Here is a 261,029-nt window from a genome sequence, read left to right on the forward strand (position 1 = left end):
ACCCCATTGGTTCTTCCAGTGCTAGGCCCGCTAATAGCACCAGAAGAGTGGGGAGGGGGCAGAGAAGTTCCCCTATGGGTCATTCATAGGTCATTGAGGACTCCACATGGCCAATCCCTAGCTTTCAGACCCTTGCTGCCTTCCAACCACGAGCTCGTTCCCTCCTTCCCCATTACCTACACTGGACTTCAGTACTTTCATGCCCCTAGAGCTGGCCTAGGTCCCCAGTGCAAAGCCCCCCACCTTTCCACCCAACCCCCAGGATCACAGTTGCCAAGACGACCCCATAATGTACACAATGCTACTTCTCCCACCCATCACCCATCTACATGTCCAAACTACCCATTCATCTCTCCACCCATTCACCCACACACCCAACCACTCATTTACCCATCCAGTTGATTAACCACCTAGCCATCCACCCCCCAACCACCTATCCATCCATCCATCCATCTATCCACCCATCCATCCAAACACTCACTCAATGACCATCCACCTCCCATCAACCTACTCATCCATCCACTACCTATGTAAATACCTACTTATCCATACAACCAAGCAAGCATCCACCCATCTCTGCACATAATCCATAATCACCCAAAAGTGAAGTCACTCAGCCGTATCCAACTCTTTGTGACCTCATGGACTGTAGCCTACCAGGCTCCTCCGTCCATGGGATTTTCCAGGCAAGAGTACTGGAGTGGGTTGCCATTTCCTTCTCCAGAGGCTCTTCCCAACCCAGGGATGGAACCTGGATCTCCCGAATTGTAAGCAGATTCTTTACATTTGAATCACCAGGGAAGACAGTCACCCAAACACCTATCCATCAATTGCATGTTTGTCTTCTCCACTAGAGTGTAAGCTCCATGAGTACAAGAGTCTGCCTGTGGAGTTCATTATTGTTTCCCCACTGCCCAGCCTGAGAGTCTCAGGAGACCTCAACAAATGTACATGCAATACATATAACTGCTTACTCATTTAATTCAAATATTTATTTCCTACTATGAACCAGGCCTTTTCTAGACAGACATAGCCATCCCAGCTAACCACCTACTCAACTACTCACCTACCAGGGCAAACATCCAGCAAATGCTTAACCTATTCATCTGCCTATTGTCCTATCCACCCTAACTCTCACCCATTTACCCACTCATGATTCAAGTGCCCATTCATTTTTTCAACCACCACACACAGAGTTTAACCTTCTCTATATCTACCCACTCCTTCTTTCATCTGCCTCCCAGACTCACGCCCTCACTGAATCAAGGAGCCAGTGTTGGAACTGGAGTGCTAGGAAGATGCTCTCATCTGAGATCTGGAAATTAGTGGAGATGAGATCTGGGCTTTACTGAGAATCAACTGCTACCCCTAACAATGACCAATACCTTTATCAAACACTTTAAACTATAGGTCTTTTACTGTATAAGGAACTTTAAATCCATTTTACAAATGAGGAGATCAAGGCCCTGAAAGTGAGGGACTAAGGTCACCCGCTGGTGTGAATCTCCCTGCATCGCCCCCCTCCCTTGAGACCGGCAATTAAGGGAGAGTTTGAGAGAGCTGGATTGAGGGGATGGAGTTTGCTTCCTGATTGGCAAAACTCTGGGGCAAAAAAACCATCGATTTTTACTGAAATCAAGATTTTACTGGATAACCTGATAGTGCCAGACTGTTTGGCACCGACAGCTCCACTCCCTACTGTAGGCCAAGTGGGTTTGAGGCAGGGGGTGGACAGACCCCTTAGACGGCTTTCTCTCTGCTCCCAAAGCACGTTGGGCCGAGTGGGCAACTCAAGTGGTGTCTCCGTTGACGCAGGGAGATTTGAGGGGCAGGGGCTGGCTCTGGGACTCCGATGTCCTGGGAAGAAGCTGCAGGTTCTGGATGGTATCCTTCAGCTGGGACTGAGTACTCTCTATCTCAGCCAGTCGGCACTCCTGGGGAGGCAGCAGCAGTGGATTCAGAGCGGGGTGGGGGGAGGGGGGGAGGGCAGGGTTGCATCCCAACTCGTGTTCCCTCACCCAGCCTAAATCTGTCCAGGACTCGGCCATGGGTCTCACCAGACTTTTCAGCCTGTGGCCCTCATTGGTTGGAGGATCGCGCCCTGGATCCAACTTCGCAGTCCTGTAGGGATAACGGGTGAATGGAAAGAGTCAGAGGCTGAGGGACTCCCCTAGAGCTCCTGGCTGGAGTCTGGGAGTCCCGCGCTGAGCTGGAGATGGAGGTGGGGTTTATCTAGCCTGGGGGTGGGGCCTAGATACGTTTGAAGAAGGGGCTGAATTAGAACCAGGACTGGCTGCGATTAAAGGACCAATCAACCAGTCCTGCGTGAGGCCGTGAGCAGGATAGGGCGGGCCCAGCCTAAGAGATAGCGGGTCTGTCCCAACTTGTTTGGAAGGAGCTGACTGAGGGACTGCACGAGAGGACCTCCCAGAGACCTCGGGTGGATGGAGGTGACCGAGAAGCGGGTGTTAGATGTGTAGGGGCGGGTCTTACAGAGGGGGCGTGGCCGTGCCATGCGTGATTTGGGTGGACTTACTGGGAGGCGGGGCCTGAGCCGATCTCTCTTTAGCAAGGCCGCCTGGGGCGGAGCTAATAGAGAGGGCGGGGCTTACCCTCCTCGGAGCCTGGAATCCAGGAGCTGAAGCTGGGTCCGAAGCTGCTCCTGCTGCTCGCTCAAGGACCGGATGTGGGTGCTGAGTGACTCCACGAGGCCGGACAGCGCCTTCAGATCCTGACGCAGGGCAGCCACCTCGCACTGAAGCTCCGCCAGCTGTGGGGAGGGAGCAACTGTAACCTGAGCCACTGTCCTGCCCCTTCTCCCCACGGACCCTGACTGACCTCCCTGTTCCCCTTTGCTCTGCCTCCTCACCGCCCTGCCTATAGGGTAATGACGCTCAAATTGTACAGAAGAGGAAAACTGAGGCTCAGAGAGGGTTGGGTTAGGCCTGAATCACACAGCACGGCAAGCTCGGTGTTTGAACCGAGACCTGCCTATCTTTCAGTCTTTTTCCAATCCTGTCGCCCCACTCTATGCGCGGACCTGAGCTGTACACCTCACCTTGCCCACGGGTCGGTGGGTGCCCAGCGCCTGGTCTTTGTCTCTTGGCTGGTCCATCTGGCGCTGCCAGGGCACCGACGGCTTCCGAGGCAGCGATGCTGAGGCTCCAGTCCAGGGTCGGCCGCGGGGCGCGGGTCCCACGTGGAGGGAGCCTTTGGGTCGCGGCCGCGGTCCGGCGGACGGGCGGCGGCGAGCGGGGCGGCCAGCCGGGACACTCTGCGTGCGCTGTACCGGCCGAGGCAGCCGCGGGGGCTGTTCCTCCTCCAGCCGCGGCCGGGCCCAACTACCTGCGCCGTGAACGCTGCGCAGAGACTGACTCTTGGAGATGAGAGGGGTGTGCTTGGGGAGGTCGCGGGGGGCCAGAAAGCCAGGCTTCTCCCCTGCAGAGATGCTGGAGGTGGGATGGGGAGCTCAGACCTTCCACCGGTTTCTGAGCTGACCCCACCTCTACCTTCCACCAGAAATAACTCCATCCCTGATCTTTTACTTCTCTGCAAGTCCTGTGACTGAAGGGATCCCATTTTGACTTGTGATCCTGTCCTGGACTTCCGATAATACTGTCCCTTCTATGACTTCAATCTAACCTTTGATTCCTCTCTAGCCTTGTCCCGAAGCTCTGACATAGTGTTACCCTTGATTTGAGCCTCTGTGTAATCTCTACTTCCAATCTGCCGGAGCTTGTCTGCATGCTAAATCACTTCAGTCCTGCCTGAGTCTTTGCAATCCTAAGGACTGTAGCCCACCAGGCTCCTTGTCCATGGGATTCTCCAGTCAAGAATACTGGAGTGGGTTCTCATGCCCTCCTTCAGAGAATCTTCCCAACCCAGGGGTCGAACCTGCGTCTCTTACATCTCCTGAATTGGCAAGCAGGTTTTTTACCACTAGCACCACCTGGGAAGCCCATGGGAGCTTGACCTCTGCTCAAAACTGTACCCTCTTCCTTCCCAATCTGACTTCCTCTTGTCCCCAACCTCTGACCTTCAACTGAACCTGTCTCTGCCTTCTGAAAGAACATGATCCCTGACTTCTGGCCCCGAAAATGACTCTGCCCTTAAACTTTGACCCCATCTCCCCCTGGGCATGACCTGAGATCTGCCCCTCATTGCTGACAGTGACAATGTCACTTTCTCTCTCTGACCCTAGATGTGACCTCTGCAATGTCTAATCCCCACTTCAGATTCCAATCTGACCTGATGCCCCCCTCTCTGATGGCACTGTTAGCCTCTCCCTGACCACCGAGATGACCCTGTCTCCAGCCTCTGACCTCCATCCTACAATGTCTCTGATGATGAACATGACCCTGTCTCTGACCCCTGAGATGATCCTGCCTTCACCTCTGACCCCGTGCATGCCTTTGGCCTTTCGCCTACTCCCACCTATCAGAACTGGATCAGATCAGACTCGAGGTAAATAGTTACCTGGAATGGCCCTGGGTGCGGGGTGCTGGGAGACACATTGGCACAGTCACAGGTACAGGTCGGCCCTCTTCAATGGCATGCAGGATAGTGGGTAGCGGTTCCAGGTTGTCCCGGGTGGCCTGGTAAAGCATGCAGGGAGGATGCTGAGCAAACGCTCCAGGACCAGAGACCCCTACACCCTTGCCTCCCTACCTCATGTTCTGGGCTCTGTGCTCAGGCCACACCTGGTCAAGTTCAGCAAAGATGGTACAGAGCTGGGCATGCAGGACTGCCAGCTGGAGGGCCAGGTCACTGCTGCCCTGATAACCACTGGGTGCTGTGTCTGCATCCACCGTGGCCACTTGGTCCAGAAAATGTTGCATGGCAGGCCCATGATCCTCCAGAAAGGTATTCATGAAGCTCATGTAGGCTTCCTTCTCACCAAACCTGCATCAGAGCCCAAGTGAGTGGGTTAGGTCCAGCATCTGCCACCCCCACCGCCCCAGTGTGGCTACTCAGCCTCCCAGCACCTACGGCGCACAGTTGGCAAGGTTCTGGATGACCTTGGCGATCAGTGTGAGGGTGCGGGCTGGGCCAGGTGCCGGGTGCTCTGGTGCTAGGCCGAAGAGGCTGGGTGACAGAATGGCAGGACACAGGAGCCGCAGAAAGAGAGAAGCACACACCAGTCGGGGCCCCAGTGCCTCAGAGCCACGTGCCTTGCATTCTTCTCGCCAGCCTGAGAACACAGTGCCCAGCTCTGCTGGGAACCAGCTGGGAGAGAAGAGGCAATAGTCAGAGGGGAAAGCTGTGAGCATAAGGTTCATGGATGATCGAAATCCTAAGGTCAGGGGTCACTCGACGCCTGCATGCTAAGTTCCAGGATAGAAGACATTGAGGATAATGATGCTTGGGGTTATAGGTCCTCTTGGGGTCAGGGCTTGTTGGTGGTGTACTCATTGTGGGGACTTCTGGAGTCTGAAATCTTAGATTTGGGGGTATAGGTTCACAGGAGGACAGAAGCCAGTTATAGCTGTACATGAAACTGGGGTGCCAGACAGAGTACATAATATGAAGTAGTATAAGATTGGGTCACAGAGTCATCTAGATTCAGAAATCATGAGATTGATGTCCCAGGTGACGTGGGATTAGGCACACAGGTTAACCTAGGGTCAGAGGTCAAGGCATTGGAAGCCTAGGAATTCCAGTTATATGAGATTTGGGATACAGAGTTGCTTAAGGTCAGGGATCATGGGATTGGGAGTATGGCATTGCTGGAATCAGAGATCATAGGATTGAGTGAAAGTGTTAGTTGCTGAGTCCTGTCTGACTCTGCAACCCCATGGACTGAAGCCTGCCAGGCTCCTCTGTCCATGGAAGTCTGGCAAGAATATTAGAGTGGGGTTGCAATTCCCTTCTCCAGGGGATCTTCCCAAACCAGGGATCAAACCCAGGTCTTCTGCATTGCAGGCAGATTCTTTACTATCTGAGCCACCAGGGAAGCCCCAATAGGATTGAGACCCTATGTTAACTGGGGTCAGGTGGCATGGAATTAGGGTGTGTGGTCACCTGTAGTCTAAAAGACAAAGAATTGGGTCCCATGTTATTTGGGGTTAGGTAGCATGACACTGGGAATGATTTGCCAGATTTAGCCAATAAAACTTTAGGATAAACAGTTAAACTTGAATTTCAGATTTTAAAAAATGAATACTTTTTTTTTTAGTATAAAAAAGTATGTCACAAATATGGTATCTCATTTAACTGGGCATTCTATATTTTATCTGGAAACCTTAATTTGGAGTCAGAGCTAGCATCATGACTGAGAGGCAGTGGGGCCCTGACACTCACTTGTAGGAGTGGATGATGTTCTCAAAGACCTCCTTGCAGCTGTTTCGCAGTCTGCTCTGGTGCTGGGGCAGATCTGAGGCTGGGCATTTGCTGGGGTCCACCTCACAGTCCTCGGTGGAGGCACAGAGACGCCGCACGACCTGTCCTGCAGTCCAGCACAACCAGAGAGGGCCTGGGCCATGACCACAACCCACAACACCCAGCCTCCAGCTCCATCTCCAACCTACCTCGGAGGCACCTAAAATCTTAGGGAACTTCCAGTTCGCGCCAGGATCCCAGCATCCCCAGGGCATCACCCACTACCAGAATCCAAGTTTACCCAGGGGTTCTCATATTTCCCCTGGGTTGCCCTAGCAGGCTCAACTAAGCCTCTGACCCCTGCCCCACTCTGCTCACCCAGCGTCTCTTGGAGGTAATCCTGTGCCACCAGCTTCATGTACTCATCGATGGCCTTGGTGGCCAATGTGTTTTCCCGGAACAGCAGTGCCTCACGGCCTCCACTGCGTGCCAGCTCTGCGGTGCCCAGGTCCGTCACCAGGGCCTAGGCATAGTGGGGTTACACTGCGCGCTGGGCGCGGACTGAATCGTGAGAATCCCTGCTCTTGGCGGCTCCCTCACCCTTGGGGCACAGGCCCTGCTCCTCGCAGCTGCTGTCCAGGCCCAACCCTCGATTCTGGGGCTCTTAACAAAACGGGAACCTCCCCATCAAAGCAGAAACTTGGGGCTCGCAATGCAGAAGCTCAGTTCAGACCCCACGCCTCAAGCTGCCCCGCCCCTCGAAGGCACCACTCTGGTACTGGTCCCAGCCAACTCCTCCCTTGGAGCAGGCGATCGGTCAGCCCCTGGTCACCCGGGTTCGTCCCGTGGAGGCGCCGCACCTGAGCCCGGCCGGTGGCCCGCAGCACGCGCACCATGGCAGCGGCCAGCTCTTCCTTGGCTTGAGCGGACAGCGCGAGTTCGAGAGCCCCGCAGAGGCGCGCGTAGTGGAACGTGAGGAACTCTGCCAGCTCTTTGTAGCGCTCCGACGGCAGCACTCGCAAGCGCCGTGCCCGGATTCGTGCCCGCAGCGCCGCGCCGGTGGGCGCCCCGAGCAGCGGGAACCAGCGCTCCAGACCCGCGGCGGGCGCCCGGGGGACGCCCAGCTCTTCCAACGCCAACGCCACCCTGCCCAGCACCGCGTCCCCAGGGCCCGCTCCGCGTAGTCGCAGGGACAGGCGACGCGCTGGCGGCAGCGCCTCAAAGTGGAAGCGTTCTGCCCAGAAGAGCTGGCCCGGGCCGGCCCGCGGAGTCGTGCGCGCCAGGAGCGCCCCGTCCAGCCACAGCTCTGCGCGCACTCCTGGAGCCGCCGCCGCCGCCCGGGGCAGCCCCTTCACTTCGTGCACCCACACGCTCAGCCATGTCTCTTCCCGCTCCACGTTGTCCTGAGGACCAAAGCAGAGACAGGAGCGTGGCTTCGGTGCTCCACATTGCGCACCAGAGGTGAAGCGCGGGGTGCATGCTCCCAGGGGTTTGCTGGGCCTCTGGGGGAAGACAGCGGGACTACGGGGGTCCCACAATGATCCTATAGCTTTTCTGGGCCCCCCCGGAGAGATCCGGGGTCCAGGGCATGAAGGAGTAACCGCGGGGTGGAAACTTGGCGACTCCCTGGGGTGCAAATAGGCCTTGGGTTGAATACAGTCCGAGCTGTGCAAGGGGCTGGTAATTCATGGAATCGGCGGAGGATCTCGGACTGGTTGCAAAAGTGTAGGAAGGCAGGTGTGTCCAAGGGGTAAAGTTTCGGCGCGAGTGGGATTTGGGTTGGGTGGAAGGGGCGGGGCCCGGGCTGTGGGCGGGGCCTCCAGGTCTGATCTTGCGCACTACCGACCTGACTAGGCTGGAAGTGGCGACGAAGGTCCTCGATCCAGCGGTCTCTCTCAGCAGCGGAGCGACAGGAGAAGCAGCGACTCCCGCCTGCCCATGTTACCTGTTGAGGAGGGGGAATCCAAGAGTGCGGTTGAGGCCAAGGGTTGAGCCAAAGGGACTGGCGAGGTAGAGAGTTGCCTTTACTTACCTGGAAGCAGTGGGGCTCCTCCAGCAGGCTGGGGTGCAGTGGCCAGACCCGCACGTCCCGCTCGGCTCCGAGGTCCAGTTCGGAAATCGTGGCCAGCGATTCCCGGGAGCCCAGAGCACTGGGGGGCCTGACGAAGGCTCACGTGAGCAAGCTGTCATTCCTACTGACTCCCTTGACCCCCCGCAACCTGCCCTCTACAGCCGAAAGGGTGGAAGGAAGCCAGAGGGAACCTGAACCTAAGCTGGACTTGAATCCATCCTTAGACACTTAATTCCTCACTGTCTGTACTCCAGTCACACTGGCCTTCTTTTTGTCACTTCATTCGTCCTCTTGACATTTGCACTTGCTGTTCCTCCTGCCTGGAACGCTTTTCCTGTCCTTTTTGGCCTGATTAACTTCCATCTAGCCTTCAGATCTCCCTGGAGGGAGGGAATGGCAAACCACTCCAGTATTCTTGCCAGGAAAATCCCACTGACAGAGGAACCTGGTAGGCTACAGTCCGTGGCATTGCAAAGAGTCAGACATGACCAAGCGCGCATCCGCGCGCGCGCGCGCACACACACACACACACACACACACACACACACACACACATCCTTCACGTCTCAGATCAAGCGTCCCTTTCCGAGACACTCACTCCCAAACCAAGGTGTAGACTCAGCTGCTATTTTAGAGTTACTGTGTCACACTCTGCCCCCACCCTTCAATGGAGGGCTGACTCCATGCTAAGGGTCCTTCAGTGGCCCCAGCATTGCCCAACAAGGGGGACACAGAGGCCCACAGGGTATATTTGGTGAAGATCAGAATTACAGGCAGGAGGAATGGGAGGGGCAGTGTTGAATCCCAGCCCCTCTAGCTCCTCAGAGACCCTTACCCATCTCGGGAAGCACTGGCTCCTAGCTCTGACTTGGCCTTTTTCTTCTCTTTCAACCGCTTCAGCAGCCCCTGTGGGGAGGGAGATGTCAGCTGGGCAGAACCCTGTGTTCCCTTCTCAGGTCCTTTCCTCGCCCCACCCAGGATGCTCTGGAAGATCTGTTGATCTTGGCGGAAATCACAAGCTCAGACTACATTTGCAGGAATATTAAAGGCAATCAACAGCTGCCATTTCTAAAGCACCAGCCATGGTGCTTTCCTGCATTCTCTCTGGACTTTACATAAACAGCCCCAAGAAGAAGCTTCTCTCACCAGCTTCATTTGACAGATATGGACACTATGGCCCAGAGAGGGTCAGTGACCTGGTCAAGATGGCCCAGTAGGATTTCCCTAGTGGTTCAGTGGGTAAGAATCCATCTGCCATTGCAGGGGACATAGCTTCCATCTCTGGTATGGGAAGATTCCACATGCTGCAGAGCAGCTAAGCCTGAGCATTGTATCACTGAGGCCAAGCTCTAGAGCCCATAAGCTGCAACTACTGAGCCAAGTGGTGATTCCTAAAGCCCATGTGCCGAGAGCCCATGCTCCACAACAAGGGAAACCACCACCATGAGAAGCCCACGCCCCTCCAGGAAGAGAAGCCCCTGCTCGCAGCAACTAGAGAAAGACCATGAGCAGAAACAAAGACCCAGCATAGCCAAGAATAAAAATAAATTAAAAAATTAAAAAGTAAAAGAAAAAAATCCCAGGAAATTAATGAAAAAGATCACCCAGGAAAAGTCCTCCCTTTCACCTCTGAGGGCCTGAAATCTTTCCTCTCCCATCCACCCACAACTTACCCGAACATTGTGGACCTGGTGGGGGCCAGCAGACTCTGGCTCTGTCTTTCCAGGGATCCGATCTGTGGGTGGTCAGGGGTGGAAGATTGGGGGGTGGGTGGAATCATCTTGGATTCTGCCCCACTTTCACAGGTTCCCAAATGCCCCAGCTCTCCCTGTTGCTCAAGCTTACCTGGATCCTTGAGTTTCTCCAAAGCCACTTGGATGTTGCTCTCGGAAATAGCGCTCCCCATCCCGGGCTGGCGAGGACCCTGTCCCCCAGCAGGAGTGGATGGTCAGAAAGCGGAAGCAGATAGACAGAAGGAGAGGCAGACACCTTTCTGTTATACCCCTCATGCTTCCTTACTACTGTTCTCGCTCCCTTCCCTTCTTCCCCTTCCCTTGCCCGTGTGGCCCCTCTTACCTCCTCTTCATTCCCAAGCAGCACCAGCTTCCCATCAAGTAGTGTGAAGGCTTCGATGTTCCAGACGGGCACATCGGGGGTGGGAGCCTCTGGGATCTGTGCGGTCAGGGGCTCTAGCTCCGGCTCAGGCTCTGGGTAGATGAGGAGGTGCTAGGGACCTGGGAGTCCTTTCTTCTCCCTCAGGATAACCTTTCCACTCACCAAGGCTCATCAAGGGTTCCCTCCTAAGTGCCTCCTCTTCCCAAACCACCTAGAAGTCATGTCAGGTGCTGGACAAGCCTCCACACCTCTCTGGGCCTTGTCTCTAGTAGCCATGGGTAGTAATGGGTAGTGGACGCAGCCCCACAGACTATGAGCCCTGTACCATACTTACCACTCCGCATTCCTTCTCTCATTTAATCCTCCAAAAGCCATTCAAAGGGCTATTATAACCCCCATTTTGCCAATGTTGCTGCCATTGCTGCTTAGTTGCTAAGTTGTGTCCAACTCTTTGTGACCCTGTGGACTGTAGCCCGCCAGGCTCCTCTGTCCATGGAATTCTCCAGGCAAGAATACTACAGTGGGTTGCTGTGCCCTCCTCCAGGGGATCTCCCTGACCAAGGGATTGAACTCAGGTCTCCTGCATTGCATGCAGATTCTTTACCACTGAGCTACCTAGGGAACCCCTTAACCACTGGACCACCAGGAAATTCCCTGCACTGGGCCTTGAAGAGCAGATTTGAGTTGACAGAGAGTGAGGAGATGGTAGCATGAACAGAGTGATCAGGGTTTTCCAGCTGGCTCAGTGGTAAAGAATCTGCCTGCCAATGCAGGGGATGCAAGAGACGCAGTTTCAATCCCTGGGTCGAGAAGATGCCCTGGAGCAGGAAATGGCAACCCACGCCAGTATTCTTGCTGGAAAATTCCATGGACAGAGGAGCCTGGTGAGTTGCAGTCCATGGGGTCACAGAGAGTCGGAGATGACTGAACAACTCAGGCACACGTGCGTTCGCGTGCACACACACACACACACACACACACACACACACACACACAGAGCTTGAGCAAAGGCTGGCAGCTGGCACGTGGCCTGGTCCAGAGAAATAAAGGGAGGGGTGAGGAGGGCTTGGAGGGCTTAATGCCTGGAGGGGAAGGTTCAGGAAGAGATTGGCAGAGCCTTGGGTGTCAGTTAGAGGAGATGGGGATTCCTCTTGAAGGTATTAAGGAGCCATGGGAGGTGTTTGACTAGGGGAAGACTAGGTGGGCTGGTCAGAGAGCTCTCACTGGATGCTATGGAGTGGGCAATATCTGATACCCTGGAGGGGACTGAAGGGATACCTCTGCACAATGGGGATATGTAAAATGAGAATTAAATGACCTTTCAGAAATGGGAGGACTGAATCAACCCTCCCAGAGGACCCGTCTGTCCTACTGTTTTACCACCAGGGGAATAAGCGATAACTCCACTGGCTAACGGATCACATAAAATGTGCTGAGTCCCAGGCATTCCTGAGCTCCGATCCTCATGGTATCCTTTACAATTCTAGATCTCTCTGTGTGACTCTTAGCCCCATCTGTCATGTCCTTATTTACTTGTTTACGGTCTGTCACACTCGCTGCACCATGAACTCCATGAGGCAGGCAGTTTCATCTATTTTGTTCCTGCTGTGTCCTCATGGTCTAAATCAGGGCAGTCCTAGAACACAGCAAATGCTCACAGACCTCTGTTTGAATAACCGAATGAATGAATGATATACCCTTCAGGATAGGAGTCATGATTCCAGTTTAACTTGTGGAGAAACTGAAGCTCAAGGAAGAGGAGATACTAAGACATTGAGGCCAGAGGGCAGGAGAGCAGGAGACAGCAGAAATAGGCATCCAGGCAGGAGAGAAGACGCCCGGGGCCACTGAATATGAGGAGAGACCTACCAGGGCCAAGAGCCATTTGGCATCTGGACAGTGCTGCCCCATCATTCTGTTCCCTGCCCCTTCCCCTGGCTGGACCCCCAACTCAAGGGTTCCTAGCCACTCCCACCATGCCCAGGCCCCTGGGGTGAGGGGGAAAGAGGGAAGAGGGCAGCCTGCCGGGCCCCCAGCCACTTCCTGTTGGGCTTTTGCACTCCCCACAACTTCCTGTGTCTGTAAGGCTGATGCTCCGGAGGCAGACAAAACCTCCCTGCATCCGGGCCTCCCAGCCTGGGGCGGGGGGGTGGGGGGGGGAGCCACGTACCTGGGTTTTCTGGCTCTGGTTCCGAATCCAGCAGTGGGCTCTTGTTTTTCCCCCAGAGGCTCTTGGATATTTTCAGGCGGCTCGTGCGTGACTCCTTGGGGGGCGCGGAGAGGACGCGACGAAACAGCGAGCGAGGGGCCGGCTGGCTGCTGGCCGTGGTCTCCTGGTGGCTCTGTGCCCTCCCCCATGCTGCAAGGCGGCCCCAGCGGAACCCCCCAGCCCCCTTCTCCCCACCACCCCCTGAGTGCCAGCGGTAGGAGGTTAGAGGGGATGGGGCTGCAGGCTGGGTTTGGGAGGCCCGGCTTGGTGAAGGTGGGTCCATGGCAGAGATTCTCCTGGGGGAATGAGAGGGTGATAATTCTGTCCGGTGTACCCTCCCCGGACAGGGTTGTGCTGTCTTCATATCCGCCCCCTCCTCACTCTCAGCTCTACCCCCAGGGAACCCCCTTTGGGGGCAACACGCACTCCCTCTCTTACCTTGATTTCCTGACCAGCCTCAGGATCAGCAGCCGTCTGCACCCTGCCCGGCTTCCTCTGGCTGAACGCTACTCCACGTGACCCTGTCTGTCCCACCCCACCCCACAGCCAGGCTGGGAGGGCACAACAGGGGGCAGGATGCTAGCGGAGAGGAGGTGATAGAGCAGGACCCAGAATCTCTCAGTGACCGGGAGGCAGCCCATGCCCCTCTTTGAGCCTCAGTTGCCTTCTCTGCAAAATGGGTACATGTAGATCAAATGCTGGAACTCTCACCCACTGCTGGTCAGAACTCTCATCCACTGGCTCATCCAAGCTGGAAACCTGGTGTGATCTATGAGTATTGACCATATACCTCTTCTCTGACTCAGCAGTTCCACGTATTGGGTGTATATAGTAGGTAAACACCCAATAGACGTGCCCACTGGCCCTATTCATAATGTGCATGTGTGCTCAGGTGCTCAGTCATGTTCAACTCTTTGTCCTACTCTTTGCAACCCCATGGACTATAGCCCACCAGGCTCCTCTGTCCATGGGATTTCCCAGGCAAGAATACTGGATCGAGTTGCCATTTCCTACCCCAGGGGATCTTCCCCATCTAGGGACCAAATCCAGGTCTCCTGTGTTGCCTGTATTGGCAGGTGGAGTCTTTACCACTGAGCCACCAGAGAAGCCCTTATAAAGACTGCATGCTTGTGTGCTAAGTCGCTTCAGTTGTGTCCAATTCTGCGACGCTCTGTCCTTGGAGTTCTCCAGGCAAGAATACTGGAGTGGGTTGCAATACCCTCCTGCAGGGGATCTTCCCCACCCAGGAATCGAACTCGTGTCTCCTGCGTTTGCTGCACTGGCAGGCAGATTCTTTACCACTGCACTACCTGATAGCCCCTAACTGAAAACAGCCAACATGTGCTTATACAGTAGAATGGATAAATTGTGGTCGCTTCCTGTAGTGAAATATTATGTAGCAATAAGAATAATCGAACTCGGATGAATCACAAGCAATGCTGGACAAAAAAATACAAACAATGAAGACTAAACACTATGTCTTCCCGTTTATATGACGTTCCAAAGCAGGCAGAACATGTGTAACAAAGTCAGGAGATGGGTTTCCCTCTGGAGGGGCTGGAGACTGGGGAGGTGGGGGAGTACAAGGGAGCCTTTTGGGAGCCAATTTTTTTTTTAAATGAAGTGAACTTCACGTAGTATAAATATAACCTCTTTTATTTCTTGAGCTGAGTGTTGGTTCCATGGGTGTGTTCTGCTGTGAAAATTCATTAACCACACATTTTGGCACCCTTTCTTGCATCTCTGTTATACCACAATAAGTGTTCACTTGGAAAAAAAAAAAAGGTGGCCAAATGCTGATCTAAGGGACGAGTGAGTTAACGTGAGAATCAGTAGAATATTGGCCCATTGGTCCCAGAGTGAGTTTGAGTGCCAGCTGGTCCTTCTCTCACTGTGTGACCTCAGGCAAGTCACTTCCTCTTTCTGAGCCTTGGTTTCCTGATTTGTACAAGATGATAGCATCAGTTTCAAAAGATTTATAATGGGACACTTTGTTTCTTCAACCAATGTTCCTTTCATGCCTACTATGTGCTGGTACTGGAGAAGCAACAAGGAACAAGATGAACTTGATTCCTGCCTTCCTGGAGCTCACAGTACAGCCAGAGAGACAAGTCCTGAACATGAATGTAGGACATCTAGCTGGTGAGGAGGACTTAAAAGAAAATAGACAGACTAGAGGAGAGGCTGAGCACAAGAGACCCACTTTGAGCTGGAAAAACCCAGGAGGGCCTCCATGATGAGCTGGCATTTGTGACCTGAAGCATGAGAAAGAGCTGATCGTGGGAAGGGCATACCACATAGAAGGAACAGCTTGTGCAAAGGCAAGGGTGGCCAGCGTTTACGTGATGGGATGGGTAGAACTGCCCTCATTAGCATGTGGCCTGTGCAGTCACCCAGGGCCCCATGCTCAGGGCTCTACACTGAGCTTGATTTAATGCTCTGCTGTTGCTGGCTTGAAGTTCCTGCTTTTCGGACAAGGGGCCAGCATTTTCATTTTACACTGGGCCTCGAACCTTCTATCACCTGTCCTGAGGAGGAGGGTCTTCAGCGAGGATCAAAAATCCTTCTCCAGGGGCTGGACATGTTCACGCAGGTGCACACACCTTAGCTATGCCCACCTCATTCATACTGCACTCAGTCCGCTCACTGCACACACAGGTAGCTTCTCCCAGTGTTCTGCTGGATCTCTGAGCCTTCACCACTTCATTGTGTACTGGCCCCATTCCCTACATTTTTGCTGGAGGACTTTTCTCTGACAGATGGAGTCCACATTGCCCATACAACTAGCAATCCCAAAGTGCCAGCATGTTAACATCTCCCTGGGAGCTCGGGGCTTTCCAGGTGGCTTGGTGGGAAAGAATCCACCTGCCAAGCAAGAGACATGAGAAGATCCCCTGGAGAAGGAAATGGCAACCCACCCCAGTATTCTTGCCTGGGAAATCCCAAGGACAGAGGAGCCAAGTGGGTTACAGTCCATGGGGTTGCAAAGAGTTGAATACAACTGAGTGATTAACAGAAAAAAAAAAAAAAGAAAATAACCAGGGGGCTGCCCTCAACCAATGACTATGGGAGTTGGAGGATCAGTACTCCAGCTCCCTTGCCCTGTAAGTGGGATGTCTCTGAGGTATATACCCTACACTGTTCCCCAGAGGTCCCCAGTGGGATGAAACTCCACATGCCTCCCATACCAACATGACTTTGCTTCCCTGTGTCATTTCCTTATTCCCCAGGTGATATGTCCTGGCATCACCACCCAGACAAACTATTTCCACTGGGATTCTTGTCCCAGGGTCTGCTTCTGGGCCACCCAAACTAAGACAGAATGTGCATACGCAGATGATGCTTGAACACAGGCTTTCTATTCATGGTGTCCTTTAATTTTTTTAGTGTTTTAAAAAAATTATTTTATTTTCTGGCTGTGCTAGGCCTTTGTTGTTGTGGGTGGGCTTTCTCTAGTTTCAGCAAGTGGGGGCTGTTCTTCATTGCAGTGCTCAGGCTTCTCATCGCGGTGGCTTCTCTTGTGGAACACGGGGCTCTAGGTGTGCAAGGCTTCAATAGTTGCAGCACTCTGGCTCAGTAGTTGTGATTTGTGGGCTCTAGAGCCGGGGCTCAGTAGTTGTGGCCACAGGCTTGGTTGCTCCGCAGCATGTGGAATCTTCCCAGACCAGAGATCAAACCCATATCCTCTGTATTGGCAGGTGGATTCTCAACCACTGGACCACCAGGGAAGCCCCTCCAAGGTCTCTTTATTGGAGGTCAGTGGATAGCAGTATCATTGGAGGTGGTCTTCTCTTGGATCTGCTGGAGGCCCTCCTGGCAGTTCTTGGTTTCACATTCTGAAAAAGACAAGAGAGTTTAGGTTGGGGGTGGGGGTGATAATGGAGCTGGGTCTGCCCTCTTCATGATTGCACCATTGATGGGTAAGAGGACAGGGGCCCAAAGTGAGGAGGTGGGTACAATCCCAACTGCAGGCCAGCTTATGGAAAGGGAGTGGTAGTTTGAAAGTGGAGCTTGATTGTACAGGGGTGATTATAGAGGTGTTTCTGTCATTATGGTCGGTGGTGTGGTGCCATCATCAAGCTGAGAATGTGCTGACTAGGCCAGCATAAGTGTTGGCTCCAGATTGTTCCAGCATAAGAGTTGTCATAAAGGGTTAGGGAGCTGAACAAGCATCCTTGGGACTGAGATGATCTGGGCAGAGGATTGCAACAACTGGGTTAGGGGCTGGGCAGAAGCTGTGTGGGCTTCCCAGGTGGTGATAGTGGTAAAGAACACACCTACCAATGCAGGAGACATGAGAGACTTGGGTCCCATCCCTGGGTTGGGAAGATCCCCTGGAGGAGGGCATGGCAACCCATTCCACTATTCTTGCCTGGAGAATCCCATGGACAGAGGAGCCTGGCGAGCTATAGTCCACAGGGTTGCAAAGAGTCTGATATGAGTGAAGTGACTTAGCACACAGCACAGAAGCTGTCCTATGCAAAGAGGTTTTCTGTAGTGGGTCACAGGCTTGATCACTGTTGTGTGGACAGAGAGCTGTTGGGCTGTGAGCAAAGGTGAGGGCAAGGTTAGGTGGCTGGGATAAGGTTGTGAAATGCAGAGGGGCAGGGGCAGTAGGCTATGTTGCAAGCAGAATGACTGAAGCCTGGGTCTAGATTGCCTGAAGAGATTGCAAGGGCGTGCAGGGGTCTTGGCTGAGGTTGTGGGCACAGGGTTAAAGGAAGGAGTGAGAGGGGCCTCCTGGGGTTAGGCAAACAGGCAGGGATCAGGGCACGCGCTGAGCTTGTGTGCACAGAGGGGTCTCAGGCCGAGATAGTGCGGGCGTCGGGGGACTCACCTGGTCGAAATGCGGCCAGGTGCGCAGCTGGTTGAAGAGCCGGTCGCCAGGGCACTCGGTGCGCACGACCTGGCGGTGGCCTAGCAGCGCGTAGTCGGGCCGCAGGAGGCCGGCGCGTACAGCGCAGCGCGGGAGCTCGTCTCGCACCGCGCGCAGCGCGGCCTCTGAGGGCAGCACCGCGGTGTAGTTGCCGATCAAGGCCACGCCGAAGCCGCGGGAGTTGTGGCCGAGTGTGTGCGCACCCACCCAGTGCCATCCGCGGCCCTCGTACACGTAGCCGTCTGAGCCGACCACGAAACTGCGGAGGAGAGAGGGAAGCAGGAACCAGACGGCGTGAGGCCTCCCTCCGCATCTGGCCCTCTACCCCGGTTTCCGCACCCGTGCCAAGGGCCACCGTCACCCCAAGATCCCCCCGGTCACGCAGACTCCACCTGGTCCAGCCATGTCCCACTCTCCCTCCAAATGCCACCCCAGAGATAGTCCCGTTTCTCTGGATCTGTCCTCAACATTAACCCGGTCTCTTTCTACCCAGCTCCCTCCCCATTATTTCAAGTCTAATTCCTCCGCAATTCTGACCCTTTTCTGGCTGAGATCATATCCATCATTGCTCTGTCCCAGACTTAGCCGCTACCACATGTCCTGTTCTTCTCCCAAGTTTGGACTCCTCTCCTGGTTCCCACCTCAGACTCAAAAGAGTCCCACCGTTGAACTCTTTCTAGTAGCTATGAAGACTCCACCCCCAGTCTAGGCCACGCCCCTCTCCACCCTGGCTCCACCCACACTAAACTCCGCCTCTGTTTTGCCTGCTTCGCTCAGGTTCAAACCCCGCCCCCTGAGTAAGGCTCCGCCCACCCAGTCTCTCCACTGCGCCGCCCCTTGGTCTGCCTTGCCCGAGCTCCGCAGGTTCCCGCCCACCTGTATCCTATGTCGGCCCAGCCTTGCGTCTGCTGGTGGAAACGCTGCATAGAGCGCATGTCTGCGGCGCAGCGCTTAAAGCTGGTGCAGGGTGGCGCGGGCAAGTACGTGTGGTGTACATACAAGAACCCGAGCGGCAGCTTCAGCGGCGTCGGGCGGCCCTGGTACGGTGCGGCACCCCAGCGGCAACGCGGGTGGATGGCTGGACACCCTGAGGGGAAGGGAGTCCAGAGTGGGAGTCAGCGAGCGTTTCTCTGCCTGCTGCCTTCTCCCACACTAAGAGGGCATGTAAGGATCATCCCTCCAGTCTGCTCCCAGATTTGGGGAGGGTTCATTCTCTTTTCAGTCTTCCCCAGTGGCTCCGATGGTAAAGAATCTGCCTGCAATGCAGGAGACCCGAGTTCAACCCCTGGGTGGGGAAGGTGCCCTGGAGAAGGGAATGGCTACCCACCCCAGTATTCTTGCTTGGAGGATCCCATGGACAGAGAAGCCTAGCCACCGTCCATGGAGTCACTCAGAGTCCAATGTGACTAACACTTTTTACTCTTTTCACTTTTCAATCACACCACTCTGGCCCCCACTGGGAACTAAATCTAACAGCATCCTAGTCCTGTTGGCCCCCTCTGGAATCCCCTAACCATAGATCCCACTAACCATAGATTCCCACTGGCACTGAGAAGGTATCTGTGAGAAGAATTGTCTCAGTGGGTGGGGGTCCTGCTCACCTAGGAAAGCCTCAGTGAACTCCTTGGAAGCATGGGTGGCCACCTGTGCCAGCTCTTCTTGGCTCATGCCCTGTAGACGAGGATGTGCCGGCTCTAGTCTCTGTAGCAGGATGAGGGCCCCCCATACTTGCTGGGTCAGGGTGGGGGCCGAAGTCAGAGCAGCTCCGTTGTGCCGTCGGAAGTTGCTTCGGAATCCTGGGTCTCCTGCTACCCCGGCTCCATAGTACTGGCTCAGCAGGTGACTGAGGGGTGGCCGGGGCTCAGGGGTCTGGCTGAGGTAGTCTCCAAGGAGGGCTCCGTCCAGGGCACCATTGAGGAAGGCCGTGGTGAGGGGTGATGCCTCAGGACCCAGGAGCGTGAAGGTCCTGGGAACAGAGAGCTGGTCCCAGCATCCCTCAATTCCCAGTCCAGAATGATTCCAGGTCTGAGGGCCCTGGAGGAAGTTCAGGCCCAGGTCTCCAGCCAGGGTGACCACAAGGATGCTGTCCACAGCGGTTGGTAACTTGGCCTTGTTATCTGGAGAGGAGGCTTGGACATCTGGAGAGCCAGGTCTAACTTCTGGAGAGGTGGCTCCAACATCTAGATCTTTGGTGCTAACATTTGGAGACACAGCTCTGACATCCGCAGAGGTGACATCAGGAGAGGCATCGCTGAGCCCCGGGGAGGTGTCTGCAAGGTCTGGAAAGGTGACTTCAGCATCTGGAGGGGTGGCCGAGCTCTCTAAGGAGAGGTTTACGATTCTGTGTCCCTGAAGCCCTGCCCAAAGCCCTGCCAGAAGAGGTTCCACAGCCACGGTCGAGCCATCGGGTGCTAGAACCACCCCATATTCCTTCCCATCCTGCACGCTGTGTCTCGCCACCTCTCCCATCAGGCCTTGAAGCTCTGGGCTCAGCGAAGGAGGATCCAGATCGGTGGTGTTGAGACCCTTCCCCTCCAGCAGGAAGTGACGGAGGGGACTGAGGGTACCAGAGCCCTGGGCTGACAGCAGCCATGCAGCGGCACTACGGCCAGTCTCAGTGGCTGGCGCCTTCTGCTCCAGCTCCGCCAGCGCCTGGATGACAGAGTCCATGAGCAGGGGCAGGGTCGCTGTGGGAGGAGGGATGGCATTAACCCAGGCAGTACCTCCTGTTCCTCAGCCTCCCCCTGCCGTGTATACATCTTCTCAGTGCCCCCAGCTCTTTGTGGACAACTTCACAATGTCTGACACTGCCCTTGTGTAGGTGAGGGAACTGTGACACAGAGAGCAGGTTAAGGAGCTTACACTACCAGTGGGCACTGGGGAGCCACGGCAGCTTCATGAGCAGGAGAGATACATGGCCAGGTTGAGATTCTAAGATTGCTCTTTTGAGTGCTGTATGAAGAGTATAATTTTTTGGAGGGCAGATCAGAGTAGAGAAGGGGAGAGAGGGTGAAGATAAGTAGTGAAGGTGGCTGAAGCCAGGATGGTGATGCTGTGATGGATAAGAGTGGGCAGTGTCCCCAGGTATCTTGAGGAAATGATGGACAGTTTTTCTTAGTGGACTGGAGTTTGCAGAAGTATAGAGGGAACGGTGTCTTGAAGGGTACCCAGGGGAGGGTGAGCCTGTGCCATGTGAGAGAAATGTCAGTGGCTGAACTTGGAACTTAGAAGTGTGGGGCTCAGAGCTAGGGTGAGTTGTTGAATAATAGCTGACATTAATTAAACACTGTGTGCCAGGCACCATTGTAGGTGACTTATATAACTGAACACATTTAATCTTCACAAGGACCCTATGAGCATGAAGAGGTTAAATTACCTACCTAAGATCACATATGGAGGAAGTGGCAGAGGTGGGATTTGAACACAGGAAGTCCTAATCCTTACACTCCACTGTCTGCTGCAATTCAGACTCTTCTCCAGACAGTTCACATAGTAATTCCTCTATAACTTTGCTTTACTCTCTGCCTAAAATGTCCTTTACTGCTTCACCACCAAGTAAAATTCTTCTTCCTGTCCTAGATTTATATCCCCTCCTCCAGGAAGTCTTCCTAATTTCTGTTCTTTTGGCCCCAGTTTCTTCCCCCAGCCCTTGCCCGGATCCTATGGGGTTGGGAACATCTGTGTTCCCAGACTGGAGTTTCCGAGAGACTTGAGCCTTGTGAGTCCAACCTCACCCTGTAAAGAGCTGGACACAGAGGGGCAGCAATATTCTGAACTAAGAGTCCTGGCTTCAGGCCTCTGCCTTCTGACCCACCTGTCCCTGGCTCCGGCTGCAGCAGCAATCCATACAGGATCCAGAGTATACCCTGGACCACCACTGTGGGCTTCCAGTTTCCAAAGGACATAGCCGGTTGACCTCAGCGGAGATCTCAGCAGGGCTGGAAGGAGACAGACAGGGCAAACAAGTAGTACCTTCAGCTACTGTCAAAGTCCAGCGGTGAATGACACGGCTGCCGCTTGTGGAGCTGTGGGCGGGAGGCCGCAGAGGCATGGGTACAGAGTGCCCATGCCCAAGGTCATCTGGGTCGCAGGGGCTCCCCTAGCCTATCCCATTCTTCCCAGGCTGAGGTCAAGGATCAGTAAATTCCAGGACGGGCCTTGGAAACCAGATAGTTCAGACTCCAGCAGATTCAGCCCATTCCCCAAGAAAGGTAGACTAAGGCCCATCCAGCATTCCACTCTTCCTATGGCGATAGTTTTGTGGCTGCTTCTGGCCACCAGAGGGGACTCTCAAGTGCCTGCCCAACTGGTAGGACAGGCTGTGCTGAGAGTGGAGAGAGGAGAGGCCGGCCTGAAGTTGACACTACCTCCTGCCTTCTTTGATGCCAGCACTTTAGCCTCAGGCAGAGGGTGGGTGCAGGGGCCGAGGACTGTTTTTGCTGAAGTCTGTTCGGAGCGTAGGGGGACTCGGAGATGTCACTTCTCATCTGGTTCCAGCTCCGGATCCCATGCCGTCAGGGATAGCTGAGAGCAGGAATTGGGCTCGGGGAAGGTGTTCGGGACCCTGACTCTGTCCCCGGACCTGACTTCTGGGCTCACCTGGGCTGGTGTTGAGGGGTTCTCTCCCTTTTCCGCTGGTGTCTGTGGCCAAGTCCTGCTGAAGAGAGCCCGTCTCCCCTTTATCTGGTGTCAGGTGGGATGGGCTCAGCTTGGCTGGGGCTGCCATGGATATTGCTTCACTGTGGGCCTCCCATCTCGAAACCAGCCCGGGGAGTTTCCAGGAGACCCACCAGGCTGGGCATTCAGTAGAGGGCGGGCCCTGGGCGGGCCTGGGAATATTCGGGCTGAGCCAGGCCTGGGATTCCCCAGGGGGCCTACTTAGCTATTGAGAGTCCTCTTTCTGTTTACCCAGCATGGGCTTCCTTGGTGGTTCTCAAGGTGGTTCAGTGGTTAAAAATCCACCTGCCAATGCAGGATATGCAGCAGATGCGGGTTGGTCTCTGGGTTGGGAAGTTGATCCCTGGGTCGGGAAGATCCCCTGGAGAAGGAAATGGCCACCCACTCCAGTATTCTTGCCTGGGAAATCCTATGGGCAGAGAAACATGGAGGGCTGCAGTCCATGGGGTCTCAGAGAGTCAGACACAACCAAGCAGGCACCTCAAATTCGCCAAAAATCCAAAATTTGAAGCATGGCCTAGCACAAATCTGGGCACACAGTGGGGGCTCACAGTTGGGTGCTGAGGGAGGGGGTTGCTTAGCCTGGAGGCAGCTCCCCAGGAGATTCTGAGGAAATCTCCTCCCCCAAGCCCATTTCTGAGGATTTGGGGTCAGGGGCTCTGCCTGGTAGAACCATGCGGAGGATGTGGACTGTGTGTCCGTTGGGTGCAGGACTAGAGTGGAGAGTGTAGAATTTAAGGTGGTGCTGAAAATCTCAGCCATCAAGATAATAATATTCTAATGCAATTTTTTATTCTGGCTGTGCCCCAAGGCATGTGGGATCCTTGTTGCCTGACCTGGGATGGAACCTATGCCACCTGCATTGTAAGATGGAGTCTTAACCACTGGACTACCAGGGAAGTCCTGCTAACGCAATGTTTTACTTATTTATTTTTTAAAATTTATAAACTTATTTTATTTGGAGGATAATTTTTTCTTTACAATATTGTGATGGTTTTTGCCATACATCAGTATGAATCAGCCACAGGTATACATGTGTCCCCCATCCTGAATCCTCCCCTCCCACCTCCCTCCTCATCCTATCCCTCTATGTTGTCACAGAGCACCAGCTTTCAGTGTCCTACTTCATAATGCAATGTTTTTAAAGACTAAAAGCAAAGCAAAAAAAAAAAAAAAAATGCATGATGAACAAAATAGCAACATTTCAGTAAAGACAGGATCAGGGGCAGTGTTGTGCTCAGACATATGGGAGCCAGAGGTGAAAGGAAAAACCAGGAACTCTGATACTGTCTTTGTGCCTCACTGGCTTTATCTTCATTCAGGCCCTAGACCCACTGGGGGTAGCCCCCAGGGGCTGCCAGGTGGACTGTCCCATGAGATCCCTACCTGCTGTCCTCGCAGTCTGGAAATGAGCTTGATGCAGCCTTATGAACCCTGGGTTTGTCTCTCTAATTCTTGTGGCTGTTGGGGGACACTTGCAGTTTTATTAAAAAAAATTTTTTTTGTTGGTCATCCATTTTATTTTATTTTTTAAAACTTTTTATTTTACATCGAAGTATAGCTGATTAACAGTGTTGTGATAGTTTCAGATGGACAGCAGAGGGACTCAGCCATACGTATATCATGTATTCATTCTCCCTCAAACTCCCCTCCCGTCCAGGCTGGCACATAACATTGAGCAGAGTTCCCCGTGCTATACAGTAGGTCCTTGTTGGTGATCCATTTTAAATATAGCAGCGTGGACATGTCCATCCCAAACTCCCTAACTCTCCCTTTCTACCATCCTCCTCCTGTGGTAACCGTAAGTTTGTTCTCTAAGTCCCTTGAAGTTTTACTTAACCACCCATTCATGCTCATTTTACCCAGCAGGAGGGTGAGCTCAAAGAGGTTCAATAACTTGCCCAAGGTCACACAGTGAGAACCTGGGGAGAGCTCCAAGCCCACTGCGTGTTTTCACCATCCTGTGGCAAGATCAGGGTCAGAGGCAAGACCGGTGACCGACCAACTTCACCCCAGTAATTCTCGGGCCCGATGGGCAGCCTTGATATCCTTTTAAAGCTTGAAGTTTGTGGTAGGAGCTTGGCTGTTTTGGAGCCAGGGACATGACCAGCCAGCATTTCCCCAAGGGTCCATCTGGGATTAGTGACTTTCTCGGGTGGGACCCTTCCTCCAGGAAACCTCCCTGATTGCCCCTGGCTCCCCAGTTTCTCCATTCTGGCTCCCTAGCCCAGGATTCCTACCTTTGACCCAGACCTCGCCATACAAAACCCCGAGTTTCTCTGGGGTTCCGTCTCCCCCAGACTAGAAGATGTTGAATTTTCTTAGGATGTCCAAGGATGCCCACCACAGGTCAGAGACCAGATGGGTAGCAGGGAGTGACTTGAGGACGTGGGGTCAGTTTGAGGTCAGGCTCGAAAACGCAAGCGACATGCAGGCACCCACACACCAAGGCACCTGGGCTGGGCCGGGCCTGGGAGGCGACATGAAGGCTGGAATTCCCATAATGAGTCATCCCCCACCCCCGCGTCCCTCCCACCTCTGTGACGCCCAGTGGCAGGGAAGGTCAAGGCCCCTCCAGCCTGCGGACAGACCAGGGGTCTTATGAGAGTACCTGGCACCTGGGTCCATCATGAATGGAGGTAGCCTCAGCACACACCATCAGAGCCCTGGAATCTGGATCTAAAGTGAAGCTGGGATCAAGGCCAGAGGACAGAGGAAATGGAGTCTGGGGGCAGGGCTGGGTTTGGGGCCAAGATCAGAGTTAATAACTTTTAGTTCAGTAACAGTGGGCTTTCCTGGTAGCTCAGATAGTAAAGAATGTGCCAGCAATCCAGGAGACCCCGGTGCGATCCCTGGGCTCGGGAGGCATGGCAATCCACTCCAGTGTTCTTGCCTGGGGAATCCCATGGATAGAGAAGCCTGGACTTTGTGACAGTCCCCAGGGTCACAAAGAGTCGGACATGACTGAGCAGTTAGCACTTTCACTACACATTTTGGGTAACAGTAGCAATAATAAGAGTGAGGACCCTGATGCACTTGTGTACGGGTCTCTGAGAGAAGGTTTTATTTGTTTATTTTTAAAATAATTTTATTGATCTATTTTTGGCCGTGCAGGCTCTTTGTGGTTGCTCAGGCTTTTCTCTAGTTGTTGAAAGCAGGGTCTACTCTCCAATGGCCGTGCCCAGGCTTCTCATTTCAGTGGCTTCTCTTATTGCAGAGCACAGGCTCTGGGGCAAGTGTGGACTTCAGTAGTTGGAGTCCATGGACTCAGTAGTTGTGGCTCCTGGGCTCTGGAGCACAAGCTCAGTAGGTGTGGAGCACAGGTTTATTTGCTCTGAGACATGTGGGATCTTCTCGGATCAGAGGTCGAACTTGTGTCTCCTGCATTGGCAGGGGGATTCTTTATCACTGAGCCATCATGGAAGTCCAAGATAAGATTTTATGTGCCCATGTTAAAGATTTTTTTTCTTTGCAGAAGTGTAGCTGATTTACAGTTTTGTTTCATTGTCTGCTCTACAACAAAGTGAACTCAGTTATACACATACAGATATTATTTTTTAGAACATTCTTTTCCATTATGGTTTATTATATAATGCTGAATATAGTTCCCTGTGATATACAGTAAGACCTTGTTGTTTATTCATCTTGTGTATAATAGTTTACATCTGCTAATCCTGGGAGGTCAGAAAGATCCCCTGGAGAAGGAAATGGCAACCCACTCTAGTATTCTTGCTTGGAAAATCCCATGGACAGAGGAGCCTGGTGGGCTACAGTCCATGGGGTCACAAGAGTCAGACATGACTTAGTGACTAAACAACAACAATCCTGGGAGTCCTTCACTCCTCCACCCCTTTCCCCTTTGGCATCCGTAAGTCTGTTCTCTATGTCTGTGAATCTGTTTCTGCTTTGTAGATAAGTTCATTTGTGCCATATTTTGGATTCCAAGTATAAATGGTATCATGTGGTATTGATATTTGTCCTTCTCTTTCTAACTTACTTCACTATAGTGTGATAATCTCTAGTCGTACCCATCCTGTCCAACTCTGGATCAAACCCAGGTCTCTCGCATTGTAGACAGATTCTTTACTATCTGAGCCATCGGGGAAACCCCTCTAGTTGTACCCATGTCATTGCAAATGACATCACTTCATTCCTCTTCATGACTGAGTAGTATTCCATTGTACATATGTATCACATCTTTATCCATTAATCTATCGATGGTCATTTTTTTTTTTAGTTCTACCACTTTATTGCTACCAACCCATTTCCCTCCACCCTCATGCACACACGCTCAGTCATGTAACCCCATGGACTTCAGCCCGCCAGACTCCTCTGTCCATGGGCTTTTCCAGGCAAGATTACTGGAGTGGGTTGCCATTTCCTTCTCCATCGATGGTCATTTAAATTGTTTCTGTGTTTTGTATAAGCCCGCACTTTTAAGTTCAGCTCTGGGTTTTGTGAAGAGATGTTTTAAAGCAGGAGTGGCCAAAACACAGTCTGTGGATTGATCATCTGTTTTTGTAAACAGTTGTTTTTTGTTTTCAAGGTGAAATTCACCTAACATAAAGTGAACCACTTAAAAGTGTACAGTTCTGTGGTATTATTACATTTACAATATTGTACAGCCATCACAAGTATCTTATCTAGTTCCAAAATTTTCATCACCCCAATATAAAACCCTGTACCCAATAAACAGCTACTTTTCGTTATCTACCAGCCCCTGGCAATTGCCAATCTTTTGGTCTCTGGATTTGCCTATTATGGTTATTTCATATAAATGTAATCATACAATATGTGGTTTTTGTGGCTGGCTTTTTTTTTTTTCATTGAGCATAATGTTTTCAAATTTCATTCATGTTGTAGCCTGATTCAATGCATTTTATTATGAATCATTCCTTTGTATGGCTGAATAATATTCCATTCTACAGATCTGGCGCAATTTGTTTATGTAAAAGGAACATTTCTTGGAATACATTCTCTCCCACTTGTTTCTACATTACCTATGATTATTTCCATGGTCTAACAGCAGAGTTGTGTCCCTGTGATGGAAACCACTTTTTGTGCAAAGTTGAAAATGCTTACAATGTGCATCTTCCACCTCCAGCTTTATTGAAATATAACTGACATATAACATTGTGTAAGTTTAAGGCATGCAACGTGATGATTTGATGTAGGTACATATTGCAAAATGATTACCATAATAAGGTTAGTTAACACATCCATCACCTCACCTTACATAGTTACTGTTTTGTGTGTATACGGTGAGAATGTTTAAGATTTACTCTTTCAGCAGGTTCCAAGCATACAAAATTGGTGACTGTAATCACCGTGCTGTACATTAGGTTCTGAGAAGTTTTTTGTCTTATAACTAACAGTCTGTACCCTTTGACCAACATCACCCCATTTCCCCCACTTGCTGCCTTGGCAACCACCATTCTACTCTCTGTTTCTATGAGTTCATTTTTTTCTTTTGTAGATTCCACATATAAGCAAGACCATACAGTATTTGTCTTTCTCTGTCTGACTTATTTTACTTCACATAATGCCATCAACTTCCCTTCATGCCGTTGCAAATGGCAGGACTTTCTTATATTTTATGCCTGAATTGTATATATCACAATTTATATACATACAAATAAATATATAATATATATCACATTTGTGATATATATATACTATGCATACATGCTTAGTCTCTCAGTCATGTGTGACTCTTTGCAACTCTTTGGACTGTAGCTCGCCAGGCTCCTCTGTCCATGGGATTCTCCAGGCAAGAATACTGGAGCGGGTTGCCATTTCCTTCTCCATGGAATCTTCTCAACCTAGGGATCGAACCCGGATCTCCTGTGTCTCCTGCATTGCAGGCAGATTCTTAACCCACTGAGCCATCAGGGAAGCCCTTGTATATTTTAAGATATCACATTTTCTTTATCCATTGAGGGGCACTTAGGCTGTTTCCCTGTTTCGGCTATTATGAAAAAAAATGCATCAATGAACATGGGGTGCAGAAACCTTTCTGGGGAGTAATTTCATTTCATTCAGCTTCATGTGACCTTTAGATAAAATTTGCTGACCCCTGCTGAGCCAGCCCACCCAGATTCCTATTCTCACTCTGTTTCTTACTAACTAGAGAAAGACTTAAGTCTCGAGCCCTCATTTTGCCCATCTCTGAAGTGGAAGAATAGTATCAACCTCATAGGGTTATTGTGAGAGTTAAATGGGCTTCCCTGGTGGCTCAGAGAGTTAAATGAGGAGATCCATGCAAAATGGATTGAAGCACCATGCCTTCAAACTGTGGTGCTGGAAAAGGCTCTTGAGAGTCCCCTGGACTGCAAGAAGATCAATCAATCCTAAAGGAAATCAACCTGAATATTCATCAGCAGGACTGATGCTGAAGCTAAAGCTCCAGTACTTTGGCCACCAGACCCGAAGAGCCAACTCATTAGAGAAGACCCTGATGCTGGAAAAGATTGAGGGCAGGAGGAGAAGGGGTCAACAGAGGACGAGATGGTTTGATGGCATCATTGACTCAATGGACATGAGTTTGAGTAAACCCCTGGAGACAGTGAAGGACAGGGACACCTAGAGTGCTGTAGTCCATGGGATCGCAAAGAATCTGACATGACTGAACAACTGAACAACAACTGTGCCATAATGTGGAAAGTATTCAATAAGTAGTCATTTCTGCCCATCCACCTGATTGCCCCCGCCTCCCCAGCAGAGGGCCAGCCCACAGGACAATCTATTATGGCCAGACTCCCACATCCTGGATGAGTCCAGACTCACAGTCATTTATTATTTCTGCATCTGGGGGCCCTTATCAAGCCAAGTCTTCCCCACTGCCCCCCACCGAGCACTCCTAGCAGCCAGCTGGGCTCTAGGCAGCCTGAAACCACAGCCAAATTGTTCCATCCCAGGGCAGACTGCTCCAAGAATTGATCAGATCTATTTTGCCAAAGGGGAAAACAACTTGTGATGTCTAAGAGTGACCTCACAGCTTCCAGCTGGTGTTATGCTATACTCTCCGGTGGGCAGAGATTGACTTCAGTTGCCTTTTTCTGGGGGACTAGAGGTGAGATTTAATCTCTCAACACCTGGAATTAGAGAGGAGGGAGTGTGGCAACTGAGCACTCTAGATATTGCAGCGAAACCTTGAGCTCGGCCCTCAGCGGTACGCTAGAGGCCAAGAGTGAGTGTGAGGTAAATGGGTCAGGTGTTGGCACTTCCTGAGAAATATTTCCCCAGCACCAATGAGCTCCTAATCATCTTGCTTTGAGGAAATGATACAGGGCAAAAGAATTTTTAACATTTTTTCCTAGACAGAACATTTCAAGTATATTCAAAAGTAGAGAGAATTGGGCTTCCCTGGTGGCTCAGTGGTAAAGAATCTTCCTGCCAAAACAGGAGACATGGGTTCAATCCCTGGTCTGGGAAGATCCCACGTGTTGCAGAGCAACTAAGCCCGTGCATCATAACTACGGAGCCTGTGCTCTAGAGCCTGGGAGCCGCAAATACTGAGGCTGTGTGCAGAAACTAGTGACTCTCTCTCCCTAGAGCCTGTGCTGCAACGAGAGAAGCCACTGCAATGAGAAGCCCATGCACTGCAACTGCAGAAAAAGCCTGTAACGCAATGAAGACCCAGCACAGTCAAAAATAAATAAATAATAAGTAAAACTGTAAAAACGTTGCAAATGAAACAGCTGACAGAGGATTAATCTTCAAAATATATAAGCAACTCATATAGCTCCACATCAGGAAAACAAACCACCTAGTCAAAACATGGGCAGGAGACCTAAGCAGACATGTGTCCAAAGAAGATCTATACATGGCTAATAAGCACAGGAAAAGATGCTCCACATTGCTCATTATTAGAGAAATGCAAATGAAAACTACAATGAGGTATCACCTCACACCAGTCAGAATGGCCATCACCAAAACATCTATGAACAATAATTGCTGGAGAGGGTGTGGAGAAAAGAGAACACTTTTGCACTGTTTGTGTAAATGTAAATTGATACAGTCGCTGTGGAGAACAATACGGAGATTCCTTAAAAAACTAGGAATTAAACTACCATATGACCCAGCAATCCCATTATTGGGCATATACTGTGAAGAAACCAAAATTGAAAAAGATACATGTACCCCAATGTTCCTCACAGCACTATTTACGATAGCCAGGACATGGAAGCAGCCTAGATGTCCATCGACAGATGAATGGATAAAGAAGTTGTAGTACAATATATACAATGGAATATTACTCAGCTATAAAAAAGAACGCAGCTGAGTCAGTTCTAATGAGGTGGATGAACCTCGAGCCTATTATATGCTGAAGTAAGTCAGAAAGAAAAACAAATATCGTTTACTTACGTATATATATGGAATCTAGAAAGATGGAACTGATGAACCTATGTGCAGGGCAGCAGTGGAGGTGCAGACATAATGAACAGACTTGTGGACACATGAGGGGAAGGAGAGGTTGAGATGAATTGGGAGAGTAGCGCTGAAACATATATATTACCACGTGTAAAACAGATAGCCAGTGGGAATTTGCTGTATGATGCAGGGATTCACACTTGGTCCTCTGTGACAACCTAGAGGAGTGGGATGGGGTGGGAGATGGGAGGAAGGTTCAAGGGGGATGGGACAGCAGAGACCAACACAATATTGTGAAGCAATTATCCTCCAATTAAAAATAAATGCATTTTTTAAAAAATAGAGACTTGTATTGGCCGAAAAGTTCCTTCAGTTATTAAGTTAAAAATAAAAGGCACATTTTCCATTTCTACCAAGAACTTTATTGAACAATGTATTCACCGTTTTGTCCGCTACCTGCTGCCATTTTTCAGGAGACTTCATAATTCCATCTTCCCCCAAATTTTTTATGTTTTTGAGCAAGGAACTGTTTGAGGTGTCTTTTACAGTCTCCCAGGGAAATCAAATTTTTTTCATTAAGAGTATTTTAAAGACTAAAATAAATGCAAATCCAAAGGTGCAATGTCAGGGGAATAAGGCAGATGAGTCAGACCTTCCCAGTCAATCGGTAGCAATTTTTGCCTTGTCATCAAAGAAATAAAAGGTCTTGCATTATGCTGATGGAAGACTATATGTTTACTGTTGACTAATTCTGGACACTTTTTGTTACGTGCTGCTTTCAGTTGATCTAACTGGGAGCCGTACTTGCTAGACTTAATTGTTTGGTTTTCCAAAAGGAGCTTATCATAGAGGACTCCCTTCCAATCTCACCATATACACAACATCACCTTCTTTGGATGAAGACCAGCCTTTGGTGTGGTTGATGGCTGTTCATTTCACTTGCCCCATGATCTCTTCTGTTCCACATTATTGTACAGTATCTGCTTTTCATTGCCTGTCACAATTTGTTTTAAAAAATGGAACATTTTCGTTATGCTTTTTAAAAAATAAGGTAGTTTTAATGTATTCATGTATTTTTGGCTGCTCTGGGTCTTTGTGGCTGCATGCAGGCTTTCTCTAGTTGTGGAGAGTGGAGGTTACTCTCTAGCTGCGGTTCGTGGGCTTTTCATTGTGATGATTGCCGTGGAGCACTGGCTCCAGGGCTCCCGGGCTTCACTAGTTGCTCCACATGGGCTCAGTAGTTGTGGGGCATGGACTTAGTTGCTTCACAGCATGTGGAATCTTCTCTAACCGGGGATGGAATCAGTGTTGCCAGCACTGGCAGGCGGGTTCTTAATCACTGAAGCAACAGGAAAGCCCTGTTCGTTATGTTTAAGTAAAGAATCGCATGTGGAAATAGAATCAAGAAGGTTGTTTTTACTTAAATTATGTAGAGCGCAGACATCAAAGTGATAATCATAACCAAACTGGTGCAAATGATTTTCAATGCTCTATTTGGGCATTTTGAGTATGTTGGCTATCTCCCACAATACAATACAATACAATAAAAAATTGTTCCGAATAAAGTTTAAGACAATGAAGTGCTAGTAGGGCCATCTTATGGAAAAAACTGAACACACCTTTTGGCCAACCCATTGTAATGAACCCCCATGAATATCCATCACCCAGTTGATATATGTCAACTCATGAGGCATCTTATACTTCCATAACCTCCACTCACTGTCTCTTCTCTGCAACGTTATCTGCTATCGATGATTATTGCCTCAGTTCAGTTCAGTCACTCAGTCGTGTCTGACTCTTTGCGACCCCATGAACCACAGCACACCAGGCCTCCCTGTCCATCATCAACTCCCGGAGTTTACTCAAACTCGCATCCATCTAGTCGGTGATGCCATCCAGCCATCTCATCCTCTGTCGTCCCCTTCTCCTCCTGCCCCCAATTCCTCCCAGCATCGGGGTCTTTTCCAATGAGTCAACTCTTTGCATGAGGTGGCCAAAGTATTGGAGTTTCAGCTTCAGCATCAGTCCTTCCAATGGACACCCAGGACTGATCTCCTTTAAGAAGGACTGATTGGATCTCCTTGCAGTCCAAGGGACTCTCAAGAGTCTTCTCCAACACCACAGTTCAAAAGCATCAATTTTTCGGCATTCAGCTTTCTTCACAGTCCAACTCTCACATCCATACATGACCACTGGAAAAACCATAGCCTTTACCAGATGGACTTTGTTGGCAAAGTAATGTCTCTGCTTTTTAATATGCTATCTAGCTTGGTCATAACTTTCCTTCCAAGGAGTAAGTGTCTTTTAATTTCACGGCTGCAATCACCATCTGCAGTGATTTTGGAGCCCCCAAAAATAAAGCCTGACACTGTTTCTCCATCTATTTCCCATGAAGTGATGGGACCAGATGCCATGATCTTAGTTTTCTGAATATGGAGCTTTAAGCCAACTTTTTCACTTTCCTCTTTTACTTCCATCAAGAGGTTTTTTAGTTCCTCTTCATTTTCTGCCATAAGGGTGGTATCATCTGCATATCTGAGGTTATTGATATTTCTCCTGGCAATCTTGATTCCAGCTTGTGCTTCCTCCAGCCCAGCGTTTCTCATGATGTACTTATATGCAATAAGTTAAATAAGCAGGGTGACAATATACAGCCTTGACATACTTGTTTTCCTATTTGGAACCAGTCTGTTGTTCCATGTCCAGTTCTAACTGTTGCTTCCTGACCTGCATACAGGTTTCTGAAGAGGCAGGTCAGGTGGTCTGGTATTCCCATCTCTTCTGGAACTCTCTTGCTTTTTCCATGATCCATCGGATATTGGCAATTTCATCTCTGGTTCCTCTGCCTTTTCTAAAACCAGCTTGAACATCTGGAAGTTCACGGTTCATGCATTGCTGAAGCCTGGCTTGGAGAATTTTGAGCGTTACTTTACTAGCGTGTGAGATGAGTGCAACTGTGCGGTAGTTTGAACATTCTTTGGGATTGCCTTTCTTTGGGATTGGAATGAAAACTGACCTTTTCCAGTCCTGTGGCCACTGCTGAGTTTTCCGAACTTGCTGGCATATTGAGTGCAGCACTTTCACAGCATCATCATTTAGGATTTGAAATAGCTCAACTGAAATTCCATCACTTCCACTAACTTTGTTCGTAGTGATGCTTTCTAAGGCCCACTTGACTTCACATTCTAGCATGTCTGGCTCTATGTGAGTGATCACACCATTGTGATTATCTGGGTCGTGAAGATCTTTTTTGTAGTTCTTCTGTCTATTCTTGCCACCTCTTCTTAATATCTTCTGCTTCTGTTAGGTCCATACCATTTCTGTCCTTTATCAAACCCATCTTTGCATGAAATGTTCCCTTGGTATCTCTAATTTTCTTGAAGAGCTCTCTAGTCTTTCCCATTCTGTTGTTTTCCTCTATTTCTTTGCACTGATCACTGAGAAAGGCTTTCTTATCTCTCCTTGCTATTCTTTGGAACTCTGCATTATTGCCTAGATCTGTTAATTCATTGGTTTCCCAAATGGCGCAGTGGTAAAGAATTTGCCTGAAATGCGGGAAACCTGGATTTGATCCCTGAGTCAGGAAGATCCTCTGGAGGAGGGAATGGCAATCCACTCCAGTATTCTTGCCTCAAGAATTCCACGGACAGAGGAGCATGGCGGGCTACAGTCCATGGAGTTGCGAAGAGTTGGACACAACTGAGCCACTGACAAACTCACACAATGCAGTCTTTATCATGCAGTTGCAGTTTCAGTTCAGTCGCTCAGTCGTGTCTGACTCTTTGCGACTCCATGCACTGCAGCAGGCCAGGCTTCCCTGTCCAGCACCAACTCCCAGAGCTTGCTCAAACTCATGTCCATTGAGTCAATGATGCCATTCAACCATATCTCATCCTCAGTCGTCCCCTTCTCCTGCCTTCGATCTTTCCCAGAATCAGGGTCTTTTCCAATGAGCCAGTTCTTCGCATCAGGTGGCCAAAGTATTGGAATATCAGCTTCAGCATTAGTCCTTTCAATGAATATTCAGGACTGATTTCTGTTAGGATGGACTGGTTGGATCTCCTTGTAGTCCAGGGGACTCTCAAGAGTCTTCTCCAACACCACAGTTCAAAAGTATCAATTCTTCGGCGCTCAGCTTTCTTTATAGTCCAATTCTCACAACCATACATGACCACTGGAAAAACCACAGCTTTGACTAATCAAATTATTATCCCTTCTCTGGCCAGTGGGAGGCTCTCACCTTGACTCCTGAGCTCTTTTGGACAGGACTCTTAGGTAGCGTCCTTGCTATGTGATATAACAAAATAAGGGACATCCTGTACATTTCTTGCCTCAAGCATGGAATCAGCCATTTCCCCAATGAGACCTTGTTCCTTTGATTGGAAAGTGGTCTACATACCACAGTCAAGGGTGCTCATGGCTAATGGGTTATTAGTTGTTTCTAGTGTTTTCATTGGAAGGACTGATTTTGAAGCTGAAACTCCAATACTTTGGCCACCTGATGCGAAGAGCTGACTCATTTGAAAAGGCCCTGATGCTGGGAAGATTGAGGGCAGAAGGGGATGACAGAGAATGAGATGGTTGGATGGCATCACTGACTCAATAGACATGGGTTTGGGTGGACTCCGGGAGTTGGTGATGGACAGGGAGGCCTGGCGTGCTGCAGTCCATGGGGTGGCAAAGAGTCAGATATGACTGAGCAACTGAACTGAACTGAACTGAGTGTTTTCATTGGACAGAAATAGGAAATCTCTCACTAGTTTTTAAAAAATAAAATACATCATGAACCTACATCAACACTTTCAATTCATATTTAGCGTTATATGACTTACTTCATCTGATAAATCTTATACTTGTATTCCCCACGCTGAAAATTCCAATTCTCAATGACAGTGACATTTTCTTTATTCCATAAGGCTCGCATATCATCTCAGAATAACAAATCAGTGCCTGGAACAGTATGATTATTGAAAATCCGCTGAAGTCTTTATTTCTGGTTTTGTTCTTTTTTTTCTCCTTTCTGTCCTTTGGGTATATCCCATTGGGAATGTGCTGTCAAATTACTGTCCCACATTGTCACTTGAGGGTCTTCCTTAATAGCTCGGTAGTAAAGAATCTGCCTGCCAATACGGGAGACACAGGAGACAAGAGTTCGATCCCTGGGTCAGAAAGATCCCTTGGAGGAGGAAATGGCTACTCACTCCAGTATTCTTGTCTGGAAAATCACATGAACAGAGGAGCGTGGGGGGCTAGAGTCCACAGGGTCCCAAAGAGTCGGCCATGACTGACGGGCTGAGGATGCACGCAATGTCACTTGAAGTAGTTTCATTTTGTACTGTTATGTCTCTAACCTGAAGCTTCTGATTTTTAGGAAATTTCTTTATGATGACAGAAAGTTTTTATTTTTTTTAAACAATAAAAACAACATAATAAGACTGTGCACTGTAACTGTGCAACTAGAAACAATGTGTGATTAGAAAACATCTCAAGTAACAAGATTTATGTTATAATGATATTATTAACCTGCTATTATTAAGACATTTACATCACTATTCCACCACCCCATTTAAAGCTATCTCTGAATACTATGGATCACAACAAGCTGTGGAAAATTCTTCAAGAGATGGGAGTTACCAGACCACCTTACCTTACTCCTGAGAAATCTGTATGCAGGTCAAGAAGCAACAGTTAGAACTGGACATGGAACAGACTGGTTCCAAATTGGGAAAGGAGTACATTAAGGCTGTATATTGTCACCCTGCTTACTTAACTTACTTGCAGAGTACATCATGTGTAATGCTGGGATGGATGAAGCACAAGCTGGAATCAAGATTGCTGGGAGAAATCTCAATAACAGATATACAGATGACACTACTCTTATGGCAGAAAGTGAAGAAGAACTGAAGAGCCTCTTGGTGAAGGTGGAGGAGAGTGAAAAAGCTGGTTTAAAACTCAACATTAAAAAAACTAAGATCATGGCATCCAGTCCCATCACTTCATGGCAAATACATGGGGAAACAATGGAAACAGTGACAAACTTTATATTCTTGGGCTCCAAAATCACTACAGCCATGAGATTGAAAGACACTTGCTCCTTGGAAGAAAAGCTATGACAAAACTAGATAGTAAGAAAAAAAAAAAAAAGCAGAGATCCTCTTGCCAACAAAGGTCCATATATTCTTAGCTATGGTTTTCCAGTAGATGTGTATGGATGTGAGAGTTGGATCATAAAGAAGAATGAGTGCCAAAGAGTTGATGCTTTTGAACTGTGGTGTTGGAGAAGACTCTTGAGAGTCCCTTGGACTGCAAGATCAAACCAATCAATCCTAAAGGAAATCAACGCTGAATATGCGATGGAAGTACTGATGCTGAAGCTGGAACTCCAATACTTTGGCCACCTGATGTGAAGAACTGACTCATTGGAAATGACCCCGATGCTGGAAAAGATTGAGGGAAGGAGGAGAAGGGGACGACAGAGGATGAGATGGTTGGATGGCATCACTGATTCAATGGACATGAGCTTGAGCAAGCTCCAGGAGATAGTGAAGAACAGGGAAGCCTGGCATGCTGCAGTCCATGGGGTCGCAAAGAGCCAACACGACTGAGTGACTGAACAAAAACTGAATATTGTACTATAACAAATGCAGCTTAGTTCTGCTATGAACATGCATGTACAATATCTATTTAGGTTCCTGCTTTGACTTCTTTCAGGTGTATATCGAGGAGTGAAATTGCTGGATCATGTAGTAATTGTATGTTTACTTTTTTGAGGAGTGTCATTCTGTTCTCCAGAGTGGCTGCACTATTTTACATGTTACCAACCATGCACAGGGTTCTGATTTCTCCACATCTTCACTAACACTTGTTATTTTTTTTTTTAATATTAGCTATCTTAACGGGCATGAAGTGAGGGGACTGATTTTTAAATCTAATATGATTTTGTTGTTCAATTGCTCAGTCATGTCCAACTCTTTGCAGCCTCATGGACAGCAGCATGCCAGGCTCCCATGTCCTTCACCATCTCCCAGAGTCTGCTCAAACTCATGTCTATTGAGTCAGTGATGCCATCCAACCACCTCATCCTCTGTCGCCCCCTTCTCCTCTTGCCCTCAAAATACTTGCATGATACTACAGAATAAGATATACAGAGAGACATCTAGCTTCTATTCTTGGATGGAGAACCCTCCATCATGTTCTTTCCCTTCCTTTCAGTAACAATTTACAATTTTCATGTTTCGCCTCTCTCTTTCTCTCCCTTTATTGTATACAGAGCGGTTCCTTTCTTTGTTACGGCTGCATAGTACTCTATCATGTGATCATGCCACAGTTTATTCAACTGCTCCCTACTGTTGGACATATGGAACTTTCCAATCTTTTGGCAATTTAAATGGTGCTGCTATGAAAAACTTTTTTCACTCATCCTTTCTTATTTTTACAAGAAAACCATTGGGGTATATTCCTCTAAGTGTATAAATACATGTATAATTTTGCCAGATACTTACTAATTTCCCCCCTCCAGGGCTCATATCACTTTGCATTCTCCCTAGTAATGTGTGTGTAAAATACTCACAAGCTTTTTCATTTGACCTGATGGACTCCTATGCATGTGTGTGTGCTAAGTCACCTGTCATGTCTGACTCTTTGTGACCCTATGGACCACAGCCTGCCAGGTTCCTCTGTTCATGGGATTCTCCAGGCAAGAATACTGGAGTGGGCTGCCATTTCCTTCTCCAGGGTATCTTCTCAGTCCAAGGATTGAACCCATGTCTCTTGTCTCCTGCACTGGCAGGGGGGTTCTTTACCGCTAGTGCCACCTGGGGAGCCCTGATGGACTCCTATACATACTTCAAAACCCACCCCCAACATCCAGGAAGACTTCCCTTCTCCTCAGGCTTTTCCTTCTTTTCTTTCCCAGCTCCAGAGTCCTTCCTCTGGTTCAGTCCTGACATCAAGAGGCTAGGAGTGTCTCAAACTCCATATTCTCCAGACTGGGAGCTCCTTGAGTGTTGGCTCCAGCACTGAGTATTCTTGGGGCATTCAGCACAGGACTGAGAACAGAAAGGTGATAATAACAGAAGGTTTTCTGCCTGAACAAAGGACAGTCCCTTAGCTCTGGGCCTCCCCGGCTGAGTCCTCCTGGGCCAGAGGAAAAGAACCAGGTCAAGCTAGCCAGTATTCTGGATTCTCCTGTTTGCCCTCTTGCTAAGTCACCTGTGCTCTAAGGCTGATGAGTTCACTGTGAGCCTGTCACCTGCTTGGCTTCCAGGCAGAGGAGTGGAACATGATTGAGGGCGGAGAGACCCCAGGTCCAGCTCAGGCCTCCCTGCTCCCTGGGTAGGAGCCCCTCCTCTCTCTGTGCCTTAACTTTTCCATCTCTAAATGTGAATAATAATCTTATGCTTATAGCAAAGGTATGAGTGATATGAAATCACATCGACTTACTTATGATTTATATCTAATTTATTTATTACTGAGGCAAAATCCATGTTCCATAAAGTTAATCATTTCAAAGTGAACAATCCAGTAGCATTTAGTACATTCACAATGTTGGGCAACTATTATCTCTATCTAGTTCCAAAACATTTTCATCACCCTAGATGGAAACCACATACTGATTAAGTAATCACTCCCCATTTCCTCCTTCTGCTCTCCCTCCCCAGCCTCTGGCAACCACCAATCTGCTTCCTGTCTCTAAGAATTACCTATTCTGTGCATTTCATAAAAATGGAATTGTCAGACGAGTGTCTGCTCCTCGGTTCTTTGTCTCGTCACAACAAAGATTTGGAGTGACAGACATTAAAGCCCCCTTGGCGGGTCACAGCTCTTGGAGGACAGACCGTGTTATAGCTCTTAAATAAATCAGTGTTACAGCCCTATTTTATTTAGATAATAGCAGGAAAATCCATCTTCGAGGCGTGAGGGCACGTCGACCCAAAGACGCGAAGAGAAGAGCGCCCCATCGCACGGGAGAGGGAGAGAGAAGAGGGCTTTGGTTCCTCTTTTTATATGTTTCTCCATCCCTGGGCCTGTCTTATGTAAATTGGGCCAGCCAGGAGTGTTGTTTGTTTTACCTGAGGTTCTCACGCCTGTCCTCGGACCTTCCTTTGTTCTATTTTCTCGGGTTTTTCCCTTCCAGGTCTTTTAGCCACCGCCATTCTGGACTCCTTTTTCCCTATTCTAACTACTTAACATTCCCCCCTCAAGAGATGGGAGGCCCAATTCTTTGGGAATAGGGGCGTCGAGGTCTTTCTGGCTACCTCCTGCCGAATTGGGATGGCGAGGGGTATTGGGCCTCCCCTTCTTGCTAGTCTCAAGCCTCAAAGTCCTCGTAGCGGTGTCCACCTAAGGGTGAGTGATATTTTCCATGGTCAGCTGTACTTTTATATCTTTGTTGAACTGGCACCGCATGTTGCAGCTTGACCTGGGCAAAGACAGGTTAGACCATCGACAGTACATGGAACAATCATCAGCAGCATCAGTATGGCATAACAAGGACTAGTAGGGGCATTGGCCAATTTTACATTTACATCGCCAGGATGGCTCAAGTCCCTCCTTGTTCAGAGATCAGAAGATCTCTCTCCTGTCTGTTTTGGAGTACACTCTCTGCCAAGCTGTGTTGGCTCTTTAGAGCTGTCTTGAGAAATCTTATCCCCAGAGGCCAGATTTTGGGGTTGTTTATTAGAATGGCACTCATTTGTAGTTCTGAATAGGTATCTGAGATTTCCCAGGGGCTCACAGGTGTACTGAGTGTCCTTTTCTGTTTTCTTCCATGGTGACTCGTTAGTAGTGAATCCAGGAGTCATGTCCTGGCACCTTGACCGCTGTGGAAGTAGAAAGTATTACAGAGTAGGGGCCCTTCCATGTGGGCTGGAGTTGAGCCTTTGGGGACCCATCTTTCCAGAAGTTAATTAGGACTCGAGTCCCTGGAGCATATAGTGGTGACTCCTTAGAATCTTTTGGGTCCTGGTTCATACCCCACAAGCGTATATCCTGTTGGAATTGCCCAATGGCCATGGTATAAGACTGGAGGGTCTGAACCTCTGGATCTAGGAAGAGATCATTGACATAAAAAAAAGGTCTCCCATATAGCATCTCATAAGGACTAAAAGCAGCCTGTTCCTTAGGGCCAATACGGGTGTGGAGGAGAGCAATTGGTAAAGCCTCCTTCCATCCCAGGGAGGTCTCTTGGGTTATCTTTTTGATCACTGATTTTAAGAATTGGTTGGCTCTTTCTACTTTTCCTGAAGACTGAGGCCTCCAGGCACAATGGAGATAATAAGTAACACCCAATGCTTTAGAGACTCCTTGGGTGATCTTAGAAGTAAATGATGTCCCATTGTCGCTTTGTAATGACCTGGGCAGACCAAATCTTGGAATGATTTCATGGAGTAATTTTTTTACTACCTCCTCAGCCTTCTCAGTCTGGGTGGGAAAGTCTTCAATCCATCCTGTGAGTGTATCTATCATGACTAATAGGTATTTATACCCTTGAGAAACTGGCAGCTGGGTGAAGTACATCTGCCAGCTCTCTCCTGGATAGGCCCCACGTCACTGGACGGGCTGGGCCAGCTGGGGTCTTTGAGCTTCTTGGGGGTTGTTTAATTGGCAAGTGGGACAAGAGGAGACCACTTGTCTTATAGTTGTTTGGAAGCCTGTTCCTCTGAAAGACCTTTCTAGTAATCTTTGGAGGGCCTTTTCTCCTAAATGAGTGGTGGCATGTAAGGAGTTAACCAAGTTCCATTGGAGGTTCCCAGGCAGAAAAAGGAGCCCCTCCTTTTGGAACCACCCCAAACGATCTTCTTGAAAGCCCTCACTCTTAGCTTTAAGAGTCTCACCTTCAGTATATGAAGGAGTTTCTGGCAAGTTAGTCTGTGGAACTAAGGTGGCAACCCCTATTAGGTCATGGTTCTGTAACGCTGTTCCCTTAGCTGCCTGATCAGCTGCTTGGCTCCCTCATGCCACTTCTGTGCTCCCTTTCTGGTGTCCTTTACTGTGGGAGACTGAAACCTCAGTGGGCAGATGGACTGCCTCTAAGAGTCTAAGGATTTGATCACCATATTTGATTGGGGACCCTTGGGTGATCAAATGGCCCCTTTCTTTCCAAATAGCTGCATGTGCATGTAGCACCAGAAAGGCATACTTGGAGTCAGTGTAAATGGCTCTTCTTTTTCCTTTTCCCAGCTCTAAAGCTCGAGTCAAGGCTATGAGTTCAGTTAATTGGGCTGAAGTACCTGGTGGCAGAGGCTTAGCTTCTATGGTCTCAAAATTATCCGGCTCTTCTTTTTCCATCCAAGACAAAAACTGCTTCTGTCAGTGTACCAGATTTCCTCAGGATTGGTCAGAGGATCTTCCGACAATCCCTCTCGGGGTTTTGTCCAGTGGTCCAAGGTTTCTAGACAGGAGTGAAAGGGGAGAGAGCCCTCGGGGGTAGGCAGGAGGGTGGCTGGGTTAAGAACCTCACAAGGGGATATAGTGAGGCCTGGATTTTCCATCAGTATTACTTGATATCTGAGGATTCCTTGATCAGACATCCATAAGTGGCCTCTCCCATTTAGGAGTTGTTTTACTTGGTGGCTGGTAAAAATAGTTAGTTTGCCCCCAAAGGAGAGTTTTAAAGCATCTTCTATCATGATTGCAATAGCCACAAGATTTCAAAGGCAGAGGGGCCAGCCTTGGGTGGTTGGATCAAGTCTCTTGGATAAGTAGGCTACAGGCTGGGGCTCAGATCCCAACCTTTGAGTTAACACTCCCAAGGCTATTCCCTTCTTTCATGGACATAAAGTTGGAGTGCTTTTTTTGGATCTGGCAAACTCAAGGCAGGTGCCTGAGTTAAGGCCTGTTTTAGTGTAGCCTCTGCCTCCTTTTGAGGAGTTCCCCACATCAGTGGGATTGAATCATCTTGTCCCTTTAAGCTTTTATATAAGGGCTGGGCAATTAGACCATAGTTGGGTATCCAGATTCTACAATACCCAGTTGGCCCCAAGAAAACTCGCAATTGTTTTTGAGTCATGGGGGAGGGCAACTGGAGGATTCCTTGTACCTGATCAGAGGACAGCCTCCTGGACCCATGTGTAATCTGAACTCCCAGGTAAGTGACCTTTGTCTTGACCATCTGTGCCTTAGCATGGGAGACTTTATATCCCCTTTCTGCCAAAAAGTTTAGAACCTGAATTGCATGTTGTTGGGCATTTTTCTCATCTGGAGAGCAGATTAGTAGGTCATCTACATATTGTAATATTTCCCCATTAGGTCCCAGGTCCAGATCTAGGAGATCCTGGCTAAGGGCCTGTCCAAACAAGTGGGGGCTATCTCTGAACCCCTGAGGTAATACTGTCCAAGTCATCTGTTGGTGTTTTTCTCCTGGGGCCTCCCACTCAAAGGCAAAAAGATATTGAGATTCTTTAGTCAGTGGTATGCAAAAAAATGCATATTTGAGATCCAAGACTGTAAACCACTTGGCACTGGGTGGGATTTCTCCCAAGATTACATAGGGATTGGGTACTGTGGGATGGAGGGGGACTACAGCTTCATTTATGATCCAGAGATCTTGAACCATTCGCCAGATTCCATCCTTTTTCTTTACTGAAAGGATTGGGGTGTTACATGGCGAACTGGTGGGGACCAGTAGCCCACAAGCAAGGAATTTATTTATTAAAGGCTGTAGTCCCTCTTGAGCCTCTCTGTTGAGAGGATATTGTTCCCAGTTAGGAAACCGAGTGGGATCTCGGAGGACAATGATGACCGGTTCAGCTTGGTGGGCTCATCTAGGAATCCCCTGGTCCCACACCTGGGGGTTAATTTTGTCCTCCCATAGTCTTTGTTTTCTCTCTGTTGGAGAAGGTGTAATGGATTCCTCAGTAGTAACCAGAAGCTGTAGGGCCCTAGGGGCTGAAAAGCTTCCCATCACAAGGGTGGTCCCCAGTTTAGTGAGTATGTCTCTTCCCAATAAGGAAGTAGGACACTCAGGGACCACCAGAAACTGGTGGGAAAATATTTGTCCATCCCAGCATCAAAGAAGTGCTTGGGAGAATCTTTTAGTAGTTGTTTTTCCTGTAGCACCCAAAATGGTACAGATTTAGGAGGAGAAGGCCCCGGAGTAGGAAGTCAGGACAGAGTAGGTAGCCCCTGTGTCAACCAAGAAATTCTCAGACCTACTTGCCACATCCAGTTGCACCCTTGGCTCCAGCCCCGTGATGGTTATCTGTGACAGGTGGGCTGGCTGGAGTGGGCCGCTTCAGTCCTCTTGAACCATCATGATGGAAGGCTTGGCGCTTGACCTTGGGGCTCTTGGGTCCCCAGGGCGGAGTGCCGCCCAATGTCCCAGTTGATGGCATTTGTGGCAAGCCATTTTAGGAGACTTGCTATGGTTAGGACACTCTTTGGCCCAATGCCCCTCCTGTCTACAGATTAGGCATTTGCCTTGTGCCTTGTCATTCAAGGTCTCGGGGTGTGCCATAGGACTTCCCTGGAGGGCGGCCAGCATCTGGGCATGCCTTGTCACTTTCCTTCTCTCCTTCTCCTGGGCCTTGGCCTCCTTCTCCTGTTCTGTTATAAAAGGTATTGGGGGCTGTCTGGATCATCTCATCTAAAGAGGCAGCAGGGTCCTGCTGCTGTAGCTGTTGTAACTTAATTCTGATGTCTGATGCACATTGGGACAGGAATTTGTCCTTTAAAATCACCTGTCCCTCCTAAGAGTCTAAGTCCAGATTGGTAAACTTTTGGAGGGCCTCTTTTAACCTTTCCAGAAAGGCACTGGGGTTCTCATTAGACTCCTGAGTTATTGCTGAGACCCGGGCATAGCTGATTACTTTTTGCTGGGCTGCTTTCAGTCCTGCCTTTACACAGATTAGAAAATGATCCCTTTCCCAGATGTACTCAGGGTCATTATAATTCCAGTTAGGATCGGAGGAGGGAACTGCAGTTTCCCCTACTGGGTATCTATCACTTGATATGTGAAGCCCTGTTGCATACCTCCGGGCTTCCTTTAAGACCCTAGTATGTTCAGGGTCAGATAAAGTTTGACTAAATATGACCATGATGTCCTTTCACGTTAAGTCGAAGGCCAAGGTAATATGGTGGAACGTATCTATATGTTAGCCTGGGTCATCTGTATAGCTTCCCAGGTCTTGTTTGATCTGTCTTAGTTCTAAGAGGGAGAATTTATGGACTCGGTTTGGTCCAAATTCTCCTCCAGTTTCAACTAAGGAACATACTCGAGCTGGCTTTTGTGGAGGGGGTGCTCCCGGATATGGGGGCATGCTTGGATACAAGGAAGAAGCACCAGGCAACTCGGGAGCTGTGGGAGGTAAGCCTTCATGGGGTGGGGGTTGGGGGTTCCTTCTCTTGGTTGCCTGTGCCTAACACCATTTGCCTAGTGGGCTCCCTTTTAGGGCGTACAACAATCCCATACAGAGTTCCTTCATATCTCTCAGTCTGAAGAAAATTTGGACATAGGTGATCTCTGTCCATATCCCTGTCTTTTGCAGAATAATTCTAATTGCAGGATGGTATTGTAATTTAAAGTCCCATCCTCAGGCCAGTGTTCCTCATTCCCCAGTGGATACCGTGGCCACGCAGTGGCACAAAAAAATTTTAAACGACTCCTCCTCAGAGTTAGAGGATCGAACAGTTTCCAGTTATCAAGGATGCATCTCAAGGGCGTCTGCTGGGAAGTGGATTTGTTATTTCCCATCTGAAGAACAGTCATAACAGGGAGGAAAAGGAAAAGAAAAAAACTAATAGGCTTTTTGAAGCTTATCCTACCCAGTACTGTCGCAACCTGAGACCCAGGCGTCCCCGGGTCAGGATGCAGATCTACAGGCAGGCTGAGGTGTGACAGCCTCCTAGAGATCGAATCCCCAGGCAGGTCGAGGTGTGATGGCCTCCCGAGAATTGGGTCTCTGGGCAGGTTGAGGCTTGACGACCTCCTGGGACCCGTGGGACTCGCGGATCCCCGAGCAGGTTGAGGCGTGACAACATTTTGAGGACCAGAGCCCTAGGCAGGTCAAGGCGTGATGACCTCCTGGGACCCCCGGGCTGGAGTTTGGGCGTCCCCAAGGTCTCCAGTGTGACCAGTGCTGGGTATTGGGGTTGGATATTATACAGTACTTCCCTCCCAAGGCCAGCTATTTTTTGGTTATCCCTCTAGAGATTGTAGAGGCAACATTGTGGGCCCAGATGGGGCTGAGGAAAGGAACCTGAAACAGGAGGGAAAGGAGGGCAGAGCACAACCTTTGAAAGAATGACATAGCACAAAGGCATAACATAAACTGATTAAAATCAATTGGGTCCAAGATGACAAGTCAAATTCGAGCAAACTTTAATCCCCAATCTGTAAGCCAAAAGACGCACCCAGAGGTGGCAGAACAGCTCCAAAGCACTGTCAAAAGACAGAGGAGTGGGTGGTTCCCCAATGGCCGGGATGACCCTCCTGCTCATTAGCATATGAATTTACCCTGCTCGCAAAACCTAGCCAGGCCACATTCCATGGCCGGTACCCAGTAGAATGGGCGCTTCTCTCTGAATCCTAGCAAATCCACTCCCCACTTATCGCTTTGTCTTTCATTGAATTTTTGCAATAAGACCTCAGAGCCTGAGCTGGGAATCCTGGATTTTGATCGGGCTCGAGTCCCAGGAGAAAGAGCTGAAGGAAAGGAGGAAAAAGCAGTGGGAAGAACATGCCAAGGAATCCCCTTCATAGCCTGCCAGAAAACCTGCTAAATTCCTGACCTGTGCTCAGTTTTCACTGGTCTGATTTTTGGCACAGAGAAGAGTAAGGACAGAAGAACCCCCACCGGCTTGGGTAACCGCTACTGGGGCCCAGCAGAGAGTGCCTTTGGGACATACTGAAGAGTAGCCTCTCCAGAGTCCCTCAGTTGCGCCCACTGCCGCACGCCTGTTCGCGAGGGATTCAAGGAAACGAGAAACGAGAGGTTGTAAAGGAGTTAAGATTTTGTTAGGCATGTCGCTCCAGCCATAGGAACGAGGACCTCTTACCTTAACCGGAGGTCTTCTGGAATCTGAGGCTGAGCCACGTGGGCTTTCTGCTGAGTCCGGTTTACGCTGCCCTGGTTTCCAGCACGACGGGCCTTCCCCTGCGCTGGGTTTTCTTCACGTTCTGCTTCTACCGTGGGAGCTTCGCTGAGTTGGGCTCCTGCTGCACTTGGCCTCTTCTGTGCGGAGGTAGTTTCAGCCAGGTTAAACCCGAGTCACAGCACCATAGATGTCAGGCGAGTGTATGCTCCTCGGTTCTCTGTCTCGTCACAGCAAAGATTTGGAGTGACGGACATTAAAGCCCCCTTGGCGGGTCACAGCTCTCAGAGGACAGACCGTGTTATAGCTCTCAGGTCTCAAACAGACCATGTTATAGCTCTTAAATAAATCAGTGTTACAGCCCTATTTTATTTAGATAATAGCAGGAAAATCCATCTTCGAGGCGTGAGGGCACGTCGACCCAAAGACGCGAAGAGAAGAGCACCCCATCGCACTGGAGAGGGAGAGAGAAGAGGGCTTTGGCTCCTCTTTTTATTTGTTTCTCTGTCCCTGGGCCTGTCTTATGTAAATTGGGCCAGCCAGGAGTGTTGTTTGTTTTACCTGAGGTTCTCACGCCTGTCCTCGGACCTTCCTTTGTTCTATTTTCGCGGGCTTTTCCTTCCAGGTCTTTTAGCCACCTCCACTCTGGACTCCTTTTCCCTATTCTAACTACCTAACAGAATCATACCTTATGGAACATTTTGTGTCTGTCTGGCTTCTTTCACTCAACATAATGCCTTTGAGGTTCATCTACATTGTAGCTTATGTCAGAGCTTCATTCCTTTTTATGGATGAATAATTGTCTTTTCTGTAGATATTTGACATTTTGTTTCTCCAGTCATCATTTGACGGACATCTGGGTTACTTCCACTTTTGGCTGCTTTGAATAGTGCAGCTGTGAACGTGGGTATGTGCTTGCACTTGAGTACAGTTCTCAGTTCTTCTGTGTTTCCATCTAGGAGTGGAATTGCTGGGATGTTTGATCTTTTGAGAGATCATGAAACTCCACCGTTTATTTTTACACACTTGGTATCGCTGATGCCTCCCAAGACCAGTGAGGAGAGAATTCTAAGTCCCCATTTGGCAGCCAAAAAACTGAGGCTGGGAGAGGTACCACACCACCCTGAGTTTAGTAACCATAGAATAGCTCCCATCTGCTTAGTGACCATTGGGTGCCAGACACTTGCTAAGGAGGGTCTTAGGATTGGACTCCCATAGCCTCACCATCCCCGGAATCTGACAGATCTGGGTTTAACTCCCAACTTGGGCAAGTTATACTCTGAATCTCCATCTGCTTCTTTCATCTGCATGCATGCTCAGTTGCTTTAGTAGTGTTTGACTCTGTGCAACCCTGCAGGCTGTAGCCAGCCAGGGTCCTCTGTCTGTGGAATTCTCCAGGCAAGAATACTGGAGTGGGTTGCTGTGCCCTCCTTGAGGGGATCTTTCCCGGCCCGGGGATTGAACCAGCATCTCTCATGTCCACCTGCATTTGCAGGCGGGTTCTTTACCACTGGCGCCACTTGGGAAGCCCCTCTATCATCTGAGTCCCTATCTTAACGTGGAGAATGAATGTGGAGAATGTAGGCAGACGATGGGGCTTGTGTTAAATAAACCTTTGAGGGAATTCCCTGGCGGTCCAGTGGTTAGGACTCTACACTTTCACTGCTGAGGGCCTGGGTTTGGTCACTGCTCAGGGAACAGATCCCACAAGCCATGCAGCATGGCCAAAAAATAAAGCAGGCCTTTGATTTAAAGATGAATCAAACAAAAAAGTGATCCACTCAGGCTCAAAGAGGTGAGTAACTTGCCAAAAGTCACATAGCAATTGGTGGCTAGATCCAGCCTGCAGGCATTTTTGAGGTTTCCTGAACCCCTTTGGGGAAGCTAGTGAGGTGAGATCCTTAAGGCAGGTTCTCTTGTGTAGGGGGCTGGAGGGGGGCGGTTGCTGCTCTGTTGCTTTGTTCTTTGGGGAGCTGAAATTTGATAACAGAGAATCTTGCTGAATCAGCCTGGGGTGGCCTGTGGTCATGAATGACAATCAGTTCCTGGTGGAGGTTACCTTTGCCCCAAACTGTTCACTCCTCTTTCCTGTTCTACACTTTATATCAGCACAGCCGAAGGCAGGAAGACTTCCGGTGCCCCAAACAGGCCTGGCCCAGGCACCTCCTTGCTGCTAGGCATTGGAACCCGCTGGCCTCTCTGCCTTGAGGCACCCATCACCTTGCCTTTCATTTCTGCCCTGCATACTCCAGAATCTTCGCAATCGACTTCTTCCCCCACCTCTGGTCTCCTCTCCCCGTGGGTTCCCCACTGAAGCCCACTGACATCTTGCTCCTTGAGGATCCTCCCCTTATTCAGCCCCAGGTCCTTTGCACTTGTTCCCTTTGCTCAGAATGCTCTTCTTCCTGTCTTCCTATCATTCCGGGATCATTCAAACATCACTTCCCCTTAGAGGCCTCGCTCTGACCACCTTATCTGAATTAGGTTCCTTGTCCTTCCTGCGAGCACATCCTACTCACCAAGATCCTTACCAGACATTATCGTATTCATTTGTTTATTTAAAAAATTTTTTAAATTTATTTTTTGGCCGCATTGCACACCACGTGGGATCTTCAGCTCCTGACCAGGAATGGGACTCATGTCCCCTGAAGTAGAAGCACGAAGTCTTAGCCACTGGACCACCAGGGAAGTCCCCCATTTGTTCATTTCCTGTTGCCTCCCCGACTTGAATGTAAACTCCAGCAGGGCAGGAACCCGTGTGTTCAGTGCTGTATCTCCAGGCTGAGACCAGTGCCTTGCACACAGTATACAGGTGTTCAAAAATGTCTGTCAACTGAGTGACCACAAGGTTCTTTATCATAAATACAAATTCTTTTTCCTCCTAAATTGGATGACGAACGTGAAGACCTTTTTCATGCTTGGTATTCAAGTCCCGGAACTCTCAACTGGCTCTCAGGAATTAAAATCCGGATTGTGTTCTCACTACCAGATGTGTCACCTTGGGCAAGTCACTGGCCCTCTGTGGGCCTCCAATTTGTCAAATAAAGTCCTTAACTCTTAACTACCCCTCCCCCTCCACTTGTTTTTCCAAAAGCTGGCGGAAGCTGTGGCTCCCAGTTTCCCCTGCTAATCTGAACTCATGATTTGGTACATGATTTTAAGGGATATACTGATGCCCTGCCCAGAGTCCAATTCTGAGTTTTCCCTCTCCAGATAATCAGTATCAAAATTGATTTGTTTGTGGACTCATTGGTCAGCAGCTATTCAAATGACACCAATAGTCTGTGTCTAGCCTCATGCTGTGAGATTCTGGGGTCCCAAAAGACCTAGTCACAAGCTAGGTGAGCGAGCTCACAGGGGGAGCTTAGTACAGCCTGGAGATGAAGCTTAGAAAGCCTCCTGGAGGAGGGGCTGCTGCAGCTGGGCTTTGACGGATGAATAGGAGTTAGTTTGCCAGAAATGGGTATTCCAGCAGAGGCAAGCTAGCTTCTGGGGATTTGAGGGAGGGAGGAGAAATAATAATAACACATATTTATGCAGCATATAAGGGGGAGTCCACTTTTGGGATTGGAGTCTCAGGTCCACCCTAACAGGAAAGGAGATGATTGCCCTCCTTTTACAGCTGAGAATGAGGCACAGAGCTAAGAAGGGCACACCAGGTCACAGAGCTGGTAATTGTCAGAGCCGGGATTACTGCTGGCGTCTCTTAAAGAGGTATTCTTATTGGTTGAGGGACAAGAAGGCTGTTTCTGATAGGCTGAAGTGGGAAGGTGGAGTCTCGTTGTGTGAGATGCAGGAGAGTGTCTGATTGGCTGAAGGGAAAGGAGGGTAGAGTCTGATTTGCTGAGGGCTAGGAGTGAGGGAGGGGTGGGGAGGAGGGGGTGGAGTCTAATTGAATAAGAAACAGGAGATTGGAATTTGTTCAGCTGAAGGACAGGAGGGCATTTAATTGGCTAAGGTGTAGAAGGATAGAGTCTGATTAGCTTAGGGGAGGTCAAAATGAAGTATCAGCAGTATCATTTACCCTCTATTTCATAAGTCCTTTATCCCTAGGCCCTGGTATGGGGAGGTGGAGATTAATTCCTCCTGAACTGTGGGGAAATGGAGACAGGTGTGTGTGGAGGAAGGGAGGGGGCTGGGTCACTCTAGGCAAAGGCCAGGGAAGATACCTTGTTCCCTGCTGCTCATCTTGCCTTCTCCAGAGTGACTGGATTACTAGGATCCTGTCCAGGCAGGAGAGGAGTGAAGCTAACCCTCCACCCACAGAAGGTGAAGTCCTCGATCCTCTGAGCTTCCCACACTCCCTGGCAGCACCCCTAGTTTTAGGGAAACATGCTGTCCACCTCTCTAGTTTCTGAGGACCAAGGCTTGTCCTCCCTCCACCCACCTCAAAGCAACTGTTGTTGTTCAGTCACTAAGCTGTGGGTGACTCTTTGTGGCCTTGTGGACTGCAGCCAGGGTCCTCTGTCCTCCACTATCTCCTGGGGTTTGCTCAAGTTCATGTCCATTGAGTTAGTGGTGTTATCCAACCATCTCATCCTCTGCCACTTCCTTCTCCTTTTGCCTGCAGTCTTTCCCAGCATCGGGGTCTTTTCCAATGAGTTGGCTGCCCAAATCAGGTGGCCAAAGCATTGGAGCTTCAGCTTCAGCATCAGTCCTTCCAATGAATATTCAGGGTTGATTTCCATTAGGATGGACTAGTTTGATCTCCTTGCAGTCTAAAAGATGCTTAAGAGTCTTCTCCAGAATCACAATTTGAAGGCATCAATTCTTCGGCACCCGTTCATCCTTCTTTATGGAGAAGGCAATGGCAACCCACTCTAGTACTCTTGCCTAGAATATCCCATGGATGGAGGAGCCTGGTAGGCTGCAGTCCATGGGGTCGCTATGAGTTGGACACAACTGAGCGACCTCACTTTTGCTTTTCACTTTCATGCATTGGAGAAGGAAATGGCAACGCACTCCAGTGTTCTTGCCTGGAGAATCCCAAGGATGGGGGAGCCTGGTGGGTTGCCATCTATGGGGTTACACAGAGTCAGACACGACTGAAGCGACTTAGCAGCAGCAGCAGCATCCTTCTTTATGGTCTAACTTTCATATCCAGACGTGACTACTGGAAAAACCATAGCTTTGACTAGATGGACCTTTGCCAGCAAGTATCTCCACCTGGGTCTATATTGCTATAGTCCTTGTCTTCCCTGAAGTTCTCTCCCTTTCATTCATCCCTCTCTTTCTGAAACATACACCTTATCAAGACTGAATTAAAAAAAACAGATAATTTGAACAGACTGATCACCAGAAATGAAATTGAACCTGAAATTGAAAAAAAAAAAAAAAAAAAGAACAAACTCCCAGCAAACAACAGTCTAGGACTAGACAATCCCACAGGGGAATTCTACCAAACATATAAAGAAGAACTAATACCTATCCTTCTCAAACTACTGCAAAAAATTGATGAGGAGGGTACACTTCCAAACTCATTCTCAGAGGCCACCATTTCCCTGATACCAAAAACCAGGCAAAGACAACAAAAAAAGACACAAAAACAGAAAATTACAGGCCAGTGTCTCTTTTGTTATTGTTTTTATCAATATTTTAAAATTGAAGTATAGTTGATTTACAATGTTGTGTTAATTTCTACTGTACAGTGAAATGATTTAGTTATGCATACATATACATTCTTTTAAAAAAGTGTTCTTTTCTATTATGTTTTATAATAAGATATTGAATATAATTCCTGTGCTATACAGTAGGGCCTTGTTGTTTATGCAATCTATATATAAAAGCTGATGCAACCTTAAATTGGATTTTTTTTTTACTTTCTATTTCTGATATTTCATTATTAGTGTATAGAAACATAGCAGATTTCTGTTTATTAATCATGTACCCTGCAACCTTGATGAATTGGTTAGTTCTAAAAGTTTTGGAGTGAAGACTTTAGGGCTCTCTATATAGAGTATCATGCCATCTGCAAATAGTGACAGTTTTACCTCTTCCCTTTCAACTTGGATACCTTTGATTTCTTTTTCTTGTTTCTGATTGCCATGGCTAGGACTTCCAGTACTATGTTAAACAGAAGCAAAAGTGGACATCCTTGTCTTATTCCTGAATATAGTGTGTAGGCTTTCAATTTTCACCATTGAACATTATGTGGGCTGTTAGACCTTATTATGTTGATGTATGTCTGCTCTAAACCCACTTCAATGAGAGCTTTCATCATGAATGGACGCTGAATTCTGTCAAATGCTTTTTCTTCAGCTGTTGAGATGATTGTATAATTTTTATCTTTCCTTTTTTTCAATATGGTATATCACATTGACTGATTTCCATATGCTGAACCATTCTTGTGACCCTGGAATAAATCCAGCTTGATCATGCTGTATGATCCTTTTTATAAATTGTTGGACTCAGTTTGCTAATATTTTTTTTTTTTTTTTAGTTTTCTAATATTTTGTTGAGGATTTTTGAATCTTATATTCAGCAAAGACAATGGCCTGTAATTATTAGAGAAAGGCAAATAAAAACTACAGTGAGGTACCACCTCATACAGGTCACACAGGTCAGAATGGCCATCATTAAAACGTCTACAAACAACAAGTGCTAGAGAGGGTATGGAGAGAAGGGAATACTCCTACACCATTGGTGGGAATGTTAGCTGGTGTAGGCACTGTGGAAAACAGCATGGAGTTTCCTCAGAAAGCTAAAAATAGAATTATCATATGATCCAGCAATCATATAGGCATGAGTAGATGGCATACATGCCCATATACTCCTGGGCATGTATCTGGACAAAAAGGTGCATACATCCCGATGTTCATAGCAGCACTATTCACAATAGTGTAAAAGCTTCATGATAGTGAAGACATGGAAACAACGTGAACAAAATAATGCCACTTGCAGCAACATGGATGCAACTAGACATTATCATACTAAGTGAAATACAAATATCATAGGATATCACTTATATGTGAAATCTAAAATATGTCACAAATGAACCCATGTATGAAACATAAACAGAATCACAGACACAGAGAACAGACTAGTGGTTGCCAAGAGGGTTGGATTAATATTGTTAAAATGTCCATAGTACTGAAAGCAATCTATAGATTAAGTGCATGTGTGCATGCTCAGTCACTGTCCAACTCTTTGTGACCCCATGGAGTCTACCAGGTTCCTGTGTTTGTGGGATTTTTCAGGCGAGAATACTGGAGTGGGTTGCCATTTCATCTTCCAGGGGATATTCCCAGTCCAGGGATTGAACCCATGTCTCCTGTGCCTCCAGCACTGCAGGCAGATTCTTTACCATTGAGTCATTGGGGAAGCCCAAAACCCCTATAAAAATACCCATGACATTTTTCACAGAACTAGAACAAATAATCCTAAAATTTATATGGAACTAGAAAAGACCTAAAATTGCCAAAGCAATCCTGAGAAAACAGGGAAAAGAACAAAGCTGGAGGTATAACCCTCCCAGACTTCAGAGTATACCACAAAGCTACAGTAATCAAAACAGCATGGTAGAACAGACACATAGATCAATGGAACAGAATAAAAAGCCCAGAAATAAACCAACATGCCAATGGCCAATTAGTCTATAACAAAGGAGGCAAGAATATACAATGGAGAAGACCATCTCTTCAACAAGTGGTGCTGGGAAAATGGGACAGCTATATGTAAGAGAATGAGGTTAGAACATTCCCTCACACCATATACAAAAATAAACTCAAAATTGTTTAAAGATCTAAATGCAAGACCTGAAACTGTAAAAACCTTCTTTCTCATTCTCCATTGAAAATTCCAGTCTAAATGGGCCCAGGCCAAAAACTCTGGAGTTACCCATGACTTTTCTTTCTCTCACACTGCATTCAATCTGTCAGTAAATCGTTTCAGTGGCCCATCAGGATGTGCACGATCTGTGCTGTCACCTCCAAACCCTCTTCTCCTCCAACTCTCTTCCACACTCAACTTGCTCCAGACTCATGGGTCTCTTGGATGTCCCTTAAGACACAGTCCACCCTCAGGACCTTTGCACAGACTGTGCCCTCTGCCTGGTAAGCTCTTTCTCTAAATATCTGCCTTCTTCCCTTCCGAATGAACATTCATGCATGTCAGTCGTGTCTGACTCTTTGCAACCGCATGGACTGTAGCCCGCCAGTCTCCTCTGCCCATGGGATTTTCCGAGCAAGAATACTGGAGTGGGTTGCCATTTCCTTCTCCAGGGAATCTTTCTGACCCGGGGGTTGAACCCATGTGTTTGGCATTTCCTGCACTGGTGGGCAGATTCTTTACCACCTGGGATTCCCCCTTTCCTTCTGCTCTCTGCTTAAATGTCACTTCCTCAGAGAAGCCTGGTGGCTCAGATGGTAAAGAATCTGCCTGCAATGCGAGATATCTTGGTTTGATCCCTGGGTTGGGAAGATCCCCCAGAGAAGGAAATGGCAACCTACTCCAGTATTCTTGACTGGAAAATCTATGGACAGAGGAGCCTGGTGGGTTACAGTTCATGGGATTGCAAAGAGTCGGCCACAACCAAGCAACTAACAATTTCACTTTCAGAGAGGCCTTTCTCCTTTCCTTATCTCACTAGATTGTTTCTCCATAGGAAACATATATCACATAAAAAGCCCCCTTAAATTATGGGCTGCAGGCTTCCCTGGTAGCTCAGTAGTGAAGAATCCCACCTGCCAATGCAGGAGACATGAGTTTGACCTCTGTTCTAGAAGATCCTGCATGCCATGGCGTGCCTAAGCCCTTGCACCACAACTATTGAGCCTGTGCTCTGGAGCCTGGGAACTGCAACTACTGAAGCCTGTGTGCCCTATAGCCTGTGCTCTGTAACAAGAGAAGCCACTGCAAAGATAAGCTCATGCTCTAGAGAATAGCCCTCTGCTCCCCACAACTAGAGAAAAAGTCTGCACAGTAACGAAGACCCAGCATAGACAAAATAAATAAATAAATAAAATTATATAAAAATTATATTATATATATAATAAATATATATTAATATATATATTAAAAGCTGCTAATCACTTCCTTTTTTTTTTTTTTTTTTAAATAATACCCAGAGATCAGGAATGTGCTCTGTTTTATTCACTGTAGAACAACACCTGGTACTCTCTGGGGACTTTTTAAAGTATTTCTTTACTTTTAAAAATTTATTATATTATTCTTATTTTATTTATTTTTATGTTTTGGTTGTGCTTCACAGGATATGGGATCTTAGTTCCCTGACCATCGATCAAACCTGCTCCCCTTGCATTGGAAGTGCAGAGTCTTAACCACTGGACTGCTAGGGAAATGCCGAACTTGTTTGTTGAATAAACGTATGCTCTCTGCCAGCTGGGACTGGGAAAGAGGCATGGAATGAATAAGAATGTCTCCTTGCTTGGGGTTCAGTCCTGTCCAGAGGGAGATAGTCACTAAACAGACCATTTCAAGAATAATTTTGCTGTGACTGAAGATGCAGAGGAGCTATGGCTGCCTTGAGTATGACTTTGAACTGAAGACAGAAGCTGGGGAAGCCCTCAGAGCTGAGACCTAAAGGATGAATAGTAGTTGGCTGAGCAGGTGAGAAGGAGCAGAATTCTAGGCGGAAGGAACAGCATGTGCACAGGTTTTGGGTGGGAGATGGCCTTGGTGAGTTTGGTGAAAAACAGTCTCAAGTGACTGGTGTGTGGACTATGAGCAAGAAAGTGGTGAGTGATGAGTTGCAAAGGGTGGTTTGCTCCCTTATTCACCCAGAACGCCTGAACTGCTCTCATCTTGGCTTCAGATCTCCCCAGGTCTCTGTCCCCTATGTTGTGTCCTGGGAGGCTGACTGCTAAGGACCACTCAATCAGCTCTTTTGCCTTGTGACTTGCAGATGGGTTCAACCAATGGGGAGCCACAGCAGGCATGGGAGGGGGGGAGGAGAGCGAGGTCAGTGTATTTGTACCTCATCCCCTTTCCCATGTAGTTTGTGCAGGCAGGCGGTGGCTCTTGGCCAAAGGTTCATGACTCCTGCCAAGCAGTCCTTTCCACATAGCCTGATCTGGTCCAAGTTGTAGTCACCACTTACTCCTTGGCTCCAGTCTTAGGGGTGGTAATGGTTCCTGGCTGTCACCAGGAACCATTCTGGGGTGCTGTATTATCCATTTGAAAATAGTGCTTTTATTAAACCCTTTTCAAATTACCCCATTTGAGTGCTCTGTTTTGGAACTCTCTTTTTTTTAAGACTGAGGTTAAATTCACACAATATAAAGTTAACCTCAATCAAATCCCTTATGATTATACAGTGGCAGTGACGAATAGATTCAAGGGATTAGGTCTGGTAGTCACAGTGCCTGAAGAACTGTGGACAGAGGTTTGTAACACTGTACAGGAGACAGTGACCAAAGCCATGCCCCAAAAAAGAGAAATGCAAGAAGGCAAAGTGGTTGTCAGAGGAGGCCTAACAAACAGCTGAGAAAGGAAGAGACCTGAAGGCAAAGGAGAAAGGGAAGATATAGTCAACTGAACAGAGAGTTCCAGAGAACAGCAAGCAGAGATAAGAAGGCCTCCTTAAGTGAACAATGCAAATAAATAGAAGAAAAGAAGAGAGTTGGAAGGCCTAGAGATCTCTTCAAGAAAATTGGAGTTAGCAAGGGAACATATCATGCAAGGATGGGCACGATAAAGGACTGAAATGGTAAGGGCCTAACAGAAGCAGATAAGATTAGAAGAGGTGGCAAGAACACCCAGAAGAATTATACAAAAAAGATCTTAATGACCCGGAAAACCAGCATGGTGTGGTGACTCACCTAGAACTGGACATCATGGAGTGTGAAGTCAAGTGGGCCACAAGAAGCACTGCTACAAAGAAAGCTAGTGGAAATGATGGAATTCCGGTTGAGCTATTTAACATCCTAAATGATGATGCTGTTAAAGTGCTGCAGTCAATATGCCAGCAAATTTGGAAAACCCAGCAGTGGCCACAGGACTGGAAAAGGTCAGTCTTCATTCCAATCCCAAAGAAGGGCAATGCCAAAGAATGTTCATACCATCCACAATTATACTCATTTCACATGCCTGTAAGGTTATGCTCAAAATCCTTCAAGTTAAGCTTCAGCAGTATGTAAACCAAGAACTTCCAGAGGTATAAACTGGGTTTAGAAAAGGCAGAGGAAACACAAATCAAATTGCTAACATTCATTAGATCACAGAGAAAGCAAGGGAATTCCAGAAAAACCATCTACTTCTGCTTTATTGACTACACTAAAGCCTCTGACTCTTAAAGAGATGGCAATATCAGACCATCTTACCTGTGTCCTGAGAAACCTGTATGCAGGTCAAGAAGTAACTTACAACTGGACATGAAACAGCAGCATGGTTCAAGATTGGGAAAGGAGTATTTCAAGGCTGTATATTGTCACCCTGCTTATTTAACTTATATGCAGAGTACATCGTGGGAAATGCCAGGCTCAATGAATCACAAGCTGGAATCAAGATTTCCAGGAGAAAGATCAACAACCTCAGATATGTGGATGATACCACTCTAATGGCAGAAAGTGAAGAGGAACTAAAGAGCCTCTTAATGAGGGTGAAAGAGGACCGTGAAAAAGCTGGCTTAAAACTCAACATTCAAAAACCTAAGATCATGGCATCTGGTCCCATCACTTCATGGCAAATAGAAGGGGAAAAAGTGGAAACAGTGACAGATTTTATTTTCTTGGGCTCCAAAACCACTTCAAATGGTGACTGCAGCCATGAAATTAAAAGACACTGCTCCTTGGAAGGAAAGCTATGACAAAGCTAGACAGTATATTAAAAAGCAGAGATATCACTTTGCCAACAAAGGTCTGTCTAGTCAAAGCTATGGTTTTTCCAGTAGTCATGTACAGATGTGAGAGTTGGACCATAAAGAAAGCTGAGTGTCAAAGAATAGATGCTTTAAACTGTGGTGCTGGAGAAGACTCTTGAGAGTCTCTTGGATAGCAAGGAGATCAAACCAGTCAGTCCTAAAGGAAATCAACCCTTCATTGGAAGGACTGATGCTGAAGCTGCAGCTCCAATACTTTGGCCACCTGATGCGAAGAACTGACTCACTGGAAAAGACCCTGATGTTGGGAAAGATTGAGGGCAGGAGGAGAAGGGGGAGGAGGAGGATGAGATGGTGAGACATCATCACTGACTCAATGAACATGAGTTTGAGCACATTCCAGGAGATAATGCAGGAGAGGAAAGCCTGGCATGCTGCAGCCTATGGGTTCACAAGGAGTCGGACATGACTTAGCTAGTAAACAATAACAATAAAAATTAATCATTTAAAAATGTACAATTCAGTGGCCATAGCATGTTCACAAATATTGTGAATCTAGTTCCAAAATTTTTCATCACCCCAAAAGGAGGTCTTATATCCATCCCTTCCTTGGTATTGGCTCCTTCTTGCCGCTCCACCAAGCCCCCAGTAACCACTAATCAACTTTCTGTCTATATGGATTTACCTATTCTTGGACATTTCATATAAGTGGAATCATACAGTGTATGGCCTTTCCTGTCTGACTCCTTTCATTTGGCATAATTGTTTCAAGGCTTATCACACTGTCAATGAATCAATGTTTCTTGATTACTTTTAAAAATTTTATTTATTTTTAATTGGAGAATAACCATAATATGGTGTTGGTTTCTGCCATATATCAGCATAAGTCTACATATGTCTCCTCCCTCTGGAGCCTCCTTCTTTCTTCCCACCCCATCCCACCCATCTAGGTTGTCACAGAGCCCTTGTTTGTGTTCCCTGAGTCATATAGCAAGTTCCCACTGGCTATCTATTTTACATATATTAGTGTACGTGTTCCATGCTACTCTCTCCATTTGTCCCACTCTCTCCTTCCTAGCTGAGTGACGCTCCATTGTACAAATGCTCCATAATTGTTTATCCATTCGTCCACTGATGGACATGTGGATTGTTGCCACCTCTTGGCTACTGTAAATAATGCTGCTATAAACATATATATTCATATGTCTGTTTGAGTCCCTGTTTTCAGTTCTTTTGCGCATATACTTAGGAGTGGAACTTAGTTCATATGGTAATTTTATTCCTGTAAAAAGGAATGACCAAACTTTTTCCGTGGTGGCTGCATCATCTTACAGCAGTCCATGAGGAGAGCTCTCTTCTTTTCATCTCTGTCCCTTAAAGTCTGCTGTGGGCTTCTGGAGCCCCCAGGAAAAGCCCTTCCCCATACCAAGCCACGCTCCACCTTTACTCACTTCCAGGTGTCTTTCTGGTACCATCTCCCTAGTCCGATCATCGCCTCCACTTCCTCCCCTCCTACTCTGACCTCAGCCTGTTGAGCCCGGCTGAGGACTCTGGTGACTTGGTAACCACACGGTCCTGACTCTTGTTAGTGCCTGGGCTTCTTGACCTCTGGCACAGATGCTGCTGCTTCTTACCTGGCTTCCTCCACCTTCCTGATGTGACCTATCTCCACCTCCAGCTCCATGCCTCTGCCTGTCCTCTTTCTAAACACAGCTGTGATCAACACTTCTTCCCATTCTCTTCTCAGTCCAACTGCTGGAGTAACATCACTGACACATTGCGTTGGCATCTGTTGTCCCAATACAGGTGAGTCACAGACACACTGCTCATGGTAGTTCTAGCTGTCTCCTGGGTGTCTGTATGCACGACCAACAGGTCTTTTTTAGACTCAAGGTAAGTCAGGGTGTCTCAACCTTGGCACTGCTGACATCTGGGGCCACATCATTCTCTGCTGTGGGGGACATCCTTTGCATCATAGGATGCTGAACAGTGTCCCTGGTGTCCACCCACTAGATTGATCCCTGCAGCGCTTCTCACTCTGCAGTCTGACAACCCAAAGTGTCTTCAGACATTGCCAAATGTTCTCTGGGGGAACAGTATGTCCCAGTTGAGAACTGCTAGGATAGCCCAAATCAAACCTGAAACTTGTGCTGACATTTGTCCAGCCCATGCTCTGTACCAAGTATGGGGCTGAGGATCCCGCAAACACCGTCTAATCTCCTGGTCATTGCCTCTATTTTATCTGTCCAGGGATGGATGACCACAGGGATCATGTGACTTGCCTGAGGTCACACAGCCAGGAAGCCTCCTCTCAGTGATTCCGCATCCCCAGGCCTCTCAGCTTGCTCCTCCTTCCTTGTCTCCACTCTCAGGACAGAAAAGCTGGGCTGACACCCTCTCCTCCTCACTTCCCTAGAAACTCACACCCAGCGAGGCACCAAGGAGGACATCCACCAGTGATGGCCTTGAGAGGTGGGATGGGGTGGGAATTGGGAGGGAGGCTCAGGAGTGAGGGCATGTACATATACCTATGACTGATTCATGTTGACTTATGGTAGAAACCAACACAATACTGTAAAGTGATTATCCTCCAATTAAAAGTAAAATTAAATAAAAAAAGAAAAAGCTCCAATGTGCTTTAAAACAAACCAAGTGGGAATTTCCTGCTGGTCCAGTGGTTAGGACTCCACACTGTCACTGCCAAGGGCTGAGGTTCAATCCCTGGTCAGGGAGCTAAAATCACACAAGCCACAGAGCACAGCCAAAAAAAGAAAAAAAAAAAAAAATTAAGATTAAAAACAATAGCAACAATAACCAGGGCTTCCTTGGTGGCCCCCTGGCAAAGAATCTGCCTGCCAATGCAGTAGACAAGTGTTTGTTTCCTGATCCGGGAACACCCCACATGCCACGGAGCAACTAAGCCTGTGCCACACAATTGCTAGACCACGCTCTAGAACCCGGGAGCCATAACTACTGAAGCCGGAGTGCCTACAGCCTGGGCTCCACAATGGGAGAAGATGCCACAATGAGAAGCCTGTGTCAAATAGTGAGAGAGTAGCACCCCTGGACTGCAACTAGAGAAAAACCTATGCAGCAATGAAGACCCAGCACAACCAAAATAAGTAAATAAACATTAACAAAACGAGACAAAACAACCAATGGGCTTCTTCTCTGGTCCAGTACCATCTACGGCTCCCCACTGCTCACCAGGTCAACCCTTAGGCACTCGGACTGGATGCCTCCAGCCTCCCTGTCTCACATCCCAAGGCCAGGGAAAGCCACCTGCCCAGCCACCTCCTCTGGTGTCTCTGTGCTGGAGCCCCACCCCCTCTCCTGCTGAAATCCAACCTCTCCCTGAAGTCCTAGCTCAGATGTCACATCCCTCACGTTGCCTCCTCTGGCCTCCCTTCTGCCTCCTCCTAGCAGCAAAGCTTCAATTATTTGTATGTCCTCTCCTTCACCTCGAAACACTACCCCCTCCCACTCTCGCCACCTACTGAGAACTTCATGAAATTGACAGAGAAAGAAATCAGCCACGATTACCACCCGCTGGGGCAAGTGGGGCATCTTACATTTGTTCTAGAATTCTCTCCTTCAACTTCTGAGCCCTCTGCCTCTTTCTGGAATTTGGGAAAGACCAGTGCCCTCATTTTTCCAAAACTCAAATTCAGGGATTTCAGCCTCCTCCTCTGTCCTTATCTTAATCCAGACAGATGGTTTTGGATTCTGAAATTTCAGCCATTCACAATCACCTGTCACATTTTTGCCCTGACTAGGTCTTACCTTTCTGTTACTTAATAGTTTTCTCTCAGTGCTCTTCCTTTTAAGCCTTATTTATTTTAAGCAAAATTCATATTGCTGTTATTACACCCATGAGACTGGGGATTTAATGTTCAGGCCAAGTGTATTTTTTCTTCTACATATGAAAACAAATCTCTCATTTAATATAAATATATAAAACAGAAAATGAATAGAAAATGTTCCTCTGTGTGACATATAAAATTACCAGGCTTGAGTTCAGGTTCTGCTTCAGCATAAGCCACCTGTTCTCCTTGCTTGGCCCTGCAACAAACCTTTCTCTGCCCAAAATAAAACAAAATAAATAAAATTAAGACTAGTACACTGAATAGCTAAGGATACTTGTATCATGCTTTGGAAACCAGTCAGAGTATTTTCTGTAAGGTTCAGACTTGTACAAATTCATTCATTCATTCACTGAAAATGTATTCTTTTCCTAGCTTGATTTAGGTATAATTGACAAATAAAACTTGTGTATATTCAGGATGTTCAATGTGATTTGACATTTATTCTCATTATTCAGATTTTAGCTGGAAAACTGATACCTAACCTCATATAGTAGAGCCCTTTTACCTCATGGCAAAACCCTGTGTTACATCCCTTTACTGGTGGAAATGTCTGTGTCTACATGGAATCTCAGTTCCATGAGGACAGATATTTGGTCTGTTTTTATTCTCTGCTATATTCCCAGCTCTAAAACAATGTTTAGGGCACAGTGGGTGCTTCACCATTGTATGGACTAATTCTGAGCCAACAGCTGCTCAGCTCAGCACTGGCTAGTCTTGGGGGGTCACTCTTAGGAAGACCCCAATCTCAAGGAGAGACAGAGCCAGGCTAAAGCAGGACTTGCCCATGGACCGGGTAGGGAAGTCTTGGCTTTCTCTGAACCAGGATGTGGAATTAGCAATCAGGATTTGCTGGTGAGGGAGAAGGCTGGAAGCTTCCCCGTGGTTAATAATAGCAGACAGCGCTTACGTAGTACTTACTGTAGCTAAAAAACAAAAGTGCTCCTTGCACCTTGAAACAGGGTTTCTCAACCTGGGCCTTGTTGACTTTCTCTGCTGTGAGAGGCTCTCCTGTGTGGGCATCATAGAGTGTTTAGCAGCATCCCTGGCCTCTACACACAAGATGCCAATAGTACCCCAGCTCCCAGATGTGATGATCAAACGTATCTCCAGACATTTCCAGAGGTGTCTAGGGAGCAGGGGTGGGAGGTATGGTGGCAGAATCGCCTTGGGTGAGAACAGCTTCCCTAAGGCATTCTGACAACTCCTGAGGTGGACATATAGTAAGTGAAGAAGCCATTTGAACTCTCTGCCTTCAGAGTCCACACCCTAACCACTGTGCTACACAGCTTTGCATTTGACCTTGACCCCTGGCTCTGTCTTCTGAGAGTCCAGCACTGCTCTGGGCCTGCTCCATCTCTTGGTCCTTCTACCAGGCTAACCAGACCTCCTGCCTCATCAGCCCCCTGAGCCGGGACTGGCTCACCTGCCCTTCACTAAGTCTGTAACTGCATCCAGAACTTATTTTTTTTTGGTAAATCAAAAGTCTTCAGAATGGTGGTCCTCCAGGGGAAGAAATCTGAACGTCTTTGCCCTTTCTTCAATTTCTTTATGGTTTACTATAGTTTTAACTCTGGAGCTCATTAAGAGGGGACCATTATTTTCTCATAGCTTCAGGCTTCTCTGTTTGACCTGGCCCTTGCCTGAATCTGGACAGTCTTGAGGGGAGATGTCTCCCCTCAAGCCTGAAGCCTATGCCTCAGGTTTCCTAGATGGCCCTGAAATAAAAGCTTGGGTCTTTGTTCTCCAGGGTTTTTTTCTCCCTCCTTTGACAGACAGTTTTGGGCATCCGGTATGTGCAAGGTCATTTGCTTTGCCCTGGGAAGACCATGGGGAGCTGGAGGCCAGCTGTGAGTCCTCCTACCTGCCTGCCCTCTTGCCGAGGTCAGGCAATGGTATCTGCCTCATGTCTGGAGACTGGCTGACTCTGCTGGGCACATCTGGAGCAGGTGGGCTGGCCAAGGACAGCATCCTAGCTGGAGGGGTCAGGGTGGCTGGCAGGAGATGGCTGAAGTGGGAGGAGCAGAAAAAGAGTCTGTGGTGCTTGTTGAATTTGGAAATCCTCCTGGTTGCAGAGCCACAGGTGGGTGGATTGGACCTGAGATCCAGAGGGAGCAGGAGAGCTGGCTCCCAAGGGCTGTTGGAGTTTGAGAATTTCTGGGGATCCCAGAGGAGGCTCCTGGGGGCCTGAGGGTGCTGGCTTAGGGACCCCTGTTCCAGCTTGGGAGCAGGCCCGGGATTGGGGGCCATGAGGGGTGCTGGTGTGGGAGATGGGTCCTAGAGAGTGGTCCAGAGGGGGATATAGGCGCCAAAGGCAGTCAGGGTGGCAGGAAGCCTGATGGTTTGGGGCCTCTGGGTATCTTAAGTCTGTCTCTTCACCTGTCTCTGTCTCTATCTCAGCATCTTGTTCTCCATCTTTCCACCTGTCACTGTCTCTCACTGGGGCCTCTGGGGTCTTTCCCTTTCTGCTCCTGTCCACGCCTCCATGTCTCCACGTCTCTCATTTTCTCCGGTCTCCGGGGGCCGCGCCTCGGTCCCCGCCCAGAGGCTGTTGAGATCGGGGGCGTGCCCGGGGCGGGCCTCCCGTCGCGGCCGGCCGGCGGGGCGGGTTAAAGGGCTGGGTTGCCCGACTGCGCGGTCAGAGCCCGAGGTTGCGGTTCAGGCAGATCCGGATCGAGGGCGGGAGGCCGAGATCCGCAGGGTGAGTGCGTGTGGGGAGGGGCGGGCTGTAACCTAAGAGCAGCGGCCTCCCAGCGCGGTAAGCCGAGGGGCACCAGCTCCCGGGCTGGTACCGCGGGCGCGAGGGGCTGCGCGCGGCGGCTGGCGGGGCACCGCGGGCCCCAGGGATCCCCAGGACCCAAGAGGGGACTGCCTGTAAGGCACTCGGGTGTGTGTGTGTGTATCCCCGACCGCCTCTGCATCTGTGCGAGGTTTCTCCTGTTGTGAGCCTAGGAGTCCTGGATACATGCTTCTCTCTGGGAGTCCATGCAGACCCAGGTCTTAAGAAGGCACTCCTCATCGGGTCATGGTAGACGGGTCCAAGTCCAGCCCTATGACGCCTCCTTAAGACTGATGGGGGTCACTGGGATTTCACTTCACCTTTTCTTAAAGGGAAGGCTGCATGCCGCTGATGAACTTTAGGCTTGTGGTCCTGCCTGGGTCACACACCTCGCAGGCATAGAGCCTCCAAGAGTCCCTCTATGAAAAGAGGATGCCTGCCTGGGTCCCCACAGTTGGCTGTGAGGATTGTGTGAGGTCCTGCCATTGTTCCCAGCTGATGTCTGTTGTATGATGAAGAGATAATGTTCCGTTGTGTCCCAGGGGTCTGAACCGGCCCACTTGGACCAGGGGATGGTTAGCCAGCTGGCAGGACCGCAAGGCAACTGAAGCCCATCAGCTGATAAGTCTCGGGCTGGAGGTAGGAGGGAAACAGTTGGGGAGCTGGGATTTGAACAAACCAGCCCTGGCTGACCCCAAAATCCTGGGTACTTTCCGATGGTTGCAGCCTCTCAGTATAGCCCAGCTTGGGTTTCCAAGCAGTAACGTTAGATCCAGACGAGTGTCCGGCCGTGACCTGAGTTTGTATCTGAGGAGGTGCTTGGATGACTCTGGGGACATTCAGAGAATGGGACCCCATTTCTCCTCCCTGTTAAGACTCGGGCATGGTTCTCTAAATCCTCGAATGGCAGGGTAACAATAATGAATGTGATGGCAGTACCAATAGCCATGAGAGATACCTTTGATCAAGAAGCACTGAGCTGAGCAGATTAAAAATTACAGAAATGTCATCTCAGCTCTAGGAGGTGGCTAATACGGTTCCTGTCTTTTGGATGAGGAAACTGAGGCTCCACTAGGTGTATGGACACTCCTGAGGTCACACAGCTAAGAGGCAGAGCGTCATGGAGTCCTTTTCAAGGTGCATATCCAAGTGTGGTTACTCTGGATGGGCAGAGACAATTGCAGCCCTGGAATGCTCTAGATTACTGGTGTCTTTTAAGCTCCTTTTTCTGTCAAGATTTCCTTTGGGCCAAAGTAACTGCAGGCAAACACCTACAATATGCCCAAAGCTGTGTTGAGATGCCCCGACTTCACACCCTGAACTTCCAACTTGGCCCTGCCCTTGTAATTGCCCCCCTGAATCTCTTTCTCTGAACCCAAGAAATATGGGGGTAGGCCCCCTTCCAGCTCATACCATCTGGGGCTTGGCACTTTGGAAAAATAAGAGTTGTGCCTGGGACAGCCCTTTGGCGTCGAGGGGGGTCACAGGGGCAGACCGTCTTGACTAAAGGCTGCGAGACGGGATGGAGAGCAGGGCTGGAATGTGAGGTATTGGGGCCAGTCAGTGTTGGGTGCTTGCCAGGCCACTTTGTGGGTGGGGGCAGAGGTAGGATGCGTAGTACCTGTAGGTCAAGGAGAGGCAGACATATGGTTTCTGGTGGGTCGGGGTCCACATTACTGCATTCCTTCTCAGGAGTCCGCAGGCCTTGTATGACGAGTCCCCGTTTGCAGGCTGGGCTAACCTGACAAACCAGCGCTCCATGGGCGTGGGCTGGCTTTGGAGCCAGTCACTGGCATCTTCAAGTTCAGATAATGACTGCCCAAGTAGGGTGGGTGGGGTCACCTCTGTCAGGGCAGGTCTGCTGAAGGGCCTTTCTTGGCTTCTGGAATGAGATTGGGGGCTGGTGCAGAGAGGGACAGGCGTGCCAGCTTCCCACATGGTCTTGAGAGTGTCAGCTTTGAATTTCTCTCACTTCCATAAAATGCTAATAGAAATAGGAATAATGGCTGAAATTTTGCATGCTGTGTGTCAAGCCTTATCTCACTGAAGTGTTCCAAACATCCTTAAGGGGTAGATCCTGTTATTATTAACCCATTTTACAGATTGGAAAATGGAAGCTGAGGATGGGGACTGGGCTCACCCCAGGCTGCTTACTTGGGGAGGGGCAGAGCTGTGATTTGAATCCAAAATGCATTTTGAAGGATAATGCAACCCCCTAACACCTCTTCATTTTATTTTTAATTTTTTTTAGTTGAAGTACAATATATATGCTGGAAAGGGCACATTCTAGAACTGGTGTGTCCTCACAGTGAACCCACACGTGTCACCAGCACCCATATTAAGAAAAGGAGTAGCTGCCTGCATTCCCAAATATGCTTCTCTGTTCTTTTTTGTATTCATTTTGATTATGGTTTATCATAGGATATTGAATATAGTTCACTGTGCTATCAATTAATTGTTCTTAAAAAATAGAGAGTTATATTTTTATTTATTTTTTTAAAATTTAACTTTATTTCTTTTTAAATGGAAGATAATTGCTTTACAATGTTGTGTTGGTTTCTGTGATACATCATCATGAGTCAGCCAAAGGGATACACATGTCCCTTCCCTCCTGAACCTCCCTCCCACCTCCCACCCCATCCCTACGCTCTAGGTTGTCACAGAGCACCAGGTTGAACACCCTGTTATATAGTAACTTCCCATTAGCTCTCTGTTTTACATTTGGTAGCATATATATTTCAATGCTCCCCTCCCAGTTCTAGACTTTACCTTTTAGAGCAGTGTTAGGTTTAAAGAAAAACTACCCAGAAAGTACAGAGCTCCCACACCTGCTCCCCCCGCCCCCTCACCGCCCAACTCCTTGTTATTAACATCTCCCATCAGCCTGGTGCATTTGTTACAGTTGATGAACCAATATAGAACATTATTACTAACCAAAGTCCAAAGTTTAAAGTAGAGTTCATTCTTTGGGTTGTACAACTCACTAATTTTCACAGTTAAATCATTTTTGAGTGGTCAGTGTGTGCTCAGTTCAGTTCAGTTCAGCTGCTCAGTCATCTCTGACTCTTTGCGACCCCATTGACTGCAGCACGCCAGGCTTCCCCGTCCATCACCAGCTCCTGGAGTCCACCCAAACTCATGTCCATTGAGTCGGTCATGCCACCCAACCATCTCATCCTCTGTCATCCCCTTCTCCTTCTGACTTCAACCTTTCCCAGTATCAGGGTCTTTTCAAATGAGTCAGCTCTTCACATCAGGTGCCAAAGTATTGGAGTTTCAACTTCAGCATCAGTCCTTCCAATGAATATTCATGACTGATTTCATTTAAGATGGACTGGTTGGATCTCCTTGCAGTCCAAGGGACTCTCAAGAGTCTGCTCCAACACCACAGTTCAAAAGTGTCCATTCTTCGGTGCTCAGCTTTCTTTATATTCCAACTCTCACATGCATACATGACTACTGAAAAAATCATAGCTTTGACTAGATGGACCTTTTTTGGCAAAGTAATGTCTCTGCTTTTTAATATGCTGTCTAGGTTGGTCATAACGTTTCTTCCAAGGAGCAACTGTCTTAATTTCATGGCTGCAGTCACCATCTACAGTGATTTTGAAGCCCAAAAAGATAAAGTTTGTCACTGTTTCCATTGTTTCCCCATCTATTTGCCATGAAGTGATGGGACCAGATGCCATGATCTTAGCTTTCTGAATGTTGAGTTTTAAGCTAACTTTTTCACTGTCCTCTTTCACTTTCATCAAGAGGCTCTTTAGTTCTTCTTTGCTTTTGGCCATAAGGGTGGTGTCATCTGCATATCTGAGGTTATTGATATTTCTCCCAGCAATCTTGATTCCAGCTTGTACTTCTTCCAGCCCAGCGTTTCTCATGATGTACTCTGCATATAAGTTAAATAAGCAGGGTGACAATATACAGCCTTGACATACTCCTTTCCCTATTTGGAACCAGTCTGTTGTTCCATGTCCAGTTCTAACTGTTGCTTCCTGACCTGCATACAGATTTCTCAGGAGGCAGGTCAGGTGGTCTGGTATTCCCATCTCTTTCAGAATTTTCCAGTTTGTTGGAAAGTCAAAGGCTTTGGCATAAAGCCTCTCAATAAAGCAGAAGTAGATGTTTACTTCTACTACTGCTACTTCAATATGTGCTCAGGGTATAGAAAATCAAAAAGTCCCCCAAAATTGGAGAGGGAAAGGTAAGTCTCTCTTCCAGTCCTACTCCCAGTTCTTCCAGTTTCCTTCCAGAGGGGGCCACCATGACAAATTTCTCATGGGCCCTCAAACTTTTTATTGCACTTAAAAAATTGAGGCAAAATGCATCTAATATAAAACAACTAAAAATATTTTTGTTTTTAGTTATTTATTTATTTGACTGTGCTGGGTCTTAGTTGCTGGATGCAGGATCTTCGATCTTCATTGCAACATGCAGGATCTTGTAGCTGCAGCATATGAAATCTAGTTCCCCAACTGGGGATCAAACCTGGGCCCCCCAGCATTGGGAGCTGGGAGTCTTAGCCACTGGACCACCAGGGAAGTCCCTAAAATAGCTATTTTAAAGGGAACAATTCAGTGGCATTTAGTATCAAAATATTCACAATGTTGTACAATCATTGCAGGTATCTATTTCCAAACATTTTCGTCAGCCTGAAAGGAGACCCCATGCCCATTAGCAGTCACTTCCCCTTCCCCACCCCCAGGCCCTGGCAACCATGAATCTGCTTTCTGTCTCTATGGATTTACCTACTCTGGATATCTCATATGAATCGGATTATACAGTTCATGGGCTTTTGTGTCTTGCTTCTTTCACTCAGCATGATGTTTCTGAGGTTCATCCATGATGTAGCATGTGTCAGGGCTTCATTCCTTTTTGTGGCTGAGTGATATTCCATTGTGTAAATACACTATATGATATTTATCTGCGATCAATTGATGGACCTTTGGGTTGCTCCCATCTTTTGATGATTGTGAACAGTGCTGCTATGAATATTTGTACACAAGTATCTAAGTCACTATTTTCAATTCTTTTGGCTATACCCCTCAGGCTTCCCTGATAGCTCAGTTGGTAAAGAATCTGCCTGCAATGCCAGAGACCCTGGTTCAATTCCTGGGTTGGGAAGCTCCACTGGAGAAGGGATAGGCTACCCTCTCCAGTATTCTTGGGCTTCCCTTGTGGCTCAGCTGGTAAAGAATCCACCTGCAATGCTGGAGACCCCGGTTCAATTCCTGGGTTGGGAAGCTCTACTGGAGAAGGGAAAGGCTACCCACTCCAGTATTCTGGCCTGGAGAATTACATGTATTCTATAGTCCATGAGGTCACAAAGAGTCAGACACAACTGAGTGACTTTCACTTTACTAGGAGTGGAATTGCCGGGTTATCAGGTGATTCTGTATTTAACTTTTTGTGAGATCACCAAACTGTTTCCCACAGCAGCTGCAGCACCTCAAAACCTTCTTTTGGGGGAGGGGCATTGGACAGACATGCTCTTGTTTGAGGAACCCAGCTGAGAGAAGTAGAGGACTTCCTCAATGCACCCATTTATTTAGCCCTTCCCATTAGTATCAGATGGACCTCTTTCTTTTATTCCCATTATGTGGATGGGAAGGTCAAGGCTCCCAGGGTGGAGAACTGATTGGGGACCCACAGCATGTTTGTTTTTTTCTGCTAGGAGTAGAGCTGATGTCTGCCCTGGGAAAGACTGCAGCCTGTACCTGGCCTGGGGGGTGATGAGGTGGGGACAGGGTTTCTCTGGGCCTCCCCATCCAGCAACCCACCTGGAGCAGGGACCCCTTTTCCATGGATCATGCTTTATCTTGTTCCAACTTCTCCGCATTTCAATTCAGGAAGACATTTCATGGGTTGGGATGTCTGCTGGGATTTTCCTGGGTGGAGGAGGGGGCTTTTGCTGCAACTCCACTGAAGAACCCCTCAGTTTCCTCTGAGGGTTACTAGAAAGATGAAAGACATGCCTAACTATGAAAGCCACTGCATACAGCAGGTACTCAACAATTCTGTCAAGAACAAAGGATGGGAGGTGGAGGATTGCAGTAAAATGAACTGTTAGGGGGGCAGGGCTGGGCCTGGAGGATGAGGGGAAGCCAGCATGGGCAGAGCTGGGGGAAAGACATGCCAGGTGGAGGGAACAGCACGTGCAAAGGCTCAGAGGTAGGAATGGACTTGGCCTGTGGCTGCAGTGGCCAGAGTTGAGTGAGTCGGGGGGAGGTAGGGGGAGACACAATTGGAAGGGGGTCAGTAGTGGCAGGCTATACAGGGGACTGGGATCCATGGAAAGGAGGCTGAATTGTTTTCAGAGTAAAATAGGGGGAGCATAGGAGGAAGGGGAAAATTATGTCTGATTTGATTTTAGAAAGAGCCTTCTGGCTCCTGTGTGGAGAAGAGATTGCTGGCAGCCAAAGATGGAGCTCAGGGCACCAATGCGAGGAGGCTACCACAGTGGTGACAGAGGTTGGAAAGATGGGGATGGAGAAAAATGAATGGAAGCGAAGGATGTTTAGGATGGAGCTGATGACAGATTGGATGGAGGAAGAAAGAGGGAGGTAGGAGGTGAGGTGCATCTGAGGGTCTGGGGGCTACCTTTGGGGGACTATCCAAGAGCCGGCTGGAACTATTGGGGGGAGCACTGAGGCACGGGAGGTACCTCAGAGATGGGTCTTGGCGGCCAGGGGAGGCGTTGAGAGTCTCAGGAGGTGTGCACAGAAGGCGAGGAGAGGACCACGCAGGCCCAAGCTCTAAGGAACACCAGCATTTACAAACTGAGTGAGAAAAACAGGGGCCAGGTCCAAAACAGACTGAGAAGAGGCATCTTTGTGGCTGAGGTGGAGGATGGGCAGGGTTCCCCTCCCAACAGGCTTTGGATGCCAGGGTTGGGGAGTGGGGAGGCATGGAGGGAGTTTGACCAAGGGCATGACAAGCCTTTAGAAAGGTTGTGTATGTGGTGGCTGGGATGGGAGGCAGACTGCAACCAGGGTTAGATGTGACCCTATATATATATATATATATAACATTTTATTGAAATATAGTTACTTTAAGGCTTCCTAGGTGGCACAGAGGTAAAGAATCTGCATGCCAAGCAGAAGATGCAAGAGATGAGGGTTTGATCCCTGGTTGGGGAAGATTCGGCCGGAGAAGGAACTGGAAACCCACCCCAATATTCTTGCCTGGAAAATCCTATGGACAGAGGAGTCTGGTGGGCTACAGTCCATGGTGTTGCAGAGAGCTGGACATGACTTAGTGACTAAACCACCACCATAGTTACTTTACAATGTTGTGTTAGCTTCTGCTGTATAGCAAAGTAAATCAGCTATATTGATACATACATGTAGATCCACTCTTTTTAAAATTCTCTTCCCATATAGGTCATTATAGAGCATTGAGTAGGTTTTCCTGTGATATACAGTAGGTCCTTCTAAGTTACCTATTTTATATGTAGTAGTGTGTTTATGTCAATTCCAACCTTTCAGTTTATCCCATCCCCCTTCCCTCTTTGGTGTTCATCATTGTTCTTGTTCAATCACGATATCGTATCTGACTCTTTGTGACCTCATAGACTGTAGCATGCCAGGCTTCCCTGTCCTTCACTATCTCCTGGAGTTTGCTCAAACTCATGTCCATTGAGTCGGTCATGCCATCCAACCGTCTCATCCTCTGTTGCTCCCTTCTCCTCCTGCCCTCAATCTTTCTCAGCATCAGAGTTTTTTTTCCCAATGAGTTGGCTCTTCACACCAGGTTGCCAAAGTATTGGAGTATAGTACTGGAGCTTCAGCTGATGTCCATAGCTGAATATATTGAATCCAACCCACCCCCAGGAGTCTTGGACCTGTCAGGATGGTGACCTTGACCCCAGCATTCCACTCCAGACTACACACTGGCGTGGTCAAACCTGATGGACTCAGAGATCACCTCAAACAGCCACCCCCATTTCCAGATGGGGGAACTCGAGGTGACAGTTAAAGCCAGGCAGTGGAAGAGTCAGGATTAGAACCCAGCTGCTTACAGTGTATGTGTGTGTGTGCGCACGTGTGCATACTTAGTAAAAAAGTCCCCTTTGTCCCCCTAGGTTCCTCTTTACAACCTGGCCTTTGTGAAGGCCTCTCAGATATTCCTCCCCTGAAAGGCCTTCCTGGACCACTGCTGGACATGACTGAAGCAACTTAGCTTGCATGTACTTACCCACTAGCTGGCTTCCTGGTATAACTGGGAAAAATCATTACCCAGTGAAATCAGTAAAGAAATAATTACCCATGGCTACTTACTGTGGAGCATGTCACCTCGAGTCATCCATGGGAGAGGTGGCCCACATTCAGTTCAGTTCAGTTCAGTTGCTCAGTCGTGTCCGACTCTTTGCGACCCCATGAATCCCAGCACGCCAGGCCTCCCTGTCCATCACCAACTCCCGGAGTTTACTCAAACTCATGCCCTTTGAGTCGGTGATGCCATCCAGCCATCTCATCCTCTGTCGTCCCCTTCTCCTCCTGCCCCCAGTCCCTCCCAGCATCAAGGTCTTTTCCAATGAGTCAACTCTTCGCATGAGGTGGCCAAAGTACTGGAGTTTCAGCTTCAGCATCAGTCCTTCCAATGAACATCCAGGGCTGATCACCTTTAGAATGGACTGGCTGGGTCTCCTTGCAGTCCAAGTGACTCTCAAGAGTCTTCTCCAACACCACAGTTCAAAAGCATCAAATTTTCGGCGCTCAGCTTTCCTCACAGTCCAACTCTCACATCCATACATGACCACTGGAAAAACCATACCCTTGACCAGACGGACCTTTGTTGGCAAAGTAATGTTTCTGCTTTTTAATATGCTATCTAGGTTGGTCATAACTTTCCTTCCAAGGAGTAAGCATCGTTTAATTTCATGGTTGCAATCACCATCTACAGTGATTTTGGAGCCCAGAAAAATAAAGTCTGACACTGTTTCCACTGTCTCCCCATCTATTTCCCATGAAGTGATGGGACCAGATGCCATGATCTTAGTTTTCTGAATGTTGAGCTTTAAGCCAACTTTTTCACTCTCCTCTTTCACTTTCATCAAGAGGCTTTTTAGTTCCTCTTCACTTTCTGCCATAAGGGTGGTATCATCTGCATATCTGAGGTTATTGATATTTCTTTCCGGCAATCTTGATTCCAGCTTGTGCTTCCTCCAGCCCAGCCTTTCTCATGATGTACTCTGCATATAATAAGTTAAATAAGCAGGGTGACAATATACAGCCTTGACATTCTCGTTTTCCTATTTGGAACCAGTCTGTTGTTCCATGTCCAGTTCTAACTGTTGCTTCCTGACCTGCATACAGGTTTCTCAGGAGGCAGGTCAGGTGGTCTGGTATTCCCATCTCTTTCAGAATTTTCCACAGTTTATTGTGATCCACAGAGTCGAAGGCTTTGGCGTAGTCAATAAAGCAGAAATATATGTTTTTCTGGAACTCTCTTGCTTTTTCCATGATCCATCGGATATTGGCAATTTGATCTCTGGTTCCTCTGCCTTTTCTAAAACCAGCTTGAACATCTGGAAGTTCACGGTTCATGTATTGTTGAAGCCTGGCTTGGAGAAATTTGAGCATTACTTTACTAGCATGTGAGATGAGTGCAATTATGCGGTAGTTTGAGCATGTGGCCCTAATTTAGAGCTTTTGCCTGGGACTTGCGACTTGGAGCTCTCCGTGTTTCATTAGGGAGGGTTGCTTATCCCCCACCCCTCCCTCTTTCCCTTCTTCACCTCCTCAGCCTTCCAGAGGACACATTGCCTACATCAGTCTGTATTTTTAAAACAAAATTTTTTTGGTGCTGATCATTTTTAGTCTTTATTGAATTTGTTACAAAATTGCATGTGTGTGTGTGCGTGCTCAATTGTGTCTGACTCTTTGCGACCCTTTGGACTGTAGCCCACCAGGCTCCTCTGTCCATGGGATTTTCCAGGCAAAAATATTGGAGCAGGTTGCCATGTCCTCCTCCAGGGGATCTTCCCAACACAGGGATCAAACCCACATCTCCTGTGTCTCCTGCATTACAGGTGGATTCTTTACCTACTGAGCCATTGGGGAAGCCCCTGTTACAACATTGCTTTTGCTTCATCTTTTGGTTTTTTGACTATGAGGCATGTGAGATCTTAGGCCCCTGACCAGGGGTTGAACCCACACCCCCTGTGTTGGAAGACAAAGTCTTAACCACTGGACTGCCAGGGAAGTCCTTGTCTATATTTTTGAAAGGAATTTTAATTGTGGTAAAAAAAAACAAAACATTTACCATCTTAATCATTTTAAGTGTATGGTTCAGTGGTATTAAGTACATTCACAGCATGGTGCAATCGTCACCACCAACCATCTCCTGAACTTTTACATCTTCCCTAGTTAAAACCCTGGATCTGTTACACACTAACTTCCTATTCCCTCCCCCAGGCTCTGGCAACTATCATCCTACTTTCTGTGTCTATGAATTTGACCCCTCCAGGGACCTCATTTGAGGATATCATACATTATTTTCCCTCTGTGTCTGGCTTATTTACTTTAGCATAATGTCATCAAGGTTCATTGATGTTATAGCACATGTGACAATCTCCTTCTAAAGGCTGCATAATATTCTACTCTGAGGTTTCCAGGTGGTGCTAGAGGTAAAGAACCTGCCTGCCAATGCAGGAGATGTAAGTGATGAAGGTTCGATCCCTGGGTTGGGAAGCTCCTCTGGAGAAGGACATGGCAACCCACTCCAGTATTCTTGCCTGGAGAATTCCATGGACAGAGGTGGGCTACAGTCCATGGAGTCACAAAGAGTGGGACATGACTAAAGAGACAGCTCACACATATGCAATATTCTGATGTATGAATGGACCACATTAAAAAAAAAAAGCAGTTTATTGTGTGTTTGGGTGTAGCCAATTAACAATGTTGTGACAGTTTCAGGTGGACAGGGAAGGGATTCAGTCAAACACATGATGTATCCCTTCTCTCCCAACTCCCCTCCCATCCAGGGTACCACATAACATTATGAGCAGAGTTCCATGTACTACACAGTAGGTCCCTGTTGGTTGTCCATTTTAAATGCAGCACAGTGTACATGTGAATGGACCACATTTTATTTATCCATTCTTTCATCGACAGATGCTTGGGTTGCTTCCAATTTTTGGCTATTGGCAATTTTGGCTCCTCCATGAACATGAGTGTACCCATACCTATCTGAGTTTCTGCTTTCACTTCTTTTGAGGATCTATCCAGAAGTGGGATTGCTAGAACATATGGTAATTTTTGTGTTTAATTTTTTTGAATAACAGCCATAATGTTCTCCATTTTCCATTCCCTCCAGCAATGCATAGGTTTCCAATTTCTTCACATGCTTGCAAACACTTGGAAGTTGGACTTTGGCTGGTGGAAGAGCCAGTGAGTCAGAGCCCCTAGTGGGGGGCACCCCTGGCAGAGGTGGGGGAGGTTGAGGACACAAGCGAGAACTTGCTCTGCAGGGTTCCATTAGCTGTGTTGTCCAAGGAGGTAGGGGCACAGAGGGAACCCTTGGCTCATAGGATGGAGTGGAAGAGATTGATGAGCGCAGGACTTGAGCATTTTCAGCAATCTCCTTGATGTTGTCTGAGATCCATGGGCCCTCAAACGTGATTGAAGTTGGCCTTGGGGGAGGGGGGGAGGTTCAGAGGACCCACCTGCTCCCTGTCTCCCTTGAATTAGAGGCACTGAGCTTGAATTGTCTTGACAATGGAAAGAATGACAGGACCTGCCTCCAAGGATTGCGTTAAGGTTCCAAGAAATGAGGCACCACCCAGACGGCACATAGTAAGTGCTCCATGCCTGCTCACTGTGTTCCTAATATTATTGCTACCCACCCAGTCTGTTTTGGTTTCTTCAGGGCAAGGATTTGAGTGCAAGTAGTTTATTCGAGAAGTGATCACAGAAAAGACCAGTAAGCGGGGAGGAAGTGAACCCTAATGAACTGCAAACAGGGACTCAAACAAATACATATACATGCATGGTCATAGTAGCACACGTCACGGGTAGCCAAAAAGGTGGAAACAGAGACTTCCCTGGTGGTCCAGTGGTTAGGACTCTGCTTCCAATGTAGGGGACAAGGGTTCGATCCCTGGTGGGGAACTAAGATGCTACATGTGTGGCCAAGCCAAAATGAAACAAAATAAAACAAAAGCCATCCTAAATGTCCAACAGATGAATGGATAAACAAAATGTGCTACATTCTTACAAAGAACTATTACTAGCAGTACAAGAAATGAAGCACTGATACATGTTACAAGGTGATGAACTTTGAAAGCATTGTGCTGAGTGAAGGCAGGTACAAAAGACGTAAAAGGTTTCAGTGTTTGATTCCATTTATATGAAATGTCCAGAACAGACAAATCCGTAGAGACAAAAAAAGAAAAGAAAAAGATTAGTGATTGCCAGGGGTGGGCGGAGGGGAGAGTGGACTGCTGATGGGGTCGGGGTCTCCTTTTGGGGTGATGGAAATGTTTCGGAACTAGGTTAGAAGTGGTGGTTGCATAGCGCTGTGAATGCCAGTGATTTCCTCACTTTAAAATGGTTCATTTAAAAAAAAATAAAAATAAAAAATAAAATGGTTCATTTTATATCATGTGGATTTCACCTCAATTAAAAGATGAAGAGGGAAGTAAGACAGGGGGAAGGAGGCAGCTTATAGAGAAAGTTTCTCTCGTGGGCAGCTGGAGTCCTGCTGAAGAACCTTAGTAACACGTGTAGAACCACATCTCTGTCATTGAACCAGAAAGAAAGAGCTGGAGCTCATCAGTCACTGGTTGAGACTCATCAGCAAAGCTCATCAGTCATTGGTTGAGACTCATCAGCAAAGCTCATCAGTCATTGGCTGAGAGCTCCGTCAGAAGGGAGGATGGAAGGGAATTTGTTTTAATTTTCTAACACTCTGGCCAGCTGGGCACTGGCGGAGAAGTCAGGAAGGATGCTCTGCAAAGTCAAGGCTGAGGGCATATGGAGGGGCCAGCTGGGTGGAGCGCCTCCTCCTTGGGGGAGGAAGCGTCCTTGGCGCCTGGGATTTACATGTATTAATGTGCCAGGCATGTCATGCTTGGCTTCACAGGTCATCGTGTGTACGGCACACCCACGGCCGGAGGGTGGTTCCCACCTTCACTGACCCCCATCCTATGTGTCTCCCCCCCAGGATGCTGCCCATCACAGAGCAACTGCTGCACCTCCTGGGGTTGGAGAAGACGGCGTTCCGTTTGTATGCTGTGTCCGGGCTCCTGCTCACCCTGCTCTTCTTCCTTTTCCATCTGCTGCTGAAGTTCCTGAGGCTCTGCTGGGGTTTCTATATCATCTGCCGCCGACTACGCTGCTTCCCCCAGCCACCCCGGCGCAACTGGCTGCTGGGCCATCTGGGCATGGTGGGTGTGGCTGGGCGGGTGGGCCGGGCGGGGCAGGGCAGGGACAGGTATTCAGTAAGGATGATGGCCCTCTGGCTTCCCTTATCCCCTCAAGAATCTGGTTGGAGCCATGAACAGACCCATTTTACAGGATCTGAGTGAGACCCAGGTTCAGAGAGGGCAAGCAGTTTACCCAAGGTCACACAGCTTTGACGAGGCAGCACTGACTCTAAAGTTCTCTCTATAATTCCCGGCTATTGCTATAGCAACAGGCACCAGTGCTTATGAAATCCGGGTGGGAGAGTGGGAGGTATCCTTGTAGATTCCATTGCTTCAACTGTCCGCCAGTGTGGTTTCACAAGCTCTCCCATTCTCTTTAATGCTGTGGTCCCAGGTGAGGATTTCAGCCCTTTTCTTTAATTTCTTTTCTTATTTCACATATATATTCTGAGTATTAGTTCCGGCACTTTATAAATATTAACTCATTCAGTCCCCTTGACAATCCTAGAAGGTAGGCCCAGCAACTATCTCCTTTTTTTTTTTTTTTTTCCTTCTGGAGAATACTGAGACACAGAGAGGTTAAGTAGCTGGCCCTAGGCCACACAGCTCATAGCTGGCAGAGTCTGGGTTCACAGCCCTGCTGTCTGGTCCCAGCACTCCTGATCTTAGCTCTCTACCCTTGCACCTCGGGCTTCTGGATGAGAAAGGCTGGACTTTTCTAAATGGGCTTCAGAGGTTGTAAGAGAGAAATCCAGACTCCCGAGGGTGCCAAGACTGTGGGGGCCCCAGAGCCCAGCCCCTATTTCCCTGCTGGACTCACCTGGTTCCCCTTCCAGCCCTAAATGAAGCAGAGACAGTTGTGGAGATCTTCCCAGTTAATGTCTTATGCTGAACTTGGAGGGCTTTGGGGAGGCAGTTTGGGGCAGTGGTCATCAGCGTGGACTTGCTGGTCTGGACCATGAGCTGCCTGTGTGACCTTGAGAATCTTCTTCACCTCCCCGTACTCCATCTGCGTTGTGGGAATAGGATCGTTCCTGATAGCCTCGTGAGAGTGTTCCAATGGTTCTTGAAGTCGTGTCTGTGGCATGCCTGGTGCTGGGCCTGTTACACAGGGCTGGATGTCTGTGCTTCCCTCCTGGGTCCTGCACAGACTGGAAGGGGCGAATGATTCTAGATGTCTTTTAGATACTGCTTGGCGTGAGTGTCTCAGAAGAAGGAAGGCAGAAACACATGTCCATTCAATAGGGCAAAATGCATTCATTTTTCTTAGTTTTGGGAATTATCTTCCTGGAGCCAGACTCACCAAGTCTTGCCTGTTTGTGCCTGAATCATCTCCTTCTCTTCTGTTCTCCGAGCCCTGCTCAGGCCTCCTTTCTCATGGTCCACCCTCCTTCCTGGGCTCCTGCCTTCATTCTCATCCCTCTGGTTCATCCCTCATCCAGGCTCCAGAAAGATTCTGGAATCCCATCATGTTCCTTCCCTGCTAACACACCCTCCAAGGCTGTCCTGAGAAACTCCTAACTCCTCAGCTGGAGGTCAAGTCCCTTTAGACCCTAACCCTCACCCTCCTCACCTGTTCCACTGTCTCCATCTAGTTTCATAGAATGACTTCCTGCTCCATGAACAAGCTCTGACTTTCCACCTCCGTGGCCTTTGCTAAAACTGCCCTCTGCCCAGAATATCTTCTCCTGTCAGGTAAACTTCTACTCATTTGCCATGCCCCATATCCAGCCTTACTCCAGGAAGCCCTCTGGCATGATGGTGGTCCTGAAAGTGGTGGCCAGACCCTGCTGCCATGGGTGGTAGGCCAGAGCCAGCTCTGAAGTTCAACCTTGACCCCATGGGCCCATCCTGGGGCTGAGAGATCTGGATGATGCCATAGTCTCCCTTGGCTGTGGGCAGGCTCAGGGTTGAACTTGATCCAGACGGAGAGGCAGAAACCAGAGAAGAGTCATTCATTCATTCATTCTGCAATTGCTGGACCCTGCCATTCACCAGGCACTGGGTTAGGTCTTTTGTATTTGAGCTCTCCGAGTTCTCATAGCTTATGAAATAGGCATGGACCTGCCCTATAATTTGGATTTGATCTCTGGGGCTCAAAGAGGTCAAGTAATTTGCCCAAGATCACACAGCTGCTGAGGATGGGTTTGAGCTCACATCCACCTGATGCTGAGCCTAAAGAGCTCTGCCCCATAGAGCATGTTGTTTAAGAGCAGGTGTTCTGGAGGGCCTGGGTTCAAATCCTGGCTTCACCACTGTGGCAGGTGACGCCACTGTCTGTTCACATCCTCTTGGCCCATTTTTGGCTGCAAGGGGCTGACTGGCCTGTGTTCCAGGGCTTTCTCTAGCAGCTGTAACCCACTCTGCCTGGGTGGATTGTTAGCTTGTGAATTAATGCCCCAGGATAGCCCTTGGTCAGTGACTATGGGACTAAGGGAGCTGGTATAAAAACACCCCTGCCCCCTCACCCTCAAATGGGTTGACCCTGAGATGGATGTCCCCCCAGAGATCCCCAGTGGGAATCAGTCCCAGTTGCCCATGGGGATAATTCCCTGGACGACTCTTTACTGGCTGCCTTTTCTGTCTTATCTCACTTCCCCTCTCCTCACCCATGTTTTGGGGGATTACACTCCCAAGTAAACTGCTTGCCCTAGAACTCTTGTTTTGGTTTCTGCTTCTAGGGGAGCCCAAACGAAGACAGTCCCTTACTCATCTGTAACTTAACACAAGTCATTTGACCCTACTGAGTAAAGTAAAATGGGGAAAATAGTAGCAACTACGTCATAGGGTTTTTGTGTGGGTTGAACATATGAATATATGAAAAGTGCCCATGGCAGTGCCCAACACTGCAAGCACGTGTATGTGTTAAAGAGAACAATACCAGTAATATTTTATTACAAACAGAAATACTCGATAAATGGCAATCATTATCATTATTGTGTTTACTGTTACTGGTTTTATTTCTTGAGCACCAGCCGTGTGTCAAGCCCTGTGCTAGGACTCTTTCATTTTGCTATTTCATAAATCATCTCAATTGTCCTCAGAAGGGGAGATGATTTCCACCCCACCCCCAGTTTTCAGATGAGGGAATGGAGGCTCATCGATGTGCAGCTGACTGCCTACAATCACACAGCGCTTCCTGGCTTCTTTTGAGGGCAGAGGAAGTGGTAGGAGGGAAGGGCCAGGGGAAACAGGGCTGGGTACCATCTCACTACCTTTCTCTACCACCACCTGCAGTATCTCCCAAATGAGAGAGGCCTCCAAGATGAGAAGAAGGTGTTGGACGACATGCACCACGTGGTCCTCGTGTGGCTAGGACCTGTCCTGCCACTAGTGGTTCTGGTGCACCCTGACTACATCAAGCCCCTGGTGGGTGCCTCAGGTAGGTGGGCTGGGCCTCTGATTGACGAGTAAACCCTCAACTCCCAGAGCCTACCTGGGTTTCTAGGCAGGTGGGCTATCTAGAGGAAAGGCCATTTGAGTAGGGCTTTGAAGTATGAATAGCAGTTTACCAGAGCCGACTCAGCAATACAGATAATGAGAACAGCAAGGGAAAAGAGGTGACAATGTCTAAAAGTCCCAGGAACTTTGACAGGATGTTCACTTCTCAAAGTCAGAGCAAAGATGTTCAGATAGGCGGTTGTTTGCCCAAGCTTTTGTTAAATGGTTGTTGCTTAATTTTAAGCCACGACACTCCCATCACTTGGGTTCTGACACTCCCACTGAGGCTATCCAAATCTTCAGCCTGTTCTGTTAACCTTGGCTGACTGGTGGAGAGGGAAAAGTAGAAAGATTGCCTCTCCCTTCTGCATTCCACGTCTATCCCAGGGTGTATGATTCCCAAGTGTCCCTGGGGAGTTCTTGCTCAGCCTTCATCATGCAGCTTGAATGACCGCCTCCTCCTGGAAGCCTCTCTTGATTCCCCACACAGACCATAGCTCTTTCCTCTGAACTCTCCCATTCTCACTCCTACCCATTTAGGGCTGACTTATCAGTGTCCAGCCTTGTATCTTCCTCGTAAGTGAGTCTCTAGGCCCTCAGGGTGGCCTCGCATGTACCCGGGCATCTCCAGAGGCAGGGGATGTTTGAGAGAGGAGGGATGGGGAATAAAGAGCTCTAGGAATTTTAGGACCTCTGGCTTCAGCTTCGGCCTCTGCAAACACACTTCTGGAGACTGCCTTCAAGGTGGCCCACTGGAGCCATGAAGGCGAAAGGGGCTGTCATTCTTCTCTTCTCAGCTCTGCCCTTCTGCTGCCTCAGTGTTTACCACTGTTGCATGCGAAGGGAATGTGCTCAGTCGCTCAGTCGTGTCTGACTCTTTGCAACTCCATGGACTGTAGCCCACCAGGGTCCTCTGTCCATGGGGTTTCCCAGGCGAGAATACTGGAGTGGGTTGCCATTTCCTCTTCCAGGGGATCAAACCCACATCTCCTGCATTGGCAGGTGGGTTATTTACCCCTGTGCCACCTGAGAAACCTCTTATAGGGGAATAACCATCCCCATAGAACAAAGAGGGAAACCCAGATCCTGGGCGGCGGTGACACTTCCAAGGGATGGACACCAGGTTGTGGAAAAGAGGTCTGGACCAGGACTTGGGTGGGCTGGGTTTGAATCCAGGCTGGAGCACATTCGTGCTGTGTGACCCAGTGATTTATTTAGCTTCTTAGGGCTTCAGCTTCTGATCTATTAGATGGGGCAGCTGTGAAGACTCACTGAGATAGTGTTGGATAGGTGCTAAATAAGGCTTTCTTCTCTTCTGACTTTAAAAATTTTTATTTTAATTGGAGGATAATTGCTGTACAATATTGTGTTGGTTTCTGCCATAAATCAACATGAATCTGCCTTTTAAATCTTTTTTTTCCCCCTTTCCCACTCCCCCTCCCTATCACCTCAGAGCATCTGTTTTCTGAATGTCATCCTGCATGATCATGAGACCCCCCCTGCAAGTAGACCAAGAAGCAGAACCCCCATCATAAGCTTAGCACTTTATGGGACTTTCCCAGAGGTCCAGTGGTTAAGACTTCACCATTTGATGCAGGGGGTGTGGTTTCAATCCCTAGTCAGGGAACTCAGGTTCCACATGCAGTGGAGAGCAGCCAAAAATAAACAAAGGAAAAATTAAGCTTAACATTTTACTGGATGATCAGGTCTCTTCCCTTCCTCTCCCTTCTCCCCTCTCAGGACTGGCAGGAAATCCATTGCCTCCCATACAGGAGGAGCCAGAGGGGAGACTGCAGCTCAGGGAAGGTGGGGCTGTGAGTCAGAAGAAGCAGCCTGGAGTCAGGTCTCCTGGCCCCAGGGTGACCGGGCCCCCCTGTGCCTGCCTATCTCATATTAGACAGGCCTGGCCCTAGGTCTCAGATTCCAATGTCTAGGGACCACTTCTGGGGTGGTGGTGGTGGAGCGGGACCACATCTGGGGGATTGGAGAGGGGCTTGCTCTTCTGGGCTTAAACCCGCACAGCTGATGGACTCTGGGAAAGGCATGGCTCCTCCTTGAAACTCTGTTTCTTTATCTTCCAAGAGATGTTTGTGACAGAGAGAGAAGGTAGGTAAAAATGCTTCCTAGAATGACAAAGCAGGATATATAGCCATATAATTGTAGGTTTGTTTTTATATACTCATTTTAAAAATTGAGCTGAAATCATATACTGGATAATTACTTATTTTAAAGTGGAAGGTATTTAGTGTGTTCATAGTTGTGCAACCATCTTCCCTCCCTAGTTTCAAAACCTTTTCATCACCCCATAAAACACTCCATAGCCATGAAGTTGTCATCTCTCATTCCTTTCTCTTTTTGACCACTTTCTGTCCCCATGGACTTTCTTTTCTGGATATATCATAAGGAAGGAGTCATACAACATGTGGTCTTTTGCAACTGACTTCTTTTATGCCGAATAATGTTTTTGAGGTGCAGCCACACTGTAGCAATGACCAGGACTTCATCCCTTTTTTAAGGCTGAGTAATATTTCATTTATGGGTATATGGGTATACCACATTTGTTTATCCATTCATCTGCTGATAAACATTTGGGTTGTTTCTGCCTTTTGACTGTTATGAATAAGAGTGCTGTGAACATGTGTGTACGAGTTTTGGACATATATTTTCATTTCTCTTGGGCAGATACCTAGTTGTAGAATTGTGGGGTCGTGTGGGGCTGCCCAAGTGGCTTAATGGAGAATCCATCTGCCAGTGCAGGAGACACAGGAGACATGAGTTTAATCCCTGGGTCAGGGAGATCCCCTGAAGAAGGAAGTGGCAACCCACTCCAGTCTTCTTGTCTGGAAATCCCACGGACAGAGGAGCCCGGGGGGTTACAGACCATGGGGTCACAAAGAGTCAGGCACAACTGAGCACACAGGTATGCCTATGGGAATTCTATGTTTAACTTTTCAGGGAGCCACCAAACTGTTTTCCATGGTTTCTATGTGTTCATTTTCCCCTATTAGGGTCCTCCTATGAGCTGGGGACTGAGATTTTTCATCTCACAAATTCTTGATACCACTGAACAATAATTATAGTCTCAGTAGTAACCCAGGTGGCTCAATGGTAAAGGATCCACCTGCCAATGCAGGAGACACAGGAGACGTGGGTTCAAACCCTGGATCAGGAAGATACCCTGAGGGAGAAAATGGCAACCCACTCTAGTATTCTTGCCTGGGAAATCTCATGGACAGAGGAGCCTGGTGGTCTATGTCCATGAAGTTACAAAGAGTCGGACATAACTGAGCAACTGAGCATACACACACAGTAAAAATAGCCATGCATGCTAAATTGCTTCAGTCATATCCAACTCTTTAAGACCCCATAGACTGTAGCCCATCAGGCTCCTCTGTCCATGGGATTTCCCAGGCAAGAATACTGGAGTGGGTTGCCATTTCCTTCTCCATGAAAAGTAGCCAACAGTTGGTTAATTCATTTATATGCAGAAATATTTAATGAGCACCTACTGATTGCCAGGAGCGCTAATTCATTGAGTTTTTGTAGGATTGCCATAAGGCAGGCAGGACTGATCTATTTTTTTGCCCAAGTTTACACAGCCAGTCAGTGGTAGGCCTGGGATTTGAACCTGGCCATCCCAGAGGCTGAAGTCTTAACCACAGTAACATGCAGCTTCCTACTGGGCACCTTGTGGGAGCTTTTCTTATATGACCTCCTCCAGGGTAGACATTACCATCTCCTTGAAAAAAGTGAGGGAAAAGTGATGGGAGAGGCAGACTGGACTCAGCCCCTCTGGCATCAACTGGTCAGGGTTGGATTTGGGGAAGGATCTGAGGATGGCAGAGCAAAGGTTCAGAGGGTAGAAGATCTGAAGAAGGTTTCCTGGAGGAGGCATCAGTGAAAGTGGGCTTTGAAGGATGTGTAGGAGTTTGCCTGATGAGAGGTCCCAGGTAGAGGGTCCCAAGTGCAGAAGTGTGAAAGTGTCAGGGAAACTCAGGTGACTTGGGGGTGTCTGGAGTGAAGATGATATGTGGGGAGAAGGAGGAAATGAGACAGGAGCTGGACTCAGAGCACCAGTGTACAAAGTGAAGGAACTTGTGTTTTATCCTGGGGGTGTTACGAAGCCATGGGAGGTGTTTGAGCAGGACAGCCATTATACAGGTTCATGTGTCAGAAAGAGCCCTAAAGGGCCTAGCCTGGAGTCCAGAGCCCAGAGAGGAGAGACTAGATGCCCACCTCCCCCTCCAAAGCTGCCTCTTCCCAGAAGTCTGCCTTGACTTCTAGCAGCCCTTTTTTGTGCCTCCCTCTGCTCTTGGCATACATTCTACCTGCTTGCTAATTACATGGCATGCCTCTGCTTCCCTTTTCTACCACACCCAGAGCTCCACCAGGCAGGGCGTGGAGCTGAGCCATCTCTGGGTCCTCAGCATCGCTCATCATGGGTTGGGCACAAAAGGGTGGTGGAAGAGGTGTGTTGAATGGGAGAATGAGTGGACAGGTGGTTGTGCATACAATTGACCAATTCCTAGGGAGTGTGTGTGTAGGTGGCTGAGTAATATCTCAGGTAAAAGTGACATCACTTGAGTTTCAGGTACTTCCTTCCTGCACCCTGCCCATTCTGTCCCAATTCTATTCAGCACATAGAAAGGGAATTCACTCACTCCATCCACCCATCCATCCACCCATCCATCCACCCATCCATCCAATGATCCATCCATTCATCCATCCAACCATCCATCCAACCATTGGTAGTTTTCATTCATTCATTCTTTGATTGGCTAATTCATTCATACAATAAAAGTTTATTTAGCACCAATATACTAGTGATCAACAAGGTCCCTCCCCTCAAGGAACTTGTAACTGATAGATACAAACCAGAGTGACTGATGGGAGAGGGAATGGCATCCAAGTGGAGACAAGAAGAATGAGGAAAGAGTTTTTGAGGCAGAGAGGGTGCCTGGTGGAAAGACTCAGAACCAAGACAGAACACAGGTTTTCAAGAAGCTGACAAAAGTTCTGTGATGTTAGCAAGTGGAGTGTGTGTGGGGCAAGGGATGGTTGAGGTGGAGGGCAGAGGTATTCTGAGACTGGTGTGGACTGGGATAGGTCATTCAGAGCTTTGAAAATGGGCTGAGCAGCTGTGTTTGAGACTGATGGGTGTGTGGGCAGGAAGGAACATGGTCAGATCTAGAGTCAGATAAGATCCCCCTGAATCTAGGGTGCAGGACAGACTGGACAGGGAGAGGCTGGAATATAATTCAGATGGGCTGAGTTGGCAGAAAAGAAGGGGTGAATTAGGGGAAGAATCAGGTGAAGAAAGCCATTCTGGAGAGAGTGCACAGTCTGGGCTAAGGTTTGGAAGTGAGGGTCAGCATGTGAGGTTATTTGGCATTTGCTGAAGAATGAGAGGGAGAGGAATATGGTAGCCAGATGGGGCTGGGCCTTCAGTGCTAGCCTGAGCTTGAAATGTTTTACAAGGGCAATAGGGAGCCATGGGAGGTGTTTGAGCAGGGGGGGGCGGGGCAGTGCTCATGTTCAGATCAGGGTGTTACAAGAATCTCCCTGGGGCTGGTGTGGAGGGTTGGCCTGGAGGGGTGAGGTGGGAGGTGAGAGCCCAGAGTGGAGGCCCAAGCAGGTCATAAGCAGAGGTCAAGGGTCAGAACCTTGTTTTGAGGCGTCGTCACCTCTTTTCTCCCCACAGCTGCTGTTGCCCCCAAGGATGACCTTTTCTATGGCTTCCTGAGACCTTGGCTGGGTGAGCGCGGGACTGGGTAGGCTGGAGCTGGGGCTTCCGGGAAGAGGGGGCGGGGCCTGAGGTTTCCCGGGGAGGTCCTTAGCCTCAATCTCCTGGGCATAGGGGATGGGTTGCTGATCAGCCGAGGTGAGAAGTGGAGCCGGCACCGCCGCCTGCTGACACCTGCCTTCCACTTCGACATCCTGAAGCCTTACATGAAGATCTTCAACCAGTGCACGGATACCATGCATGTGAGTCCCGAGGTTTCCTGGGAAGAGGATATCTGGAAGTGGGGCTGGTCCGGACTCCAGCTCGTGGATAAGTCATGAGACGTCAGGAAGCCTTACTTCCTTTTTTTTAAAAAAAACAAAACAAAACAAAACAAAACTATTTCCTTATTTTTGGCTGTGTTGGGTCTTCATTGCTGCTTCATTGGCCTTTTCTCTGGGTGTGGAGAGCAGGGGCTACTCTCTAGTTGCAGTGCGTGGGCTCCTCATTGGGGGGGCTTCTCTTGTTTCTGAGGACAGGCTCTGTGGGCTTCAGTGATCGTGGCACATGGGCTCAGTTGTTGCGTGTCTGGGCCTCTAGAGCACAGGCTCAGTAGTTGTGGTGCACAGGCTTAGCTTCTCTGAGGCATGTGGGATCTTCCTGGACCGGAGATTGAACCCACATCTCCTGCATCGGCAGGTGGATTCTTTACCACTGAGCCACCAGGGAAGCCCTCACTTCCTGTACTTATGAAGTGGGCTTGTGGTGAGCTTGCAACTGGGTTATTATCAGCCGGGCTGAAAGGCTGTGGTCTCCATGATCATTTGTCATGTGTCTTTGTCTTCCAGGCTAAATGGCGGCGCCTGGCAGAGGGCTCGGAGGTCTCCCTTGACATGTTTGAGCATGTCAGCCTCATGACCCTGGACAGTCTTCAGAAATGTGTCTTCAGCTACAATAGCAACTGCCAGGAGTGAGTATGGCCTCCCTAGGGAGCAGAGAGCCAGCTGCTTCAGGGGCAAGGTGACGAGAGGAGAAAGAAAACTCTTAGCTTTTAGGCATTCCTAGGCTGTTGGTGCTCTGCCAACGACAGGCTGTGTGGTTCTGGGAAACTGACATCACCTCTCTGAGCCTGCTTCCTTATCCCCAAAACGCACATCTCCATCTGGTCCTCATAGTCATCGTAGGGGAACTAAATGAGATAATATGAGTCAATGGCTTGGCACACAGTAGATGCTCAGTGAGTGCTAAGTTTCATTCATTCTTCCATGAAAAGTATGCAGTCTTTGGAAAGAGTCCCTCCCCACACTTTCTGAGCCTCAGTTTTCTGTTTGTAAAATAAGAATGACAGTCCCTGACCTGAGAGATGCTTAAAGGTTAAAATGATGTAGCACTGCCCTGGCACCCAGTAGATGATGAGTGGATATTTGTTGAGTGAATAAGTAAAATGACTATTGCCCTGGTTGCTCATTCATTCATTCACCAAATGTTTGTTGTGCCCCCTACTATGTGCCTGGCACTATGCTAGCTATGGGGGATATGGTGATGAGCACTGACTCTCAGTTCCTTGGAGCTTCTAGTCCAAGTGGGGATATAAGGAATAAGGGACATAACGACTGTCAAGTTTATAGCACATAGTAGGTCCTCAACAACAAGCTGCTGACTCTGTTACTCTGGGCCTTGTAGTGGTATTGTTTCAGTTAGGTAAGGTGGAGATGGCCTTCATAATTAATTCATTACTTGATCCAAAAAATATATATTGAGTGCCTGCTATGTCCCAGCTCTAGAGCAGAACACAGTGGTCAACAACACAGACAAGGAACTTACATTTTAGTGGGAAGAGGGGCAGTAACCATGAACAAATAAACAAGAAAACGGCAGTTGGTGATAAATGCATGAAAACAACAAGCACACTTAAGAACTGAGGACAGCTCTTGGCAGCTCTGCCCTTTGCAATTTAGTTTTTCTTTTTTTCAAAATAACAACTCTACCGAGATGTAGTTGATAGACCATACAATTTACCCATTTAAATTATACAACCAATGGCTTTTAGTCTACTCACAGAATTGTGCACCCTTCACCGTAATTGATTTTAGAATATTTTCACTGAGAAGAAACCCTGTATCATTGTATTATTCTTTCATCCCCCACTTCCCACCTGCCCTCCAGACCATAGGCAATTACTAATCTTCCCTATGTCTCTGTAGATTTGTCTTTTATGGAAATTTCATGTATATTTCCATAAAATTCATGTAGACACATAATTTCATGTCTGGTTTCTTTCAGTAAATATATTGTTTCCAGATTCACCCATGTTGTAGTTGAATTATCAATAATTAATTTTAAAAATTGTTGAATAACATTCCATTTACCATATAATGTGGCTCAGCGGTAAAGAATCCATCTTCAGTGCAGGAAATACAGAAGATGTGGGTTCGATTCCTGGGTCAGGAAGATCCTCTGGAGAAGGAAATGGCAACCCACTCTAATATTCTTGCCTGGAAAATCCCAAGGACAGAGAAGCCTGGCGGGGTGTAGTCCATGGGGTTGCAAAGAGTCAGATACGACTGAGCGGTTAAATGGCAGTACAATATAACACCACGTTTTGCTTATCAAAGCATCTGTTGAAAGACATTAGGGTTATTTCCATTTTGGGGCTATTATGAACAATGCTGCTATAAATATTTGTGTACAAGTTTCTGTGTGAATATTTTAAATTCTCTTGGGTACATACCTAATCACAGAATTACTGGTCTTTATGATAATTCTTTGTTTAATCTTTTTTGGAACGGCCTAACTTTTCCCCAAAATTGGTTGCGGCATTTTACATTCCTACCAGCAGTATGTGCAGGCTCCAGTCTCTCTACACCCTCAGCAACACTTGTTATTATCTATCTTTTTAATTATTGCCATCTGAGTTGGGGTTAAGTGGTATTTCATTGTAGTTTTTATTTGCATTTTCCTAATGGATAATGTGTTGGAGAAGACTCTTGAGAGTCCCCTGGTCTGCAATGAGATCCAACCAGTCCATCCTAAAGGAGATCAGTCCTGGGTGTTCATTGGAAGGACTGATGCTGAGGCTGAAACTCCAATACTTTGGCCACCTCATGTGAAGAGCTGACTCATTCGAAAGGACCCTGATGCTGGGAAAGATTGAGGGCAGGAGGAGAAGGGGACGACAGAGGATGAGATGGTTGGATGGCATCACCGACTCGATGGACATGGGTTTGGGTGGACTCTGGGAGCTGGTGATGGACAGGGAGGCCTGGTGGGCTGTGGTTCATGGTGTCACAAAGAGCTGGACACAACTGAGCAAATGAACTGAACTGAACTGAATGGATGATGGTCAATTTTCCTAATGGTTAGATAGCATCACCAACTCAATGGACATGAATCTGAGCAAACTCCAGGAGACAGCGAAGCCTGGCGTGCTGCAGTCCACAGGGTCACAAAGAATCAGACACAACTTATCGCCTGAAAACAACAGTAATGGCTAATACTCTTAAGCATCTTTTCATGTGCTTATGGACCAGCTGTATGTCTTCTTTGGAGAAATGTCTTTTCATACTCCTTGCCCATTTTAAAGTTAGGTTATTTGTCTTTTATATTACTGAGTTTTTATTTATCTATTTGGCTGTGCTAGGTCTAAGTCGCAGCACACAGAATCTTTGGTCTTCATTGTGGCATGCAGAACCTTTCAGTCGTGACATGTGAACTCTTAGTCATGGCATGTGGGAGCCAGTTCCCAACCAGAAATCAAGCCTGAGCCTCCTGCAATGGGAGGGCAGAGTCTTAGCCATGGGACCACAGGGAAGTTCTTATTATTGACTTTTTAAGAGTGCTCTGCATATTTTAGATACAAGCTCCTCATCAGATACATGATTTGCAAACATTTTCTCCCACACTGTGGATTGTAGACATTTAATTTTAGTGATGCTTCATTTATATGGAAGTCCTCATTTCTCTTTGGGCCTGTTTTAAAATGTGCCTAGAATTTAGTTTTATTCAGGTTATGGTGAGGACTACAGATGAGGAAGCAATTGCCATTGAAAAGATAGTTTGCTACTTATCATTTCCAAGAAGGGGGTGGTGGTGTGCCACAAGACACAAGGCTAACCGGAGAAGCACCAGGAGGAAGCATGCAGAAACATTGTCAGGGGGCCTTCTATGGGAAGGAATGGGAAAGGCAGGGTATGCAGGCTTAGGACTGGGTAGTTTTTTTTTTTTTCTTCCAAGTTTTTTAAAAAGTTTGTTTATAGGTGAGATGAGTCTTTGATGTGGGCTCTTGGTTACTGCGTGTGGGCTTGCTTTAGTTGCCGTGAGCAGAAGCCACTCTCTTCTGAGTTGCAGCGGTGTGTGGGCTTCTCATTGAGGTGTGTTTTCTTGTTGCAGCTCACAGGCTCTAGACAGCAGGCTTCAGTAGTTGTGGCACAGGCCCTTAGTTGCCCTGAGGCATGTAGGATCCTGGGCCAGGGATCCAACCTGTGTCCCCTGCATTGGCAGGCAAATTCTTAACCACTGAACCACCAGGGAAGTCCTAGGGTTGGATAGTTTGAATAATTTAACCTGGCTCTGGGGCAGAGAGGTGCCCCAAGCTATCCAGTGCCTGGCCCTGGGATAATTAAGGTAGGGGTATAGTGGTTCAGCCCAATAATGTTTGGAGTATGGACTCTGGATTGGTTGGTTTGCAAAAGAAGGGCATGCTCCTAGGTGAGTCATTTGCTGCCTCTGAGGAACAGCTAGTCCTGGGAGGGGTGGTATCTGTCCAGTCAGTGAGGCTCCAGATGGAAGGACATCCAGAATACAAGGAAATGGACTTTCCTGGTGGTCCAGAGGTTAAGAGTCCACCTGCCAATGCAGGGGTTCAATCTCTGGTCTGGAAATTAAGAGCCCCACAGGCCTTGGAGCAACAAAGCCTCTGTGCTACAACTACTGAGCTGGTGGGCCTAGAGCCTGTTCTCTGCAACAAGCGAAGCCACCACAGTGAGAAGCCTGTGCACTTCAATGAAGAGTAGCTCCCTGCTTGTCACAATTAGACAAAGTCGGCATGCAGCACTTAAGACCTAGTGCAGGCAAACAAACAAACAAACAAGGAAATAAGAAAATAAAATTAATTCAGGGCTGCTCTTTGTCACCTGGGAGCTTCCCAGGTGACTCAGTGGTAAAGAACCCATCTGCCAATGCAGGAGACATGGGTTCGATCCCTGAGTTGGGAGGATCTCCCAGAGAAGGAAATGGCAACCCACTCCAGTACTCTTGCCTGGAGAATCCCAAGGACAGATGAGCCCATGGGGTCACAAAAAGCCGGACACAACTTAGCAACTGAGCAACAACTCCGTCACCTGCCCATTGAGAGAGGGAGCTTGTCTGAGGGCCGATGCTCAGGTCCCTTTTTCTCCCTGGTAGGAAGATGAGTGATTACATCTCGGCCATCATTGAGCTGAGTGCCCTGGTGGTCCGGCGCCAGTACCGCCTGCATCACTACCTCGATTTCATCTACTACCGCACGGCTGATGGGCGGCGCTTCCGGCAGGCCTGCGACATCGTGCACAGCTTCACCACAGAGGTCATCCAGGAGCGGCGGCGGGCGCTACGCCAGCAGGGGGCTGAGGCCTGGTTTCAGGCCAGGCAGGGCAAGACGTTGGACTTCATTGACGTGCTGCTCCTGGCCAAGGTGAGACGGGGACCCTGGAGGGTGGGCTCTTGCTTGGGACAGTTTCCTCTTGAGTTGCCACAACTGTGGGAAATCCAAACTAAGGTGGATCTCAGGTGGCGTTAGTGGTAAAACATCTGCCTGCAGTGCAGGAGATGCAAGAGACACAGGATCGATTCCTGAGTCAGGAAGATCCCCTGGAGAAGGAAATGGCAGCTCACTCCAGTATTCTTGCCTGGGACATCCCACGGACAGAGGAACCTGGTGGGCTACAGTCCATGGGGTCGCAAAGAGTTGGGCGTGACCGAGTGCACACTCATACAGTGTGGATCTAGAATGTATGCAGATATAGGACACGTGAGACTGTATTCATTTGCTAGATCTGCAATGGGGCTTTCCAGGTGGTGCAGAGGTAAAGAATCTGCCTGCCAGTGCAGGAGACACAAGAGCTGCAGGTTTGATCCCTGGGTTAGAAAGATCCCTTGGAGAAAGGAATAGCTACTCTCTCCAGTATTCTTGCCTGGAAAATTCCATGGACAGAGGAGTGGTGGGCTACAGTCCATAGGGTTGCAAAGAGTCAGACATGACTGAGCAACTGAGCACAGATTTGCCATAAAAAAAGCACCATTGATACTGGGTGGTTTATTTATTTACTTATAGCATTTAAAGTGTTATTTTATTTATTTTTTTGGCTGATCTTTGTTGCTGTGTGCAGGCTTTCTCTAGCTGTGGTGAGTAGGGGCTACTCTACATTGCCACGCACAGGCTTCTCCTTGTGGTGGCTTCTCTTGCCTCAGAGCACAGGCTCTAAGTGGGAGGGCTTCAGTAGTTGCTGCCTGTGGGCTCAGTAGTTTTGGCACACAGGCTTAGCTGATCCAGAGCATGTGGGATCTTCCAGGAACAGGGATTGAATTGTCCCCTAACTGGCAGGTAGATGCATATCCAATGGACCACCAGGGAAGTCCCAACACTGGGAGGTTAAATGGCAGAAGTCAGCCTTCTCAGTCTGGAGGTTAGAACTCTGAGATCACAGTCATGGCAGGGTTGGTTTCTTCTGAGGCCTGTCTCCTTGGCTTGTAGTTGGCTGTCTTCACCTGTGTCTTCACATGGTCTCTCCTCTGTATGTGTCTGTCCTCAGCTCTTCTTATAAGGACACCAGTCACACTGGATTAAGGCCCACACTGATGACCTCATTGTAACTTAATTACCTCTGCAAAAGCCTTATCTCCAGATAAGGTTACATTTTGCAGTTAGGATTTTAACTCATGGGTTCTGGAGTGGGGGTGGGGAGGGACACAATTCAGCCCATGGCACTAAGACAGACCTTGGAGAAATGGGACACTTGCAGAGATAGGTGGTCACCTGTTTGTGATGCTTCTGTGGAGTTTCTGGGCAGCGCCTGGCTTTTGGATTCAGACGGTCCTGGATGCTAGTTCTAGCTCTACCACTTCATGGATATTTGACCTTAGTCTTCCCTCTGAGCCTCAGTTTCCTCATTTACAACATGACGATCATAAGATCTGATTGTGAGATTTTGTCAGGCCTCCGGCAGGATGCTTGGTGATGAGAACTGCCGAGGAAATGCAAACTTCCTTCTTCCTCTCACTTTTGGCTCTCTTTCCCTCTTTCTTGGACAAGTTGCATATCTCTGTCTGCTTGGGCTTCCCTGATGGTCAGATGGTAAGGAATCCGCCTGCAATGCAGAAGACCTGGGTTCGATCCCTGGGTCAGGAAGATACCCTGGAGAAGGGAATGGCAACCCACTCCAGTATTTTTGCTTGGAGAATTCCATGGACAGAGGAGCCTGGCAGACTACAGTCCATGGGGTGGCAAAGAGTCAAGACATGACTGAGTGGCTAACACACACACACCTGCCTGGAATCCTTTCCCTTGCAGCTTGACTTAAGAGAAAGAGGTGGGTGTCTTTAAAAAAAATATTCATTTATTTACTTATTTATTTATTTGGCTGCGCTGGGTCTTAGTTGCAGCATGTGAGATCTCTTTAAACATTTTATTTATTGATTTTTGGCTGTGCTGCGTCTTTGTTGCTGCTCAGGGTTTCTCGAGTTGCAGCAGCTGGGGGTTCCTCTTTGTTTTGGTGTGTAGGCTTCTCATTGCGGTGGCATCTCTTGTTGCAGAGCATGGGCTCTAGGCATGTGGGCTCAGTAGCTGTGGTACATGGGCTGAGTTGCTCCCCGGCATGTGGGATCTTCTGGGACCAGGGATTGAGTCCGTGACACCTGCATTGGCAGGCATATTCTTAACCACTGGGCCACCAAGGAAGTCCTGAAGTGGGTGTCTTAACTTTGGAAGAACTCCTAGGTTGTGGCAGGTGAGACAAAATGAGCTGAGTAGTCTATTGCCCATTCCAGGATGAAGATGGAAAGGAACTCTCAGATGAGGACATCCGAGCTGAGGCAGACACCTTCATGTTTGAGGGTGAGGATGTGGGGTGAGGCTAGGGAAGGATGGGAAAGGGCCCCATTGTCTGAGGACAGCGTCTCTTACCTTCAGGCAGCCTCCATTTAGGCTCCTCATCTGCCTACAGGTCATGACACAACATCTAGTGGGCTATCCTGGGTACTGTTCAACTTGGCCAAGTATCCAGAGTACCAGGAGAAGTGCCGAGAAGAGATCCAGGAAGTCATGAAAGGCCGGGAGCTGGAGGAACTGGAGTGGTCAGTCTCGGGTCCTGGGGATGTTGGGGGCAGGTTGAGTTTAGAGCCTTGAGTATTAATCTCTCTACCACTTACTGTCTGTCTAACCTTAGACAAGTCACTTAAACTCCTTGAATTTAAGTTTCTTCAACTGTAAAGTGGGGATGACAGTAATGCATAGGCATTCTTCATAGTGCAGGAATTCTTAGTTGGGAGTGTCTTAGTCAGCAATGGTTGCAATAATGCTGTGTAACAAACAGTTCCCAAGCTCAGTGGTTTGCAGCAAGCATTTATTTGTTGTCTGCACATATTTTTTTGCTCTCATCTACATATTTCTCTTATTACTGCTGAGCTTCACTGAGTTGAATAAGTTTGTTTCCAAGCTGAGGTTTGAATTCAGATCTGTCCTACAGGTCTCTTCATTCTCCCTGGACCAGCAGCCATACTGGACACGGTCCTCTCAAGGCATTGTAACATTCTATTAGCTAAAGCTTATCACTGGGCTGATCCCAACATGAGTGGGGTGGGACATATACTCCATCCATCCGAGCCAAAGGTACTCAGAATCGCATGGTAAAGGGCATGGTGCATAATTCCAATGTAGTGGGGAAGTGTAAGAATCAGGAATAATAATCTAGTTTACTTCAGATGTGTGTTGTGTGGAGCTGATTCTGGGTGATACAAAGAAAACACAGCATTATGCAGCATCAAACAACTAGAAAGCTCCTTTTGGTTCATTATCAGTCATTGGGATTGTGACCTCAGGGAGACACTTTCAGTTGATGCCATCTTACGCTGATGCCCTCTTACATTGATGCCATCCTACACCTTGCTAATCCTTGCTCATCTGCCTTGTTAAGGAAGGGAGAAGATGCCTCAGGCTCTGAGAATAGGCAGGAGGTGGTATCTAGCCAGAATTCAATACCTCTCTTCTGTTGTCCCAGTGGTGTTTATATTTATGGATCTCTTTATACCAGGGATGCCATTTGCCCTTTGTGGTAGCAGCATAAAATTTCTTTGAAAGATAGCCTGTTAGTGTAGAGAAAACAACCTAATCAGGAACAGTTATAATTAATCTAATGTTGGGCCCTGAAGTCCAAAGGAAAAAAATTAATATAGTAAAAGGAGATGATGTGCGGGTTTATAAATACTGAAGTTGATCCATTCAGGCTGGTAAATCGCAGCTACTCCAGGTCTCTATGTTTGTCCTGGCACATCCCTGGGGTGCCCCTGACCTCCACACAATTCATCAGTTAGAGAATTAATGCTGGGCTCAAAGACATCCAGCCAGCGCTGCTCTGATTGGTCAGGGGGCAGATATTTTATCTGTTGAGGATTAGAGGTGTGTGTAGGACATAACTGCAAATGCCTGAAGTTGGGTGAAGTCTGAAATCCTGGACTGGTTTTCTGCAGTTGCTCCTAATAGCCTATGCACATGTGTGTGTGTGTCTAGGGGAGGTGGTGACACCATGGCCAGGCCTCTAGTCACCCACTGTTCCGCATTCCCCAGGGATGACCTGACCCAACTGCCCTTCACCACTATGTGCATCAAGGAGAGCCTCCGCCAGTTCCCACCTGTGACCCTGATCTCCCGCCGCTGCACGGAGGACATCAAGCTCCCAGATGGACGCATCATCCCCAAAGGTGCCCCCTTTGTGCTCCCTGTTGCTGGCTTGCTCTGTTGCCTGCAGGGGTCTGGCCATGCCTGCCCCAGGTGCATTATCCTTGTAGGCAATTTATAGCCTGTTGCTTCTGGGGGTGGTGAGGAGATCCAGTTGTGTGTGTATATTGGAGAGAGAGAGGTGGGTGGATCCAAGCAGAAAGGAAGGAGTAGGTATGATGGGGTGGGCCCTGTGAGAGTGTAGGTAGAGAAGGATTGGCTTCATTCTGTTGCCAGATATCCCCTGGAGACTAGGTCCTGTCCTGGGTGAGGCTGGGCATCCAGTGAAGCCTCATCCCCAGGTCCAAGCCTTGAGTACCACCCAGTCTAGGGAAGATACAGCAGGGCACGGATGTTCCCAGTCACGTGGGGTGAGGGATGGGCTACAGGGAGGGACGGGGACTGGAGCAGCCCCAGATAAGGAGCGATGACTGTATCTGGCGTGGAATGCAGGGAGAGCTGCCTGGAAGAGGGAACATGAGAGGTGAGTCTTGGGAAATGAAAGAGAGAACATGTTTATGGAGCAGAGCCTCAGGGTACAGATAGTGAAAGAACTTGAATGCATGGTTGAGGTACTTGAACTTGATCCTCGGGGTAATAGGGAGCCATGGGAGGTATTTGAGCTATGGAGGAGCAATGTCAGATGTGTGAGTGAGAAAGATCTTGTGTGGCCAGGATGACAGCTAGGATGAAGGCTATGGGGACCTCTAATGGAGAAGCAAGGCAGTGGATGGTGAAGAAGTTTTTAAGGACGGATGGGCAGGAAAGGGTGGCAGATGGCTTGTGGGAATTGCATGGCTCTGGAGAGAGCTGGGGGAGGGGTAGGTCTCCAGAGGAGGTCCTGGTTTCCCTCATTTCCAATGACCCCACTCACCCTTCCCCTCCCCACAGGAATCATCTGCCTGGTTAGCATCTATGGGACCCACTATAACCCTGCAGTGTGGCCTGACTCCAAGGTGAGCTCCTGCCCCAACCCTCCCTTCTCTCATCTTCTTCCTCCTAAGACCTTGGTCAGCAAGGCCTCCCCTCTTCTCCTCCCCAAGGAGCCAGATGGTACGGCTAAGTGCAGGGCTTGAGTACTTCCCCTCGCCCCATTTATTCACCCATTCACTGTTAATTTATTATATCTACAAATTTTTTTTTTTTTTTTTTTACTTTTTGACTGCACTGTGTGGCATGTGGGCTTTTAGTTTTCTGATCAGGGATTGAGCCCACGCTCCCTGCAGTGGAAGCGTGGAGTCCTAACCACTGGACCGCCAGGGTTCAGTTCAGTTCAGTCACTCAGTTGTGTCTGACTCTTTGCGACCCCATGGGCTGCAGCACACCAGGCTTCCCTGTCCATCACCAGCTCCTGGAGCTTATTCAAACTCATGTCTATCAAATTGGTGATGCCATCCAACCATCTCATCCTCTGTCGTCCCCTTCTCCTCCTGCCTTCAATCTTTCTCAGCATTGGGGTCTTTTCTAATGAGTCAGCTCTTTGCATTAGGTGGCCAAAGTATTGGAGCTTTAGCATCGGTCCTTCCAATGAATATTCAGGATTGATTTCCTTTAGGATTGACTGGTTGGATCTCCTTGCAGTCCAAGGGACTCTCAAGAGTCTCCTCCAACACCACAGTTCAAAAGCATCAATTCTTCAGTGCTCAGCTTTCTTTATTGTCCAACTCTCACATCCATACATGACTACTGGAAAAACCATAGCTTTGACTAGACAGGCCTTTGTTGGCAAAGTAATGTCTCTGCTTTTTGATGTGCAGTCTAGGTTGGTCATAGCTTTTCTTCCAAGGAGCAAGCATCTTTTAATCTCAAGGCTACAGTCACCATCTGCAGTGATTTTGGAGTCCAAGACTGCCAGGGAAACCCCAACAAATCTTTATTGAGCATCTACTGTGTATGGGGCACTGAGGGCCCTCCGGGGCACTCTGTCTTTGCTCTCACAGAGCAGACAGTGAAGTGAGGAGGAAGAAAATAAGCAAATAAATAAGATCATTTTGAACTGTGATACATACACAAGGGAAACAAAAACTGACCTGGGTTGGGGGAGAGCAGTTTAGCTCACACAGTGAGGAAAGTCCATACCAAAGAAGAGATGGGTGAGCTAAAACTGAAAATGTTTACACTTTAAAGTGTGAGGAACAGGGAAAACTGTGTCCCATGTGGAGGAAACTGCCAGTGCAAAGGTCCTGTGGTGGAAATGGAAAGGAGGAGGGTGTGGCTGAACCTCTTGGTCCAGTTGGTCTGGCCCCCAGAGGGAGGGGGGCCACGCTGGGACGGCCAGAACCAGGCCCCCTTAACTTCCCCCCAATCTACTTCTGCCTAGGTGTACAATCCCTATCGCTTTGATCCAGACAACCCACAGCAGCGCTCCCCATTGGCTTATGTGCCCTTTTCTGCAGGACCCAGGTAACTTTTATTTCCCCCAATCCAAATGAAGTGTAGGAGGAACATCAAGGCCAGTGGAAGGTCAGGGATGTGCCTGTTAGGGGCAGAAACCATTGGGGGTGTCCTGTCCACCAACCTGGTACCCTTTTTGTGCCCTCAATACATCAGGAAGCCCCCAAATCAGACCCTTTTATATCATCCAGGGTATCAGATATCTACTCTATGCCAAGCCCTGAGTTCTGGGCTCATGTGCTCTTAATGGCTCTATGATGCCTTTGTCCGTGAGTTGAAGCTCCCAGTGTGTGTTAGTCGTTTAGTCATGTCCAACTCTCTGTGACCCCATGCACTGTAGCGCGCCAGGCTCCTCTATCCATGGGATTCTCCAGGCAAGAATACTGGAGCGGGTTGCTATGCCCTCCTCCAAGGGAACTTCCTAACCCAGGGATCGAACCCAGATCTCCAGCATTGCAGGCAGCTTATTTACTGTCTGAGCTACCCGGGAAACACTGAGGCTCCGAGGGGGAGGTCATTTCACCCCATCCCGGGGACCCCGCTCACACAGCGGCTGAGCCTGAGCCCCCTGTCCTCCTTCCACCAGGAACTGCATCGGACAGAGCTTCGCCATGGCTGAGATGCGCGTGGCCGTGGCGCTAACGCTGCTGCGCTTCCGCCTGAGCGTGGACCGAACGCGCAAGGTGCGGCGGAAGCCCGAGCTCATTCTGCGCACGGAAAACGGCATCTGGCTCAAGGTGGAGCCGCTGCCTCCGCGGGCCTGAAGGTCGGCGCACCCCTGCTGATCCCGGGGGCCCAAGCCCCGCCCAGAGAGGCCTAGGTCCCGCCCCCGAGGGCCCAGGCCCCACCCCCAAGAGCCTGAGGGCATAGACCACGCCCCCGGAAGTCAGGCTCAGCTACTGGGGGACCGGACTCCTCCCGTTAAGCAGCCTGATGGTGCAGGTCACACCCACTCAAGGCAAGGTTCTGCCTCTGAAGGGTCTGATCCCGCCCCTTGAGGTCGAGATCCCGCCCCCTTGAGGGCCAGTTGCCGCCCTCTTGTTTGAGGGACCTGGATTGGCCACGTTTCCTTGGGCTCAGGCCCCTCCCCAGCATCTCTCGAATTCCGACGTTCAGGCCCCGCCTACTGAACCTTCCGAGGACCAAGGATAGATACCTTAGGCCTCTAGGCTACAAGCTCAGTCTACCTCAGACCTCGGCTGGCTTTTAAATTGAAGACTTGAAAACTGGAGCCTGAGATCAGAACCCTGAACTCGAACATCACCTTCTTGAGGCCCCCAGCTCACATGGATGAACTCCAGAGCCTGCATCCCAGGGCCCAGGAAGTTTGTTGTTGACTTGTAAACCCAGACTCTCCCTCTCAAGCCCAGGATGTTTGTTGTTGACTTGTAAGCCCAGACTCTCCCTCTCAAGCCCCTTCCTTCTTCCCTTGCTCAAAACCCCTTTGGCAAGTGTCCTGAATTTTGTAGAATATAAGCAAAGGATGCAGACAGCTCCCATCACCCACTCCCTTGCCAGATCAGATCCTTACACCTGGATTCCAGCAAGGAATTGAGGGGTCCTGGACAGCTGGGAAGTTGTGGGCTAGGAGGCTGGGAAGCCATTTGTCTTCGGACATAAACTTGGGCTTTTGGGGACAGTTTGTGCATTCGTTTATTTCAACATGTGCATGTGTGTAAGTTTCTTCAGTGGTGTCCGACTCTTTGCGACCCTATGGATTGTAGCCCGCCAGGCTCCTTTGTTCATGGGATTCTCCAGACAAAAATAACCGGAGTGGATTGCCATGCCCTCCTCCAGGGGATCTTCCCAATCCAGGGATCAAAACCCTTTTGTCCCCTGCATTGGCAGATGCGTTCTTTACCATTAGTGCCACCTGGGAAGCCCGTTATTTCAACATACTGCTTAGTAAGTGTCCAATGGCACTGGGCTGGTAGCACACCACCAGGCAAATCCCTGCTCTCAGGAGGATGGAGGACATGTGTTGGACAAATAATTCCATGGGTAACTGTATTTACAACCTGTGACAAGTGCTGCAAAAGAGAGGCTTTGGTGCTGGCCAAGCATAGCAGGGGATGGAGGGTGGCTCAAGGAGAGCTACTCTGATGCTGAAGCTGGAGTAGAAGTTGAATGTCGAGAGGGGAGTGAAGTGCATTCCAGGAAGCAAGAACAGCATCTGCAAATGTCCTGGGGTGGGAGAGTGTGGTGTGCTCATGGAACTCACAAAGGGAGTAGGGTGGCTGGATCTGGGGAGTGGGGCTGGAATGGAGGAAGGGTGGGCAGGGCCCAACAGTGCAGGGTCTTTGGGCCATGTCACAGTACAGGTTTTATGCAGAAGATGTGTGTGTATTTGTGCACGCGCGCTAAGTTGCTTCAGTTGTGTCTGACACTTTGGAACCCCATGGACTGGAGCCGACCAGACTCCCCTCTCCATGGGATTCTCCAGAATACTGGAGCGGGTTGCCATTTCCTACTCCAGGGGATCTTCCTGACCCGGGGATTGAACCCAAGTCTCTTGTGCCTCCTGCACTGGCAAGCAGATTCTTTACTACTGCACCACCTCCTGTAGAGGTGGGACGATGACAGTGACTACAATAATCATGTTAATTCATCGCATATTTTTTTGAGCATCTGCTGTGAGCCAGGGAGTGTTTGAGTCCTTGCATCACTGACATTTTGGTGGTGGTGGTAGTGGGGGAAACAGAAGACAGTTGATAAACAAGCAAATAAATAAGTAAATTCACACAACCTTGGAGGTCACTGTATGGATTTTGAGTTTCACTGTGACAGAAATTGGGAGCCGTGGAGGGTTCTGAGCAAAAGAGGGACAAGGTTTGTCTTACAGGGACTTCCATGGTGGTCTAGTGGCTAAGACTGCTCCATGCTCCTAATGCAGGGACACAGGTTTGATTCCTGGTCAGGGAACTAGATAGCATGTGCCACAACGAAGAGTTCACAGGTTGCAACTAGAGATTCTGCATGCCAGAAAACAGAAGTTTGAAGATTCCACATGCTGCAACTAAGACCTGGAGCAGCCAAGTAAATAAACAAATATTAAAAAAAATGTTATCTGACAGTTGCGGGTTGCTATGTTGAATAGAGACTGTGGCGAGGATGGGATGAAGGAAATCGGATTGGTTCTGGGAGGGGGTGAGGTGGGGTGGTGAGATGATGGGGGCTCTGCCCAAGCTGGGGGCTGTAGAGGCGACTAGTGGTGGTTGGATTATGATGAGAAATGATTGTTTCATGATGGTCATACTGGCAGGTCTGCAGATAAATGGAATGTGGGGTTTGGGAGAATGGGACAACACCAGGTTTGGGTCTGTGGTGGTTTAGTCACCAAGTTGTGTCCGACTCTCTGTGACCCCATGCACTGTAGCCCACCAGGATCCTCTGTCCATGGAATTTTCGAGGCAAGACTACTGGAGTGGGTTGCCATTTCCTTCTCCAAGGGATCTTCCAGACCCAGGAATCGAACCCAGGTCTCCTGCATTGCAGGTGTATTCCTGCATTGCAGGTGGATTCTTTACCAACTGAGCTACGAGGGAAGACCAGGTTTGGGTCTGAGCACCTGGAAAGATGGAAATGCTATCAATTGAGATGGAGAATCCCAAATGGAGTGTGGTGATTTTTTTTTCGGGGGGGGGGCAAATGAGGGAGGTGGTTTGAGATCAGCATGTTTGTTTGGGCCGGGGTAGTTGGAGAAGGCAACCTGGCTGTTGGATAGATGGGTTCTAAATCTGGACGAGTCCAGGGCTGGTGATGTACATCTGGGGAGGCTCAGTGTTTAGATGTTGTTTAAAAAGCCTCAGGGCGAGGAGGGATCCCTTGGTGTGTGTGTGTGCCCGTGTACACACTGTGAGCTTGTGAGTACAGGAAGGAGGGGCTCAAGGACCAAGCCTCCAGTGTCTCCAAATTAATAATGAGGTATAAATCGACTGAATACTTCTTGTGTGCCCTTCCCAGATATTTTCACTTAATTCTCAAGGGTACTTTTACTCTCTCTCTTTTTGGGCTTCCTAGGTGGCTCAGTGGTAAAGAATCGGCCTGCCAAGCAGGAGACGCGGGTTGGATCCCTGGGTCGGAAAGATTCCCCTAGAGGAGGAACCGGCAACCCACTCCAGTATTCTTGCCTGGGAAATTTCATGGACAGAGGAGCCTGGCTGATTACAATCCATGGGATCACAAAAGAGTCGCAGGCAATTTAGTAGCAGAGCACATACGCACAATCTCGTTTCACGGAGGTGGAAACTTGAGTTCCCCAGAATGAAATGACTCGCCCCGAATCATACAACGATGTCCTTGGGACCTTAGAGGGGGCCCGGAGTCGTTTTCTACCCTATGCTTCGGGCTCCTGGTCCTAGCGGGGTCTCTAGCCCCTCTTTGCCTGGAAAGGAGTGTGCTAGGGAATGGGGTGGGGTTGGGGGCATGGAGGAGCGGAGGCAAACCTGGCAAGCAGATCCTGGGGCGCCCTCAGGTGGCGTAAAGTGGGGTCGTTGATCGGAATCCCGTGTCAGAGGCTCCTCGCAGTCTAAGCGGGGAACTTGGGATTCCCGGCCTTGCAGCGGTCACTCGGCTTTGATGGTGCTCCGTCTTCCACATCCTTGTTCAGGCTGAGGGTCTCCAGGCACACATCATTCCCTAAATATCGCAGCGACATCTTTCGCCCCACCCTTTCGCTTGCAACCTTGTCATCCGCCGGCAAAGATAACTTGGCCTTGGGAGGCAAGAGGTGTGGGTTCAAACCCCAGCTCTGCCCCCTCCTAGCAGTGGGCTTTGGCGCAGGACTGCCCCTCTCTGCTGCTCCGTTCTCTCTTATCGTGTGGATTTTACAGGCTCATCATCCTTGTAATTAATGCAGATTGACTTTCCGCTCCGGGCTGTGGATGGTGAATGAAAGAGACAAGGAGGAGGGGAAAGAGACCAGGTCCCTGAGACGCAGGTGCACCCGTGTGTGAGATTCTTAAGGCCTGGTGCTGTCCACTAGTTGCTTTTAGATCTCTTTCCTCTCCTGAGTGTGTCGGAGGCTCCCTCTGCTGGACGGTTCGGGAACAACAGGCTCTAAGGCGTCCAGTCTCCACCAGTTTAGTGTGTGAGCGTGAGTGCACGCGAGGTCGTGTGTGACTTGGTATGTTAGGGCGCATTTGAGTGACTATGCGAGCATCCATGTGACTGTGTGCAAGTATGTGAGTGTGTGTACGTGTGTAAGAGTCAAAATGTGTGCACAGTGTGTGATTGTGTGCTGTGTGAGATTGTGGGTGCTTGCACCCATGTGTGCATGTGTGTGGATGGGTGTGTTGGGAATGACTGCAACTGTTCACATCAGGCTGGGCTTATCACAGGAGCTACTGTCCAAACTTCCCTCAGGCAGGACATTCTGGAGAAATAATGCCTTTGGAAGCAGCCCTAAGGAAGGACTGGAGGGGGGGGGGGTACATGTTCTCTGCTGTCTCCCAGAGGGACTGTGCCCCAGGAACTCATAGTGTAAGCTTCCTTGATAAAGCATCCTTTACCTGCTGGCTTCTCTTTTCTGCCTCACTTCCCCATTGTCTTACTGGCATTTTCTAGAATCACCTCCCAAAGAAACAACTTACAGTTGAATTTTTGTCTCAAGGTCACTTCCAAATAAAAAATTTTCACTTGAATCTTTACATCAGTGTTAAATTCTGGAGAGCCCAAATTAAGACACATATATGGGTTTGCTTCTCCAATTCCCATGTGAGTGTTAGTTGCTCAGTTGTGTCTGACTCTTTGGGACCCCATGGACTGTAGCCCACCAGGCTCCTCTGTCCTTGGGATTCTCTAGGCAAGGATTCTGGAGTGGGTTGCCATTCCCTTCAACAGGGGATCTTCCTGATCCAGGAATCCAACCCTGATCTCCCTCACTGCAGGTGGAGTCTTTACCATCTGTAGACCTAATCTTATGCCTCTTTGTACCAAGAAGGAAGTGAGACTCAGAGAAGGCAAGTCACTTGTTCAAGGTCACACAGCTGGAGATCAGGCAAAGGTGGACATCGACCATGTGCTGTCTGACCCCAAGCCCAGTGCTTTCTCCCCTCTGGGAGTCTCCTCCTTGATAAGGGCTCGGGGAGTAAATGAGGTGAAGGTTGTAAACAGCTGGTAGGTCACTGATGTGTGTATTGGATGGACCCAAAGCTCTTGCCTTGCACTCATGTCCCATTCTGTCATAAAATAAGAGGAATAACGGCAAACACCATGCTTGGTGCTGACTGTGTGTCAGGAACATTGTTGTAAGCACCTCATTATTTATCTCCTCTCTCCCCCTTCCTTTCTCTCCAAGTATTACATGGGAAATATTTTCACTCTGTTCCTGCTCCCCAACCACCAGCCCCGCAGTGTAGTGTGATTTCTTTTTCGTTTTACAAAACTGCATATAAGAGCATTTTCATTGTGCACATTTGTGCACACATAACTATTTTTTAAGGACTGTAAACATGTTGGGAAATATATCTGTTTGTTAACTTTAATTGTGTAATAAACCTCCAGGAAGTTTAGTAACTTAAAACAATAAACTTTAGCTCCCTGGCAAACTTAAAAGACCATCTTCTCAGCAACACCTAGATAAGTGTTTAATAACTGGGTCCTATACTTTGGCCACCTGATGCAAAGAACTGACTCATTGGAAAAGACCCTACATCTGGGAAAGACTGGAAAGGCAGGAGGAGAAGAGGGTGACAGAGGATGAGATGGTTGGATGGCATCACCGACTCAATAGACTTGAATCTGAGCAAGCCCTGGGAGATGCTGAGGAACAGGGAACTAGCGTGATGCAGGACTAGCGTGCTGCAGTCCACGGGGTCGCAAAGAGTCAGACACGACTTAGTGACTGAATAACAGCCATGACAACTGCCCCAGTCTAGCTGACAGACAAAATAAAATCATCATAATCTCTTAAGGGGAGGGGTGGCAAGAGTTTACTGCTATCTTTAATTTACTACTTGGGGAGTTAGAAGGGGACAAATGATCTCTTTTTATAGCACGACACTTCCCAAGGGTCATTTCTCCAAGCCTCCCTCCTGTGGCTTGTGGTATTTCCTTGATGGTCAGGCTAGTTTTTGTGAACAATCATCACCCAGTAAGCAGACGGGGCAGATGATGAAGAGGAGGAGGGGGAAGGGGAGGAGGAGGGATGTGGGGAGGAAGGAGACTATTCATAACTGTATTGTCAACAATAATGCGTCCTAGTGGTTTTTCCTAACTGTGTGTGTTCTCTGTACTTTTCCAAAGTTTTAGTCCAGGCTTTCTGGCTCCCAAGCCAGTTTATTTGATCATCTGCCACCTGGGCCAGAAATCTGGCAGCTCTGCTATCTGGTTCTGCCTACCGTGTGGCCTCAGGGACCTGTTGGTTTTTTATCTCAAACCTGCTTCAGGGCTGGGAGTGTTGAGTCAGATTGCATCAGCTCCACTATGGGTCTCCAGCATGGCTGGTTCCCGCTGTTCCCACCAGCCCTGATTATCTTAGCCCATTTGAAGACAGAAGCAAGAATGAACATGTGTGTCCCACCCTGTGCCAGATCTTTATAGTCCTGGTATGGCTTCAGGGGGTGGTTCTTATTCATGGCCCACTTTCATTCAGGTTTCTGCTTGAAAGCTACCTCCTCAGGGAGGCCCTCCCTGACTGCCCAGTCCAGAGCAGTGCTCTTGGTCACTTTCTAGTGCATCTCACTCTGTTAATTTCCCTAATTTCTGCCACCATCCAACTTGGTCTTATTTCCTGTTGACTTCCTCCACTAGATGTGAGCTCAGTGATCCAGAGACCTTGTCTGTCTTGTTCATCTGTGCTGGGTCCCAGCCCTGTTCCTGGTATAGAGTGGATGGGCAAGTACAGCTTGTTGTTGAGGAATGAACCACCTGGGAGATATAAATCCTCTCTTCATCTGCAGAGGAGGACATGAAGATTAGAGAGGGCAATTGACTTGCCCAAGGTCACACAGCCAGTGAGTAGCAGAGCTGAGACTTGAACTCAGTCAGTTCTTCTGAGCCTGGAACTTGTTCTTTCCTAATAGGTGAGAGAGGAGAGGTGAAATGCCAGCCAGCAGGCAGCCCACATGCTTGTTCTAGAGAGACTCCAGGCTGGTTCCTGAGAGGTGTGTCTTTATTATGACAACAAATAAAAGCTCCTCATCTGTTTTGTGTGGCCAGCTAAGTGCCTTTCACTGTGCTAAATCCTTATTTCTTTTGAAAATTGTGTTTTAGTGATAAACATTCTAGCAGCTCAATGTGGGGGAAAATGCATTCGAGACTCCAATTTACTTCCCTCAGTTCCACTGTGTTGTGTGGATTCTTCTGGATTTTTTCAATGCACATACAAACGTGCATACATGCACATGCGTTCACAGGTTTTGTTTATAATCTCACCTTTGTGCTTGCTCACTTGCTCAGTTGTGTCTGACTCTTAGCAACCCCATGGACCGTAGTCTGCCAGGTCCTTCTGCCCACCAAATTCTCCAGGCAACAATACCAGAGTGGGTTGCTATTTTCTTCCCCAGGAGATCTTCCAGACCAAGGGATTGAACACATGCCTCCTGCATCTCCTGCATTGGCAGGTGGATTCTTAATCACTGTGCCGCCTGCAAACTGTTTTGAAACATACTTTCTCCTACTCTTTCTGCCTGTGTCTAATGGGATGCTTGCAACTCTCTGTGAGGTTCCATCAATCCATTTAACAGATGTGTAAAGTGAGGTTCAGAGGGGTGATGGACTGTGCCAGGGGCTGGTGATTCCAAGCAACCACCACAGCTGGTCTTGCACAGGCTTGCCCACTGCCTGGCTCTCGGTGGGGGTGGAAGGACCTCTGGCAAAGGGACAGAGGGAGAGTGGCTCCTTTCTGCAACACTGGCTTGGGGACATTCAATAAGCCAGGCTTGTTTGATCTGGCAGCTGAGATGTTCTTTGATGAGAAACCATGGGAGATGCTCCAGTCTCTTCAGGCACAGAACCGAAGGTCCTCATCTGAAGCTTCCTGTCCCCCCATGCTGGGTCCCTTTATTCTCCTACCATCTGATCCAGGAAGCCGGGTGATGGATCCTGCCCCTAGGCCTGCTGGATTTTGAGTTCTTGGCCACACGGTGAAGCAGTCTTTAACCCTAGCTTCTGGACAGAATGCTGGACCAAAATTTTCACATTAGCTGGCTCCCCCAAGGACTTGGCAACTGCCATCATAGTGTGGGTACTGAAAGGACAAGGACAGGCTTGCTTGTGCCTACTCTGTGATTATGGGGCCCTTTTAACCATGCAGTCCACTCCCCCTCTTCATTTGGGTCCCACTCAAAGGTCACCTCCTCCTGGAAGCCCTCGTGTCCCTGTCACTGTCTGGTAATTCTTGATCGTTTATCTGATCATCGCCCTTCTCCCCCCTTAGAGGAGTCCTTGACAGAAGAGACAATGTCTGCTGTGCTTACAGCTACACCCTAGCCTCTAGAATTGTGCCTGGAACATAGTAGACACTCAGTGAACGCACAGCCACCCAGGCCTGGCAAGGACAGATTTTTCTCTTGATTTTACAGATTAAAAAAGTGAGAGACAAACGGGGTATGGTTTCCTGACATATATTGCAGAGCCTGACTCAGGTCTCTTAAAGCAGTGACTATCAAACTTTAACAAGCACAGGAATCCCTGGAATCTGGTTAAAACATCAATTCTGATTAGGTAAGTACAATCCTACAGTAATGATCTGTCACTGGGTAATGGACACCCCCCAAATCTTTTTTGTAGTTATTTTAAATCAATAACCTTTAAATGTTGTTTTGGGGTGTAGCCGATTAACAATGTTGTGATAGTTTCAGATAGACAGCTAAGGGATTCAGTCAGGCATCTACATGTATCCATTCTCCCCCAAACTCCCCTCACATCCAGGCTTCCACGTAACATTGAGCAGTTTCCTGTAGGTCCATTTGGTTATCTGTGGCTCAGCTGGTATAAAGAATCCACCTGCAATGCGAGACCTGGGTTTGATCCCTGGGTTGGGAAGATCCCCTGGAGAAGGGAACGGCTACCCACTCCAGCATTCTGGCTTGGAGAATTCCATGGACTATGGTTCATGGGGTCACAAAGAGTCAGACACGACTGAGTGACTTTCAGTTTCACGTCACTTTTAAATATAGCAGTGTGTACGTGTCCATCCCAAACTCCCTTACTATCCCTCCCCCTCATCCTCACTGATCCCTCCTGCCAGCAGCCATAAATTTATTCTCTAAGTCTGCGAGTCTCTTTCAGCTTTGTAAGTAGTTTCATTTGCATCATCTCTTTTTAGATTCCACATGTAAGGGATGTGGTACGACATTTGTCCTTCTCTATCTGATTTACTTCACTCGATATGACAGTCTCTAGGTCCATCCATAATCAGTCCCCAAGTCTTCATGGCTTAAAACAGTGGCTACTTTATTTTCTCTTATGATTCTGCTTGTCAACTGGGAACACTGTGATGTCACCCAAGGCTGTGATCATCTGGAGGCTCAGCTGGTTGGACCATACAGATGGCTCCCTCTTGTGGCCAGCAGGTGACACTGGCTGTCAGCTGGGAGATAATCCAAGGCTGCTGATCAGAGCTTCTCCACCCACCTTGGGTGTCTCTGTAGCATGGTGACTGAGTTCCAAGGGACTGTGTTTCAAGAACAGCACGTCGGGCTTCCCTGGTGGCTCAGTGGTAAAGAATGCCTGCCATTGCAGTAGACACGGGTTTGATCCCTGGTCTGGGAAGATCCCACATGCTGCAGAGCAGCTAAGCCCCTGCACCACAACTATTGAGCCTTTGGTCTAGAGCCCGGGAGCCTCATCAGGAGAAGCCCCACACCAGAGCTAGAGAGTATCCCCTGCTGGACAGAAGCCTGTGCAGCAGTGAAGACCCAGCACAGCCAAAAATAATAAATAAGTAAAATTACATACATTAAAAAAACTCTCATAATGTAAATTTAAGCTGCCAAACCAGCCTAAGGCCCATACCTGGCATGGTACCTGGCCACACAATGTTAGTTAAACACTGTCAGGCCTGATTCAGGGAGAAGACAAAATAACTCCTCCTCTCACTGGGGACAATGGCAGAAATTTTGCGGCCATCACCTTGGTGTGTTAGGGCCCAAAGTTCTGCATTTCCTAGATGTTGCTGCTATTGCCAGTGCTGCTGGTCTGAGGACCCCATTTTGGGTGACCAGGTTTTACAGCTCGTAGCTATAAAGGTCCCTTTCTTCCCTAAACAGTTGATGAGCTCCGAATATGTGCCAAAATTCTCTTTCACTAGTGCTGTCTTGTTGAATTACTTCTCTATGTGGTTGGAGAGAGTTATTGTACCTCTCTGGACCCCTGTTTCCTCTTCTTTCTTCCTGCTTCTCCCCACCCCTCTCTGGCTAGCCCTGCTGCTTCTTACCTGCTCCCACCCTGCTCCTGGCTCTTTTCTGGATGGAACTGTCAGTGGCTGGATCCACCTCAGCAGAGAAGAAGAGTCTAGGACAGTGCACCCAAACTTGCTGGGGGCTCCAGGCTTCCCAGGTGGCTCAGTGGTAAAGAATCTGCCTGCCAATGTAGGAGATGCATGTTCGATCCCTGCATTGGGAAGATCCCCCGGAGGAGGGCATGGCAACCCATTCCAGTATCCTTGCCTGGAGAATCCCATGGACAGAAGGGCCTGGCTGGCTACATAAGTCCATGGGGTCGCAAAGAGTTGGACATGACTTAGTGACTAAACACAAGGACCAGGCACCTGAAGCTGGATGAAGCCTTCTGAAGGGACCCGAAGCCGGATCAGGTAGACCCGGAAGAAGTAGGGGGTAGCAGAGGTGGTGGAAGAAATTTGGGCATCTCTCCAGCTTTCTGAGATACAGGAAGAATGTCTGTCTGAACTTCTTTCATCCAGCAGCTGCATCCTTCAAACCCACCCTCATCTTTTAGCCCAACCATGAAGAGAGCTCATGGGGGGCTGAGACCACTTTACAGGGAAATTTGGGAATGGGATCTGGAAGAATTTGTGTTCCCTTTAATGCTTACATCCCATGTCCCAGAAGGGAAGGCTGAGCCCAGAGAAAGTGAAAGTGTTCGTCACTCAGTTGTGTCCGACTCTGTAACCCCAGGACCGTAGCCCGCCAGATTCCTCTGCCCATGGGATTCTCCAGGCAAGAAGACTGGAGTGGGTTGCCATGTCCACCTCCAGGGGATCTTCCTGACCCAGGCATCGAACCTAGGTCTCCTGCATTGCAGGCAGAGTCTTTGCCGTCTGAGCTACCAGGGGAGCCCAGAGAGAGTGGGCACAAACCACTGTGAGAGTGAGGCTCCCCCCTCGGGATCTCCCTGCTCTGCCCTCCCCTGTGTGAACCCTGCTCTCTACGAGTGCCTTGCAAGCCTTACACCTCATGCTTCCAGATGCTCTCTTCCGACTGAGTCTTTTTTCCTCTGAATCTAAGGTGGGTAATTCCCAGTCAGGCTGGATTCTCTGTTCCTGCTCCCTGCAGTCATGGCTGAACACACACCCTGGGCTGTCTGGAGGAAGGACTTGATCTCCTGCCAGGCTGTGTGCCCCAAAGGGCAGAGGCTTCAGATCTCTGAGCTTCCTGATTCTGCGCTGAAAAATGACTCACGATGCCCTCCTGACACACGCATGGAGAGGAGCTGCAGAGATGTTTTGGGACAAGGCTGGGCCAGGCCCTGCTCACCTGGCACCTGAGCATTCTTGCTTTGAGCGCCACACCCTAGCCTTGGAAGGGCAAGGGCGGTTGTAAACTTGGGGGCCCAGAGTCACCTTTGCCCGCACCCCAACAAAGCCACGCGGGAGGCACTGAGTCCTGAGAGTTCAGGGTCTGCGCCATGTGACCCTGAGCTGGTCTCTCTGGTCAGACACCTCCGGTCTGAAATCTTGGGCCGGACGCCAGGTTGGGGAGGAGGCAGGCGGGGACTGGCTGTGAGCCTAGCCCAGCCTCTCTGCGGCCATTCAGAGGTTGGGCCAGAGGGAGAGAGACCTCCCAGAAGGAGGAGAGAGGAAGTTGTGTGGGACAAGCCGCTCCTGACCGAAGGTGCCGGGCTGGTGTTGCTGGGGCTGAGGGTTCTGGCCTGGGGCAGGAAGTGGGTGCTGCCCTAGACAGGGTGGCTCCAGAGAGAGAGTTGCACACCCGCTCCCCGGGGATGGTGGTTTCCTCGCAACTGGAGCCCCTGGCAACCTTCCACTAATTCGGTTCTTCATCTGTCTTTCTTTCTCTCTTCTCTCTCTTCCTTTCATTTCCCTTCCCTTTCTTCCCCTGCCTTTTTCTTTCTTTCTTTTTCTCTCTTTCTCTCTCCCTCTTCCTCTGAATTTATCTGCTTCTCCCTCCCCTCTCCCAGCCCCTGTCTGCCTGTCTCTGAGCCCTTCTTGCCGGTCCCCAGCACTCCCCATCCCTCCCCCTCACTCCCTTGCTCCTCTCCCTCTATCCTTCTCTGCCTCACAGCTCACCATCACTGCCTCTTCCTTCATCCTCAGGATTCACCCTCCACCCCATCTGACCACAGGATGCTGGAGCTGAGCCTGTCCTGGCTGGGACTTGGACCAGTGGCAGCCTCCCCATGGCTGCTGCTGCTGCTGGTCGGGGCCTCCTGGCTACTGGCCCGCATCCTGGCCTGGACCTACACCTTCTATGACAATTGCTGTCGCCTCCGATGTTTCCCGCAGCCCCCCAAGCGGAGCTGGTTTTGGGGTCACCTGGGCCAGGTGAGTGTGAGCAGCAGGAATAGGTCTGGGGGATCAGGGTGGATAGACTTCCTGAGGGTCAGGAATGGGGCTTAGAGAGCTGGGAGTCTGGGATTAGGCTGGGGTCTATGGTGGCAAGGGAAACCTTTTGCCTCACCTCCCACCCACTGGGTCCAGTCCTCTCTTCTTTGTCTATCCTATGCTTCAATGCCTTCCTTCTTCTTCTTCTTCTTTTTTAAATTTACTTATTTCACTCACTGGATCTTAGTTGTGGCATGCAGGATCTTCAGTCTTCTTTGCTGTATGTGGGAGCTTTTTTTTTTTTCCATTTATTTTTATTAGTTGGAGGCTAATTACTTTACAATATTGTAGTGGTTTTTGCCATACATCGACATGAATCAGCCGTGGATTTGCATGTATTCCCCATCCCGATCCCCTCTCCCTCCTCCCTCTCCACCTGATCCCTCTGGGTCTTCCCAGTGCACCAGCCCCGAGCACTTGTCTCAAGCATCCAGCCTGGGCTGGTGATCTGTTTCACCCTAGATAATATACATGTTTATACATGATATATGATACATGATGTCTCTGCTTTTTAATATGCTGTCTAGGTTTGTCATAGCTTTTCTTCCAAGGAGCAAGTATCTTTTAATTTTATGACTGCAGTCATCATCTGCAGTGACTTGGGAGCCCAAGAAAACAGAGTCTGTCACTGTTTCCATTTTTTCCACGTCTCTTTGCGATGAAGAGATGGGACCAGAATTCATGATCTTAATTTTTTGAATGTTGAGTTTTAAGCCAGTTTTTTCACTCTCCTCTTTCACCCTCATCAAGAGGCTCTTTAGTTCCTCTTTGCTTTCTGCCAATCTGGGGTTACTGATATTTCTCCGGGCAGTCTTGATTCCAGCTTGTGATTCATTCAGCCTGGCATTTCTCATGATGTACTCTGCATGTAAGTTAAAAAAGCAGGGTGATAATATACAGCTTTGTTGTACTCCTTTCCCAATTTTGAACCAGTCTTGTGTTCATGTCCAGTTCTAACTTTTGCTTCTTGACCTGCACACAGGTTTCTCAGGAAACAGGTAAAGTGGTCTGGTATTCCCATATCTTTAAGAATTTTATACAGTTAGCTGAGATCCACACAGTCAAAGGCTTTAGTGTAGAAGCAGCAGTAGATGTTTTTCTGGAATCCTGTTGCTTTTTCTATGATCCAGCTGATGTTGGCAATCTGATCTCTGGTTTCTCTGCCTTTTCTAAATCCAGCGTGTACATTTGGAAGTTCTCAGTTCATGTATTGTTGAAACCTAACTTAAAGGATTTTGAGTATTACCTTGCTAGAATGTGAAATGAACACAGTTTTATGGACTTGCCCTTGCTCATGGTTGAATAGTTAATTGTTCGTTACTTATTTATTATCCATCTCTCACACTAGGTGTTTGCTCTGCGGACAAACATGATATACACAGTGGCCCATCTTGTTAAATAAATGTTTGGTAATACTGTGGTGGAGGCCTGGGTAACTTGCCATCACTTCCCTTTTTCATCCAAGGCCAAAGGCATAAGAGTCCAGCTCCTCTCTCCTCCTCCCCCAGACCAGCATCTCACAGAACAGTATGTCCCAAGCACATTGTCTGCCTGAGATTACAGGGCTTGTGAAAGGTTGTTGCTGGAACTGAAAAGACGCCAGGATTCTTGGCCTCCGGAGGAGAAAAATTCAATCCAGGGCCAGAGAGGAGCCTTGATCTCTCAAAGCTTTTGTGTAATAAAGTTTTATTAAAGTACAAAGGAGGTAGAGAAAGCTTCTGACATAGACATCAGAAGGGGGCAGAAAGAGTGCCCCCCTGCTAGTTTTTAGCTGGATGTTATATAGGTACTAGCAGTCTGTTAATGAAAGAAAGGAGTGTCTTGAAACTCAGAGAATGGCATCAGCCCCCTCATCCATAAGATGTACTTTGGGATAATCTTGGCACCAGATGAGTCATCCCCGGGCCATAAAACAATTAACTTGAATCTTGTAGAGAGACAGATTACAATACAAATAGTTTCATTTACATAGTTTAGGGGAACAATGTCTGAGTATAACATACTCCTTTGACAAGTTGGTTCTGAGCCGTTAGGCAAACCGACTTGAAGACAGAGTCTGGGGTAAATGCACAGTACATTAACATAGCTTAAGACAAACATTTCCATAAGAAAAGTGCATTGGTTAACTCAAGGTTTGAGAATAGTTAACTTCACATGGAACCAGGTGTCATTATGGCAACATAGTATTTTAAGAGAAACCTCCTTTTAAATTTTTATAGAGAAAGGAAAAAAATATATATATCACTAGTTTGTTTCCTCCTGCCACTTAAGAGAGAGATAAAAATGTCTGACACTTGCAGCCTATTTCCTCCGTTTGGAGACACCTGGCCTTCCTGCCTGTTACCCTCTCACTTGGAATGTTCTCAGAGAGCTCCAGAGGCAGCGGGAATGCTATGAAGTTACTCTTCTGACTCCCCATCCAAGCTTGACTGTGGAGGCTGGTCTTAATCATGCTTTTCTCCTCCAATATCTCCTGCTGTGTGACTTTGGCTAAGTTCCTCTCCCTCTTTGAGCTGAACTTATCAAATGCCTCAGGGTCCTCAGGGAGCAGAGTGTGTGCGCTCTCAGTCACTCAGTCATGTCCAACTCTTTGCGACCCCATGGATTGTAGTCCACCAGGCTTCTCTATGCTTGGGATTCTCCAGGCAAGCATACTTGAGTGGGATCTTCCAGACCTAGGGATTGGACCTGTGTCTCCTGCATTTGCAAGTAGATTCTTTACTGCTAGTGCCACCTGGGAAGTCTCCAGTGAGCAAGGAGCAGGTCACAAAGGTAAAAATGACTTATGGTCACCTGCCTGGAGCACCTGAGGGCTTGCATGGGGTGTCCTGAGGGACTGGAGAGGGTGCCTCACCAGAAAGCAACTCTCCCTTCTTCTTCTTTTGGGGGATATGGCTTCAGTTTCTTCATTTGTAATTGTCATGATTTATGGGAGTGTCCAAGAAGCAGGTTCTAGCCCTGCTTCTTGGGAAGATCTTGGGTTGGGAAGATCGCCTGGAGAAGGAAATGACAACCCACTCCAGTATTCTTGCCTGGAAAATTCTGTGGAGAGAGGCGTCTGGTGGGCTATAGTCCATGGGATTATAAAGAGTTGGACACCACTGAGAGACTAAAGACCAATAGTAGCAGCATGGGAGTGTCCATAGGTTCAGGACAGAGATAGATAGCTAGGATGTACTGTGAGAAATAGATAGACAGGATGTACCAGATAGATGTCTATATCTAGATAGATATTTGGTTGGCCAATAAGTTCATTCAAACCTTCCATAAGATGTTATGGAAAACATGAACGCACTCCTTGGCCAACCCAGTAGCTAGCTAGCTAGACAGAGAGAGAGGATGCACTATGCATACAGCCTCGTCAGCAGAAGGGGTTCAAAGGTGACAGGGGATGTCTTGACTGATGGGCAGAGTTAACCTGTGTCCCTTGGGGTCAGCCAGGGCTGGAAAGCCCCAGGACTGTAGACCCTTAACCATGGAAGGAATTTGAGGCTATGTGGATGGGCCAGAACATGAAAGGATGTGGACTCAAAATCCAGGGACAAGTCCTGAGTCCACCCTGCTACTAATAAATCTCCTCCATAGGGATCTTCTCCTGTGTCCACCCCTGGGGCTGGCACCACTCCCAGGATGAGAAAAATGATTTCTTTGTGCTAAAGTCATCCTCCCTGTAGGCAAAGAATGTCTTCTCCCTGCCCTGGGGTGCCCCCTTGGGACTTGGAGAGCCTCCATGTCCCTCCCATCTCTGGCATGAAGAAGCAGGGGAAGCAGAGATCCCCTCCATCTGTGCAGGTTCCCACACACTGTTCACTGCAGCAGCTTCTTCTGGGGGAGTGATGGCTATTGCCTTGCTTGCAGGTCCTCCCAATGGTGCAGGGCTTGAGGGACTTCACTCCACTTCACTTACCTGCCCCCAGGGACTTATGATCTGGCTGGGCTCCATCATCTTCCTCATCATTTTCTGCCACCATGACATTGCCTGATCTGTCACCAGCACCACAGGTGTCCACCTGGGACAGGTGGTAGTGGGTGTCATGGCAGTTTCTGAGGGCGGTGAGCCCCTCACTGGCTAACTTCTGTTCACTTCCTGCAGGTCCCAGGGTCCCTCCTGCTCTTGGGCACCCTTGGTCATCTTTTCTTTCCCCCTTTCATTTATTTGCCAACCCCATTCTGGTGTTCTGAACATTGCTTGCGGATCCTTGCAGAGACTGAGCTCTGGGCTCTGTTGTGGAGGACCCTCCAATCTTGGTCACACAGGATTAGAGATATCCCTGATCCTGTGTGGTCTGGGTGGGTCTGAGGGAGAGACACGGGCTGGGGGAGCCCAGAGAGGAAGTAGGGCTTTTGCCATTGGGGCAGGCTGGAGGACTTCTTGGAGGAAGAGTTGTTGGAAGTGGGTCTGGAACAATTAATAGGCATTTTTTTTAAAGCAAAGAAGTGAAAGTATATTCTGTGGAGAGGACTAGTGCACTCAAAGGCCTGGAAGTGAAAGCGTGAGTACCTGTCTTATATATACACAGATATACATATACACAGATACAAATATATCTATCTTCTACCTATTTATCAATCCATCTACCCACTTTCTATCACAGCTGTCATATCTGCTTATTTATCTATATGTTTTCCATCTACCCATACATCATCATCTATCTGTCACCTACCATCTGTCTATACCTACCCATCTATCATTTATCCAACTATCATCTAGTCATCCATCCATCCATCTTTCTATTCATCCATCTATCCTCCCATCATCTAATGATTAGTGGATTAGTAGGTTATCTATCTATCTATCCATCCACCCATTATCTCCTCCCACCTCTCTCCCCTGCCCTCTTTCTCTCTCTTCCCTGCCATTCTCCCCTCTCTCTCAGTCAAAATACAGAGATGAAGAGAATAAGGGGACAGAGAGAGGCACATACAGAGACATGAAAAAAGACAGAGATGAACAGAGAAAAGCTGACTCAGATAGAGAGAGTATAGATCAACAATCTAGGCAGAAGAGGATAAGGGGGTGAGTGGGTGTGGTGGGTAGGGGGATGAAGCAGGAGAGTGTAGCTTCTGGTACCTCCTGCCAAGCCTAGCCTCAACCCCACCTGTTCCCAGGCACAGAGCAATGAGGAGGGCATGCGGCTGGTGGAGGAGCTGGGCCACTACTTCCGCGATGTCCACCTCTGGTGGATGGGGCCCCTTTTCCCCATCCTGCGGCTTGTCCACCCTAACTTCGTTGCCCCTCTGCTCCAGGCCTCAGGTATCTCTCCCAGGAGCGCCCCCTCCCAGCCTCTTCCCTGGCCCCTGCTCTCAAGCCCTTCCCACTCCTGGACAGACCAGGTTGAGCAGGAGAATGGACAGCAATGACAGAGACCTGCTGGGTGACTCTGGGAAAGTCTCAAGTTCTCTCTGGTTGTCAACGTCTTTTCTCAGCTTTGGGTGGTGGAAAATCAACAATGTTGGTCCACCATGTCAGATGTTCCAGGAGAGGTCAGAGAGTGCTGGGGCAAGCATGCTGTCCCTGTTGCCTAAAAGTGCATTTTGCGGAGTGCTGTGCTGTGCTTGGGGATTTTAGGACATTCTGGGCCACGTAGGAGCCATGCCAAGGTATGCTGGGATGTGTTGTGTCATGTTGGGGTGTGTCTAAGCACATAGGGTTGTGTTGATGGGGTCCATTCTGTGCTGCAGCCTGGTCTGGTCCCCCTTCCCCTCCCCCCCCCCCCACCTACCTCTTCCCAGCTTCCTCTCCTCTTGGACCCATTCCTGCTATGCTGGGCTTGGAGGAGAAATTCAGAACCCTTCCTGGGAGCCTCCAGCCCCCACCACAAGTTATTCCTCCCCCCCTCCCCCATCCACCATGGCACCTGATGTTCTATTTCTTGTGTCAGCCACCATCATACCCAAGGATATGTTTTTCTACAACTTTCTGAAGCCCTGGTTGGGTGAGTAACTGTTTGTGAAGGGGGTTGGGGATGACCCTGGGGACCCAGAGGAAGGTCTTCCTTTGCCCACTCCCCGTGGCTGGCTCTGCTAGGGGATGGGCTCCTGCTGAGTGCTGGTGACAAGTGGAGCAGCCACCGTCGCCTGCTGACACCCGCCTTCCACTTCGAGATTTTGAAGCCGTATATGAAGATTTTCAACAAGAGCACAGACATCATGCATGTGAGTGTCTTGAACCCAGGGTCCCAGCTGGAGCCTTGGGAAAGGGGGAATGGGCTCAAACACATGTAGTCTGGAATCCTGGTTCAGCTGGATGGCTTTGGGGAGGGGGTCACTGATTTTCCTCTCTAAGCCTCAGTTTCCTCATCTGTAAAACTGGGATGAAAGTGAAAGTGAAATTCGCTCAGTTGTGTCCTACTCTTTGCAACCGCGTGGACTAGACAGTCCATGGAATTCTCCAGGCCACAATAGTGGAGTGGGTAGCCTTTTCCTTCTCCAAGGGATCTTCCCAACCCAGGGATCGAACTCAGGTCTCCCACATTGAAGGCAGATTCTTTGCCAGCTGAGCCACTAGGGAAGCCCAAGAATACTGGTATGGGTAGTCTATCCCTTCTCCAGGGGATCCTCCCAACCCAGGAATCGAACTGGGGTCTCTTGCATTGCAGGCAGATTCTTTACTGTTTGAAAGTGAAAGGAAGTCGTTCAGTCATGTCCGACTCTTTGCGACCCCCGTGAACTGTAGCCCACCAGGCTCCTCGATCCATGGGATTCTCCAGGCAAGAATACTGGAGTGGGTTGCCATTTTACCATTTGAGCTACTCCTTTTTAAAGATCGTGATGCTGGGAAAGATTGAAGGCAAAAGGAGATGAAGGCGGCAGAGGATGAGATGGGTAGATAGCATCACTGAGTCAATGGACATGAATTTGAGCAAATTCCAGGAGGCAGTGAAGGACAGGGAATTCTGGCGTGCTGCAGTCCATGGGGTTGCAAAGAGTCAGACAGGACTTAGCGACTGAACAACAACAACAAAACGGTGATCAAGATGACATAATGGAATCAGGTTCCTGGCACATATTAGGTACTCAGAAAGTTTTAGTTGCTAGTCTGCCTCATGGAAGCTCTGTAAATTAGGACAGAAATGATGAACATTGCACAGCAGTTCTTTCTGCATTACATACCACTCTAAAACTTGTGGACTTGAAAGAATTAGTGCTTATTATTTTTCATGAGATGAAACATCAGTTGAGTCATTCTTCTCATCCTGGTTGGAATCATGCATGCATTTGTGGTCATGGGTGGGTTATATAGACAGCTCTGATGTTCTGGGCTTAGCTTTGGCATGTATTCGGAGCTTGGCTAGCTGTCGACTGGTTTAGGATAGCCTTGGTGGGACAATGGACTCCTGCACTTGTCTCTCATCTTCTTGTAGCTCTCATCACCTGAGCTTGACTGCATGGTGGAGACTGGGCTCCAAGAGAATGAGCAGAAACATGTAATATCTCTTGAAACCTAGTTTGGGAACTAGCACACCATCTCCTGTTGACTGAAGCAAGTCCCAGCTCAGTCCAGATTCAACAGGTGGAGAAAGAGGTTGCACCTCCTAATGAAAGAGCTGTGAAATCTCATTGCAAAGAGTGAAAGTAAAAGGAAGGATGAAGAAATGGGGACCCATTTGCAGTTGTCTTTCACTATGATAGTGATGATGATGATAGTTAAAAGTTATTTAACACTTATTGTATATCAGAAGGGCCTTCCTTGGTGGCTCAGAGGGTAAACAGTCTGCCTGCAATGTGGGAGGCATGGGTTCAATCCCTGGGTCAGGAAGATCCCCTGGAGAAGGAAATGGAACAGTGAGCCAGGTCCATGACATGTGTTGTCTAATTTATTTTCACAATCCTATGAGGTAGAGATGATTATAATTGCCACTTTAAGGATAATGAAATGGAAGGTTAGAGAGGTTAGGGAGATTGCCCAAGATAGCTCATTTAGTAAGTGAGCTATGCCTAGTGAAGCAGGTATTCTAACTTGGTTTGTGCAACACCAATGCAGGTTATCTTTGTTGTTGTTCAGTCGCTAAGTTGGGCCCGACTCTTTGCAACCTCATGGGTTGTAGCACACCAGGCTGTCCTGTCCTTTACTATCACCTGGAGTTTGCTCAAACTCATGTCCATTGAGTCAGTCAGGCCATCCTACCATCTTATCCTCTGTCAACCCCTTCTCCTCTTGCCCACAGTCTTTCCCAGAATCTGGGTATTTTCCAATGAGTCAGCTATTCACATCAGGTGGCCAAAGTATTGGAGCTTCAGCTTCAGCATCAGTCCTTCCAATAAATACTCAGGTTGATTTCCTTTAAGACTGATAAGTTTGATCTCCTTGCAGTCGAAGGGACTCTCAAGAGTCTTCTCCAGCACCACAATTTGAAAACATCAGTTCTTCGGCCCTCAGACTTCTTTATGGTCCAATTCTCAAATTTGTACATGACTACTTGAGAAACCTGTATGCAGGTCAGGAAGCAACAGTTAGAACTGGACATGGAACAATAGACTTTTTCCAAATAGGAAAAGGAGTATGTCAGGGCTGTGTATATTGTCACCTTGCTTATTTAACTTATAAGCAGAGTACATCATGAGAAACGCTGGGCTGGATGAAGCACAGGTTGGAATCAAGATTGTTGGGAGAAATACCAATAACCTCAGATATGCAGGTGACACCACCCTTATGGCAGAAATGGAAGAAGAACTAAAGAACCTCTTGGTGAAAGTGAAAGAGGAGAGTGAAAAAGTTGGTTTAAAGCTCAACATTCAGAAAACTAAGATCATGACATCCAGTCCCATCACTTCATGGCAAATAGACAGGGAAACAGTGGAAACAGTGTCAGACTTTATTTTTCTGGGCTCCAAAATCACTGCAGATGGTGATTTCAGCCGTGAAATTAAAACTTACTCCTTGGAAGGAAAGTTATGACCAACATAGACAGCATATTAAAAAGCAGAGACATTACTTTGTCAACAAAGGTCCATCTAGTCAAGGCTATGGTTTTTCCAGTAGTCATGTATGGATGTGAGAGTTGGACTATGAAGAAAGCTGAGTGCAGAAGAATCGATGCTTTTGAACTGTGGTGTTGGAGAAGACTCTTGAGAGTCCCTTGGACCGCAGGGAGATCCAACCAGTCCATCCTAAAGGAAATCAGTCCTGGGTGTCATTGGAAGGACTGATATTGAAGCTGAAATGCCAATGTTTTGGCCACCTGATGTGAAGAGCTGACTCATTGGAAAAGACCCTGATGTTGGGAAAGATTGAAGGCAGGAGGAGAAGGGGACAACAGAGGATGAGATGGTTGGATGGCATCACCGATTCAACGGACATGAGTTTGGGTAAACTCCGGGAGTTGGTGATGGACAGGGAGGCCTGGCATGCTGTGGTTCATGGAGTCACAAACAGTTGGACACGACCAAGCGACTGAACTGAACTGATGGGAAAAAACAGCTCTGTCTGTACGGACTTTTGTCAGCAAAGTGATGTCTCTGCTTTTTGACACACTGTCTAGGTTTGTCATAGCTTTTCTTCCAAGGAGCAAGTGTCTTTTAATTTCACTGCTGCAATCACCATCCACAATGATTTTGATGTCCAGGAAAATAAAAGTTGTCACTGTTTTGACCTTTTCCCTATCTGTTTGCCATGAAGTGATGGGAGTGAATGCCATGATCTTAGTTTTTTGAATGTTGAGTTTCAAGACAGCTTTTCACTCTCCTCTTTCACCTTCATCAAGAGGCTCTTTAGTTCCTCTTTGCTTTCTGCCATTATAGTGGTATCATCTGCATATCTGAGGTTGTTGATATTTCTCCTGTCAATCTTGATTCCAGCTTGTGATTCATCTAGCTTGGCATTTTGCATGATGTACTCTGTATATAAATTAAATAAACAGTGTGACAGTATACAGCCTTGTTGTACTCCTTTCCCAGTTTTGAACCAATCCATTGTTCCATGTCCAGTTCTATTGCTTCTTGACCCGCATACAGGTTTTTCAAGCATCAGGTAAGGTAATCTAGCATTCCCATCTCTTTAAGAATTTTCCAGTTTTTCATGATCCACCTGGTCAAAGGCTTTCATGTAGTCAATGGAGCAGAATTAGATGTTTTTCTGGAATCCTTTTGCTTTCTCTGTGATCCAATGAATGTTGGCAATTTGACCGCTGATTCCTTTGCCTTTTCTAAATCCAACTTGTACTTCTGGAAGTTCTTCGTTCATATACTGTTGGAACCTAGCTTGAAGAATTTTGAGTGTGACCTTGATAGCATGTGAAATGAGTGCAATTGCAAGGTAGTTTGAACAGGTCATCTTAACTGCTACTAAGAACTGGATAGTGGAAAAGCCAAATGGAAAGCAACGAGTTAACCCAGGGCACACAGAACATAAGAGGCAGAGCCGGACCTTGAGTCCAGGTCTCCTGACTCCCAGCTGTAGGGTCTTCATGTTTTGATAGTAGGGGATTCCACTCTCACTCAAGCCTGGTCCTCCCTGGGGATGGGTGTTTGGAGCACAGGACCAAAAGGTTGGGTCTCATGGAATTCAACCAGGTGGTTGGGATTGGGCAGGGACTCATGAGGGGGAAGTCCCAGCCCTAACCTTGCTCTCTTTTGTGTTTAGGCTAAGTGGCAACGCCTGGCCTTGGAGGGCAGCACTCGTCTGGACATGTTTGAACACATCAGCCTCATGACCCTGGACAGTCTGCAGAAATGCGTCTTCAGTTATGACAGCAATTGCCAAGAGTGAGTCTCAGCCAAGGGCCTGGGAAACATGAAGAGCAGAGGGAGCAGAGGGTGAGGGGGGATGGACCAAGGTAATCAGAAGGGTCTTCTTGGAGGAGGTAGGTCAGAGCTGGACGCTGAAGGACAGGGAAGGGAAAGAGTAGGAGTGATTCTTGCAGGTAGGCAGAACTGTTTGATAAAAGCCAGGAGGCCAGGAGGAGCAGAGCCTGTGTAGCTGTGAGGAGACATCTTTGGTATGAGGTTGGAGGAATGGGCAGAGTTCTATCTTCAGGACAATCTGAAGCCAGACAAAGAGGATATGAACTTCATCCTGAGGTTTCCTGGGAGCTGTGGAAGACCTTTGGGTACATGAGGATCTTGGTCAAAGATGAGCTTGGATATCTGACTGGAGAGAAGACTGTTGTGTAGACACAGGATATGAGGAGACCACAGAGGGGAGGAAGTTTGAGCTTGGTGGAGAAAATGGGGCAGATTTGGGGAAAACTGAGAAAGATACTGGCAGGCCCAGATATTGTGTGGGAGAGAGGAGAAATGAGGGTGATTCCCATGCTCTGCCCTGATGTCTAGGACATGAGGGAGCTCACAGAGATGGGGGTCAGAGAGAGAAATGTGACTGAATGGGATGTGGTCCTGGGTAACTAACCAGAAGTGCTCCTCACAGTATGAGATCATGAAGGAAGACAATAGCTTAAAACATCTGAAATCCAGAAGTGATCAGGGTTCCCAAGACTTCCTATTAGGAATCAGAGTTTCTAAGGAGAGATGGCCTTCTTCTTTTTTTTTTTTTTTTTTGGCAATGCCATGTAGCTTATGGGATCTTAGTTCCCCAACCAGGGATCCAACCTGTGCCCCCTGCAGTAGAAGCATAGAGCCCTAACCACTGGACCACCAGGGAAGTCCCACAGTACTGCTTCTTAAGGCTTTCTCTGGTCTGACCCTGTAGGAAACCCAGCGAATATATTGCTGCCATCTTGGAGCTCAGTGCCCTGGTGACGAAACGAATTGAGCAGATCTTCCTGCACGTGGACTTCTTGTACTACCTTACTCCTGAAGGGAAGCGCTTCTACAGGGCCTGCCGCCTGGTGCATGACTTCACAGATGCCGTCATCCAGAAGAGGCGTCATACTCTAACCAGTCAGGGTTCCCAAGAATTCCTCAAAACCAAGACTAAGACCAAGACTTTGGACTTCATTGATGTGCTCCTGTTGGCCAAGGTAGGCTTCTTGTGTGTGTGTGTGTGTGTGTGTGTGTGTGTGTGTGCATGCTATATTGCTTCAGTCATGTACAACTGTTTGTGACCCTATCGACTGTAGCCCACCAGGTTCTTCTGTCCATGGGATTATCCAGGCAAGAACACTGAGTGGGTTGCCATGCCCTCCTCCAGGGGATCTTCCCAGCCCCTGCACTGCAGGCAGATTCTTTACTGCTAAGGCACCCAGAAAGCCTCAAGGTGGGCTTCTCTGGGATCTCAATTCAAGAGGTAGACTGGATGTTCGTTTCAAAGGACGGATTAAAGAACTTGGACTTGATCAAGAGAGTGCTAGGGAGTCATAGAGGATGCTCATAGAGGAAGGGAGGGGCAGGTCAGAGAGAAGTTTCAGATGTGACTGTGTAGAAGGTTGCCTGGAAGGAGTAAACAGGAAGCAGGAGACCAGGGAGGAGGCCCCTGGGGGTGGAGTGGGCTATGGAGATGAAGAGGGAAGGATCCTGCTTGGATGATGGAGCTTCAGGGACAATCTCAGATTAGGCTCAGGTGTCCTCAGAGCTGGTGTGACTCTGGGGATCTTGCTTTCTGTTCAGGATGAAGATGGGAAGGGATTGTCAGATGAAGATATCCGAGCTGAAGCTGACACCTTCATGTTTGAGGGTGAGGGTCCCAGTGTGGGACTAGAGAATGGGCAGGGGTCTCTTCATCCTGTGGACTTGGCGGGTGCTGGATCACCCCATCTTGCCTATCCTTCCCATCTTCTTTGTGGGGAGGTGGGGAAGGGTGGCTTGGTGTGGTCCGCCCTTTGGTGCTGAAGTAGCCCAGAGACCCAAGTTTGTCTGGCTGCCCCTCAGGCCATGACACCACAGCCAGTGGCCTCTCCTGGATCCTGTACAACCTGGCAAAGCACCCAGAATACCAGGAGCGCTGCCGGCAGGAGGTGCAAGAGCTCCTGAGGGACCGCGAGCCTAAAGAGATTGAATGGTGAGTGCAAGTCCTCATGGTGTGCTCCTGACCCCTTCCCACTGCCTCTGCTTTCCAGGTGGGAACCTGGAAAGATCTTTTTTGTTGATTCTATAATTATTGCCCAGTGGGAATAGGAGCAGAGCCCAGAGGCAGGGTCTGATACCTAGTCTGAATAGCAGGTGAAAGTTTGTAGGCTTTTGGGACAGAAAGATCTGAGCATCCACATTAATGTCCTTACTAACTTGCTATGCCACTTTAATAAAATCAGTTTCCTTTTATGAATACCATTTTTCTCCTCTATAAATTGGGAATGGGATGGGGAATCTCTCCCCCACAGTGATATTTGGAGTACTGGGATAATATGTGTAGAACAGATGCCACTGAATATATATTCAGCATATGAAGTCTTTTTCCCCCCTCTCTTAATTTTCTGCCTGAAGTTGCATTTTCCTCGAAAAGACTCTCATTTCTCTTAATTTTTGTTCTTTTCTGATTCCCATGTAATAGTCTATTCCAGGGATTTTTCTTTTTTGAAAAATTTATTTATTTTAATTGGAGGCTAATTACTTTACAATATTGTAGTGAGTCTTGCCACACATTGACATGAATCAGCCTTGGGTGCACATGTGTTCCACGTCCTGAACCTCCCTCCCACCTCCCTCCCCATCCAACTCCTCAGGGTCATCCCAGTGCACCAGCCCTGAGCACCTTGTCTCATGCATCGAACCTGGCTTGGTGATCTGTTTCACATATGATAATATACATGTTTCAATGCTATTCTCTCAAATCATCCCACCCTTGCCTTATCCCACACAGTCCAAAAGTCTGTTCTATACATCTATGTCTCTTTTGCTGTCTCGCATATAGGGTCATCGTTACCATCTTCCTAAATTCCATATATATGCGTTAGTATACTGTATGGGTGTTTTTCACTGGGACCTACTTCACTCTGTATAATAGGCTCCAGTTTCATCCACCTCATTAGAATTGATTCAAATGTATTCTTTTTAATGGCTGATTAATATTCCATTGTGTATATGTACCACAGCTTTCTTATCCATTTGTCTGCCGATGGACATCTAGGTTGCTTCCATGTCCTAGCTATTATAAACAGTGCTGTGATGAACATTGGGGTAAACATGTCTCTTTCAATCCTGGTTTCCTCGGTGTGTATGCCCAGCAGTGGGATTGCTGGGTCATATGGCAGTTCTATTTCCAGTTTTTTAAGGAATCTCCACATTGTTCTCCATAGTGGCTGTACTAGTCTGCATTCCCACCAACAGTGTAAGAGGGCTCCCTTTTCTCCACACCCTCTCCAGCATTTATTGTTTGTAGACTTTTTGATAGCAGCCATTCTGGCTGGTGTGAGATGGTACCTCATTGTGGTTTTGATTTGCATTTCTCTGATAATGAGTGATGTTGAGCATCTTTTCATGTGTTTGTTAGCTGTATGTCTTCTTTGGAGAAATGTCTGCTTAGTTCTTTGGCCCATTTTTTTAATTGGGTCATTTATTTTTCTGGAAATGAGCTGTAGGATTTGGTTGTATATTTTTGAGATTAATCCTTTTGTTAGTTGCTTCATTTGCTATTATTTTCTCCCATTCTGAAGGCTGTCTTTTCACCTTACTTATAGTTTCCTTCGTTGTGCAAAAGCTTTTAAGTTTAATTAGGTCCCATTTGTTTATTTTTGCTTTTATTTCCATTACTCTGGGAGGTGGGTCATAGAGGATCCTGCTGTGATTTATGTCAGAGAGTGTTTTGACTATGTTTTCCTCTAGGAGTTTTATAGTTTCTGTTCTTACATTTAGATCTTTAATCTAATTTGAGTTTATTTTTGTGTATGGTGTTAGAAAGTGTTCTAGTTTCATTCTTTTACAAGTGATTGACCAGTTTTCCCAGGACCACTTGTTAAACAGATTGCCTTTTCTCCGTTGTATATTTTTGCCTCCTTCGTCAAAGATAAGGCATCCATAGGTGTGTGGATTTATCTCTGGGCCTCCTATATTGTTCCATTGATCTATATTTCTGTCTTTGTGCCAGTACCATACTGTCCTGATGACTGCAGCTTTGTAGTAGAGCCTGAAGTCAGGCAGGTTGATTCCTCCAGGTTCATTCTTTCTCAAGATTGCTTTGGCTATTTGAGGTTTTTTGTATTTCCGTAGAAATTGTGAAATTATTTGTTCTAGTTCTGTGAGAAATACCTTTGGTAGCTTGATAGGGATTGCATTGAATCTATAGATTGCTTTGGGTAGTATACTTATTTTCACTATATTGATTCTTCCAATCCATGAACATGGTATATTTCTCCATCTATTTGTGTCCTTTTTGATTTCTTTCATCAGTATTTTATAGTTTTCTATATATAGGTCTTTTGTTTCTTTAGGTAGATTTATTCCTAAGTATGTTATTCTTTTCGTTGCAATGGTGAATGGGATTGTTTCCTTAATTTCTCTGTTTTCTCATTGTTCATGTATAGGAATGCAAGGGATTTCTCTGTGTTAATTTTATATTCCTGCAACTTTACTATATTCATTGATTAGCTCTAGTAATTTTCTGGTAGAGTCTTTAGGGTTTTCTACGTAGAGGATCATACCATCTGAAAACGGTAAAGTTTTACTTCTTCTTTTCCAATCTGGATTCCTTTTATTTCTTTTTCTGCTCTGATTGCTGTGGCCAAAACTTGCAAAACTATGTTGAATAGCAGTGGTGAGAGTGGGCACCCCTGTCTTGTTCCTGACTTTAGGAGAAATGCTTTCAATTTTTCACCATTGAGGATAATGTTTGCTGAGGGTTTGTCATATATAGCTTTTATTATGTTGAGGTATGTTCCTTCTATGTCTGCTTTCTGGAGGGGTTTTTTTTTTTTTATCATAAATGGATGTTGAATTTTGTCAAAGGCTTTCTCTGCATCTATTGAGATAATCATATGATTTTTATCTTTCAGTTTGTTAATGTGGTGTATTACATTGATTGATTTGCTGATATTGAAGAACCCTTGCATCCCTGGGATAAAGCCCACTTGGTCATGATGTATGATATTGTTAATATGTGGTTGGATTCTGTTTGCTAGAATTTTGTTAAGGATTTTTGCATCTATGTTCAGCAGTGATATAGGCCTGTAGTTTTGTTTTTTTTGTGGCATATTTGTCTGGTTTTGGTATTAGAGTGATGGTGGCCTCATAGAATGAGTTTGGAAGTTTGCCTTCTCCTGCAATTTTCTGGAAGAGTTTGAGTAGGATAGGTGTTAGCTTTCCTTTATTTATTTATTTATTTTTTAATTTTTTAAAAAATTTTTTATTTTTATTTTTATTTTTTTTTTTATAGCTTTCCTTTAAATTTTTGGTAGAATTCAACTTTGAAGCCACCTGGTCCTGGGCTTTTGTTTTCTGGAAGATTTCTGATTACAGTTTTGATTTCCATGCTTGTGATCAGTCTGATAAGATTTTCTATTTCTTCCTGGTTCAGTTTTCGAAAGTTATGCTTTTCTAAGAATTTGTCTCTTTCTTCCAAGTTGTCCATTTTATTGGCATATAATGGCTGATAGTAGTCTCTTATGATCCTTTGTATTTCTGTGTTGTCTGTTGTGATTTCTCCATTTTCATTTCTAATTTTGTTGATTTGATTCTTCTCCCTTTTTATCTTGATGAGTCTGGCTAATGGTTTGTCAATTTTATTTATCTTCTCAAAGAGCAAGCTTTTAACTTTGTTGATTTTTGGTATGGTCTCTTTTGTTTCTTTTGCATTTATTTCTGCCCTAATTTTTATAATTTCTTTCCTTCTACTAGCCCTGGGGTTCTTCATTTCTTCCTTTTCTAGTTGCTTTAGGTGTAGAGTTAGGTTATTTATTTGACTTTTTTTCTTGTTCCTTGAGGTAAGCCTGTATTGCTATGAACCTTCCCCTTAGCACTGATTTTACAGTGTCCCATAGGTTTTGGGTTGTTGTGTTTTCATTTTCACCAGTTTCTATGCATATTTTGCTTTCTTTTTTTATTTCTTCTATGATTTGTTGGTCATTCAGAAACATGTCGTTTAGCCTCCATATGTTGGAATTGTTAGTAGTTTTTTCCCCTGTAATTGACATCTAATCTTACTGCGTTGTGATCAGAGAAGATACTTGGAATGATTTCAAATTTTTTGAATTTACCAAGGCCCAGGATGTGATCTGTCCTGGAGAGGGTTCCGTGTGCACTTGAGAAAAAGGTGAAATTATTGTTTTGGGGTGAAATGTCCTATAGATATCAATTAGGTCTAACTGGCCCATTGTATCATTTAAAGTTTGTGTTTCCTTGCTAATTTTCTGTTTAGTTGATCTCTCCATAGGTGTGAGTGGGGGTATTAAAGTCTCCCACTATTATTGTGTTATTGTTAATTTCCCCTTTCATACTTGTTAGCATTTGCCTTACATATTGTGGTGCTCCTATGTTGGGTGCATATATATTTATAATTATTATATCTTCTTCTTGGATTGATCCTTCGATCCTTATGTAGTGTCCTTTGTCTCTTTTCACAGCCTTTATTTCAACATCTATTTTATCTGATATGAGTATTGCTACTCCTGCTTTCTTTTGTTCTCCATTTGTGTGAAATATCTTTTTCCAGCCCTTCACTTCCAGTCTGTATGTGTCCCTTGTTTTGAGGTGGGTCTCTTGTAGACAGCATATATAGGGGTCTTGTTTTCATATCCATTCTGCCAGTCTTTGTCTTTCGGTTGGGGCATTCAACCAATTTACATTTAAGGTACTTATTGATAAGTATAATCCTGTTGCCATTTACTGGTTGTTTTGGGTTCTAGTTTATACACCTTTTCTGTGTTTCCTGTCTAGAGAAAATCCTTTAGCATTTGTTGAAGAGCTGGTTTGGTGGTGCTGAATTCTCTCAGCTTTTGCTTGTCTGTAAAACTTTTGATTTCTCCTTCATATTTGAATAAGATCTTTTCTGGGTACAGTAATCTGGGTTGTAGGTTTTCCTCTTTCATCACTTTAAGTATGTCCTGCCAATCCCTTTTGGCCTAAAGAGTTTCTGTTAAAAGATCAGCTGTTATCCTTTTGGAAATCTTCTTATGTGTTATTTGTTGTTTTTCCCTTGCTGCTTTTAATATTTGTTCTTTGTGTTTGATCTTTGCTAATTTGAATAATTTGTGTCTTGGGATGTTTTGCCTTGGGTTTATCCTTTTTGGGACTCTGGGTTTCTTGGACTTGGGTGGCTATTTACTTCCCCATTTTAGGGAAGTTTTCAACTATTATCTCCTCAAGTCTTTTCTCATGGCCTTTCATCTTCTTCTTCTGGGACTCCTATGATTCAAGTGTTGGGGTGTTTGACATTGTCCCAGAGGTCTCTGAGGTTGTCCTCATTTCTTTTTTTTTTCTTTTTTAAATTAAAAAAATTATTTTTTATTTTTTTATTTTTTTTATTAGTTGGAGGCTAATTACTTCACAACATTTCAGTGGGTTTTGTCATACATTGATATGAATCAGCCATAGATTTACACGTATTCCCCATCCTGATCCCCCCTCCCACCTCCCTCTCTCACCCATTCCTCTGGGTCTTCCCAGTGCACCAGGCCTCACTTGTCTCATGCATCCCACCTGGGCTGGTGATCTGTTTCACCATAGATATATACATGCTGTTCTTTGAAACATCCCACCCTCACCTTCTCCCACAGAGTTCAAAAGTCTGTTCTTGTATTTCTGTGTCTCTTTTTCTGTTTTGCATATAGGGTTATCGTTACCATCTTTCTAAATTCCATATAATGTGTTAGTATGCTGTAATGTTCTTTATCTTTCTGGCTTACTTCACTCTGTATAAGGGCTCCAGTTCATCCATCTCATTAGGACTGATTCAAATGAATTCTTTTTACGGCTGAGTAATATTCCATGGTGTATATGTACCACAGCTTCCTTATCCATTCATCTGCTGATGGGCATCTAGGTTGCTTCCATATCCTGGCAATTATAAACAGTGCTGCGATGAACATTGGGGTGCACATGTCTCTTTCAGATCTGGTTTCCTCAGTGTGTATGCCCAGAAGTGGTATTGCTGGGTCATATGGCAGTTCTGTTTCCAGTTTTTTAAGAAATCTCCACACTGTTTTCCATAGTGGCTGTACTAGTTTGTTCATTTCTTTTAATTCTCTTTTCTTTTTTCCTCTCTGCTTAATTTATTTCCACCATTCTATCTTCTACCTCACTTATCCTATCTTCTGCCTCAGTTATTCTACTGTTCGTTCCCTCCAGAGTGCTTTTGAACTCAGTTATTGCATTATTCATTATTAATTGACTCTTTTTATTTCTTCTAGGTCCTTGTTAAACATTTCTTGCATCTTCTCAATCCTTGTCTCTAGGCTATTTATCTGTAACTACATTTTGTTTTCATGATTTTGCATCATTTTTCCTATCATTATTCTGAATTCTTTCTCAGGTAGACTCCCTATCTCCACTTCTTTTGTTTGGTTTGGTGGGCATTTATCATGTTCCTTTACGTGCTGAGTATTTCTCTGCCTTTTCATGTTGTTTAGATTGCTTCATTTGGGGTGGCCTTTCTGTATTATGGCAGTTTGTGGTTCCTCTTTATTGTGGAGGTTCCTCCCTGTGGGTGGGGTTGGATGAGTAGCTTGTCAAGGTTTCCTGATTAGGGAAGCTTGCATTGGTGTTCTGGTTGGTGGAGCTGGATTTCTTCTCTATGGAGTGCAATGAAGTGTCCGGTAGTGAGTTTTGAGATGTCTATGGGTTTGGAGTGACTTTGGGCAGCCTGTATATTAAAGCTCAGGGCTATGTTCCTGCTTTGCTGGAGAATTAGTGTGATGTATCTTTCTCTGGAACTTGTTTGCTCTTGGGTGGAGCTTGGTTTCAGTGTAGGTATGGAGGCTTTTGGATGAGCTCTTATTGATTAATGTTCCCTGGAGTCAGGAGTTCTCTGGTGTTCTCAGGATTTGGACTTAAGCCTCCTGCCTCTGGTTTTCAGTCTTATTCTTACACTAGCCTGAAGACTTCTCCATCCATACAGCACTGATGATAAAACATTTAGGTTAATGGAGAAAAGATTCTCCACAGTGAGGAACACCCAGAGAGATATACAGAGTTACATGGAGAAGAGAAGAGGGAGGAGGGAGATAGAGGTGACCAGGAGGAGAAGAGTGGGGATCAAAAGGGGGAGAGAGCAATCTAGCCAGTAATCAAATCCCTATGTGCTATTCACAGCCTGGAACAGCCAGAGAGGTTCATGGAGATACATAGAGAAGAGAAGAGGGAGGAAGGAGATAGAGGTGACCAGGAGGAGAAGGGAGGGGGGGGGTCAAAAGGAGTGAGACAGATCTAGCCAGTAATCAGTTCCCTAAGTGTTCTCCACAGCCAGGAATAGCCAAAGAGATTCACAGAGTTGGGTAGAGAAGAGAAGGGGGAGGGAGGAGATAGAGGTGACCTGGGGAGAAAAAAGAGAGTCAAAAGGGTGAGAGGTAAATCAAGCCAGTAATCACACTCCTAAGTAAAAATGGGTACTGAAGATTGGGTTCTTAAAGGCACAAAATTGATAACAAACACCAAAAATCAAAAATTAAAAATCTAGAGAGGTTAGACTCTCAAAAACACAATATTAAAAAAGCAAAAAAAAAAAAAAAAAAAAAAAAAAAAAAAAAAACAAAACAAAATCACAAAGATTATAAAAAATATATAAGAAGTTTGCTTTAAAAATAGGGTCTTTTTTTGGTAAGGTAGTAGTAGGTTATAAAAATGAAAATTAAAGGAGTAATAGAGGGCTTAAAAATTAAAAAAAATTAAAAAATGATAATAGTAAAAATAGATCTAGGAATTTCTCTGGAGTCGGTCAGTGTAGGATAAGTTCAGTTTCAGATAGTTCCTTGTTTCTGCTTATACTTCTCAAGACCTATAGGCCCCTTCCAATGTAGTCTGTGCTAACTACAGGGTTTTAATCTGTTGCACATGTCACTTCCAAAGTGGTTCCCTATGTTTATTTTGGCTTCTTCTGTTTGCAAGTCTCTTCAGTGTCTAATTTCCACCCCGACACAAGGGGGCAAAGGTGGTCTCTTATCTAGGCTCACTTGTTCAGTCGTGCTGTTGGGAGGGAGGAGCACTGCAAACAAATATCACTGGCTTGTGTGGGGAGTGCTCGCAGTGTCTGGGCCACACTGGGTTTGCCCCCGTTCACGTTGTGTGTGCTTTCATTGTCTACACTGCTCAGGCTCCAGGTTGCTCTGCAGGGGAACTGTCTAAAGTGGACCCTGGGTTGCGTGCACTTCCCAGGTCTAAGCTGCTCAGGTTCAGGTTCTCGGGTACTCCACAAAGGCCTGCGTTTTGTGCCCTTCCCAGGTCCGAGCAGCTCGGGTGACCAGGTGCTTGGTGAGCACACTCTCCCCAGGTGGGCTGGGAATCTTATCACCTCCCCCGTCCCAGCCGTTTGGTTTCCTGGGTGCACAGTGGGAGCGCTGTCTCAGGTGTGCCTTGTGTCTCTTCTGGGGCACTGATCTCTGGCTGCGACCCTCCTGATGGATGTCAACTGTCCAGGATCCCAGGAAGACTTGGCTGGCAAGTGGGAGCCTGCTCACAGTTTGGGAGAGGATGCCGTCTAGGGGCCCAGATTGCCCCTTTCTGGCTCTGGCTGCCGTCCACCTGCCTCCCTGCCTCCAGAGGGGGATGGGCCGGTCCAGTGCCCGCTAGCTCTCCTCTGGTATTTGCTCAGTCCTTTGTTCTGTGATTGGCCCAGCAGTGCCTTCAATTCAGTTCAGTTCAGTCACTCAGTCATGTCTGACTCTTTGTGACCCCATGAACTGCAGCACGCCAGGCCTCCCTGTCAGTCCATCACCAACTCCTGGAGTTTATTCAAGCTCATGCCCATCAAGTCGGTGATGCCATCCAGCCATCTCATCCTCTGCTGTCCCCTCCTCCTCCTGCCCCCTATCCCTCCAAGCATCAGGGTCTTTTCCAATGAGTCAACTCTTCGCATGAGGTGGCCAAAGTACTGGAGTTTCAGCTTCAGCATCAGTCCTTCCAATGAACACCCAGGACTGATCTCCTTTAGGAGGGACTGGTTGGATCTCCTTGCAGTCCAAGGGACTCTCAAGAGTCTTCTCCAACACCACAGTTCAAAGGCATCAATTTTTTGGTGCTCAGCTTTCTTCACAGTCCAACTTTCACATCCATACAAGACCACTGGAAAAACCTTAGCCTTGACCAGAAGGACCTTTGTTGGCAAAATAATGTCTCTGCTTTTTAATATGCTATCTAGGTTGGTCATAACTTTCTTCCAAGGAGTAAGCGTCTTTTAATTTCATGGCTGCAATCACCATCTGCAGTGATTTTGGATTCCAAAAAAAATAAAGTCTGACACTGTTTCCACTGTCTCCCCATCTATTTCCCATGAGGTGATGGGACCAGATGCCATGATCTTAGTTTTCTGAATGTTAAGCTTTAAGCCAACTTTTTCACTCTCCTCTTTCACTTTCATCAAGAGGCTTTTTAGTTCCTCTTCACTCTCTGCCATAAGGGTCATCTGCATATCTGAGGTTATTGATATTTCTCCCGGCAATCTTGATTCCAGCTTGTGCTTCCTCCAGCCCAGCGTTTCTCATGATGTACTCTGCATATAAGTTAAATAAGCAAGGTGACAATATACAGCCTTGACATACTCCTTTTCCTATTTGGAACCAGTCTGTTGTTCCATGTCCAGTTCTAACTGTTGCTTCCTGACCTGCATACAGGTTTCTCAAGAGGCAGGTCAGGTGGTCTGGTATTCCCATCTCTTTCAGAATTTTCCACAGTTTATTGTGATCCACACAGTCGAAGGCTTTGGCATAGTCAATAAAGCAGAAATAGATGTTTTTCTGGAACTCTCTTGCTTTTCCGATGAGCCATCGGATATTGGCAATTTCATCTCTGGTTCCTCTGCCTTTTCTAAAACCAGCTTGAACATCTGGAAGTTCTCTGTTCACGTATTGCTGAAGCCTGGCTTGGAGAATTTTGAGCATTACTTTACTAGCGTGTGAGATGAGTGCAATTGTGCGGTAGTTTGAGCATTCTTTGGGGGTTGCCTTTCTTAGGGATTGGAATGAAAACTGACCTTTTCCAGTCCTGTGGCCACTGCTGAGTCTTCCAAATTTGCTGGCACATTGAGTGCAGCACTTTCACAGCATCATCTTTCAGGATTTGAAATAGCTCAACTGGAATTCCATCACCTCCACTAGCTTTGTTCATAGTGATGCTTTCTAAGGCCCACTTGATTTCACATTCCAGGATGTCTGGCTCTAGGTCAGTGATCACACCATTGTGATTGTCTGGTTCGTGAAGATCTTTTTTGTACAGTTCTTCTGTGTATTCTTGCCACCTCTTCTTAATATCTTCTGCTTCTGTTAGGTCCATACCATTTCTGTCCTTTATCAAATCCATCTTTGCATGATATGTTCCCTTGGTATCTCTAAGTTTCTTGAAGAGATCTCTAGTCTTTCCCATTCTGTTGTTTTCCTCTATTTCTTTGTATTGATTTCTGAGGAAGGCTTTCTTATCTCTTCTGGCTATTCTTTGGAACTCTGCATTCAAATGGGAATATCTTTCCTTTTCTCCTTTGTTTTTTGCTTCTCTTCTTTTCACAGCTTTTTGTAAGGCCTCCTCAGAAAACCATTTTGCCTTTTTGCATTTCTTTTCCATGGGGATGATCTTGATCCCTGTGTCCTGTACAATGTCACGAACCTCTGCCCATATTTCATCAGGCTCTCTGTCTATCAGATCTAGTCCCTTAAATCTATTTCTCACTTCCACTGTATGGTCATAAGGGATTTAATTTAGATCATACCTGAATGGTCTAGTGGTTATCCCTACTCTCTTCAGTTTAAGTCTGAATTTGGCAATAAGGAGTTTTAGCTTAGGGTTTTTCGCGGGAAAGTTCTCTCTCTCTCTCTCTCTCTCTCTCTCTGGCTATCCCACAGTTTAGGTTTCTATCTCACGTAAGCTCCCTCAGATTGCCCTCGGGGCATTCAGGCTCCGTCCTTACCCTAAGCAATGCAGCCTGCACCTCCCTGTTCAGCACCCGCTTGCTAGTGGCGGATGTGAGTGTCTGGGCTACTTCTCTACTGGAAGTTGCCATTAGGCACATAATCTGTGGGTTTTATTTATTTATTTTTCCTCCCAGTTATGTCGTCCTCTGAGATTCCAAAACTCCCCACAGACCTGCCAGTGAGAGGGTTTCCTGGTGTTTGGAAACTTCTCCTCTTTTATGACTCCTTCCCTAGGAAGGATCTCCATCCCTAATTCTTTTGTCTCTCTTTTTATCTTCTATATTTTGTCCTACCTCCTTTCAAAGACAATGGGCTGCCTTTCTGGGCACCTGGTGTCCTCTGCCAGCGTTCAGAAGTTATTTTGTGGAATTTGTTCAGCGTTCAAATGTCCTTTTGATGAATTTGTGGGGGAGAAAGTGGTCTCCCCATCCTGTTCCTCCGCCATCTTAGTCCAGGGATTTTTCTGCTGGGGCGGAGAAGAAAGTAGGTAAGGCTTGATAGTAAAACAGTGAATATGAATTCACCGCTCTGGGTGTAGGTAGTGGACAGTGTCCAGGCTAAGGGGATATCTTGTGCAAAGGCCAGGAGTGAGCCTGAGTTTGGAAGTAAAAGTGGCTGGATAGTTGTGAAATATACAGTGTGAGTATCAGAGGGGCTCCCAGTAAGGCTGGAACTTGTAATGGAAGCTCTTCTTTAAATGTTTTGAAAGTCATGTTAAGAATTTTTAAATATATCAGTTCAAGTCCTTTAGGGAGCCAATATTGGATAAAAGAGAGAAACGGGCAGGTGTGCCACCATTAAGGAAAAGTGAAGTTGGGCAGAAATGGTCAGGCAGTAGTGTGCTCAGTCATTGACTGTGAGCTGCCTGGGAAAGTGTGGACTTGGCTTGAATCCTGCAGCAGAGCCCAGAGACCCTATAGCTGGAGGCTGTCAGCTGACAGCTCTTCTTGTAGCCCTCCAGCAGGTTCTTTCTTGAAGGGAGATCCATGACTAGTGCAGGAGGGCAATGGGGAGCCTTGGGAGATATTTGAGCAGGGGAGGGGCAGGTCAGATATGAGTATTAGAAATATCTCTTAGCAGGGACTTTCCTGGTGGTCTGGTGGATAAGACTCTACCTTCCAATACAAGGGATGTGAGTTTGATCCCTGGTCAGGGAACTAAGATCCCACGTGACACGAGGCCAATGCAGCCAAAAATAAATAAAATACATTTTCTTTTTAAAAAAGAAAGAAATATCTCTTTGCAGATACAGGGGCAAACTGGAGGAAGTGAGCTGTAGTCTGGGAGTCCAGGGGAAGATTCTGGGCCAAAGACTGAAGGATAGAGAGGAAATATAAGACTAGAGAAAGGAGGCCATGCCCTCAACTTCACGGTTTTGCTCAGCATAGCAGTCCTGTAAGATGGAAAAATGTTTTTGTGCTTCCCCAAACTTCAAAAAATTATGCACTTGGTTAAAATCCAAACAGAAGGCATGAAAGGATTTACAGTGAACTTAAGCCTCCCATCAGCCCCACCCTAGCTTTATTGAGACATAATCAATGTATAACATTATGTACATTTTAGGTGTACAACATGACCTGATATATGTATACATTGCAAAATGATTACAATAAGGATAGTTGACACATCCACCACCTCATATAAACCTCTGTCATATGCCAGTGTCCCAACCCCATTTCTTCCTTCAATGGTTTTCTGTGCCCTTCCAAACATTGTTCAGTCTGTACCTACGTTTATTTATTTATTTTTTGCTCCCTCTGCTAATGACTTTATTCGTGAAACTATAATGGAACTCAAAATAGCAAAGAACATGAAAAACTTCATATTAATATTTATCAACCAAATATATCAAACAATACATTTATTTTTTATATAACTAACAAAAATCTCTAAAATGCACATGTGAGAATACAAATATTCCTTACTTCGTGGCATTTCAAAGCAATGAAGATCTGGTTAACACAGTTGGCCAGAATAGCCCTTTATACTTCCCTCTCCAATCCCTTAGTACTGGCTATCCAGGAAGCTCCCATCACATCACCCAATGAACATCTTTGTGTATGTGTCTTTATTTACCTGTCCTAGAAGCTCTCTGAATCTACCCAGGAGCCAGCTTGCTGGGCTGTAAAAGACATGTTGCCTTTTCTTGACAATGCTGATGCCCTCTGCTTGGTCCCTGTCCACACCTCCACATTTCAGCACCCAGCACTCTACCTGCACAACCTCAACCACTCCTTACCATTATCCACCCTATTAATTCTTGCCTCAAATAGATGTGAAGTATGACATTAAAAGGTGCTTGCTCCTTGGAAGAAAAGTTATGACCAACCTAGACAGTATATTAAAAAGCAAAGACATTACTTTGCCAAAAAAGGTCTAGTCCAAGCTATGGTTTTTCCAGTAGTCATGTATGGATGTGAGGAAAGCTCAGTGCCTAAGAATTGATGCTTTTGAAAGTGGTGTTGGATAAGACTCTTGAGAGTCCCTTGGACAGCAAGGAGATCCAACCAGTCCATCCTAAAGGAAATAAATCCTGAATATTCATTGGAAGGATTGATGCTGAAGCTGAAACTCCAATACTTCAGCCACCTGATGCAAAGAACTGACTCATTTGAAAAGACCCTGATGCTGGGAAAGATTGAAGGCAGAAGGAGAAGAGGATGGCAGAGGATGAAATGGTTGGATGGCATCACTGACTCGATGGACATGAGTTTGAGTAAACTCCAGGAGCTGGTGCTGGACAGGGAGGCCTGGTGTGCTGCAGTCCATGGGGTCACAAAGAGTCAGACACGACTGAGCAACTGAACTGAACTGAACATCTATTTGCCATGTAATTGCCCCTTTTCTGATACCAGTTATTCTGAACATCTCTTCATATTTGAAATCTCAGTGTTTGCAGTTCCCTGAATTCCTAGATCATGTCCTCTGCTTACTTTTCTCCCAGAGCCATGCTACCTCTCTTGTCGATTTGTGGGAATTCCGTGTATATTCAAGGTATTTTTCTAGACCTATATATTTATTGCAGCTATCTCATCTGTAATAAATGTTAATTTGGTCCCCTGGTATCTTTTATTAACTAGAAGATCTCCTTAATTCTGTGCATATTTATCCATTTCTTTTTGCCTTCCAGTTTGTACTTTTGGGATTTTAAGAATTCTTTCCTACACCTAGATCATGAAGATATCTCCTATATTGTCTTCTAATATTATGGTTTTATCTTTCACATATAAGAGGAGATTATATTCTGTGTATATGTATATATTTAAAAATTTATTTATTTGTTTGGCTGTGTTGGGTCTTAGTTTCAGCACACAGAATCTTAGTTCTCCAATTAGGGATTGAACCCACACCCCCTGCATTGCAAAGTGGGTTCTTAGCCACTGGACCACCAGGGAAGTCCCCACTCTGTATATTGAATAGATGCGGATTTAGTTCTTTTAAACATTTTTTTTTTTTTTTGGTAGAGTCACAGGGCTTGTGGGATCTCAGTTCCTGGACCAGGGTTTGAACTCAGGCCCCCTGCAGTGCAAGTGCAGAGTCCTAACCACGACACTGCCAGGAAGTTCCCGAGGATTTAGCTCTGTTCCTACATCACCGCTTGTCTGAATACCTTCAACCAGTGATCCATCTACTGCTCAGTGGTTTACAGGGCCTCCTTTCCAGATGCGGTTTTCACCAATTCATGTTTGATCTCCAAGTTCTCTATTCTGTTCCATGAGTCTGTCTTACTGTTCTTGCAACAGTACCACGCTTTTTAAAAATTACTACACTTTGGTAATAGGCCTTAACATCTGGTAGGTTGGGTTCTCCTGTGTCTGTTCAGTTGCTTCAGTCACGTCTGACTCTTTGCAACTCTATGGACTGTGGCCCACCAGCCTCCTCTGTCCATGGGATTCTCCAGGCAGGAATTCTGAAGTGGATTGCCAGATCTGCCTCTAGGGGATCTTCCCAACCTAGGCATTGAACCCACGTCTGTTACATTTCCTTTACTGGCAGACAGGTTATTTACCATTAGCACCCCCTGGGAAACCTTGCAGTCTTCTATTATCTTTTATTTTCTTCTCTAAAAAAAAATTTTTTTTTTAAATTGGAGGATAGTTGTTTTACAATGTTGTGTTGGTTTCTTCCTTACAATGTGAATCAGCTATATATATATATATATATATATATATATATATATATACACACATCCCCTCCCTCCCTCCCACCCCCACCCCATCCCACCCCCATCCCACCCCCATCCCACCCCTCCTAGGGCATCACAGAGCGCCAAGCTGGACTCCTTGTGTTACACAGCAGCTTCCCACTGGCTGTCTATTTTACCCATGGTACTGTATATGTGTCAGTGCTACTCTCTCAAATCTTCCCATCCTCTCCTTGCCCCACTGTGTCTACAAGTCCGTCCCCTACATCTGCATCTCTATTCCGGCCCTACAAATAGGCTCATCAGTACCATTTTTCTAGACCCCATGCATGCGTGCATGCTAAGTCACTTAGGTCGTGTCTGGCTCTTTGCGACCCTTTGGACTGTAGCCCACCAGGCTCCTCTGTCCATGGGATTCTCCAGGCATGAATACTGGAGTGGGTTTCCATGCCCTCCTCCAGAGGATCTTCCAGACCCAGGGATCGAACCAGAGTCTCTTATGTCTCCTGCATTGGCAGGAGGGTTCTTTATCACTAGAGCCACCTGGGAAGCCCCCTAGATCCTGTATCAATCTTCTGTTTTCAAACTGACCTAGCTTTGATGAATTCCAATTCTTTCAAATTGAAGATTACCAAGTCCCCCCCTCCCCCAACCAACTAGATTTTTATTTAATTACATTGAATATGCTCATTAATTTAGAAAGTATTGACACCTTAATAATATTAGGTTGTCTCACTATACAGTGTGGAGTAGAATAAACTTACTTACTCAAATAAACTTATATGTCCATTATAGAGACTTTTTTTTGCATTGTAAGCTGATATATAATTCAAAAAGCTTTAAATTATTAACACTTTAAAGGGTTAACACTTTAAAGAGTATGTTGGGAGTGTTGTGTTTTGCTCAGAAATTCTTCTAAAAATACCAGGCTGTTTTCTTCTATTAATAGTAACTTGAGATATTGATATCCTAATTCTTAAATCTTTGGTTCATCTGGAATTAATTTTGTTATAGCAGTGAAAGTCAGAAAAGTGAAAGTGAATTCACTCAGTCATGTCCGACTCTTTGCGACCCCATGGACTGTAGCCTACCAGGAACCTCAGTCCAAGGGATTTTCCAGGCAAGAATACTGGAGTGGGTTGCCATTTCCTTCTCCAGGGGTTCTTCCCGACCCAGGGATCGAACCCAGGTCTCCTGCATTGTAGGCAGACGCTTTACCATCTGAGCTATCAGGGGAGCCCCATGAGAGTCAGAGGGAGGTGGAAAGAGGGTCTTTAGGGCAGCAAGAGGGCTGGGGGTGTGTCTCTGTTTTTACTCCCGGGATAATTGTCTGGGGGTTCCTTAGGGACGACCTGGCCCAGTTGCCCTTCCTGACCATGTGCATCAAGGAGAGTCTGCGTTTGCATCCCCCTGTTGCTGTCATCTCCCGCCGCTGTACCCAAGATGTTGTGCTCCCAGATGGCCGAGTCATCCCCAAAGGTGCTCAAAACAATGGGGGTGAGGGAGGCTGGTGGTCCCATCAGCTGAGACCTTGACCTGACCACCCTCTCCTCTGTCATAGGGAACATCTGTGTCATCAGCATCTTCGGGATTCATCACAACCCATCGGTCTGGGCAGACCCTGAGGTGCTGCCTTCCACTGGGAAAATCAGACACTCCTCCACTCTATTCACATCTGGGGGTGTCCAGGTATCCTGAGATGTCCCACCCAGTAGCCCTGCCTCTCTCTGCCCTCCAGGTATTCAATCCCTTCCGCTTTGATCCAGAAGCTCCCCAGAAGAGATCACCTCTGGCTTTCATTCCTTTTTCGGCAGGGCCCAGGTAAGGCCAGCTGGTGTGTGAGGTGGGGATTGTTTGAGGATGGTGCTGGGGCTCAGGGAACATGCAAGCCCACGTGGAAGAAGTGTCTCAGACACCGTTAGCCTCCCTGTCCATCCCTGCAGAGGGGAGGGGTGTCCCAGTTAGTTTCTGGGCACGATCGAACATGATAGGGTTTCCCAGCAGAGTCGGAGCCCTCACTTATGCCTATAGGAACTGCATTGGGCAGACGTTTGCCATGAACGAGATGAAGGTGGCGCTGGCGCTCACGCTACTGCGGTTCCGCATCCTGCCGGATGAGGAGGAGCCACGCCGGAAGCCAGAGCTGATCCTGCGCGCGGAGGGCGGACTTTGGCTGCGGGTGGAGCCACTGAACACCGGCCAGTAATGACCCGCTACCTTCTGTCCTGGGGTTCACCCTGACCACAGACACCTCACTGCAGATTCCCAGGAATAAAACTGTGCTGTTAAGTCTGTCCCAGTCTCATCAAGAGCCAGCAGGGGGCGCTTGGGCCCTGGGAGAACCCAGGCGGGTGGGCGTGGCTGTGAATGTGGGAGGCGGGACGGAAGGTGAGGGAGGGGGCTTGGCGGCGGATATTGGTATGATATCTGGAGCTCCATCTTGGATCATGAGGACAAGACTACTCTTTAGCTAAGTGTGGAGCAGAGAGATAGATGCAATCAGGGTCAGATGACCCACTGACCCACCACTGTCCCACTGCAGAAGTCGCCGTCCTAGTCTGCTATTTACTAGTTGTTTGGTTTGGGGAAAATCGTTTATTTTCCTTTACTACATAATAGTTCAGTTCAGTTCAGTTCAGTCGCTCAGTCCTGTCCGACTCTTTGCGATCCCATGAACCGCAGCACACCAGGCCTACCTGTCTCTCACCAACTCCCGGAGTCCACCCAGTCCCATGTCCATTGAGTCGGTGATGCCATCCAACCATCTCATTTATTACATAATAGTAGCCTCTTAATTGCGATGTTGTGGAGATTTGTAAGCGAGTATGTGTGAAATGACTGACAATATTCGGTAAGCATCAGTACTCAATAAGGGTTCATTTCCTCTCTTCTTTTTGCATCACTTTCTCAAGTTCAAAGTGTTTTAAAGTCATAAAAGGTATATTTAACACTTCAGACATGTGGAAATACTGCTGAAGAAAACTGTCATTAAAAGATGCAGTAAATTCAAAGTCTCCATAGTTACATCTATTATGTAATTACAAGGGGCTCTGATGTTAAGCTGGTCTGAAGCTAGGAACCCAAAAAAATTTTTTTCCCTCTAAGAGGTATGATCCAGGACTTCATTTTCACCTAAATGTTCTAGGAAATAGAGATCAAGAGGGTCCTCAATAATAAGAGGAGGTGGAGGGGGCAGGAGTGGGGCCACTTAATTCAGCACCTGGGACAGTGGCTGCCCCAGACTTGCCCCACCGAGGCTGCAGGGGTTTCTGGGATAGAGTCCTACTCTCAGAGTCTTTCAGGGACCAGACGACTTACTGGTGGCAAAATAAGAAAGAAGTCCTGTAACATGGAATGAGTAAATATTTAATATATCCTAAGCTGAAAACTGCATACATTTTTCTTTGCCTTCAGAGTTCTTATTTAAAATGTTTTTCTTTCCCCCCAAATGATACCTTGTCATTGAAGAAAATAAAAAATAAGAATTAAAAATCTTATCTATAATTCAAACATGTCAAAGTTATCACCATTTATATTCTCTCACATATACTGCCAAATTTAGTTTTATATGTAATAATTATACAAGTAAAATTTGATTTTACATATAAGTGTATTACATTTACATGTAATATCCTTTTAAAAAGCTATTTTACTGACTAACAAGCACATGGAAATATGTTATGCATCATTAGTCATTAGGGAAATGCAAGTCAATGCTACAATGGGATACCACTTCACACCCAATAGAATGGTGAAAGTAAAAGCGTTAGTCACTCAGTTGTGTCTGATTCTTTGTGACCCCATGGTCTGTAACCTCTGTTCATGGAATTTCCCAGGCAAGAATACTGGAGTGGGTTGCCATAACCTTTCCCAGAGGATCTTCCTGGTCCAGGGATTGGACCAGGGTCTCCTGCATTGAAGGCAGATTCTTTACCATCTGAGCTACGAGGCGAGTCCTAATAGGATGGTAAGAATATAAAAAAAAATGGAGGACAAGTGTTGGTGAAGATGCGGGGTAATTGGAATCCTCATACATTGTTGCTGGGAATGTAAAATGGTGCAACCACTGTGGAAAACAGCCTGGTATTTCCTAAGTAAATTAAACCTACAAGTATCATATGATTCAGCCATCTCATGCCTAGGTATGCACAAAGACTTGAAAATATGTGTTCAAACAAAGAACTTCTACATGACTGTCTGTAGTGGCACTATCCACAATTGCCAAAAGTTGGATATTTGGGAAACAATTCAAGTATCCATTAACAGATGAATGAATAAATAAACGAGGTATATCCATAACAAGGAATATTATTGGGTCATAAAAAGGAATGAAGCACTGATACATGCTACAACATGAATGAACTTTGAAAACATTATGCTAAGTGACAGGAACTGGATACAAAATGTCATATATTGTATAATTTCATGTATATGAAATGTGAAGAATGGGTAAATCCATAGAGATAGATCCAGGAGCTGGAGGGTGGAGGAGAGAATGGAGAGTGACTACTACTAGGTATAAAGTTTCTTTTTCAGATGATGAAAATATCTTGGAACTAGTAGAAGTGTTGACTGCACCACGTTGTGAATGTACTAGATGCATGGACTCGAAAGCTTTATAATGGTCACAATGGTAAATTTTATGCTGTGTGAATTTTGCCACAAGAAAAAATTGCTATTTTACCATACATTTCTCTTGTTAATCTGGATTTTTCATATAATAATATATTGTGAACATCCTTCCACAACATGCAGTCATCATCTTGGGGATCTTTAGAATCTTTAAGTGTTAAGTGTTCAAGCCACTGTTTATTTTTGTAAATGGCATTATGTTAGAAAATAATTTAATTTGTCTTACTTTATAAGGATTCTCTTTATGCACCTTGATGACTTGAAATATCACTACCAATTACATATTGAGTTACTCTTAATCACATAATTTTGAGTGTAGAAATTTTATTTTTTAGCAATAGATACACATACATTTATGTGGGTGTGGTTAAACACTTTTTATGCAACACATAGGGCTTGATAACTCTACAGACACTGAGGTTTTTGGTCCTATTAACAGAGGCAGACCACTGGAAGGAAGAAGGTGATGACACTTCAGTTCCCCCAGGTAAACACTGATTTCATCCTCTCACCAGTCTATGGATTGGAGAAATTAACTCACTTGCTCAAGGTCACTCGATTGATGAGTGGCGGAATGGGGGTAAATTTTATCAGCTTGGCTTCAGTGGTCATGCCTAACCTTCTAAGGAAGTGAAGTGATTTTTAGTGTGTGTCTCAGCCCCAGTTGTGTCATATTACCTGGAGAACCTGTGCAGGCTTACAAGATGAGACTCTTTGATGAGTGGTGTCTAAATTTTTAAGTTTAATATTTTTGACAGGGAATTCATTCACTCACATAGAAAATAAGATGCTCAATGAAAAATATTGGTGACAAAACCCACTACAATATTGTAAAGTAATTAGCCTTCAACTAATAAAAATAAATGAAAAAAAAATATTGGTCTCCCTATATCCTTTGTTGGTTACCAGGCCAGAAGAGGGTGGGTCACCACTGACTTGTGCTCAGCGGCTCTGACCACAGCCAAAGTCCACCCTCAGCAGGCATGATCAGCTCTGGCTTCCTGAGTGACTCACAGCAGGGTGAGCGCCAGGACCACCCTCATCTCGGTCGTGGTGAGTGTCTGCCCGATGCAGTTCCTGTGGGTAAGAGTGGGAATGCACCATCATTCTGGCCTCATTGCACCCGGAATCTGGCCTGCAGCCCCCACCCGTGACAGCAGAGGTGGAGGCTAATTGTGCCTGGGATCCCTTTGTGGGCTTGAATATTCCCTGAACCTGGCCCCTGCTCCAGTCCTGAGCTTACACCAGCAGACGGAAATGGGGCTCTCAGCACACTCTCTTTGGGTCCACTGCCATTCCCAGACTCTTACCCATTATGTCTTGGAGAGTGGAAGCGGGAGAGCCAGAACTCTATCTTTGTTTTCCCCATTCCTCTGCCCCACAGTTATGCCAGGAATCTAAGTCCCAGGCCCCACCCCCCATCCCTACCTCAGAAGCCCACTACCCTCACCTGGGCCCCGAAAAGAAGGGACCAAAGGCCAGAGGTGACCTCCCCTAGGTGTTTTCTGGCTTGAAGCAGGAGTCATAGACCTGGGGACAAGACAAGACAGGGCTACTGTCTGGGATCTCTCAGGATGTCCATCCTTAGAGAGGCAGATGTGTATATAACGGAGGGAGGTGATGTCTGCTATGCAAGTCAGAACTCTTTGCCCTTCCTTGCATCCCCCAAGGGGAGGGGGACAGCACCTCAGGGTCTGGCCACACAGATGGGTTATGGTGGGTCCTGAAAATATTGATGAAACAGATAACACCTGTGGAAGAAGAGGGGCCAGTCAGGACTAAGTCCAACCTACTGATGAGTCCCTCTTTCTCACCAGGAACCTCCTCCCCTAGTCGTTATGGGTACCTCTGGGGATGACCTGGCCATCTGGAAGCACAATGTCCTGGGTCCAGCAGCAGGAGATGATCATGACTGGGGGATGCAGTCACAGACTGTCCTTGATGCACATGGTCAGGAAGGGCAACTGGGCAAGGTCATCCCTAAGGAAACCATATGACATCCAGGGAGCAAAAACAGAGACCCTCCAACCCTCCTACTACCCTGTAAGATCCCCTCTGCCTATAATAAAATCACAGACAGATCAAATAGCTCCAAACTCATCATGTTGTATACATTAAATATGGACAGCTTTTTTTTGTCTATCACACTTCAATAAAATGGTTCTTGAAAGAAAAGTAGTGCCATAGAAGTACCAGACAAAATTTACTCACATATTTTTAGAAGACTTTCTGAGAAAAACTACAAAAAGCCAACAATAAAAATATTTACAATATTGTATAAAATCAAAACATTCTTTGTGGAAAGTCTGCAAAATCAAAAGGCAATGCATAAGAAACAAAAAAAGCAAATTCAATATTTACTCTTATTTGTTATGGCACTAGAGATACTAGCTAATGCAATTAGACGGGGAAAAAGAGTAATGCCATTTGAAACATGGGGGAAAATGTATCATTTTTTGCACATAGTGATGTTATACTTAGAAAAGAAGAGAAATCACTGGAAAACTTTCATAAACATTGAAGGTAAGATCCAGTAATGGGGCTGAATTCTTTTTTTTGAAAAAGTTCTTTCTTTTTGTGTGGTGATTTAAGTTTTTTTTTTTTTTTGATTTAAATTCTTAATAGATGATACAGTTAACATAGTTCAAAGTTGGAACAATGCAACCATCACCCCTATGGCCCAACAGCACTCATTTCTCCTCACAGTTTGCCTAGTGGTTATTTTTATGTATCGTCCTAGAGGCATTTTTTAAAAAAAACTTTAAATTTTGTATTTATTTTGTATTGCTCACAGCCGTGAACAATGTTGTGATGGTTTCAGGTGGACAGCAAAGGGACTCAACCACACATATTCATGCACCAGTTCTCCCCCAAATTCCCCTCCCATCCAGGCTGCCACGTAGCATTGAGGTGGGTTCCATGTGTTACACAGTAGGTCCTTGTGTATTATCCATCTTAAACATGGTGGTGTATACCTGCCCATCTCAAGCTCCCTAACTGTCCTTTCCCCTATCCTTCCCCCTGGCAACCATAAGGTCATCCTTTAAGTCTGTGGGTCTGTTTTTGTTTTGTAATTAAATTCACTTGTATAATTTCTTTTTAGATCCACATATAAAGGATGTCATATATTTCTCTTTCTGTTTGACTTACTTCACTCAGTATGACAATTTCTAGGTCCATCCATGTGGCTGCAAATGGCATTTTTCACTCTTTTTAATGGCTGAGTAATGCTCCATTGTACACATTAAAGGTTTTGTTTCATTAAAAATTATATAATAGCATACCCTGTACTATACCTACTGCTCTGTATCTATATCATGTAATAGCATATCAGTGTCTTATCGTACACCCTCTGGGACTTATGTCACGATACAGCCTTCTTACTGTGGAGCTGTAATATAACTTCCCATAGTTTCCCCTAGAGCCTTTAAGACTCCCTTATATGTTTTAAATCTTTGATTCATGTAGATGTTATTTTCTTGCCAGACATGAGAATCAGGTTGAATTAGCTATTTTTTCCATGTAGTTTCCCTGTTGTTTCAAAAGTTTTTATTATTAAGATGATATTTATTTTTCCTACTGATATGGGACTCCATATTTAGCAGTTACTAAGTTCACTGAGCAAGAAATTGATATCCATAAATTATTAACTTTTCTATTAGAAAAACTAGAAAAGATGATGATATAAAATATGTGGATCAAATTTAACAAGAAATGTGAATGTCTGTATTCAAAATGAACTTGTAAATGTTTCTCAATCCAGATAGACTATATTCACCATAGCAACAAGAGTACCTAAGGGTTTATTTAGCAAAAGCTGCTCAAGATCTCTATGCTGGAATTGTAGACTCTACTAAAAGACCAAGTATTATTTTAATATCCAGAATTGGATATCTGCTCCACACTCTGGGACAGTGTGTTAATATTATGATGTAATCTATGCTCCACAGGTCAATCATATATCAACCCCCTCCTTTCCTCCTTTCTCTCTCCCTCTCTCTGCCCCTCTGCCTCCATCTCTTCATTTTTGACCAGCTACCTTGTTGACCTTACCTCAAATGCACCCACCTCTCTACTGATCAACTTTCAGGGTCTGAGATGAGGCACTCTTTTCCACCTTCTACTTTGTCTATCTTACTCTAAACTGTAGCTCTGCCCATGTATACAGGGAGTTTCTTGACTATTCTTCCATGAGACTAGGAAGGCAAAGGCTGGGTCTAGGTTCTTTCTGAGTCTCTGCAACACAGAATGGCTGAGAAGAATTGGAGATGTCATAGAACTGAGAAGAGGGAAGAAGTGTTCCAGTGTTTGTTGAATGGGGGCTGGATGGAGGAAGATGCAGGTATACCTGGACAGATGTTGAATGACTTTAGTTCCTAAGAGTTCCATGTGAATTCTGGACTAATTAATACGAGGAATTAAGGAGCAGGATATGAGGAAACACTCAAGGAGTGAAGATGTTGGAAAATATGTAATTTCAGAGAGAAAAGTAAGAGAGTAGAGGGAAATTTCACTTACTGAATATGTGCTAAGTGGTATCATCTACCCTCACACATTGTCACTGATTATCTCAGAAATCCAAGTCTTTCTGTCTCAAAAGCCTGCAGACTTCCCCCTACTATACCTGCTGTGCACCAGACCTTGTCTCTGGGTCTTCCCACTAAGAAATAATAACAGAGTCCACAAAAAGATTTTTCTCTTTCCCAGCCAGGGAACAGAGCCAGTGAGAGGGACTCGGAAAAGTGCCATGAGGACTTGCATTCACCGTTCAGTCTCTTTAGGCTCACGGTCCTTCAGGAACTCTTGTACCTCCTGCCAGCAATGCTCCTGATGTTCTGGGCACTTTGCAAGGTTATACAGGATTCAGGAGAGGCCGCTGGCTATGGTGTCAAGGCCTGAGGGGTAGCCAGACACGCTTGGGTCGCTGGGCTACTTCAGCACCAGAGGGTGGACAGCACCTTAACAGAAAGGACCAAGGGGAGGATGGAGAGGCATGGGGGATAGTTCAGGGTCCACACACCTAGTTCCTGCAATGGAGGGTCCCGTGATCCCCTCTGTAGTCCCACACTGGGACCCCCACCCTCAAACATGAAGGTGTCAGCTTCAGCTCAGATATCTTCATCTGACAATCCTTTCCCATCTTCATCTTGGAGAGAAAGCAAGATCCCCAGATTCACACTAACTCTGAGGGCCCCTAAGCTTAAACTGAGACAATCTCTGAAATTCCATTATCCATCTAGAAACTCAAGCCCACTCTGAAATCCTAAACCTCCTGGGTACTCTATCACCAGAGGCCCCATCCAGAGATCTCCTCCTTGACCTCCTTGCCTACTATGCCATCCATGGTAAAGAGAATCAAACATTCATAGAAATTTTCATGTTTATACATGATGCAACCTAGGTTACAGGATAATTAAATGACAACTTGCCACGGAAGCTAGAGTTTAAACATTGTCCCAAAGCCTTTTGCTTACAGGCTAGGATAGTAAATCCAGAGATTCTTTAGTCTCCTGGAGGGAAGAAATGGATTAGAAACCTATAGAACCTATAAACTGCTTTCTCACTGAAAAGGATTTAAGTTCCAGAACAACCTCTCTCCCTCCCTTCCTTTCCCCTATTTCTCTCTCTCCATCTCTCTCTCCCCTTTCTCTATTTCCTTTCCCCTCACTCTCTAAAGAGAAAGTGAAAGTCACTCAGTTGTGTCCAACTCCTTGCGACCCCATGGACTGTATAGTCCATGGGGTCGCAAATAGTCCATGGAATTCTCTAGGCCAGAATACTGGAGTGGATAGCCTTTCCCTTCTCCAGGGGAACTTCCCAACCCAGGGATCAAACCCAGGTCTCCCTCATTGCAGGCAGATTCTTGGCCAGCTGAGCACCCACTAGGGTGAACGGAAAGGGGAAGAAGGGAAGAAGAAGATATATCAGCTATCCTATATAAGGTCCAAATTTCAAAATCCTGTTCTGTGATGCAACCATGGTTGCATGTACAGGTAAAAGCATCATGGTGCCCTCAAAGGAATTTGGGGATGGGGAACCTGAGCTACAACTCTACTCTGACTACTGTTTCTACTATGAGAAATAAATGTGCTGCTCTGATCCAGGCTTCCTTCTCTGTGTGTGTGTGTGTATACACATACACATATATGTGTATATATATGTATGCATGCATGCTCAGTCACACAATCCTGTTCAACTCTTTGTGACCCCATGCACTGTAGCCCACCAGGCTCCTCTGTCCATGGGATTATCCTGGCAAGAATACTGGAGTGGGTTGCCATTTCCTCCTCCAGGGGATCTTCCCAACCCAGGGATTGAAGCCACGCCTCCTGCAGCTCCTGCATTGCAGGTGGATTCTTTACCACTGAGCCATGTGGGAAGCCCATGTATGCATGTATTTGTACATGTATATATACAGTCTACCTCTGTGGTAGATAACTTATTAGCTTGGGAGTAGAGTAAAATCTCAGACCTTCACAGTTTCAGACTTAGCACTCCCCTGCAGACCAGTTTCACATGGTCATGTCTAAAACTTATCCATGACCCATTTCTCCCTTCCTCAAGCACCTCCTGTGGCTCCCCAGTACCCTATGCATCCCATCCAAGATCTCTGATCAGATCAAAGTTCATTCTACTTCTTGAACTCAGATCCCACAGTAGCCTACCTTGGTCAGCAGGAGCACATCAATGAAGTCCAAAGTCTTGGTCTTCACCTTGACCTTGAGGAAGTCATCAATACTGTCCCTGAGGAGGGGCTGGCACTGCTCCTGGGTGACTGCATCTGTGCAGCCATGCACAAGGGCAAGTCCTGAGGAAGTGCTGCCCATCTGGGGTGAGGAAGCCCGGGAAGTCCATGTGCAGGAAGATCTGCCAGTGCAGTTTAGCCACAAGTGCACTGAGCTCCAAGAAGGTGGCAATATATTCACTGGGCTTCCTGAAGGATGAGAGCAGGAAGGGAAGCCACCACTTAAAACACCGGAAGCCCAGAAGCTGGGGGCTACCTCCCATCAGGAAACTGAGGCTCCAAGAACAGATGGTTCACAGATACAGTGTGGGGATGAGCCAGGAGATGTGACTCTTCAGACTCTTCTCAACCCACATCCCATCTCCGTGAGCTGCCTCCATGCCCCAGGCACCCAGAGCACAGCTTAGACATCAGGCTTCTCTCCTTTCTCTCTCACCCAGTTTCCTTCCCCATACTGTCCACTTGGCTCAGACCTTATCCTCTCCCAGCTGATCAATGCGGATAATGCCTTCCCTAGTCTCCTTACCTCCAGTTGTCAACATCATCCAGTGTCTGCATTGTGGTCAGTCTTCTCTCCAGTCAGATGTCCAAGTTCAGGTTTGACCTCGATCCTCATCTGCTCATACACCTTCTACGGCTCCTAGGAAACCTCAGATATAGTTCATATCCTCTGTCTACTTCAGAATGTCCTTAAGACATTCCTTCCACCTCATACCCAATTTGTCTCCTTACTGTTGCACTTACTTTGCTCATTCTAACCTCCTAGCATTTATTAAACACTTCTACCTACCTGTAAGGTTTGCTGTTTCTCTTTCCCTTTTCCTGTCTTTCAATGTCCAGTTTGACCCATCTCCTCCAGGAGGGCTTTTCTGATTGTCCACCTCATTCTCATTCATTTACTCCTTTTGGTCCAGGGCTCATATTCCCAGGCCCTGGGCCGAGCACTCCCTCCTGGCAATTGCTGTCGAAACTGAAGACGCCTTTCTGCAGACTGTCCAGGGTCATGAGGCTGGTGTGTTCAAACATGTCCAGATGGGTGTGGCCCTTTTTAATCAGGTGCTATCACTTGGGCTGGACAGAGAAGGGGACATGGCTGAGGTTGGAAACTGCCTCCTCCCTAACCCCAGACACCAGACGCACTCTCCAGACCCTGCCTGCTGGTCCTAGGCTCCGATCTTCACAGATGACCAGCCTTGAGTGGGAGTGGAAGTTGTTACATTAAGGCATGAAGTGCCCAGCCTGGGAATCAGGAGACCTGCTATTAATATAACTTTGGTTCCTCCCACTACATTTTGTGCACTGTTGGTCAGCTTACTGTGTAAAGTAACTGCACAGCAAATGTCAGACCTCATCATCTTCATTGTTAGAAGGGAAAGGTCCCCTATGTTGAAAGAGGTAGTCCTCCATGGGTCCTGTGTACATTTGTACTTTCTTGCTTCGTATGCCAAAAAAAAAAAAAAGAAAAAAAGCAAGACTCTGATATTCTTTACCTGGACAATTTCAGAGTTGTGTTTTTAGCAAACAACCTTGAGGAGTGAGGTAATGTCTCCTCCTGGACAGGTATTAGGGGGAATTGCTTTTAATTGATATGAAAGTCACAATTTCTCTTAACTCCCCCTGCCCCCCACCATAATACAACAGAGCAGGCATATACATCAGCATACTACTTGAGTAGGCATATATCAAAGCCCACCTGTGTAACCTGCATGAGATATAGTGACTTGGAAGACGAATGCAAACCAATGAGAAACACATGTTGTCGCCTTCTGAGGGTAATAAATTGTCCTCTGTCTCTCACCCAGGAGTTTCATGTCTCCTGACAGAATCCATGAAACAGTAACAAGCTCTCTTGTCAGCTTGCAAGTATGGTAAAAAATCCCAGGCACTTCACAAAAGCCTGACCTCCAGTTCTTCATTCCCACATATATACCCAAACCCTTTGCAGTGCAATTTTTCAGTAGCTTCTCTTAGGAGGTGGGGCCTCTTTCACAATCCTTGGATTCGGAGCTGGTTTGGCCAATAGACTGGTGAAAATGATGAAGTAGTCATCGCAAACCTAGACCCCAGGGAGAATTGCAGCTTACTTTCAGTCTGTTGGAACCTTGCTTCTGCCATGTGAGCAAGCCTAAAGGGGGAGAATCATATGAAAGGACATCCAGTTGTCTCACCTGAGGTCATCCGAGATCAATCTGCAGTCAGCCAAGCCACAAAGATGAGAGAGGACTGACCTCAGATCAGTAAGTCTTCCTATCTGACCTCCGGCAGACCACCCGATCACCCCAGCTCATCACAGATACGTGAGTGGCCCCATCCATGTCCAGAAGAACCAGCCTACTGACTCACAAACTTGTCAATGCTAAGCACTTATTGTTTTCAAGTGATTTGTTACTCTGGAATAATGACTACATGATATTCATCATTATCATCAACCATGTCTCAAGATTTCAAGCCTTCTGTGAAGGAAACATAGAAACTAACACCTTCTGAGCACCCACCATGTGCCAGGAACATGACTCCATTACACCATCTTGGCCACCCTACAAAGTGGGGATCACATAATCCTCATTTTTCAATTGTGGAAACCAAGGCTCAGAAAGAAAGAGCCATGGCCTTAAAGTCACCCACAAGAGTCAGATTCCAGACAAGATGTTGTTGTGTCCCTGTTATCCCCAAGACTCCAGCTGGAACCCTGAGTTCAAGAGACTCACGTGCATGATCTCTGCGCTCTTGGTGAAAATCTTCATATAGGGCTTCAGGATGTTGAAGTGGAAGGTGGGTGTCAGCATGCGATGGTGCTTGCTCCACTTGTCACCAGCACTCAGCAGGAGCCCATCCCCTAGCAGAGACAGCCACGGGGAGTGGGCAAAGGAAGACCTTTCCCTGGATGCACTGGGTCATCCCAACCCTCTTCACTCACAATTACTCATCCAGCCAGGGCTTCAGAGTATTGTAGAAAAGCATGTCCTTTGGTGGGATGGCAGCTGACATGAAGACCATCAAGGGCCGGGGAGGGGGGGCGGGCGGGAAGGGAATTTTGGTGCGGATTGGAGGCTCCCAGCCAGGAATCTGCATTTCCCCTCCAAGCCCAGCATGGCAGGAATGGGGTTAAGAGCACTGGAAGCTAAAAGGAGGGGTAATGGGAGGAGGGAGGACCAGACCTGGTCTTCCCAGACCAGGCTGCAGGACAGAATAAAGCAAAGGCAGAGCCCACAGATACCACCTTGTGAGCTTAGACACACCCCAACATGACACAATATGCCCCAACATGACTGGACATGGCTCCCAGATTGTCCTACATATTTGGCAGGAGTTTGGGTGAAAAGATTTTTAACCGTATTAGTGGTGGTTATAGGACTCGAGACACATCAGAACTCAAAACTGTATACCAAATAGAGCAAACTTTACTTTTTGTAAATTTTGTAAATTTACATACAATTTTAAGAGAAGCTGAGGGTAACTAAGCGTATATATTATTTGCATAAATATACTGTGAAATGATGGGCTTTCCAGGTGGCTCAGTGAGTAAAGAATCTGCTTGCCAATGCAGGAGACTTGGGTTCAATCCCTGGGTTGGGAAGACGCCCTGGAGGAGGAAATGGCAACCCATTCTTGCCTGGAAAATCCCAGGGACAGAGGAGCCTGGTAGCTACATTCCTGGGGGTTGGAAAGAATTGGACATGACTAAAGCGGCTGAGCATGCATGCACGACACTGTGAAAAAGGTACTATACAAAAAGTATAGATGAAAAAACTGGGAAAATGAACACCATATGGAAGATCAATGTATTTCACTGAGCATCTTATTTTCTACACGAGTGAATGAATTCCCTGTCAATAATATTGCATTAAAAAAGTTAGGCACCACCCAGCAGAATCTCATCTGATAGGCCTACAGGTGTTCTCCAGGTGACCTGATGCATGTGGAGCTGAGACACACCTTGAAAATTACTTCCTTGGGAGGTGAGGCATGACATTTGAAGCCAAGCTGACTGAACTGACCCCTCACTTACAGAGTCAACTGAATGACCTTGAGCTAGTGATTCAGTCTCTCCAATCCATAAGACTGATGTGAGGTGAAATTGATGTTTACCTGGGGGAGTTGAAGTGTCACTGCCTTCTGCCTTCCTGTGGTCTACTTCTTTAATAGGACCAAAAACATCAATGTCTGTGGAGTCACCAAGCCTTACATGCTGTATGAAGAGTGCTTAAACACATCCACATCTTACATGAATATATGTGCAAATATTACTATAGAAATAAAATTTCTACACCAAAAGCTATGTGATTAAGAGTAACTCAATTTACAGCTGGTAGTGATATGTCAAGCCATCAAAGTGCATAAAGAGAATTCATAAAGAGATCAAAAATAAAGAGTGGCTTGAATATTTAACATTTAAAGATTTTAAAGACCGCCAAGATGATGACTGTCTATTGTGGAAAGATGTTCATGATATATTAGTATATGAAAAATCCAGATTACAAGAAAAATGGAAGATAAAATAACATTTTTGGTTGAGGTAAACTTACATAAAATTCATATACTCACAAAATTCATAACATTAGAAATGTTCAAATCCATGCCTCTAGTACATTCACCGTGTTGTGCAACCACCAGCTCTCCTCTATCTAGTTCCAAGGTATTTTTGTCATCTGAAAATGAGACCTGTACCCATTAGCAGACACTCTCTGCTTCCTCCTCCAGCTCCTAGATCTATCTCTATGGATTAACCTATTCAGTACACTTCATATAAAAGGAATCACACAATATGTGACCTTTTGCGTCTGACTTCTTTCACTTAGCCTGTTTTCAAAGATCATTCGCATTGTAGTTTTTCATTCCTTTTTTTAAAACAATTTTTTTGGCCATGGCACACAGCTTAGTTTCCCAACCAGGGATCAATCTCACACCCCCTGCATTGGAAGCACGGAGTCTTAACCACTGGGCTGCCAAGGAAATCTTTGCTTCATTTCTTTTTATGACCCAATAATATTTCTTGTTATGGATATATCTCATTTTATTTATTCATTCTTCTGTTAATGGAAATTTGAATTGCTTCCCAAAGTTGAACTTTCAGCAACTGTGGATGGTGCCACTGTGAAGAGTTGTGTACAACATTTTGTTTAAACACCTGTTTTCAATTCTTTGGGGGTACATTCCTAGGTGTAGGATGGCAGGGTCAATTGGTAATTCTAGGTTTAATTTGAGGTCTTCTCTGTAGCTTAGTCAGTAAAGAGTATGCCTGCGATGCAGGAGATCTGAGTTCAATCCCTGGGTCAGAAAGATCACCTGGAGAAGGAAATTGCAACCCACTCCAGTATACTTGCCTGGAGAATTCCATGGACAGATGACCCTGGTGAGATACAGTCCATGGGGTCACAAAGAGTTGGACAAGAGGTTTAATTTATTGAGGAAAAACACCAGATAATTTTCCACAGTTACCACACTATTTTGCATTCTCAGCATCAATGTATGAGGATTCCAATGACCACATCCTCACCAACACTTGTTATTTTCCATTGTTTTATAGTCTTGTCATCCTAGTGAGTGCGACCTGATATCACATTGTTGCATTGATTTGCATTTCCCTAACAATTAATGATGTTGGGTACATTTCCATGTGCTTCTTAGTGCTGGGCCATGTTCAGTTGCTTCAGTCATATCTGACTTTTTGAGACCCCCAGGGACTTAATCTGTCAGGCTCCTCCGTCCATGGGATTTTTCAGGCAAGAATACTAGAGTGGGTTGCCACGCCCTCCTCCAGGGATCACACCTGTGTCTCCTGCATTGGCAGGTGGATTTTTTACTGTTGAGCCACTGAAGAAGCCCTCTTAGTCAGTAAAATAGCATTATTAAGAAGAAGTTTAAAAAAGAAGGAGATTACACGTAAATGTAATACATTTAGATACAAGGTCAAATTTTTACTGCTATAAGGATTACATGTGCTGCGGCCCATGTGGTCACAAAGAGCTGGACACAGCTGGGCAACCGAACAGCAAAAACAAGGATTACATAGAATTTTAAATTTAGCAGAATATGTGAGAGAATATGAATGGAGATTACTTTGACATGTTTAGATTATGGATATGATTTTTATTTGTTACTTTTTCTTATCTATAGTTTCTTCTATGACAGGGTATCATTTGTGGGAAAAGAAAAACGTTTTAAAGAACACAAGAAAAAGAAAAATATATGCAACTTTCAGCTTAGAGTGTGTTAAATACTTACTTGTATCATTTTTACAATATTTCTTTCTTATTTTGCAACCAGTGAATCTTCTAGCCCCTGAAAGGGTCTGAGACTGACCCTATCCCAGGACACCTGACAGCCTGAGGGGGGCCAGTCCTGGAGCAGCCGCTGTCCCAGATGCTGAAGGAAACGGCCCCACGCCTGCCCCCTCCACCACCTCTCACTGTTGTGCTGTTGTGGACCCTCTTGACCCCCACTTCCTAGAACTTCTAGATGAACACGAAATCCTGGGTCATGCTCCCCTGAGGGGAAATTTTTTTTCGTCTCCTAGCTTCAGACTAGTGTCACATCAAAGCAGCTTGTAACTATGTAACATGTAATTATGGAGATTCTGAATTTACTGAATCTTCTAATGACAGTTTTCTTCAACAGCAGGTTCTCATAAGTCCGAAAACTTAAATGTAACTTTAAAACATGTTAAGTTTGAGAAAATGATGCAAAACAAAGGGAGGAAATGAACACTTATTGAGGATGCTTACCAGATATTGTCAGTCATTTGCACACTCTTGTTTATAAATCTTCACAACATGGCAATGAAGTGGCTACTGTTATGTAATAAAGACACTGAGGCTTAGAGAGTGATATGATTTTCCCCAAACCAAACAGCTAGTAAATGGCAGACTGGAATGGTGACTTTTGTAGGGATGGAATGGTGGGTCCAGGGACATCTGATCCTGACTACATCTAGCTATCTGCTCCACCTTCCCTAAGGAGTAGTCTTGTCCTCATGATCCAAGATGGAGCTCCAGCTTTCATAACTATACCTGCCCCCATTCCCCCTCCCCTCCCTCCTTCCCCCACTTCCCAGGTTCACAGCCACGCCCACCCTCCTGGATCCTCCCAAGCCCCAGGCGCCCCTGCTGGCTATCAATGCGACTGGAACAGAAATGACAAGCACAGTTTTATTCCTGGGAATCTGGAGGTGTCTAGGATCACGATGGATCCCAGGCAAGAAGGTGATGGGTCATTGCTGGCCTGCGCTCAGTGGCTCCACCCGCAGCCAAAGTCCACCCTCCGCGCGCAGGATCAGCTCTGGCTTCCTGCGAGGCTCCTCCTTGTCTGGCAGGACGCGGAACCGCAGTAGCGTGAGCGCTAGGACCACCTTCATCTCAGTCATGGCGAATGTCTGCCCAATACAGTTCCTGTGGGCGGGAGTGGGGGCTTTGACTGCACCTGGAACCCTCACCCGGACCCCAAAGCGCCTGGTATCTGGCCCACAACCCCCATTTCCACCCATAGTATAAAGAAGCTAACCATGCCTGGAACCCTATGTGGGTTTGCATATCTCCAGACCCTAGTCCACTCTCCAGTGCTGAACTCAGACCAGTAGACAGGGGAGCGGGTCCCCTCAGCACACCATGAACCCTTCCTTGAGCCCACCACCATTCCCCAGACCCTTACCATAATGCCTGGGGGGAGGGGCGAGAAAGCGACCATCTTAAAGTTTTCCCCCTTCCTGGCCCCCACAGTTAACCTGGAATTTCACCCCCAGTCCCCTACCCCCACCTCTCCACCCCCATCTCAGATGGCCGCTGTCTTCACCTGGGCCCTGCAGAGAAGGGAACAAAAGCCACAGGCGACCTCCCTTTGATGTTTTCTGGGTCGAAGCGGAAGGGATCAAAGACCTGGGGGCAAGAAAAGACAGGGTTACTTGGCAGATGTTTGTATAGTAGGGGGAGGTGATGGCTGATTTGTCAGAAGTCAGAACCCTGCACCCTCCCCTGGGTCCCCTGAGGGGAGTGGACAAGGATAAGGGAGGTGGGGGGTGGGGGAGGTATCACCTCAGGGTCTGGCCACACAGTTGGGTTGTGGTGGGTCCCAAAAATACTGATGAGGCAGATAACACCTGTGGAAGAGGAAGGGCCGTCAGGTCTAGGCCCCACCTGCCTGACTGGCCCCTCTTTCTCACCAGGAACCTCCTCTCCTAGTCATTGTGGGCACCTTTGGGGATGACCCGGCCGTCTGGAAGTACAGTGTCCTGGGTACAGCGGCGGGAGATGACCGTGACAGGGGGGTGCAACCGCAGACTCTCCTTGATGCACATGGTCAGGAAGGGCAACTGGGCCAGGTCGTCCCTAGGAAACCCCATGACAGTTATCCAGGGAGCAAAAATAGAGACACACAACCAGCCCTCCTTGTGCCTCATAAGACCCTCTCTATCTATAACAAAACTGGATTGTTGGTTTAAATATCTCCAAACACATTAGGTTGTGTACATTATTTATGTACAGCTTTTTCTTTGTCCATCATACATCAAAAAAATGGTTCTTAAAAATAAAGAAAAAAAAGCAATGTCATAGAAATACCAGAAAAAGTTTAGTGAGATATTTTGCAAAACGTTGAAGAGCCAATCAGAAACACATTTACAAATTTGTATAAAAACAAAATATTATTTATGGCAAGACAGCAAAGTCAAAAGGCAAATGAGTAAAAGATCAAATTCAATGTTTACTCTTATCTATTACAGCACTAGAGACACTAGCTAATGCAATTAGATGGGATAAAGGAGCATAATGCCATTTGAAATGGGGGTGAATATGTCATTTTTGGCAGACAGTGATTTTATACTTAGTAAACAAGAGAATTCACTGGAAAACTTTTATAGACATTGAAGATTCAGTAAGGAGACTGAATTCTTTTTCTTTAATCTCCTTCATTTTGGGTGGTGATTTAAATTCCTTTGTAAAAAGTTTTTATTGGAGTATAGTTGGTTTACAACATTTTATTTATTTCTACTGTACAGGAAAGTGAATGTATCCCCTCATTTTTTATTTCCTTCCCATTCTGTCACCACAGAGCACTGAATAGTTTCCTTATGCTATACAGTAGGTTCTTATTAGTTATCTATTTTATACATAGTATCGATACTATATGATAAATTCTTAACATAGACTTAAGGGATTAGATCTGATAGAGTGCCTGAAGAACTATGGACAGAGGTTTGTGACATTGTATAGGAGGCAGTGATCAAGACCATCCCCAAGAAAAAAAATGCAAAAAGGCAAAATGGTTGTCTGAGGAAGCCTTACAAATAGCTGAGAAAAGAAGAGAAGCTAAAGGCAAAGGAGAAAAGGAAAGATATAAGCATCTGAATGCAGAGTTCCAAAGAATAGCACAGAAAGACAAGAAAGCCTTTCTCAGTGATCAGTGCAAAGAAATAGAGGAAAACAATAGAATGGGAAAGACTAATAGTTATTTTTTATGTATTCTTCCATGGGTACTGTTTTGCATTAAAAATTATATAGTAGCATACTATAAACTATACACATTGCTCTGTACCTTTTTCATGTAACTGCATATCAATCTCTTCTTGTACATCTCTTGGGACCTGTGTCAAAAATAGGGCATTTCCTACTCTGGATCTATAAAATAATTGCCCATTATTTTCTCTAGAGTCCTTGCTGCTGCTGCTGCTGCTGCTAAGTCGCTTCAGTCGTGTCCGACTCTGTGCGACCCCATAGACGGCAGCCCACCAGGCTCCCCCATCCCTGGGATTCTCCAGGCAAGAACACTGGAGTGGGTTGCCAATTCCTTCTCCAATGCATGAAAGTGAAAAGTGAAAGCAAAGCCGCTCATTCAGCGACCCCAGGGACTGCAACCTACCAGGCTCCTCCATCCACCTTGAGACTCCTTAATTATATATTTAAAATCTTTGATTCATGTAGATGTTATTTTCGTATAAGACATAAGAGCAGGTTGAATTCACTTTTTCCATGGAGCTCCCTACATGTTCCAGATTTTTATCAAATAATCTTTATATTTCCTATTGGTGTGAGACTCCAGGTTTAGCTGAGTGCTATGTTCACTGGGCAAGAAATTTACATCCATAAATTATTAATTTTTAAAATTTGAAATACGGAATAGATTATGTAAGAAAAGATGATGATATAAAATATATGCATTAGAATTAGCAAGACATGTGAATGTCAGTATTCCAAATGAACTTAAAGTTCTCAGTCCAACTAGAGTATATGATTCACTATAGCAACAAGAGTACTTAAGGATTAATTTAGCAAATGTTGCATAAGATCTTTATACTAAAGTTTTAGACTATTAAAATGCTAATGGATATGCCTTTTATTTTATTTTTTTTGGCTACGCCTTTTAAAAGGCTAATGTGAATATGCAAAAATGGATATTCATTCCACACTCTAGGATAGTGTATGTTAATATTATGATGTAATCTCTTTTCCACAAGCAAATCATACATTCAATTAAACCTACTCCCTCACTCTCTTCCCTCTCCCTGTCTCTCTCTCCTTTTCCCCACATTATTTAATTTTTACCTGACTGTCTTCTTGACTTAACTGCACTTCAAATGCACCCAAATGTCTACTCATCATCTTTCAGGGTTTCATCTGGGGCACTCTTGTCCATTCTCAACTTTTCCTCTCTTGCTCCACATCCCAGCCTTGCCTGTGTACACTGGAAGTGTTCTGACCTGATACTATTCCTCCACCAGAATGGGAGTTCCTGAAAGATAAAGACTGGTTCTGGTCCTTCCTGAGTCTCCAGGATACAGAATGGGGCTGAGATGAATTGGAGATGGCATAGAACTGGGGATAGGATGGCAGTTTGGCAGTGTTTCCTAAATGGGGACTGGATGGATGAAGATCCAGGTGTTTCTGGACAGGAGTTGAATGGGTTTAGTCCCTAAAAGTTCCCTGTGAATCCTGGACTACACAACATGAGGAATTATGGGGCAGGAGATGAGCAAACACTCAGGGAATGAAGGTTTTTGAAGATATGTTATTTTGAGAGAAAAATAAGAGAGTGGAGGGGAACTTCACTTTCTGAATATGTGCTAAGTTGTATCACTTGCTGTTAATTATCTCAGAAATCCAGGACTGTGTCCAAAAAGCCAACAAACTTTGCCATACTATCCATACTGAGTACTAGATCCTGCCAAGTCTCTGATTGTATTCCTACTAAGCAACAATGACAGAACCAACTAACCCTCTCTTCTCTACAGAGCCAATGAGAGGGGCTCAGAAATAGACCAGGAGACTTGGACTTACCATTCAATGTTTTTAGGTTCACGATCCTTCAGGAGCTCCTGCACCTCCTGCCGGCAGCGCTCCTGGTATTCTGGGTGCTTGGCAAGGTTGTACAGAATCCAGGAGAGACCACTGGCTGTGGTATCATGGCCTGAGGGGCAGCCAGACAGGCTTGGGTCTCTGGGTTACTTCAGCACCAGAGCACGGACAGCTCCCTCACATTAAGGCCCATGGAGAGGATGGGGAGGGATAGGGTGGCCCAGGGTTCATTCAGCAAGGTCTTTCCCCTTCTGTAGTCACATACTGGGACTCTCACCTTCAAACATGAAGGTGTCAGCTTCAGCTCTGATATCTTCATCTGACAATCCCTTCCCATCTTCATCCTGGAGAGAAAGCAAGATCCCTAGAATCACACCAGCTCTGAAGGCACCTGAGTCTAACCTGAGACAATCTTTGAACATCTCCATCATCCATATAGAAACCCAAGGCCATCCTGAATTCCTGGACACTATCACTAGAGGGTCCACCACACAGACTTCCTCTTGACCACTTTGCCTCTTAAATTGTCCCTGGTGAATGGAATCAAAGATCCATAAATGTTTTCATGTTTCTACATGATGCAACCTGGGTTAAAGGATGACTGAATGGAAACTTAACTTATAAACTAGAGATTGAGAATTGCCCCAGTGCCATTTGCTCACTTTGTATAATTGTATTGGGTTGGCCAAAAAGTTTGTTTGGGTTTTTGGCAACCCAGTAAATTCAGAGATTCCTTTTCTCTCCTGAAGATAAGAAATGGGTTATAAACCTGTGGATCTATAGACTTCAATTTCTTTCCAGTGAGGATTTGTTTAAACTCCAGAGCAATGTCTGTCTTTTCTACTCTTGTCTCATATTGTTTCATCTCTTCTCCACTCCTCTTCCCTCCTTCCCTCCTCACTGCTCCCTTCTTCTTTTCTTTCTCTCTTTCTCTCTCCCTGACCACCCCTGAAGGGGAGAAGGGAGCATATATCTTGCATTAGTTCTACAGTTCAGAAAGTCAGTGGCAGTATGATGGTTAAGACTCCACACTTTCACTGCAGGGAACACAGGTTCCATCCCTGGTTGGGGAACTAAGATCCAGCATGCCAAATGGGGTGGTCAAAAAAAAAAAAGAGTTCTAGAATTCAAAACTTGGCAGTACTTCCCCTCCATGAAAGCATGGCTGCATGTAAAGATAGAAGCGTCATGGTGCCCTCAAAGGAATTTGGGGATGGGAAACCAGGGCTACAATTCTACTCTGACTACTGTTACTGCTATAAATAATACATAGGTTGCACTTATCTAGGGTTCTGTGTATATACATACAAGTATTTATACATATGCAAGTATACAGACATGTGGGGCTTCCCAGGTGGCTCAGTGGTAAAGAATCTGCTTGCCAATGCAGGAGATACAAGGAAATGTGGGTGTGATCCCTGGGTCGGGAAAGTACCCTAGAGGAAGAAATGGCAAGCCAATCTAGCATTCTTGCCTGTAAAATCCCATGGACAGAGCAATCCATGAGGTTGCAAAGAGTCAGACGTGACTGAGCTCACACACATGTATATGCACATATCCTGTCTTATTAACTTGAAAATAGAGTGAAATCTTAGGCCCCTCACAATTTCAGACTTAGCAGCCCTCCTGCAGGCAGTATTCCATATTGATCATCTTTAAAACTTATCCTAACCCACCCCTCCCTTCCATGAGCATCTCACATGGCTCCCCAGTGCCCTCTGCATCCAGTCCAAGCTCTTTGATCAAATCAAGTTCCCAAGGTCTATTTTACTCCTTGAATAAGAAACCAGAGGAGCCCACCTTGGTCAACAGGAGTACGTCAATGAAGTCCAAAGTCTTGGTCTTCGCTTTGGCCTTGAGGAAGTCCTCAATACCTTCATTGGGGAGGGTGCGGTGCCGCTCCTGGATGACGGCATCTGTGAAGTCGTGCACCAGGCGGCAGGCCCTGCGGAAGCGCCGCCCATCTGGGGTGAGATAGTACAGGAAATCCATGTGCAAAAAGATCTCCTGATGTCGTTTTGCAACAAGGGCACTGAGCTCCAAGATGGCAGCGATATATTCACTGGGCTTCCTGCAGAATGAGAGCATGAAGGGATGGAACAACTTAAAACACCTGAAGCCCGGAAGTCGAAGGCTACCTACCTTCAGGAAACTGAGGCTCCAAGAACAGGTGGGCCCATAGCTTCCAGTATGGTGATGATCCAGGAGAGTGATGCTCCAGACTCTTTTCAACCCACTTCCCATCTCTGTGAGCTGCCTTCATACCCCAGGCAGCCAGAGCTCAGCTTCTCCTCTCTCTCTTACCCAGTATCTGCCCTTTTTCTCCAAAACTGTCCACTCAGCTCAGATCTTCTGCTAGTGGGTCAATTGGAGAAGGAAATGGCAACCCACTCCAGTACTCTTGCCTGGAAAATCCCATGGACAGAGGAGTCCATGGGGTCACAGAGAGTCGGACATGACTGAATGACTTCACTTTCACTTTCTCACTTCCCTATTCTCCTTAGATCCATTGTCAACACCATCCAGGTCTATATTATAGTCAGTCTTCTCTTGAGTCAGGTGTCAGAGCTCAGATTTGACCATGACTCTCATCTTCTGAAACACTTTTCATAGCTTCCTGGAAACCTCAGGATAAAGTTCATATCCTCTTTGTCTGGCTTCAAATGCCCTTAAGATATAACCTGCCCACTCCTCCAAACTCATTTCCAAAGTGTCTCGTCACTATTGCACACACTTTGTTCATTATAACCACCTGGCCTTTATCAAACAGTTCTACCTACTTGCAGGAATAGCTCCTTCTCTTCCCCTTCCCCGTCCTTCAACATCCAGCTCTGAGCCACCTCCTCCAGGAAGACTCTTCTGATTACCCTGGTAGTCCTCCCTCTTTCATCTACTCTCGTGGGTCTATGTTCCCAGGTCCTGGGCTGAGACTCACTCCTGGCAATTGCTGTCGTAACTGAAGACGCATTTCTGCAGACTGTCCAGGGTCATGAGGCTGATGTGTTCAAACATGTCCAGATGGGTGTGGCCCTCTTTGATCAGGCGCTGCCACTTGGCCTGAACAGAGAAGAAGACACAGCTGAGGCTGAGAACTGCCTCCCTGGTGCCCCTCCTTAATCCCAAACACCAAGATGCACTCCCCCAGACTCTGTCTCCTGGTCCCAGGCACCCAGCCCCAGGGAAGACTGGGCTTGTGTTACTATTAGTATATGAAGTCTCCATGGCTGAGAGCCAGGAGATCTGGGTTTGTGAATCCTGGCTATATGCTAGATACTTATATATCATTGGTAAACTCTCAATAAAGTTAAGTGCTAACAATTGTTATTCAGTGTCTGCAGCCATGAAATTAAAAGACACTTACTCCTTGAAAGAAAAGCTATGGCAAACCTAGACAGTGTATTAAAAAGCAGAGACATCACCTTGCCTACAAAGGTGCTTATAGTCAAAGCTATAGCTTTTCCAGTAGTCATGTATGGCTGTGAGAGCTGGACCATAAAGAAGGCTGAGCACTGAAGAATTGATGCTTCAAATTTTGGTGCTGGAGAAGACTCTTGAGAATCACTTGGACAGCAAAGAGATCAAACCAATCAATCCTAAAGGAAATCAACTCTGAATGTTCATTGGAAGGACTGATGCTGAAGCTTAAGCTCCAATACTTGGACCACCTGATGTGAAGAGCGGACTCATTGGAAAAGTCCCAGATGCTTGGAGAGATTGAGGGCATGAGGAGGAGGGGATGACAGAGAATGAGATGGTTAGATGGCGTCACTGACTCAATGGACATGAGTTTGAGAAAACTCTGGGAGCTAGCAAAGGACAGGGAAGCCTGGCGTGCTGTAGTCCACGGGGTTGCAAAAAGTCAGACAGGACTTAGTGACTGACCAACCAACAACAACAAATGTTAGGTTTTATCATCTTCATTGTTATAAATCGATTAGGAAGATGTTCCCTATGTTAGAAGAGTTAATCTTTCATAGGCCCAGAATATCCATGTACTTTTTTGCTGGGTAGGCCAAAAAATTGGAAGGCCCTGATGTTCTTTACCTGGCCCATTTCTCAGAGTTGTGTTTGTAGCAGACAGGCTTGAGAAGTGAGGTAGTGACTCCTCCTGGACAAATATCAGGATTGTTTCTATTGGCTATAAAAGTCGTAGAGTCCCTAAACCTAGTACTCCCTCCCCTGTGATAAAGCATGCTACATGAGCAGACATCCATAGAAGCCCACCTATGTCACTTGCATGAGATTTGGCGGCTTGGATGAAGAAAGCAAACCCATAAGAAGCACGTGTTGTTTGCTGGGCTAACCTTTGCCTGTGACCCAGGAGTCTCACATATTCTGGCAGAATCCAGGAAACAGTAACAAGCTCCCTTGTCAGCTCGCAAGCATGGAGAAATTACAGGCACTTCACAAAAGCCTGACCTCTAATTCTTCACTTCCCTATGTATGTATCCAAACTTTTTGCAATGTAATTTTTCAATAACTCTACCTGGAGGTGGAGCCTGTTTCAGCATCCTTTGATCCTGAGCTGGCCTTGGACTTGCTTTGGCCAACAGACTGTGGTGAAAATGATGAGATGACCAACCCAAACCTAGACCCCAAGGCACATTGCAGCTTCCTCTCAGTCTTCTCAAACCCTGCCTCTGCCATTTGAACCAGCCTGAGATGCCCTTTGAAGGCAGAGAATCACATGAAAGCAAGTCTATTTACCCTACCTGAGGTCATGCTAGATCAGCTTACAGCCAACCAAGCTTCAAACCTGTGAGAGGACTGACCCAGACCAGCAATGCTTCCTATCTCTTTGGTCAGGCCACCCAAGACAGCTATCCTCTTGTTCTCTGTACATCCCAGGCTTGACCAGTTCCTGCTTCACCTACACACTATTCACATGACAGACCTTTCCTCTTAATCATGGAGCCTAATGAGTAAATTCTACATACTTGTCTTCACCCCCAGATAGTGATTGCTCTCATCTTTACATCAAAGTATTTCCATCACAATAGCTTATTAAAGCAGTAGTAAGGGGGCGGGCTCCTCTACTAGTTTTCTTGGTAACTTGTGAAACAACCTGACATCAGTTCCCCCACAGCTGGTTACCTCCCACTCCCCACCCTGGTAGGGAAGACTTCTGCCATGCCCTTCCTGCTGTCTGCTGCACATGGTGGGGTATCACTCCAGGACCTTGCTTCAAACATGCAAGATCCCCGTATCCATTAAAGCACTGATGTCTCTGTCTTACTCCAGCTCCTGCTTCAGTTCTGTGGCTTGCAGGCCTGCAGGGTGCAGAGCAGCACCATCAGACCCACAGCTGATCACAGACACATGAGTGACCCCGTCTCCATCTAGAAGAACCAAACAACTGACTCATAGGTTTGCTGTCAGTGCACCTGTGTGCTCAGTCATGTCCAACTCTCTGTGACCCCAGGCTCCTCCATCTAAGGGATTATCCCCCAAAGAATATGGGAGTGGGGTGCCCTTTCCTCCTCCTGGGGATCTTCCTAGGGATCAACCCTGTGTCTCCTGTGGCTAATGCACTAGCAGGAGGCTTCTTTACTGCTGAGCCATCTGGGCTGACCTTTGTTGTCAACACTAAAATCCTTCTTGTTTTCAAGTGATTTATTACTTAGAAATAACTAGCCCAATGTTCATTATTATTATCAAGCATGCCTCAAGATTCCAAGGCTTCTGTCAAAGTAGAATAGAAACTAATGCCTTCTGAGCACCTACTATGTGCCAGGGACCTGGTTCCAATATGTTATCTCTACTGACTGTGAGCAGGGATCACATTATACTAATTTTATAGCCAAAGCAACTGAGGCTCAGAAAGGAAGAACAATGGACTCAAAGTCACTTACAACAGCCAGAATTATAGACAAGATGCCTATGAGTCTCCGTGTCCCCCAGACTCCAGCTGGGACCCTGGGTTCAAGTGACTCACGTGCATGATGTCTGTGCTCTTGGTGAAAATCTTCATATAGGGCTTCAGGATGTTGAAGTGGAAGGCGGGCGTCAGCAGGCGACGGTGTCTGCTCCACTTGTCACCAGCACTCAGGAGGAGCCCATCCCCTAGCAGAGACAGGCACGGGGAGTGGGAAAAAGGCAGAACTTTCCCCTGGGTCCCCAAGGTCATCTCCAACCCTCTTTGCAAATAGTTACTCACCCAGCCAGGGCTTTAGAACTTCATAGAAGATCACGTCCTTTGGTGCGACGGCAGCTGACATGAATGAGAACCATTAGGGTCCTCTCCCCAAGGAGAGGGGGAGGGAAGGGGCTTTTGTTGGGCAGTGGAGGATCCCAACCCAGAATCTGCGTTCCCCCTCCAAGCCAGCCATAGCAGAATGGGGCCAAGAGCACAGGAAATGTGGAAGGGGTGTGAGGGGAGGGGGAAGCCAGACAGGCTACAGCATGGAATAGAGCAAAGGCAGAGCCCACAGACACAACTCTATGTGCTTAGATACATCCCAACACGACGCAACGTGCCCAGCATTCCTTGACATGGCATCTTCTGAACACCCAAGCATAACCCAGCACTCTACAAAACATCATTATGGGGACCAAGGACCCCACACTTGCCCCAGCAGTGACCCCTCCTGAGACGTCTGACATGGCTCCATGTGTTAACATGCCTGGACACAGCCCCAAAGTGTGTGACACATCCTGACAGGACACAGCACTCTGCCGTGGACCTGAGGACCATCTGACCTGACCTGAGTGTGGCCTGAATACACTGATGATACAGACCTGAACCAGGCAAGACCCAGACCCACCCTAAGACCTGCATCAGGCAAGACTCACAGAAGGTCTCAGGCATTCCTCAGAGTGGGTTTGAGCCCCCGACTGCAGATAAATCCGAAATGTGCCCCAGGAGGGACCAGCGGGAGAACCAGACGGTCTCTAATGGCATCACAGACAAGAACCAGAGAGACTCCAAGATGCCTCAAATGTCTTTGGCCACAGCTGAGCCCCAGAGGTGACTGAGACCATCTCTGAGCTCAGTTATAAAATACAGCAGGTGTCACCAGGTATAATACATATCAGCTGTAACCAGAATCAAGGTAGAAACATGAATGTGACCAGATGTGGCCATTCAGCAGATATTGCACAGACATGCCTGGAGGTCAGGCAGGTGGCATTCTGCAGTGGGAGACAGTGGCATCTTTGCCATGCCCGCCGCCTGCATCCTGGTCACTTGAACACCAGAGGCAACACAGAAAGTATGACAGGTTACAAGCTGTGGCCAAGGATCTACCTGGAGCAAAGAGCACAGGCTTGATGAGGGTGGAGTGGAAGGTGCAGATGATCATGTGCCAGGGCCCCACCCACCAGCAGCACTGGTGGTGCTGGCCAGGCCCTGTATGTACAGGAGACCTTCCTCCCAGCTCTGAATCTGGAGAGGAACAAATAGGACCCAATTCACACTCTTCTAGGATGCCAGAGGGGAGCACCTGTAGGAAAGTGATCCCGACTTGAGCCTATGCATTACCTTCAACAGCAACTCCTTAGTCCTCAGCCTCCTGCAGTCTCCTTCCCCTTATCCTCCATATATGACCGTTGGGGCCCCTTGGGTGGGGGGAAAGAAATGGCCTTGCCCCATTTGGATTCCAAACACGATGTGCCCCTGATTTCTCTTCCATTTCCTTATTCCAGATAAGAACTGATGCTCTGAGTGATGGAGTCACTTACCCACATTCTTACAGATAATAAATCTGAGACACTAGTCTAGGACTGTTTAATCCAGGGCCTGCATTCTTAGCTCCAAAATAGTAGCTCAGAGGACACTGTGCCCCCAAGACATGGAATTCAGAGTTTCAGGGATGCAGGAATTGGTCCTATGACCCAGGCAAAAGAAATGAAAGGGAACACTGTATCTTTTCCTGGAAGTGTTGTGAATGAGCTCACTGTTCCATGAAGGTTGAACCCAGAAGATGAAACTTCTGGGTTTCATCTTTACCAGAATGAAAGTGATGCTGTCACGGATGAACACGGAACTAAATGATGGAGAAAGATTTCTTTGTCTTCAGATTATCTATCTCTGATGGACTGTTTAAGACCTGGGTCCACCTGGACTTGAAGACACCCACCTGGGATTTTACAACCAGTTGATTTTCTTTCTCTTGATAGATCATGTAGGGTTGCATTTCCACCATTAACAGCTAAAGGAGGTGTTGGCAGGCAGAGAGAGGATGGGCCCTTCCTGGGCTCACCCAGCATGCTGGTGTCTGAACCCAGGTCTCTGTCACACGCTGCTTGCTGCCCTGCTTGCCTGATCTGTCTGTGGATGGGAGGGGCAGAGGGCAAGGGAAGGGGGCAAGGGTGGGGTGAAGTCTCCTCAGGAAGATTTCTGGGGACTGGAGAAGGAGGACACCGAACTAGAAGTGTGCAAGCCCTAGGATAGGCTCAAAGAAACCGACGCACCAGAGAGGTAAATAGCCATGGAAATAGCAACCCAGATCTTCCACCAGCCACAGGCCTTCATTGCTCTCAGTCTGGGGATGGGTGGGAGTGAGGACATGCCTGGCAGGGGGCCTGGAATGTTATGGATGCCCACTGCATAATTCTATCCTCCGCTTTAAAAATTGTTGCTCATTGTTCCAGATCCAGTTTCTGCAACTCCTCCTCCAGGAAGCCTTCCAGCATCCCCCAGCAGAGAACCTTGCTTCTTCTCTGCATTTGCGCAGCTCATCTCCCTCTGGCCAATTCCTGACCACACCAGGTCACAGATCTCTCTGCCCTAATCTGAGTCTTTACGTTTGGGGGTGTCTTTCACCCAGGACACCAGGGTGGGGTGTAAACGGCGATGGGAGAAGGGAGGAAGGAGGAGGCTGTGAGATGGGGATGATGGATACATGAAGGAAAGAGGAAGATGGCAGAGAGAGGAGGGGAGGGGGTTGGGGTCCTGTATGGGCCACATGGAAGCTTGGCAGGGAGGGGCTGGAAGCCCAGAGGGGTGTCATGGCACCCACCACCACAAGCTCTGCCTGGGTACCTGAAGCATTGGCGACGATCCGGATCAAGTCAGGATGGCAGAAAACGATGATGGGGGTGATGGGACCCATCCAGACCCTAAATCCCTGGGAGTATTTGGCCACCAGCTCAGTTAATTTGCTCATGCCCTGCTCCGTGGGGGGGACCTGTGATCAAGGTAAGGGCCATCACTCTGCAGAAGGAGAGTTCCACTGCAGTGGACAGAGTGTGGGATCCTGCACAGATGGAGGGAATCTCTGCTTCCTCCTTCCCTCTGGGGGAGGGAGGGACCTGGAGGCTCTCCAAGTCCCAAGGCTGTATCCCAGGGCACAGGGAGAAGCCAGGCTCTGTGCCAACAGGGAGGTGGACTTTGGTTTGAGAAGGCAAATTTTTCTGGTCCTGGGAGTTGTCCTAGCCCCAGGGGTAGACACAGGAGGAAATCCTTATGGGGAGGTTTGTGGATGTCAGGGTGGCCTCAGACTTCTCCCTGGGTTTTGGCCCCACATCCTTTTACTTCTGGGCCAGTCCACATGGCCTCTGCTTCCTTGCATAGGAAAGGATCTGCAGAGCTGGGACCTTCTAGCCCTGCCTGACCCCAGGGACAGACATGACCTCTGCCTATTAATCAGTGAGGAACTGTGACCTAGGAACTCCCTCGCTGGCCAGTCTCTGTGCAGAGTGCATCCTGTCTATTTCTATGGACAATGCTTTCAACTGTGCCACTTACAAATGAAGAAACGGATGCCACATCCCCTCAAAGGGGAAGAAGTGTGGATTTTCTCCTGGTAAAGCACCCTCTTCCTCATAATGCCCCGTTCAAACCTGACAAATACCCCAGGTGCTCTAGGCAGGTGACATAGATCATTTTCACTTTCGTGCATTGCTCCCCTCTCCCCAAAGTCCTAAGGTGAGGATTCAAAGCACTAGATGAGATTGGTCCATAGAGGGAGCGTGACTCAGCCGAGGTCACATCTCAAGAGGGGCTGGAGGAAGGAAGTGTAAAGAAGAATGGCCCCCACGGCCAAGTTCTTGTGGGGAATGCAGAACTACAGGCACTTTGTAACATTACTGCTGCCTCCAGGACCTGCTGAGACCATTTCAAGACCCAGAATCTCAGCAAATCTTCACAATGAGCCTTGGACATCCATACTATGAATTTTGCCTTAATGAACAGTAATTGTTATAAGTCCTTCTCCAAGTTTAGTTCTTGTCCCAGGCAGGAGAGGGAAGCTGCCTGGGAAATGGGTGGAGCTGGATACCCCTCCATTTGACCTTGACTGAGGGAGGTGATGGCATGTTCATCGCCAGAGTCATCAAATGTTTATTTTGAGTGCTTACTTTGTGCCAGCCTTGGACAGGGCACTGTAGTGTCTCCTCCCCAGAATGATCATCAAACTGGGATGTGTTAATAAGTAATTGGGTAATTAACTGTTTAATTAATTGTGACTAGGACCAAGTCAAAGGTCCAAGTCTGGGGCACAAGATAGGTGAGTGTGGAGGAGGGTCTAAGAAGGCTTCTGAAAGAGGAAGTGAGCAGCCAACTTTATCCAGATGGGGGGAGGGGCCTAATGGGACATCTTGGGGGAAGGGCAGGGTGTAGGATTAGAGGAAGGGGTCCTGGGAATGGGAGAGGTTGGGAGCTCTCCTCCTGTAGGTGGGAATGGGGAAGTGATAGCTATTTCCTGTGAGGAAGCTGTAACCCAGAGTGAAAAGACACAGGAATGGGGCCACATGCAGAGCAGACCCTGGACAGCATGCTTGTATAGGTCTTAAGGCCACCATGGAGACTGGAAGGGCCAGGGAACCAGGTTCTGTGCAGCCCGGCCTCAGAGATATAATAACGTGTGCAAGGCAGGCAACAGATGGACCCTAAAGCAGGCTAAGGCTGGAAGGACAGGATGTGGGGAAGGTCTTGATGGCAGAGCAGGGGAATGAGTGAGTGAGGGAAGAGGGGCTCCCTGGCCTCCCTGTCTTCTCTGCCGTCCTAGACCCCAGTCCAAACTTGAGCCCTATTCCTGACTCTTGGGAAATCCATCCACCCTGATCCCCCAGACCCATCCTACTGCCCACACTCACCAGGCCTAGGTGACCCAAGAACCAGTTGCGTTTTGGGGGCTGTGGGAAACACTGGAGGCGACGAGAGTTGTCATAGAAGGCGTAGGTCCAGGCCAGGATGCGGGCCAGGAGCCAGGAGGCCCCAGCCAACAGCAGCAGCAGCCACGGGGAGGCTGCCACTGGCCCGAGTCCCAGCCAGGACAGGCTCAGCTCCAGCATCCTGTGGGGCAGTCAGAGTGGAGGCTGAGTCCTGAGGATGAAGGAAGAGGCAGTAATGGTGAGCTGTGAGGCAGAGATGGATAGAGGGAGAGGAGCAAGGGAGTGAGGGGGAGGGATGGGGAGTGCTGGGGACCGGCAAGAAGGGCTCAGAGACAGGCAGACAGGCGCTGGGAGAGGGGAGGGAGAAACAGAAATTCAGAGGAAGAGGGAAATATAGAGACAGAAAGACACATACAAACAAGCACAAAGAATGTGTGCTAGTTACCCACTGGGATTCACTCATTTCCCAGGCCAGTTCTTTCCCTGGAGCCACCCTGCCTTGGGTAGCAGCCTTCCCCACCCTGGGCCAGGACACCCAGCCTTTTGACCCCCAGCCTGGCACCTTCTGTCAAGAGCGGCTTGTCTCACACAAGTTCCTCTCCTCTCCTCCTGGGATGGCTTTATTTGGCCCCTGAACCTATGGGAAGCTGCCAGGGGCCAGGCTGAGCCAGCCAATCCCTGGAGCCTGCTTACACCCTCCCTACCTGGCAGCTGCCCAAATAGAAGGCGGGGGAGGGGGAGCACAGTGCTATTAAAAGCAGCTTGTGAACCAGTTCACAATCACACATTGTTGACCCTGAGTCCTCAGGATTCAGTATGTCCCATGTGGGCACATTGGGGTATGGGCAAAGGTGATTCTTGGCTTTCCAGTTTACGACCAGCCCTGCCCTTCCAAGGTCAGGGTACAGCAGGTAAAAGTATGTATATTCAGGTGCGAGGTAAGTAGGACCTGGCCCCAGCCTTATCCCAAAACATGTCTGGGGCTCCGCTCCATGCAGGGCCAGGAGGGCTTGGTGCACCATCTCTCAGCACAGAATCAATAAGCTCAAAGACATGAAGTTTCTACCATCTGGGTCACACAGCCTGGAAAGGTATTCAAGCCCTTCCTCCAAACAGCCGAGGCCTTCTTTGAGACATGATTTCTGGGAGCAGGAGCAGAGAAACTAGCCCGGATGGGCATTGCCTGCATCAGACTCATGGGATAAAAAGCCTGCAGCTGGAAGAGGGCACTTGGAGGCTTGAGGGTAAGGCTGCAAGGGGCTCATAGAGAACAAGATCCACTCAGCAGAGGACAGAGTCGGGAGCTTCTGAGTGGGCAGCCTCACTCTGACTGTGGGCTGTGCTGACCTTCCCTGGGCTCAGTCTTCCCATTTGGCAAATGGGATGTTAGATGAGGGCCTGAGAGAGGAACCAAGGAGAGTCCCACAATAAGATGGGAAGATCAGGATCCCCCCAAAAGATGGAATGAGGGAGAAGGCCTGTCACCTAGTACTCACGCTTCTCTGTGCCAATATTCCATGTAAAGTAAACCTCTTCTGTGTGGAGAACTGTATGTAAAACTGTGTGCTGGTTACCTCAAAAAGCATGCATATGGTGTGTGAGGAACTCTATATAAATCACGCCTACTATGTGTCAGGTGCTTACATAAAATGCATCTTGCTGTTGTTCAGTTGTCAAGTTATGTCTGACTCTCTGCAACCGCATCAACTGCAACACGCCAGGCTTCCCTCTCCTTCACTCTCTCCCTGAGTTTGCTCAAACTAATGTCCACTGATTCAGTGATGCCATCCAACCATCTTATCCTCTGTTGCCCCCTTCTCCTCTTGCTCTCAATTTTCCCCAGTATCAGGGTCTTTTCCAGTGAATTAGCTTTTTATATCAGGTGGCCAAAGTATTGGAGCTTTAGCTTCAACATCAGTCCTTCCAATGAATATTCAGGGTTGATTTCCTTTAGGGCTGACTGATTTTATCTCCTCCCTATCTACTGTATGCCAAGTACTGCTCACAAATCTGGTTCACGCTGTGCCAGCTGTTGCAAATGGAGCATGCCTACTGTGTATTGGATGCTCTCCAGAAGGCAGCCTACTCAGTGCCTGGCGCTCTGTATAAAGCATCCCTGCTACGTGCCAAGTACTCTATGTTAAGAGCACCAATTGCGTGCTCGGTGCTTTATGTAAATATGCCTACTGTGTGTCAGGTTCTCTACATAAAGCGTGCCTACTGTAAGCTGGATACTCTAAACAAATCCTTTCTACTGTATCCCAGGTGTTCTACATAAAGCACGCCTGCTGAGTTGCCAGCATACTGCACAAAGAACATCTACGGTGTGCTGGGTATTCATGAAGCATGCCTACTGTGTGCCAGGTACTGTGCACAAAATGCTCTCTCTGTGAGTCAGGTGTTCTGTATAAAGTATACAGTATATAAAGCATACCTATTGTGCATCAGATGTTCTGCAACAAGATAATACTTCCTCCTTCCCTTGGTGCTCCTGGCCAACACATTGCGATCAGGCAGGAGACTCAAGGGATGGCAGGAGGGACGATACCTATTTAAAGCAAGAGTAGACTCAGGCTCAAAGAAGGCAAGCCTCAGCCTAAGCTGCTGAGCTGGAAGGAATCTATGTTTGCCTTATCCCCAAAACTAAGCCTTTCCCCTCTGACATGCTGCTCTACTCCCACATATAAGGGACAATGCTCGGTTAATCCAGGGACATTTATAATGATGGAACCTCAGGCAATATGGTGACCCCAGTGGGGCGATATCTTGAGGTCCTTGTATCACCACATGGTTGGATCATACAACCATATTCTGAATGCACCACCCAATGGATCTTCAATGTACATACCATCTCCTCCTGGCCCTGTCTTGATCCTGTCCAGATTTGCTCTGACGGGTGGTCTCAGGTGGACAGAAAACTTGAAAGATGGGGCTCCTAGAGGAGCTGCTGAGCAGGAGAGTATGGGAAAGACAGTCCTTAATTCCTCAATTAATGCCTTAATGCTTGTAGAACCAATGGCATGCAATAGTCCTTGTTTGTAGAGCTCATACTTTGTAAATGGCCCCTACTTAAACCAACTCTTATGTAGCTCATTTGAGGTCTCTGCCAGAACCCGATTATTACATTGACCAAAGGGATAGGACACCTCAGCAGACCAGTCATGTGCATGTCCGTGTTTTCATAGGAATGGAAAATGTTGAAAAATTATACCCGACACCGGGAATGGAAGGGAGGAATAGGAGGAACAATGATTCTGCTAAATGTCTACATTTAACCAATTGTTTCCTTTTCTTAGATAAAACCTGCAGAGCATTTTTCATTATGACTGGTAATCTATGTAATTACAAATCATATTTTTAAGAGGAAGAATTCATAGCTTTGTGCATAATACCATGCTGACTGCTTGCTTCGTGCTATGCCACCTAGGTGGCAGTAAGTGATACATAGGATCTGTAGAAACCAGAGAGAAATGAGATTGAGAACTAGGACTTCAGTTGCGAAATCAGGCCCCACGGAGTGAATCTGGTAAAGGTCTCTTTACCTCTCTGTGCCTCAATGTCTAACCCCAAAATTGAGGGTAATGACAAACAAAATCAAATGTGAAACTCAAATAAATTGAAATGAATTAAGTGCTAATAACAATACTCTCAGGCTCACAGTCATCACTAAGCCTGAATAATTGCCTTTATTTCACTTATTTTATGACAGAAGGAGGACAGAGACACCCGCCATGAGCCTTGGTCTCCACTGGCATGGACATCAGCTATCTTGAAGTTTATGAATGTACACTGTTCTTTACTCCCTTGAAAGGTACAAGCACTTGCTTGGGAACAGATGACTCATGGTCAATTGTCCCTTTCTAGCTGTGTGACCTTGGGGAAGTGACTTGCCTTCTCTGTGCCTCATATTTCTCCTCAGCAAAATGGGAATAATAATAGGCTGTTGTGTTTGCAGGAGTATGCTTATGTGTGTGTTTTAGTTTGCATTCTCTGGAAGTAGATCCTGATGAAAGGATTCAAGTGTAAATACTTTATTTTGAGGTGATGCTGAGGCAAGGCTTCTAATGCAAGTTGCTTCTTTGGGAAGTGATCCCAGGAAATGCCAGTAGGGCACTGTGGAAGAGAGACTGTGAAGGGAAGGCAGCAGGTAAAGGGTGCTTCAGCGAGAAAGCTCACACTGTGGGCACCTGAGTCTCAGTCCTTGGGAGACAGAAAACATGCACCCACCAGTCCTTATTCAGGGTTGCTTTTAAGGGCTTTATTTCTCCGTAATGTCCTTCTAGTACTGCTTGGCTGAGAGCTGGGGACAGAGGCAGGAGCCTCCCACAGCTGTTGATGTGAGGAGCATAACATGGTGTGGACTATTAGAGTGGTTCAGTGACTTCAAGATACATACACTCACACTCTTACACATGTACATAGTTACATAAACAATCACATATGCATACACACTGTCTGCACATAGACACATAAAAACACAGTGACATGTACCCACATGTGCTTGCATTTACATACACACTCATACACATGTGCACACACATGTGCAAAACACATTACACTCATGCATGTACCCATGCACACAGTTACATACATACAGTCACACACACACCATCATCCAGTGACACCTAGGCATACACACAGTCCCACACATAGTCACAGAGTTACACACACACTAATGGAGACTGAATGCCTTAGAGCTTGTCGCTGAATCCTCTAGCAGAATGAGTCTCCAACACACTCAGGGAAGGAATGGGTACCCCACAGAAGCCAATCACTGGGCCAGGCCAGAGTGTGTCTTGAGAATTAAACAGGAGGCTTATGACCCCATGCCTCCCTTCCTCCTCTCTCTCATTCATTCACCATCACAGCCCTTAGTGGAAAGTCAAAATCCATTTGTAGTGGGAGAGGAAATATTTGAAACTTATGTATGGATAACTCGTTGAAGGGCTTAGCTCCATGGTGGGGAAAAGAAACTCTGCATTAACTGGTAGGAAAGTGGGATGAAGCAAAGTTTTTTTTTTTTTTTAAGATTGATGTATTAACAGCATTATTTGTATTCCACTGGGATGATGCAATAGACTTCAGGATACATGGTCAATATAAAAAATTAATTTCATTTTTATATTCCAGGGGTTAGCAAACTATGGTCTATGGACCATATCTGACCTGTGGCCTGTTTTTGTAAGATATATAAGCAAAGAATCAGTTTATATTTTAAAAGAATTGTAAAAGAAGGGAAGGGAGGGGAGGAGGAGTAACTGAATATGGCCTGCAAGCACTAAAATATTTACTATATGGGTCCCTACAGAAAAAATAGGTCAACTCTGTTGTACACTAGCAATGAACAATTGGAAAATGTTTTCAAATGCCATTTTTTTCAAGTACCATTAACTGGAAAAAGTCGAATACTCAGGTATAAATCTGACAAAATATGTGCATGAATTCTAGGATGAAAACTTCAAGATGCTGATAAAAGAAATCCAAGAAGACCCAAATTAGTGAAGAGATATACAATATTCCTGGACTGGAAGACTCATATTGGTAAGATCTTAAGTCTCCTAAAAGTGATCTACAAACTCTGAGAAATCACAGTCGCAGGAGAAATTTTTGTAGAAATAATATGATTATAAAATTTTCATGAAAATGCAAAGGACCTAGAATAGCCAAAATTGTTCTGAAAAAGAAAAATAAAGTTGAAGGATTTACGAGATCCCTTTTGAGACATATTATAAAACAGCAGTAATCATGACTGGGTGATGATGATACTGGCCAAAGACTAGACACAAATCAATTGAATGGAACAGAGAGTCCATAACTCAAAAAAAAAAAAAAAAAGCAAGGCAAGTCAAAGCACAAAAGACGGTCTTTTCAATAAGTGGTACTGGAAAAACTGAACATTCACATGGAAAAAAGTCAACTTATATGTCATACCTTATGCAAAATTCAATTTAATATGAATCATGGAATTAAATAATGTAAAAATATAAAACTTTTAGAAGAAAAAACTAGAAGAGAATCTTTGGGGCCGTAAGTTAAACAAAGAATTCTTATATATATAGCATCATCAACATAAATTATAAAAAGAAAGAAATGGTAAATTGCACTTCATAAGCATTTAAAAATTTTGCTTTGCAAAAGAAATATAAGATAAAGACTAGGCACACACTTGGAAAAAAAGACATGCAAATCATATATCCGATAAAGGACTTATGTAAAATCCAATAATTGGAAGGTAGAGAATTCAAGAAAAATTAATGTGCAAAAGATTTGAAAAGATGCTTTACCACAGAAGGTATATGGATGGCAAACAGGCACATGAAAAAATGTCCAACATCATTAGTTATTGTGTGTGTGTGTGTGTGTGTGTGTGTATGTGTGTGTGTGCACTCAGTTGTGTCTGACTCTTTGTGACCCCATGGTCTATAGCTCACCAGGCTCCTCTGTCCAAGGAATTTTCCAGGCAAGAATACTGGAGTGTGTTGCCATTTTCTACTCCAGGGGATCTACCTGACCCAGGGGTCAATCCCTTGTGTCTTGCGTCTCCTGCATTGGCAGCCAGATTCACTGTGATATATCATTGCATACCCATAAGAATGGCTGGGGAAAAACTGACACCTTCAGGTGACAGTGATTATGGGGAGCAACCAGAACTCTCAGACATTAATGATGAGAATTTTCAATGACAGGACACCTATGGAAAACGGTATGGAGGTTCCTCAAAAAATTAGAAATAAGGCTACCACATGGTCCAGCAAAATTGGAATGAGGGTTTCCTAGAGATATGTGCATTCTGATCTACATTGCAGCATTACTCACAATATCAGTGGATGAATGGATAATAATGGAATATAATTCAGCCAGGAGAAAGAAGGAAAATCTGTTTATGACGATGTGGTTGGAACTTGGCAGCATTATGCTAAGTGAAATAAGTTAGAGAAAGACAAATATAGCTAGCCTTCCATATCTGGGGATTCTGCATCTGCAGATTCAGCCAATCCCAATCCAAGAAGATTCAGGGGGAGAAGGGGAAGTTCAAAACGTTCCAAAAAGCAAAACTTGAATTTGCTGTGCACCAGCAAATGTTTACATATTGTTTACATTGTGTTGGGCATCAAAAGGGCTTCCCTGGCGGCTCAGTGGTAAAGAACCAGCCTACCAATGCTGGAGACACAGATTCAATCCCTAGGTTGGGAAGGTCCCCTGGAGTAGGAAATGGCAATCCACTCCGGTATTCTTGCCTGGAGGATCCCATGGACAGAGGAGCCTGGTGGGCTACCGTCTGTGGGGTCACAAAAGAGTTGGACATGACTCAGAAACTAAACTACAACAACAACAACAAGAACAAGGCATTATAAGTAATCTAGAGATAACTTCAAGTATACAGGAGGTTATGTGTAAGTTATATGCAAATACTACACCATTTTACATGAAGGGCTTGAGCATCCCCAGATCTGGGTAGCCACAAGGAGTCTTGGAACCAATCCCTCCATTCCCCACCCCTCCAAAGTGCTGAGGGATAACTGTAGTGTATGATAACACTTATATGTGGAGTCTAAAAAAGACAGGCTCAAAGAAACTATGAGTAGAGTAGTGGTTACCAGGAGTTTGATTAATGAAGAGATACTGATCAAAGGATGCAACCTTTCAGTTACAAGTTAGCTAGTTTGGGGATATAGTGTATAGTATGGTGACCACATGGTACTGTGCCACAAGCTTGAATGTCCCTGAGAGAGGGGATCTTAAATGTTCTGGTCAGAAAAAAATAAATGTACGTATGTGATGGGGTAAGAGGTGGTAACTAACATCATGCGGTCATCACTTTCTAAGTTACATATCTATTAAATCAATGTGTTGTACACCTTAAGGTGACAAAATGTTATGTGTCAATTATATCACAATAAGGCTGGGAATTTTAATTAAAAATTTTAAATGGTGCCCTTTGAAATATAGTTTGGCTGTTTCCTCTAATGTTAAACATACACCTATAATATGACCCAGCCATCCCACTCCAAGACCAATGAACACTTATATACACATATCCACAGTAGCTTTATTTATAATAGGACAAAATTGAAAACAATCCACATGTTTTTCAACTGCAGAAGAAAATGTGGTTCATCATACTATGCAATATTACTTAGCAATAAAATACCAAGGTACTGAATAATGCAACATGGATGAATCATAAATGCATTGTTAGGTGAAAGATGCCAGATGATAGGGATCACTGTTTGGCAGGAGTTGGGATGAAAATGTTTTGATTATCAAGGGTGGCTGTGGTAGTGGTGGTTACCACAGCCACCTCTCTAGACACTTCAAAACTTAGAACTGTACACCAAATAGAGCAGTCTTTACTTTTTATAAATTTGATAAACTTACATACTTGTTTAAGATGAGGCTGAGGGTATTAAGCACATATATTACCGGCATAAATATACTATGAAATGATATACAAAAAGTAACAGAGTGAAAGTTGCTCAGATGTGTCCAACTGTTTGTGACCCCATGGACTATGCAGTCCATGGAATTCTCCAGGCCAGAATACTGGAGTGGGTAGCCTTTCCCTTCTCCATCGGATCTTTCCAACCCAGGGATTGAACTCAGGTTTCCCACATTGTAGGCAGATTCTTTACCAGCTGAGCCACAAGGGAAGCCCCATACAAAAAGTAAAGCATTTACCTAAAGGTGAAAAAAACTGGGAAAATAAAGTACATGTGGAGAAGCAATGCTTTTCATTGAGCACCTTATTTTCTACATGAGTGAATGTATTCTCTGTCAAAAATATTACATTGAAAAAGTTAAGCATCACTCTTCAAAGAGTCTCATCTTCTAAACCTTCAGGGGCTCTCTACTGATCTAATGCACTTGGGGCTGAGATACATCTTGAAAATTATTTCCTTGGGAGATGAGGCATGACCTTTGAAGCCAAGCTAACCAAACTTACCTCCACTCCACCACTCATCAGCTAATTGATCTTGAGCAAGTGAGTTAATCATTCCAATCTGAAAGACTGAGGTGAGGATGAAATTGGGGTTTGGATCAAAAGCATCAAGGTCTGTGGAGTCATCCAGTCTTATGTGTTGTATGAAAAGTGTTTAATACACCCACATCTTACATGAATGCATGTAAGATACTCCTACTATAGAAATAAAATTTCTGCACCAAAGGTTATGTGATTAAGAGTAACTCAGTAAGTAACTGATAATGAGATCTCAAGTCGTCAAGGTACGACGAGATTATTTTTTGCAAAGTGAAGACAAACTAAATTGTTTTCTATCATAATACCATTTATGAAAATAAAGAGTGCATTGAATACTTAACATTTAAAGATTTTAAAGATCTTCAAGATGATGATTGCACATTGTGGAGGGATGTTCACGATTCATCATTTAATGAAAAATCCAGATTAATGATATATTTATTATTTAATGAAAAATCCAGATTAACAAGAAAAATATAAGATAAAATAGCATTTTTTGTTGAGGTAAAACACATAAAATAAAATTTATTCAATTATAGGGCTTCCCTGATAGCTCAGTTGGTAAAGAATCCGCCTGCAATGCAGGAGACCCTGGTTCAATTCCTAGGTTGGGAAGATCCACTGGAGAAGGGATACACGACCCACCCCAGTATTCTTGGGCTTCCTTTTGATAGAGCAGTTGGTAAAGAATCTGCCTTTACCGACTGAGAAGTCCATGGATGGTATAGTCCATGTGGAATCCATTGTGGAGGGATGTTCATGATATATTGTTCAATGAAAAATCTAGAGTAACAAGAAAAATGTAAGATAAAATAGTATTTTTTTTTGTTGAGGTAAAAGTCACATAAAGTAAAATTTATTCAGTTATAGAATTCATAACATTAAAAAGTGTTTGATTTCATGCATCCAGTACACTCACAGTGTTGTGCAACCACCACCTCTCCTCTATCTAGCTCCAAGATATTTCCATCACCTGAAAAGGAGACCTGTACCCATCAGCAGTCACCCTCCGTTTTGTCCTCCAGCTCCTAGATCTATCTCTATGGATTTGCCTATTCTGCACATTTCATATAAATGGAGTCATACAATATGTGACCTTTTGTGTCCAGTTCCTTTCTTTTATCATAATGTTTTCAAAGTTCATTCATATTGAAGCATGTGTCAGTGCTTCATTCCTTTTTTTAAAAAAATTTGGCCATGCAACATGGCATGTGGCATCTTAGTTCCCTAACCAGGGATTGAACCTGCATCTCTTGTATTGGAAGTGCAGAGTCTTAACCTCTGGCCTGTAGGGAACTCCCTACTTCATTTCTTTTTATGACCCAATAAAACATTTTGTTCTGCTTCACTGACTATGCTAAAACCTTTGACTGTGTGGATCACAACAAACTGTGGAAAATTCTTAAAGAGGTGGGAGTACCAGGTCACCTCACCTGACTCCTGAGAATTCTGTATGTGGGCTAAGAAGCAACAATTAGAACTGGACATGGAATAACGGACTGGTTCAAAATTGGAGAATTTAAAGTTAAAAAGTCAGAGCAGAGTGGCGCAGCGGAAGCGTGCTGGGCCCATAACCCAGAGGTCGATGGATCGAAACCATCCTCTGCTAAAGATTTTGTAAAGTCTTGAGTATGCGTGGCCTCTGAGAAAGTGTATTTCATAGGCTTCTCTGGTGGCTCAGTCAGTAAAGAATCTGCCTGTGATGTGTGAGACTCAGGTTCGATCCCTGGGTCAGGAAGATCCCTTGGAGAAGGGAATCTTCTACCTACTCCAGTAGTCTTGCTAGGAGAATTCCATGGACAGAGGAGCCTTGTCGGCTACAGTTCATGGAGTTGCAAAGAGCTGGGTGCAACTGATACTTTCACTTTAAAATTTGGCAGTATATGTGAGAGAATATGAAGTGATTACTTTGGCATGTTTGGATTATGGATATGATGCTTATTTCTTACTTTTTCTTCACTGTGGTTTTTTTTTTTCTATGACAAGGTATAATTTGGGGGAAAGGAAAAGCATTAATAAATATTTACTTATTTATCTGCCTGTTCTGGGTCTTGGTCACAGCCTGCAGAATCTGTATTTACAGGATGCAAACTCTTAGTTGTGGCGTGTGGAATATAGTTCATGGACCAGATATTGAACCTGGGCTACCTGCATTGAGAGCACTGAATCTAAGCTATCAGACCACCAGAGCAGTTCCCCCCCCCACTTTTCTGTTTTGTTTTTAAAGAAAAACATTTTAATAAGAACTCTGAAGGCAAAGAAGAACATATGCAATTTTCAGCATAGAATACATGAAATATTTACTAATTTCATGATATAGGATTTATTTCTTATTATTCAACCATTAAGTCTTCTGACCCCAGCTTGTAGAACCCCAAAAGGGTCTGATACTAAGACCATCCCAGGACCCCCTGCCACCTCAGTGGGGCTAGTCCTGGAGCAGCTGCTGTCCCAGGTGCTGAAGGAAGTGGCCCCACTCCTGCCCCCTCCACCTTCTCTGACTATTGAGGACTCTCTTCACCTCCGCTTCCTAGAACATCCTGATGAAAATGAAGTCCTGGGTCATGCCTCTCTGAGGGAAAATTTTTCTTTTTGGTTCTTAGCTTCAGGTCTGTTTCACAGCAGAGCAGCCTGTAACTGTGTAACAGATCTAACTATGGAGAATTTGAATTTGCTGAATCTTCTAATGGCAGGTTTCTTCAACAGCAGGTTTCCGCATGTCTCCAAACTTCAGTGTAACTTTTATGACTTTAAAGCATTTTAAATGTGAAAAAGTGATGCAAAAACAAGTGTGGAAATGAACGCACATTCAGTAGGGATGCTTACCAGATACTGAGTCAGTCATTTTGCACAAGCTTTTCTTTTCTTTTTTTTTTGGTCCATTTCTCACTATTTTTATTTTTTTAATTTTTATTAGTTGGAGGCTAATTACTTTACAATATTGTAGTATATACGGAATTTAGAAAGATGGTAATGATAACCCTATATGCAAAACAGAAAAAGAGACACAGATGTACAGAACAGACTTTTGGACTCTGCACAAGCTTTTCATAAATCTCCACAACATCGCAAGGTGGCTACTATTATGTAATAAAGGCACTGAGGCTTAGAGAGAGATTTTCCCCAACCCAGCCAAATAGCTAAAAATGGCAAACGTTTGTAAGGAGGGAGTGGTGGATCCAGGGTCATCTGACCCTGACTGCATCTAGCTCTCTGCTTCACCTTCCTTAAAAAGTCATGTTGTCGTCCTGATCCAAGATGGAGCTCCAGTATCATAACAAAATTTGCCCCCATTCCCCCACCCTCCCCCCGCCTCCCCCCGCCTCCCCCGCCAGGTTCACAGCGGCACCCATCGGCCTGGATCTGTCCAGGCCCCAGGGACCCCCTGCTGGCTCTCAGTGAGGCTTGGGACAGACGTGAGCTCCCGGATCAGGATCCCGTGCCCCTTGCAGTGGAAGCACAAAGTCTTAACCACTGCACTGCCAGCGAAGTCCCAGATTTATTCCTGGGAATCTGAAGTGAGGTGTCTATGGTTATGGCGGATCTCAGGCCAGAAGGTGGATGCGTCATTGGTGCCCGGCGCTCAGTGGCTCCACCCGCAGCCAAAGTCCGCCCTCCGCGCGCAGGATCAGCTCCGGCTTCCGGCGAGGCTCCTCCTCATCTGGCAGGACGCGGAAGCGCAGTAGCGTGAGCGCCAGGACCACTTTCATCTCGGTCATGGCGAATGTCTGCCCGATGCAGTTCCTATGGGCGGGAGCGGGGGCTCTGACTGCACCTGGAACCCTCATCTGGGCTCCGCAGCACCCGGCCCACAACTTACACGCACAGTGGTAGAGAAGGAAGCTAACCATGTCAGGAACCCCCTCGTGGGCTTGCATATCCCCAGACCCTTGCCCACACTCCAATCCTGAACTCAGACCAGAACACAGGGGAACCGGCCTCTCAGCACACTGTGGACCCCTCCTTGTGCCCCTCACCATTCCCTAGGCCCTTGCCATTATGTCTGGGGGAGGGGAGGGAAACACAGCCTTAAACTTCCCGTCTTCCTGACCCCTACAGTTAAGCCTGGAATCTCAGTCCCAGACCCCCGCTCCCACTACTCCATCCTCACCTCAAATGCCCAATGTCCTCACCTGGGACCCGCTGAGAAGGGGATAAAAGCCAGAGGTGACCTCCCCTTGATGTTTTCTGGCTCGAAGCGGAAGGGGTCATAGACCTGGGGGCAAGACAAGACAGGGTTCCTGGGTGGTATCTCCCAGAACATCCATCCTTAGAGAGGCAGATGTGTGTATAATGGGAGGGAAGTGATGTCTGATTGGCCAATCAGAATTCTGTAGTCGCCCTTGGGTCCGCCAAAGGGAATGGACAGGGGTGATGGAGGTATGGCGTCGCGGAGGCATCACCTCAGGGTCTGGCCACACAGATGGGTTGTGGTGGGTCCCGAAAATACTGATGAGGCAGATAACACCTGTGGGAGAGGAGGGACCAGTCAGAATTAGGTTCAACCTGCCTGATGGGCCCCCTTTCTGACCAGGAGCCTCATCCCACAGTCATTGTGAACACCTTTGGGGATGACCCGGCCGTCTGGAAGCATGATGTCCTGGGTACAGCAGCGAGAGATGACGGTGACTGGGGGGTGCAACCGCAGACTCTCCTTGATGCACATGGTCAGGAAGGGCAACTGAGTCAGGTCGTCCCTAAGGAACCCCCACGACAATTATTCAGGGAGCAAAAATAGACATGCCAGCTTCCAGCACTCCTACTGCCCTATAAGATCCCTTCTGTCTATGACATAATCATAGATGGATCAAATAGTGCCAAACCCATTACGTTGTATACATTAAATATGTACAACTTTTTCTTTGTCCATCACTGCTCAATAAGATGGTTTCTAAAAAGAAAGAAAAATCACAGAAGTACCAGACAAAATTTAGCCACATATTTTCAGAAGCTTTTCTAAGCAAAATATCAAATAACCAACCAAAAAGAAAGTTTACTAATTTGTTTAAAAATGAAATATTCTTTATGGTAAGACAGAAAAATCAAAAGGCAAATGAGAAAGAAATAAAAAGTCAGATTCAATGTTTACTCTTATTTATAACAGCACTAGGGATACTAGCTAATGAACTTAGAAGGGGGGAAAAGAGAGAAATGCCATTTGAAACATGGGGGTAAATGTGTCATTTTTGGCAGATAGTGGTTTTATACTTAGAAAATGAGAGAATTCACTGGAAAAGGTGAAAGTGAGAGTCACGTCCGACTCTTTGTGACCCCATGGACTATACCATCCATGGAATTCTCCAGGCCAGAATACTGGAGTGGGTAGCCTTTCCCTTCTCCTGTGGATCTTCCCAACCCAGGGATCGAGCCCAGGTCTCCCGCATTGTAGAGGGGTTGTTTACCAGCTGAGCCACAAGGGAAGCCGAAGAACACTGGAGTGGGTAGCCTATCCCTTCTCCAGAGAATTGTCCCAACCTGGGAATCAAACTGGGGTCGCCTGCATTGCAGGCAGATTCTTTACCAACTGAACTATCAGGGAAGCAACTGACTGCAAAACTGGTACAAATATTGAAGATAAGACCCAGTAATGGAACTGAATTCTTTTTCTTTATCCCCTTAATTTTGTGTGGTGATTTAAATTCTTAATAGCTGATATAGTTAGCTAGTTCTAAATCGGAAGACCACAAAACACCACCCCATGTCTCAGTATCACTCCTTTCCCTTCCTCACAGTTTGACTAATGGTTATTCTTTATGGATCCTTATCCTTCTAGGAGTACCTTTTTGCATTAATAATTATGCAGTATCATGCTGTATACCATACACATTGCTCTGTATCTTTTTCATGTAACAGTGTGTCAAGCTCTTCTTGTACATCTCTTGGGACTTGTGTCCAAAATAAGGCCTTTCCTACTCTGGAGCTATAAAATAATTTCCCCTGGTTTCCTCTAAGAGAGCCTTTAAGACTCGTTTATTTTATTATTTTCTGAAAAAATTATTTATTTGTTTGGTTGCAGCAGGGCTTAGTTGCATCAGATCTTTGTTGTGTCAGGCGGGATCTTTCACTGGGCCCATGGACTCTGTTTAGCTGCGTGTCGGCTTAGCTGCTATTGCACACATGGGATCTTAGTTCCCCGACCAGGGATCAAACCTAAGTCTCCTGCATTGCAAGGTGAATTCTTAACCACTGGACCACTAGGGATGTCCCAAGGCTCTTTTATTTTCTATTTTAAATATTTGATTAGTGTATATATTATTTTCTTATAAGACATAAGACCATGTTGAATTAACCTTTTTCCATGTAGCTCTCCAGTTGTTACAAGAGTTTTTAGTATAAATGATCTTTCTTTGTCCTGTTGATATGAGACCATATCTAGCACTTACTATGTTCACTGGGCAAGAAATTTATACCAATAAATTATTAGTTTTTCTTTAGAAATAATATAATAGATGAAAGAAAAGATGGTGATGATATAAAATATCTGGAAGACATGTGAATGTCTATATTCCAAATGAACTTATAAATGTTTCTCAATCCAGATAGACTATATGATTCACCATAGGAACAAGAGGTACCTAAGGGTTTGTTTAGCAAAAGCTGCCTAAGATTTCTATGCTAAAATTTTAGACTCTATTAAAAGCTTAAAGATTATGTGAATATCTAAAAATGGATATCCATTCCATACTCTGGAATAGCATGTTAATATTATTAAATAATCTGTTTTCCACAAACCTATCATATCAAACCCCATCCTGGTCCATGCACACTGGGAGTGTCCTGACCTGGGACTATTCTCCCACCAGGCTGGGAGATCCTGGAAGGCAAAGCTGGGGCTGGTCCTTCCTGAGTCCAGGACACACAATGAGATGGGGAGAATTGGAGAGGGCATAGAACTGGGGAGAGGGAGGCAGTTTTGCAGTGTTTCCTAAATGGGGAATAGATGGAAGAAGATGCAGATATTCCTGGAAAGGAGTTGAATGACTTTAGTCCTCAGGTGTTCCTTTTAAATCCTGGACTAAATAATATGAGGAATTAGGATATGAGGAAATAGAATGAAGATTTTTGAAAACACGTGACTTCAGAGAGAAAAGTAAAGAAGTGGAGGGAAAGTTCATTTACTGAATAGGTGCTCACTGGTATCACCTGCCCTCACAAATTGTTGCTAGTTAATGCAGGACTTCCTATCCCCCAAACCTGCAAACTTTTCCCAGACCCTGTCTCTGGGATCTTCTCACATTCCCACTAAGAAATAAGGACAGAATCCACAAGAATATTTTCACTCTTCCAAAACCAGGAAGCAGGGGCTCAGAAAAAGGCCACGAAGACTTGCACTCACCATTCAATCTCTTTAGACTCACGGTCCTTCAGGAGCTCTCGCACCTCCTGCCGGCAGCGCTCCTGATATTCTGGGTGTTTTGCAAGGTTGTACAGGACCCAGGAGAGGCCACTGGCTGTGGTGTCATGGCCTGAGGAGCATCCAGAGAGGCCTGGGTCTCTGGCCTACTTCAGCACTACAATCTGGACAGCACCCTCACCTTAGCCCATGGGGGGATGCGGAGGGATGGCATGATCCAGGGTCCACTTGCCAAGTTCCTGGGTTGGTGGAGAGACCCACCCCCCTGTGTAGTTCCACACTGGGACCCTCACCTTCAAACATGAAGGTGTCAGCTTCAGCTCGGATGTCTTCATCTGATAATCCCTTCCCATCTTCATCCTGGAGAGAAAGCAAGATTCCCAGATTCACACAAGTTCTGAGGGCCACTAAGCCTAAACTGAGACAATCTCTGAAGCTCCATCGTCCATCTAGAAACCCAAGCTCAACCTGAAGTCCTAGACCTTCTTTGCTCAGTACCACCAGATGCCCCACCCACAGACCTCCTCCTTGAACTCTTTGCCTCCTATGGCATCCATGGTAAAAGGAATCAATGATTCATAAATATTTTCATGTTCCTACATGATGTAACCTGGGTTACAGGATGACTGATGACAAGTTTACCTTAGAAGTAGAGATTAAAACCCATTCTTAATGCCTCCTGGAGATAAGGAATGGGTTGTACACCTGTAGAACATGCAAACTTTGCCTTCTCAGTGAAGAGGTTCTGTTTAAGTTCCAAAACAACCTCTTCTCATCTCTGTTGTGTTCTTGTCTATTCTTCTCTCCTCTCCACTATTTTCTCTTCCCCTCCACACCCCTCCCTTCCCTTCCCTCCTCTCTCTTTCTCCTTCTCCCTTCCCTCCTCAAACAAAGGGAAAAAGGAGAAGAAGTCCTGTGTATGTTCCAAATTTCAAAAACTGGAGGTAAAACCACTACAATATTGTAAAGTAATTATCCTCCAATTAAAATAAATAAACTGTTCTTTATCTTTCTGGCTTACTTCACTCTGTATAATGGGCTCCAGTTTCATCCATCTCATTAGAACTGGTTCAAATGAATTCTTTTTAATGGCTGAGTAATATTTCATGGTGTATATGTACCACAGCTTCCTTATCCATTCATCTGCTGATGGGCATCTAGGTTGCTTCCATGTCCTGGCTATTATAAACAGTGCTGCGATGAACACTGGGGTACACGTGTCTCTTTTAATTTTCATTTTTATAACCTACTGTTACCTTGCAAAAAAAGACCCTATTTTTAAAGCAAATTTCATATATATATTTTATAATTTTTGTGATTTTTTAATATTGTATTTTTGAGAGTCTAACTTCTACACTAGATTTTTAATCTTTGCTTTTTGGTACTTGTTACCGATTTTGTACCTTTAAGAATCTAATCTTCAGTACCCATTTTAACTTAGGAGTGTGATTACTGGCTTGATTGCTCTCTTCCCTTTTGACTCTCCTTTCTCTCCCCCAGGTCACCTCTATCTCCTCCGTCCCCCTTCTCTTCTCTACCTGAATCTGTGAATCTCTGTGGGTGTTCTGGGCCATGGAGAACACTTAGGGAACTGATTACTGGCTAGATCTGTCTCTTTCCTTTTGATTCCCCCTCTTCTCCTCCTGGTCACCTCTATATCCTTCTTCCCTCTTCTCTTCTCTATGTAACTGTGAACTTCTCTGAGAGTTCCAGACTGTGGAGAACACATAGGGAGTTGATTACTGGCTAGATTGCTCTCTCCGCTTTTGATTTCTCCCTCTTGGTCACCTCTATCTCCCTCCTCTCCCTTCTCCATGTAACTCTGTGAACCTCTCTGGTGTCCCTCACTGTGGAGAATCTTTTCACCATTAACCTAGATGTTTTATCGTTGGTGCTGTATGGATGAAGAAGTCTTGAGGCTACTTTAAGAATAAGACTGAAAGCCAGAGGCAGGAGGCATAAATCCAAAACTTGAGAACACTGGAAAACTCCTGATTCCAGGGAACATTAACCGACAAGAGCTCATCCCAAAGCCTCCATACAGACACTGAAACCAAGCTCTACCCAAGAGCCAACAACTTTCAGGGCAAGACATACCAAGCTAATTCTCCAACAACGCAGGAACATAACCCTGAGCATTAAAATACAGGTGGCCAAAAGTCACACTAAACCCATAGACATCTCAAAACTCACTACTGGACACTTCATTGCACTCCAGAGAGAAGAGATCCAGCTCCACCAACCAGAACACCGACGCAAGCTCCCCTAAGCAGGAAACCTTAACAAGGCACTCGTTCAACCCCACCCACAGGGAGGAATATCCACAATAAAGAGGAACCACACACTTCCAGCATACAGAAAGGCCACCCCAAACACAGCAATATAAACAAGATGAAAAGGCAGAGGAATATTCAGCAGGTTAAGGGACATGATAAATGCCCACCAAACCAAACAAAAGAGGAGGAGATAGGGAGTCTACCTGAAGAAACAATTCAGAATAATGACAGTAAAAATGATCCAAAATCTTGAAAACAAAATGGAGTTACAGATAAATAGTTTGGAGACAAGGATTGAGAAGATGCAAGAAAAGTTTAAAAAGGACCTAGAAGAAATAAAAGAGTCAATCATATAGGGTTATCATTACCATCTTTCTAAATTCCATATATATGCGTTAGTATACTGTATTGGTCTTTATCTTTCTGGCTTACTTCACTCTGTATAATGGGCTCCAGTTTCATCCATCTCATTAGAACTGATTCAAATGAATTCTTTTTAATGGCTGAGTAATATTCCACTATAATATTGTAAAGTAATTAGCCTTCAACTAATAAAAATAAATGGGAAAAAAAGAGTCAATCAATCATGAATAATGCAATAACTGAGATCAAAAGCACTCTGGAGGGAACCAACAGTAGAATAACTGAGGGAGAAGATAGGATAAGTGAAGTGGAAGATAGAATGGTGAAAATAAATGAAGCAGAGAGGAAAACAGAAAAAAGAATTTAAAGAAATGAGGACAACCTCAGAGACCTCTGGGACAATGTTAAATGTCCCAACATTCGAATCACAGGAGTCCCAGAAAAGAAGACAAAAAGAAACACCATGAGAAAATACCTAAGGAGATAATAGTTGAAAACTTCCCTAAAATGGGGAAGGAAACAGTCACCCAAATCCAAGAAACACAGAGGGTCCCAAACAGGATAAACCCAAGGCAAAACACCCCAAGACACATATTAATCAAATTAACAAAGATCAAACACAAAGAACAAATATTAAAAGCAGCAAGGGAAAAGCAGCAAATAACACACAAGGGAATTCCCATAAGGATAACAACTGATCTTTCAATAGAAACTCTTCAGGCCAGAAGGGAATGGCAGGACATACTTAAATTGATGAAAGAGAAAAACCCACAACTCAGATTACTGTACCCAGCAAGGATCTCATTCAAATATGAAGGAGAAACCAAAAGTTTTACAGACACGCAAAAGCTGAGAGAATTCAGCACCACCAAACCAGCTCTTCAACAAATGCTAAAGGATTTTCTCTAGACAGGAAACACAGAAAAGGTGTACAAACTGGAACCCAAAACAACAAAGTTAATGACAACTGGATCATACTTATCAATAATTACCTTAAATGTAAATGGGTTGAATGCCCCAACCAAAAGACAAAGACTGACTGAATGGATACAAAAACAAGACCCCTATATATGCCGTCTACAAGAGACCCACCTCAAAACAAGGGACACATATAGACTGGAAGTGAAGGGCTGGAAAAAGATATTTTATGCAAATGGAGACCAAAAGAAAGCAGGAGTAGCAATACTCATATCAAATAAAATAGACTTTGAAATCAAGGCCATGAAAAGAGACAAAGAAGGCACTAAAAAGTGATCAAAGGATCAATCCAAGAAGAAGATATAACAATTATAAATATGTATGTACTGAACATAGGAGCACCGCAATGTGTAAGGCAAATGCTAACGAGTATGAAAGGGGAAATTAACAATGATACAATAATCGTGGGAGACTTTAATACCCCATTCACACCTATGGATAGATCAACTAAATATAAAATTAGCAAGGAAACACAAACTTTAATGATACAATGGGCCAGTTAGTCCTAATTGATATCTATAGGACATTTCACCCCAAAACAATGAATTTCACCTTTTTTTTCAAGTGCATACGAAACCTTCTCCAGGACAGATCACATCCTGGGCCACAAATCTAGCCTTGGAAAATTCAAAAAAACTGAAATCATCTCAAGCATCTTTTCTGATCACAATGTGTTAAGATTAAATGTCAACTACAGGAAAAAAACTATTAAAAATACAAAAATATGGAGGCTAAAAAACATGCTTCTGAATAACCAACAAATCACAGAAGAAATAAAAGAATAAATCAAAATATGCATAGAAATGAATGAAAATGAAAACACAACAACCCAAAACCTATGGGATTCAGTAAAAGCAGTGCTAAGGGGAAGGTTCACAGTAACACAAGCTTACCTCAAGAAACAAGAGAAAAATAAAATAAACAACCTAACTCTACACCTAAAGCAACTGGAAAAAGAAGAAATGAAGAACTCCAAGGTTAGTAGAAGGAAAGAAATCATAAAAATTAGGGCAGAAATAAATGAAAAAGAAACAAAGGAGACGATAGCAAAAAACAACAAAACTAAGAGCTGGTTCTGGGAAAACTGGTCAACCCCTTGTAAAAGAATGAAACTAGAACACTTTCTAACACCGTACACAAAAACAAACTCAAAGTGGATTAAAGTTCTAAACGTAAGACCAGAAACTATAAAAGTCCTAGAGAAAACATAGGCAAAACACTCTTTGACATAAATCACAGCAGGATCCTCTATGACCCACCTCCCAGAGTAATGAAAATAAAAGCAAAAATAAACAAATGGGACCTAATTAAACTTAAAAGCTTTTGCACACTGAAGGGAACTATAAGCAAGGTGAAAAGACAGCCTTCAGAATGGGAGAAAATAGTAGCAAATGAAGCAACTGACAAAGAATTAATTTCAAAAATATACAAGCAGATCCTGCAGCTCAATTCCAGAAAAATAAACGGCCTAATAAAAAAAAACGGGCCAAAGAACTAAACAGACATTTCTCCAAAGAAGACATACAGATGGCTAGCAAACACATGAAAAGATGCTCAACATCACTCATTATTAGAAAAATGCAAATCAAAACCACAATGAGGTACCATCTCAAGCCGGTCAGAATGGCTGCTATCAAAATGTCTACGAACAATAAATCCTGGAGAGGGTGCAGAGAAAAGGGGACTCTCTTACTCTGTTGGTGGGAATGCAAACTAGTACAGCCACTATGGAGAACAGTGATGAGATTCCTTAAAAAACTGGAAATAGAACTGCCATATGACCCAGCAATCCCATTGCTGGGCATACACACTGAGGAAACCAGAACTGAAAGAGACACGTTCATCGCAGCACTGTTTATAATAGCCAGGACATGGAAGCAGCCTATATGTCCATCAGCAGACGAATGGATAAGAAAGGTGTGGTACATATACACAATGGACTATTTACGCAGCCATTAAAAAGAATACATTTGAATCAATTCTAATGAGGTGGATGAAACTGGAGTCTATTATACAGAGCGAAGTAAGCCAGAAAGAAAAACACCAATACAGTATACTAATGCATACATACAGAATTTAGAAAGATGGTAATGATGACCCTATATGCGAGACAGCAAAAGAGACACAGATGTATAGAAGTCTTTTGGACTCTGTGGGAGAAGGTGAGGGTGGCATGATTTGAGAGAATAGCATTGAAACATGTACATTATCATATGTGAAACAGATCACCAGTCCAGGTTCGATGCTTGAGACAGGGTGCTCAGGGATGGTGCACTGGGATGACCCTGAGGGATGGGATGGGGAGGGAGGTGAGAGGGGGGTTCAGGATGGGGAACACATGTACACCCATAGTGGATTCATGTCAATGTGTGGCAAAACCCACTACAGTATTGTAAAGTAATTAGCCTCCAATCAAAATGAATTAATTAAAAAATTAAAAAAAATGGAAGGTATTTGTTCTGTAACATTAAGCATGGCTACACTGGAAGATAAAGTGATAGTGGAGCTCTCAGAGGAACTTGGGGTTGGGGAACAGAGACACCATTCTACTCTGGCTACTTGGCCTGCCATAAGTAATAAATGGATTCTTATGATCCAGTGTTCTGTATCTATACATGGATATACACAGTCTATTTCTGTAGTAGACTAACTTACTGATTTGGAAGTAGAGTAAAATCTCAGGCCTTCACAGTTTCAGTCCCCTGCAGGCTGCACCCCACGTGTGTGTGTGTTAGTCACTCAGTCCTGTCCGACTCTTTGCAACCCCATGGACTGAACCCCATCAAGCTCCTCTGTCCATGGAATTCTCTAGGCAAGACTACTGGAGTGGGTTGCCACTTCCTACTTCCGGGGATCTTCCTGACCTGGGGATTGAACCTGGGCCTCCTGCACTGGAGGTGGATTCTTTACTGTGTGAGCCACAAGGGATGCCCTGTGCGTTCCCATGGTCATCTCTAAAACATACCCCTGACCCAGCCCTTCCTTCAACAAGAGTCTCACATGGCTGCCCAGCACCCTCTGCATCCAGTTCAAGCTCTTTGATTAAATCAAGTTCCCAAGGTCTATACCGCTTCTTGAATTCAGATCCCAGAGGAGCCCACCTTGGTCAGCAGGAGTACATCAATAAAGTCCAAAGTCTTGGTCTTCTCCTTTTCCTTGAGGAAGTCCTCAATACCTTCCTTGGGGAGGGTGCGGCGCCGCTCCTGGATGACGGCATCTGTGAAGTCGTGCACCAGGCGGCAGGCCCTGCGGAAGCGTCGCCCATCAGGGGTGAGGTAATACAGGAAGTCCATGTGCAGGAAGAGCTGCTGACACCGTTTTGCCACAAGCGCGCTGAGCTCCAAGATGGCCGCGATATAATCACTGGGCTTCCTACAGGATGAGAGCGTGAAAATGCAACAATGTCTGAAATAAACTTTGAACAGAACCCTCTTCTCCTCAAACACCTTCCATGGCTCTCTGGAAAGCTCAGGAGAAACTTCATATCCTCTTTGGTTTCAGAATGTCCTTAAGATATAAAGATGCCCTTGCCTCCACCCTTATTTTCAAGATGTCTCCTCACTATTGCACATACCTTGCTCTTCCTAGCGTCCTGGCCTTTATCAAACAGTTCTACCTACCTAAAAGGATGGCATCTTCTCTTTCCCCTTCTTGTTCCTCAATGTCCAGATCTGACACACCTGCTCCAAGAAGACCTTTCTGATTGTCCTGGTCAACCCTTCCTTACCCATCTATTCCCATGGGTCTGTGGCTCATGATCCCCAGGCCCGTTCGTGAGACTCACTCTTGGCAATTGCTCTCATAACTGAAGACACATTTCTGCAGACTGTCCAGGGTCATGAGGCTGATGTGTTCAAACATGTCCAGATGTGTGTGGCCCTCTGTGATTAGACGCTGCCACTTGGCCTGGACAGAGAAGGGGACACAGCAGAGGTTGAGAACTGCCTCCTTGGTGCCCTTTCCTAACCCCAGATACCAGGATGCACTCCCTGGACTCTGTCTCCTGGTCCCAGGCACCCACCAGGCTCACGGAGGAGTGAAAACTGTTACTATTAGGACATGAAGTCTCCATGACCGGGAGTCCGAAGATCTGGGTTCTGTAATCCTGACTCTACCTCCCAACTCTGTGTGCATGAGTGTGAGCTTGGTTACTCAGTCGTGTCTGACTCTGTGTCTGAACTTTGGACTGTGCCCCCCTCTGCCCCCACAACAGGCTCCTCTGTCCTTGGGATTTTTCAGGCAGGAATAGTATAGTGGGTTGCCATTTTCTCATCTAGGGGATGTTACCAACCCAGGGATCCAACCCACATCTCCTGAGTCTCCAGCATTGTAGGCAGATTCTTTACCTGTTGAGCCCATGCTTTGTGCACTGTTGGTCAACTTTTCATAAAGTAAGTGCTAACAAATGTTAGGTTTCATCCTTTTCATTGTTATAAGTTGATTCGGAAAATGATCCCTATGTTGATAGAGATAGTCCTCCATGGGCCCTGAGTACTCCTGCACTTTTTTTTTTGGTTTTGCCAAAAAATTGTAAGACCCCTATGTTCTTTACCTGGGCCATTTCTCAGAGCTGTGTTTGTAGCAAACAACCTTGAGAAGTGAGGTAATGTGTCCCCCTGGAAAATATCAAGCTTGCTTCTAACTGCTATAAATGTCACAGAGTTCCTAAACCTTATATTCCCTCCCCTGTGATATATGAGTAGACATACATAGAAGCCCACCTGTGTTATTTGCATGAAATTTGGTGACTTGGATGAAGGATGCAAACCCACAAGAAGCATGTGTTGTTTGCTGGGCTAACCTTTGTTTATGACCCAGGAGTCTCACGTATTCTGGCAGAATCCAGGAAACAATCACAAGCTCCCTTGTCAGCTTGCAAGTATGAAAAAAAAAAATCGCAGGCACTTCACAAAAACCTGTGCTCCAGTTTTTTGCTTTCCTATGTGTATATCAAAGCCCTTTGCAATGTAACTTTTCAGTAACTCTACTTGGAGGTGGAGCCTCTTTCACCATACTTTGATTCTGAGCTGGCCTTGGACTTTCTTTGGTCAACAGACTGTGGTGAAAATGATGAGGTGATCACTCCAAACCTAGACCCCAAGGGGGCACTGCAGCTTTCTCCCAGTCTTTTCATACCCTGCCTCTACCAGGTGAACCAGCCTGAGATGCCTTTTGAAGGCAGAGAATCACATGAAAGCAAGTCTATTTGCCCTACCTGAGGTCATGCTAGATCAGCTTGTAGCCACCCAAGCTTCAAACCTCTGAGAGGACTGACCCCAGACCAGCAATGCTTCCTATCTGTATGGTCAGGCCACCCAAGACAGCTGTCCTCTTGTTCTCTGTACATCCCAGGCTTGACCAGTCCCTGCTTCACCTACCACTCCCTGCTTCACCTACTCTTACTCATGGAGCCTAATCAGTAAATGTCGACATACTTGCTCTCAGCCACAGATACACATGATGGGATATCACTCCAGGACCTTGCTTCAGACACATAAGATCCCCTTATCCATTAAATCACTGATGTACATCTGTGTTATTGACTCCAGCTCTTTCTTCAGTCTTGAGTCTTGCAGTGCTTGCAGGGTGCAGTCCAACACGACCAGACCCACAGCAGATCACTGGCACATGAGTGGCCCCATCCACATCCAGAGAAACCAGTCAACTGACTCACAGTCTCGCTGTGCATACTAAACCCTTATAGTTTTCAAGTGATTCGTTACTCAGAAATAACTACTGCCTGATATTCATTATTATCATCAAATATGTCTCAAGATTCTAAGGCGTCTGTGAAGGTAAAACAGAAGCTAACACCTTCTGAGCATCTACTATGTGCCAGGGACATGGCTCCATTATGATATCTTGAAAGTGAAAGTGTTACTCTCCGACATAAATCACAGCAGGATCCTCTATGACCCACCTCCCAGAATATTGGAAATAAAAGCAAAAATAAACAAATGGGACCTAATGAAACTTAAAAGCTTTTGCACTACAAAGGAAACTATAAGCAAGGTGAAAAGACAGCCCTCAGATTGGGAGAAAATAATAGCAAACGAAGAAACAGACAAAGGATTAATCTCAAAAATATACAAGCAACTCCTGAAGCTCAATTCCAGAAAAATAAATGACCCAACCAAAAAATGGGCCAAAGAACTAAACAGACATTTCTCCAAAGAAGACATACAGATGGCTAACAAACACATGAAAAGATGCTCAACATCACTTATCATCAGAGAAATGCAAATCAAAACCACAATGAGGTACCATTACATGCCAGTCAGGATGGCTGCTATCCAAAAACCTACAAGCAATAAATGCTGGAGAGGGTGTGGAGAAAAGGGAACCCTCTTACACTGTTGGTGGGAATGCAAACTAGTACAGCCGCTATGGAGAACAGTGTGGAGATTCCTTAAAAAACTGGAAATAGAACTGCCATATGACCCAGCAATCCCACTCCTGGGCATACATACCGAGGAAACTAGATCTGAAAGAGACACGTGCACCCCAATGTTCATCGCAGCACTGTTTATAATAGCCAGGACATGGAAGCAACCTAGATGCCCATCAGCAGATGAATGGATAAGGAAGCTGTGGTACATATACACCATGGAATATTACTCAGCAATTCAAAAGAATTCATTTGAATCAGTTCTAATGAGATGGATGAAACTGGAGCCCATTATACAGAGTGAAGTAAGCCAGAAAAATAAAGAACATTACAACATACTAACACATATATATGGGATTTAGAAAGATGGTAATGATAACCCTATATACAAAACAGAAAAAGAGACACAGATGTACAGAACAGACTTTTGGACTCTGTGGGAGAAGGTGAGGGTGGGATGTTTCGAGAGAACAGCATCAAAACATGTATATTATCTATGGTGAAACTGATCACCAGCCCAGGTTGGATGCATGAGACAAGTGCTCGGGCCTGGTGCATGGGGAATACCCAGAGGGAGCGGGTAGAGAGGGAGGTGGGAGAGGGGATTGGGATGGGGAATACATGTAAATCCATGGCTGATTCATGTCAATGTATGACAAAAGCCACTACAATATTGTAAAGTAATTAGCCTCCAATAATAAAAATAAATGAAAAAAAAAAAGTGAAAGTGTTAGTCATTCAGTCACATACGACTCTCTGTGACCCCATGGACTGTAGCCTGACAGGCTCCCCTGTCCATGGAATTCTCCAGGCAAGAACACTGGAGAATGGCAACACTGGGTTGCCATTTCCTTCTCCAAGGGATCTTCCTGACCCAGGGATTGCAGGCAGATTCTTTGCCATCTGAACCACCAGGGAAGCTCAGCTTGCAGGATATCTTGACCACCCTGCAAAGCAGGGATCATATTACACTCTTTTTATAGCCAAGGACACTGAGGCTGAGAAAGGAAGAATGATGGACTTGAGACAATCAGAAGAGGGAGAAATCCAGACAAGACGTCTCTGCGTCCCTGTTGTCCCCCAGACTCCAGATGGGACCATGGGTTCAAGAGACTCACATGCATGATGTCTGTGCTCTTGGTGAAAATCTTCATATAGGGCTTCAGGATGTTGAAGTGGAAGGCGGGCGTCAGCAGGCGACGGTGCCTGTTCCACTTGTCACCAGCACTCAGCAGGAGCCCATCCCCTAGCAGAGACAGCCATGGGGATTGAGCAAAGAAAGACCTTCCCCTGGGTCCCCAGGGTCATCCCCAACCCCCTTCACAAACAGTTACTCACCCAGCCAGGGCTTCAGAAAGTCATAGAAGACCACATCCTTGGGTGCAGCGGCAGCTGACATGAATGAGGACCATCAGGGACCAAGGAGAGGGGGAGGGGAGGCTCCCAGCCAGGAGTCTGCATTCCCTCTCCAAGCCCAACATACCAGACCGGGACCAAGAGTGCAGGAAGCTGGGAGGGGAGAGGAGACCAGACCAGGCCGCAGCACAGAACAGAGCAAAGGCGGAGCCCATAGACACACTCACAGTGCTTAGACACAGCCCAGCCTGAGACATGACTGGACATTGCATCTTCTGACCTTACAAAACACCTTTACAGGGACCTAGGACACCACACCTGCCCCAGCACTGGCCCCTCCTGAGACATCTGACCTGGCCCCATGTCTTAACAAGTCCTAACAGGCCACACCATGAATGGCACAATATGACATGACGCAGAATGCTTTGCCATGGGCCTGAAGACCATCTGACATGACCTCGGTGTGCCCCAGGTGGACCCCAGACAGGACCTGAATACACTGATGACACGGGCCTTAACCAGAGCCTAAGACCTGCATCAGGCAAGACTCACATAAGGTCTTGGGCATTTTGCAGAGTGACCCTGGAGTCCCAGACCTCAGACTAACACCCACAAGTGACCAGCAGGAGAACCAGGCAATCTCTAACAGCATCTCAGACAAGAACCAGAGAGGCTCCAAGATGTCTCACATGTCCTTGGCCACAGATGAGCTCTAGACATGACTGAGAACATCTCTGAGCTCAGATTTAAACACACACCAGGTATCACTAGGTATAACACACACCAACTGTAGCCAGAATCCACGTAGAAACATAAATCTGATCAGACGTGGCCATTCAGCAGACATTGCACAGATATAACTGGAGATCATGCAGCTGGGATTCTGCAGTGGGAGACAGTGGCATCTTTGCTATGCCCCCCTCTGCCTGCATCCTGGTCACTTGTACAACTAGAGGCAACACAGAGACCATGGCAATGGGCAAGCTATGGCCAGGGAGGCGTCTACCTGGAGCAAAGAGCACAGGCTTGATGCAGGTGGGGTGGAAGATGCGGATGATTGGGTGCCAGGGCCCCATCCACCAGCAGCATGCATCCCCATAGGTGCTGGCCAGGCCCTGTGTGTACAGGAGACCTTCCTCTGAGCTCTGAATCTGGAGAGGAACAAATAGAACCCAATTCACACTCTTCTAGGCTGCCAGAGGGAAGGACCTCCAGGGCAGAGATCCAGAGCTGGGACAATGAATCACTTCCAGCAGCTGCTCCTCTGTCCTCAGCCTCCTGCCACCCTCTCTCCCCTTATCCTCCATACGTGATAATTGGGGTCCCTTGAGTATAAGGATAGGAAGGGTCTTTCCCTGTTTGGATCCCAAACACCGTGTTCCCCTGACTTCTCTTCCATCCCCATATTCCTGATAAGGAGACTGAGGCTCTGAACAATGGAGTCTGTTGCCCACGTTCTCTCAGACAATAAACCTGAGACACGTGCCCACATCTGTCTGAACCCAGGGTCTGTGTTCTTAACCATCAAATCACTCTGAACCTCAAGACAACAGCTTAGAGGACCCTTAAACAACCTCCAAGACTGGATACTCAGAGTTTCAGGGACACTCTGAATGGGTCCTATGACACAGGCTAGGGAAATCAAAGGAAATCCCGTGTCTTTTCCTGAAAATGTTGTCAATGAGCTCACTTTTCCATGGGGGTTGAGCTTGTTGGATTCAGTGTTGCCAAGACGATAGGGAAGCCACCACAGAGGAACAGAGAACTAAACAATGAAAACAGATTTCTTATGATATTATATAGACATGGATATATCTGGGTCTGAAGATACCCCTCCTTGGACTTCACAGTCACTTAATTCCTTTTCTTTCCATAGATCATACAGGGTGGCATTTCCACCACTAACAGCTGAAGGAGACTTCAGCAGCCAGAGAGAGCTGGGGCCCTTCTCATGTTCACTCTGCATTCTGGGGTCTGAACCCAGGTCTCTGTTACATGCTGCCTGTTCCCCTGCTTACCTGGTCATCTGTCTGCGGATGGGAGGGGCAGGGGACAAGGGAAGAGAGCCAGGGTGGGGTGGAGTCTCCTCAGGAAGATTCCTGGCATCTGGAGAAGGAGGGCACTGATCTAGAAGTGGACCAGCTCCAAGACAGGGGGAAAGAAAGTGACCCACCAGAGAGGTGGATGTCATGTGAATAGCAACTCAGATGTACACCAGCCATAAGCCGTCATTGCTACTCCTCCAGGAAGCCTTCCAGCATCCCTCAGAAGAGAACCTTGCTTCTTTTCTGGGTTTGCAGAGCTCATTTCCCTCTGGCCAGTTCCTGACCACACCAGGTCACAGATCTATTTCTCTGCCTCAATCTGAATCTTCAAGTCCTGTCTTTTACCCAGGACACCAGGGGTGGGGGTGTAAATGGCAGTGAGAGAGAGCAAGGAGGAGGCTGTGAGATTGGGATGATCAATGCATGAAGGAAAGAGGAAGATGGCAAGAGAGGAGGGGAGGGGGTTGGGGTCCTTTAGGGGCCACATGGAAGCTTGGCGGGGAGGGGCTGGAAGCCCTGAGGTGTGTCATGGCACCCACCACCACAAGCTCTGCCTGGGTACCTGAGGCACTGGCGAAAGTCCGGATGCAGTCAGGGTGGCAGAAAACGACCAGGGGGATGATGGGGCCCATCCACATCAAGTAACCGTGGGGGTAGTTGGTCACCAGCTGAGTTACTTTGCTCAAGCCCTGCTCCGTGGGGGAAACCTGTGAGCAAGGTAAGGGCCGTCACTCTGCAGGAGAGTCCACTGCAGTGGACAGAGTGTGGGATCCTGCACAGATGGAGGGAATCTCTCCTTTCTCCTTCCCTCTGGGGGAGGAAGGGACCTGGAGGCTCTCTAAGTCCTAAGGGTGTATCCCAGGGCACAGGGAGAAGACAGGCTGTCTGCCCGCAGGGAGGCAGATCTTGGCTTGAGAAGACACATTTTTCTTGTCCTGGGAGTGGTCCCAGTGCAAGGGCAATCTAAGAAGGAGGTCCTCAGTGGGCAGCTTTGTGGGTAGCAGGGTGACTGGGCTTTAGTCCAACCCCATCCCATGTTTTTCCTGCTCCACCTGGCTTCTGATTTCTTCCATGGCAAGGGTTCTGCAGACCTCTGACCTTATAGCCCTGGCCATCCCCCAGGGACAGACATGAACTCTGCCTGCTAACCCAAGGGGGAACATGATCTATAACCTTCGCTGCTCAGGCTCCGTGCAGAGTGCATCCTGTCTGTTTGTGAGTTATGGGCATGCCCTTCAATTGTGCCATTTTCAAAAGAAGAAACGGATGCCATATCCCCTCAAAGGGGAAGAAGTGTGGGTTGCCTCCTAGTGAAGCACCCTCTCCCTCACGATGCTCCATTCAAACCTGACAAATACCCCGAGGTACTCTAGGCAGGTGACATAGATCATTTTCACCTTTGTGACTTGCTCCCCTCTCCCAAGGCCCTAAGGTGAGGATTCAAAGCCCAGAGAGGATGAAACTGGAGCCCATTATACAGAGTGAAGTAAGCCAGAAAGATAAAGATCATTACAGTATACTAACACATATATATGGAGTTTAGAAAGATGGTAATGATAACCCTATATACAAAACAGAAAAAGAGACACAGATGTACAGAACAGACTTTTGGACTCTGTGGGAGAAGGCGAGGGTGGGATGTTTTGAGAGAACAGTATTGAAACATGTATATTATCAAGGGTGAAAAGGATCACCAGCCCAGGTTGGATGCATGAGACAAGTGCTCGGGCCTGGTGCACTGGGAAGACCCAGAGGGATGGGGTGGGGAGGGAGGTGGGAGGGGGGATCGGGATGGGGAACACATGTAAATCCATTGCTGATTCATGTCCATGTATGACAAAAACCACTACAATATTGTAAAGTAATTAGCCTCCAACTAATAAAAATAAATGAAAAAAAAAACCATAAAAAACAAACAAACAAACAAAAAACCCCCCCAAAGCCCAGAGAGGGGGCGTGGCTCAGCTGAAGTCACACAGAAGAGTGACTGAACCGGTCTCCACGGCCAAGCCCTTGGAGGCAGGGAAGGCCGAACTGGAGAACTTTGTAACATTCCTGCTGCCTCCAGGGCTCGCTGAGACCAGAAGATCTGGAACCTCAGCAAATCTTCACGGTGAGCTTTGGACACCCTCCGCTGTGAACGCTGCCTTAATGAATAGTAACTGCAATAAGTCCTCCCCCAAGTTGTAGTTCTCATCCCAGGCATGAAAGGAAAAGTTGTCTGCGAGATAGGGGGAGCTGAATATAATCCCTCTGACCTTGACTGAGGGAGATGATGGCAAGTTAATCACCTCGGTCATCAAGCATTTGTTTTGAGTGCTTACATCGCTCCAGTCCTGGTCTGGGCACCGTAGTGTCTGCTCCCCCAAACCATCATCAAATTGGGAGGTGGTTACTACGTGATTGGACGATTACCCGTTTCATTCATCCTGAGTGGGGTCAAGTCATAAGTCACAGTCTGGGGCACAAGCTAGGCAGGTGTGGAGGTGGGGTAGGTCTAAGAAGGTTTCTGAAAGAGGAAGTGAGTAGCTGACTTTATCTAGATTGGGCAACGGGCCTATTGGGACATCTTTGGGAGAGGGATGAGAGTTAAATTAGAGGAAGGGGTCCTGGACAGGGGAGGGGGTCGGCAGCTGTGCTCCTGTAGGTGGGAATGGGGAGGTGGTAGTTATTTCCATTAGGAAAGCTGTGGCTCAGAGCAAGACACACGGATATGGGTCATGTGCAGAGCAGACGCTGGATGGCGGATCTTATCAGGTGCATAATGTGTGGGAGTCAGGCAGGGAATGGACCCCAAAGCAGGCTAGGACTGGAAGGACAGGATGTGGGGAAGGTCTCGATGGCAGAGTAGAGGGATTAATGAGTGAGGGAAGAGGGGGTTCCTTGGCCTCCCTGTCTTCTCTGCTGTCCTAGACCCCAGCCAAAACCTGGGCCCCATTCCTGACCCCTCAGGAAGTCCATATACCCTGATTTCCCAGACCCAACCTGCTGCCCACACTCACCAGACCCAGGTGACCAAAGAACCAGTTACGTTTGGGGGGCTGTGGGAAACATCGGAGGCGGCGAGAGTTGTTGTAGGAGGTGAAGGTCCAGGCCAGGATGCGGGCCAGGATCCAGGAGGCCCCGACCAGCAGCAGCAGAAGCCACGGGGAGGCTGCCACTGGCCCGAGTCCCAGCCAGGACAGGCTCAGCTCCAGCATCCCGTGATCAGATGGGGTGGAGGGTGAATCCTGAGGATGAAGGAAGAGGCAACGATGGTGAGCTGTGAGGCAGAGACGGATAGAGGGAGAGGAGCAAGGGAGAGAGGGGGAGGGATGGGGAGTGCTGGGGACCGGCAAGAAGGGCTCAGAGACAGGCAGACAGGGGCTGGGAGAGGGGAGGGAGAAACAGAAATTCAGAGGAGAGGGAGAGACAGAGACAGACAGACAGACACACACACGTATCCACTCATCTCCCAGGTCATCTCATTCCCTGGAGCCACCCTGCCTCGGGCATCTGCCTTCCTCACCTCGGGCCAGGACCCCCAGCCCCTTACCTTCTGTGTGGGCTGGCTTGTCCCACACAACTTCTGCTCTCCTCCTGGGATGGCTGGGTCTGACCCCAGATCTAGAGGAAGCTGCCAGGGGCCGGGCTAAGCCAGCCAATCCCCACAGCTTCCTTACTTCCTCCCCACCTGGCAGCTGTCTGGATACAGGGTCGGGGGAGGGGGAGCACAGTGTTACCGAGAGCTGCCTGTGAATCAGTTCAGGATTCACTCCCCCACCCCCTGTGGACACTGGCTCCTCTGGACTCAGTACCTCCCACGTGAGCAGGCTGTGGTGCAGACAAAGGTGATTCTGGGCTTCCAGTTTCACAACAACCCCTGCACTTCCAAGGCCAATGTGTGGCAGGTAAAAGCACATACAGGAGGGCAGGGCAAAGATCTCTGCGGCTCCTCTCCACTCATGGGCCAGGAAGCCTTCACACCCCATTTCCAGGCCTGGAATCAGGAAGCTCAGAACCCTTAAAATTCTGGCTTTGGGAGCGCACACAGCCTGGCGGGAGTTCAGGTTGTGTCTCCAAGCAGCCCAGGGTCTGGGGCGAGGCGTGACTGCTGCAGAACAGAAATAGAGAAACCTGCCTGACTGGGGATTACCTGCATCAGATTCAGAAGATAAAGGGCCCATTTGGAAGAGGGCTCTGGGAGGCTGTGAGGGGCCTAGAGAGGGCAGGGTCCACACAGGGGAGGGCAGAGCTGGGAGTGTTCTGCCCTGCCCTTGCTCTGATTGTGGGCTATGCGTACCCTCTGTGGGCTCAGTCTCCCCATCTGGGAAATGGGATGCTGGATAAGACCCTGAGAGGGGGAGTGAGAAGGGTTCTACAGGAAGATGGTAAGGATCAAGAGCCCTGAAAAAGATGGGATGAAGGAAAAAGGCTAGCTACTACTACACGTGCTAGTGTATGTTGTGGAGCCCTCTGCCAAGGCCACAGGACAAAAAGCTCTGCAAATGACCAAGTCCCTAGCAACCGTTGCCATGAACCTCTGGACCTAAACTGGCTGGTTTCCCAACACCACGTTAGGTAAAATACCCTCTCTAACAACCCGCTCCAGCATTCTCGCCTGGGAAATCCACAGACAAGAGAAACCTGGCGGGCTACAGTCCAGGGGGTTACAAAGAGTCAGACGCAACTGAATGCACACGTAGCATCCTAACCAATCACCTAATGCCACCACTGCAGTAGGAATTTTCTCTGTTTGAGGCTATAACAATTGGCTACTAGCCTGTGAAAGGGTTCGGCTCTCCCTTGAGCCTGCCCACTGTTCTAAAAGCATCTCCTACTCTAATAAAATATTCTCCTCTCATTCTGCCTCATGTCTGGAAATTCTTTTCCAACCCATACACAGACCACGACATGTGCCAGTAGCCCACATATAGTAGGCCTACTCTGTGCAGACAACTGTATGTAAAGATTGCCTACTCTGTGCTGGGTACCTCAAAAAGCATGCCTACAGGGGGTCAGAAACTCTACATAAAGCATGCCTACTATGTGTCAGAAGCTCCACAAAGCATGCCTGCTGTGAGCTTGGTCATCTATGTAAAGCACACCTACTGCGTGCAGGTTGCTCTACATAAACATGCCTACTGTGTGCCACATGCCTTACATAAAGCATACCTGATGTGTGCCAACTGCTCTACGTAAAATAAACCTACTCTGTGCAAAGTACTTACATAAAGCACATTGACTATGTGGCCTTCCCAGGTGGGCCTAGTGGTAAAGAACTCGCCTGCCAGCGCAGGAGACTTATGATACATGAGTTCAATCCCTGGATCAGGAAGATCCCCTGGAGGAGGGCATGGCAACCCACTCCAGTATTCTTGCCTGGAGAATCCCATGGACAGGGGAGCCTGGTGGTCTACAGTCCATAGTGTTGTAAAGAGTGGGACACAACTGAGCGACTAACACACGCACAAGTATATTAACTTTTTCCATTTTATATAGTTGAGGAAACTGAGATGAGAAAATCATGTGAGTGACTCACACAAAGCCATACCGCTGGTGGGACCACGCTCTGCCCCGGTTGTCACACTGGGTACCCTGAGCCACTAAGCTCTGCCTCTTCCATTTCTGTAGGTGGGCATTTCATTAGCACCACTTTCCAAGATGGTGGGAATCACTGAAAGAGGCAACACATGTAAAACACATAGGATGGAGGAGGGGCTCAATAAAGGAAGTCATTACTGCTGTTGTCATGGTTTCTGTCGTAATCATCTGACAGCCCTGCAAGATCAAATTCACTGCCTGTTTTTACAGAGGAGGAGATTTCAGAGGGGTGAAGCACCTTGCTTCAGCCCAACAGCAATTTAGGTAAATGTGGCAGGACGGGTGACAGCAAAGCCTGGCACACAGCACCTACTCATTAAATATCTGGGGAAGAAATGTTTTTGAACTATGGTAGGTTGAATCAGTGAATGCAGAATCCACAGATGTAGAAGGCTCCCGGTATTTGTCTTTCTCTAACATTTAGTTTAGCATAATGCCCTCACGTTCCATCCATGTTGTCACAAAGGAGCAAGCTTTCATCTTTCTCATGACTGAATAGTATTCTGATGTATACCATATTTTCTTCATCCATTGATGGACAGTTAGGCTGTTTCCATATCTTGTCTGTTGTGAATAATGCTGCAGTGAGGATGGGAGTGCAGATATATCTAATAGATACTGATTTCAATTTTAATGGCTCATATGGTAATTTTATTTTTAAGTTTTTAAAGAATCTCCATTCTGTTTTTCATAGGCGTACATGTAATTTACAATATCTGTCGCTTAAGTATAAGATTTCCAGTTTCCCCCCACACTCACTGGCACCTGGTACTGTCACTCAGCTTTTCCCCAGCCATTATCACGGGCATGCAATGATACATTCCTGTGATCTTAGTTTGCATTTCCTAATGACTAATGATGTTGAACAGCTTTTCATGTGCCTATTGGTCATCCATATATCTTCTGTGGTAAAGTGCCTATTCAAATCTTTTGCCCGTTTTTAGTTTTAAAAATTTTTAATTAAATTTTTTATTGGTGTATAGCTGATTTACAATGCTGTGTTTAGTTACAAATGCACACCAAAATGAATCACTTGTACATATATCCACTCTTTTGTAGATTCTTTGCTCAGATAGGTCATTACAGGGTATTAAGTAGAATTCCCTATGCTTGCCCATTAATTTTGGGTCATTTACCTTCTGATTATTGTATTTTGCATAAAGGTCCTTCATGACATATGCAATTTGTAAATGTTTATTCTTAGTGTATGGCTTGTCTTGACATTATCTTAAGTTTCTTTCACAGAGAAACTTTCAAAAATTTTATAATGTCCAATTTTTTTCTTTTTATGATTATACTTGTGCTGTGCTCTGCTTAGTCGCTCAGTCATATCCAACTCTTTGCAACCCCGTGGACTGCAGCCTGCCTTCCATTGGGATTGTCCAGGCAAGAGTACTGGAGTGGGTTACTATACCCTCCTCCAGGTATGATTATGCTTATGGTATTGAATATAAGAACGCTTTGTCTAACCTGAGGCCACAAAGACGCCCTTATATATTTTCTTCTGAAAGTTATACAATTTTATGTCATTTAGTTCTGTTAAGTTTTGTATGAGGTGTGAAGTATGTGTTGACATTTTTATTTTACATGTGGATGTCCAATTTTTCTAGTAGCATTTATTGAAAAGACTATCATTTGCACATTGACTTGCCCTGCATGGTTTTTTTTTTTTTTTTTAAATTTCTGGACTCTATATTTAGTTGCATTGATTTATGTGTCTAGTCTTTGATCAATATTACACTGTCATGATTGCTGTTGTTTTATTGTATATCTTGAAAGGGGTCTTATAAATCCTTCAACTATTTTACATTGCTTTTTTTCAGAAATATGTTGGCTATTCTAAGTTCCTTGCATTTTCATGTAGATTTTGTGATCAGCTTATCTATTTCTACAAAAAGTCTTTCTAGGATTGGGATTACTTAGAATTTGTAGATCAGTTTGAGGAGACTTAACATCTTAATGGGGCTTCCTTGATGGCTCAGTAGGTAAAGAATCTGCCTGCAATGCAGGAGATGTGGGTTCCATCCCTGGGTCGGGAAGATCCCCTGGAGAAGGAAATGGCAACCCACTCCAGTATTCTTGCCTGGAGAATCCCATGGACAGAGGACAGAGGAGCCTGGTGGGCTACAGTCCACGTGGTCACAAAGAGTCAGATACCACTTAGCCACTAAACCACCACCACCCAACATCTTAATGACATTGAATCTTCTGCTCTATGAACATTTTTTTAAATCTTTCCACTCACTTGGGTACTTATGGATTTCATCTGTGGCTTGAAGTTTTCATCCTGGAATTCATGAACATATTTTGTTAGATTTATACCTGAATATCCCACTTCTTCCAGTGAATGATTCTTGAAAAATGATGTGTGAAAACATTTCCCAATTGTTTGCTGCTAGTGTATAGCAGGATTGGCTAATCTTTTTTATAAACACCCATATAGTAAATATTTTAGTGCTTGCAAGTCATGTTCAGGAACTCCTCCTTCTCTTCCTCCCCCTCTTTTCTAATCCCTGATAGAGAATTACTTTCTTGCATATCTTTCAAAGATAGGCCATAGGCCAAAGATAAACCACATATTATGGACTATGTGGTTTAGTCCATAGACCACAGTTTGATAACTCCTGGAATACAGAAATAGAATTAATTTTTGTATATAGAACATGTATCCTGAAGTCTATTGGATCATTCCTAATGGAATACACATGATGTTTTTACTTCAATCTTAAAAACAAAACAAAACAAAAACAAAAACAAAAACAAAACCACTTTCAATTGACCCTGTAAGAAATAAAAAGCTTTAAGTGGTCCATCTTTAAGAACAGCTAGCTTTGAGTGACAGCTCGCTGATGTGACAGCTGATAGCCATTAAGACTTAACAAAACTGGAAAGTCCGGGCAAACAAAGGGAGGGCGGGATGCCTAGAATGTTTGGAAGGGTTCATTCTGTTGGTGAATTAAAAACACAGGAACGGGAATAGCTGCGCAGCAAAGGAGGAAATCAGACGTCAGGGAGGGGCCAGGCCATAAAGAGGGTGAGGACAAACCGAGGAGACGTCTGGGAAGATTGTTCACACCATAGTACTCAGCCAGGGAGGAACTGGGGGAGGGACTTGCGTGCTAGGATTACTTGCTCCGTGCAGTGACTCCGGGTGTGCCTGCCCACCAGACACCCGATCTTGCAAGACCATCATCAAAGCCTTGCTTCCCGCTGCCTCTCATGTCTCCAAGTCCATTCTTTTGAGTTTGGGCTGGTGAGCGTCTTTCTCACAACCCCATTTTCCCATCAGTTAATACACTATGTTTTTCCCCAACTGTGGAGCTAACCCCTTCAAAGAGTTATGTATACTTGGGTGTCAAATGTCTCCCCTTTCACTAGACAAAGGCTTTGACTTGCCACTGAAGGCTGTGATGGTGAATGAATGAGACAGAGGGAGGAGGAGAGGTGTGGTCCCTGTGGGGCCCCAGATGGCGCTGTGCCTGTGGATTTAATTCTCAGCACACACCCAGCCCTGGTCCTGTCACTGGCTGCTATGAGGATGTCCATCCCTCTCCTGAGTGTTTTGGAGGCTCCTTCTGCTGGAAGATTTGGAAACAACAAGCTCTAAGACATTTGGTCTCCAAGTCACGCTTTCTTTTATTAAACATTTTAAATTTTGTATTAACAAGGTTGTGATAGTTTCAAGTGAACAGCAGAGGGACTCAGCCATATATACTTGTTGTTGTTCAGTCATCAAGTCGAGTCCTACTCTTTGCGATTCCATGAACTGCACCACGCCAGGCTCCTCTGTCCTCTACTACATGTATCCATTCTCCCCCAAACTCCCCTCCCATCCAGGTTGCCACGTAATATTGAGCAGAGTTCCCTGAGGTATACTATAGGACCTTGTTGGTTATCTATTTAAAATATAGCAATGTGTTCATGTCCATTCCAAACTCCCTAACTATCCCTTCCCCCAGTCCTTCCCCATGCAACCATAAGTTCTATTATTTTATTCTTTAAATCTGTGAGTCTGTTTCTGCTTTGCAAGTAAGTTAACTTGTATCATTTCTTTTTAGATTCCACTTATAAGGGATGTCATATGCTATTTCTCCTTCTCTGTCTAAAGTCATGTTTTCTGGTCCTAACAACTCTTCTCTTAATTATGGGCCTGTTGTATAGTGAGGAGTATGAGCCTGGAATCAGTAACATTGTTGTAGCCCATTTTATCATCCTGGGTCAGTGGTCCACATGCCCTTGCAGACAGGAGTTTACTCACCTGCTGTATACCTGGCCAGTGCCTTTGCCCATTAATTAAGCAGACACATGAATTAGGATAAAAATTCTGTCTCTCCCCCTGCAGGCTCCCTCCTCTCCTTTTGAATGATGGAGAAGGGAACGGCAACCCACTCCAGTATTCTTGCCTGGAGAATTCCATGGACAGAAGAGCTTCATGGGCTCCAGTCCATGGGGTCACAAAGAGTCGGACGTGACAGAGCAACTAACAGTACTGTTGCAGCTTACTCACATTCATATTTCTTTTGGGGGGGGAGTGGTGAGAAACACCCTTCCTCCTCCACAGGGATGTACTCTATTAATCCCCTCTCCAATCCTCCCACTTTTGGGTGGTGGGGGTAGTCAGGCTACTTTTCAGAACTGGTATCAACAAAAAATCCCATCCTGGGCAAACTGAAGCTGACTCTCATGTCTTCAGGACTTTCCTGAAATGTTCCTTGTTGTCTTATTATTATTATTATTATTTTTAAAAAACCAGCTTAGATCCTCTATGACCCACCTCCCAGAATATTGGAAATAAAAGCAAAAATAAACAAATGGGGCCTAATGAAACTTAAAAGCTTTTGCACTACAAAGGAAACTATAAGTAAGGTGAAAAGACAGCCCTCAGATTGGGAGAAAATAATAGCAAATGAAGAAACAGACAAAGGATTAATCTCAAAAATATACAAGTAACTCCTGCAGCTCAATTCCAGAAAAATAAATGACCCAATCAAAAAATGGGCCAAAGAACTAAACAGACATTTCTCCAAAGAAGACATACAGATGGCTAACAAACACATGAAAAGATGCTCAACATCACTCATTATTAGAGAAATGCAAATCAAAACCACAATGAGGTACATTTACACGCCAGTCAGGATGGCTGCTATCCAAAAGTCTACAAGCAATAAATGCTGGAGAGGGTGTGGAGAAAAGGGAACCCTCTTACACTGTTGGTGGGAATGCAAACTAGTACAGCCGCTATGGAAAACAGTGTGGAGATTTCTTAAAAAACTGGAAATAGAACTGCCATATAACCCAGCAATCCCACTTCTGGGCATACACACTGAGGAAACCAGATCTGAAAGAGACACGTGCACCCCAATGTTCATCGCAGCACTGTTTATAATAGCCAGGACATGGAAGCAACCTAGATGCCCATCAGCAGATGAATGGATAAGGAAGCTGTGGTACATATACACCATGGAATATTACTCAGCCATTAAAAAGAATTCATTTGAATCAGTTCTAATGAGATGGATGAAACTGGAGCCCATTATACAGAGTGAAGTAAGCCAGAAAGATAAAGAACATTACAGCATACTAACACATATATATGGAATTTAGAAAGATGGTAACGATAACCCTATATGCAAAACAGAAAAAAAGACACAGAAGTACAGAACAGACTTTTGAACTCTGTGGGAGAAGGTGAGGGTGGGATGTTTCGAAAGAACAGCATGTATATTATCTATGGTGAAACAGGTCACCAGCCCAGGTGGGATGCATGAGACAAAGTGCTCGGGCCTGGTGCACTGGGAAGACCCAGAGGAATCGGGTGGAGAGGGAGGTGGGGGGGGATCGGGATGGGGAATACATGTAACTCCATGGCTGATTCATGTCAATGTATGACAAAACCCACTGAAATGTTGTGAAGTAATTAGCCTCCAACTAATAAAAAATTTAAAAAATAAAAAAAAAAAAAAAAAAAAAAAAAAAAAAAAAAAAAAAAAAAAAAAAAAAAAAAAAAAAAAAAAAAAAAAAAAAAAAAAAAAACCCAGCTTATTTGCTCTCCTGGTACCAGTGCCAAGAAGTTGGCAATACCAGCTTACAGATCTGCCCTGACTCAGTGTGCCTTCAGGGTCTGGTTAAATTTCCTGATCTTTATTACGGTAAGTGAAATATAGCAACTGTTTCCTGCTTGAGTGTCTGGCCAGACTTCACCGTCAGTGTGAGTCTCCAATATGATTAGTTCTTACTTCACCCTTGGTTAGACCTGGAGGGAAATTGCCTCACTTTCTCCATTTATCTCAGCACATATGAGGAAGGAAGCAAGAATGACACTTTTAATGTCCATTTGATTGCTCCATCTTGTGCTGGGTCCTTTCAGGGCTGGCCAGGCTTGGGGGAATGTGTGTGGGGTTGATCTTTATTCACTACCCACTTCTCCATGTCATTCAGGTTTTGCTCAAAGGTCCTAACAGAGAAGAACAAACCTGATTCTATATTGTATCTATTCCTTTACCTTTAACCTCTGTGCTCTGTTGTTTGTGCTTAGTCCAAAATACACGGTGGTAGCCCATTCTCAAGGCTCTGTCTTCCAGGCTTGACGTTTAAAGGTATAAAACTTTTTATTCATATAGGATAGAAAGTTGTGGCATAAAGAATAACATTTGTGTTACTGGAGGTTTACAGGAACATTGTAACCGGACCTTTGTGGATAACTGCAAGAACAAAGTGTTCTAGCATCAAGAAGCTTGCAACAACCAGTTACACCCCAACCCTCCTTTGAGAATAAAAGAAGCTTGATTTCTAACTTCAGTAAGATGGTTCTCAGCTTAATTGATGACTCAGTGGGTAAAGAATATGCCTGCAATGCAGGAAACACAGGAGGCTCAAGTTCAGTCCCTGGGTAGGGAAGATCCCCTGGAGGAGGAAATGGCAACCCACTCTAGTATATTTGCCTGCAAAACCACATGGACAGAGGAGCCTCCCGAGCTACAGCCCAGTCACAAAGAGTCAGATGTGGCTGCGCACACGCACAAGATGGTCCTCTGTGACATCAGTCCACCACGTCCTTGGTCTTCTAGCTTTCTGAATAAAGTCATCATACCTTGCCCCAAACCTCTTCTCTTGGTTTAATATCCTGGCCTGGCAGTGAGGCAGGCTATTAAAGCTTGGACTCTGTAACAGGGCTACCTCCTCAGGGAGGCTCTCTTTGATTGCTCCATTCAGAAGAGCCTCCTCGGACACGTCCCAGCAGGCCACACGATTACTTTCCATCATCACTACCACCTTCTTACTTGGTCCTATTTCCTATTTGCTTCCCCCATAAGACATGAGCACACAATCCGGAGACCTTGTCTGTCTTGTTCATCCTGTGTTTGGGCCCCAGCACTGTGCATGGTACAGAGTGAGTGGTCAGTTCAGTTTGTTTTTGAGGAGTGAGCTATGTGGGAGGTATAAACCCACCTCTATTTACAGGAGAGGACATGAAGATTAGAGAGGACAATCGATGGGCCCAAGGCCACAAAGCCAGCAAGTGGTAGAGCTTGGATTTGAACTTGGTTCTGCTGAACCTAGTGCTTGCTCCTTCGCTGCAGCTGAGGAAAAGAGAGACGAAGTGCCAGCCAGCAGGCATTCTGCATGCTTGTTCTAGAGAGACCCCTGGCTGATTCCTGGAGGTGTGTCTTTATGGTGACACAAAATAAGAACTGCTCACCTGCTGGACTCCAAAATCAATGCAGACAGTGACTGCAGCCATGAAAATTAAAAGACACTTGCTCCTTGGAAGAAAAATCTATGACAAAACCTAGACAGTGTATTAAAAAGCAGAGATATCACTTTGTGGACAAAGGTCCATATAGTCAAAGCTATGGTTTTTCCAGTAGTCATGTCTCATGGATGTGAGAGTTGGACCATAAGGAAGTCTTGAGCTATGAAAAATCGATGCTTTTGAATGGTGCTGGTGAAGACTCTTGAGAGTCCCTTGGACAGCCAGGAGATCAAACCAGTCAATCCTAAAGGAAATCAACTCTGAATATTCATTGGAAAAACTGATGCTGAAGCTCCAACACTTTAGTTACTTGATGCAAAGAGCCAACTCATTGGAAAAGACCCTGATGCTGGGAAAGACGGAAGGCAAGAGGAGAAGGGAGATACAGAGGATGAGATGGTTGGATGGCATCACTGACTCAATGGACATGAATTTGAACAAACTCCAGGAGACAGTGAAGGACTGGGAAGCCTGGTGTGTTGCAGTCCATGGGATTGCAAAGAGTTGGACAAGACTTAGCAACTGAATAACAGCAACAGTTGTACCCCTCACTGTGCCAAATACTTATTTCTTTTTAAGATTGTGTTTTAGTGGTAGAAATTCTAACAGCTCAATGTGGCTGAAAAATGAACTAGAGACTTCAATTCTACTTCCTCCAATTCCACCATGATGTGCAGATTCTTTTTTTTTTTTTCCATTTATTTTTATTAGTTGGAGGCTAATTACTTTACAATATTGTAGTGGTTTTTGCCATACATTGACATGAATCAGCCATGGATTTACACGCGTTCCCCATCCCAATCTCTCCTCCTGCCTCCGTCCCCATCCCATCCCTCTGGGTCTTCCCAGTGCACCAGCCCTGAGCACTTGTTTCATGCATCCAACCTGGGCTGGTGGTCTGTTCCACCCTTGATAGTATACTTGTTTCAATGCTGTTCTCTCAGAACATCCCACCCTTGCATTCTCCCACAGAGTCCCGAAGTCTGTTCTGTACATCTGTGTCTCTTTTTCTGTTTTGCATATAGGGTTATCATTGCCATCTTTTAAAATTCCATATATATGAGTTAGTATACTGTATTGGTCTTTATCTTTCTGGCTTACTTCACTCTGTATAATGGGCTCCAGTTTCATCCATCTCATTAGAACTGATTCAAATGAATTCTTTTTAATGGCTGAGTAATATTCCATGGTGTATATGTACCATAGCTTCCTTATCCATTCGTCTGCTGATGGGCATCTAGGTTGCTTCCATGTCCTGGAAATTATAAACAGTGCTGCGATGAACATTGGGGTGCACGTGTCTCTTTCAGATCTAGTTTCCTTGGTGTGTATGCCCAGGAGTGGGATTGCTGGGTCGTATGGCAGTTCTATTTCCAGTTTTTAAAGAAATCTCCACACTGTTCTCCATAGTGGCTGTACTAGTTTGCATTCCCACCAACAGTGTAAGAGGGTTCTTTTCTCTACACCCTCTCCAGCATTTATTTCTTGTAGACTTTTGGATAGCAGCCATCCTGACTGGCGTGTAATGGTACCTCATTGTGGTTTTGATTTGCATTTCTCTGATAATGAGTGATGTTGAGCATCTTTTCATGTGTTTCTTAGCCATCTGTATGTCTTCTTTGGAGAAATGTCTGTTTAGTTCTTTGGCCCATTTTTGAATTGGGTCATTTATTTTTCTGGAATTGAGCTGCAGGAGTTGCTTGTATATTTTTGAGATTAATCCTTTGTCTGTTTCTTCATTTGCTATTATTTTCTTCCAATCTGAGGGCTGTCTTTTCACCTTGCTTATAGTTTCCTTTGTTGTGCAAAAGCTTTTAAGTTTCATTAGGTCCCATTTGTTTATTTTTGCTTTTATTTCCAATATTCTGGGAGGTGGGTCATAGAGGATCCTGCTGTGATTTATGTCAGAGAGTGTTTTGCCTATGTTCTCCTCTAGTAGTTTTATAGTTTCTGGTCTTACATTTAGATCTTTAATCCATTTTGAGTTTATTTTTGTGTATGTTGTTAGAAGGTGTTCTAGTTTCATTCTTTTACAAGTGGTTGACCAGTTTTCCCAGCACCACTTGTTAAAGAGGTTGTCTTTTTTCCATTGTATATCTTTGCCTCCTTTGTCGAAGATAAGTTGTCCATAGGTACGTGGATTTATCTCTGGGCTTTCTATTCTGTTCCATTGATCTATATTTCTGTCTTTGTGCCAGTACCATACTGTCTTGATGACTGTGGCTGTGTAGTAGAGCCTGAAGTCAGGCAGGTTGATTCCTCCAGTTCCATTCTTCTTTCTCAAGATTGCTTTGGCTATTCGAGGTTTTCTGTATTTCCATACAGATTGTGAAATTATTTGGTCTAGTTCTGTGAAAAATACCATTGGTAGAGTGATAGGGATTGCATTGAATCTATAGATTGCTTTGGGTAGTATAGCCATTTTCACAATATTGAGTCTTCCAATCCATGAACACAGAATATTTCTCCATCCATTTGTGTCTTCTTTGATTTCTTTCATCAGTGTATTATAGTTTTCTATATATAGGTCTTTCGTTTATTTAGGCAGATATACTCCTAAGTATTTTATTCTTTTTGTTGCAATGGTGAATGGTATTGTTTCCTTAATTTCTCTTTCTGTTTTCTCATTGTTCGTGTATAGGAATGCAAGGGATTTCTGTGTGTGTTTTTTTTTTTTTCATTTATTTTTATTAGTTGGAGGCTAATTACTTTACAATATTGTAGTCGTTTTTGTCATACATTGACATGAATCAGCCATGGATTTAACATGTATTCCCCATCCCGATCCCCCCCCACCTCCCTCTCTACCTGAACCCTCTGGGTCTTCCCAGTGCACCAGGCCCGAGCACTTGTCTCATGCATCCAACCTGGGCTGGTGATCTGTTTCACCATAAATAATATACATGTTTTGATGCTGTTCTTTCAAAACATCCCACCCTCACCTTCTCCCACAGAGTTCAAAAGTCTGTTCTGTACATCTGTGTCTCTTTTTCTGTTTTGCAATAGGGTTATCATTAGCATCTTTCTAAATTCCATATATATGCGTTAGTATACTGTATTGGTCTTTATCTTTCTGGCTTACTTCACTCTGTATAATGGGCTCCAGTTTCATCCATCTCATTAGAACTGATTCAAATGAATTCTTTTTAATGGCTGAGTAATATTCCATGGTGTATATGTACCACAGCTTCCTTATCCATTCATCTGCTGATGGGCATCTAGGTTGCTTCCATGTCCTGGCTATTATAAACAGTGCTGCGATGAACATTGGGGTGCACGTGTCTCTTTCAGATCTGGTTTCCTTGGTGTGTATGCCCAGAAGTGGGGTTACTGGGTCATATGGCAGTTCTATTTCCAGTTTTAAAAAAAAATCTCCACACTGTTCTCCATAGTGGCTGTACTAGTTTGCATTCCCACCAATAGTGTAAGAGGGTTCCCTTTTCTCTACACCCTCTCCAGCATTTATTGCTAGTAGACTTTTGGATGGCAGCCATCCTGACTGGCGTGTAATGGTACCTCATTGTGGTTTTGATTTGCATTTCTCTGATAATGAGTGATGTTGAGCATCTTTTCATGTGTTTCTTAGCCATCTGTATGTCTTCTTTGGAGAAATGTCTGTTAAGTTCTTTGGCCCATTTTTTGATTGGGTCATTTATTTTTCTGGAATTGAGCTTCAGGAGTTGCTTGTATATTTTTGAGATTAATCCTTTGTCTGTTTGTTGGGGTCCTTTAATGGACCGGAACCTGGTGGTATGGAGTCGACGATAAGAAAGTAAAAGAGAGAGAGACAAAAAAAGACCCGGGGACCTAAGCTCTGATGGAGCAAAGGTGCTTTAATGATTTTTCTATGAGTATATATAGGCTTTGGTACAAGAAACTTCTTTCGGGAATGATAGAGATCAGAAAACCAAACGTACAGCAACCGTTACCAAGGGAACAGGGGGTAATGTTAGTCACAAGGTCAGGAGACAATCCATATCTCAAGAGAGGGGAACGAGACTAAGCAGTTTTGTCCTAAAGAGAATGTTTACTAAAGGAGACCCAAGCCTGCCTCACACAATGACCTCAGTCCCTGGGAGCAGCGTGCTGTTCCGCTTGAAGAGGGACAAAGGACTCATGAGAGACAGCACGGAGGAATCCTCCAGTCAAACATTCCCTGACAATTCCCCCTTATTTATTTATAATATTTGTAAGAAGAGTTCTGACCATCAGAGTTTGTTCAGTTTTGACAATCTTTGCATGAAGGCAATGGTAGACAACAAATATAATTGTTAAGACAATAACCAAAATTATAGTTCTAGACCCAATGCTATGAGTAAGGCTTTGAAACCATCCATGTGGATCTAGCCCAGATAATTGATCAGCTAATTGTTTGGCTAAAGTTCCCATACTAGTGGAAGAGGACAGATTATTAGAAAAGGTTTCACATATTTCTTTTTTGTAATAACTGTACATTCAGAAAGGCATTATCATATATGTTTTGTAAATAAAACTTGATTTGTTTCCAGTTGTAGCCACTATTATAGAAATGAACAGGAGTAACATGAAATTGAGTAAATTTCAATCACATTTTAGCATCATCTGTTTTTGTACATCTGTTCATTGATCTCCAACCCATTTGATGGCTGTTCTCAGTTCCTGTATTTTTTTTTTAAATATCCTCATCCATTTGAGCCTGAGTGGCCCACATAGTATGAGCATCTTTAGTCCAATTTTGGATAAAGTTATGTGTTTGAATTGAGGTTTGTAAAGTAATGCTAGTGATGGCAGCAATGGTGCAAATAGTTATTAATCCTATAATGCCAAAAATCAGCCATCCAATGAATCGTTTAGATCACTAGAGCAATTTAGTAAATAACTGGGAAGCAAGTCTAGCCTTGGGACCTTCTTCCCAGGGTCATTGGAGATTTATTGGTAACCATAGATTATGTCGAGATTGAAGAATCAAAAGGGAGTCATTTTTTAAGGAAATAGAGGAGTTAAGACAAGTATATAATTTACAATTTATGTAAGTTATAGAACGTAAAGTCTTATTGAATTGTAAATTTCTTATACCTATAACAAAAGGAAGTGGAACATAGGCTTGTATAAAATATGATTGATTATAGTGAAAGAAATAATTGCTATAGCTATGATTGGTCCCTGTGAAATGTCTGGTCCAAGTCCCAAGTTCTTCGGTGTTTGCAGCAAGTTTTCAGATGTCCCATTGTTTAGGCCCAATCTGTTTATCAAGGATGATTCAAGGACGAGGTGGGGGCCATTCCATCGTCAAGCTAGCCAAGAAGTCCTCTGTCATGGTAATGTTCCATTGTAGTATTAGTAACCTTCCATGTTACTTGAGTAATATAACCATACATAGTATTGTTAATATCATCTGAGCAGCCCAATAACCACATATTATGGGGTCCCCAATTGACAATTGTATGATTAGTTATAAACATTAATTTTCCTGATTTGGCCTGACATTTGTCTTAATGAACAGGAATATATTTAAAGTTCTTATTAGTAAACCCTTTGCATAGTGTTCTTTGTTTTTTCTTTAATTCTTTTTCTAAAGTTTTAGTAGTATAAACATGATTCATGGACAAAGAAAGGGCAGTAAGTAATCCAAGAAGCATCAGAAAGTCCTCTTTTGGAGGCAGGGGAAGGCCTAAGTTTGTCGGCTAACATTTATGCATAATTCTGTTGTTCCCATACACAAAGGAAGGATTTCATAACCTAGAAAGATATTAATTCGTTTTTCTTTTTCTTCAGGATGAGAGGGCCCCTCCAAGTTCCAAGGAGGGGGCATATGTGTTGACTCATTAGTGGATATGATTGGTCCTATATCTGTCCATTTTATAATCTACAATAAAAAAGGGGGGTTAGGTATATAAGCCCAGTAAGTGTGATCAATCAAGTCAGCCTGAGCAGGGGAAGCAAAAGCAAGCAAAGCAAGCATAGCGAAGAAAAATATTTTCAGGATTCTGAGGCATTCCCTGTTGAGAAATCAGATTTTCAGTTTGATTAGTAAGGGTTTTTATCTGTCCCCAAGTAGGGAGATCATAAGGTCGATGACATCGAGTGAGGCGTTTTTTGGAAATTTTTAATGTCGCCATGGCTTGTATTGGAATTCTTTCTTCCTGGGTTTTTTGCTGTTTTATCTTAGTCTGAATGCTGGGGGCCCCCTTAGGTTGAATCTTTTGAAGAGGAAGTCATGTGAGCTCGTTGGATCCATCTGGAGAAATAGAAGCATACCCCTTTCCCTGTAAGATTAGTTTCTTAGATTTCCATTGATTAGTTAACCCGTCTTGATATCAAATGGGCAAAGGAAAGGAGGTGTCCTTTAATGTTTCAAAACTTCTTTTTTTGTTTGTTTGTTTTTTGATTTTTGCTTTTGTCAAAACATATCTTTGTGGTAAGTTTAAAAAGTTTAAAACAAATAAGGCTATATTGACAATAGTTATAAAAAGAAAGGAAAGCGATAATGATGAAAACATTTTTAGGAAATATTTCAGTCCAAAAGAAAAAAATCATTCAGAAATCTGTTTGGGACTGGTATTTGGCTGTGGTTTGTGTTATTTGGGGCAAAGGATTAGGAGTAACCATTCAAATATTTTTTTCTAAGTGAAATTATTGAAAAGGTGATGCAAAACAACTTGACAAATGAAATGTTGCTCACATCCAAATATATTTGACCTTTTCCTTGAAAAAGAAATGCAGCTTAGCACCTGTTGAATCTCACTGTTCAGTGTGTTAAAGAAGATGATTATACTTTCAAGACAGACCTGAAAAGAAGGTGAATATTTTACATTTTTGATATTTTTAGGAACAAATAATTTATTCGGGAAATGGTGTCTTTTTTTATGTTGTTTTTGTTTTAAGAATCTTACAGATTGGATTTCTTTTTTGATTTCTTCTATGATTGGAAACAGAAATAAAGTCATATTAATAATAGTTATAGGCTTAAAGACTATATTACATTAGAATCTAGTAAAGTTTGTTCTGGATAAGGAAGATAAAAGTGTTCCTGTGTATTTTCTCTTATTTAATTTTTTATTTGCAGTTACAGTGTGTAATGTGTTTGTGTAATTATGTCTTGTGTTTGTGGATTATAAGGAATGTCTGTAATCTGTTTAATAGAGAATGAATGTAAAAATTGTTTGAACTGCTTAGAAATATAGGCAGAGTCATTGTCTGTTTTTATAGAATTAGGTGTTCTCATTATCGTGAAGTAAGTTGATAGGTGGGTTATAATATGTTGTGTAGTTTTACCTTAGAGAGGTGTTGCCCCTAGAAAAGAAGAATTTGTATTGATCGAGACATGTAAGAAGGAAGAGGAAGAAAGTTCAGGACAATGAGTTACATTTATTTGCCATAAAATTTTCTTTCATTTGTCATAAGCCTTTTTAAAATTCCAGCACTAAATATCTTTAAAAGTTAAAAGGCCAAAACAAAATATGATAGCACAATAAACAAATGCAATGTTTATTTCAAATAAACACATCATACTTTGTGGTTTTCATTGTGATCTACCTAAGTATTTTAACTGTATTTTCCAATATTTTTGCAGTCTGAATGTATCTGCTGACTAAAGTTAATTCTGTTAAATGTTGTTTTCCCAGAATTTTTCTTTTGTTTCTCATTTGGTTTAATTTGGAGAAAGAACATTTGCTGTAGCTAGAACAACAGTGAAAAACTAGTTTAGTAAAGCTTATGTAAATACTACTTTATTTTATAATAAATGTTTCAACAATTAAAAAAATATTTTTGTATTCATCATTTTATTTGCCATTTCTTATATCATTCTATTAAAAGCATATATTTTACTTTTCTATGGCAACTATGAAATGTCTTGTATGTTAGTATTTTATAGACTGTTGAATATATTTATCAAATCATATTATATTATATATATCCATTCCTATATAAATATATATTTATATTCATTAACAGCTCAAAATCTCTTCAGCTCTTCTGCAAGAAAAACCCCTTGTAAGAGTAAGCCAATGTTCAGCAATTAATGCTTCAAAATCCGACTTCATTTGGAAATGATCCAGCCATTTAACAAACTTTCACTATTTAGTTCAGTACAACTCCAGAAACCTAAATCACTCCAATCCTAAGAGATTGTTTTAGATTATAGATAATAGATTATTCTATTAAAAATATAATTATTTCTAATAGAGCTTATCTAAAAGTTTTCATCTCATTTATATATTTGTATATATATATAAAGAGTTACCTTTTTGTTGACAAACTTAGTTTACCTTAAACCAAGGCATAATAAAAATATTATATAATGTTGATGACTTAAGGCATGTCTTAATTAGATTAACAAATAATTATATTTAAATTATATTTATATTTAAATAAACATTATATTTAATATTGAATACTTTTCAGTTCATGTGAAGTTGAATTTAAATAGAGATTATTAACTTTATATTATCCAAAAACAAAGACATATATTGAGACATAGATAATTTTAGATACATAGGCATAGTTCTCCGTTTGAAATTTAAAATATCTTTTTGTTTTATTTATTTATTTTGAGCTCCACCAATTTGTTAACGGCTGGAGTCCTAGATAGAGTGGGCTGTGTATCCCAAGGACATGATAAGAGTTAAGGTTTTTTCTTAGGCCTATTTTTGTTTCCCAGGCAGAACTGGAGCTCCAAAAAAATATTTTAACAAGTTAACTTTTTCCTAAATGCATGTGCAAGAAGAACCGGTTTTGCAATTTCAAAAGAGATTTTATTTTAATCAGTTTTCTCCTGAGTCTAAAGAATATCATAGCCATTCAGTGTCAAAAATATCATTTTTCCTTTTTGTAGCTATAGTATATTATTAATGATATATGCATGAGGGAATTGCTGTCACATAGGAAGTAAAGCCTTGGCTACAAAATTCTGACAAATACTAGGACTGTTATGGAGAAGGCAATGGCACCCTATTTCAGTACTCTTGTCTGGAGAATCCCAGGGATAGGGGAGCCTGGTGGGCTGACATCCATGGGGTCGCATGGAGTAGGACACGACTGAAGTGACTTAGGAGCAGCAGTAGCAGGACTTTTAAGCATACCTTGAGGTAACATAGTCTATTGAAATCTTTTATGAGGCCCGATATGATCAGGATAAGGGAGAGAGAAAGTGAATCTCTCCCGGTCTAAAGGGTGTAAAGGTATATTAAAAAAGCAATCTTGTGAATCAGTAATAATAATGTGCCAATTTTGAGGAATAGTAATAGGTGATGGGATCTCTGGTTGCAATGCACCCATAGATTTCATAAACGAATTAACTTTTCTAAACTCTGTTAAGAGACACCATTTGTTATATTTCCTTTTTATAACAAAAATAGGAGAGTTCCAAAAAGAGCAAGATTCCTCAATATGTTTTAATTTTAATTGTGTGTTTATAAGTTCTTTAGTAGCTTGTAATTTTTCTTTCGTAAGGGGCCATTGCTTTGTCCAAATAGGCTCATAATTTTTCTCAATTATTTTAATAATTGTTTTGTTTGTTAAATGAGCAGTGGCCCCTAGGAAAAATGTGGAATGTATATCTGAGTTTACCATTGCATAAGTAAGTCCCTTCCTATTAGATTAAGGGGTGCATCTATCACATAAGGTCTTAATGTTGTAGATTGGCCTTTTGGTCTATCATATGGGTAGATTTGAATATTTTGATAAATTTCTTGTACTTTGGTTTGAGAAATTCCTGCAATTTGGCAAGAGACCTTTTGTATAGGTCAGGATTTGGGCCACAAGTGTTTGGAAATAATAATAATATTAGATCCAGTGCCGAGGAGACCAGAAAATCTTTTACCATTAATTTTGATATTTACATTTGGTCAGACATATTTAAATACCAATGATGTCCATAAGGATTGTTTTTGATCTGTATTGCCAAATCTGCCTGTCCATACATTATTAGAGGAGTTAATAGAAATGTAAGGCAAAAGAAGTAATTGAGCAATTTTGTCCCCCCTTTTGAATTGCCATAGAATCAGAGCTGACATCATAATTTGAATTTTTCCTTTATAATTTGAATCAATTATTCCAGGGTGAACAGTAATTCCTTTAGAAGCCAAATTAGATCAGCCAAGTAAAAGACTGAAGGTTTGTGGGGGCAGGGGTCCAAAAAGTCCAGTAGGTATTCTATAAAGGACTGCTTAAGGGTAAAGGAAAAAATCATTTAGGGCTGGTATATTAATGGCAGCACTGCTGGACGTTGAGGGTTTGAGGGAAAAGATAGAATTTGCCCCTGGTTTTTGTTGCAGGGGACCTGGGAGGTCCCCTGTTTGGAGTTTCTTGGAATAGGTTTTCCTTCAATGTCAAATTTAAATTTACTGTCTTTGGCCCCCAATGCATTCCTCTATGGCAGCAAGGGCAAATTTTTGGAGGTTTTGTATTAGCCTTCTTAGGGCAGTCCCTTTTTAAATGGTTTTTATCTCCATAGGTAAAGCATCCTTCATTTCCCTTTTTAAAAGGTAGTAGCCATTGTTTCAGCTTGTATTTGCATCTTTTGAGTTTTTGATCCTAGATTGTGACAAGCCTTCAAATAATCAATAATAGTCCTAGTCTCACAAATTGCAGCTATAGCTCTTTGACATTTCTGATTTGCATTCTCATAAGCAAGTAATTTCTCTAGCTGCTTTTTGGTTTCTTCTCTGGTTACAGTACAGGAAATAGCAGCTTCTAATCTAGCTTAAAAATTACCATAACTTTTCATTAGGTTCCAACAAAGGAGAGACGTTTGGAGTTGTGACTGTTGGCAGAGGAGGAGAATTTGGAGCAGCCAGGGCAGAGCTAGTAAGAAAATTTTGAGATATTTTGTATTGTTTTAATTAGGCCATTTGTAAAGTTTAATCATTTCATTTATATTTATGTAATAAGTGTTCTGTCTGTTGCTGAATATTGGAAGGGCTAGAATGTACCTTGAAATGGCAGAATTACAGCTTTAATAAGAGCCCATAGGGGCTAGAGATCAATTGGAATATTTTTTCCTTGTTTGGCTGCTCATTTAACATTTTCTTTGACCTGGAGCCAAATTTCTAAATCAAAACTGCATTTATTATGAAACTAAGGATTATGTTCAACTACTGTTTGAAGGCAAGCCTCTATTCATTGGCGTGAAACCAGAAGTCCCTGAAATTTAAACAAATGGTGAAGTAAAGTAGAAAAATAACAGGGCTGGCCAGCTGTTTGACCCATGCCTTAGTACTTACCGACCTCAATAGGTTCCTGAGTCACTTCGCCCGATATGCCACGTATACCAGTGTCCCTGTTCTTTGGCGCCATTTGTTGGGGTCCTTTAATGGACCGGAACCTGGTGGCACGGAGTCGATGATAAGAAAGTAAAAGAGAGAAAGAGAGAGAGAGACAAAAAAAGACCCGGGGACCTAAACTCTGATGGAGCAAAGGTGCTTTAATGATTTTTCTATGAGTACATATAGGCTGTGGTACAAGAAACTTCTTTCGGGAATGATAGAGATCAGAAAACCAAACGTACAGCAACTGTTACCAAGGGAACAGGGGGTAATGTTAGTCACAAGGTCAGGAGACAATCCATATCTCAAGAAAGGGGAACGAGACTAAGCAGTTTTGTCCTAAAGAGAATGTTTACTAAAGGAGACCCAAACCTGCCTCACACAATGACCTCAGTCCCTGGGAGCAGCGTGCTGTTCCGCTTGAAGAGGGACAAAGGACTCATGAGAGACAACACGGAGGAATCCTCCCGTCAAACATTCCCTGACATCTGTTGTTTCATTTGCTATTATTTTCTCCCAATCTGAGGGCTGTCTTTTCACCTTGCTTATTGTGTGTTAATTTTATATCCTGCAACATTACTGTATTCATTGATTAGCTGTAGTAATTTTCTGGTAGAGTCTTTAGGGTTTTCTATGTAGAGGATCATGTCGTCTGCAGACAGTGAGAGTTTTACTTCTTCTTTTCCTATCTGGATTCCTTTTATTTCTTTTTCTGCTCTGATTGCTGTGGCCAAAACTTCCAAAACTATGTTGAAGAGTAATGGTGAGAGTGGACACCCTTGTCTTGTTACTGTCTTTAAGGGAAATGCTTTCAATTTTTCACCATTGAGGCTAATGTTTGCTGTGGGTTTGTCATATATAGCTTTTATTATGTTGAGGTATGTTCCTTCTATGCCTGCTTTCTGGAGAGTTTTTATCATAAAAGGATGTTGAGTTTTGTCAAAGGCTTTTTCTGCATCTATTGAGATAATCATATGGTTTTTAACTTTCAATTTGTTAATGTGGTGAATTACATTGATTTGTGGATATTAAAGAATCCTTGCATTCCTGGGATAAAGCCCACTTGGTCATGGTGTATGATCTTTTTAATATGTTGTTGGATTCTGTTTGCTAGAATTTTGTTAAGGATTTTGCATCTATGTTCATCAGTGATATTGGCCTGTAGTTTTCTTTTTTTGTGGCATCATTGTCTGGTTTTGGTATTAGGGTGATGGTGGCCTCATAGAATGATTTTGAAAGTTTGCCTTCTTCTGCAGTTTTCTGGAAGAGTTTGAGTAGGATAGGTGTTAGCTCTTCTCTTAATTTTTGGTAGAATTCAGCTGTGACGTCATCTGGTCCTGGGCTTTTGTTTGCTGGAAGATTTCTTTCTTTCTTTTTTTTTTTTTTTTAATATGGAACGCTTCACGAATTTGCCTGTCATCCTTGCGCAGGGGCCATGCTAATCTTCTCTGTATCGTTCCAATTTTAGTATATGTGCTGCCGAAGCGAGCATGCTGGAAGATTTCTGATTACAGTTTCGGTTTCCGTGCTTGTGATGGGTCTGTTAAGATCTATTTCTTCCTGGTTCAGTTTTGGAAAGTTATACTTTCCTAAGAATTTGTCCATTTCTTCCAAGTTGTCCATTTTATTGGCATAGAGCTGCTGGTAGTAGTCTCTTATGATCCTTTGTATTTCAGAGTTGTCTGTTGTGATCTCTCCATTTTCATTTCTAATTTTGTTGATTTGGTTCTTCTCCCTTTGTTTCTTGATGAGTCTGCTAACGGCTTGTCAATTTTATTTACCTTTTCAAAAAACCAACTTTTAGCTTTGTTGATTTTTGCTATGGTCTCTTTTTTTTCTTTTGCATTTATTTCTGCCCTAATTTTTAAGAAATCTTTCCTTCTACTAACCCTGGAGTTCTTAATTTCTTCCTTCTCTAGTTGCTTTAGGCGTAGAGTTAGGTTATTTATTTGACTTTTTTCTTGTTTCTTGAGGTAGGCCTGTATTCCTATGAACCTTCCCCTTAGCACTGCTTTTACAGTGTCCCATAGGTTTTGGGTTGTTGTATCTTCATTTTCTTTCGTTTCTATGCATATTTTGATTTCTTTTTTGATTTCTTCTATAATCTGTTCATTATTCGGAAGCGTGTTATTTAGCCTCCATATGTTGGAATTTTTAATAGTTTTTCCCCTGTAATTGAGATCTAATCTTACTGCATTGTGGTCAGAAAAGATGACTGGAATGATTTCAATTTTTTTGAATTTACCAAGGCTAGATTTATGGCCCAGGATGTGATCTGTTCTGGAGAAGGTTCCATGTGCACTTGAGAAAAAGGTGAAATGATTGTTTTGGGGTGAAATGTCCTATAGATATCAATTAGGTCTAGCTGGTCCATTGTGTCATTTAAGGTTTGTGTTTCCTTGTTAATTTTCTGTTTATTTGATCTGTCCAGAGGTGTGAGTGGGGTATTAAAGTCTCCCACTATTATTGTGTTATTGTTAATTTCCCCCTTCACTCTTGTTAGCATTTGCCTTACATATTGCAGTGCTCCTATGTTGGGTGCATATATACTTGTAATTGTTATATCTTCTTCTTGGATCGATACTTTGATCATTATGTAGTGTCCTTCTTTGTCTCTTTTCACATCCTTTATTTGAAAGTCTATTTTATCTGATATAAGTACTGCAACTCCTGCTTTCTTTTGGTCTCCGTTTGTGTGGAATATTTTTTCCAGCCCTTCACTTTCAGTCTGTATGTGTCCCTTGCTTTGAGGCGGGTCTCTTGTAGACAGCATATATAGGGGTTGTGCTTTTGTATCCATTCAGCCAGTCTTTGTCTTTTGGTTGGGGCATTCAACTTATTTACATTGATAAGAATGGTCCTGTTGCCATTTCCTTTGTTGCTTTAGGTTCACGTTCATACAACCTTTCTGTGTTTCCTGTCTAGAGAAGATCCTTTAGCATTTGTTGAAGAGCTGGTTTGGTGGTGCTGAATTCTCTCAGCTTTTGCTTGTCTGTAAAGCTTTTAAATTCGCCTTCATATCTGAATGAGCTCCTTGCTGGGTACAGTAATCTGGGTTGTAGGTTACTCTCTTTCATAACTTTAAGTATGTCCTGCCATTCCTTTCTGGCCTGAAGAGTTTCTATTGAAAGATCAGCTGTTATCCTTACAGGAATCTCCTTGTGTGTTATTTGTTGTTTCTCCCTTGCTGCTTTTAATATTTGTTCTTTGTGTTTGATCTTTGTTAATTTGACTAATATGTGTCTTGGGGTGTTTCACCTTGGGTTTATCCTGTTTGGGCTCTCTGGTTTTCTTGGACTTGGGTGGCTATTTCCTTCCCCATTTTGGGGAAGTTTTCAGCTATTATCTCCTTGAGTATTTTCTCATGGTCTTTCTCTTTGTCTTCTTCTTCTGGGACGCCTATGATTTGAATGTTGGGGTGTTTGACATTGTCCCAGAGGTCCCTGATGTTGTCCTCACTTCTTTTCATTCTTTTTTCTTTTTTCCTCTCTGCTTCATTTATTTCCACCATTTTATCTTCTACCTCACTTATCCTTTCTTCTGCCTCTGTTATTCTACTGTTGGCTCCCTTCAGAGTGTTTTTGATCTCATTTATTGTATTATTCATTTTTCTTTTTTATTTTTTCTAGGTCCTTGTTAAACATTTCTTGCATCTTCTCAATCCTTGTCTCCAGGCTATTTATCTGTAACTCCATTTTGTTTTCAAGATTTTGGATCATTTTTATTATCCTTATTCTAAATTCTTTTTCTGGTAGCTTCCCTATTTCCTCCTCTTTTGTTTGGCTTGGTGGGCATTTATCATGTTCCTTTACCTGCTGGGTATTTCTCTGCCTTTTCATCTTATTTAGATTACTGGGTTTGGGGTGGCCTTGTTGTATTCTGGTAGTCTGTGATTCCTTTTTATTGTGGAGGTTTCTCCCAGTGGGTGGGACTGGGTGTTTGGCTTGTCGAGGTTTGCTGGTTAGAGAAGCTTGTGTCAGTGTTCTGGTGTGTGGAGCTGGATTTCTTCTCTCTGGAGTGCAGTGGAGTGTCCAGTAGTGAGTTTTGCGATGGGTTTGGTGTGACTTCAGGCAGCCTGTATATTGACACTCAGGGTTACGTTCCTGAGTTGCTGGAGAATTTTCGTGGTATGTCTTGCTCTGGAACTTATTGGCTCTTGGGTGGTGCTTGGTTTCAGTGCAGGCTGGAGGCTTTTGGATGATCTCTTATTAATTAATGTTCCCTGTAGCCAGGAGTTCTCTGGTGTTCTCAGGTTTTGGGCTTAAGCCTCTTGCCTCTGGATTTCAGTCTTATTCTTTCCATAGCCTCAAGACTTCTCTCTCCATACAGCACTGATAATAAAACTTCTAGGTTAATGGTGAAAAGATTCTCCACAGTGAGGGACACCCAGAGAGGTTCGCAGAGTTACATGAAGAAGAGGAGAGGGAGGAAGGGGATAGAGGGTGAGCAGGAGGAGAAAAAGGGGGATTCAAGAGAGGAGAGACAGCTCTAGGCAGTACTCTGTTCCCTAAGTGTTCTCCGCAGCCCAGAACACCCACAGAGATTCACAGAATTGGATTGAGAAGAGAAGGGGGAGGTAGGAAATAGAGGTGATTTGGGGGAGAAAAAGGAGAATCAAAAGGGGGAGAGAGTGATCAAGGCAGTAATCACACTCCTGAGTAAAAATGGGTACTGAAGGTTGGATTCTTAAATGTCCAAAATTGATATCAAATACTGAAAAACAAAGATTAAAAATCTAGAGTAGAGGTTAGACTCTTAAAAATACAATAGTAAAAGACCACAAGAACATAAAAAATTAAGAAATATATATGGAGTTTGCTTTAAAAATAGGTTTCTTTTTTTTTTTGCTAGGTTATAGTGGGTTATAAAAATGAAAATTAAGGAGTAATAGAGGACTTAAAAAAAAGAAAAAGTAAAAAAAGAAAGAGAAAAAAATTTTTTAATTAAAAATAAAAAAATAGTAGTAAAAATATATCTAGGAATTTCTCTGGAGCTGTTGTGGGCAGTGTGGATTCGGTTCAGTTTCAGATAGCTCCTTGTTCGAGGTTACACTTCTCGGTATCTATAGGCCTCTTCCAGTGTAGTCGGTGTTACCTACAGGGATTTTAATCTGTTGCACCGGTCACTTCTGAAGTGGTTCCCTTTGTTTATTTGGCTTCTGTTTGCAGGTCTCTTCAGTGTCTAATTTCCGCCCTGACACAAGCGGGCGGAGGTGGTCTCTTGTTTAGGTTCGCTTGTTCAGTCAGTGCTGTGGGGAGGGAGGGGCACTGCAGACAAATATCACTGGCCTGTGTGGGGAGCACTCGCAGTGTTCCGGCCACGCTGGGTTTGCCCCCGTTCAGGGCGGGTGTGTGTGCATCCCCCATCTACACTGCTCAGGCTCCAGGCTGCTCTCCAGGGAGCGGGCCATGTGTTGCGTGGACTTCCCAGGCCTAAGCTGCTCAGATTCAGGTTTTCAGGTATTCCACAAAAGCACAGACTTGGTTGAACCTGCGTTTTGTGCCTTCCCCGGTCGGAGCAGCTCAGGCAGCCAGGAGCTTGACAGGTGCACTCTCCCTGGGTGCAGGGCGGCTTCTCCCCTCTACAGTCCCCACCTCAATTTCCGTGCACGCCCGTCGGGTGTGCCTTGTGTCCCTTCTGGGAAGCTGATTTCTGGCTGCGACCCTCCTGGCGGATGTCGACCATCCAGAATCTCAGGAAGTCTTTGGTTAGAAGCTGGAGGCATGTTTGCAGTTTGGTAGGGGGTGCTGTCTCTGGGGCCACATTTGCCCCTTTCCCCTCCCCCCTGCCTCCTGCCTTCGGTGGGGGATGGGCTGGTCCACTGCCAGCTAGCTCTTCTCTGGTATTTGCTCAGTCCTTCGTTCTGGGAACCGGCGGGTAGTGCCTAAGTTTAGGGCTTTTCCCAACTTAATTCTCTCTCTCTTGCTATCCCACAGTTTAAGTTGCTATCTCACGTTAGCTCCCTCCAATTGCCCTCAGGGCATTCAGGCCCGGTCCTCACCCTAAGCACTGCCGCCCGCTCCTCTCCGTTCTGCCCCCACTTGCTGGTGGCAGATGCGAGCGTCTGGGGTACTTTTCTGCTGGGAGTTGCTTTTAGGCATGTAATCTGTGGGCTTTATTTATTTTTCCTCCCAGTTAGGTTGCCCTCTGAGATTTGAAAACTTCCCCCAGACCCGCCAGTGAGAGGGTTTCCTGGTGTTTGGAAACTTCCTCTATTAAGACTCCCTTCCCAGGACGGGTCTCCATCCCTAATTCTATTGTCTCTCTTTTTGTCTTTTATCTTTTGTCCTACCTCCTTTCAAAGACAATGGGCTGCTTTTCTGGGTGTCTGATGTCCTCTGCTAGCAATCCGAAGTTGTTTTGTGGAGTTTGCTCAGCGTTCAAATGTTCTTTCGGTGAATTTGTAGGGGAGAAAGTGGTCTCCCCATCCTTTTCCTCCGCCATCTTAGTTCCCTCTCCTGATGTGCAGATTCTTCTGGATTTTTTCAGTGCATATACAAACATGTTCCCCCCCCCACACAAATTCACAAGTTTTATTTATAGATAGAACCTTTATTCACATACCATTTTGAAACATACTTTCCCCTGCTGTTTCTGCCTGTGTCTAATGGGATGCTTGCAACTCTCTGTGAGGTATTATCAGGTCCATTTTAGATGTGAAGAGTGAGGTTCAAATGGTTGATGTTCTGTGCCCAAGCTGGTGACTCACAGTGACTGCCCCCACTTGTCTGACACAGGCTTGCCTTCTGCCTGACTCTGGGTTGGGGCGGAAGGACCTGTGAAGATGGGACAGGAGGCAAGTGGGTCCTCTCTTTCCAACACTGGCTGAGGAATATTCCATAAGTCAAGCTTGTGTGATTTGGCAGCTGAGATGCTTCTTGTTTGATGAAAGCCCTTTGACAATGACCCAGAACTTTCCTATTGATGAACAGAATGTCCCCACCTGTGGCTTCCTGCCACCTGTCCTGGCTGCTTTCCACTTGTACTGAAACCACACACTTCATCTCAGGACTTAGTGAAGCTCAGTTTCTTTTATCTTGGTGCAGAAGAATTCCATGAGAGGCAAAGTAAAAGAAAAAGAGTGAATTTATTAGCATAGGATGCTTGTGAGAGATACAAGTGGGCAGGCAGAAGGGCCTTAGAAGTGAGTAGGTTTTAGTTTTACAAATGAAAGAAAAGTGGAGAAGATCCCCTTCTTACTCATTTTTTGAGTAAATGTCAAGTTTTCATCATTAGTTCCTCCTACAAGTCTTGTGGGGGAGTTTTTGACCCTATATGGCCCAACCGGGAGTGTCATGGTGCTCTGTAAAAGAGCAGAAGGCTGGCAACGTAAAAAGAGCAGAAGAACTTGAACTCCTGCCAGGCTGTGTGCCCTGGAGACCAGAGGCTTCATAGTTCTGAGCTTCCTGATTTTGTGCCTAGTATGTTAGTCGCTCAGTCGTGTCTGACTCTTTGTGACCCCATGGACTGTAGCCCACCAGGCTCCTCTGTCCATGGAATTCTCCAAGCAAGAATACTGGAGTGGGTTGCCATTCCCTTTTCCAGGAGATCATCCTGATACAGGGCTTGAACCCAGGTCTCCCACATTGTGGGCAGATTCTTTACCATCTGAGCCACCAGGGAAGTCCACCTATGGATCATGTCCTTCTGGCCCACAAACAGTCCAGGAGATATTTCCCCTGCTTACCTGGCACCTGAACATTTATGCTCCTTCCTGCTCTACCCTGAGCTTGGAAGGGCAGGGGCAGCTGTAAACTTGAGATTCAGAGTCACCCTTTCCCACCCCCCAACTTGTTATCATGGCAGGTACTGAGTCCTGCAGATCCAATTTTCACACCATGGTACTCTGAGCTGATTTGCAGACCTCTCTCAGTAACACTCTAGCCCCTCTTACTCCAAAGTCTATTTGGGCAGCTGCCAGGTGTGGGATGGGGGAGATAAAGAGGCGGTGGGGATTGGCTGACTGGGCTGCCAAGCCCAGCCTCCCCTAGATCAGAGGTCAGGCCAGGGAGAGAGACCTTCTAGGAGGAGGGGACAGGAAATCGTGTGATAGCAAGCCACTCCTGACAGAAAGTGCTAGGTTGGGAGACAAGAGCTGGGCAGGGGGTGGGTGGGGGTGGTGCCATAGCTAGGGGTGGGGAAGGCTGCCCTAGGCCATGGTCCCAGGTAATAAAGTGGCCTGGGAAATGAATAGATACCAGTGGGTAATCTGTGCATATGTCTTTCTGTCTCTCTCTCTTTGTCTCTCTGTCTTTCTCTCTGTCTCTCCTCTGAATTTCTCTGGTTCTCCCTCTCCCAGCGCCTGTCTGCCTGTCTCCGAGCCCTTCTTGCCGGTCCCCAGCACTCCCCATCCCTCCCCCTCTCTCCCTTGCTCCTCTCCCTCTATCCGTCTCTGCCTCACAGCTCACCATCACTGCCTCTTCCTTCATCCTCAGGATTCACCCTCCACCCCATCTGACCACAGGATGCTGGAGCTGAGCCTGTCCTGGCTGGGACTTGGACCAGTGGCAGCCTCCCCGTGGCTGCTGCTGCTGCTGGTCGGGGCCTCCTGGCTCCTGGCCCGCATCCTGGCCTGGACCTACACCTTCTATAACAACTGTCACCGCCTCCAATGTTTCCCGCAGCCCCCGAAACGCAACTGGCTCTTGGGTCACATGGGCCAGGTGAGTGTGAGCAGCAGGACAGGTCTGGGGGACCAGGGTGAATGGACTTCCTGAGGGTCATGAATAGGCCTCAGGGTTTGGGCTGGGGTCTAGGACAGCAGAGAAGCCAGGGAGCCCCCTCTTCCCTCTCACTCATTCCTCTGCTCTGCCATTGAGACTGTCCCCACATTCTGTCTTTCCAGACCTGCCTGCCTTGCACACTTATGCACCTCTGAGGCCAGGCTGCACAGAACCTGGTCCCTTGGCCTCTCCAGTCTCCATGGTGACCTTGAGACCTCCTCAAATGTGCTGTGCAGGGTCTGCTCTGCATGTGGCCACTTTCCTGTGTCTTTTCATTCTGGGTTACAGCTTCCTCCCAGGAAACAGCTATCACCTCCCCATCCCCACCTATGGCGTAGAGTTACCCACCCCCTCCCCTTTCAGGGACCCCTTCCTCTTCTCTTACTCCTCCCCTAACCAAGAGGTCCCACTGGTCCCCTCACCCCATCTGGATAAAGTTGGACAATCATTTCCTCTTTCAGAAGCCTTTTTAGGCCTTCCCTTCCTCCACACCTGCCCACCTTATGCCCCAGACCTTGAACTTTCATTGGCCTTTCTCATGATAATTGAACAGTGAATTGTTCAGTTACTTATTAACCATCTCCCAGTTTGATGATAGTTCTGGTGAGCAGACGCTACAGTGCCAAGTGCAGGGCTGGCATATACTGTAAGCATGCAAAATAAATTCTTAAGGACCTAGGTAATGAACTTTCCATCATCTCCCTCGGTCAAAGTCAAAATGAATGGGTATCCAGCACCTTCTACCTAGCAGTCCAGCTAAGAGGTGAACGCAACTTTTCTTTCCTGCCTGGGATGAGAACTACAACTTGGGGGAGGACTTACTGCAATTTTACTGTTCATTATGGCAACATTCAGAAGGGAAATAGATTCTAAAGCCTGCAGGGAAGATTTCCTGAGATTCTGGGTCTTGAAATGGTCTCGGCAAAGCCTGGGGGAAGTAGGAATGTTACAAAGTCACTGCGGTTCTGCCGTCCCCTCTAGCGGCTTGGTGGTGGGGTCTAGTCTTGGTCACTCTTCCTTTCTCTAGCCCCTCTTGCTGTGTGACCTCAGATAAGTGACTCTTACTCTCTGGACCAATCTCAAGTGCTTTGAGTGACTTATGTTCACTTGCCAAGAGCATCTGGGGGTATTTGTCAGACTTGAATGGGGTACCCAGATGGGGAAGACTCTGAGGGTTTCACCAGGAGACAGCCCTCCCTTCTTCCCCCTTTGGGGAAAATGGCCTCTGTTCTTGCTGTGTAAATGGTATGCCCATAGGTTAGACAGGATGCAGAGCCCGGCCAGCAGAGATTAGAGCCGCTCTCCTGATGGATAAGCAGAGTTCATGTAAGGACAGCCCTTGCCGTAGATCAGGACTGGAAGGCCCTAGGTCTGCAGACCCTTCAGCATGCAAGGGACTGGAGGCTATGTAGATGGAACAGAATATGAAATGGAGAACAAACCCAGGGAGGAGTCCTGAGGCCACCCTGCTGTCCACAAACCTCCCCAGTGGGCATCTCCTTCTGTGGCCACCCCATGGGGCTGAAATCACTCCCAGGACAAGAAAAACTTGCTTTCTCAAGCCAAGGTCAGCCTCCTTGTGGGCAGAGAGCCTGTCTTTTTCCTGTGCTCTGGGGTATATCCTTGGGACTTGGAGATGCTCCAGGACCCTCTCTCCCTCAGAGGGAAGGAGGAAGCAGAAGTTCCCTCCCTCTGTGCAGAATCCCGCACACTGTCCACTGCGGTGGCTTCTTTGGAGAGTGATGGCACTTACCTTGGTTGCAGTATCCCTCCACGGAGAAAGGCATGCAGGACTTCACCCAGCTGGTAGCCAACTATCCCCAGGGATTTAGGATCTGCCTTGGCCCTGCCATTCCCATCATCATTTTCTGCCACCCTGACATGATCCGGACCGTCGCCAATGCCTCAGGTACCCATGCAGAGCTTGTGCTGGTGGGTGCCATGACACCCCTCTGGGCTTCCAGCTCCTCCCCGCCAAGCTTCCATGTGGCCCCTACCGACCCCACTCCACCTCCCCTCCTCTCTCTCAGCTGTCTTTCTCTTTCCTTCAAATATTCACCAATACCGTTCTCGCTGCCTCTTCCCTCCTCCCAAGGCTGTCTCTACCCCACCCTGGTGTTCTGGGTGAAGGACACCCTTAGTCTTGAGGTCACATATCCAGTGTGGTAGGTCAGGACCTGGCCAGAGGAAGATGTTGGGCTGTGACAACCCAGAGAAGCAAGGCTGTCTGCTGGGGCATGCTGGAAGGCTTCCTGGAGAAGGAGTTTCTGGAACTGGGTCTGGAGTGATGAGCAGAAATTTTTTCAAGCAGAGCGTAGAGGGATGTAGTAAGCATCCATGGCTTCCCAGACCCCTTTCCAAGTCTGGCCCCATCCCATCCATCCCCTGTCTGAAAGCAACAAAGGCTTCTAGCTGGTGTAGGACCTGGGTTGCTATTTCCATGACGTCTACCTCCCTGAAGGGTCGGTTTCTTTGATCCAATCCTGGGGCTTGACCACTTCCAGTCCAGTGACCTCCTTCTCCAGTCCCCAGGAATCTTCCTGAGGAGACTCTGCCACACGCTGGCTCCCTTCCTTTGTCCTCTGCCCCTCCCACCCTGAGACAGTTCAGGCAAACAAGGGGAACAGGCAGTGTGTTGCAGAAGCCTTGGAGCTGACACCAGAATGCTGGGTGAACCTGGGAAGTTCCCTGGCTGTCTCTGGCTGCTGAAGTTATCTTTCATTGTTAGCAGTGGAAACAAAACCACCCTATTTGCCAAGAAATTAATGGATTTTGAAGTCATCCTCCTTGAGGGTGTATGCAGGCCTATCTGGGCTCCAGATATTAAATAATGTCATCAGACATCTGTCTTCATCATTTAGTTCCGAGTTCATCTGTGATGGCTTCCCTCTCATCCTTGTTAAGATGAAGCCCAGAAGCTCAATCCCCACAGAAAAGTCAGCTCATTCACAACATTTGTAGGAAAATGACAGGATTTCCTTTAATTTTCCTTGCCAGATTCATAGGACAAATTTCTGCATCTGCAAGCCTCTGAGTGCCTAGTCTTGGAGGCAAAGGGTCCTCTGAGCTATTGTTGTGGCGTTCAGAGCAGTTTAATGGCTAAGAACTCAAGCTCTGTGTTTGGACAGACTTGGACTTCCACCTCAGGCTTACTGTCTGTGAGAATGTCAGCAAATTACTTTATTATGTAGAGCCAGAGTTTCTTCACCTGGAATATGGGGATGGAAGAGAAGTTGCATGAAAATGGTGTTTGGGGTCCAAACAGGGAAGTCCCCATTCTATCATGTATCCTTGCGTGTGTGCTGAGTCACTTCAGTCGTGTCCAACTCTGTGTGACCCCATGGACTGTAGCCCACCAGGCTGCTCTGTCTGTGGGATTCTCCAGGCAAGAGTACTGGAGTGGGGTGCCTTGCCCTCCTCCAGGGGATCTTCTTGACCCAGGGATCGAACCCCTATCTCTTACATCTCCTGCATTGGCAGGCAGGTTCTTTACCATTAGCACCACCTGGGAAGCCTATTCTGTACCCAAGAGATCCCAGTTCATAAACGGTGTGGAAGGGACCCTGGGAAGAGACTGAGAACAGAGGAGCGGCTGCTAGAGGTGATCCATGGGTGCAGGTGTCAATCACTGCTTGCCACTCCTTGCCTCTGGCAGCCTAGAAGAGTGTGAATTGGGTCCTATTTTTTCCTCTCCAGATTCAGAGCTCAGAGGAAGGTCTCCTGTACACACAGGGCTTGACCAGCACCTATGGGGATGTGTACTGCTAGTGGGTTGGCTCCTGGAATGCCATCATCCACATCTTCCACCCCACCTGCATCAAACCTGTGCTCTTTGCTCCAGGTAGACACCTCCCTGGCCACAGCTTGCTGGTTGCCATGGCCAGAGTGTTGCTTTCAGCTGTGTGGGTGACCAGGGTGCAGGCAGAGGGGGGTGTGGCAGAGATACCAATGCCTCCTTCTCACCTGGACCCCTCATTGGCCCAGCCTCCAGACATGCCTACTCACGCCTAGGGCATGTCTGTGTGATGTGGGCTGCATGGCCACGTCTGGTCAGGTTTGTTTCTACCTGAACTCTGGTTACAGCTGGCATATGTTAACCTGGTGACACCTGATATATGTTTACACCTGAGCTCAGAGATTCATGTCTGAGGCTCAGCTGTGGCCAAAGATATCTGAGGCATGTTAGGGCCTGACTGGTTCTTCTCTGAGATTGTCTGATTCTCCTCCTGGTCATGTTTGGGCCACATTTGGGGTCTGTCTGAGGCCTGGGGTTCAGGGTCCCTCTGAGACACGCCTGAGACCTTATGTGAGTCTTGTCTGATGCAGGTTTTAGGGTACGCTTGGGTCACCTGGATCAGGTCTGGTTCAGGTCATCGGTGTGTTAAGTCCTGTCTGGAGCCTGCCTGGGGCACACTGAGGTCAGGTCAGATGTCTTCAGGTCCACGGCAGAGCTGTTGTGTCATATCAGGCTGTGCCATTCATGTTGGGGCCATGTCAGGACATATTAACACATGGGGCCATGTCAGACGTCTCCGGAGAGGTCAGTGCTGGGGCAGATGTGGTGTCCTTGGTCCCCATAATGGTGTTTTGTAGAGTGCTGGGCTATGCTTGTGTCTTCATAACATGTTGGACCATGTAGGAGCCAGGTAAAGGAATGTTGGGGCATGTTGTATCATGTTGGAGTGTGTCTAATCACACAGAGTTGTGTCTATGGACTCTGCTTTGCTCTTCTCTGTACTGCAGCTTGGCCTGGTCCCTGCCTCCCGTCACCTCTCCACCTAGCTTCTGGCTTCCTATGCTCTGGATCCCATTCCTGCTACGCAGGGCTCAGAGCAGGAATGCTGGGATTCCTGGCTGGGATCCTCTATCTGACACAAAAGACCCTCCCCTCTCCCTCTCCCTGGCCCCTGATGGTTCTTATTTATGGCAGCTGTCGCTGCACCCAAGGATGTGATCTTCTATGACTTCCTGAAGCCCTGGCTGGGTGAGTAACTGTTTGCGAAGGGGGTTGGGGATGACACTGGGGACCCAGGGGAAAGTTCTGCCCTTTGCTCACTCCCTGTGGCTGTCTCTGCTAGGGGATGGGCTCCTGCTGAGTGCTGGTGACAAGTGGAGCAGGCACCGTCGCATGCTGACGCCTGCCTTCCACTTCAACATTCTGAAGCCCTATATGAAGATTTTCACCAAAAGCACAGACATCATGCATGTGAGTCTCTTGAACCCAGGGTCCCAGCTGGAGTCTTGGGGACTCAGAGACATCGTTTTGGAGTTCTGGCTCTTCTGGCAGCTTGAGTCCATTGTTCTTTCTTTCTGAGCCTCAGTTTCTTCAGCTTTTAAAATGAGTATGTTGTGATTCCTGCTTTGCAGGGGGTTGAGACGACATATGGAGCCATGTCTCTGGCTCATAGTAAGTTTTAGTTTCTCTGTTTCCATTAGGGAAGCCTTGAAATCTTGAGACACCTTTGGTGATAATGATGCATACTGTGTAGTGGTTATTCCTGAGTAACACTTTGAAACAATAAGAGTTTAGTATTGACAACAGGACTGTGAGTCAGTTGGCTGGTCCTTATGGAGGTGGATGGGGCCGCCCATGTATCTGTGATCAGCTGTGGGTCAGATAGGAAGCTTTGCTGAGCTGAAGTTCTGTGCTCTGTCACATTGGGGACTTGGCTGACTGCAGTTTGATCTAGGATGACCTCATCTGGGGCAAATGGACTTCGTTTCATGTGACTGTCTTCCTTTAGAAGGTATCTGAGGCTTGTTCACATGACAGAAGCAGGGTTCCATCAGATTGAGGGGAACTGCAATGTCCCTTGGGATCGAGGTTTGGGATGAGCATCTCATCATTTTCAGCATGGTCTACTGGCCAAAGCAAGTCCAGGAGCAGGTCATAAATGAAAGATGGTGAAATAGGCTCCATCTCATAATAGAAGCTTCTGAAAATTTACATTGCAAAGGCTTGGGATATAATCATAGGGAAATGAAGGATCAGAAGGGAAGCACCTGGGATTTTTCATACATACAAGCTTCAAGTGAGCTTGCCTCTGTTTCATCGGTTCTGTCAGAATACATGAGATCCTGGGTCAGAGACAAAGGACAGTTTCTTACTCTTGGTGCAGCAAACAGCATGCACTTCCAGTTGGTTGTGTTGTCCCTCCATGTCACCAAATCCCATGCAGAGGACACAGGTGGACTTCGATTGGTGCCTGCCCATGTAGCATGTTGTATTACTGGGGGTAGGAGTATAAGTTTAGGGACTCTATGACTTTTATAGAATTAGAAGCAAGCTTGATATTTGTCCATGGGGAGACATAACCTCACCCCTCAAGGTTGTTGCCTATAAATACAACTCTGCAAAATGGTTAAGGTAAAGAATGTAGTCGTCTTACATTTTTTTTTTTTTTTTTTTGCATACCCAACATTAAAGGGCAGGGGCACTCAGGGCTCATGTAAGACTACTTCTCTCAACATAGGGGACATTTTCCTAATCAATTTATAAAAATAAACAGGAAGAAAGCTAACATTTTTTGTGCACCTGCTGCTGCTGCTGCTAAGTTGCTTCAGTCGTGTCTGACTCTGTGTGACCCCATAGATGGCAGCCCACCAGGCTTCTCGTCCCTGGGATTCTCCAGACAAGAACACTGGAGTGGTTGCCATTTCCTTCTCCATGATGTGCACCTACTTTATGCATTAATGTTACCACTGGATACAAAGATGGAGGAAGCAGAGGCAGGATTTAAAAAACCCAGATCTCCTGACTCCTGGCCATGGGGACTTCATGTCCTAACAGTAATAACTTTCGCTCTCACCCAAGCCTGGTTCTTCCTGGAGAGGGGAGCCCAGGCCCAGGATGCAGGATCTGGGGGAGTCCATTCAACTGGTTCAGACTGAGGAGAGGCTCAGAGGAACCAGTTTTCAGCCCTCATCCTGTCCCCTTCTCTGTCCAGGCCAAGTGGCAGCGTCTGATCAAAGAGGGCCACACCCATCTGGACATGTTTGAACACATCAGTCTCATGACCCTGGACAGTCTGCAGAAATGCGTCTTCAGTTACGACAGCAATTGCCAAGAGTGAGTCTTGGCCAAGGGCCTGGGAACATGAGGCATAGACCCAAAGGAGTAGATGAGGGAGGAAAGACTGCCTTGGACAATCAGAAGGGACTTCCTGGAGAAGGTGGGTCAGAGCTGGACACTGAACAACAGGAAGGGAAAAGAGAAGGAGGCATCCTTTTAGGTAAGTATAATTGCTTGATAAAAACTAGCAGGCTAAAATGAGCAAAGTGTGTGCAATAGTGAGGAAACACCTTGGAAATAAGTTTGGAGGAGTGGGCAGGGTTATATCTTAAGACCTTCTGAAACCAAACAAAAAGGATACGAACTTTATTCTGAGGTTTCCAGAGAGCCAAGGAAGATGTTTGAGCACATGAGGGTCATGGTCAAAGTTGAGCTTGGAAGATATCCAAGAGATAACTTATCAGATGACTCAAGACCAACTGTGATAGGCACAACACCATTCAACTGTGTTGATGCTGGAAGTAAGGAGAGTAGGGAAGATGTTATCCCCATTGTTCAGCTGGGAGAGGATAAGGTCTGAGCCGAGTGGACAGTATGGGGAAGGAAACTGGGTGAGAGAGAAAGGAGAGAAGCCTGATGTCTAAGCTGTGCTCTGGGTGCCTGGGGCATGGAGGCAGCTCACGGAGATGGGATGTGGGTTAAGAAGAGTCTGAAGAGTCACATCTCCTGGCTCATCCCCACACTGTATCTGTGAGCCATCTGTTCTTGGAGCCTCAGTTCCTGAATGGAGGTAGCCCCTGGCTTCTGGGCTTCAAGTGTTTTAAGTGGTGGCTTCCCTTCATGCTCTCATCCTTCAGGAAGCCCAGTGAATACATCACCGCCATCTTAGAGCTCAGCGCGCTTGTGGCAAAGCGGAACCAGCAGCTCTTCCTACACATGGACTTCCTGTACTATCTCACCCAGGATGGGCGGCGCTTCCGCAGGGCCTGCCGCCTGGTGCACGACTTCACAGATGCAGTCGTTCAGGAGCGGCGCCGCACCCTTCCCAGTGAGGGTATTGATGACTTCCTCAAGGCCAAGGCGAAGACCAAGACTTTGGACTTCATCGATGTGCTTCTGTTGACCAAGGTGTGTTCCTCTGGGATCTGAGTTTAAGACGTAGAAGGGACTTTGATCTGATCAGAGAACTTAAAGGTGCTTGAGGACGTGAAGTATGGGTCAGAGAAAAGTTTTAGAGATGATTGTGTGGAATACTGTCTGCAGGGACTGCTAACTCTGAAACTGTCAAGGGCCTGAGATTTTAGTCTACTTGCAAGTTGATAAGTTAGTCTCTGTCTGTGTGTGTTGTATGTATGCAGAATCTTGGATCAGAACAGAGCATTAATTTCAGTAGTCAGAGTAGAACTTGGCTCTGCTTCTCCATTTGCAAATTCCTTTGAGAGCACAATGATGCTTTTACCTGTACACGCAGCCATGCTAGCATCACAGCAGAATTACCTCCAGATTTTAAAATTTGGAACCCATATAGGACAGCTAATACTTCTACCCCTTCTTCCCTAATGTGAGTAGGAAAAGGTATATGGATAGGCATAGGAAGACAGAGAGGGAGAGGGAGAGAGGAGAGAAGAAAAGAGAGAGATTGTTTGGAGCTTAAATAAATCATCTTTGGTGAGAAAGCAGTCTATGATTCTATAGGTTTGATACCCATTCCCTATCTCCAGGATAAAAAGATCTTTGTATTTACTCACCAAGCCTGTGAGCAGATGTCTTTGGGGACAATGCTGAATCTCTAGCTTCCAAAACAAGTTGCTAGTTGTTCATCCTGTAACCCAGGTGGACAATAACTTTTTTTTCTCTAAAATCCCTCATCATGTCAAAACATAAAAATACTAATGGATCATTGATTCCTATCACCAGGCACAACATAGGAGGCAAAGAAATAGAGACCTCTGGAATGGGCATAAGAGGTCTAGGAGTTCAGGGTGGGCTTGGGTTTCTGGATGGATGATGGAGATTCAGAGGTTGGTGCAGTCTCTGTTGCTCAGGGACTATAAGCTAGTGTGATTCTGTGGATCTTGCTTTCTCTCCAGGATGAAGATGGGAAGGGATTATCAGATGAAGATATCCGGGCTGAAGCTGACACCTTCATGTTTGAGGGTGAGGGTCCCAGTGTGGGACTACTTGGAAGGCTGGGTCTCTCTATCCCAGGATATTGCCAAGGGGACCTTGGACCACTCAACCCCTCCCCATCCCCCCCATGGGAGGGTACTGTCCACCCTCTGGTGCTGTAGTAGCCCAGAGATGCAAACCTTTCTGGATACTCCTCAGGCCATGACACCACAGCTAGTGGCCTCTCCTGGGTCCTGTACAACCTTGCAAAACACCCAGAATACCAGGAGCGCTGCCGGCAGGAGGTGCAAGAACTCCTGAGGGACCGCGAACCTAAAGAGATTGAATGGTGAGTGCAAGTCCTCATGGTGTGCTCCTGAACCCCTCTCATTGACTCTGCTTCCTGGCTGGGGATAAGAAAAATTTTGTGTGGATTATGTCATTATTACTTAGTGGGAATAGTAGCAAAGCTCATAAGCTGGATCTGTTACTCAGCATGGACAGCAGGGCAAAGTTTTCTGGCTTTGGGGACAGAAACTTGGATTTCTGAGATAACTGGTGACAATGTGGGAGGGCAGATGCTGCTACTTAGCACACATTCAGTATGTGAACTTCCTCTCTACTCTGTGACCTTTCTCTCCAAAAGTCACATGTTTTCAAACATCTTCACTCCATGAGTGTTTGCTGATCTCCTGCCCCCTATATCCTCATATTATTTAGTCCAGGATTCACATGGAACTCTTAGGGACTAAAGTCATTCACCACCTGCCTAGGAATACCTGCATCTTCCTCCATCCAGTCCCCATTCAACAAACACTGGTACACTGCCCCCCTCTTCTCAGTTCTATGACATCTCCAATTCTTCTCAGTCCCATTCTGTGTCCTGGAGACTCAGAAGGGACCAGACCCAGTCTTGCCTTCCAGGAGCTCTCAGCCTGCTGAGGAATAGTCCCAGGTCAGAACACTCCCAGTGCAGATGGCCAGGGCGGCCTTTAGATTTAGAGAGGAAAGTCGAGGTTGGACAAAATGGCCTCAACTTAGATCTTCCAAGATGAGCAGTAGATATTTTGAGGTGCATTTGAGGTGCTCTATGGTCAAGAAATAGCTGGGACAAAATGAAGAGATGGAGATTAAGAGGGTGTAAGGGAGAAGAGGAGTGAGAGGCAGGAGGGAGGGGTTCAATTTGTACATGTGACTGACTGTGTAAGGTAGATTAATTAATTCATAATATTAACCTAACACACACTACTACCGAGTATGGAATGGATAACCAATTTTGGATATTAATATAGTTTAAATATAGTCTGACATTTTAGTGTGGAGATCATATGCACATTTGTTAAATTAACCCTTGAATACTGTCATTGCTATGGTGAATCATATATTCTACCTGGATAGAGAAACATCTATATGTTCATGTGGCATACAGACACTAACATTTCTTGCTAAATTTAAACCAGGTAGTTGATATCATCATCATCATCTTTTTTCATCATCTTTTCTATTATTTCTCATAGGAAAGCTAATAATGTGTGGATATAAATTTCTTGCCCAGTGAACATGGTAACACTAAATATAGAGTGTCATATCAATAGGAAAAATAAAGCCTATTTAATAAAAGCTCTTGTAACAACTGGAGAGCTAGATGGAAAAAATGAATCCAACCTCTTTCTCAAGTCTTATATGAACATAACATCGACATGAATCAAAGACATAAAATATAAAATAAATGAATCTTAAAGGCTCTAGAGGGCTTCCCAGGTGGCACAGTGGTGAAGAATCCAGCTGCCAATGCAAGAGATGCAGAAGACCTGGGTTCTATCTCTGGGTTGGGAAGATCCCCTGGAGCAGAAAATGGCAACCCGCTCTAGTATTCCTGTCTGGAGAATGCCATGGACAGAGGAACCTGGCGGGCTACAGTCCATGGGGTCACAAAGAGTCAGACACGACTGAATGACTGAGCACTCACAGGCACAAAGGCTCCAGAGGAAGCCATGTGAAATTATTTGTAGTTCCACAGAAGAGAAGGCCCTATTCTTGACACAAGTCGAGGAGCTGTACAAAAAGACCCTGATATACTGTTACACGAAAAAGATACAGACCAGGGTGTACATTATACAGCATGCTATTAACACTATATAACTTTTAAAATGCAATACAGTGTCCCTGGAAGGATACATACAGTTACCTAGGGAAACAGTGAGGAGGGGAAATGAGTGTTGGGCCATAGGAGTGTGTAGTTTTCTAATTTTGAACCAGTTAACTGTACCATTTATTAAGAATTTAAGTCACCACACAAAATGAAGAGGATTAGGAAAAAAACTCAGTCCCCTTACTGGATCTTATCTTCAAAGTTTAGAGAAGTTTTCTAGTGGATTCTCTTGTTTTCTAAGTATAAAATCACTATCTACCAAAAATGACACATTTACCCCCACATTCAAATGGTATTTCTCTCCTCCCCCCTTCTAATTGCATTAACTAGTGTCTGTAGTGCAGTAATAAATAAGAGTAAACATTGAATCTGTTTCTTGTTTCTTACTCATCTACCTTTTTATTTTGTTCTTGCTGTAAAGAAAAATATATTTTTATACAAATTTTTGAATATTTTTATGGCTGGATTTTGGGTATGTTGCTCAGAAAAGCTTCTGAAAACATCAGACTATATTTTGTCTGGTTCTTCTGTGCTACTGCTTTTCTTTCTGTCTTTTTAAAGACCATGTAAATGAGGTACGAGGGATAAAGAAAAAGCCGTATCATTTATGTATATGACTTAATGAGTTTGGAGATATTTGATCCATCTGTGATTTTGTTCTAGGCAGAGAGGATCTTATGGGGCACCAGGAGGGCTGGTGATGTGTCTCTGTATTTGCTCCCTGGACAATTGTCGTGGGGGTTCCTTAGGGACGACCTGGCCCAGTTGCCCTTCCTGACCATGTGCATCAAGGAGAGTCTGCGGCTGCACCCGCCAGTCACCATCATCTCCCGACGCTACACCCAGGACACTTTGCTTCCAGATGGCCGGGTCATCCCCAAAGGTACTCCCAATGACTAGGGGAGGAGATTCCTGGTGAGAAAGAGGGGCCAATAAGGCAGTGAGGACCTAGTCCTGCTGCCCTCTCTTGTTCCACAGGTGTGATCTGCCTCATTGATATTTTCGGGACCCACCACAACCCATCTGTGTGGCCAGACCCTGAGGTGATGCCTCCCCCACACCATACCTCCATCACCCATGTCCATTCCCCTTAGGAGGCCCCGGGGAGACTACAGAATTCTGATTGGCAAATCAGACATCGCCTCCTTCCCATTATACACACATCTGCCTCTCCAATGATGGATGTCCTGGGAGATCCCACATCCAGTGACCCTGTCTTGTCTTGCCCCCAGGTCTATGACCCCTTCCGCTTCGAGCCAGAAAACATCAAGGGGAGGTCACCTCTGGCTTTTATTCCCTTCTCAGTGGGTCCCAGGTGAGGGTAGTGGGCATCTGAGGTAGGGCTGGGTGGTGTGTTGGGGGTTCTAGGACTGAGATTCCAGACATGAGTCTCTGGCAGGGGAGTGGGAAAAATGAAGATGGTCAGAGTTTGGGCTCTCCTTCCCTCCCCTCCCCTCCCCTGGAAGTTATAAGAAAGTGTTTGGGGAATTACAGTGGGTCCAAGCAGGGGTCTACATTGTGCTGGGGGTCCCGTCTCCCTGCCTGCTGCTGTGTTCCTGACTGGGTCTTCGGTCAGGCTCAGATATTCAAGCCTATCTGGGCGTCCCAGGCCAGGTTCGCGTTCTCTATCACTGTGGGTGGGGGTGGGAGTTGTGAGCTAGATTCTAGGAGCGATGGGGCCTGGATGAAGGTTCCCAGCACAGTCAGAGACCTCACTCTGGCCCACAGGAACTGCATCGGGCAGACATTTGCCATGACGGAGATGAAGGTGGTCCTGGCGCTCACGCTACTGCGCTTCCGCGTCCTGCCGGGTGACGAGCCTCGCCGGAAGCCGGAGCTGATCCTGCGTGCCGAGGGCGGACTTTGGCTGCGGGTGGAGCCGCTGAGCGCAGGCCAGCAATGACCCAGCAGCCCCTTCTCTTCTGGAATCATCTAGCCACCTCCCTGAAAATTCCCAGGAATAAAAACTATGTGGTCTTACTTCACTCTGTATAATGGGCTCCAGTTTCACCCATCATTTTAGAACTGATTCAAATGTATTCTTTTTAATGGCTGATTCATGTCAATGTATGCCAAAACTCACAATATTGTAAAGTAATTCGCCTCCAACTAATAAAAACAAACAAAGAAAAAAAAACTATGTGGTTACTCCTGCGCCAGTGTCATCAACAGCCGGCAAGGGGCGCTTGGTACTTTTTAGGTTCAACAGGACCGGAGTGGCTGTGAACTTGGGGGATAGGAGGAACGTGTGTGGGAGGGAACGCTGATGTGGTAGCTGGCGCTCCAACCTGAGTCATGAGGGCAAGACTACTCATTAGGGAAGGTTGACCAGAGAGCTTGATGTAGCCAGGGTCAGATTCACTCCCTGCTATTGTATTACCAATCCCAGTCTGCCATTTACTAGCTGTTTTGTTTGGGGAAATCGTTTCTCTCTCAAAGCCTCATTTTATATTGCATAATAGTAGCCACGTCATTGCGCTGTTGCGGTAACTGAATAAACAAGCATGTGTAAAGTGACTGACTCAATATTTGGTAAGCATCAGTACTCAATAAGTGTTTACTTCCTCCTTTCTTTATGCATCACTTTCTCAAATTTAAAATGTTTTAAAGTCATACAAGTTATATTTAAGTTTTGAGATGCGTGGAAACCTGCTGTTGAAGAAATCTATCAGTAGAAGAGTCAGTAAATCAAAAAAATCCCCATAGTTATATCTATTACACAGTTGCTAAGGGCTTTAATGTGAAGCTAACCTGAACTTAGGTACTGAAATAAACAACTTTTTCCCTTCACAGAGGCATGACCCAGGATTTCATTTTTGTCTCGCTGTTCTAGGGAGTGGAGGTTAAGCAAGCTCACATTAGTCAGAGAAGATGAGGTGGCAGGAGTGGGCACCTATTTCAGCACCTGGGACAGTAGCTGCCCCAGGACTAGCCCCCCTCCCTGCCCCACGACTCAGGCCGCAGGGGCTCCTGGGGCAGAGTCCCAGTCTCAGACTCTTTCAGGAGTCTACAAGTTGGGGGGCAGAAGACTTAATGGCTGACTAATAAGAAAGAAACCCTGTAACATAAAAAGAGGAAGTATTTAATATATGCTGAGCTGAAAATCACGTGTTTTTCTTTGCCTTCAGAGTTCTTATATAAAATGTTTATCTTGTACTCTAAATTATACCTTACAGAAGAAAATATGAATAAAAAAATAAGAAGTAAAAATCATGTCCATAGCCCAAACATGTCAAAGTAATCACTGTTCATATCCTTTCACACATATTGCCATATTTTAAATGTATCCTTATGCCAGTAAAAATTTGGCTTTACATCTGAATGCATTATAATTACATCATGCAATCTCCTTTAAAAATGCTGTTTCACTGACTACCAAGCACATGAAAGGATGCTCAACATCAGTAGAGTTTATTGAAATGCAAATCAGTGCCAGAATGTGATACCATTTCACACCCACTAGGATCACAAGAATATGAAACAATGGAAAATAAAAAGTTTTGGTGAGGATGTGAGATAATTGAAATCCTTATACACTGCTGTTGGGAATGTAAAATGGTGCAGCCGCTGTGGAAAATAGTCAATAAATGGAACCTCGGATTATTATATGATCCAGCCAACTCATGCTTAGATATGTACCCAAAAGAATTGAAAACAGATACTTGTACATGATTCTTTGTCCATAATTGCCAGAGGTTGAATATTTGCAAAACAATCCAAATATCTATTAACATGAATGGGTAAATAAAACGAGGTATCATAATAAGGAATATTATTGGGTCATAAAAACAAATGAAGCACTGATATATACTCCAACATGAATGAACTTTGAAAACATGCTAAATGAAGGGAGCCGGACACAAAACATCCATATTATATATTTTCATTTATATGAAATGTGCAGAATATGTAAATTCATAGAGATGACTCACGAGATGGCGGGTGGAGTGGGAAATAGAGAGTGACGGCTACTGGGTACCTTACTCATTTCAGATGATGAAAATATCTTGAAACCAGACAGAGGAGATTTGGTGGCTGTACAATATTGTAAATGGACTAGATGCATGGAATTGAGCCTTTCATAATGGTCAACATAGTGAATTTTATCTTATGTGAATTTTGCATGAAGAAAAAAATGCTGTTTCTTCCTAATTTTTTTCTTGTTAATCTGGGTTTTTCATATAATATATTGTAAACATCCTCCCACAACATACAATCATCATGGGGGGGCGGTCTTTAAAAATCTTTAAGTGTTAAGTATTCAAGTCACTCTTTATTTTTGTAAATGGCATTACGTTAGGAAAAAGTTTAGTTTGTCTCACTGTGTAAGGATTCTCTTTATGCATTTTGATGGCTTGATATATCACAAGTTACAAATTGAGTTACTCTTAATCACATAACTTTGGGTGTAGAAATTCATTTATATGCAATAGATACACATACACAAAACACTTTTCATACAGCATGTAATACCTGGTGACTCCAGACACTGTTCATTTGGTCCTAGTAACAGAGGTAACTAAGACTCATGCAGGCTCACTCCTCCAGTCCCAAAGGGCATGTGTTTATTACCTTTTTTACTGAGAAGGAATGGGAAGTTCAGAGAGGGCACATCAGTTGCCCAAGCTCACATAGCTGGAGAATGGCAAACCCAGCTTTGATCTAGAGCCCTCTAACCCCAAGCCCCGAGCTTGCTCTTCTCCTAGGAGCTTCTACCCTGCTAAGGTCAGAGGGGATGAACAGGGGATGTTCACGTCTGCAAAGTAACTGATGTCTGTGCAAGGGGGACCTATGGCTCATGGCTGGTGCCAAAATCATCATTCTGTTATGAAATCAGGAAACAATGGCAGTTATTCATGCTTGGGACTGTGAGCCTTGGAATGTTGTTGTAACCACTTAACTCATTTCAATTTATTTGAGAAGAGACATGCCCAAATTTACTCTGCTGGTCCTGATTTGAATTCTGGAACCTGGAGTCCTTGTTTTTTTTTTTTTTTTTTTTAACCAGGATATTGGCTTTTCATAGTTTGTATATGTTGTATCCTGCTGCATGGCAGGCAGGGCATTAAGCATGCAATAAGCATATTACTACCATAAAACTCAGCATTTTTCTTTTTAATTTTAAAAATTTTGCAAGTTAAAAATTTTATTATTTTCAAATTATATTTTATAACTTACAACCACATAGATTAACAACTACAATGAAAAACATTTTGCAAGATTCATCTAAGGAAAGGAAACAATTGGTTGCATGTAGACTACGCCAAAGCCTTTGACTGTGTGGATCACAACAAACTGTGGAAAATTCTTTTTTTTGTTGTTCAATTTTTTAAAATATTTATTTTCTTTAATTTATTGATGATGGCTTTACAGTATTGGTTTGATTTTTGTCATACATCAACATGAATTAACCATAGGTGTACATATATCCCTCACTCTTGAATCTCCCTCACACCACCTGCCAATCTCCCTCACACCCCTCTAGGTTATTAGCAGGTATGACATAATGAATTCTTTTTAACCTTTGAAATAATATGTTGAAATATGCATTAGAAAATCTTCTAAGGTGCTTACATTTTTGAGAGATTGTGTGTGTGTGTTTGTGTATTTATGTTCAGTGTCTGATTCTTTGCGACCTCCTGGACTGCAGTGGCTCCTCTATCCATGGAACTCTGCAGGCAAGAATACTGGAGTGGCTTGCCATCGCCCACTCTAGGGGATCTTTCCAACCCAGGGACTGAACCCAGGTCTGTTGCATGTGTCTCCCGCATTGGCAGGCAGATTCTTCATCACTGCACTACCTGGGAAGCCCAGGTTTTTTAAGACAAAGCTAGTCTTTAGATGCTGTCAATTGCAAGGCTGAGTTGAGATGGAACCCAAAGTTTTCATTTGGTTCTGAAGGTGGATGGCTGGCACCCTGCACTTCATATAAGTCTTGTTTACCAGGAGTCAGGCAAAGAGAGGCATACTGATCAACCCCTTCCCTCCCACTTCCCCCTCCACCCCTGGCTTAGGGGAAGGGTCTAAATTCCATCTGCCATAACAACACCACAAGGCATTTGATTATCTGCTGTCAATGGCTGAACCAAAACATGTTTAACAGAAAGGTAGTTTTGACTTTTCAGATCCAAGTTCTCAAAGGTAAGTCTTTACTTTCAATAATACAACCACCCAGGTATTAGTCAGCAGCAAAGCAAACACTTTAAGCTGTGATTCACACTGCTTACAGTTATTAAATGCAAATTAAAAAAAAACTAAATAACACTGATCTTCTTTTTACTAAAATTACCATAATTTTCTGCAGAAGGAAATGGCAACCCACTCCAACATTACTGCCTGGAGAACTCCACGGACAGAGGAGCTTGGCAGGCTATGGTCCCTGGGGTCACAAAGAGTCGGACTTGACTGAGCGACTAAGAATTTCACTTTTCACCATAACATTTATATCATGGGGACACTGTATATTATCAAAGAGAATGGAATGAACATTTGCTGAAAATTCTTAAAGAGATGGGAATACCAGACCACCTGACCTGCCTCTTGAGAAATCTGTATGCAAGTCAGGAAGCAACAGTTAGAACTGGACATGGAACAACAGACTGGTTCCAAATTGGGAAAGGAGTACATCAAGGCTGTGTATTGTCACCCTCCTTATTTAACTTATATGCAGAGTACATCATGAGAAACGCTGGGCTGGAAGAAGCACAAGCTGGAATAAAGATTGCCAGGAGAAATATCAATGACCTGACATATGCAGATGACACCACCCTTATGGCAGAAAGGGATGAAGAACTAAAGAAACTCTTGATGAAAGTGAAAGAGGAGAGTGGAAAAGCTGGCTTAAAACTCAACAGAAAACTTAAGATCATGGCATCCGGTCCCATCACTTCATGACAAATAGATGGGGAAGCAATGGAAACAGTAAGAGACTTTATTTTTGGGGGCTCCAAAACCACTGCAGATGCTGACTTCAGCCATGAAATTAAAAGATGCTTGCTCCTTGGAAGAAAAGTTATGATCAACCTAGACAGCATATTAAAAAGCAGAGACATTACTTTGCCAACAAAGGTCCATCTAGACAAAGCTATGGTTTTTCCAGTAGTCATGTATGGATGTGAGAGTTGGACTATAAAGAAAGCTGAGCACTGAAGAATTGATGCTTTTGTATTGTGATGTTGGAGAAGACTCTTGAGAGGCCCTTGGACTGCAAGGAGATCCATCCTAAAGGAAATCAGTCCTGAATGTTCGTTGGAAGGACTGATGCTGAAACTGAAACTCCAATACTTTGGCCATCTGATGCAAAGAACTGACTCATTTGAAAAGGCCCTGATGCTGGGAAAGATTGAAGGTGGGAGGAGAAGGGGACGACAGATGGTTGGATGGCATCACCGACTCGATGGACATGAATTTGAGTAGGCTCTGGGAGTTGGTGATGGACAGGGAAGCTTAGTGTGCTCCAGTCCATGGGATCACAAAGAGTTGGACACGACTGAGCAACTGAACTGAATTGAGCTGAACTGAACTGAGACACTTAACAGAACCATTGTTCCTTCTACTCCGCTCTCCCATTCCAGGTATTGGGTGAAATATTTCAATTTTTTTGTGCCTACACAATCAAGGACACTGTCATGACTGGATTGCTGAGGTGTCCCATCTCTTTGGGGAATGTAATAGTTGTGTCCTGATGAGGACCTCAGATGGGCTACTTTGGTTGGGTTTAAGTAGGGGCTGTTTACACAATAAGAGCTGTGTAAGCAAGAAATACTTCTTGCTATCTGATTCTATAAGGATTAAATCATTAGCCACTGCAGTCACTATTCAGCACAGAGAACAGGATGGGGTACTCTGTACATTGGGAAAAAAGGCAAAAAATGCCTTTAGATAGTTACACACGCATATATATGTATTTCAGGAAAAAATTTTTATGAGCCTGAATTTTGCCATACTTAGAAAAGTACTTCAATGATTGACTGAGAAATTTGTTCCCTGTGACTGGCAATAACCTTCTCCCAAGGTGTATATTGGATTGTCTGTACCCCTTAGCCAAAATCACAAGTATGCTGATCTCCCCTCTTACCTCTTTGGAGCAGTTTCTCAGAGCTATGTGAGAGGCTGTATCCTGGGCTGTAGTCTTCAGTAGGGTCTCTGAATTAAACTGAAACTCACTGCTCTTACATTGTATGTTTTTCATTTTACTTGACAACAGGACCAAGGGGAACCATCAAGTGTAGCACTCTGGGAGCTAGCATCAGCTGAGAGCTGACACCACCCCCAGGACAGGGAGTAGCTGGTCCTGGAACACAGAGAGATGAGCTGAAACTGCAAGCATCAGTGGCCATTGGAGAGGATGGATGTCAATCCTCTAACCCACTCTGGTTGCCTGAAGATGCCTTCCACTGGCCAAATGTCATCTCCTTTCTCTCTACCCAGAGAGGCTGCAGGTAGATGGCTAAAGACTCCTGTTGTAACAGGGAAGAATAAATGTGACTTCACATCAGATCTATTCCTTTATCTCTAATCTTTGTGCTGTGTTGCCAGTGCTTAGTCATGCTGACTCTGCACCTTTGTAAAAGAATGTTGCCTATAGCTTGAAATATACATGATATCCCTTTCTCAGGACTTTGCCTCCCAGGATTGACCTTTAAAGCCATAACACTTTTCGTTCACTGTTGTTGTTCAGTTCCTAAGTCACCTCCGACTCTTTGCAACCCCATGGACTGCAGCACACCAGGCTCCTCTGTCCTCCACTATCTCCCAGAGTTTGCTCAAATTCAGGTCCATTGAGTTGGTGATGCTATTTAACCATCTCACCCTCTGCCTCTCCCTTCTTTTTTCACCTTCAGTCTTTCCCAGCATCAGGGTCTTTTCCAGTGAGTGGGCTGTTTGTATCAGTGTCCAAAGTATTGGAGCTTCAGCTTCAGCAACAGTCCTTCCAATGAATATTTAGGGTTGATTTCTTTAACTGATTACTTTTAGGATTAACTCCTTGCAGCCCAAGGGACTCTCAAGAGTCTTCTCCAGCACCAAAATTCAAAAGCATCAATTTCTTGGAGCTCAGCTTTCTTCATGGCCCTTCTCTCACATCCACACATGACCACTGGGAAAACCATAGCTTTGACTATGTGGACCTTTGTCGGCAAAGTGGTGTCTCTGCTTTTTAATACACTGTCTAAGTTTGTCATAGCTTTCCTTCCAAGGAGCAAGCGTCTTTTACTTTCATGGCTACAAGCACCGTTTGCGGTGATTTCAGAACCTGAGAAAAGAAAATATGTCACTGATTCCACTTTTCTCTCTTCTATTTGCCATGAAGTGATGGGACTGGATGCCATGATCTCATTTTTTTTAAATGTGTTTTAAGGCAGCCTTTTCACCCTTCTCTTTTGCCCTTTTCATTCATATACAGATAAAATACTGCAAAAACAGAAAATACTTGTCTTCTTGCAGGTTTACATAAATATCTTGATGACAGCTGCATGGATAGCTTCAAGAACAAGGGATTATCACAGCTCCTCCAGGGTCTGGCTGGACCCAAGAAGTCTACAACAACCAACCACATCACCTCCCTTCCTAGTGTAAAAGAAGCCTGACTTCTAAGTCCAGCTTCTTTGGGTCAGTAGCTGGCCATCTTCTCGGTCTGCTAGCTTCCCAAATAAAGTTACTATTCCTTGCCCCAGCACCTTGTTCTTTGCCTGTCTTATGGTGATTAGTAGAAATTTGTACTCAGTAACACTACTGTAGTCCATTTTCCCAACCTGGGTCAGTTTCAGCTCCACGTGTCGCAACAGATGGGGGTTCCCTCCCCTCCTTTGTACCTGGCCAGTGTCTCTGCCCCTTGACTAAGCAGACACCTGAATGGGGAGCAAAATTCTGCCTCTCTCCCCATAGGCACTTTCCTCTCCTTTTGAGTGATGTTCTTGGGCCTCTCTCCATTGGTTTTTGGGTGAGAAACCCCTCTTTCCTCCTCCACAGGGATGTTCTCTATTGCCCCCCTACACACACCGAGTGCCCCCACTTCTGAGTGGTTGGAGTGGTCAGAACTAGCACGACCCAATAAACCCCAACCAAGGGAAGTCAATGCCATTTACAATGGGTCATTTGGACCTTCCTGAAGTTTTCCGTGTGCCTTACCTTTTCCAAAACCAGCTCATTTCTTCTCCAGATAAGTCTGCCAAGAAGTTGGCAGCCCCAGTTTACAGGTCTGGTCAGCTCAGGTTCCGTGTGCCTTCAGGGGTTGGTTAGGTTTCCTGACCTTTATTATGGTAAGTGAGATGCAACGGTTGCTTCCTGCTTGAGCGTCTGGCCAGATTTCATTATCAATGTGGGTGTCCAGAACAGCTGTATGTGTGTATTAGCTGTTCAGTCATGTCTGAATCTCTGTGTAGCCTTTCAGGCTCTTCTGTCCATGGAATTCTCCCCGCAAGTATACTGGGGTGTAGCCATTCCCTTCTCCAGTAGATCTTCCTGACCTATGGGTTGAACCCAGGTCTCCTGCATTGTGGGCAGATTCCTTACCACCTGAGCCACCAGGTAAGGCTAATAACCTGCTTTTCCCATAGAATGACACAGGGTGAAACTGCCTCCCTTTCTCTGTGTAATTCAGTGTATTTGAGGAAGCAAGCAATAATGACACCTTTTTTAATAGTCTATTTGATTACCCCAACTTGTGCTGGGTCTTTACAGTCCTAGCAAGGCTTTAAGGGGCATGGGTGGTGATCTTTATTCAAGGCCCACTCCTCCGTGTCTTCACAGGCTACCTCCTCATGGAGGACTTCCCTGATTGTCCGGTCTAGAGCAGCCCCCTTGGTCACTTTCTATCACATGTCACTCTGTTAATTTCACTCATTATTGCCACTATCTGACTAGTTCTTATCCCCTGTTGGCCTCCTCCATCAGACAAGAGTGCCATAATCCAGAGACCTTGTCTATCTTGTTTATTCCATGCCCTGAGTTCTAGCAGTGTGTGTGGTATGCAGTAGGTGGTCAAGCACAGCTTTGTTGTTGTTGAACAATGAGCTACCTGGGAAAATAAATCTATCTTTTGATTTACAGAGGAGGATATGAAACTCAGAGAAGGCAACTGAACTGCCCAAGACCACACAGTCAGTGAGAGGCAGAGCTGAGATTTTGAACTCTGCCTTCTGTTGAAGGCAGAACTTGTACTCTCCCAAGAGATGAGTGTTGACTTAAAAGCAACAACAACAACAACAAAAGATGCACAATGTGAGAGTTGTGTGTTAAGTTTTTTTTTTTG

The 261,029-nt window shown here is 46.0% G+C and overlaps 7 protein-coding genes and 2 non-coding genes across 23 annotated transcripts; 4 read left to right on the forward strand and 5 right to left on the reverse strand.

Moving 5' to 3' along the window:
* Positions 1–967: 967 nt before the first annotated feature.
* Positions 968–13,239, reverse strand: RASAL3 (RAS protein activator like 3). Of its 2 annotated transcripts, XM_043467147.1 has the most exons (18): positions 13,152–13,239; positions 12,675–13,009; positions 10,466–10,596; positions 10,235–10,313; positions 10,063–10,124; positions 9,225–9,295; positions 8,351–8,477; positions 8,165–8,263; positions 7,179–7,721; positions 6,697–6,841; positions 6,301–6,445; positions 4,990–5,226; positions 4,701–4,902; positions 4,477–4,595; positions 3,059–3,449; positions 2,613–2,770; positions 2,058–2,121; positions 968–1,934 (listed from the first exon to the last, which is right to left on the reverse strand). In XM_043467147.1, exons 2-18 carry the CDS (start codon positions 12,994–12,996, stop codon positions 1,791–1,793), a joined length of 3,039 nt encoding a protein of 1,012 aa, XP_043323082.1. In that variant the 5' UTR covers positions 12,997–13,009; positions 13,152–13,239; the 3' UTR covers positions 968–1,790. The 2 variants fall into 2 exon arrangements, with proteins under 2 accessions (XP_043323082.1, XP_043323081.1); XM_043467146.1 differs by having other exon boundaries at positions 968–2,121.
* Positions 13,240–16,068: 2,829 nt separating this feature from the next.
* On the reverse strand, positions 16,069–22,231 carry PGLYRP2 (peptidoglycan recognition protein 2). Its single transcript, XM_043464429.1, has 6 exons — positions 22,189–22,231; positions 21,404–21,527; positions 19,191–20,276; positions 18,466–18,676; positions 17,551–17,848; positions 16,069–16,549 (listed from the first exon to the last, which is right to left on the reverse strand). Exons 2-6 carry the CDS (start codon positions 21,492–21,494, stop codon positions 16,460–16,462), a joined length of 1,776 nt encoding a protein of 591 aa, XP_043320364.1. The 5' UTR covers positions 21,495–21,527; positions 22,189–22,231; the 3' UTR covers positions 16,069–16,459.
* A 42,659-nt stretch (positions 22,232–64,890) lies between these two features.
* LOC122440649 (cytochrome P450 4F22) lies at positions 64,891–101,666 on the forward strand. The gene is made up of 13 exons (XM_043467149.1): positions 64,891–65,011; positions 78,257–78,479; positions 81,696–81,840; positions 87,601–87,654; positions 87,757–87,884; positions 88,470–88,591; positions 93,025–93,292; positions 95,644–95,710; positions 95,820–95,949; positions 97,439–97,572; positions 98,480–98,544; positions 99,909–99,991; positions 100,569–101,666. Exons 2-13 carry the CDS (start codon positions 78,258–78,260, stop codon positions 100,744–100,746), a joined length of 1,596 nt encoding a protein of 531 aa, XP_043323084.1. The 5' UTR covers positions 64,891–65,011; position 78,257; the 3' UTR covers positions 100,747–101,666.
* An 11,230-nt stretch (positions 101,667–112,896) lies between these two features.
* Positions 112,897–144,035, forward strand: LOC122440654 (cytochrome P450 4F6-like). 3 transcript variants are annotated; one of them, XM_043467169.1, is made up of 13 exons: positions 112,897–112,998; positions 113,439–113,666; positions 118,836–118,980; positions 119,609–119,662; positions 119,755–119,882; positions 124,309–124,430; positions 125,374–125,644; positions 126,231–126,297; positions 126,492–126,621; positions 143,092–143,225; positions 143,308–143,372; positions 143,485–143,567; positions 143,778–144,035. In XM_043467169.1, the coding sequence occupies exons 2-13, from the start codon at positions 113,469–113,471 to the stop codon at positions 143,950–143,952; spliced, it is 1,572 nt and encodes a 523-aa protein (XP_043323104.1). In that variant the 5' UTR covers positions 112,897–112,998; positions 113,439–113,468; the 3' UTR covers positions 143,953–144,035. The 3 variants fall into 3 exon arrangements, with proteins under 3 accessions (XP_043323104.1, XP_043323103.1, XP_043323105.1); XM_043467168.1 differs by lacking the exon at positions 112,897–112,998 and having other exon boundaries at positions 113,183–113,666; XM_043467170.1 differs by lacking the exons at positions 112,897–112,998; positions 118,836–118,980 and having other exon boundaries at positions 113,468–113,666.
* Positions 144,036–160,253: 16,218 nt separating this feature from the next.
* Positions 160,254–176,067, reverse strand: LOC122440652 (cytochrome P450 4F2). 4 transcript variants are annotated; one of them, XM_043467164.1, is made up of 13 exons: positions 176,023–176,067; positions 175,443–175,671; positions 173,389–173,533; positions 170,563–170,616; positions 170,341–170,468; positions 167,341–167,462; positions 166,206–166,476; positions 164,683–164,749; positions 164,388–164,517; positions 161,311–161,444; positions 161,151–161,215; positions 160,912–160,994; positions 160,254–160,511 (listed from the first exon to the last, which is right to left on the reverse strand). In XM_043467164.1, exons 2-13 carry the CDS (start codon positions 175,638–175,640, stop codon positions 160,334–160,336), a joined length of 1,575 nt encoding a protein of 524 aa, XP_043323099.1. In that variant the 5' UTR covers positions 175,641–175,671; positions 176,023–176,067; the 3' UTR covers positions 160,254–160,333. The 4 variants fall into 4 exon arrangements, with proteins under 4 accessions (XP_043323099.1, XP_043323101.1, XP_043323100.1 ...); XM_043467166.1 differs by having other exon boundaries at positions 175,443–175,641; positions 176,023–176,038; XM_043467165.1 differs by having other exon boundaries at positions 175,906–176,030.
* A 9,910-nt stretch (positions 176,068–185,977) lies between these two features.
* Positions 185,978–186,049, forward strand: TRNAM-CAU. Its single transcript has one exon. It is a non-coding gene; the product is annotated as a tRNA-Met (tRNA).
* Positions 186,050–186,753: 704 nt separating this feature from the next.
* On the reverse strand, positions 186,754–208,958 carry LOC122440651 (cytochrome P450 4F3). Of its 4 annotated transcripts, none has more exons than XM_043467161.1 (13): positions 208,736–208,955; positions 208,203–208,430; positions 204,162–204,306; positions 203,138–203,191; positions 202,918–203,045; positions 199,196–199,317; positions 198,513–198,783; positions 192,088–192,154; positions 191,777–191,906; positions 189,004–189,137; positions 188,844–188,908; positions 188,574–188,656; positions 186,754–188,184 (listed from the first exon to the last, which is right to left on the reverse strand). In XM_043467161.1, the coding sequence occupies exons 2-13, from the start codon at positions 208,398–208,400 to the stop codon at positions 188,007–188,009; spliced, it is 1,575 nt and encodes a 524-aa protein (XP_043323096.1). In that variant the 5' UTR covers positions 208,401–208,430; positions 208,736–208,955; the 3' UTR covers positions 186,754–188,006. The 4 variants fall into 4 exon arrangements, with proteins under 4 accessions (XP_043323096.1, XP_043323095.1, XP_043323098.1 ...); XM_043467160.1 differs by lacking the exon at positions 204,162–204,306 and adding an exon at positions 205,763–205,907; XM_043467163.1 differs by lacking the exons at positions 208,203–208,430; positions 208,736–208,955 and adding an exon at positions 205,763–205,850.
* A 22,209-nt stretch (positions 208,959–231,167) lies between these two features.
* Positions 231,168–231,274, reverse strand: LOC122441078. Its single transcript, XR_006269221.1, has one exon. It is a non-coding gene; the product is annotated as a U6 spliceosomal RNA (small nuclear RNA).
* Positions 231,275–237,796: 6,522 nt separating this feature from the next.
* LOC122440655 (cytochrome P450 4F2-like) lies at positions 237,797–251,873 on the forward strand. 6 transcript variants are annotated; one of them, XM_043467173.1, is made up of 13 exons: positions 237,797–237,862; positions 238,218–238,445; positions 240,270–240,414; positions 243,436–243,489; positions 243,584–243,711; positions 245,453–245,574; positions 246,375–246,645; positions 247,608–247,674; positions 247,846–247,975; positions 250,528–250,661; positions 250,757–250,821; positions 251,011–251,093; positions 251,507–251,873. In XM_043467173.1, exons 2-13 carry the CDS (start codon positions 238,248–238,250, stop codon positions 251,679–251,681), a joined length of 1,572 nt encoding a protein of 523 aa, XP_043323108.1. In that variant the 5' UTR covers positions 237,797–237,862; positions 238,218–238,247; the 3' UTR covers positions 251,682–251,873. The 6 variants fall into 6 exon arrangements, with proteins under 6 accessions (XP_043323108.1, XP_043323106.1, XP_043323110.1 ...); XM_043467171.1 differs by lacking the exon at positions 237,797–237,862 and adding an exon at positions 237,878–237,993; XM_043467175.1 differs by lacking the exon at positions 237,797–237,862 and adding an exon at positions 237,883–237,982.
* Positions 251,874–261,029: the final 9,156 nt, after the last annotated feature.

Source organism: Cervus canadensis, chromosome 4 (genome assembly GCF_019320065.1).
Source record: "Cervus canadensis isolate Bull #8, Minnesota chromosome 4, ASM1932006v1, whole genome shotgun sequence".
Classification (NCBI taxonomy): Eukaryota; Metazoa; Chordata; class Mammalia; order Artiodactyla; family Cervidae; genus Cervus; species Cervus canadensis.

Excerpts from the sequence above, each read along its gene's own strand:
- LOC122440651 (XM_043467161.1), bottom strand. The coding sequence starts at position 208,400 with ATGCTGGAGCTGAGCCTGTCCTGGCTGGGACTCGGGCCAGTGGCAGCC. Across the intron at positions 192,155-198,512 it reads ATGTACTCCTGCTGACCAAG|GATGAAGATGGGAAGGGATT; the intron begins GTGGGCTCCTCT and ends CTTTCTCTCCAG. Across the intron at positions 188,909-189,003 it reads CGGCCGGGTCATCCCCAAAG|GTGTTATCTGCCTCATCAGT; the intron begins GTGTTCACAATG and ends CCTCTCCCACAG.
- LOC122440649 (XM_043467149.1), top strand. The coding sequence starts at position 78,258 with ATGCTGCCCATCACAGAGCAACTGCTGCACCTCCTGGGGTTGGAGAAG. Across the intron at positions 81,841-87,600 it reads GCCCCTGGTGGGTGCCTCAG|CTGCTGTTGCCCCCAAGGAT; the intron begins GTAGGTGGGCTG and ends TTCTCCCCACAG. Across the intron at positions 98,545-99,908 it reads CAGTGTGGCCTGACTCCAAG|GTGTACAATCCCTATCGCTT; the intron begins GTGAGCTCCTGC and ends ACTTCTGCCTAG.
- LOC122440652 (XM_043467164.1), bottom strand. The coding sequence starts at position 175,640 with ATGCTGGAGCTGAGCCTGTCCTGGCTGGGACTCGGGCCAGTGGCAGCC. Across the intron at positions 164,750-166,205 it reads ACGTACTCCTGTTGACCAAG|GATGAAGATGGGAAGGGATT; the intron begins GTGGGCTCCTCT and ends CTTTCTCTCCAG. Across the intron at positions 160,512-160,911 it reads CCCTTCTCTGCAGGGCCCAG|GAACTGTATTGGGCAGACAT; the intron begins GTGAAGACAGCG and ends TCCCGCCCACAG.
- LOC122440654 (XM_043467169.1), top strand. The coding sequence starts at position 113,469 with ATGCTGGAGCTGAGCCTGTCCTGGCTGGGACTTGGACCAGTGGCAGCC. Across the intron at positions 119,663-119,754 it reads CTTTCTGAAGCCCTGGTTGG|GGGATGGGCTCCTGCTGAGT; the intron begins GTGAGTAACTGT and ends TGGCTCTGCTAG. Across the intron at positions 125,645-126,230 it reads ATGTGCTCCTGTTGGCCAAG|GATGAAGATGGGAAGGGATT; the intron begins GTAGGCTTCTTG and ends CTTTCTGTTCAG.
- RASAL3 (XM_043467146.1), bottom strand. The coding sequence starts at position 12,996 with ATGGACCCACCTTCACCAAGCCGGGCCTCCCAAACCCAGCCTGCAGCC. Across the intron at positions 7,722-8,164 it reads GCCACTTCCAGCCTAGTCAG|GACAACGTGGAGCGGGAAGA; the intron begins GTCGGTAGTGCG and ends TTTGGTCCTCAG. Across the intron at positions 2,771-3,058 it reads CCCACCGACCCGTGGGCAAG|CTGGCGGAGCTTCAGTGCGA; the intron begins GTGAGGTGTACA and ends CCCTCCCCACAG.
- LOC122440655 (XM_043467173.1), top strand. The coding sequence starts at position 238,248 with ATGCTGGAGCTGAGCCTGTCCTGGCTGGGACTTGGACCAGTGGCAGCC. Across the intron at positions 243,712-245,452 it reads AAAGCACAGACATCATGCAT|GCCAAGTGGCAGCGTCTGAT; the intron begins GTGAGTCTCTTG and ends TTCTCTGTCCAG. Across the intron at positions 251,094-251,506 it reads CCCTTCTCAGTGGGTCCCAG|GAACTGCATCGGGCAGACAT; the intron begins GTGAGGGTAGTG and ends TCTGGCCCACAG.
- PGLYRP2 (XM_043464429.1), bottom strand. The coding sequence starts at position 21,494 with ATGTCCTTTGGAAACTGGAAGCCCACAGTGGTGGTCCAGGGTATACTC. Across the intron at positions 20,277-21,403 it reads GCAGCCGGAGCCAGGGACAG|CGACCCTGCCCCTGCTCATG; the intron begins GTGGGTCAGAAG and ends CTCCTCCCACAG. Across the intron at positions 16,550-17,550 it reads CCTGGCCGCATTTCGACCAG|AATGTGAAACCAAGAACTGC; the intron begins GTGAGTCCCCCG and ends TGTCTTTTTCAG.